This window comes from Phalacrocorax aristotelis, chromosome 13 (assembly GCF_949628215.1).
Source record: "Phalacrocorax aristotelis chromosome 13, bGulAri2.1, whole genome shotgun sequence".
In the NCBI taxonomy this organism is placed as follows: domain Eukaryota; kingdom Metazoa; phylum Chordata; class Aves; order Suliformes; family Phalacrocoracidae; genus Phalacrocorax; species Phalacrocorax aristotelis.
Genome location: NC_134288.1, coordinates 9,568,192 through 9,801,657, shown reverse-complemented (window position 1 = coordinate 9,801,657; position 233,466 = coordinate 9,568,192). Strand labels below are relative to the sequence as shown.

The following is a 233,466-nucleotide window of genomic DNA, read 5'->3' as shown; positions in this document are numbered from 1 at the left end:
GTACAAATTACAGGAATGGTTGGGGCAAGAGGAGCTTGTAAGCATCCTCTTCCTGCAAACCACTCTGATCTGCGTGGGTCTGACCAAAGGCAGGCAGATTTTCCCTTGGTCTGCCTTAAACTTATTTCTGTCACAGTAGAGCTGTTCCACGTGATCTGCTGGAGTAGGGACATGGCAGGACCTTGAATATGCAATCAGGAAGCTTCTGCTGCAGCCTCGAGTGCCAGCTTCTCTGGAGCAGGCAGCGTGTGGGCAGCAGGAGCAGCAAATATTTATGCTGAGTCAGAGGAAATCCTGAATGATGAGCTGCAGAAAAATGTAAAGGCAAGCAAGATAACGAGGCTGCTGAGCTGGAGCAGATATTGATCCCTGAAGGATGGAGCAACTGCATTTCCGTGATGGCCCTACATGGCCTCTGCTTCAGACCTGAGGAAGAGTTTGTACGTCTGACAGCGTGTCAGTTTTTCCCAACGGTATCATTGGGTCTAATAAAAGATATTACCTCTTCCTGCAAACATGGCCTCTTATATTCCTCATACACTGCAAACTTAGTGAAAGGGAGCCTTGGGCTGCCATGCCCTACAAGGGTAGCGGGTGCTTGGCAAAGCTCTCCAGTCACCCAGCGGATTCCTACAGGCTTGTGGGTGGTTAGTGTAACCTCCTTCTTAATTAGGGGAAAAACTGTGCTAGTGCAGAAAATTGTAAATGGCAGGTGTTGTGGAGGAGCTGAATGTTGGTAAGGATGGGGTTTGGTTAAGGCTTCAACAGGAGAAAACCAGTGGCAGGTGCTTTTCCCAGTCCCAGCAGAGTAGAAGTGGAAGAATAAAATTACAGGACTGGGGCAGGAGAATGGGATTTAACCAAGTGCTGTCTCAGCACTCGCTGTTAGGGTAGGTTGACACACTGATGTAAAATCTATAATCTTGCTGTATGGATTTTGCAAAAACATTCTTGTATTCAAGAACTCAAAACTCATTGGCTTTATGAACATGCCTGGGCTGCAAGTGGGGCTGTTGGAGGGTTGATCAAGGAGAGCTGGAGCTGGGTACAGAATCTTCCTGTGATGCATTTCTAGTTGAGTTGCTAGCAAAGTAATTTGCTGAACTCAGACTAGAGCTGGACTAAAAGGCAGCTGATGTTTTTCTGGACTCTTATGTTGACAGGTAGCTGAGAACTGCAAGATCTTATTAGCCGGTGAGAAAGATTCTTATGAAAAGGCTTGGTGATGCTCTCAAAACCACAGCTATTGTTCTTGCTGGCCTGTCTGCTGGGATACCTCATTGGCTGCCAGCATGGCCTGGCATGAAGCTGGCAAGGACAGCCTGTGTGTGGGCAGGTCCTGGTGATTTGGATCTGCACTCAGCGCTCCCTGGTGTCGCTGCTGGCAGCCACGTTGCTGTCCTTGAGATGCTGTGTAGCTCTGGAAGCTCCTTTGATGGTGTTGGGATTGTTCCTCATCTTTCCCCACCACCTTGATGGGACCTGTCACGATACAACAGCAGTTTGTCTGGGGAAGTCCTGGGTGCTGATGGAAGCAGTTATTCTGCTGACTGCATGCCTGGGTTGGTCCCCACCAGGACAGGCAGGCTGGCTGGCTTGTGTTTCAGTGGCATGGCTGGGATTCAGGTGGGGATGTTGTTCTCGCCTGCCCTACTGCTCAATTTAGACAGGGTATAGGGTTTCCTGGAGAACAGGCAAGGTTTGGCTGCGCAAAAAGCCTCCCTTACCCATGAAAAGCATAAAGGTTAAAGTGTGCTGCTGAAGTTGTGACAACCGTGTAGCTAGGGAACTGGCGTGCTTGATGCTTTGCCAGATAACCCCAGGACAGGCTGTTTTCCAGCTGCAGCCAATGCAGACTCTGGCTTAAGTTCCTGAATGGGGAGGGAAGAAAAAAAAAAAACAAACAACCAAACCAAAAACAGCCTGAGAAATGTTGGTGGTAGTTGGTTTGCATCTGTGCTCTGCGGAGACCCGGAGCCCTGTGCTGCTTGTTGGGGTGTGGGTTTTGGACCAAGGCATCTGAAATCCTGGTGTGTAACAGCTATTGCCCTGCAATGCTACAAATCTTTCTTGTGAGGAGACTATCTCCAGCTTATTTCTCTTTGCCACAAATTAATTTTGTTTTGTAATAGTGCCAAACCATAGGACACTCATCCTTCACACACGCACCTCCTTTGGAGAACCATTTCTGTGGCTCCCCAGCACTGCAGTGTCCACTCTCAGAGCTTTGCTTCCTCACCTTGTCCCAAGGCTTCGTGCCCGGACGCCAACCCTGACTCTCAGTAAGCGTGTAAGGTTGCAAGTGCCCTGGGAAGGCTGGCTGGCTTCCAGGCAGGCGCTTCTCCTCTCCTTTGAGAATTTTATCCTAGCTTCCGCTGCACTGACCTGTCCAAGGGGGCTGCAGGGCACATCTGTGGTGTGTGGGCTCCTGATCCCCTGCCTGGTGAGTGGATGTGCTCCTTTCGCTCAGGGATTGCCGGGAGGCTGGTGGAGCAGTTGCAGAACATGCCTCAAGTGACGGTGGTGGCCTCCAGGTGCCTGGCAGCCCTCGGCCAGAGGAGGGGAGAGTCAATTCCAAACTGTATGTTGGCGATGACAGACAGTGGGCAGAGTCCCTGCTGCCCAAGGCACGACGTCTTGCCACTTATTCCTGCCAGTGTGCCCTTCGGAGGCTGAGTTCTGGAGACTCCTGCTCTCCACGGGAGTGGTGGCTATGCTGGGAATGGGTGGTGTAGGTGCCATGGTCTCAGAGATCTGTGGATGCCAGTGATGCCCCAACCTCTGCATGTAAACAACTACATCAGCACTGCTGGTTGGAGCCATGTGCCTCTTCCTGTGGGATCCCTCTTGGTTTTTATCATGTTCCAGGTTCTGCCTCTGACCTCAGGAAAAGGGAGGCTTTCCAGCACAGAGCTGGGCTCACTGAAGACATGAGCCCAAGCTGTGAGGGCTGGAGCGGGAGAACCTGGTGTCTGCTCAGGACCCCCGTCTGCGTCCTGCCGAGCAAATGTTGCTCTTGCATTGAGGTGGTGGTGGGTACCGAAGATGCTTCTGCCACTGTGCTGCTGCTGAGGGGCTGCTGGTTTTGCTGTCAGGACTAACTGGGCTCTGGAGGAGGCAGGTCTAGCTGTGAGTCTTGCTTTCTCCTTAGCTTAAACTCTGCCTGTGAGCTGCCTGTGCCGCAGGGCTGCAAGCTACAGCTGGAGGCTGCAGCTGTGAAGGAAGCGGGAAGGCTCCCTTGTGCAGTGCTGCGGTCGGAGCAAGCACTGGCTCGCTGCCTGGCTCTCCAGTCACCACCCAAGGCAAGAGCAGCATCTCTCCCATCGGTGAAGTGTGTACCAGCCTTGGGCTGCTGTCCGTAGCAGGGGAAGGGCTTGGTGGGGACCTTTTTTCTCCCCTCATACTGTTTGCTGGTGGTCTTCTCTGCAGCAGCAAGGAGGGCTGCAGTCCTGCCTGCCATGCTGGCTGCTTATTGCTGTGTGATGCTCCCGGGCCTTTGTGCTCTCCCCGGCAGCTGCCCAAGGCCAGGGCAGTAGCACCTCCAGTACAGGGGTATGGCTGTGTCCCCATCCTGGCTTGTCTTGCTTTCAAGGCCGTGGGTGAAGCACAGCTCCTCTGGCAAAGCCTGACGCTAGCCCATGGCGCACAGAAGCTGGTGGCTTGCTGGGACCCAGGATTTCACAACGTGGAGCAGCACTGTCCTTTCCCCTGCCTGGACAGTGTTGCATCCTCCTAGGAGGTGCTGGGGGTGAGGCAGTTGCCACTCCTGGGATGTTCTTGCTGCCTGCATTGGTGGCCTTGGCTGTGCGTGAGTCCCATGTGGGAACAGCCAGGCTCAGTGTCTGGCAGGACTTGAGCTCCACGTGGCTGCGGGATGGAGAGCTCAGGAGGAGAGACCTGGCCATCAGCTGGCAGGGGCCAAAGCTGGTAACCTCAGCCCACGGTAACCTCAGCCTCCCTGGGGGCACCCGGCCAGCCCAGCCCTGGGGAGAGCCCAACTCCCCCAGCAAGTATCTGCACTCGGCCTTTCGCTGCTCTGTCCTGCCTGGCTGCCGGTAGAGCCCTGTGGAGGAGCAGGGTCCCCCTGCCCACACCCAGCTTGGGTAGTGAGGAGTGATGGGGAGTGGGGCCAGGAGGATGCGTGGTGTGGGACAGCTCCAGGGGCAGCTGCCTGACCCCCAGCAACCTCTGCCATCTCTTTTTTCTCTCACTGGGAGTTACTCTTGCTGCTTTATCACCTGTCACTGAACACTGGCCTCCCCTGTCACCCGCAAAGGAACGCCAGCTGCATATGAGGGGCTGAGCCCTTCCTCCTCTACCTACACTGGTGCTCCTGCTGCCCTGACACGATAAATGGATATTCTGGGTTTTTAATAGTTGGTATTATTGGAGTGCTTTTGCCTGACAGCACTGGCTGGGGAGGGCTAGGTCTAGTTACTGGGGGTTCCTCCTGCAAACCCCTCCCCCCTGCCCACCTCTGCCCCCAGCAGGAATCTGGGCAGCGGGCTGCTGTCTGTGCACCCTTCGTGAGCAAGGCTTTCCTCACCTTAAGGTTCAAACATTTAAAGTAAACGGGGCTCTGCTGGGTGGAGGAACCAGACAGAAACCTGGCGAAGCCCTTGGGAATCCATCGGCTTCAGGACTCTGCATGCCCATGCTGTGCCCTTGCCCAGCTGCCATGGTGCAGCTGCTCTCCCCAGGGGTTTTTCACACCTGGGTTAAGCCCTGCCCAGGCTCTGAGGCCGTGCTCTGGGGTGCAGCACCCCAACAGCACATTCTGCATCTTCAGCAAGGGCTGGCAATGTCTGTGCAGCACCCATGCACAGCCTGACTCTTCCATGAGCCCCCAGCTCCTTTGTTTCTTTCCCTGATGCCCAAAACACTTTATTTTGCAGAAAACAAGAGTCTTTCAATGGGTTCCCAGAGGAGGCTGCAGCCAGTGCCCAGTTCCTATCTGCTCTCAGTCCTGCTTCAGGGACCAGCAGCAGTGCCCAGATCCAGTGGTGCCCTCAGGTGCCACGTCGTGCTCACGGAGTGCAGGGTCCTCCAGAGCTGCTCTCCCCAAGGGCTGGTGCCAGTGGGCAGAGCTGGCTGCAGCTCAGTGGCACAGGGGCCAGCACCATCCCCATGGGGTGGCCAGTGGCCACTTTGTGTCACTTGTGGGTGCCTTGGAAGCACTTGGCCACTTGGACCATGCCTGGCTCGGCTAGGCCACCCCAGTGGGATGTTTTTGGGGTGCTGCTCTGTCCGGTGCCAGCCTTCCCTGCAGTGCCGTGCCATGGCACGAGGCGGCTCCATCCCTGTCCCCTGCACAGTGTTTGCATGTCCCTGGCCCGCAGGGGACAGGGAACAGTGGCGTGTCCTTTGAACGGGCTCCAGCAGTGACAGGTGCTGGGAAAGGCGAAGCGGGATGGCTCCCGCTGCTGTAAAGGATCCTCCTCTGCCTGCACTAATCCGGCTCCGTTACACCCGGGATAGAAGAGGTTGCTCCCTCCGGGCGCTGCCACAGTGTGGATGCTGCCCTCCTGACCACCTTCTGCACTGGGACCCAGGTAAAGGGGCTGAGTGGGGGGTCCCCATGGCTGCCCCCTTGGGGCATGGCTGTCGGGGATCCCGGGGAAAGCGGAACCCGCAGCCTCAGGAGGAACGTCTCTGTCCCCGTGGGCTCGCTGTGCTGAGCTGCATGACACGGGACTGCTCAGCTGGGACCAACTACTTATAGCTCCTGTCCCAGCAAGCAACTCCCCTATTACTAGGATGGTTGCTGGTGGGTTTTTTCTGGGGCTGGGCTGTCCCAACCTCTAGATGGTTGTGCAGGTTGTGCAGGGGGGGTGGCCGGGGAAGGACGGGCTGCAGAGCCTGGGGCAGAGCAGGGATATAGGCAACAGGCGCAAGGCTGGAGGGAATGGGGTGGCAGCCGGCACATGTATGCAGCCACCAACAGGTCCCCTTGGTGGGGACCACTCAGGCAGGAGCTGCAGTCACCGTGGGATGGGGGATGGACAGTGCTGGTGGCTGCTGGGGCCAGGGGTCTGTGTGGCCCCCGAGCAGACAGGGCTGTGCTTGCGTGGCTGGACCTGCCTGTGCGGTTGCGGGTGGACAGTGGTGGAGCCGTGCAGGGGGATGCTCACCTTGCCTGATCTCCACCCTGCCAGCCTGGGGCTGGAGCTGCTGTCTCCTGCCCCACCATGGGGGTACATGGCCTTAAATTGGCACCCTGGCTGAGCTGTGCTAGCTGTTTGCACGCTGGAGGCCCTGTGGCAGTGACAGGTGCCGGCATCAGGCCATCGATCAGTCACTGCCGAATAGATACTGGGGCACAATGGGATGGTGCACAGACTGGCGCCCACGTGGGGCCCCTGACTCGGTGCCACCAGCCGGGTGGCAGCAGCACAGCTCCTGGCTGGGTGGCAGCAGCTCGCCCCTCTTCTGCAGGAGCAGAGCTGCTGCCCGCATCCTACCATACCCCTCTGCAGGGCATTGGGTCTGGGGAGCCCTCAGCTTCCGTCTTCTCTTCTGCAGGAGCCTCGTCAAACCAGAAGCACCACAGGGCAGCTGCCTCCTACCCAGAGCGTCCTCATGGAGCAGGGCAGTGGGGTGGGCAGCACACCCAGCGCTGGAGGGGCTGGTGGCATGGCCCCCCCTGAAGCAGACAGCAGCACAACCCAGCTGGCCCCAGCGGCTCCACAAGCTGCCCAGTCCCAAGGCGGGAAGACAGCACCCATGGAGGGGACAGTGCCAGCTGCCACCCAGGTGCAGGATGAAGGGAAGGATAAGCATGGGCAGGAGAAGGCTCCGGTCACTGCTATAGCTCAGGATGGGGGACAGGCAGAGCCTGGGAAGCAGAAGTCTGTGGGAGAGGCTGGAGGAGGGAAGGCAGAGCCAGCAGGGGAGACAGCCCCGACTGCTCCAAAGCCCGGGGATGGAACGAAGGCAGCGCTGGCAGAGGAGGCTTCAGCTGCGCAGCATGATGGAAGGCAGGCAACACCTGCAGAGGAGAAGGTGCCAGCTGCCACCAAGGCTCAGGATGGAGGGAAGGACAAGCCTGTGAAGGAGCAAGCCCCTAGTGGGTTAGAGGCTGAGGGTGGTGGGAAAGCACAGCCTACGGAGGAGGCAGTTCTGTCTGCATCGGAGGCTGAAGGAGGGAAAGCAAAACCCACAGAGGAGACAGCCTTGGCTGCAACACAAGCTCAGGATGGAGGCAAAGAAGAGTCTGCAAAGGAGAAAACCACAGCTGCTGCAAAGGAGAAGGCCCCAGCTCCTGCAAAAGCTCAGAATGGAGGGAAGAAAGCCCCAAAGACAGAGAAAACCCCAGCTGATAAAAAACCTGCAAAGGAGAAGGCTCCAGCTACTGTAAAGGCTCAGGATGGAAAGAGTAAAGTAGCAAAGGCAGAAAAAGCCCCAGCTGCAAAAAAGGCTCAAGATGGAGGCAAAGAAGAACCTGCAAAGGAGAAATGCACAGCTCCTGCAAAGGAGAACACCCCAGATTCTGCCAAGGCTCAGGAAGGAGAGAAGGCAGCAGCAAAGGCAGGGAAAACCCCAGCTGCAATGAAGCCTCAAGATGGAGGCAAAGAGCCTGCAAAGGAGAAACCCCTGGCTACTGCAAAGGTGCAGGATGGAGGGAAGAAAGCTGCAAAGGTGGAAAACCCCACAGTTACATCAAAGGCCAAGGATGGAGGCAAAGAAGAACCTGCAAAGGAGAAGGCTCCAGCTACTGTAAAGGCTCAGGATGGAGAGGAGGCAGTAGCAAAGCTAGAGAAAAACCCAGCTGCAAAAAAGGCTCAAGATGGAGGCAAAGAGAAGCCTGCAAAGGAGAAAGTCCCAGTTGCTGCACAGATGCAGGATGGAGAGAAAGCAGCAGCAAAGGCAGGGAAAACCCCAGCTGCAAAGAAGTCTCAGGATGGAAGCAAAGAGCCTGCAAAGGAGAAAGCCCTGGCTGATGCAAAGGTGCAGGATGGAGGGAAGAAACCTGCAAAGGTGGAACCCCCGCCAGCTGCTGCAGAAGCTGGGGATGGAGGCGAGGAGCCCACAGAGGCAGCGGCCATGGCTGCTGTGGAGGCTCTGGGTGAAGGGGAGAAAGTGGCAAAGGCAGAGGAGACAGATGAGCAGCAGCCGCGGAGGGGCCCTGAACCCCTGCGCCCAGCTCTGCTGCAGAGCCTGAGCTGCCCAGCTACCTGCCGAAGGTACCTGCACCCTCCTGGGAGGGGGTCCCCTCCCCTTGTTTCTTCCCGGGGAGCCCCCGGTCCCTCTGAGCAGAGGGGGGCGCTGGGCTTGGGGGGCTGCTGCCTGGGCTCTGCTCATCTCCTGCTCCTGCTTCCAGGGAGGAGCAGCCCTGGGTGGAGGCGGCAGCAATGGAGATGATACCAGAGGAGACCGTGGTGGTGGAGCCGAGAGAGGGTCCGACAGAGCCTGGCCCTGCCCCGCCAGCCCTGGGGGACCTGCAGCCCCCGGAGGCCCCCATCCCTGCAGGGAGCCCTGGCACCCCGCAGGAGAGGACATTGCCCAGTCCCGCGGGGCAGCCCCCGGTTCCTACTGGGGCCACAGAGCAACCTGGCCCCGGGGCGCAGCCCTCCTCAACGGAGGCAGAGCCACCCCCCAGCCCCTACCTCACCCCCGATTTTGGGAAGGAAGACCCTTTTGAGATACTGGGTAAGGCTGTGTGCTGCCTGCCTTGTCCTCACACCCGCGACCCTCTGCGGGGCAGCAGCACGGGGTCCCCCGCGGCCCTGCCTGCTGCCAGCTCATGCTCTTGGCTCGTCGCCCGTCCGGTGGCCTTCGAGCTCCTGTTGCACTGTAAACAGGGCTAAATGCGTCACGTCCCCCCCACCCCGGCCCCTCCGGCCACAGCCTGGCACGGTCCCCGCGGCTGGGGCTGCCCGGGAGGAAGAGAAGCCCGGGGAGTGACAGCCACCGCCTGGCCGGTGACAGGGGACAGCATGTCCCCGTGTCCTGCACCGCTGTCCTTGCGGGGATGGCAGAGCTGGGGCGCTGCGCCCAGCCCGGGGGCAGCGGCTGCTGATGGTGGGGCTCCCTGCGAGGCAGGCTCCTGCCCTCGCGTGGGGAAGGGTGGCCCAGGACTGGGTGCGCGGGGTCTGTCCTGGGAATGCGAGCAGGACGTGGTGGTGACCCGGAGAGGGTGACGCGCAGCAGCGTGGCCTGGAGAGGGCGAGCGTGACACGCGGGATGGTGGCGAGTGAGCGTGCAGCAGGGTGGGTGCCTTGCAGCAGGGCGATTATGCAGGCTGTGGTGAGGGACCTGTCGGGGGATGCTGCATCCCCCGGTGCAGCAGGCAGCCAGGAGACCCTGATTTGCAACCAAGCACTTGGCACCTGGCTGCATCCTGTACCCACAGGCTTAGCTGGGCTGTGCCACTGGATGCCTGCCCTCACCCTGCACTTGGGTGTGCTCCCGGCCTGGGGCACCCCAGGGTACCCAGTGATGGAGTCTCCCAGCTGGGCAGCTCCTCTTCTCATCCGAGCCCTCTTCTCTGTGCAGATGACGTCCCTCCGCCACCAGCACCCTTTGCGCACCGCATTGTCACCCTACGATCGGCCAACGTCAGCTCCCAGTTCAACCTCAGCTCTAAGGACATCCTGGGAGGGTAAGGAGGGGCTCTGGGAGGGCACAGAACACCTGGCTTTTCCCCAGCACTGCCCCGAGCTGCCGTCCAGCCTTGGGCAACAGTCCTGGTCGATGGAACTTTTCTGGCCATGATGGATTGGTGCCTCGGGTGGGATGTGTATGAAGAGGAGCATGGGGCAGCACACCAGAGCAGTGTGGGGGTCCCCAGCAGCCTGGGTGGCTGATGATGTTGGCATCTCTCCCTCTGTCCCTGCCCAGGGGCAAGTTCGGTGAAGTCCACACGTGCACGGAGAAGCAGACAGGGCTCAAGCTGGCAGCTAAAGTGATCCGGAAGCAGGGTGCCAAGGACAAGGTCTGATCGATGCCAGGGTGGGGGGCTGCTTCTGGCCATGGTGCCAGACAAGGCCATGGTGGCAGGGACAAGGTGGTGGGTGGCAGTGTCATGCCCAGTGTGTCCCTGGTGCTGTGACAGAGCCTGTCCCTGTGCTGGTAGCTCGGCCAGGGCTGACAATCTGCACTGCTGTGGGGCTCATTCTGCAGGAGATGGTACTGCTGGAGATCGACGTGATGAACCAGCTGAACCACCGCAACCTCATCCAGCTCTATGACGCTATCGAGACGCCTCGGGAGATCATCCTTTTCATGGAGTTGTGAGTGCTGGGGTAGCACTGTGTGGGACCCAATGCCTGGGTGAGGGGCACTGTCACAGGGGATGCTGTAGCAATGTAGCAGACGTGTCAGGGCCCCAGGGAATGTCCCTCACCTTGCCCATCACCTCTCAGATGTCTCCTCATCTCACGCTGGGCTCAGAGGCAACCTCAGGCTCTGCCTGGCTGGGACAGCATCTCCTTTCATCATGGCTGTGTTGCGGGTGGAGATGACCCAAGTCCTTCCCACACAGCTTCTTTTCCCCCAACCACTTGCTCCAGGGAGCCTGGGGCAGTTCTGCTCTACAAAGCCCGGGGCAGCTGGGGTGTTTTGGGGTCACTCCCCCTCCCCCATGCCACCCTTGAGGGGGGTGTCCTAATCCCAGCACACACACATCCCACTGTGGCTCTGCTCAGCCTCTATACCAGCATTTTCACAGTGAGACTGGGCTGGGGGTCCCCGGGGCAGGCAGAGGGGCTCTGCAGAAGGGTGGCATGGAGCAGGGAGCCCTAGGTGACCTCGTGGTCTGTCCCTGTTCAGCGTGGAGGGCGGCGAGCTCTTCGAGCGGATCATCGATGACGATTACCACCTGACAGAGGTGGACTGCATGGTGTTCGTCCGGCAGATCTGCGAGGGCATCCGCTTCATGCACCACATGCGCGTCCTCCACCTTGACCTCAAGGTATGGGGTTGGGGGTGGGGCAGGGGCTGGCCACTGCTTGTGGGGCTGGGGAAGGCTGGGATGCAGAGGGCCAGGCAGTGGGTGTTTGCAGCCACCAAAGCGGGGAGCACTGCCTGCTGGTCTGAACCCTGCCATGCTTGTGAGGGCAGTGTGTCCCTGACATCAGCCAGCCATGGGAGGGAAACCTGCAAGTCAGTATCGCTCCAGTGGACCATGTCCATGACCCTGGACGCTGGTGATGTCCCCTCTCAGCAGTGGGGCAATAGTCTCCCTGTCCCTACAGCCCGAGAACATCCTCTGCGTTGCTGCCACCGGCCACATGGTGAAGATCATCGACTTTGGGCTGGCTCGAAGGTGCCATCTTCCCCCCTCAGCTCCATTCCTCCTCCCTGTCCCCCTCCCACCCTTTGGCCCCATATGCCCTCTGGGTGCTGGGAGCCCCAGGACCTGCTCTGGGCTGTGGCTTTGCCCACAGCTCTGGCCCTGGCTCTCCCTGGCTGGCACGGGAGGGCTGGAGAGGGCAGTGTCTGCTGGGAGGGGGACAGTGGTTTGGGGGAGCAGCCTGTCCCCCTCCTGCTGACTTGTTACCCCTGGCTGCAGGTACAACCCCCAGGAGAAGCTGAAAGTGAACTTTGGCACCCCTGAATTCCTCTCTCCCGAGGTGGTCAACTACGAGCAGGTCTCCTACTCCACAGACATGTGGAGCATGGGTGTCATCACCTACATGCTGTACGTCAGGGCTGCACAGGGGTGCTGCCAGTACTGTGCCCCAGGCACTGAGCTGTTCCCAAGCTGTACACATCCCCCAGGCACCCAGATGCTTGGTGGGGTGGTGGAGGGTGCTGGAAGGGGAGATGGGTAGGTGGGGCTGGTGGCTGGGGGGCAGCAAGTGGGGACAGGGAGTGTCTGTGCCCACATGTTCAGGCAGGAAACAGCTCAGCTCAGCTCTTGGCAGGAGCGCAGTGTGGTTCCAGCAGCTGTACGCTGCCTTCCTTCTCAGGACTGCCCTGCCTCACTCCCCTGGGCAGCCCCAGCCAGATTGGCTCTGTTCCGGGGGGTTTTGGAGGTGCTGCAGCCCAGCAGCACCTGACTCCTCACCACCCTCCACCCCCAGGCTCAGCGGCCTCTCCCCCTTCTTGGGTGACAATGACACTGAGACATTAAACAACGTTCTGGCTGCCAACTGGTACTTCGACGAAGAAACCTTTGAGAGTGTCTCTGATGAGGCCAAGGACTTCGTCTCAAACCTCATCATCAAGGAGAAGAGGTGTGAGGCTGGCAGCGGCCATGGGGGTCCTGGGGTGGGCATCCCCAGAACTGCATGCCCAGCCCCTGGGTACCACACACTGCCCTCTGCACCGGGACCAGCAGCATCCCATGATGTCCTGTGCCAAATGAGCCTCACAGGGCCCTGCCCTGGCTGCTGGCTGTCCTCGGCAGACCCCTGTGTCCCTCGAGGGTCTCCTGCCCCAAGCAGGATATGCTGGACTACTCAGGGTCCTGCCCAGCCCCACCAGTCCCTGGGCACTTCCCTCTGGCTAGTTCCTTCCCTGCAGGTTTCTTGGGTTTTGGGGCTCTTGGGCAGCTGGAGAAGGGAAGGGCTGGGGCAGAGGGGCTTGAGCAGGGGTGACTTGGGCTCCTCTCTCCCCCAGTGCCCGGATGAGTGCCGGCCAGTGCCTGCAGCATCCTTGGCTCAACAACCTGGCAGAAAAGGCCAAGCGCTGCAACCGCCGGCTCAAGTCCCAGGTCTTGCTCAAGAAATACGTCATGCGGCGGCGCTGGAAGGTATAGGGAGTGTGGGGTTGGCACGGGGCGGGAGGGTCAATGCCATCTGGGGGAGCTAGTGGGGGGGCTGTTGGCCTCTGCCTGTCCTGACAGATGGCATCTGGGACATGGAGGATGGCTCTGTCTAACTGTGCTGCTGGCAGCTAGGACACAAGGGCTGGGGACCCCTGAGCCTGGAGAAGGGGCTCCCCAGTTCCATGGTCCTTGCGTGGGTGCCCCCAAGGTGGGACCCCCCACAACCAGCATAGGTCCCTTTGTGGTGGTCTTCCCTGAGTTGATCCCAAGGGCACTTTTTAAGAGGCAGGGGTGGTGTCAGGACAGTGTAGTGGATGACCCCCAGCATCAGCCCTGCGCCTCCCCCTGCCCTGCGCTCCCCTCCCATGCAGCCCAGCTGTGTGGGTGCCCAGGTGGCTGTCTACTCCCCAACCCAGCTCCTCACCAGCCCCAAGAGCAGGGTCTGGCTCAGCCTCCAGAGCTCCAGCCCTCGTGGTAGGATGAGCATCTCTCCTCTTCCCCTTTACAGAAAAACTTCATTGGGGTGTGTGCTGCCAACCGCTTCAAGAAGATCACCAGCTCGGGGTCACTGACAGCGCTGGGTGTCTGAGCGGGGGCTCCTGGGGTGAGCCAAATGTGAGTTGAGGCCAGAGAAGAACTGCTTGAGAGGGTCCCACGTCAGTCTTGCTTCTGGATGGCAGCAGGATCTTGCTGGGGTCAGCCACTGCCTGCTTCCCACTGTGGGGGCCAGGGGCTGGAGCCACGCAGCACCCTCCCTGGCTATGCTGCTGCCAAATGGCTTCTCTGGACCCTCTTCCACTGTGGTGTGTGCTGCACCCCTGCTCCGTGCCACTGCCACCGCGGGAGCTGCTCTGCTGCATCCCCTGGGGCTGCACCCTGCCTTGGCACCCAGCGGCTGCAGGACTGCTCAGGGGCCGGGACCTGGCAGAGCTCCTCACCTGCACCCACCTCTGTGAAGCCGCTCTGCCAAGCTCATCCCACCCCAGGTGGCATTGCTGCACTGGGCACCCGCTGCTGGGGATGCCGGCAGTGCCTCCTGGGCTCCCGGGGCTCCAGCCCTCCCCGTCCCCATTGAGCCAATGCTCCCATCTGGATTTCCTCGGACTGCGAGGCCGCTCCTGAGCAGTGGTTTCCGATCTCATCCCTGGCCCGGCTGTGTGATGCCTGACCCACAGCACCTCTGCTCCGCTTGTGTTTCCTTCCCGTGGCCTTGGAGGAGAAAGGTCAGCCCGGTGTGAGCCCGCTGCCTGGGCCGCCCTGTGCGCTTGCTGCTACCTTGGACCCAAGACTTGTGCGCTCTGCCTGTAAATGCTGCAGCCCTGCCCTGCCTTTGCTGTCGCTGGACCTCGAGCTGCCCGACCTCCCTTCCCAGCACTGTGGCTCAGTGTAGGGGTGCTGGAGGGCAGGTGTGGACCTGCAACCCTGGTGCTTTGGCACCAGAGCCGGGGCCGAAGTGCCTCCTCCCTGACCGGCCAGGCGTGCGGGAGTGGAGCTGGCCCGGAGCTGCAGCTCGCACAGGAAGGGAGGAAGCAGCAAGCATGCTTCCAGCAGCATCCCCAGCTGGGAGCCAGCGAGGGAAGAAGGAGGCTTTGTGTTCCTCCTGCCCTCCCTGCCCTTCAGCTCTGCCAGCGGGGGAAAAACACAACCTCTGCCTCACCCGTCCCCGCCAGATCAAGATGAGCGAGGCGTCCTAATGTAGAGCAGCTGGACCGTGCTCCCCCGCTGCCGCAAGCATCGCTCCAGCCCCGACCACCAACACACAGGAACTGCCGGTCGGTGGCTGTGGCTGCCAGCTCCCCCACCGCACATGGGGGCTTCCCAGGACTGGCTGGGCTGTGGGAGGCGGGTGCTGCCTCCACTCCTCCACCTCACCCAGACCCCCTTCCCCTCTGCCTGCACCCCTTGGGGCTGCCTGGTGCTGCCAAAGGATGGGAATCCCCTGGGCTTTGCAGCTTTCAGCCTTGCCCACTGCGGAGGGGGCTGGGGGGCGAGTGGGGGGTCCCGGGCTCTCCCTGCCCTCCGCTTTGGCTTTTGCTGTGGCCAAGCTCCATGAAGCCACGGCTTTGTGTTTGCTCTGGGGGCTGCTTGTGCCCTCTGTGCCTGCTGGAAAAACCCTGGGGAGAGATAGGGGAGGCACCAGCCCCCCAGCCCCACTGGCTGCAGCAGGTGAAGGGGCTTCGGGCTCATCCCCACTGGGCTGGGGACACGGCTCATGGGGCTGGAGTCCTGCCCAGCTCTCGCCTTCTTGTAAATAAATGTACAGGTCTGCCCGCAGCCTGCTCCTGCCCTGCTTCTCTGGGGGCCACTCCTGGCCTGCTCTCTGGGCCACTGCTCCTGCTTGTGTGGGCCGTCCAGCCGCAGTTTGAGGGCTGCAGATAAGCGAGGAGGGGACGGAAAATGGCATCTCATCTCCAGGGCAGAGCGGTCATAGAGGGGCCCCGGCTGTGCTGGTGACCAGGACTGCCTGGTGTGTCCCAGGCAGGGCTGTGCAGCCCACAGTGCCGAGGGGTTCTGGTCTCCGCACCTGGTGGCTGTGCAGCAGCAACAGGCTCTGAGCACCCCAGGGTGCTGGGGAAAAGGAGGAAGGGAGGGATGGAGAGATGGATGGTCAGAGGTGTCCTCACAGCTTTGGCATCTGCCCAAGTGGGTTGGGGTGCCCAGGCAAGGGTTGGTGGGGGGGCCAGTGTCCCTCTGCCCAGTGGGGCTGCAGCTGGCCCTGAAGCAGTTAAGGCTGCCCGGTCCTGGATGCCGGCTCCTGCCGCAGGCGTCCCTCCCAGCCACTTCCTGCCGGCAGCCTTTGACCGGTTCCTGTCGGTGACCACCCTGTGGGCCTGGAAGCCAGCGCAGCCCCATCTGGTTTGAGTTATGCTCCGCAGCGGTGACGTCTCCTTCCTGTCTGGCCCCAGGAGCTGTGTATCGCCCCGGTGGGCCACGGGGGCTGCAGGGCCCCACTGTGGGTTGGCCCACAGGGCTCCCGGCTGGGCTGTCACCCCCAGACACACCTGGCACCCTGAGCTGCTCCGGGGGATCAGATCCTGGATGCAGACCTGCGTGTGCATGGCTACAGCACAGGGATGCACAGGCACCGGCACATCTTGGTGCCTCAGGCCCAGGGTGGGGAGCCTGCACTCCACAGCCTGGTTTGGCTTCTCCAGCCCCCTCCTCTCCTGCCCTGGGACCCCATGGGGTCACCCATTGCACCTCCATCAGCGTCAGTGGAGTGTGGCCATGGGGCTGGCACTCATGGGAGCAGCCATAGCCCCATCCTGCGCTCCTGGCTGAGGGACAGGACAGGGCTTAGGAGCCCGGATCCCCAGGGAGGGGACCACTCCTGCTGGGGCCGATGGGCATGGTAACAGGACTGGTCCTGATCCAGCACAGGCCATGGCAGCTGACACGATCCCTCATGTGGGTGGTCCTTGTCACCCCCACAGACGGACAGGGCAGTCTGGGGTGTGGTGTGTCCACAGCATCTATCTCCGGAGCCTTGAGAACTCGCACAGAGCAGCACCCTTTCCACTTCTGTGTCTGCACCCCATCCCTGTGGCACCCACCCTGCCTGCACAAGCAAGGGGCCCCGCAGGCAGCACAGGGAGGGAAGGGGAGCAGACAGACCTCCTGCACCGGCACCTGGCAGCACCACCAGTGGCGGCAGCAGGATTGCCCCGTGACCAGGTGCAGCCCAGTCCCTGGCTGCAGCACAGCCCATACTAGGAGTGGGCAAGTGGGCCAGGGGCCAGGCCACCCACTGTGAGCTGGGAGCAAGCCGGGGAAGAGGCAGGGCAGGGTTAACACTGGGCCCACAGCCGGGGTCTGGGGCAGGCATGAAGAAGGGAAGCACTGGGAGAGTAGATGGCCCTGGTCTGCATGCCCAGGACAGTGCAGGCAGCCGGGCTTTGCAGGATGGGGGTCCCCATCCCCAGGGGCTGCAGCTCAGAGGAGCAATGGGATGTGCCACATGATGCCACGCTGCTCCCAGCGCAGGAACCCCAGCCCAGGGCAACATGTGGGCCAGGGCCATGGGGCCAGGGCTGTGCATTCCCAGGCGGTGGCGGGAGCTGAGGCGGGCGATGGGCCCGGCTGTGCTGCGTGGGAACCAGACGGCCCCTGGGCATGGCTGCGGCGCTCGCTTCCTCCCGCGCCCCCGGGGACCGTGCGAAGGAGGGGGCTGAGGTCAGCCGCACTCGCTGCCGGCCGCTCCAGAGACGCCAGCATGATGTAGGCGCTCAAATATTGTTTTCCACTGGGGAGGAGAAAAAAAAGGCAGAAAAGAGGCCCAGGACTGAGTGGCTGTCCCCGATGATGAAGGGCGGCCCCCCCCCCCACCCTGCCCAGGGCTGGGACATGGCCATGGCCAGGCAGCAGCCGTCTGGGGACTGATAACAGGGCTGACGTGGCCATGGCGTTCCTGGTCCCTGAGTGACGACAGCACCATCCCTTGGTGCCAGCATGGCCCCCACAGAAACCTGCAGAACTGGCCAAGCTGGGGTCCTGCTGGCCTTGGGACGTCAGCGGGGGCTCTGCCCCAAGCCCACTCCCCACAGCAGTGTGGAGAGCCTCCCCCAACCCAGCATCCTCCCCCCAGGCCTGCCCTGGGGCTGGCTGTGCTGTGGGGTCCGGACATTGCTGGTCCTGTGGTCCACCCTGTCCCAGCCTGGGGTTGGCTGGATGAGGGTATGGGCGCAGCACCCCACTTTGCCAGCATCACTCTGGCCCCAATCCAGTGCTGCAGAGACTCTGGCCCCAGTGTTTTGGCAGTGCATGGGAAGGTGCTGGCGGCCAGTTTTCAGCCCAGGGCTGTGTGGGGACCCTCACCCGCCCCAGTGCTCCCCAGCCTGCCCGGCTGGGGCAGGCCCCCATGCCCAGCCTGGTGCCAGCAGTGGTGACTCAGCCGGTGCTTCCTCACCAGCAGCCACCCGGCGTGATTCAGGTCAGAGGAATCCACTTTCTCCTGCTGTTCCCATTGCAGCCACAGCTCCTGGCACAGCCCAGCTCTGGGGGCTGCCTTGCCTTTGACATGTCTGCAGGGACCTGATGGGATCAGCCAGGCACCGGTGCCGCCCCAAGCAGGGACAGAGAAGGGAGGGAGCACTGGTTTCCCCAGAGCAGAGCCCCCCACACTGTACTACTGCCTCCCACTCCTCCCCAGTGTCTGTCTGAGGCCATGCCAGTGCGTGAGCAGGGCCATGTGTTGAGGCTGGTGCCAGTTGTGCCATGCATGGCACCTGGGGTGAATCTGGGCACTTTGAGGGGTTCCAGGTGCAGGGAGGTGGCAGTGAGGTTCTGCAAGGGCTCACTCCTGCCACACCACATCCCCCTGACCCTCACCAGCAAGGTTCCCTCCTGCTACCCCAGGATGGGACTTTGGAGGCAGGATCTTGTCCCCAGCATCTCCCATGGACACAGAACCTGGATGAAGGTGCCCTGACCCAGTCCACGTCCTGTCCCACCACAGCCTCACTGTCCAGCTGGTGATCACCAGTGGAGGGGCCAGTGAGGATGAGGGCTGTGCTGGGTGGCCTCGGGGACACATGTTCTCCCAGCCAGTGCCTGGGCTGGGGCAGAGGGTCCCCAGCTTGACCCTGCCTGGTGCCCACCCTGAGCAGGGCGCAGAGACCACAGAGGCAGCATTGGGGAATCTGTTTTTATTTGGTGCCGGGGCTGTACTGGGATGGGCCAGTCCCTCACTCAAAGAAGAACATGCCGGGTGTCCGGTAGAGGCAGGGGGGCAGCCCCAGCGGGTAGCCATTGCCCCCCTGCAGTGGGATTGCACTCCTCGGTCCCCATGGCTCCTTCTGCTCACCCACCCGTGGCCCCGCAGCCCCGAAGGGTGGCTGGCGGGGGGCAGCAGGGGCTGGGGGGGACGCAGCCAGGAGATGCTCCAGCGCTGTGCTGCACGGCCGCTCCTTCATGCAGAAGCTCAGCGCCTGCACCCGGCACTGGTAGCTGCTGCCCAGCGCCTCAGGCCCTGACCGGCCAAAGGAGCCGAAAACAGGCAGGGGAGGCTGCACATAGCCCTCCCCTTCCAGGAAGCAGGATGGGGGGGGCTTCCCTGTGCCCAGGATGGTGCCAGGGAACATGGGGGGCACCTGCCCAAAAGGCTGGCCAGACCCCAGCCTAAGGACAGCTGGCTCCTCACCCTCTAGCTGCCCCGGGGGGGTGCCTGGGGGTGCCTGAGAGTCCTGTGGGGGGTCTCTGGGCTGGGCGGGCAGCAGGGTGGGCAGCAGGGTAGGGTGTGGTGCCGGGCGCTCACCGGGCTGCGGGTACTGACCTGGCCGGGGCAGCTGCAGCGCCGCCGGGAGCCCCCCGAAGACAGTCTCTTTGGGTGGGCAGCTCTCCGGGGGGCTGAAGAAAGACCCCTTGGGCTGCGGTGCATCCGGCAGGTACAGGCAGGGCTGCCTTGCCTTGGGTGGTTGCCGCTGGGTGCAGGGCTCCGTGCACCCTGGCACCCCGTCGCCCTCAGACAGTGTGGTGGGGCTTGGCAGGCACCCCATAGCCGCTGGTGAGGCATAGCCCCCCTCCGCCTTCCCCTCCTCAGGCAGTGGGGCGGCGGGCAGCCCCCGCGACCGGTGCCTGGGGGGCTTCCCACGCCCCTCGTCACCATCGGTACCCGGTGCATCCTGGAGGCCCCTCTTCCTGGTGAAGCGCTGTCGGCGCCGCAAGAAGCTGCCATTCTCAAACATGTTGTAGCAGTCGGGGTCAAGCGTCCAGTAGTTGCCCTTGCCCGGCTTCTTGTCATCGCGGGGCACCTTAACAAAGCACTCGTTAAGGGAGAGGTTGTGGCGGATGCTGTTCTGCCAGCCCTGCTTGTTTTCACGGTAGAAGGTGAAACGGCCCATGATGTAGCGGTAGATGCCACTGAGCGTGATGCGCTTCTCAGGCGCACTCTGGATGGCCATGGTGATGAGGGCGATGTAGCTGTAGGGTGGCTTGGTGGCCTCAGGGCTGGTGGGTGGTGGGGGGCCGCGGAAGGGGCCACCGGACGGCTCGGGGACTGGTGGGCAGCGCAGTGCCGCGTCGCCAACAGGGAGGTCTGGCTGCATCCTCCTGGCCAGCCGCAGCCCTCCTGCACCGCCGCTGATCCTGCTCTGCCGCACGGCCCCGGCACGGCCCATTAAAACCCGTCGGCAGCCCAGCCTCCCGCGCCTGGCCGGCGAGGGGGCGGCGGGCCCCTCCTCTCCGGGGCCGCCCAGGGCGGAGCGGGGCTCTGCCGTCCAGCACTGGTCCCTGCGGACAGATGGACGGACGGCCGCGCCGCCAAGGCCTGCGGCCAGCAGCCAGCAGCCAGCAGCCTCGGGGCTGGCATGGCTGTGGCCTCTCTGGGGCAGAGGCAGGCAGCGCTGGTCTCGGTCAAGCCCTGGGCATGGCCCCCGCCTCCCCCAGCCCCTCTTTCCATGGGAGGTTCCCACGATCTGGGTCTCATCCTGCCTGCCCATGGCACACAGCCAGGCCCTGGCCAAGGATGGCACAGGGCTGAGCAGGGTGCTGCTGGCAGGGCTGGGGCTGCTGCCATCCCCGAGCTCCCCACCCACCCCCTGCCCACCCCAGTGCTTCAGCCCCTGCCTCCAGCCTGGGGTTGTCCCTGTGCACCATGCCAGATCTCCGCTGTGCTGGGTCCCCACACCGTGCCCGGCCAGGACACTGGCTCCAGGGTGCAGCATAGACCCCACCTCCCAGGAGCCCCATCACTCCACTCACCAGGGGAAACTGAGGCACAGGCAGTGAGTGCATTTGGGACAGGCTCGGGTCGGCAAAGCAGCTAACAGGCACCTTGCCACTGCCTGCAGCCCCTGCCAAGGGCCCAGGACCTGGGGCAGGACAGGTCTTGAGCCAGCACAGGGACAGGGGGGTTGGCTGTCCTCCATGGCTGGGGCTGAGCTGGCTTTGCCCACAGCATGAGGCTCTGCCCAGGCTCTGCTCCCCCAGCTGCCCATGCCCTCCTTGGACTGGCACCAGCCCCCCTGCACCGGAGCCAGCGGTACCGAAACACAACCTTTATTGCTAAGGTTTGTGAATGGCGAGTCCCAGCAGTGCAAGGTGCAAGGACAGAGCTGGCTCTGCCCTGGCTCACCATAAAAGCACAGAGCAAATCCCACCCAGACGGATTCCTAGTGGGTCCCAGGGAATAAATACAGCAATCTGCGCAGGGGGAGCAGCCATTCGCCTACCCTGGCCAGCACCCACCCGTGTCCGGCCTAGCAGCGCTGAGTGCCCCATCTACGCCAACTCAGGGAACACAGTCGGAGTGGGGCTGTGGGGTGGCAGAGCATCCTGCTCTGAGGCTTTGTCGCAACTGGGCTTCTCTGCCTGCCTGCCCAGGCTCAGGGCTGGCAGAGCTGTTTGAGGACGTGGATAATGTGGCTGGAGGCACCAGGGGAGCAGGGCTGGGGGGAGTCGCGGAGCAGCATCGGCCCCATACGCTGGGCATGATGGAAGAGCTCTCGTGCAAACACTGGCTCCACCTGCAGAGGCACAGAGCCAATGGAGGACGGGTGCAGGTCCATGTGCCCCTGAGACCATGATGGTCTCAGCACCCAATCTGGGGATGCCGCGATAGCCAGCCATGGTGTGTACTCACATGGGCCATAATAAGCTTCTGGAAGTGGTGCCCGGCGCTGGTGGGGTACTCCTCCCCGAAGCACAGGTGGATCTGGTACTGCGGCATGGGCTGCCCATGGCTCAGGTACCCCCGCAGCTCTGCAAGACACTGGCCCTGTCAGGGTTCACGGGGTCCCCACAGCCCCACAGCCCAGAGCAGCTGCACTGGGGCAGGACCCGCCCCATTCCCAAGGGGATCGGGGTCTCCTGGGGGAGTGGCCGGCAGAGCCGTGTGCCCAGAGAGGCAGGCGGGCACTTACGCTGCAGGAACTGCTGTGTATCCAGCAACTTGTAGGTCTTCTCCCTCTCCAGCTTGTTGGGCCAGTCCCTGTGTGGGGCCAGTGGTCCATTCCAGTACACCCTGCCCTGGCACTGGCGCTTCATGAAGACCCCCTCGGGTGCTACCCACAGCAGCACGCCACGCTCCAGGTGGGGCAGGAGCCGCTCCAGCACATCAGTCATGCTGGCCACCCGGCCACTGCCGCTGAGCGCCCGTGGTGGTGGGAACTCAATCTGCTCCATGCAGGAGGGGCCGTAGAGGCGCTCACTGTCAGCTGGCACAGCGCGGGAGGTGATGCGGCAGCCCTCGGCCGTGCGGGTAGTGACCTCCTTCACCAGCATGTCACAGTAGTAGAGGCGGACGTGGAGCCAGCAGTCTGGGGTGAGGGGAGGGTCAGCTTGTGGGCAGCCTGGTCCAGGGGGGCCACCCAGGGCACTGCCTGGCCAGCGCGGCTCCTACCTGAGTGGTTGACGTCCTCCACAGGGAGGTAGGATGGAGGTCCGGGGAGGAGGTGGCTGTGGGTTGGGTTCCAGCCATAGAAGACTCCCCTCACATGGTACCCTGGACCAAGGCAGAGTCAAGGTGGTAAAGGGATGTGGGCAGCTGCCCCTGAGGGCTCCTGGGTGCTGTCCTGGCCCCAGCTGAGTCAAACGGGGAGCAGGGTCCTTCCCACCGCTGCTGCTCATTACTGGGCCTCATCAAAGCCCCTAAGAGCATGATCAAGTGGCTTTCCTGAGGCAGGGAGGGAGCCCCCCACCCCGCTCCATTCCCGTGGGCATTGCCTGCACAAGGGACAGGGCATGGGGCTGTGGAGAGCTGGGTTGCTCCTGACAGGCAGCATGTGCTCCCTGTCCCTAGCCCCATCCCACTGCTGGGGACACTCCTCACCTCGCTCGGCCGGGTGGGCAGAGAGCAGGGGCAGCGGAGACATGTGGCATGGCTCCATTGTGCCCTTCTGGCTTTCCTCCTCTGGACTCCCTGTGGCACTGCCCTGGGGATGAGAGCAGCTGTGGTGACGGCTGAGCTGGCAGCAGGGGCCCCTGAGCTGACTTGTGCCACCGCCATGGACCTTGTGCACTGGCAGATCCCCTGCCTGAGTCTGGCAGCTGCATGGCACAGGGGACCCTCAGTGATGCTCAAGGGAGCCAGGTGCCCAGTAGGACAGACACAGGCAGTGTGCAGGCAGGGGAACAGCAGGCGGATGAAGTAGGATTTGGGGAACCCACCTTCTCCAGCCTGCAGGCAGCTCCTGCAGCAGACGGCACAGGGTGGGGGGCTGGCTCACCTGCTGATCCTCCCCGGCTGGGGACCGTGTGCCATCGTCCTTCTCTGTGGAGAGCAAGGAAAACCTGCTGAGCCCCTGGCCAACAGCAAGAACAGCACCTGGGAAGGCACCTGGCTGCCCAGGTAACCCAGAGGAAGGGGAGTGGGAAGGAAGGGTGATGTCTGTGGGACATGGGGCTTGTACAGGCACGGCGCAGGCATCAGCCCCAAATCTGATGCAAGAGAAGGGATGGCAGGGACGTACCAGCATCCTGGGCGCCATCGGATACAATCTGATAGACCTTGTAGGGCTCGGAGATGTCCAGCTGGCTCCGCTCAGGCACCTCCTGGAAGTCGGTGCTCTTGTTGAGGGCGCAGCGGAGCCGCGTCTTCCAGGTGGAGGGGTCGGCCTTGTCCGTCCCCTCATGGTACTTCCCCTTGTAGACGGCCCAAGCCTGCCGGGTAGAGGGTGTCCTGTGCTGTGGGGGCTGCTGTGGGGCCCACTGGGGCTGGGCGGATGGCAGTGGGAAGGTGGGGCTGTGTGCCCTGGGGGGCTGCAGGGCGCTGGATGGTGGGAGGTCCCAGGAAAGCGCAGGGAGCTGGGCAACGGGGAGCTCTAGGGTGTGCATGGCTCTGGGCAGGGGGTCCTGGGAGACTACACGGAGCCAGGCAATGACGAGCTCCGGGGGTGTGCACGGAGCCAGGTGCGGGGGTCTCAATGGTGTGCATGGAGCCGGACGGGGGTCCCGGGGCTGCGCATAGAGCTGGGTGGGGGGTCTTAGGGGTGCTCACGGAGCCAGGCAGGTTTTGGGGGAGCGCCCAGAGCCGGGCATGGGGAGCCCCGGGGGTGTGCATGGAGCCAGGCAATGGGGAGCCCCGGGGTTGCGCACAGAGCTGGGTGGGGTGTCCCGGGGATGCTCCGGGAGCCGTGCGGGAGTCCTGGGGAGCCCGGGGTACCTTGAAGAGCGCGGCGTCCTGCTGCTGCCGGTAGTCCTGCTTGGCCGCGTGCTTCCAGGGGATGCGGAAGAGCGTCCGGTGCCGGTTCTCCCAGCGCAGCCCCGGGTACCGGCCGCTGTCGATCTGCGCGATCAGCCACTCCTTCAGCCGCATGGGCGCCCCCGGCTCCGCCATCGCGGCCCCGCGCCCGGCCCGGCCCGGCCCCGCCGCCCCGAGGGAACGTGTCGGGGCGGCGAAAGCGAAAGCGCGGCTCCCGGTTTCACTTTCCCTTTCCCGCCCGACGCCGCCGGCTCTGGTTGCGCTGCCAACCCGGCGAGGGGTGGGGACGACACACACGGGGCGGCCCGCGGGAGAGAGGACAGGGCAGCCCATAGGAGAGGGGTCAGGGCAACTCACGGGAGAGGGGACAGGACTACCCATGGGAGAGGGGAAAGGGCAACCCATGGGAAAAGGAACAGGGCAGCCTACAGGAGAGGGGACAGGCACCTTGCACCCACACAAGAGCAGGCAAGGCAGCCCATGCGAGAGGGGACAGGGCAGCCCATGGCAGTGGGGACAGCGACATCCATTGGAGAGGAGTCAGGGATACCCACGGGAGAGGGGACAGGCACCTTGCACCCACATGAGGGTGGATAAGGCAGCCCACAGGAAATGGGTCAGGCATGTTGCACCCACAGGAGAGGGGACAGGGCAGTTCGTGGGAGAGGTGACAAGGCACCAGAAAGCACAGGAAACTCCCCTGCACCCCTGCCTACACCAAGACTTCAGACTTTCAGGACTCCCGCACAATCCCTGCAGGGCACAAGGGACTCTGCTCCCCTGTCCTCCTGCTTTGGGGATTAGGACACTCCCCTGCCCTGTGACCTGAGTCCTTCTGTGGGACCAGCATCTCAGCCCACAGGTGTGGGGTCCTGTGGGAATAGGCACAGGGTTTCCAGGCTGGTGTAAGCGGTGACATTGCCCCATCTCTCAAATCCCTCCACTCTAACGTTTGCATGTACCTCGCAGGGCTCTGGGTGCTGAGTTGAATGGGAACTGGGTGGGAAGGGGTAAGATGAGCTGTTCCAAGGGCTGCTGGGGGCCAGTGAGGAAGCCTGACTCATCCTGCCAGCCCTGGGGTTCCTGGCAGAAGCTGTCCTTGCAGAGGAGATGTGGCGCCCGTGGTCACGGTGCTTCCAGGCACTGGCCTTCCCACATCTCGGGAAATGGCTTCCCACGCCTGCACTGCTCTGTGGCAAGATGGGTGCATGTTGGTGCATACATGGGTGAGACAGGCATCAGTGCTGGGAGAGGGTCAGGCTTGCCGCAGTGTCCCAGACAGCCCCGTCGCTCTTGGCTGGCTCCTGAGCATCCTTCTTCAATGCTGCTGCTGCCAGGAGCGTCTGTCCCTCCCTGCAACAAGGAGCCCAGCTCAGCCATCCTTTCAGGAAGAAGAGGTATTTCACTTTGTGTACAGCAGGGGTGGAGCTCCTGGCACCAAGCACTGCCTGACTGCCCTTGCAAAGGGCTGTGCTGGAGCAGGGCTGGTAGCGTGTCCCCTGCCCACCCCAGCAACAGAGCATGGGCTGGGTGGGCTTTGCCCCCTGCGCTCTCTGGGCCACCCTGGCGTGACACTGGTGTTGGCTCCTCCATCACTGCTGCAGAGCCACGAGTTGCTGTGCGGGGAAACCCGGCTTCTCTGCCTGGCCCACAGCCTGATGGGTGTCCTTTTGCAGCCCACTGGGTTTCCGTTCCAGCTCTGAGTCAGAGAAAGTCACCTCTCGCAGGGAGGAGAGGCAAGGCTCCTGAGAGTTGGCAGGCTGCTTGGGGCTGCAAAGCCTCGAAATGAATAAGCGGCAACACAGTGCCTGGCCCGGGCTTTCCCGCAGGGTGCAGGGAGTAGGGTATGGCTGCGTGGCACAGAGGGCACACGGGGCCATACAGGGGTGTACGAGACAGCCATGCTGGCAGGGGTTTTTTTCTCCTTACTGAGCCTCCCTGTGGCTCCTTTGCCCCAGAACAAAGCCTGCCTGCCCTGCCTGCTCAGGGTGTGGGGCCGCAGCTAACCTGGGGTCTGCCTGCAGCGTGGCTTTCCCTGCCTGGAAAGACGAGGAGGTGGACATGCCAGCACTGCGGTTCTGGACACAAGGGGCTGGGGGAGTCCCAGTCTGGGGAGGGGGAGAAGGGTGGCAGGTAGGAACCCCTTGGCCTAGCCAGTGTTGGGCCATGCTTGCCCCCACCCTGGCAGCCCACGGCCATCCCACTCGGTGCTGCTGCAGCTGGGCTGGCACACTGCTGTGCTCAGGGTGGCACAGGAAGCCAATCTGCTCTCTGCACAGTGCCAGCGAGGAGGGGATTTCCAGCTGGCTGCGCCTCTGCCGAGGCAGCATCCTGGCCCCCCTGCACCTCTTGTCCAAGCAAGTTGGGGGCCGTGTTCTGGGAAAAGGGCCTGGGACTGACCAACAGACAATCCGGATCTCCCCTTTCTGCCTTGGGAAGCAGCGCAATGGCAAGGGGTCATTGCACAGCCTCTCTCAATGGCTGCACAGATTACATCCAAGGCTGGGAGATAATTGTAGCCACCAGCTCATTAGCCAGACCCAGCCTGACAGGGTAAGCCTTTATCAGCTGGGGATTTCATCTTGTATGACAGCCACGTGGTGACGCACAGGACCCGCAGGATCTAATTACCCCAGCATCAGCGAAGGTGCTCAGGAGCCAGTTTCCCCTCTGTACCGCCCCCTGCGCAGGGAAGGCAAAGTTGCTTAACCCTTAAACTTTTCATTCTGAAATGGGCTTCAAAACAAGTCAAACATTAACTTGCAGCTAACCCTGCCCTGTTTTTCCAGTTGTGCAAACCACATCTGCCAAAATAAATACATATTGTGCCACAGAGCTGGGCTGGAGGTGCCATTGCTCAGTGTTCGGCCTTGCCATGGGATTACAGCATGAACAGGGAAACCTTGGGTATAAATGTCTCTGCCCAGCGTGTCCCCACGTGGGGCTGACGGGAGGATGCAGCTATGCATGAAGCACACGTCCATCCTGGGTTTGTGGTCCTGGGTTACAGGGCCACCACCCTGCTGGGTTCTGGGGGACCAAAGAGTACCAGGATGACCTGGCCTGGGGGTGAAGGGGCAGGGACAACATCCCAGCAGGAGCTGGGATGGGAGGTGGAGAGTGCAGGAGCAGCGGAGAATGATGCACTGCAGTTACTCATTGGCTCAGCGTCTATCCAGGGAGGCAGGAGTCGGGCTCTCATCCTGCCTGGGTCACCCCAAGGCATCACCCAGCCCAGCAGGCAGGTATTGGCAGCAGGGAGGACCACAGCCCTGAACTCTGCTGAAGTGAAACAGGAGCAGGTGTGTGGGTCCTGCCAAGGTGCTGCTTACACAGGAATATCCGGGCTCCCAGGAGCTGTAGCTGCTGCAGCACCCTCCTAAATTACCCTCATGTAAACAAAAGGGGAGGCTTCAGGTGCCAAAAGGTGGAGCATAGCATGGCACAACAGCCCTGGGCAGCAGGTGTAATGCCATCTCAGCCACCAGCCCCTCCTGCCCCTGCAGCCCCACACACCCCTTGCAGCACTTGCGGCATGCAGTGCCCTGCACTGCCTAAGCATCGGCATGGTGGGTACCAAGGGACACCCAGGACACCCAGCCAGCTGCTCACCTTCAGCCACAGCCACCACACAGGGGTAAACGAGTGATTATTATTTAGAGATGGGCATGCCCTGTCCCACACTGATGTCTCCTGGAAGCAGCCAGGGCAGAGGCAGTCCTTTTTTCCCAGGAATTTCTTTCACTCTGGGACCCCATGCCTGGCACCCCATCACACACAGAGCTGGAAAACTCCCTGCAGACACTTGTTCCTGTCCTTGTCTGGCTCCTGGGGGACACCCTCCCCCATGGGAGAGGGGTGGCAGGGATGAGGGGGACACCAGAAACACTCTGGCTCTCATCATGGGAGATGCTGATGACTCAGCTGGGCATCCCCAGCATCTTCCCCACCTGGGACTTTGCCCCAGGGAAAGGTGTAAATAGGACAGGTCTGGGAGGAGCTGGAGCTTGTGACACTCAGTTGGTACCAGGCTCCCAGTGCTCCCAGCAGCTGGAGCCAGCAGGCTCCCACACCCAGTGCTCCCAGACCTGGTGAGTGGGAGAAGCTGCAGTGAAATAAGCTCCATGTGAGTCCCATCTGCTGCTGCCCAACCTCTCCTGGAGCAGACCCTGTCCCCACAGAAAAACCTGCCGTGGCATCTGGGTTTCTGGCCTCTTTTGTAACCTTCCCACAAGGCAGCAGGGTAGTGCCTGTCCAGACATGCTGGTGTCCCCAGCCCACTCCTTCCCCACTGCTTCCTGGGCTGCAGAGAGCAGCCAGTGGTAGCCTACAGACCTGCTCCACGCTGGGACCCTCCTTCTCAGCATCCCACTTCTGATCCAGCCATTGCAGGGGAGACAGATTAAGCCCCAGGCAGACAGCGGAGAATAGGTGTTTATTACTTGGGGGACATAGAAAGTCTTTAAGCAAAATGGCTTAAGGCTCTGCTTTAGTGAGTTCTGGCTGGGTTAAATGCTTAGTTCCCACCTTTTAAACAATGTGCCCTGGGATGGGTGGGAATGGGGTGCAATGGACTCCTAAAGCTACAGTGCTCACTGAGGGCTTGTGCTTGGCTGGGCTGGAGCTGGACCCTTGCCTGGGAGCCAGTGCGGTGGCATTACCTGCTAATGCACCCACGTGTCCCTGCTCCGCAGCTGCCTCAGCTCTGGTAGCTTGTGCTGCTGGTGGGAAAACTGCTCCAAGGGGAGCACTGGCTCTCCCACACCCTGTGCACCCCAAGGCCTCTGCAGCTGGTACCCAAGTGCTAAAGCTGCTGCTGACATCACCTGGGTGCTGGCCACGCAGCAGGACAAACCCTCTCTGTCTCTCTGCCCTGAGCAGGAGCCTGCAGTGACCTAGGGGCAGAGACCTGTGCCTTTCACCAAGCATTCCCAATACACCTGATGTGAAAAGGCTGAGTCCACCAAGCACTGCAGAGCCTGGCAGTGCATATGAATCCCTCCCCAATAGCTGTGAGCCAGGACAGAGGATGGCACACTCAAACCCCAGAAGAGAAGAAGGAGCTGGGCTTGGCGTGGCTCCCGTGCATAGTGCTCCCCCAGCCCACTGTGCTGCGGCTCCTTTGTCTCTCCCAGGTTGTTGGGTCATTCTCGCTGCTCTCCCTTGGCTGGGGTCATTTCAGACAAGCTGGGATGCAGGAGAACGTCCTCTTCACCCGCAGCAGGAAGGGAGTCGTGCTCCTGATGTCTCTGGCTCTTGGGACCAGTCCTTGCAGAGCTCCCTCTGTCCTGGATGGTCCTCCTCTCGCCACTGGCAGCAAGGCCTTTATTTCTTCCTCGTCATTGAAAGGGGATGTCCCATACCTCTGCTTCAGGTGCTTGTGGACCTGGGAAAGGAGGGAGAAGCAAACTAAGGCGCCTGTTTCCAAGGGCAGGTCCAAGTCTGCCAGCAAGGGGAGTGGGGAGGCAACCTTGTCCCCCCAGGAACTCTGAGACCCATGAGCAGACTCAGCTGCAGAGCAGAGCAGTGGCAGAGGCTGGTCCCTGCCTTGTGCCCACCTTGCGGGCTGCGCCACCGCCGAACTCAGCCAGCTGCTGCCTGAAGCCGGGGTTGGGGTTGGCAACGGGCCGGACAGTTCGGATGGCCTCCAGCACCTCCTGGCAGCTCAGCTCAGTGACAGCCATGACATAGGCGATGACCACGGTGGTACTGCGGGAAATGCCAGCAAGGCTGGCAAGAGAAAGGGCAGAAGGGCTGCTGTCAGCGGCACGCCCTGACCACATGCTCACCCCTTCCTCCACCCTTGTACTTCAGCTATTTCAGTTCCTATTCTCCGAGAACTTGCTGTCTGGGAGGCCTGAGCCTTTCCAAGGTCCTCTCCATCAGTGCCTATAAATACCCGCTCCTCCCCAGGGAAGCAAGAGCAGTGGCCGCTGCCTGGCTGCCTGCCTCAAACCCCACTCTTCCAGCTTGCTCAGCTGCAGCGAAAAGCTGCCCTGTCTCCAGGCCTGCCTGGATCCCGCTGGGTTTGAGGCACAAGCCACAGCTGAGGGTGGATCCTGGGTGGGTCTGAAGGCATGGAGCCCTCTGGCACAGGCTAGATTTGATTTGGGGTCTGCAGCCAAAGTGGGGGGGCTGGGTCTTTCCTTCTCTGCTGTGCTTGGGGGACATGGCATCAGGCACAGGAAAAAAGTGTTACCAGTGGACGAGGCAGTTCCCTCCGTGCAGACGACAATGGTGGATAAAGCTGATACATTCCTTGAAGTGCCTCTTGCTAGCATAAAAAATAAACCAGACAGAATAAGGACTTCAGGGGTGAAACAGGATTTTTAGGCTGCAGTCACACCAGCCCTGCAGGTTTAAGGCTGAAGCACTAACATAAACTGGCTGTTACTTTACAGGCACTGCCAGCAGCTGCTGAGACCTGAGCAGCTCAGTGCTGTTGTTTCCCAAGAAAGGTGCACGGACCAGCCCATGCCGTGCTGGGGATGGAAGTAGGTGCTGCTGTGCAGCTGTGCCGGGGATGTGCAGGGCTGCCCAACTGCCCTGGGACTCCTGTGACTTGTGCTGGGGCAGCAGGAGCTTGGCTGCTCACACCCTTTACCCACTCTCCCCACTCCAGGCACCTCCCAGGGGGGATGGTTACTGCTCCTCTCCATCTGTGCTGCAGAGTGACTGCCCCTCACCTCACCCCAGGGCCAGGACCCGCTCCTCTGTGATTACTGTGCTGGGATGCTGTCAGGGTCCAGAGGTGGTTGCAGCACTGGAGCATCATGCCTCCAGCCTGTGAGCTGCTGTGCTTGAGCAGCTGGAGGAAGCACCTCAGGAGCTTGAGATGCCATGAGCACTCACCCCTGATCGCCCTGTAGAGCCCAGCCCTCCCATGTGCCCCAGGCTGGCCCCAGCCTCACTGGGGTACTCACATGTTGGCCTCAGGGGTGTCTGGCAGGGGGATGCGGAGGTAGGTAATGTCCTGGAAGACACAAAAGGAAGAGTTGAAACTCGGCTGCTGTGGTTGGGGTGTCACACATGCTTGCAGCTTGTCTGGCATCACCTTTGCTCCTTGTCCCAGTGCTACCTGCAGGGCTTTGCTCCCCAAGCAGAGCATCCCCCTGCATGGGGATGGGGCTGCTCTCTTCCTTGGCAGGGGGAGGGCAATGGAGGACAGTCGGCTTGTGGAGGGGGTGAGAAACAAGATGAGGTTGGAAAGCTGGAAATAATTTTCCATTAGTGTTCAGGGACAGGTTATAGTCAAAAGACGGCCATTTTCCCATGCTGCGGGGAGTGCCCAGCTCCTCTGGGACCACTGACTGGGGAGAGGGGAAGAGTGTCCGTGCTATGGGATACTCAGATGGGGAAGGAAGATGCTGCAGCTTGGAAGGAGCTTCAGAAATCTACATGGTGGCATGGGGCACAGGACCCTACCTGCAGCAAGGGCTGAGGAGATTCATGGATCGAAACAATGTGAGTGATCTTGTTCCGGCTTAGCTGCTCCAGGTCTTTGGCATCTAAAGGATAAAACTAGATATTAGCATGTATTTGTTTCTCAGTCTTCTCCTCCCACAAGCACGTCTGTCGTCCTCCTGCAGACAGCCCAGCGCACAAGGCCTTGTTCCAGAGGATTGTCTGTGTCACAACCCCTACATGCAGCAGCCCAGACATGGGCAAACATGTAAATGCACGCTGGAAATCTGGAACACAAACCCTGTGATACCAAACCAGAGGCCTCCTCCCTCCAAAGGCATTTGACCTCACTGCTCATGCTGGGGTGAGAATTCACATCTGCATGGAAAAAATCCCTCCTTTGCAAGCAGGCAGCTTCCTGCCTGCCTGTACTTGTCCCCAGCTTGGGGAGGGGACACACTCTCTGCCTACATTTCCCCTGTACAAACACGCACGCAGCAATGGGACTTGCTGCAGCCTGAGGGATCTGCTTTATCTTGTGAACTACAGAAGTGGAGCTGCAGCAATTTGCATCGACCCTAAGTTTGGCTCAGTCTGTCTGAGCTCCCCTTCAGCACCCGAGGGATCTGTGGAAAACACCTGAACAGCAACCTGCAGCACTCTGCATGTATCCTCTCTGCAGTTGCCCACACAGAAATTGGGGATCCTCTACTTTCTGGGGCAATAACCTGCTTCTCACTAATGCTTCAGCATCCCTGGCTGCAATCCTGCTCACTGGTGCAGCACAGCGGTTATGCTGGGAGGTGGGTGTTCTTCTCTTGGTGGCTGAGCAGCTTCGTAGACATATCCCTTTCATGCCACAACCAGCTGATGCTGCCTGAGCTGCTGGAGAGGAGGACTAACATTTTCCCATCTCATCACTTTGAGTTTCTAAACTTTCACGTGGTGTAAAACCTTGGCTCAGGAATCCAGACCATGATGTGCTAACAGCATGATGTGAATTTTAATAGGAGTGAGTTTCAAGAGAGATGCTCTACAGTGAGCCATGCTGCGTACATGTGGGGAGGGAGGTGGGGACCCTTGTGGGGACTTGTGCAGCACCTGCTGCCTTCCCGCCTGCCTCTGGCAGGCAGAGTGACGGCAATTAGTGACACCAGTGTCAAGGCTTACAGCAGCTGGAAAAGCTTTCAGTTGGAGAAAATGTCTCTGTGAGCTGTAAGAGCTTAATTCAGCAGGCCTGAAGTCTCTGTCACCACCCCAAAGCTCTTGACAGAGGCATGCTCAGGTGGCATCTGGCCAAGACCCCATGACAGCGGTTACTCGCAGGAAACCCCATGATAAACCCACAGGAGCCCAGACAGCAGCAGGCCCCCCAGCCCACCCCAAGGTGCTCCCCGGGGCACAGGGCTGTCCTGGCCAGGGCTGCTGCTCTGGTTCCAAAGACATTTTCTTAGCAGTTCACACCAGTGTTTTTAAACCTTCTTAACACTTAAAGAAGGAATCAAGCTGCCAAAAGAGCCACTAGGGAGGCAGGAGCACTAATAAATGCTGTTTCTTCATGGCAGGTGCCAGTACTTGGTCATGAATTGTCTCCTGACAATGAACACCCCTTAAAATAGTGAACTGGTGTGGCACCATGAGGACAAACCTCCTCCTGAGGGTGGGCAGCACCCTCCTGTATCTGCTAAAGCTGTGTAAATGGGGTGCATCACCCTGAGCCACCCTGATCCTGCTCCCTCACGCTGGTGTGGCACCACTAGCTCCTCTGACCCTCACACCAGGTCCATGCTGGCTCTGGTGCATGGCACAGCTCACCGCAGCAGGTGAACTCCCACAGGACTCTCTTAAAGCAAAACTTGGTTTGCCCTGGTGCACCCCACCCACACATGCCCCTGTCCCCTCCCAGCCGGCCCAGCTCACTGCATCATGAAGTGGGATGTGGGACGGCTGTGAGGGCTTCCCAGTCCCAGCCATCAGCGTCACCTCAAGGACAGGCTGCCGGAACCCTTCCTGGTGAGGCCATGGCCCTGCTCAACCCCTTCCCCACCGTGTGTCCTAAGAACTCAGGGCAGCTGTTGAATACGGAAACCAAAATTAAGGCAGAGGGTTTCTGCCTTGTATTTCCCCCTGGTGCCTCCACTTTTGCTGCTGCCAACACAAACCAAGTGGCAGAGTGGTGCTGGCAGGGCATCGGGCAGCGTTTGCAGGCAAGGAGGCATGAACACTGTGCAAGCAAGCATGCTGCGGTGTTTGCACCATGGTGTGTGGGGTTTGTGCAGGAAAATGGCTCGCTGCATCTGAGGAAATCTTGGCATAGGGGGATGCAACCTGACTTAGCCCCGCTCTTCGCTGTCTCTGTCCACGCTGCCCAGCTGGAAGGCTCAGCACCTGTGTCTGCTTAGGCCTGAGCTCCCCACACTTCCCCCTCCCTAGGGGCAGCTGGGGACAGGCAGGGGAAGCAGGGGAAGGGGCTCTGCCAGCCAAGGGACATCCTGACCTGGGCTCAAGCAAACTGGGATGATGGGGAGCAGGACGAGGTGGACAGCAGCTCTCATCTACCAGCTAGAGGATGAGGCATCATGTGCTCACATGCCAGGAGAGCCCCCAAGCCCTCCCACTGTGGCTGGACAAGCTCTGGAGAAGCCGAGTGCCTATTGCTGGCCCCCTGACACAGCCCACCCGAGGGCTGTGTCACCCGAAGACACCATGAGGGCACGTGGACAGGGAGCTCCCTCGTGGCACCAAACCATGGGAGCTCCCCTGCTGGAGGACATCTCTGCAGTGGCAGGGCTCCGCTTACCGATGAAGTTCCCAAGGTAGAGGCCAGGGAGGATCTGTGGGACAAAAGGAGAAGTGGCAGTGTGAGCAGTGACCTCATGCCATGGTACCCACTGTGCCAGGACCCCCCACAGGAAGACGCAGCCTCAGTTGTAAAGGCAAAAGTTCTGCCATTAATGTGACCGGCACCAGCCCCGGGGCAGGAGCGGTGCTGGTGCAGCTAACCGTGGGCGCTCCTGGGGCTGTCGCTGCTCTGGCATCCAGCACGCGGGGCTGGATGCAGCCCTGGCACCCCAACCTGTGCAGCTGCGCGGCACTGCACCCTCATGGGAGCTGGGAGTTGGCCACAGCTCTTTTATTGCTCCTCTTGCTTATTATCAATAAATTCTTTGTTGGGGCTTTTTATCCGAGCTTAGCAAGCTGCATATGCCTCCATACAGCCTTGGACTATACCCATGGCCTGCGGAAGTCCTGCTGCCCAAGGGACAGGGAAGCACCAGGCACAGAGAAGCCTGGGGGGATGTGGTGGTCCCAATCTCTGCTCCCCTCACTCTGCACTGCAGGGAGCCTGTTTCTAACAGCCCAGGAACAGATCACTCTGGACACTGTGTGTCATCTTACTTTCCTTGTGAAATTCCACTTTTCAAGATAATTACTTGACAATGCCTCTATTAATTGCACTGGGGATGCAGAAGTGGGATACCCTGCATCCCCTCTTACCTGGAACCATTTTATATTTTCCCTTTCTCCCAGCCTGCGCAGCGAGGCTCCCCAGGCTGTTCACTCCTCTGTCCAGCCAGTTCCCCTCTGGCTTCTCCCTGCTGTGATGTCTGGCGCCCAGGACCTGGGCAAGCAGAGGTGATTTTTACCAGCACAGCTGGACTCACACTAATCTCACTGCCTGCGTTTGGAAGTGTTTCTCTTGGTCAATCAGATTAAAGGTTTTTTTTTTTAATTATTCCTAAGACTTTAGATCAATTTTCTATCAATAGGGTGCCTTTATCTTGCAGCTGCAGCACTGAAATGAGCTTGTAGGACAGCGTCAGTTAGCAAGGGCAGCTCCCAAGGGCAGGATGCCGAGCCACGAATAACAGCACATTCCCGTCCCCAGCACCCTTCTGACCCACTCCTCGCTGGAGAAAATGGGGCAGTGCAGCTCCCACTGGGCACTTCCCCAGATAATGAGCAGTTATGGGGCTGGGGAGGAGTGTTTAAAGCTTAGGAGCTGGAGATTCTTGCAGGAAAATGGTGTCTGTTCACCTGTGACAAGGGAAAGCTCAAACAACCATAAAATAGCACCCATCCCCTCCACCCAGTGATGCTGAGCCCCACACACAACCCATCCCTGTTGAACATGGGGTGTGGGACCACTGGGCTCGGGGTCACACAAGGCTCCCAGTCTGTGCTTGGGTGATGGTGCCTTGGTTTTAAAGGTGTTGGGAAAGGTCCCCCCTCCCTTGGGGGGGCTTACTGTCACCCTCTCATCCTCCACACCACCCAGGCGGCTGTTGAGATGAGCCCTGTCTGCCGGCTGGCGCAGCATCCCTGCCTGCTTCTCCTCCAATTTCACTCTGCCGGCAGGTAAACAAGCTGCCTGACAGCGAGCCCTGTGCCAGATCTGGTGCCGGCAGGTGAAATGCCGCTTGGCACAGCAGAGTGAGCTGCCAAGCAAGCGTCTCCCACCTCCAGCACCGGGACAAGCCGCCCTGGCATGGCTGGCCCTGTAGAGCAGCCGCCCCAGTGCTCCCTATTACCTGGCTCATGCCGTTTCCCATGGCCGGCAGTGGGCGCCGCGGGGGGGACAGGGTGCGGGTGTCCTTGTCCCGAATGCTGCCGTCCTCCTCGTCCCCAGGCGCAGCTGCTGTCCCCACTCTGGACGCTCCCCGGTCGGGTTTCCGTCATGAAGAGCTTGCCCCTCCTGGGATCACTGCCCGTGGCGGGCAGGCTTGTTCCCAGCACGGCGAAGCTGAGCTGGTGGTGCCTGTGCCGGGGCAGAGGGGACCTTGGCTGCTGTCCTCCCCGGCTGCCACCAAGGCCCTTCTCCGGCTGCTCTTGCGCTGCTGCACACCGACTGCTGCTCCCGCCGGGAGCAGACAAAGGAGGAGAAACTCCCCCTCTGCGCCGTGGCGTGGGAGCGCTGGCTGCTGCCTGTCGCCGCTGCCCGCCGCAGCCACACAAGGCTGCAGTGTTGGGAGAAGAACAAAACCTTTGTCCCGCTCCATCAAGGAAGGTCTGTGCGGCCACGTGGTGAAGTGCCCGGCAGCATGCCCACCCCTGCCTGCACCATGCCTGTCCCTGCCTGCACCATGCCTGCCCCTGCCTGTGCCATGCCCTCCCCTGCCTGCGCCTGCCACAGGGAGTGTGAGACCCCGGCCCCGCACACCTCAGGGCTGCCCGTGGGCAGGCAGCAGTGCCCACCTGCAGGCAGGTGACACAGCGCCCCGTCCCTGCCCTGCCCTGGGGAGGTCTGTGTGCGTCTCCCAGGGGGCTTTACATAGCAGGTGGTTTAGGCAGTGCTGGTGGGTCCTGTCAGCTGAGCACAGGCGTCTGGTAGGTGAGGGCTCACCTGCTGCCTGTCACCTGCCACCCCGGGCCCCCGCTCCCCCCCAGAGCAATGTCCTGGGCCAGATTTTAGAAGGTTTTAGACCAGTTTGCTGTCTCTCCCCCACTGCCCCCAGCAGCTGCGTGCACCTTGCTGGGGTCACTGGGACTGGGAAAGTGCTGCTTCCCGACCCTGCCTGGCAGTGTGATGGCAGCAGAGGCAGAGCCTGGGGTGTGGGGACCCGCTGGAGCCCCCTGATCTAGAAAGGCAGGGCTTGTAGGCTGCTTGCAGGGACCCAGCCCTGGCTGCAGCCCCCATCCTTGTCCCCCAGCCCCGCTGCATGGCCTCTACCTGCCCGGCGCAGGGAGCAGGTAGCAGGTGGCTGAGGGGTGACAGGTGTCGGGGACAGCCCCAAAACACAGGGACAGAGCCGGCCCTACCCCTGTGCCCTGCGGGGTCCCATGGTGCAGCCCCACATGGGGCTGGGGACTGGGGGTGCAGAGCAGGGAGGCACGAGGTGGGGAGTTGGGAGCACAGGGTGGGGAGGCACAGGGTAGGGGACCTGGGGGCACAGGGTGGGACGAGAAGGGACAGAGGGACATTGGGTGTGTGCGGGTTGGAGTCCACAGGCTAGGATCGAGGGGGCTGGGGGTGCTGTGGTGACCGGTCTGAGGTCCGGGGTGCCGGGCGGGGTGGGAGGGCACACTGGGGGGCGCAGGCTCGGGACACACCGGTGGCACACCGGGGAGGGCCAGGCCCGGATGGAGGGGCACAGCGTGGGGGGCGCGGCTGGGCGTTCCGGTCCCGCCAGCGCCCCCTGCTGCGCAGCGGCGCCGTTGCCATGGGGACGGGCGCGGCCTGGCGGGCGCCGGCCCAGGCCCAGGCCCAGGCCCAGGCCCAGGCCCAGGTCGCGGCTCAGGCCCAGGCCGGCTGGCCGCAAGGGAGCGCGGAGCCGGCGGTCACAGCAAAAGGCAGGCGGGGTGTAGCGGCCCATCCGATGGGCTCACGGCGCTGCACCCCCGGCTCTTGCACAGCCCCAAGGCAGTATGTCAAACCCCTGATGCTCCCTGTGTGCAGGTGAGGGCAAGCACAGTGGAAGGAGCTTTTACCTTAAAACCCACTGAGGATGGTGCACTGCAATGGGGCCTCTGAAATGGCTGAATTTCTGGGAGTTTTGTTTGTATCTGTGGGTAGGTTTAGTTGCAACAGGTAAAACTGCTACAGCCTGGGATACCTGCCCTGTCCTCTCCGGGGTGTTGCTTCCACTGCGGCATGGTGGCTGAGCAGGATGCATCCCTGCTCTGAGCCTTCACACCGCCACCATTGGCATGAATGGAGGCTGAGGGTGGTTTGTAACACTGGGCTGTAACCTGCAGCAGTTCAGCAGCTGGGCTGCTGTGGCCCTGGGGGACAGCTGTTGGTGTGGCAGTGCTGATCAGTGCTGCCTGCCCTGGAGAGGAGCATGCTGACTGCACGGGAGAGTTACATCAGAGGTGATAGAACATGGATTGTGAGACCTGCTCAGTTCTAGCTTTCCCTGTTTATGCAGAGGTACAGAAAATCAAAATCAAACCTTCTCCTCCACAAAGAAAAAGCAGCACTCAATGCTATCCCTGTTTATTTATTTTTCTCCTCAGAGTATGTGGTGCAGTTGATCCTCAGATGTCACCTGAAACTTCTCAAGGGCAATTAAAGTGAGTCAGACTGTGCGTGCATTTGTTGAGCTGAACCTTATAGTTCTTTTTCTACCCAGTTGAGTCAGAACTGCTTAGTGAAGAATCTGAAGAAGTTTCAGAAGCAGTTAGAAGCAGGAAAGCTTGAGGCAACAAAATGAGCCTTTATTCTGAAGACCTTCAAAATGCCTTCAGAGTACTATCTGTTTGTAGAATAATTTTGCAAGAATCCTGGCATCACTTGGGTTCTGAAACCAGTAAGTATGTGCTCTCCCAAGGAAAGTGAGACAGAGGTGAATGGATGCCTTCGATCTGCGGAGAAAGAAGAAAATGTGCAGGAAATCCACAGGAAGAGCTAGTAATAGCAAGGTGGCTAGGAACAGCAGTGCTCCTGGCCAGTTCCCTGGTCAACAGGTACTACCAAAACACTTCTTGTGCAACGGTTTATTTCAGCAGTCAAAAGACAGCTCAGTTTATTTGTAGAGACAAAATTAACTCTAACTAAAATTGAATTGAAGGTATAAAGTGCAGAGTTCTTGTGTGGAGGAATAGATTGTGCTCCTAGGGTTCTTAATGTGGGGTTAAGGCCAAGTTCATGCTCTGAAATCTTTCAGTTCAGCTGCAGGTGTAGAAGAAGGTGTGTGTGCAGGGCTGCTGTCCAGTTGGGCTTCTGGTTAAGCAGCTTCTAGGGCAGCCCCTAAAGCTGAAGCTATGAAAACATCTGTTCAGTTTTAGGGAAATCCCACTATGTTAGACGTCAGCCTGTGTAAGTGCAGCCAATTTACTGAGTGGGCTTCCATCCTGGGAATGTGAAGAGATTACGGGAGACTCCATGAGTAGCTTGGAGGTCAAGCTGGCATGGATTTGGTTGGCACTAGCTTATCTCTGCTCTGCAGTTAGAGACCTAAAGTGTAGCCTCATATCCTGAATCCCATTTGTCCCCCCAAACCTATAGCTACCTGGAGCCATGCTGAACACAGCAACTTCCACTTCAGTCAGTGTCCCGGGGACCAAGCAAAAATTGTGTTTCCTTTAGAAAGTAAGACAATACAATGTGACACTGAGAAACACCTTCTTTCTGCCAGATGATTCAAGCCATTTAACATCATGAGTATCGTGCTGTGGTGCATAATTAAAAATACACCCATCTGTGAGACCTGCGAGTGAGCAGTTTGCTTTGCACAGCAGGTCTGGCGGGGAGGCTGGGACAAGAGGATTCGCCTTACCCTGTGAGTTGGGCCCATTGGTAAGGGCACACTTGTGAGAAGTGAACGGGAGGTAATTATGCAGACTAACATGTGAATTACAGCCAGGAGGATAGCAGCTAGTGATTATCTAACTCTACAAATGAGAATGTGTTAATTGACAACAAAAAACCTTATATTAAGCTGATTTTATGCTCACAACCTCAATTAACATGGCAAATAACCAGAACACAGTAAACAAGGATATATGAAAAGCCTGTGGTTACTGAGATTATACCAACAACTTAAATAGTTTGTGGCTGACCTCAAAACTCACAGACAAGTAAAAATAAACTCTGTGTTACTCCTTCTGTGGGTCTGTGCTGTTGAGCAGCCCCATGTTACAAAGTCTCAGGTTGCCTACTCCCACACTCAGATGCTATAGTAGGTCAGGATGTGCACAGTGCCACATCCTGGGGCTGCAGGAGTCTGGGCCTCCTTTGGAAGGTGCTCTGGGGAGCCTTGCTTCTTGGATGGCTTATCTGGGCCACTTGTCACCCACTGTTAATACATTGTGCAGCCTAGGTAGTCTTCAGGATTGTTCTGCTTTTGCTTGCCATAGTTCCCTGACATCTTTCATGACTCTCTTGCTTAATTAAGTTCTTCTATAACGTACACAAATTTAAAATGTGACTTAACAAAATTCCCGACAACATATGTTGTGGTACTTATATTTCTGGAAGCATGTGACAGAATTTGTTTATTCTGTACTGTGGAACTTCCCCATAGGCTGGCTGCCTGCTCTGCTGTTGCCTCCAGAAATCCTCCTGACACTTACAAACCTGAGTTGTTTGCACTGGAGGGCTGTTGTTGGATCCCCATTCCCCCACAACCTTAAATAAATGTGCTTGCATACAAAGAGATGATGAATTGGGTTATGCAGGGCTTCTACACTGAAATTCTGGGAAAGAGCAGGAAATGCTAATGTTATAGCCAGTAACTCTGCTTTTCCAGCTGTATTTTGGCAGGTCACAAGGTGAAGGAATTTTCCTGTTCTGAAAACTGAAGGATATAATTGATTGAAGAAGGTGAGAATGACTCCCTGTCTTCTCCTTGGGGAATACCCAACAGGCATTTTGGTTTTTTGCTCTTTTTTCATCCTCTCCCTCTGCACTTGTTCTGTTCTCCTGTGCCTGTCTCGTGTAATACTGCTTCACCATTCCCCAGAGCAACAACGAAGTTTCTTACCATGGCTTTTCTCAAATGGTCAGATACTTTATCTGGGGTCTGACTTCTTACACTTTGTGTGCATGTTTATATATAAACTTCTGTTCTTAGGGAGGTCTAACACTAGGCAGCAACATCAGCAGCTGGATTATATTATACATATCTCTGCACTTCATAGGTTGAATGTTTGACTTGAGAGTTTATGTTCCAGTGACATCTGTAAATGCAAACCACCATTATTATGCCAGAAATTGATTTCCTTTCCTTAATGCCCAGTTGCTCCTTTCCTCTTCTCCCAGTAAATCCCACTGAAGGCCTGGTTATAGAGAGGTGGATTTGCTTTCTTTTCTAATACATGATTTACTCTGAATAGCAGAGATGTTCACTGCACCCGACCTGTCTGCGTGTGCCATAAAGAAGGGTAAGAAAAGGAATATACAATTCTACTTCTTGGTATTAGATGCATCAGATGAACCTTGTCACTTCTGACTCCTGGAAAGTCCTACAGGATTCAGCTGTCCTGCCACTGCGGCTGTCACCCTGTCTCTGTCCTGTCTTTTTTCATTGGAAAACTGGTGTCACCAGATCACTGGAAATGCCAGTTTGACAAATCAGCTAGGACCGAAGCTGAAATGTCAGCCCTGGTTTTATTGTTAGTGCTTGAATCTTGGCAGCCTTTCTTCTTCCTCAGCTTCACAGATTGTAAGGACAGGGTAATTCATGGGAGAGAACTATCTGATTTCTTGTGTGTCACACTTGCTACTGGACTGAGTTTGATAGCTTTCATTTGATTAACACATCTTCCCAAATGGTATCCCACCTCAATTTGATGGATTAGGAGACAGGAAAATCCATCACTTCTCTGCATGAAAGTTCAGCAGAGTTCATGCTTGCTCTGAATGATTAAAAGCCTTTCCAGGGTGAGGGTACAGCAAGCTGCCTTGGGTGAAGGCGCACTGAGGTTTGGAGATGTGGTGACATGAAGAGCTTCGTGCCAGCCATGAGGTACAGTACCAGCTCAGGGCAGTCACTCTTTAATTTTCCAGGTACCCCTCTTGATTACTTCTGATTTTTTTTTCCCCATGCAATTTTTAGTAAGATAACATCATGCAGTGTTGGATTTAAGCTCATTTTTCTGAAGCCTGTGATTACAGACAGAGAAGATAATTGGCACTGGGGCAGAAGAGGAATGCTTAGAATGAGAATTCCATATTAGCTTCTTCTGTGTCTGTTTGTCTTTGATCCTTATCTCTACTTCATGTTCATCTCACAAACATGGCAGTGCAAAAGACTGCACCTGAGTTATGATCCTGGGAAGGTGAGGGATGTGCGCTGTCTGCAGACTGGTCCCTGCTGCCTGCCATTGGGGCTCTTTGGCAGATGCAAGTAAGCTGACCTCATCCTGCCAGCTGCCATGCCGCGGACGTGTGCTGCAGCCACTTAACTGTGCTGCCTTGTCTCCTGATACCCATAAATGTGATTTCGTTGATAGCAGCTTTAGGAGAGAGGCTGGGTGAGCATTCTGCTTTAATGTTGCTTTGCAGCTGTCTGTGCATCTATAAGGCTGATCTTTTTTACTTTAAACCTAATAACTTTCTGATCAGCGCTCGTCTGAGATGTAGGTATCTTATAGCTCAGCCCTTCACTTCTAAGACCTCAGCAGTACAACAAAGTTGACATTGCCGCACACAGCTGTCACTGTTAAGCTTCCCCTCTCAAGAGGTGGCAGCTGAAAGAGAGAGAGAGGGGTGGGGGAAAAAATTAAATTGGATGAGAGATTCTTTGTGAATTTGAGATGAGGGTCAATATTTGAGAGTAATGGAGGAGGGTGTTGAACTTCCTATTTTATGGGCTGCTCCCTTCTATAAATCCCTTGTCTGTATGGAAAGGAGGGTCGTTGCGGTACCCTGATAGAAGAGATGTTGACTGCTGTTGAGGAACTTCTGATGGGGACCTGGGGACTTTTTTTTCTATAGCTTTATGGTAGTCAAGCCTGGGGATTTTAACTGCATCGTGGGGCTGGTGGCCTCTACCTTCTGGCCTCTGGCTTTTTACTAAGAATTCTTGCTAGGCTGTGGAGACTATAGGGTGATGTTTGAAAAAAATCACATGGACTCAGTGTGTGGTCATCTGTTGGGAACAGCTTCATGTGGTTGTGTTTGGATGTCTCGCGGCTGCAAGTGGCTGATTCAGCAGCTCGGACAGCACTCAACTGCCAAGCGTGGGGCAGGGTTGGTGGAAGTTCTCTTTGCAGATACAGACAATGCTTTCATCCCCAGCATCCAGAGTGTTCAGAAGGTGATTATCAGTGACAAACACTGCTTTGAGCTCTACGCTTATGACATCCTGATCCATCAGGATCTGAAACCGCAAAGGTGTTAATAAACATGCAAGGGGTTATAGCATCAGGCCACCTGCTTTCCCTGGGACAGGGGTGTCTCATGATGCTTCTGCATCTTGTAGGTAGGTGCTTGCAGGCTGGCTGAGAGCGAGCCAGTGTGGAACTGCAAGTGAAGTGTAGAGAGGTTTAAACTGTTTTACATGTAGGGAGCTGCCATCTGGAAGGACACAGCTGCTTTTTCTTGGAGTATCAGGGTTTATGAGCTGGATGCAGCACCCTGTAACTTCGTAGGATCTCTAGGACTGTGTTGTGAAACCCTGCCAATTTGGCTATTTCTGAAATATGTTCCTCTAATATGTTATCAGGGTATCTCAAATATCACAGCACTTGCCAGAGATGGAGGGTTACCATCATCTCTTCTCCTGCTCATGTATATTACAGCAGTGCCCCATCAGCATTGATAAACCTCCAACCAGTGCTGTTTAGCTGCTGCCAGCACTAAATGTAACCCATGTCTGTGGTACGCTGGCTAAAAGGCAGACCCCAAGTGAAAGACATCCCTTCTTGCTAATTGTGGTGAAAAAACCTCCGCAGGAGCTGGGAGTATTTAAAACAAAACAAAACAAAACAAAAAAACCCCTTTAAAACATAATTTGACTGAAGTTGTTTTTTTTTAAAATACATCTTTTCTCACTGGCTAAGTGAAAAATATATATTATTAAAGTTCAGCTGAAATTCTCAGACTTTATCTGCTACGTATGCACCCTAAGTATTGCAACAGCAGGAACCCGAGAGTGCAACTGACTTGTCATTACAGGAGTTGAGAAAAACAGAAACAGCAAATAGTACTTCAGAAATGACATATAAATAGGATTATTGTTCTTTCAGCCTTAATCATGTAAGGTGCAAGCAGTACCATAGGTAAGGAAATTTCCCTTAGGTATGATTTATGTTGACAGTGCTCTCCTATGAAATGTCTTCCCTAATTTTTTTTTAACTTTTCCCTTTAACAAGACATGGTATCTGGTATACCTGTTACAGCCCTGTGTCCTGTCAGCATCAGTCCAATATTTCACATGGTGCCACCGGGGACAGCTTTATTTCAAGAGCAAATAAATGCAGCTCAGCTGTGGTCCTGGATAGCTCTAATTTGCACAATCTACTCTGTTCATAGCCTCAAACCAAATTACTGCTTAGGTGGCCTGCACGTAAAGAGCTGGAGTAACTTCAGTTAGTCAGGAAACAAATGAATTGGAGTGAAAGTCCTCGATGTCATCACAGTGCTCGGATAGCTCTGCTGGGCTCTCGTAAGAGAGCTATTTGAATGCTGTGTTGTGCTAGGAAACTGTTCCCAGGAGACATTCACATTCTGCCACTAAAAAAGGGTTAATGCTCATTCTGTGAATTGTCCTCAGCATTTACTGCTTCAGCTAGACTTTGGTTTTCACATGTGTGGCTTTCTGGAAGCCAGAGGGATTTTTTTCTTTAGTGCCATCGAGAACAGGAATAGAAACTTTGCAATAAGCTCAGAATGTTCTTTGGCTCGGTGCATGGGAAAGAGATTTAGGGTTGGATTTCCTATTGCTTCACACTTACTCCTGCCTGCTAGCAGGATAATGATTTTGCAGATAGGCGTTTCTCTTAGATGAACCATTGGCAAAACTGCCTGTTTCTCCCTAATTTACTGTTGTCGGATCTCCTCAGCTGGCTTCTGGAGGTGAATGGTTCACCTTCCCTCACTGCCAGTAGCCTGGAAGACTGTGAACTCCAATGTCATCTACTCAAAGACACACTCCATGTTGTGGACAGGGAAGGCAGGCAGGCAAAGATGTTTATTACCTTCTAAGGGTTTTTATTAAAATGTTTGGAATGGGTGGTCTGGTTCCATGTCTTTCTTGGCAACTGGTCATAATACTCTAGCCTTTATAGTGATTAAATGATGAATTTCCAGAAACAGAGCAAAGTAAGCACTCATACTGCCACTTCAGAGTGGGAAAACAAAGCAGCGCGAGGCTACAAAGGGAACAGAGTCTGTGTCAGAGGTGGGCCTTGCACAAGAGCTCTCTTTCAGAGGTCCTTCTGCATTGTGCCTCCCACACTTACTGCTTCTGGAGCACTCTGTTCCAAGCAGCTTGTCTTGCAGCATTTTGTGATTGATTTTACAACTGTGCTAAACCTCAGATATTAATAGTAGAAGGATGTCCACTGCTTTCAGCTGTTCGGCTTTGTCTCTGATTGTCTGGGAGTTTATTCCTGTGTGCAGACAGATAACTCTCATTGCTCAGGTACTTCAGTACATGTATTTGATGTTGTAGGCTGGCGGGGAAGAAATGTGTTGGAGGCTTTGACCTGATTCGGAACGATGGGCCTGTCAGCAGAGGGGGAGACCTGGGTGCTCTGGTGAATGAGAACGTCATGGCAAACACAGATTTAGGTGTGTACTCAGCCAGTGCTGGCAGGGTGCCCTGCTCACGTCTCTGAGCTATCTGCCCATCAGCAAGAGGAGAGCACACACCTTTCACTCGAGACTAAAAGAACAAGAATGGGCTTGTGGGCTTTTATAGGATTAAGAGACCAAAAGAAGCAAATGCTTTCCAAAAGTGGATGTAAGCAACCAGGCTGCAGGAGTACCATTGAAAAGAAACATTTAAACGTAGTGCGAGCAGTTTTGTTTATAGTCCTGCTATAAACACAGCAGAGTTCTTCATATGCCAGCTAGTGCAAAAACTGCTCTACAGTCACTGCGGTGACTATTAACTGGGTGCTTTCCTGAAGCTGGGGATGTATTGTACTGTTGGGAAGTACTATGCAGATTCTGAAATTTTATTTCCGAGAGCCTGACGTGTATTGTAACTTTATTTTGCAGTACGCACCTCAGTGTGCCTACAATCATCTCTGGCTGTAGTTTCCAACGAACAAAACACAAGTACAGCTTCACCTGAAAGTGGGACATTATGTCACCTCTACAGGAAGGAAGAGTAAGGTGATGTGTAACTCCCCTGTTAAGGTTTTCATTGCATGCTGCTACCATGGCAGGAAAACACAATTGAAGCAGCTTTTCAGGAATCTTCCTGCACAGCAGAAATTGTAATGCTGATCCCAAGCTTGGGATGGGAGATATCACCACGGATGAAGTTCACTCTTTCTCCCTCATATCGGACAGCAGCAGTTCCCCCTTCTCTCTGGACACTGCTGGTTCAGCTTGGAAGCTGCAGCGGGCTTGAATGAGATATTTCGTAATGGTTGACACAAGACACAAGGGATGCTGGCTTCTCGGCTGTCCATCTGTGCTCGCAGAACTTAGTTCCGTACTGTGTAAGAAAATAAAGGGACTAAACACATTCTGCACAGCAAAATAAAGCTTTTAGGGAAGGCAGGCACCTGATCCACCTACTACTACTACGGAAACATGTCAGAGCAGAAAACCTGTTGCCATGATACTGTAAAAATAACCTCGCCATCACGTTACGGAGACAGTGACTGGCTGTACTACGCAGGTTATGTAAGAGTGCGGTTCTTACCCAGGGACCTGGCACGGTGCACTGCTGCTCGCTTCCAGAAGAGATGCAGTTTTTCTGAAAAAGCTACAGGCAAGACAGTTCAGGTAATGACTCGATGTTATTTTTAATCTGTGTATCTGAAACTTCAGCCTGAAGTGGACAGCCTCACTTCTTGCAGTTGTACATTTAGGGTGCATGTCATTAGCTACAGAATTTTAAAACTTAGATCAAGCAATAGCAGTTGGCTTTTTAGGTTTAAAGAAATCACACCTCAGTTTTAAGGAGACTGAAACAGGATATTTTCAGATCTCTGCATAATTTGAAAAGTGTGTGAAACCAGACAAGGCAGTGCCAGGCTGCCTGGAGGCATCACTGACCTGTTAGGCTGGAAGGTGGTCAGGGAGCCAGGAAAATGGTAGTGCTGTAGTTAAAGTTCCACATGTCTGTTCAGAAGGGAAGGGAGTGGGGGCTTAGGCCCAGCTCTGTGTTAGGCATGCAAGGTTTGACAGAATGGATGAGCTACTTCAAGAGCCAGAGAAACAAGGATGATGACCACACTCAAAGTTCTTAAATTCCATCCAGAAATATCTTTACAGAAGTTCAAAAAAGAAGGGGCTTGGCAGAACCCTGACACTTTCCTGTACACAGGAAAAAAAACCAAACAATGCAGACTGTAGTCCATTGCTAATTATGATTAATTTTTTAAAAATCTTCTTACAGTTTTAACCAAGTTGTGCTGGGGTAGCAAGTTCAGACTGAGGAGGGTAGCATACAAGACAATAAATGTTAAAACCTTTGAAGAAATGAGTACTGGTAAAATCAAGTGTCCTTTACAAGACAGGCTCAGTGATTATTCCTGTTCAGCCCTGCAGGACACTTTTTAAAAATACATGTATATTTTATCCCTTTGCCTAGTTTTGAAAGCCTTGTTTCTGTGGTCTCTTCCCTTCCAACTTAACAGTAGAACATGCTTTCCCAGCAAGACTAAAAGGATGCTGCCTCCTCCTGTCCCTCCCTACACATCTTAAAGAGATTCCTGACGTGCTTCAGATGTACAGTTTGGCTTTGTTTTAATACCACAGGCACACACAACTCCTCTTCTGTGCTTCAGGCACGCTCTGGATTCCCAATTCCTCCTACTCCTGTTCTTTCACAACAATGAACCAGCTCTGAAGCCGAAGTCCGGAAGCGCTCGCAGAAAAACCCAACAAGGAACACAGACACACAGAGCTGCTCTGATTTTAATAATCCCGCTTCCATCCCGACCATGGGTGTTTGCCCAGCACCATGTTTCAGCCCATGCCTCTGCGCAGCTCCGCCACCCAGGCTGCAGCAAGGAGCAGGAAGGGTTTGTGATCCAAGGAAACTGCAGTATCGTAGCTGAGGAGCCAAATGCTTCCCAGCGCCTGCCAGGGACCTCACCTGAGGCAGGCTCTGGGCACACCGATGTCCTCCTGCAAACCCCGAGGGCTGCAGCTATTACAGTGTGAACTCCACAGGTGACAGCCCGAATATGCACCATGATGATGGCATGGCCGCCTCATCCCTCCAGGATACGATTGATTAGCTTCATTTCCTCAGCGGTCATAGGGTTCAGGTTAAATCCCTTCAGCTCAGCTTTACCTGAGAGAACACATAGGAAAATCAGGATTTTGCTACAAAACGAGTGAAGCAGACTATGTGAAACTCTAGAAGGGCTGCGGGGAGGGCAGGGACAGCCTTGCGAGCTGATGCAGGATCACCCTGGCATGATGCGGGAGCCAGTTTAGCATGCTGGTGGGTGACAGCTCCGCATCAGGAACCGTACAGTACTGCTGGAGCAGGGAAGGAACTGTAAAGCCAGTGGGAAAGCGGCTGCAGGAACACACAGAGCTCAGGAGTTTCTGGACCCTCCTGACATGCAACATCTGCTCCCAGATATTGAGAAGGTTCCAGAACAGGAGCATGGTTTACCTTGAGCTTCGAAGAGGCGGTTGACCTTCACACGCAGCTCTTTCCGAAGGTTGTTTATCTCCTCATCCAGATGTTCCTGGTCTGAGACAAATGGGACAGGAGTGAGGAGGACTGTGGGCTCTGGGGTGAAGGCTGAACCTCCTGCAGGATGCTCAGTGTGGAAGCGCAGGCACGGGGTGCAGAAGAGGGCTCTTCCCCAGCCACCTTGGGGTCCCACCCTACCCACAGGTCTGAGCCCCAGGTTGCTTCGTGCCCATAAAAGTGCTTCCCACGACACTGCCTGGGATAGCCGAGTGGTGATGACAACCAGAATCTGCCTGTGACTGCTGGCGGGAGGTTTTGGGGCACTTCAAAGCCCAGTGGTGGACAGAACCCTGTTTATTTTTCTAAAATCTTATTACAGAAGTCTTTTGGGCTGCCTGCCTGCCTTACCCTTCTGCAGCATCTCCTTGGTCCGGGCTTTTGGGAGCTCGATGAACATGCTCCCGAAGCAGACCATGGCCTTGCCTGGGGGGAGAGGAGGACAAGGCTTTGTCAGAGAAGCTGGTCTCCCCCGACACGGAGCCGTTCCTCGGCCGCGGGGCTCACGGGGGACTGGGCCGGCCGGGCCTGGGCCCGGGCCCGGGCCTCACCCTCAGGCTCCGGGTCCTTCTGCAGCGCCCGTAGGGCCTCACGGTTCCGGTTCCGCTTCACGTCCAGGTCCACGATCTGCAACGGGAGAGAAGGGAGCGGAGGCTACCGGGGGAGGCCCGCCGGGGCTACCGGCGGCGGAGAGGTGGCCGGCGGCGGGGCCGTGCCGTACCTGCTGCCGCGCCGCCAGCACGTCCTCAGCCAGCTCCTCCACCTCGGCCAAGTAGCGCAGCACAAAGGCCGGGTCCCGCGCCATGGTGCCGCCAACTCCGGTTCGGATCCGCTCCGGGTTCCTCGCCGTTCCCCACCGGGCGGCAGCCGCAGCCGCGCAGGAAGGTTCCGCGCTGGGAGGAGCCGGGTGGAAGCGCGCCCCCTGGCGGCCGCCCACGGGGCGCGGGCCCACGCGAGGGATCCGAAAAGCCGACCCCGCGCCCACAGGAGCGCGGTCACCCCGCTGCGGACCGAGTTAGTGTGGGACTGAGCCGGAGCTTGCTATGGTGGGACGCGTATCTGAAAACACGAGTGGCCGGGCTCGCAGGAAAGGGGCGTGAGTGGATGTGGGCAGGGAGGGAGACGCCCGCCCACAGAAGCGGCTGCACAGCGCGAGCGTGGGATCTCTTCCGCAGATGTGGACTAGCCATCACTGGGGACCCCGGGACTGGCTCCGTGCCCCGGGATGGTCCCGGTCCCGCGGGATTCGCCGCCCGGCAGAAGGGCGGAGCCTTTGGGGCCGCCGAGGGGCGCCGAGTCGCGGCGGCGGGGGATGCCGGTCCAGCAGCCAGTCCCGACCCCCAGCCCTGCTCTCTGCAGCCGGGGGGTGGGTCTCGGCTGGTAGCCCCCCGCCTCGCCACCGCTCCCCACGCGCGTGAATTATTTATGCCTTGTCACAACCCGTCCCCTCTCCCCCACCAGCACCGTCTGCTCTTCCTCACTGCTTTCTAGTACTGTGCCGGTGTCGGGCAGCTGGGGCCCTTAGAGCATCAGGTTGCCTTTCTGTCCCTTTTTCTCCCCAGAACACAATAAAAAAAGCACTAAAAGCGCGGGGCGATGAGCTCAGATTGCATTTCGCGCAGCTGGTTGGATCGTCCAGAGCTCTGCCAGCAAAAGCCTGCAGTCCCCGGGGAGGGGAGCTGGCTGCGGTCCCAGCAGCTTGGCTCACCCTCAGCCACCCCAGTGCCCTCCAGTTTGCACCGGGCAGGGACCAGCCCTGGGAAAGCTCGGGATCACAGAGTCACAGAATCACAAGATGGTAGGGGTTGGAAGGGACCTCTGGAGATCATCTCGTCCAACCCCCCTGCTTGAGCCAGTACACCTACAGCAGGGTGCACAGGACCGTGTCCAGGCAGGGTTTGAATGTTTCCAAGGAAGGAGACTTCACAGCCTCCCTGGGCAGCCTGTTCCACTGCTCTGTCACCCTCACAATAAAGTTTTTTCTCATGTTTAGGTGGAACTTCCTGTGTTCCAACTTGTGCCCGTTGCCCCTTGTCCTGTCAATGGGCACCACTGAAAAGAGTCTGACCCTGGAGCAACCGTAAAGCTCTGCTAGGGCACCACGCCGGTTTTGTGCCCTCAGTGACCCTGCCTGTGGGAAGGAGGAAATATCGTGCCTCAAGATGGCTTTCATACTCTTCTTTCCACCCCATCCAGGCCGTAGGCAAGAGAAGACAGAGAAATGGGGTGTCGGAGATGCAGGGAGACCCAGCACTGATGGCAAGGAGTGGCAGACCCTCGCCATGTGAGGAGAGGGGCCCTGGGAGTCCACCTGGGGCTCCGGGCAACAGGGGACATGGGTTCTCATGCTCCTTGTCCCTGTTCTAGGCAGACCCCCGAAGCAGCGCTGCTCCTCCCTGGTGAAACTGCCTGGTTCCTGGCACAAAGCTGCTGCCTGCTTCCCCTCCAGCCCAGGTACCACACAGGAGCTGGTCCCGCTCCTGTTGCTTACTGGTAACGATGTGCTGCATGCTTGCCTGGGGTTCTGCGCTCTCAGACTACCCAGAAAGCGCTGCTGACAGCACATTAGTGCCCAGCCAGGGCTGCTCTCTGCTTGTAACCTCTGGCTGATGCTGCTGGGTCCCTGCCAGCAGCAGAACTGGCCACACCGTTACTGCCTCCCTGGCAATGCTGCTCAGTGTGGCATGATGATGGTGACACCATTACTTCCCCAGTGATGGTGGAGGGACCTCCAGTCTGTCTTGGATCGGTGCTTTGATGGGAGGGAGCCCCGGTGACATCCCTGAGGCACTGAGTGTGGGGTGGGGGAGAGGAGAACCATCAGCAGCAGGGGGGGACCTGACCTCTTGGCTTGTGTCCTTCATGGGACGCATATTCCTGAGAAGCTCCCAGAAATGGGCTGTGACCCCAGCACTGTGGCACCTCCTGGCTGCCAGCGACAGGGGTGGCTGCACGGGGACCACGGGGGAAAGGGGTGGAAGGAGCAAGGCGGCAGCTGGCTGGAGGTCACCAAGCTTCCATAGGCAAAGAATCCCTTAAGGGAGATTACCCAGATCAGAAGATTACTGGCCCAAGTCCCATAAGGTCATTTGTTACACTTAACTGGGGAGAGCCCCTCCATCTGCAGCAGTGTGTGCTAAAATAAGGTGGCTTCCCAGGGAGCGGTGGAAGCGAGCACTTCTACGTAGCATCCTGGCTGGGCTGGGAGTGATTCACACTCGGGTTGGATTTTTTCCTGACATCAACCAAAAGAGGCAGCAGGATTGGGGCTGGATGCCAATGCTAGAAAATACTCCTGGTTTTGGTGGGGGCAGCTGGCTGGAGAACTACAGACTGGATGGGGGGCCAGCTGCTTCCTATCCACCATAGGATAAGCTATCCACAGCTTCAGAGTGGGATGCAGGACATGGGATGCAGGACGCAGGACATAGGTCTGCTCTTCTGCAGCCTCACACCACAGCATTTACTGCAGAGTGATTGGCCTCTGCTTTCTGCCGGACACAGAGGCAGCATTTGATCCTTGTTGCTTTGATGGGATTGGAAGAGAAGAGTGCCCAATTCTCATGATGTGTGCTATGACCCTAATGAGAGCTGGAGCTACATTTACCTCCCTGGGGGACACATTTTTTCAGACCAGTGACAAAAAGCTCTGTGGGCAGTGACAGCCCCATCCGTCTGTCCTGCCTGAAATGCATGGACACAGTGTCTTGAGATGGGGATTTGGCTGCGAAGCTGGAGGTGGTGCTTGGGAAGCACAGCCTGGCTGGGTGGTGACTGTCTCCTTCACCGGGCTGGAAACCTTCTCCTATCACCTCCACCAGCGGCCCCCACGCTACCCAGTGCTTTCAAAGCCTAGGCAGGAGGGATGGGGATGGGAATGGGAATGGGTCTGGGGATGGGCTGGGGATGGAGATGTGGATGGGGACAGAGATGGTGATGGTGACAGGGATAGGAATGGGGATGGGGACAGCATAGGGATGGGCTGACTGTGTGCTGGCTGCAACAGAGGGAGGCACAGTGACCATCTGGAGTTGCCAACGACACACATTGCAATGAAGGCAGGGTTTTGCCAGGGAAGTTGGGCTGCATGGAGGGATGGGGCCACTCTTCCTGGGAAGGGGGGGCCCAAATCAGCACAAATGTGGAGGAAGCTGCAGCTGAGTCTGCTGCAGAAGGAGGGATTACAAAGCCATGGGCACCTGGAAAACGTTTGTAGGGCAGGGAGCAGTGGCTGGTGCTGTGCTCCATGGGCCTTTCCCCAGCCAAGCTCTGAGCCAGCTGTAAATCATCATGGATTTGTCCCCCTGGAGCTGGCGCCGGGGGCAGGCTGTTTGCTTGGAAGCTGGAGTCAGCCCGGGGACTGGAGGCCTCTTTGAACCAATTGCACATTTATGTGCCCCCCTGGGAACCAGGCAGTCAGAGGGACCGGCTGCCCGTCTGCTGCCGAGGGCTGCTTTGCTTTGCTGTGTGTTTTGCTGTAGAAAAAGAAGGGTTTGGTTTCAGCATGTTCTTTTTTCTGTCTTGCAGCACTTTTATGTATGCACCTAGAAACCCTCCCTGCCTGCCTGCTGACAGCTGCACGGGAAGGCTTCAGGGATGTTTATAGGGTTTTTTTTTCTGTCTCATTTTTTCATGTGGCTGCTGGGGCCTGTTGTTAAGATAAATGAGACTTCAAACCACCACAGTCCCCATGTTCTCAGGCTGTGGACGTTTAACTGCTGTTTCAGAGGGCATGTTTTAGGGTCTGTGAAGGAGGTTGGGTCCATCTCTCCCTGGTTTCCAGGTCCCCTCTTCCTGGTGCCATGCCCACCATAGCAGCGGCACTGGGTCTGCTCCACTGCCCAGCCAGGATGGAGACTCCCCAGGGATGGAGCCCAAATAGGGCTGGGGCTGGTCAGGTGTTGGCGGGGGTCTAGCCAGCAGAGCCTGTCCTCCGAAGGGGCCCTGGCGCTGACTGGTGGTGGATGAAAAGCTCCTTTCTTTGGGCTCTGGGATGCTGGGAGTGTCCCCTCCCCCAGACAGGCATTTGTCGAGGGGATCTGTGAGGAGCATCTCAAGGTTAGGTATTTAAGTCGCATTACCCATGCTAATACATGCAGCAAGAGAGCCTTGCTGAGGGCCTGACTCTGCTCCCTTATGCTGACTAATGCCCTCCCCTCGCAGCTTGCTCCCTCAGTTTTGTGCACCAGGAACCCAGACTCACCCCATGTTTGTGTGAGCCCCCTTGCTGCTCTGCAAGGTGGAGTTTGGAAGTTGGCCATGTTTACTGGGACAAAACATGGTCCCCCTCTCTGCATGCTGTGGCATGCTCACCTTGGGCCAGGCTCCAACCATGCGCGTGGCTCCTCCACAGGCAGACACACATGGCTGAGCCTTGGGGGCTGAAATGCAGCAAGCAAGCAAAAGTTTGTCCCTCTGGGCTAGAAGCTGAAGCTGCCTTCATGAGGCAGCTGCCTCCATGCAATCACCCTCCCTGGAGAGAGGATGCAAAGGAGCAAAAAGCCCTTTCCCTCCCAGCTGTCCTGAGGATGCCAGCACAGTACTGTTTCTCGTGCGAGCATGTGTCCCATGGTGGTACCAGCCCCTCGCACTGCCAGCCAGCCCAGGGCAGCCAGACATGCTGCAACCAAACCCTGATGGGCAACAAAAGGAAGAGAGATGGTGGAGCAGAGCCGAGGAGCTTGGCGGCATCTGGGCACATATGCACCCAAAGCCCAGTGCCCCAGGTCCACCCGGAGACCTTGGCACTTCACCAGGTTGTGCAGCTCCTCAGGGACTTCCCCAAGGCCGGGACTTTCTCTCCAAACCAGGACTTAGGTCCAGCCCAGCAGTCCAGTCCCCTGCTGGGACTCCCTCCAGCTGTCTCGGGCAGGAGCCTGGTGGCCTGTGGCCCTGCCTCGGCCCTGGGGGAGCAGAAGCACTCGCAGCATCTCCATCCACCCAGGCCCGTGGGGGGCTCACACTGTCCTGGCTGGCTCCAGGGCCTGACTCATAAGCATGGTCTTGCCTGAGCTGAGACTTGGGGCTGGGGGAGCCCAAGGGCCCCCAGGAGCTGCCCGGGGAGCTCCAGTCCTTGACAAATTGGGTTGGGGGTGGCCGGACAGTGCAGCCGCTGTCCTGAGGGTGTTCTGCCGGGACAGGGGCGGGGTGTGGGGAGGCAGCCTCTGGCAACGGAGGGAGCTTGGCGGTGGCCAGGCGGCCCGGAATGTCGGGACCGACAACGGGGGGAAGCCGGTTGTCCTTCCCGGGTGCTCCCCCGGGACCCCGAGGCGGCGGCCGGGGGACGGCTGCCCTTCCCAGCAGGGGAGGGGCGGGGGCGGGGCGGGGGGCTGCCGGGCAGGTCGGGGGGGTTCTCGGCGGGGCCGGGCCCGGCGGCGGGCGCGGGGCGAGGCCGGCGGGGGCGGGCGCTGCCGGGGCGGGCTCGTCGGCGCCGTCCTCCCTCCGGAAGTCTCTCCCGCTCCCTCCTTTCTCCTCCTCTCCCCCGACAACATGGCCGCGAAGTCGGACGGCGGCGGCGGTGGCGGCGGCCCGGCCGTGCGGCTGGAGAGCCCGGAGGGCGGCGGCGGGAGGCGGGCGGGCGGCGCGGCACCCCCGGCGCGGCGGTACCGGCTGCGGGACGGTTGCTGGGTGCTCTGCGCCCTCCTGGTTTGCTTCGCGGACGGTGCCTCGGACCTGTGGCTGGCGGCCCACTACTACGTGCGGGGGCAGCGGTGGTGGTTCGGGCTGACGCTGCTGTTCGTGCTGCTGCCCTCGCTGGTGGTGCAGCTGCTCAGCTTCAGGTGGTTCGTCTACGACTTCGCCGCCGGCACCAAGGACAGCGCCGGCAGCACCAAGGACAGCGCCCGCGGCCCCCGCGGCTGCTGCCGCCTCTGCGTCTGGCTGTTGCAGGGCCTCATCCACCTGCTGCAGCTGGGGCAGATCTGGAGGTACGGGGGGACGGGGGTATCGGGAGCCTGGGATGGGGCTGCTGCAGGGCCTCATCCACCTGCTGCAGCTGGGGCAGGTCTGGAGGTATGGGGTCATGAGGGTATGGGGTTACAGAGCTGGCCAGGAGGCCAGGAGGGGGCTGCTGCAGGGCCTCATCCCCCTGCTGCAGCTGGGACTGGTCTGGAGGTACAGGGGGGTGACGAGGGACATAGAGACAGTATGAGGATGAGGAGGACAAAGAGCCAGGAAGGGGCTGAGGGGAATGCTGCAGGGCTTCATCCACCTGCTGCAGCTGGAGCAGGTCTGGAGGTATGGGGGACAGGGAGCTGGGCTGGGGCTGGAGGGAGTGGCAGGGTGCAGCAGAGACATGGGTGGGGATAACAGTGTGCAGCACAGAGGACACAAGTGGGGATGGCAGGGTATGGGGGGGAAACGTGTTGGGTGCAGCAGGGGCGCAGGTGGCTGGGAGGGGCATGGGGATCAATCTCTTTGCAGCCACAGCAAGATGGTGATGGGGGAGACCCCTCAGCAGGGCCCAGCTGTGGGTGCACTTGGGTGTGGGCAGGAGCTGGTGTGAGGAGCACACAGCCCAGCTGGGTGTCACAGACCTGCTGTCCCCATGGCTGGCGGTGCTGGGCCTGCTGGGGTCCTGCCTGGCCACGGCAGCCGGGTCCCAGGGAGTGTGGAGTGCTTCTGCCAGGCCCCAAACACCTCAGGCTCAGATCCTCCTCCCAAGCGCCTTCCCGTGCTCCTGCTCAGAGCTCACTGTAGTCTGTGGGGTTGTGGGTGAGGAGGTGCTGGTTTCTCCCCAGCCTGTCCAGGCTTCCCCATCAGGGCTGCATTTCTGCTGCCTGCCCCTTCCTGGGCCTGGGAAAGGCATGCTGCGCAGGCAGGGCAAGCGACAGCTTGGCAGGCTGGAGCGGGCTCAAGGCCCTTTGCCTACGTCTCTGCCGACCCTCCAGAAGCTTGAGCTGACGGTTTATTGGCACCTTCCTCCACTGTGCCATGGAGCCGGCACCGCTCCCTCCCAGCTCTGCTGAGCTCCATGCTCAGGGTGCTGGGGAAGAGCCATGGCTCTGCCACAGAGCTGCTTGCCGGGGAGGCTGGTGCTGGGAGGGGAGTGGAGACAATAGCAAATTCCTGGAACAGTGCACTGAGCAGACAGCGCTCCCAGCTCAGGTTTCTGTGCTGTTTCCCATCCTGAGATACTGTAGTACAGAGGCTCCTCCACTCCCTGTTGTTTGCATGCATTTGTTTATCTGCTGCTTTTCCTGAGATGCTCCCAGGATCTCTAACTTTGTTTCACAGTACAGTGTGCACTATGCTAGAGGGGCTCCTGCCCCTTCTCTCATCAACACAGCCACCCCCTGCCCCTCCCTGATCCCACCCTGTCCCCGTGGCAGCTCTGGGGGTATGCTGGCTGCTGGATGGGTGTCAGCCCTGCCTAATGTGCTGGAGGAGCTGGTGAGGGAGAGAACAGGAGCTCTCTGGCCCACCGATTGCCCTGCGGGCAATTGCCTCATCCTGGCTTCATCTGGGGCTGGGCTACAGTCAGGAACTTTGCTCCTGGTGGTGTCAGCCACGTTCTCCTGATCTGCTGAACCATGGAGACTCTTAAGCCAATTAAAGCTGTAAGCCTCAGCACTGACCCTCCAGGACATGCTGGTCTCAAGCTGCAGTTGAGGTTTTTTCTAATCTTGGGATTTGGGATTAGCTCTGGTGACCAGTTAAATGCAGTTTGCTAAACCCATTAGTGAGGCTGGATCTGGTGCAGGTAGATGTGGCAGTTTAGGAAGTGTCGAGTAAATGCTGCATGTGAAGGGAGGGCTTTTCCCTGGCCAGGGCACCGTGTCCCTTGCCAAACATCTCCCCCTTCCCTGATTTACCTGCCTCCTCCCTGCCTTGTGATTGCCTTGGCAGGTCTCACCCCTACCAAATCCATTACTGTGCAGCCCCGAGGCCCAGCTGTGAGAAAGACTCCAGGGCACAAAAATACAGGGCTCAAAGGCACGCCGGCTCTGAGCACTAACTCTGATATTATCCCAAATTAAAGTTGCTGTGAGAAGCTGCTGAAGTTAGTTGTCATCAGCGCATTCATGACACAAATGAAAATACTCCGCCACGGATGTTCTCCAGAGATGGTGCCGGTTGCATGACCACGTGCTCGTGGAAGCAGCAGCGGCATGGACCCAGCTCGGGGACGGGCGATGGGGTGCTGCCCTTCCTCCACTCGGGTGCTGCTTCTTGGATAGTTTGGCAGCTCAGGAATTTTTATCCACGCTGCTCACAAAAAGTCATCAGCTTTTTCACCAAAGAAACACCAAAGGGAAGGGATGCTGTGCACGCCATGCGTGCCTCCCACCCAGCAGTATGCTAGGTGTCCCCTGCCACCTCTGTAGACTGGCAGCTGGCTAGTGTGTCTCTGCAGGTCCTGTTTTACTGAGGACATCCCTGTCTGCGCCCGTTGTGCCCCTGTGTCTGCTTTAGCCCAGGGTCACACCTGGTTTGGCTGCCTGGGGGTCACTGGGGCCAGACCTGGGGTCCCCTCTCCACCCACAGTTCCTCTCCAAAAGCCCCCTATCAGCCCATGTCCCCCCATCTTCTGCTGGCTTGGAGACCCAGTGCCATCTCTCAGTCCTGATGCCAGTCTGGTGGCAGCCCTGCAGGGCATGGACATCCTCAGCAGCTCCCTGGGTGGGCTCATGAAGGATGGCAGAACTGGGACATGCAGGTGTCCCTCCCCAGCCCCTCTGCTCCCTGGGGCTTTGCTCTGCCCACTCAGGAGCCCTCTCAGCCCTGGCAGCACTGGGCTTTGGAGTGTCAGCTTGTGCCACTGCAGGACTCAGTGCTGGGGTCAGTCACTTGCTGGGGGGCCCTGCCCAGCCCCAGTGCCCAGGACAAAGGTCTTTTTAGGGCTGGACTGAGCCTTTCCCTGAACACCCCAGTTACCCGGGGGGATGGTGGGATGCGGGGGATTTCATCAGCGCAGTGATGAGCCAGCAGGACGCACGTGCATCTCTCCCTGATGACCTGATTTGGTGGGAAGTGTGAGGGATTAAAATGACTGCAACAGGGAAGCAATTTTGTCCTTGTTTAAATAAAGGATTAAGGGATGATATCCCAAATTATCTTCTAGGAAAATCGTACTCCCTATCACTCACTCTTAGCTGCGGGGGTCCCTCATCTTCTTCCATCTGAGGATGACAGTGGACTTGGTTATGACCAGGCCTGGGCTTTTCTCCTTGCACTTCTTTTCTTCCAGCACTTGAAAACTGGGGTCAGTAGCTGGGAGCTGGGGGCAAACGGTGCTGTGGCAGGGTTCTGGCAAATCTGGCACCTGCCCAAGCCCACCATCTTCCTGCTGCAGGAGTTTCTTTGGATTACTCTTTGTGATACAAAGGAGGGAGCAATTAGCCCTGAGAGCTCTAGCGGTCGGTTTCTGCCTCATCATCAGTTTTTTTAAAATTAAATGATTTTTTTTTTTCAAGTGATTGATTCTGTATTTCCTATGCAGCTGCTGTGGAGCTGGGTTGGTAAGCGCTCGCCGTGCGCTGTCAGCACGTGGGGATGTTTCTCTGGGCTGAAACACCATGGAATGATCAAATGCATAACAAATAAGAATGAACATTTCATTCTGGCAAGTTGATGGGAGATGAAACCTTGTTTTAATGAGATCTATGGAGCTGACGGGAAGACGGCAGGATAATTGTGCCCCTGCTGAAAGCTGGGGGAGGCTGTGGGTCACTTGTTGAGCAGCTGAGGAGCCGGGGATGGTGCGGCTCTGGGGTCCGTGTGTGCACTGCTGTGCATCGCAGACAGCAGGATCATGGAGCTGATGAGCCCAATTAACGAGGCTAATTACAGGGAGAGGAAGAGGTCACCGGTGTCCGGGCCTCATTTGTGTGTGGATGCACTGGGGCCAGCAGCGATGCCCTGTGGCATCCCAGGCTCTGCATTGTTTCTCTTGTTACTTTCCCACTAGGCTGTGCCCTCCATCCCCAGGCTGTTCCCTGCTTTGCACCCTGCCAGTGAAGGGGCTCCATCCCTGGGCCCTGCCAGAAGAGGTGGTTGGCAGGGAGAGGGGCTGGGGGGCAGCAGCCACAGTGGTGCCACGACTGCAGCGCTGTCCTGGCTGGCTGTGAGCAGGTGGCACCAGGTTGCAAATCTGTGCTGGGAGCTGGGAGCCAGGCAGCCGCAGCCTCTCCCCTTGAGCATCGAGGAGCGGGCTGCAACAAAGGCTAAAATTAGCTGCTCCCCCTGAGATGGACATTAAAGCATCATTCTGACACCAACGCAAAGGAGCCAGTGGGGGATGGGAGCTGGGCTGGCCCCTGCAGCCATCAGCACCCGCTGAAACTGGGGCAGAACTACTAAAATCGCATTATTTCCTGACAGCAATGTCTTGCCTGGCCACCAGCTCCTGAGGGGGCTTTTTGGGGCTCCCGGCAGGGCAATGGGAGGGGATGGGGCAGGCAGTGGCAGGGCTGCCGGGGCGTCTTCAGCCTCACTGGGGAGGACTAAGGGAGACCTGTGAGAGCAGCATGCCCACCCTGCCCTCCTGCACACCAAGGGAGCCAGTGGGGCTGCTGGAGCCCGAGCAGATGGCAGAGGGGTGGCACAGGGGCCTCAGTGGCCCCAGCTGATGGTCCCCACTGTGGTCTCAGGACTGTGCAGCCCAGAGCTGGGAGCACCTGGCTATCCCTGAAGCAGTAGCAGGGCCAGCTACTGCCTCCTCCCACTGATGGATGAGATGAAAGTGCTGGGATCAGGGTTTCTCCTGTGCTCTGGGCTAATGGAGATGGCTGGCAGAGCTTTCTGGAGCTGATGGAGAGGCTGTCGCTCTGCGTGACGGTTTTACTTGGCTGGGAGGAAGCTTTATGGACTGACGTCCTCCTGCTTCATCTTTCTGTTTTCCTCCTTGCCCAGCTCCATCCTCCACCAAGGCAGCAGAGCAGCTGGCCCATGGTGCAGGCAGGGCTGCCTGGGGATGCCCTGCCCATCAGGCTCCATGTCCCCTCCTGTGGTGCCCAGATCTGGCCCCATGCTGTGCGGAGGGGTCCCTGGTGGAGGTGACTCAGCCAGTGCATGCGTCCATGCCACGCACACCTCCGCTGACCTCCGGCCGACGACCAGATGGCGAGGGCTGGCGTGTGTCCGTGCCTGCAGCCCTGCCAAAAGCCGAGGCAGTGCCAGCACGAGTGCCCGGGAGCTTCCTGCGAGCAGCACGGCATGACCAGCTGGTGCCTCTGTCCTGGCCGGGGCAGGGGGAGGCAGGATGGTCTCTGCTCCAGCCAGGACCAAAATAATCCCTTTGAGAAGCAGCCAGACGTGGTGCTGGGCTGGGGCCAGGGGACCTCAAATCCATGGGTGGCCAGAGAGCTAGGCTGTGGGTGGGATCCCCAGCTGGGGGGGAGCCAGGCCCTGTAGGGGGGGAGAGGGACAGGGGCAGCCCTGGGGGGCAGAGGAGTATACCCGTATACTTGGTGTGAGGGGCTTTCCATGGCCCCAAATCAGGGGGGGGAGTGCTCACTGGAGTAGGTTGGCAGCAGTCACAGGGCATACCTGGCATGGGTAGGGGGAGGTGAGCTCGGATGCCTGGGTGGTGGGGGGTTCTTCTCACCCTCCCACCCCCCCCCACAGGTACCTCCGCACACTGTACCTGGGGCTGCAGAGCCGGTGGCAGGCTGAGCATCGCCGCCGCCACTTCTACTGGCGGATGATGTTCGAGAGTGCAGACATCAACATGCTCCGGCTGCTGGAGACTTTCCTGAAGAGCGCGCCCCAGCTCGTGCTGCAGCTCAGCATCATGGTGCAGCAGAACAGCATCGAACCGCTGCAGGGTAAGGGACACAGCTCCCGCAGTGGGTGGCTGGAGGGGGGATCCCAGGCTGCTGCAGGCTCTCACCACCCATCCCTGTTTTGTGCCCACAGGGCTCTCAGCCTCGGCTTCGCTGGTCTCCCTGGCATGGATGATTGCCTCCTACCAGAAGGTGCTGCGGGACTCGCGGGAGGACAAGATGCCCATGTCCTACAAGGGGGCTGTGGTGCAGATCCTGTGGCACCTCTTCACCATCGCTGCCCGCGCCATCGCCTTCGCCCTCTTTGCCTCTGTGTTCCAGCTCTACTTCGGCATCTTCATTGTCACCCATTGGTGCATCATGACCTTCTGGATCATCCAGGGTGAGACAGACTTCTGCATGTCCAAGTGGGAGGAGATCATCTACAACATGGTGGTGGGCATCATCTACATCTTCTGCTGGTTCAATGTCAAGGAGGGACGGAGCCGCTACCGCATGTGCATCTACTATGTTATCACATTGTCGGAGAACGCTGCCCTCACTATCCTCTGGTTCCTTTACTACGACCGCAAGACCACCTCCGACTTTGACGCCTTAATCCTCGTCTGCGTGGTCAGCTCCAGCTTCGCCCTCGGCATCTTCTTCATGTTCATCTACTACTGCCTCTTGCACCCCAACGGCCCCATGTTCAGCCCCCGTGGCGGGGGCTGCATTTTCCGGCAGCGGCCGGCCCCAGTACCAGGGTCGCCTGCAGACGCCGTCACCAGCCCCCCCCGCTCGCTGCCACGGACTACAGGGGGGGAGCGGGATGGGGCACCGGGGGAGCGGGACAGCTGTGTGCCCGTCTTTCAGGTGAGACCCTGCGCCCCACCGGCGCCTGCTGCCCGCGCCCCGCGGACAGAGGGACCTGTCATCCGCATTGACCTGCCCAGGAAGAAGTACCCGGCCTGGGATGCTCACTTCATCGACCGGCGCCTGCGAAAGACCATCCTGGCGCTGGAGTATGCGTCGCCCACCACCCCACGCCTGCAGTACCGCACTGCCGGCGCCCCCCAGGAGGTGCTGGAGTACGAGACCACCGTGTAGGGCAAGGGACGCAGGGTCCCAGCAGGGGCCTCCTGGTGCCACCCCACGTCTTCGCAGCCGTTTGCCTTTCTGTTGGGTTTGCTGGCACTGCTGCTGTGCCGAGCACCCCATGGGTGGGGGCCGGGGAGGTCTCTTGGTGCTATCACCCACTGCGCCACCCTCCCACAGCCAAGACCCCCATCCCACCTGCTGGCAGCCACCCCAGCTCCCCTGGGGATTGTCCTTGCCAAAATACCTCACCGGTGCCTCATCCCAAGGCGGTGGCTGCTGTGGCCTCACAGTGCTTGACTGGGTCAGTGGTGCAGGATGGGGAATGGGGGCACCCCTGGGCTGGGGGCTGGCAGCTGTGAGGGGCTTGGGGCACAGCGGGGCATGGCACAGCCTGGGTGGGCAGCACATGGGGACACAGATGCCAGGGCTGCCCCGTGCCTGTGCTGTGGCAGGGCTGTGGGGCTGGAGCACAGCTGCACCGAGGTGTGCATGGGGCTCCTGTCACGCCCAAGGAGACAGGGCAGGGGACAGCCGGGGCCCTGCCAGCCCCCCCATGCCTCCTGCCTCCCCTCTGCCCTGCAATGCCAGCCATGGGGGAGCCCCTTCATCTCAATCCTTGGTTGTCCCAGCTCAGGGTTGAGCCATGCCCTTACTCCACAGAGTGCCCACTGCCCTGTGGGGTGCAGACCCTGGCCCAGGGAGCCCTTCATGGGCAGGCACTGACCCTGCTCCCCCCAGCACTGAGCTGGGTCCCCGGCTCCAGCTGGGGCAACAGGGGATGGCTGTGCCCCATTGTCCCCCCATCCCCATGGGAACCACTTCATCTCATTGGATTTGTTTTCACATGAATGGTGATATTTTGTGTGACATTTTCTACCTCCGCTGAGGCTGGGGGAGGCAGGGCCTGGCTGGTACTGCTGGAGGGGCATGTGGGGCTGCCAGTATTCCTGGGGCTCCCCAAAGTGGGATTCACACCCCAGTCATTCTTCCTTCCCGGGTTTGTCATTGCTTCCCACCTGGGAGTGTTTCCATCCATCCCTCCATTGGCATCAGTCCCCTCCAGCTTCCCTGTATAAACATGAGCCATGATCCTGCCTGCCCCTGCCTCCCCCTGACTGTCCCTGCCTGTCCCTGCCTCCTCAGAGGAGTGGGACTACCCTGGGCTCCAGGTTTGAATGTGTCCCCTGGTCCTGCCCAGGTCCCTTGGTGTGCCCCTGCCCAAAGGGCTGTGCTGAATGTACCCTGTGCCCGCTGGGGCCAGGTGTGTCCCAAGTGAGGGGTGTGTGAGCATGTGTATGTGTGTGTGTGTGTGCGTGTGCAGGGGGGCTGGAAGGGGTTTGCAGGGCAGGGGAGATGCCAGACCCTGTGGTTGTGCACCACCTTGACCCCTCGCCCCCCTGCACCCACAGCCCCTGTGCCTTCCCCACAACCCCCACACCGCCCACGCTGGCCCCGCAGGGTCCCAGCCCCAGCTGCCTGGAGCTGTGGTGCCAAGTGCTGCCCTGGGCAGGGGAGCACGGGCAGCCCCACACTGGCCCCACCATGCTATGAGGCACCAAGGCACCCCATGAGGCACCACAGAGGCCATGGGGAGAGCTGGTGTGGGGGAACTGCCCTGGGAATGGCTCTGGATGCCACCCACCAGGCCGGGGTGCTGGGTCTCCAAGGGATGGTGTGGGTGCATGGCCAGGGCAGGCAGGTGCACAGTGTTGGTGGCATCACGTTGCTTTTGTTTCCCATTTCTCTGTAGCTGGAAGGCGGGGGTGACAGCACGCTGGGGCAGGCTGTCGCTGGGGTCACTGGTGCTAACTGGTGCTAACTGAAAGCCTCGGAAACCCTTTTGGAGGAGGATGCAGAGGATGGCTGGGGCTGGGCAGCGGGCTGGGCACCCCACGACCTGCACCCCTCCTTCACCACTGGCAATGGACAGACCCCGGCAGTGGGTGTTGAGCTGTGACAAGGACAGCACTGGGCATGGGGTGGCTCTGCAGGGGGGTCTCTTTTCCTCAGGGAAGGTCAGGGGCAGCAGCCAGAGGAGCTGGGCTGGGGCTGGGGCTCACCCCTGCAGGCGCTGAGTGGCAGCACTGCAGCCCCCACATGGTGCCCAGGCAATGGTGGCTCCTCACCGGGTTCCAGAGCCTGGAAGTCACCAGGGATGGGCTGCATGGGGACTGGGGACCAGTGTGGGGTGGCTCCTCTGGCTCCCCCCAGCCCCATCCCCTCTACCCATTCCCCCAAGGGCAGGGAGGAGCCACTAGTTGGGGCGATCTGCACCCCACTCCATGCCCTTCTCCCCCGTGGTATGTGTGGGGGACCCAGGGCTGCACCAGTGGGACTGAGGGACACTTTTCTATGCACTCAAGCCACGGTACCCTCAGCCCTGGGCTACTCTGGGCAGGGATCTCGGCAACGGCAGGTGGCACTGAGCCTCTGCCCATATGGTGCTGCCCTGCTCAGAACGGGGAGCCCAGCTGTGCAAGGGGCACAGGGCAGCCATGGGACCCACTCCCAGCCCCGGGGCTTGGCTGCCCCCCTGCAACCTGCCCAGCCTATGCTGCAGGGGAAGCCAAACCCAGCGCCCCAGTGCTGGTGGCAGCACTGGGATGGTGGCATCTGCCCACTGTGACGGTGGCAAGGGGGCGCAACCTGGGGCCGAGCCAGGCACTGGGGGACAGGGGCAGCTCTGGGGGTGCCTGAGCTCCCACTGGGGACGGGGGCCCTGGTTCTTGGGGGTGTTGCCCCTGGGGGTGGCAACAGTGCCACCCCAGCTTCAGGGAGCAGAGAGAAGTTTGGGCCGGGCCCAGCCCCGTTTGCCCTTGGCCAGGGCCGTTCATTGCTGGTGGGGGCTGCCGGGGGTCTCAGCCACGTCCGTGGCCTCCTCCCAGAGCCAGGACCTGGCGGCCGCTGTCACGTACTGTAAATACTCTGTGTGCCACCTTCTTCTCTGGGACCCTCGGCGCAGGCAGGGTGGTGAGCGGGAGGCCGGGGTCTGTACTGAGACTTTTTTGTATACCACAAACTTTTTGTATATTTTTAATTTTGCTGCAACATGAGATATTAAATTCATTTCAATAAGCCCTGCCTGTGGGAACCTGTCCTTGCCAGCACCTCTGGCTTCACACCCTGGGCTCCGCAATGGGGCAGGATGCTGCCCCTCTCTCCTGGGGTGCTTGGGATGCTGGGGGACAGAGCAGGATGGCTGCAGTCGTGCTGCCTGTCCAGTGTTGGTGGCCCTGGCTGGTGATGGCCCTGGTTTGGCAGCCGGCAGGGAAGGGGTGCACAGGCAGGATGCAGCATGCTGGGGAGGAAGCCGCCATACATAGCCACTGCCGGGCCAACATCCTCCCTGCCAGAGGCCCTGGTCCCCTGCTGACCCGCAGACCCACAGGGGGCTCAAGCCCCATGGGTGGCCATGGAGATGGGGTGCTGGGGTGCAGCTGCACAGGCTCCTGCTCGTGCCATTCCCCATGCCAGGGCCCTATCTGGGCAGGGCAGGATCAGGGCAGCAACAGCTGGGAACCCCCAGTGCTGGCCCACAAGAATGAGACTGATGTGGGGTCACAGGGCAGCATAACCGGCCCCAAGCCTGGGGGGAGCCCTGCTGCAGTGAGGGGAAGGGGTTGCTCTACAGCTGGGTCCGACAGGCACCCCCAGTCCCAGCCCCAGCCCCAGTGCCTGCTCTGGTCCCATCCCATCCTGCTTTGGCCCCTGCCTCTGCCCAAATCCCAGCCCAGTCCCAGCCCAAGTGCCAACCCCAGCCCCAGCCTCAGTATCAGTCCAAGCCCCTGCTCCAGTATCAGTCCAAGCCCCTGCTCCAGTCCCATCACAGCCTACTTCAGCCCCTGCTTCTCTCCAAACACCAGCCCAAACCCAGTCCTAGACCCAGCTACAGTCCTAATCCCGGTCCCAGTCCGTGTCCCAGTTGCAGCTGCAGTCGCAGTCCCAGTCCCATTCCCAGCCCAGCCCAGCACAGTCCCAGCACCCCCCAGGAGGGGCAGGAACTTACATCCCAGTCGTCCTGGTGGAGTTTCCGACACAGGAAAACGCAGTGGCGCCAAGCGGGGCGGTGGGGGTGGCAGTGCCGGGAGGCAGCGCTGCAGCCCCGCCATGGACTGCGAGGCCAAGAAGGGGAAGAAGGTGCGTGGGCCTGGGTCTGGTGTCCCAGGGGGCTGGTGGGAGGGTGGGAGTGGGCGAGACACACAGGGACACTGGGATGAGGGGCCCCACACCCCCTCCCACGGCACAGCAGGGGGAGGTGGGGTCACTGCTTTCTGCCCCCCCAAACAACCCAAATGGTGCAAATTTGGGGTCAGAGAACAGAGAGGTGCCCACCCCCTCCTTGACCACTGGGTGCCCGTGGACCCTGCACATGGGTGCTGGGGTTAGGTGCCCAGTGCTGATGAGTCCTGGTGCCCGCTCTCCCTGCCAGGGCTTCGTGTCGCCCATCAAGCGGCTGGTTTTCCCTAAGGCGGCTCGGAGGCCAGTGCTCCGCAGCAGCGTCTACCGTCGGCCACTGCACTCGGTGCCCCTCTACCCCCCTGACTACCTGATCGACCCCCAGATCCTGTTGCATGACTATGTGGAGAAGGAGGTGAAGGTAAGGGGGTGGGGGATCCCCAGGGATGCCCAGGGTCCCTGCCTGTGCATGGCGGGGGGAACAAGGCTACCACACCATGCTGAAAGCCACCACGAATGGTGGTCAGGAGGGTCCTGGTCCCCTCCCTGCCTGGGAAACACACAATGAGGGGGAAGGTGGGCTGGGGGTGCAGGGAGGACCCCACATTGCAGGATCTCCCTGCACCTCAGTTTGGTGCATCCTGCCTGTGTGGACTTGGGTGCTCTGGGGGAGGCTCTGGGCCATTGGGTGTGGAGGATACATGCCCCAGCCCCCTGGCCCCAGCCTCCAAAAGCTGGCCTGGGTTTAGTCCGTCCACCCCCCCCTGCCCAGTTTTTAGGCCACCTGACATGGGTGTCAGCCTCCCTGAACCCCTCAAGCCGCGATGAGGTGCTGCAGCTGCTGGACACAGCTAGGGTAAGAGGCACCCCCTCAGAGTGCCCCACAGCACTGCCCAGAGGGTAGGCACCAGGTGCCCCATGCCGCTGGCTGCCCCACACTCCCGGGTGCCCCATGCCACTGGCACACACTCTGCCTCTGCAGCAGCTGAAGGAGCTGCCGCTGCAGACAACACCGGAGCAGGACAGCATCCTCAGCCTCTCCGCCCGCTGCCTTCTGCTCACCTGGCGCGACAATGAGGAGCTGATCCTGCGCATCCCGACCCATGAGATTGCTGCGGCATCCTACCTGCGTGACGATGCCCTGCACCTCCTCATCCTCAAAACTGGTGCGGGTGTCTGTCTGGGGCCACGACTGTGGCACAGCCAGCCCCAAGCACCTGGCGTCCCCAGGGCACAGGGGGACAGAGCCTGGGGAGTGATGGGGTGGTGCTGGGTCTGGCTGGGGCAGCAGCATTGGCCAAGCACAAAAGCCCGCACTGCACCCCTGGCTCTTCAAGGGGCTCGGCAGGGGTCTGCTTCTCCAGGGCTTGGGCTCTCTGCTGGAGGTGCCCACTGTCCCTGCTCTGTAGGGCTTCCCACCCTTGGGCTCCCCACTGCCCTAGCAGGCAGGTCCCAGCTGCGCTCCCAGCCCCAGTTGCCTTTAATTGCAGGAGGAGAGGAGGCTGGAAGCAACCCTTGTACCCCGCTACACATGGAGCCCCAGAGGAGCTCAGGGTCTCCAGTGCTTTGATCAGCAAATCCAGGCTCAGCTGCAGGCAGGGTCCCTGGGAGGGGGCTGTGCCAGGCTGAGCTCCATCCTGCACATGGAGCTGTCCCCTAATCCCCTGCCCCGCTGCCCCTAATCTCCCTGCCCAGCGCCACTGCCCCCAATCCACTGGGGCTCCCCTGTCCTCACCCCACCCCCATCCCTCTGCATCCCACCTGACTGGTGGGATGGGGCAGCCAGGGCAGGGTCTGAGTCTGGGGGCCAGGCAGGGTGTGCAGCACAGCCCCCCATCCTGATGCCCAGTCTCTCCTCACTGCCCCAGGTCTGGGAGTGGACCCAGTCCCCGCTGGCACGCACCCTGAGGTGGCCCCAGCCAGCGTGCCAGAGGCATTCCCGGCCGAGAAGAGGCCAGGGGGCTCGTGGCCTGAGGGAGGGCGACTGGGGGGCCCGATGGAGCGGCGGCACACCATCTGCAGCCTGGACTGGCGAGCAGCGCGGGGTGGGCAGGAGGGCCGGCAGGGCGGCAGCCTGGAACGGCGGCGGGGTGGCAGCTGGGAGCGGCGGCAGCGCGGTCGTCCCTCGGGCAGCTGGGAGCGGCGGCAGCCCTGCAGTGGCAGCTGGGAGCGGCGGCGGGCCGGTACCGCCGGCGGCAGCTGGGAACGTGGCACTGGCTTCGGCAGCTGGGAGCGGCGTCACACTGGCAGCAACCCCCTGGATCCCCAGGAGACTTGCCCTGATGCCTACTCCAACCTTATCATCCTTGCTGTCCCCAACAGGGTGAGTGGCCCTGGCACATGGCCACCTGTCAGCACCCAGCCACCCAAAAGCACTCACCTACCCATCCATGCTCCCTCCCTTCCTCCGTCCCTCCCTTCCACTCCAGGATGCCGCTGAGGAGTCCTGCGCGCTCATCTGCCAGGTATTCCAGATCATCTATGGGGACCAGAGCATCGAGTGCGTGGACCGTGCCGGGTACCACTACACCTCTACACCCACGCGGCCCTGGCTCTCCAGCAGGAGTGAGTGGCTGGGGATGGGCACAGGGACGCCAAGCAGGGCAGGACGGGGCTGATGGGCAGGGGTGCATGGGCACAGTGCCGGCAGCAGGTGCAATGGCAGAGGCTTGGCCCCATGCTCAGATCTCGGCTCTCCCTCTCCAGGTGAGAGCTGCCGCACGGATGGGACGTATGGCTACGATGCCGACTACAGCTGCTGCAGCTCCTTGTGAGTCTGGCTTCCCCCCCAGGGTGCCCCTGCACTGGGGTGGGTGCCCCTGCCCTAGGGTGGGTGCCTGTCCCAGCTGCAGAGATGCCCCAGCCCTGCCTGACAGTGGATGCTGTGCAGTGGGAGGGTGCAGGTGGACACACGAGGGGTGCTGGGACATGCTGATCCCCATCCTCCCCCAGCAACAGCTCCCACGAGACCTTCGAAGCCTACTACAGTGGTGCCTCCTCGCCCTCCTTCCACCGGTCCCACCACAGCCTGGCCACCGCCTGCAGCGGCAGCGACCAGAGCAGTGCAGGGCTGGAGCAGCTGCAGGACTACATGGTGACGGTGCGGGCGTGGGGATGGGCAAAGGGCCCTGCTCTGTGCCAGTGGCCAGGGAGGGGGAGCAAGGGGTAGGTCTGAGTCCCCTGCACCAGAGAGCAAGCGGAGGAGTGTAAAGTGGGAGGACTGGGGCTGTGCACTGCTAGTGTCCCCAGCCCCAGCGTGTCCCCATGTCCCCACAGCTGCGCAACAAGCTGTCGCCACAGGAGATCCAGCAGTTTGCGGTCCTGCTCCGTGAGTACCGCCTGGGCACGCCGGTGCAGGAGTACTGCGCCGAGCTCCTGCGCCTCTATGGGGATCGCAGGAAATTCCTCCTCCTGGGTGAGTGTCTGGGCTCCTGCTGCAGCCACCCTGTGTCACTGTGTCACCTTAGTCATGTCTGTGCATCCCTTGGGGATGGGGTGCTGGGTGTGCTCTGCGGGGGGTGTGTTGGGACCTCGCTTCTTGCAGGGGATGGGATGGGAGACCCCCCTGCAAGCAGCCAGTGGGGCTGGCTGGTGTGCCCCAGTGCTGCCCACCTGGGCAGGGTCACCCCGAGGCTCACAGTGCCCATGGCAGGAATGAGGCCCTTCATCCCCGACCAAGACATCGGGTACTTTGAGACCTTCCTGGAGAGCATTGGCATCCGGGAGGGCGGGATCCTCACCGATAGCTTCGGTCGCATCAAGCGCAGCATGAGCAACACATCAGCCTCGGCCGTCCGCAGCTATGACAGCTGGTCCCTGCGCTCTGAGTCTGAGTCCTTCAACCGCATGATCACAGACATCACCCATGACATTGAAGCACTGGCACGGGATGAGGAAGAGGAGGAGGAGGAGGAAGAGGACAACTACCTGTGAGAGAGTGCCAAAACCCAGTGGTCCCCTCCCTGCTTGCCAATACGGTGCTGCATCTCATCCCAGACTTGCCAGGTGCCCAGCTCGGCACCAGTGCCTGGGATGGGGGATGTTTCCCCCTCCTTTATCACCGTGGGAGGGGACAGGGGCCCTTGCAACTCTCGGCAGGGCTGATGGCATTGAAGGGCAGCTGTGGTGGTAGGGGAGTCCCCAGCTGGCAACACTGTGTGCTGTAATTTCTGCAGAAAGCAATTAAATGTTGGGGCTGGGAGTGGAGCAGGTTCTTCCCTGGGGAAAGGCTGGGGTGGGGGGCTGCTGTGGTGGGGGGCAAGCTGGGGCAGTAGGGCTGCTCACAGCCCTGCCAGGCACTGTGCCACCGCTGGGGTGAGTGCCCTGTCCACACCAGTGCCACATGCAGGTTTCTCCTGGAGTCAGGGAGCTCCGGGCTGTGCCAGGCTGGCCCCGGGGGGCACTTCTGGCAGGGCGGGACCCTGTGGAGCTCAGGGCAATGTGAGGGGCCAGCAAAGGTGTGCTGGGATGGTGGGGTTGGTTGCCACAGCTGACCTGCTGTTGCCTGCACTGCTGGCCTGGGGCACCCCAGTAAAGCATTCACCTTCCAACATGGTGTGGAGCAGCAGGGAAGGCTGTTCCTGCCAGGGAAGCACCCAAGAGCACCTGCAGCTCCAGGGATGCTCTGAGCAGGGGCTGCCAGAGCAGCCTCTCCTGTCCTGCTGCTGAGCACCCTGGTGCGAGGGCAGGGCTGGGGGACCCTTAGATGCAGGCCATGCATCTCCCATTCCCGTGAGTGTCCCTGCAACTCCCAGCCAGCTGTGGGGCCATGGGTGTTTCACAGAAGGAAGTTCCTGCCCCAGGACCCAGCTTCCTGCAGCGCCGCCCTGCAGCTCTCTTGCCGCCGAGAGATGGGGCTGCTCTCCCTACTGGCTAGCTGGCCCCCGGCTGATGGCCCCTGGCCGGTGTCCCATGGCCCATGACCCCTGGCCAGTGTCCCTGAGCTGATGGCCCCGGGCCAGTGTTCCCCAGGCACTGCCCCTCGGTGGGGGCTGCATGACAGTGCTGCAGCCCCTGGCTGGTGCGTGGGCAGGCAGATGCTGGGTCTACCAGCAGCAACTTATTTTTAATCTTAAAAAACTTATATATGCAAATCTTCATGCAGGCGAGGCACTCGCCACCCTGGCTGCTTCCTCTGACACTCATGAGCTGGAGCAGGGCTGGACCCAGCTGTGCCTGCCGGCAATGGTCAGTGTCATGGCAGAGCTGCAGATCCCTTTCCTGCTGCCATCCCTGTCCCAAATTCAGGGGTGGTCTGGGAGAACCAGAACAAAGGCTGGGGCCCTGTGGGGCTGGAGAGGGGGTCCGGGGAACACCAGTGCCAAGAGAGGAACAGTAAAGCCCATGGTCCCCCCAGCCCCTCTGAGCAGGGCTGCACAGCATGAGCCCCATGCCCTGCAACCTGCTGTGCCCTGCAGCCCCCCGTGCCCTGCACCCTGTCACGGGGCAGTGCTCAGGGGTTTCCTCTTTTCTCCTCCCTGGGGACACAGAACCAGGCTCACACCGTGGCCAGCCTGCACTCACCCCACGCCCCTGCTGCCGCCCACGGGCCTGCGCTGGGTGAGGAAACTGGCCAGGGTCTGCTTTGGGGTGCCGGGACCCAGATCCCCGGGGCTCCCGGGGTCAGCGGGGCTGTGGGTGGACAGAAGGGCTCTGGCACCCATCGGGAGAACGTAAAAGCGTCCCCGACGGCAGCTGGGCCGGGCCGGGCCGGGATGTCCCTGCGGGCAGCACGGGAGCCCTTGAAAGCCGGTTCTGCTGTCTTCGGTCCGCGGGGGTCCCGCTTGCACCGGGGGGGACCCGTTCGGTGCGTGATGGGGGTCCCCGCTCCCATCCCGGTTTGGGCCCCTCCCCCGGGGCCCGTACAGGGAGGTACCGGCCGCGCCCGCCCCGTCGGGCAGCACCGGCGGAGTCGGGAGGTCCCGCGGCCACGGGATAGTACCGGGGGCGGAGCCTTACTGGGGAGGGGCGGGGGCTTACCGGCCGGCGCGCAGCCGGGCGGAGCGTAGCGGCGGCATCAGACCCGGCTCCGGGACGGTGACCGGGACCGGGACGTGTCCCGCTGACTGGACGGCGGCGGAGGTGAGAGCGGAGCGGATCCCCAAGGGCGGCAGGGCCGGGCGGGGAGAGCCCCGGTGCCAGTCCCGCGCAGCCCTGTCGGTCGGTCCCTGCCCCGGGCCAGCGTCGGTGCCTCGGTCGTGCTCCGTGCCGGTCCTGCTCCATGCCGGCCCCGTTCGGTGCAATGGCCTCTGGGTGCCCGGGGAGGAGGTGAAGGCGGGAGGTCCCTGGGGGGCACGGTGAGGTCCCGGGGAGCTGATCCCTGCCGGTGGCCTTGTAGAGTCTGTCGGGGACCCGCCACTGCCCGCCCCGCCAGCGAGGGCACAGGGAAGTGAGGACACAGGTCCGTGGGCAGCTGCACTCTCGCAGTGATGGGCTGCCCCCATCCCACCTGGTCCCCATGGCTGGGGACAACCACATGGGCTGCGGGACAGCTCTCCAGGGTGGGATGCACCAGGAATGGGTGTTCCCACCGGTGTTCCCTGTGCTGGCAGGCCTTGGCAACATGCCGCAGGAGCTGGCAGGAAAGCCATGGCCACACGGTCAGTGCATATAGTGGTGAGCCAGGATGCCAGGGGGCTGGGTGGCTGCGGGACTCTGGGACCCCCCCAGAGGTGTTTGTGCTTTGTAGGGCCAAATGCTGTGAGCCAGTGTGGGACAGGCACAGCAAATACCTGCTGCCGTGCTGGCATGGGCCACGGCCAAATTTCAGCCAGGCACTGTGTGGGTTTGCCAGGATGGATCCGTCACGGGGCCTTGCCAGCAGCCTATCCCAAGCCTGAGCCTGGGGTATCGCTGGTGAGGAGGATGTCTGGGGCCACCACTGCTGCTCCTGCTCTGCCCTGGGGAGCAGGGCCAGCCCAGGCTTCAGCACACTGGGAAGGCTGAGGAGTGACTGTGGGGTGGCCAGGAGGTGACAGTGATGTCCCTCGAGGGCCATGGGAGTGAAGCAGTGCTGCTGGTTCCTGGCAGCTCTCCCAGTGAGGCCAGTGGTGCTGTACACATTGTAGGGCCTCACTCAGCCCTGAGCTTCCTCCTTCACCATTACCATCGGCACCTTCTCCTTTGTGCTGAGGTCTCTCCCGGACAAGGGAAGTGCATTTGCAGGGATTTTCCCCCCGAGACTTGCTGCTTCTTGCAGCACGTACTCCTGATGGTGTTTCTTGGAGAGCTGGAGAAAGCTGAGCATTTGCATTTGCCTGGGCAGGTGGCTGTTTGAGGCAGCTCCATGCCAACACAGAGCAGCTGAGGAGCATGGTGGAGAGTGGTGACCTGAAGCAGCACGGGGCCCATGGCCATGCCAAGAGACTGGGCGGCCACAAGCACCGGCAGTGCTGGGCAGGGAGCCCTGAGCTCTGGGGGAGCCCCTCAGTGATGGAGGTCCTGCGTTGCAAAGAGGCTCTTTCTCTCCGTGGTGCTGAGTGCCCGCACCCCCAGCCAGGGAAAGGCTGCAAAGCTGCTCCATGGCACAACACTGTGCCCCTTGCCAGGGACCCTGTTGTACTGCAGCTGTCATCGACCTCGGCTCTGCAGGGGGAGCGAAGCCCTCTCTGCCCATGGCAGTGCAGACGGGTGGGCATCGTGTCCCCATGCCATGTGCTTGCACCATGCTGAGCTGGGTGGGAGCTGCTGGGAGTGGGGCTGGAGCGGGGCTTTCACCTCTGTCGCAACAACTTCACTTCCTCTCCCTTGGCTGCAGGATGGGTTGCGTGAAGTCGAAGGAAGCTGGTGTCCAAGAGGAGGTGATAAAAACTGACACCAACCCCAGCCCCAGCCTCCAGCAGGGCCATTACGTGAGGGACCCCACGACCACCAACAGGAGGGTGAGTGGGAGCTGCTGGCCAAGCCAGGGGCACAGGGCTGAGCCATCATGGGGGGCTCAGCCCCTTTCCTCGCCACAGCTGCCAGCACCGAGAGCAGGGCCAACTGCCAGCACTGGCAGTGCCTGTGCCCCAGGACAGGGGGCTTGGCCATAGGATGGGAGTGCTGAGTCTGGCCCAGCTTGTGCTGGGGCAGGCACAGAGCAAACCTGATGGGAATCAAGGGATTATGGAAAAAGAGGGGAAAAAACTGAAGGTGTTTGGGAGAGGGCAGAGGTGCTGGTGCTGGGCAGGTTGGTGACTCGGGCAGGGGTGCTGTCCTGCCCCTGGGGCTCACCGCTGGGGGGCGGGGCCATGGTGGCACCTGACACCTGTATTGTGTGGGTCTCTGCCACCTGCAATGTCACTCTCCGGTTTCCGTCCTGCTTTCCAGAACGATAATGTCCCTGATGTGGCCGTGCCCCTGCCCGAGGATGGTAGGTACAGGTTGGGTTGCAATTGGGTGCACAGGGTGGGAGTATGCGGGGAAGCATGTCCAGGTCATCTCCAGCCTGAGTCAAATGCTGCTGGTGGGATGGGAGCTCTGGGCTTCCTCAAAGGCCAGACATGGCCATGGCACAATGAAGATGGAGACTCTGGGTGCTGCGGGGGTCTTGGCCAGTGTCCTGGCTGCATATGGCAGGGGCAGGCAAGTGACCCATCCCAGCATGGGAAGGGGTGCCCAGGGAGCTCTTTCCCTGCAGGCTCAGGAGATGATGTGGTGCTGGCGCTCTACGACTACGAGGCGTTGCACACTGGGGACTTGAGCTTCCAGAAAGGGGAGCGGCTGAGGGTGCTGGAGGAGTAAGTGCTGCCAGTGTCCCCCTGCCCCGGGGTCTCCTGAAGGCTTGTGTGGCCCTGCTGGGTATTTTTTCTGGAATTTGCCCCTGGAGGAGGTGGCAATGCCAGGTTCTGTGGGCCGACCTGATGTTGTTTCTGTTGCAGGTCAGGGGAGTGGTGGCAAGCACGGTCACTGGCAACTGGGTGCGAAGGCTTCATCCCCAGCAACTATGTTGCCCGAGCCAACTCACTGGAGACAGAGGAGTGAGTCTGTCTCTTAGTGGCACATCCCAGCCCCACACAGTCCTGTGCTCCCCCACCACAGCTGTTCCTGCTTCTGCCCCATGTCCTGCCCCAGCCCAGACCCACGGCAGCCTTAGCTCTCCCAGCTGGGAAGTGTTCATTGGTTCATTTGTTTCTGCTGCAGGTGGTTTTTCAAGGGCATCAGCCGGAAGGATGCTGAGCGGCAGCTCCTTGGCCCCGGGAACGTGATTGGGTCCTTCATGATACGGGACAGCGAGACGACGAAAGGTCCGGAGGGGTGCCCGCAGCACGGTGGTGGGGAGCAGCTGCCCCAGAAGGGACTTCCTCATTTACAATTGCCTGGCAGAGGAGCTCGGGAGATGCCTCCCCAGCCTGGGGACTCTGCTTTGCTGCGGGGCAGAGACTGGGGATCCTGTGCTCCTGCTGCAAGTGTCCCTGTAAGAGCCCGTGGTGCTGACACATGTCCAAGCCCTGTGGTGGAGACAGGGGGGATGTGCCCCACTGAGGCTGCTTTTGTTGTTTGGGGTGCGGCTGTAGCTCGCCGTGTGCCTGGGGCTGAGGGGGTGGTGGCAGCATGGTGGGGATGGGTGCCACAGTGGTGACTTTGCTGGGTGATGGCATCACGCATGCTGTAAGCACAGAATGGCTGGGCATAGCGGGGACATGCCCTCCGTGCAGGAGCTGGCAGCTCACCCCTCTCCGAACAGGCTGCTACTCACTATCAGTGCGGGACAGGGACGACCTGCAGGGCAGCAGCGTGAAGCATTACAAGATCCGGATGCTGGATAGTGGTGGCTTCTACATCTCCCCACGCAGCAGCTTTGATACGCTACAGGAGCTGGTCCAGTACTACAAGGGTGAGCCCTGGGGTGTCTGGCCCCCCAGCCCTGGACGGGGCTTTGTGCCCAAGCTGGGCAGCTGCTGGGCAGCCAGGGCTGTGCAGAGGCCAAGGGGTTCCTGCCCGTCACTGCTGGGCTCCTGCTGTGGATCCGGCTGTGACATGCAGCAACTCCCAGACCTTCTCCTGGTGTGGTGTATGGCTTGCTGCCATCACAGCCAGGGGTGTTGGTGTCTCCAAACGCCTGCAGTGCCCAGAACTCCCCCTCCCCAGACGGGCCAGCATGCTGGCTGTGTTGGTGTGGTGCAGTAATGCCTGGCAGGGGCCGGGCTGCGATGGCTGGTGTTTGACGTGTCTCCAGTGTTCGCAGTGGGGCGCGTGGTGCCAGGACATGACCCACGGCCACAGAAGCTGTCATGGGCTCTGCTTCAAAGTACAAAGCAGCCAGTGAGACAGGCTGGCTGATGGCTTTCAACGTTCCCTGGCAGGGAAGAGCGACGGGCTGTGCCAGAAGCTCACCTACCCCTGCTGCGTGCCGAAACCACAGAAGCCCTGGGAGAAAGATGCCTGGGAGATCCCTCGGGAGTCACTGAGGCTGGAGAAGAAGCTGGGAGCTGGGCAGTTTGGAGAAGTGTGGATGGGTGAGAGTGGGGGTGATGCAGCTGGGAGGAAAATGGAGGTCGTGGTGGAGGAGGAAGGGTGAGGGATGGGAGAGGTGGAGAGATGGCAAGGTGGAAGAGGCAGGGAGGGAGTGACCTGTAGGAGAGGAGCACAGGGAAGTGGAGGTGGCCTTGGCCTTAATGCAGGGACTGCTCAGGGCTCAGTGCGTAGGGACAGCCCTGGGCCATGCACGGTCTCCAGCCCTCGTACAGTAGCTCTGTCTGCAGGAGTGGGTGCTTTGGCTCCAAAATCCAGTGCTCCCAGTGGGCAGACGAGGAATGGTCTGTCTTGCCACCCCACAGCTACCTATAACAAGCACACCAAGGTGGCAGTGAAGACGATGAAGCCGGGCAGCATGTCCGTGGATGCCTTCCTGGAGGAGGCGAACCTGATGAAGACACTGCAGCATGACAAGCTGGTGAAGCTGCATGCAGTTGTCACCAAGGAGGAGCCCATCTACATCATCACTGAATTCATGGAGAAAGGTGCTGCCCATGCCCCTGCATGGTTGCTGCAGGCCGGGCCAGGTGGTGGTACCCAGATGCCCCAGGGATGGTGCAGGATCGGCCCCTCCTGCATCCCTGGGGCTGGTTGTGGGCTCTGCACTGGCTGCTGGGGCGCTGGGAGCAGGGCCAGCTCCTGCCATTGCATGTGCAAGCATGCTGGGGCAGGGTACTGGGTAGGGGGATGCAGTGACAGCCCTGGGAGAGGGAGGGATGGGGACAGGTGAGGCGGAGCACTCGACAAGGCAGGAGAGAGCCTGCAGCTTGCTCCTCCACCCAATCTATGGGAGCGGGCTGGGGGGTCAGGTGTGTTTCCTGACCAAGTCTCCACATCGTGCTTGGCTCCCTGGGACCCTGTGCGGCCCACAGGACCCATACCACCCTGACGGTGGGCGCAGGCTCTGGCTGAACTGTCAGCCCCAGTACACTTCCCTGTCTGCAGGGAGCTTGCTGGATTTCCTGAAGAGCGATGAGGGGAACAAGCAGCCGCTCCCAAAGCTGATTGACTTCTCTGCCCAGGTGAGGAGGGAGCAGACCTTCCCCAGCTCCCCGCTCCTGTTCCCCCTTGCCCCTGAGAAAGGTGAGCGAAGAGGATCAAGGAGCCCAAGAGCTTACCTGGGGCTTGGGCAGTGCCTTGTTTGAACAGGCAAACATTGGGGGTGGTAGGGATATAGGAAAGGAGCCAGTGTGGTTTCCCTGTGGTCCTGCCCTTGTACCCTGCAGGCAGCCAGCTGCCTGCTTGCCCCATGGGTCCAGCTGCCTGCACAGCAGCAGGTGTGTGTGAAAGGAGAAGTGGCAGCCTTCTTCCTGCTAGCCTGTTAATTTCAGCACAGTGCCTCGCCGGAGCTACACAGAGCCTGGGGTGTTTTGGTCAGGCTGTGAAATCTGTGTCTTCTAAGGCCACTGTGGTTTCTTCAGCCCTCACAGCCCATGGTGCCGTTGTGTTTTGTGGAAGTTGTGGGAAGTGAGGGTTGGAGTTTGTTTTCACTCCTCATGTTTGCTTGAGCCCTTCTCCATGACGTGCAGATGCTGGTCTATGTGGCCTGTCTGAGCCTGGGGCTCCTGGAGAAGCATCCACGGCAAAGCTATCGATTGCTGCTGATGTGGTAGTTACCTTCAAACAACACACTCTGTGTGATAGATCCTCTTCTGCAAACTTTGCAAAAGCCCCACAAAGCCCCACACAGCCACACGCCCACCCCGTGCCACCCTGGCACCAGCTGCAGTGCTCCAGGACAGCGTCTTACACCTGGTTGGGCCATGACCCCGGGCAGGACCCACCTACAGTTGTGGCAGCATTAAGCTTCATATGCTTAATATGCACTCTACACCCTGACAATTCTGCTGCATTCACAGTGCCAGGGAGATTGAGCTGGGCACAGTTTCTAGAAGGGAACGTAGCAAACTGCCCGGCTCAGCTCTGTATCTCAGAGGGGCTGCTTTCTGCAGCACTGAGAAGCAAAGGCTGAAGCGCTTTCATGTGCAGGCAGCAGGCATGTAGGCAGGCAGCTAGTGAGTCTGGCGCCTGGGCTTGTGCTGGGGCTGAGTCACTGCGAGTAAAACTGTGCCTGTGGTCATGGAAATAATCCTTCCGCTCTTGCAGTGCTTGTCTACTTCTGTATTTTGTGTGGACAACTGCACTTTACCCTGGTCTGCCTTCTGCGGGGGTGATGGGGATTGGGGGGAGTGTCCCCTCTGCCTGCTCTGGCCCCTTTCCCTCCTGGACACTGGTAGCATCCTGTCACGGGATAATTCAGCACAAATTTGAGGGTTGGTTGTGCATACACCAGGTTATCTCTGCATTGATCGGGGCTGCACATGCAGCCACAGCCACTGAGTGCGGAGGTTTCAGAAGATGTAGCTGGGGGGGATCTTCAGGAGTCATCACAGCAATTCTGCCCCCAGGCAGGACTGACTCTTTACAAACTACTCTTGAAGACCTCAGGCATCTCTGCACTCTCCTTGGGAGACCCACTACTGTGCTTTTCTGTCCTCACCAAAGAAGCTCTGCAATGCTGGCCAACACTGCAGCAGTTCAAGTCCATTTGTTGTTCCCTTAGTGTAGAGAGGATAGTTTACTCCCTGCTTCTCTCAGGCAGTTTTGATGTATTTGGAGGCTGGTCTCATGACTTCTCTGAACACAGAGTGATTCATTCCTCTTCATGTCTGCATGGCTATGGATGAAGCAGTTACATCTTGCCCTGTGGACATCCACAGACACTTGCTCATGAGCATGTCAGCTCCTTGGATGCCAGTTCTCACTGCTTTTCTCACACAGGGGCTTAAAAGGGTCATGTTGGCCTGGTCACCCAAACCCTGACCTCTTCTGCAAGGGACTCCCTTCATGGGGAGTGTTCCACATGCAGAACACACAGTCACATCTCCTGATGTGTCTCAGCCTCCTTTCACCCCCATTCCAAGCGCTGTGCAGAAGCAGTTAACCTCTTTCCGGTCCTGGTAACAGTTGCGCTGAGGGGGTTTGTGTTGTTTTAGACAATGTCTTTGCATTTTTCTCTTTCCCCTTTTTACAGATTGCAGAAGGAATGGCTTTTATTGAGAAGAGGAACTACATCCACAGAGACCTGAGAGCTGCCAATATTCTTGTGTCGGCAACACTGGTGTGCAAGATTGCAGACTTTGGACTGGCCAGAGTCATTGAAGACAATGAATACATGGCCCGGGAAGGTGCTGCTGGGGGTGTCTGGCTGCTTTCTGAGATGGTGAAGGGCTGTAGCTTTCACTTAGAGCCACCTACCAATGTGTAACATTGGTGGCAAGGACCCTGGGAGGGACATGATGTGTAAATGGGCAGATGAGAGAAGCTCCTCTCATTTGCATCGCTTCATACCTTCCTCTTCTGTTTGTTTCTTGTTCCCCATATCTCACCACCAGTTTCTCAGCATTTGGGTTAGAGCTCATGTTTACATTGGATCTATTTGTGCAGGTGCCAAGTTTCCCATCAAATGGACTGCACCAGAAGCCATCAACTACGGATCTTTCACTATAAAATCAGATGTCTGGTCCTTTGGGATCCTCCTGACTGAGATCATTACCTATGGGCGCATCCCATACCCAGGTAAGGAGGTGAAATCCCTCCTCTGATCTGGTTCCAAACGACATGCTCCACCTTCTGGGCCCCATCCATGGGATCCATTTCTCCTTGAAGTTAGATGGCTGAAAACAGAGGGAATGGTGAGAAATCTGAATCTCGTAGTGGGAGCAGAGCTCAAAGACAGTAGCACAAGATGTCAAGATGGCAGTTCTGTCTGTGAGCCATGGAGAGGTGCCCAGAGCACGAGACAGTCTCCAAGCAGTCTGCACCACTCGTTTAGCTACATCTACTGTTTGGGCAGGAGCTCACCTAGGATGGATAATTAGGAAGATTTTCTCCCTGGGAGTCCTCAGTGGACACCAGCTGTTTTCATTGACCTGAAAGCCATGGTGATATGACATGGGCCCTCTCTTCTCAGTTTCCACAAAGCAGAGCTGGGACATCTCCTCTGGGGAGCCCACGAAATGAGTCCAGGTAGTGATGACTTTGGGGTGCCCACTGCTTCGGCAGGAAGGGCAGCTACTCTATATCTGCTTTGGGGCTGATCCTGCAAGGAGGTCCTGAGCTCCTCCAGCTCCACGGGAAACCAACGGTAGTCAGGATCTCTTGTGTTTCTAAAATAGAAGATCATGTTTCTAATGTGAGAGGATAATTGACTTGCCCCAGGCTGTACTGCCTGGCCCTGGGAGAGCAGGTATCACAGACCACAGGTTCCAGACTCACAGGTTTGTGTCACAGCACTAACACATGTTTTTTTGCCTCCTGCACATTAAGTGTGTTTGGAAGTAGCACATCAGTTCAGGGCTGATAGCTGGGCCAGGTGTTTCTGGGAAGGCTCGAACAATCTGTAAATGGTCATCATTAGGAACCACCCTGTTTTTATACTAATTGTTTCTTTGGTACCTTTTTTCCATGGAAAATTATTCTGTACAAGAAAACTAAAAGTTGCCACAAACCAACCATGAAGGATGTGGGGTGGCTTAAAGGGTTGTTGGGAAAGGAAGTGCCCAACACTGTTCGGGTGGAAGTGCCACCACGCTAACTTAATTTTATCAGTGACACTGGAAGGAATGGCTCATTAAAGACTCAGCAGGTAGAGAAGTATAGCCTTTATTTTGTGGAAAATTATACAAAACAATTACAATTACCATATGATCTGCTCAAGTTGGGTACAAAACTGCATGCTACAACTAACTCAGCGTCTCGGTTCTTCGCATGTTTCCCTGACTGGGAGTAGGACTTCTCCCTTCCCAACCCCTCTAACCTGTCCTTTTTCTTCCTAGGGACATTGTCCAAAGGATGGGCAATTTTGGGTTTGCGTGTTTTTTGCCTTTTAAAGAAATCAGTGACACACCATGAAATGGTCACCTGTCCTGCCCTGTTTCTCCAGGGATGTCGAGTGTGGAGGTGATCAGGGCCCTGGAGCATGGGTACCGGATGCCCCGCACAGAGAACTGCCCTGAGGATCTGTACGACATTATGATGAGATGCTGGAAGACCAAACCAGAGGATCGTCCCACCTTTGAGTACACACAGAGTGTTTTGGAGGATTTCTTTACTGCAACAGAGAGCCAGTATCAGCAGCAGCCATAAATGCAGGAAGATTGGTGAAGACAGCAGATATCCCACACAATGCCCGCTGCGTTAGCAGCAGCGAGCACGTGCACCCTGCCCTTCCCTGTCCCACTTGTGATCTGCCTGTGCATGCCTTCCTCTGCCAGCCTGGCCCAGGAACCAGAGCCTTCTGGTGGGGGTGGGAGGAAGCCATGCTCAGGCCAGCCCTGTGGGGCTGCCGGATGGATGGAGAAGTGATGCGGGGCCGTACCTTGTGCCTTTCACATGTGCCTGAGTGCCTGCGAGGCTGCTGCTCTGGGAAGCACTGGATGGAAGGATGGGGCTGGGCCTGTTTCAGCTACAAAGGAAAAAAACCCAAACAGATTATTGTTATTTTGTAATCCTTCTGAGATCTTATCATGCTGTTTTGCAGAAGTAGGTGCTTTAGCTGCAATGGCCTCGGTAAAACGCCGTTACACTCTGGGCGTGCTGCGCAGCACCCACGCCCCCGGTCCCTGCGTGTTGGGGAAATCCCAGTGGATTCACATCTGGGCATGCTGCGATGCAGCGCATCAGCTCGTCCTGGACACAGGATCCTGGGTTTTGAATATCAAGTATCGCAAAAGCATGTCTCTCTCCTTGCCATCCTGGGTTTCCTTCCGAAGTATTTTTGTGGTACTCCCTCGGCAGAGTTTGGGTGAGGCTGTGCCAGTGAGGCAGGCAACATGTGCCACAGGGCATGGACAGACATAGATGGAGGGAGTCCCTGGACAGATTCCCCCAGCTTGCCTTAGGAGGGGCTCCTCCAGCCAAGGGCATCGCTAAGCCTGCTGCCGCAGCCCAAGGAGCCCCCTCTCTCCACAGCAAAGCGCCTCTGCTCCCCTCGCAGACAGGATTTAACATCTGCTGGGGCATGTGCGGTACCAGCAACGAGCCCAGCATTCCTTGCACACTCATTTTATGCTGTTCTTTATTTTTAGTATTTAATGGTGGGTTATGTGAGGAAAAGGAGGAAGGAATTTTTTTTTTAAGATTGCCCTGTACGTCTTACAGAAGGGAGCTTCTTGACCTGTGGTTATATTTCCCTCATACAATGAGGCAAACACCGTTGCTTCTATGCTTTTTTATCAGCTTTGGAAGCTTCTTTTTGTAATCAGTAAAGTATTTATAAACCTCTCGTCCTTTAGCCTTCCCTCACGTTCCCCAGCCCGGGCGGGAGGGGACGCGGATGGGGCGAGGCTGGGGTTCCGCAGCGCCCCTCGGAGCAGGCCCGGGCGGGCCCGCGCACCGGGAGGGTCCGGCCGAAAGGACCGGGCCAGGCCGTTCCGGGCTTCCCCGCCCCGCCGCGTCCGTGCCTGCACCAAACATGGTGCCTGCGGCGTCGTGCCCACCCTCTGCGCGAAGGGGGCTGCCCTCAGCAAAGATGGCGGCGCGGGCCGACCCTCCCACCCCCCGACCGGCTCCGCGGAGACGGAGATCCTTTGGGGACCAGAGCGACATTCCCCGGCCCGGTGCGCCCCGCCCGGCAGCAGGGCCGCGCTGAGCTCTGCCCGGCCGCAGCTGGCAGCGTGGAGCTCCGCCATCCGGCCCTGGCCCGGCCCGCCGAGGCCGCCGTCGCCATGGCGATAAACCCTGCAGCCAACCGCGCGGCACTTCCGCTGACGTGCGTCCCGACACGTGGATCCAAGATGGCGGCATCGGCGGTGATGGTGAGTGCAGCGGGGCCCGGGGCGCTGTGAGGGGACTCCGGGCCGGGCGTGCCCCGTGTCAGACGGGACGCAGCGCCCGGCCTACGCCCCCGCGCCTCCCCTTGCCCCGTCCCCGCGGGCTGCGCTGCTCCCCGGCGGGGGGAGGCTCCTCGCTCCCACCCGGGGCCTGGCAGCTGTCCCGCCTCTCCCTGGGGGTGTCCCCGCGGCCCGGGCCGTGCCACCGGGGGAGGCGACACCCACCTCCTCCCGCTCGGCTCCGTTTCCACGATTCACGGCGGTGTGCGGGCAGGAGGGACGCGGGGCCAGGACGCGGCGTGAGCGGAGGCTTCGGGCCCTCCCGGCCGTAGGGAGCGCCGGCCACCCCCTCCCTCCCCGTCAGCTCCCTCGAAGAGAAGCGTTGGCCTGAACCAAGGAAAGAGGCTCTTGCAGCTTTCACAAGTGTTTGGCAGTGATTATTGACTTGGGGCGTGAGCAGCCACTTTACCTCCCTGTGTCTCGGTGTCTCTAATATCATTATCGAGTTATTCCCTGAACCCTTGGACAGCTGAAGATGTTTCTGGTGGGAATTACCTAAGGTAGGCAAGCATCGGTACCACCTCACCGAGAAGAAAATGAGCTGCTGAGACGTTAGTTATCTGCCTGAAGCCTTGTAGTAGAAGAATGGATTTTCCTCCTTGCTTTCGTAGAAGGATATTTCCTTCATAATGTGTTGTAAGAACAGCTGTATGAATAAATGATGTGTGCTGATACAAAGGTCGCTGTTGGCCAGGGTGGCGGATGTGAGGTGACTCATATAGCGTAAGGGTTGGCAGGAACTGGCAGGGAGATTAGAAGAGCGGAGGTTTTCTTTTATTTTGCTTTAAGCATCTTCATACTCTGCTGGCTTTCTCCCAGGCAGGGAGGAGGGAGTGTCTCAGCTGGCTTTGAGAGCTGAAGATGGTCCTACTGGGAATTTCCTTGTAGCCTTCTCTTTTATGAAAGGCAGAGAAGACTGCTACTAGCTCTCCGGGTGTCAAAGGAGCTCTCTGAAATCAATGTGAATGCAGCACTTGTCTCCTTTCGAAAGGCTTTCAGTGACTTCTCCAAGTGCAAGGGTGAGCTGGGCAGAGATACAATAAAGATGAGCTTGTCCAAACAGTTGTCAAGAACATCTAACGAGGCAGCCCTCGAAAAAGGGGGGGCGAGTGTCAGGCTGGCATCTCAGAGGGGGTGAAGACCAGGTGCTGTTAGCACTGTGCGTGTCCTGTTGATATGTGTGAGGGTAGAATGAGTGTTACATGTGGGCAAGTGCTTCACTTTGCTCTGTGATGTGTTTTTTTTTCCTCCCACAAAGTAGCAGGTTATGTCTTTCTTCCCCTTCTGTCATCATATTAAAAAGTGTTAGTAAGTGGAACAGGATATCAGAGCTTTGTGAATTCAGCTGGACAAATGGCTCTGCCTAGGTTGTGCTTTCCCTGTTTTCTTCAAAACTGTCTTTGAAAATTAAAAGCGGTAAAGAAGTGGGATGATGTCCATTGTCTCATTCATATGATATCCATTGTCATCGCTTTCTACTTCCTTTTCCTCCCTTTGAGCAAAGACTATATTGTGTTCTTAAGTTCATATGTGGATTATTAAACTGTAAGACCTAAACTGGCCCCTAAACCAGCCCTATTAAAATGCTTGCAGAATGCTCGAAATTGCTGCTGCTCAAAGGTTTCTTCTAGTTGTCAGTCAGTAGAAAACACTTGCCAGTAACCTGGGCAGGGATGTCCTGGACATGAATGGCCTGACCATGGGCCCCCTGCGTTTCATTAGAGCATATCAAAAGAGTGTTACAGGGAAAAGCTTCTTGTTGGCTTCCCTTAAATAAATGTTGGAATTCAGACTCTGGTAGTAGTAGCTCCAGAGGCTGCAAGCCAGAGGGAAGCACACGCATGTGTGTGTGTGGTAATGGTGTAAATGTACATTGTAGGGTCTCTTCACACTTGGTCAGGCTGGGATTTAGCTAAACAATTCCTCTGTGTTGGCAGCATGTTTTGTAAACCTTTTGTGAATTCGCAGAAAATGTTTGTTTTTCTAAATGAGGTAAATCAGAGAGACTATCCTGCAATTGTTTCTAAATGCCAAGTCTAGTGATAATCATCCAGAAGACCTTGTCGAAGAGAGTTTGTGTGTGAACTTCTGTTCTTGTTGCTGCACACAGGACAAGAAACACTTAGAATGGCTCTGAGGAAGGTTTCAGTTCATTTATTCTTACGGCTAAGTGCTTCATTCCAAAGTTAATGACAGGAACAGCTTTCCAAAAGCTTTCAAGAGAGATCCCACAGACTTCAGGGTAGATGCTGTTGTCCTGAGAGGACGGGTGTGCCGAGTTACGTGCGGGTGGGGAGAGAGGCTTATACTGGTGCTTGGAGGGGTGGTTAGTGTCGCTGTGTTGTAGCAGTGCTGGCGGTGTCCTGCCTGTACCATGCCAGGTGTTCCCAGGGTGACGCTCTCTGCCTGATCTCATGCTGTGGCTTCCCAGGCCACTTTCCAATGGTGAGAGAGAGAAATCTGAGTGTGACTTCTGTCTGTGTGCAAAAGAAATATAGTGACATTTGAAATGTATTTCCACCCCCCACACTCCCTTTTTGAGAGAAAAAATGTTTTCTTTCCTTCAGCAGGCTTTTTGCATGTGGTAGATCACTTCAGTGTGAGCAGTACTTCTCACCAGGTGTTGTCATATGGGTGGCAGGAGGGGCTGATTGTGCTTCTGCAGTTACTTCCCTCATATAGGTCATATTCTCCTAAGAAAGGGTCTCTTGCAAGTGTGTGTCTGCGTGTATGCATATGTTAAAATAATAAGGCTTAGTCAGTTCAAATTATGTTTGTCTACGTGCAGCTGCATTTTCCTTGATCTGGAGTTGTGCATATTTGTCGTGCTACTTGTTGCTTTATTGTATGATTTCCTGGTACCTGAGATGCAAGACTGTCATCTGAGAGGTTTTGGGTTTTTGTGCATGTGTTTTGAAATGTAAATAGTTGGTAAAGGCCACAAAGACGGTGTCTCCTGCCTGCTGAAAGTCTGTGCCTCGTCAGGGCTCTGTGACTGAACTAAAGGAGAGCTTCATCGTGCAAGTGCAAGTTTTGACCTCGCTTAGTAGATAACTTAGCTTGCAGGCATCTCCTGAATGAGATGATTGCCTGGCCAGGCCTACGAGTTATGCAGATGTTTTGGCATGTGTCCATGTTGTCATTGCTAAGCCGATGCCTTCATTTGGAGAAGGTGAAGCACATCTGTCAATACAAAAGCAAAGAACCTGATAAGAAAGGCCCCTGGCTTCAGCCTACACTTGCTCTGCTGGGCATAAGCTGCTGGATCTGGAGCCTGCACTGGGCATTTCCTTCAAATTTCTCTCCCAAAGCTTGCCCTACCTGTTGCATAGCAGCGTTGCCATTTCTTGATACCAAATGTTTGGGATTTTTTTTCCTGGCAAGGCTTTCCATAGTCCCCCTCTTGTCTTTTCTGTTGCCTGGTGCTGCCTGAGTCATCATCATCTATATGCAAAGAGCCTGATTTCTGTCAAAGGTGTCATCAAAAATTTCATCTTCCGCATGCTTGCATGTCTCCTGGGCACCTTCCAAAGTTCTATCCTTATCTTGTCATCTTGCAAGCTCTTCAGGGCAAGGATGGCACTGTGGTATGTTCTTGGTTTTTATAAAGTAATACTGCGCTGTGTGTTTGTCACTGAAGTGCCAGACAAAGTGAGGTAATTGCTACAAGTCGCTGGCCGCTGTAGAGCACGATGTAGGACAGGAGTGCTGTTTCCTTCCAGTGTGTTTCACCTGCCCAGGAGACCTTTTCCTATTCGGTCAGAGTCACAGGCGCTCTTACAAGATTGGAGAAGGCAAAATTTAGTAAAGCACAGAAAACAAGCCCCACACTGCTTCAAGATAGATCAGTATTGAAGTCCAAGCAATTTTAAAGAGAGTGCTTCCCAGATGCTTTCTGGGTGAGGCTTTTTGCCTGCTCTAACTGCATTAAGCTGTACTTAGAACAGATCTGAAAATTTTCCTTGTAAGCAAAAAAGGTAGTTCAGTATTAACGCATTTTATGTAGGTTCCTAGCATTTGCACCTTAAATGCATTTTTAGATTTAAAAAGCCCCAATATTTATGACCTTTTTTTTTCAGCCTGCTCAGTGCCAGTAGTTCCGGATGCTCTATGGACCCTTGCTGGTCTCGGCCAAACATACCTTACTAGCCTCAAAATAAGGCAAAAGGAAGGTGATGAAGAGGAAGAGGGTGTGGGGGCAATAAATAGATTACCTCCCTCCCCTGACCCACCCTGGCCTGGTGAAGGATCCCTGTGATACAGCTGCTTTTTGTCCATACCTGGCTTGTGAATGTCAAGCTGTTGAATGTTTCCTTTGGCATTGTGTATGTGCCGACTGCTGAGAAAGATGCTGTGGCTGTAGCAGAGCAGCAGCCTGCCCCTTACAGCCAGGAGGAGCGTTGCTGTTGGCAGTGCCAGTACCCTGGGCTCTGTGTCTGCACCCAGAGCTCCTGCCAGCCACTGTCTGGGTCCCAGATCCCAGCTCCCCTTTGCCTTCCCCTTGGATTGCTGCCGCCAGTGAGCAGCTGTGCTGGGACTGGCTGTTTGGGACAGGCTCTGTGGGTGGCTGCTGGGAGCCTGGAGCTTGGCATGCTTTCTGCTCTGCTGCCTGTGGTACCTGGCATGTATCCGCAAGCCGCCTTCATGTTTAATTCCCTCACGGCCTGCCCAGACAGTGTTAATTGGTGGGAGGGTAGTGCTGAACCCTGGGCCCTGCTGAGCCAGAGCAGGCACCAGGCTGGTGGTGGCTCATTTCAGTCCAAGTCTGTCTCACTTGGTCGGTCTGTTTCCTCTCCCTTTTCCCTTCTATATTTGTCTTCCCACCCGATTGCAGAGCTCCTGCTTGTAGGTAGAAGGACAGTGGGTCATGGAGACTGACTCTACCTGCCCTGCTGGTGATGTGCATGGGAAGGCAGCGACTGGGTTTATTAGTGCTGCACCATTAGCTCAAGAGCTGTCCCAAACCAGACTCTGGGTTTTGTGTGGTTTTCTAATGGTGCTGTACACACAGGAAGTTTAGGAGAATGGGATGAAGCTAGTAATACAGTGGGATTATACCAGAGTTGATATTCTAATCCAGCCAAGGTGCTGCTGTCTAATACTCCTTAAAGCTTGGTTTTTGCTTTGCAGCCTTCCTGCTCATCCTCGAGCTGGGCTGGGTTGCATGAGGTAATGGTAGGGACTGAGGATGCAGCAAAGTCCTTTAAAGGGTTTGCTGCCACTGCTCTTGTATAGGGTCTGGATTGTGTTGGATCCCCAGTGGACCTGATTGAACCTTCCAGTCTAGACCTGTCTCCCACTCCCTGAAAAAGGGGCCAAAACCTTTTTACCGTGTTGTTAAGCTGTGTTGTGGCCTGGAGGGGTGAGGAAAGAAGAGTGGAATAGGAGGGAGCGGTGATGTGACCATCCCTTTGGCTGCAGTGAGTGGGTAGTTTGGTGTCAAACTGTACCCTACACTAACTACCCCACTGCAGGTAGCAGCGCATGAGCATCACTCTGTAAGTGGCTACAGGGTAACTCCTGACATGCAGAGCTGCAGAAATCCAGTGCCAGGGCTATGGCCCTCTTCTGTAGTAATCCATGGAGTTTTCTAACACAGGGGTGTTAGATGGGTGGGAGCAGGAGAGTCAGATGACAGCCTGCTAGATGAAGTGTGTTACAGATAAGTGCCTTTTTCTTGTGGTTTGGCAAAGCCAATGGGTTCTTAATTGCAGATGAAGAAACGGAGATACAGAGAGTGGAAAGTGACTTGATGAGAGTCACAAAACAAAGTTCAGGACAGCTTTTCTGAATTTAATTCGTGTTTAATTGCCTGAATGTACAGCCTTTTTAATGTCTGGGATGAACACAGTGTTGTTGCCTATCTCTAACGTTGTTCCCATGTTTCTGTTGTATTTTAATGTTTCTCCTCGTTTTTGCAGGAAAGGCTAAGATATATGCTGGTCTTGCTGTTGTTGCTGCATGGTGCAGGCTCTTTCTATGTGCCTGGTGTGGCTCCTATCAACTTCCACCGCAATGATCCTGTAGAAATAAAAGTAAGATGAACTCAGATGGAGCTGTTAGTCTGCTTTGGGTTTTCTTGTGTTTTGTGGGTTTTTTCCTTCTTTATGTCATAGCATCTAAGTGGGACTAGAAAGTCAATTTTGGGGATCCTGTTTCTAAAATTTTGGGGGCAGATATTATCTTTTTTTTTCACAGCATTTGTGTAGGGTGTTTGGGGATAAGCAGCCCTCAAATGGTTACTGTTGTCATCTTACCCTGTAGTTCCCAACACGATTCTCTTTCGTGCTTCTGATATATTCTACCAAATTCCTTCAGTAGTTGCACCAAAATCCTCAAGATGTTGCTCTGTTTGGGAAAAGAGCCCCCTCTCTTGCTAGCTTTGAAGTGAATTGAATCAGAGATTTTTCTCCAGCATTATACTGGCTCTCAAAGTGCTTATAGAGGGTGGGCCCTGAGGTGGTAGGTGAATGGTAGAATAAAGAAGTGGTTTGAATCAGGCTTTTTCAGTTTTTTCTTCAACCTGGTTTGCTCATGTTGTGTCTTCAAGTCAAGTGAAATCCATGATAAGCCCTTTCCAAGTGCAGGCGTTTGTTCTTGAGCATTGCAGATCTTACAGCCCAGGTTTGCTGAGGTCCCTGTGCAGTATTGCTGGTAGCAAATGATGGAACTGCTTCACTGATACAGGAGAAAGCCAGGCTTTGTTTCCAGACATCAGCAATTTATAGCCCATTTCATTTATTTTTCTAAAGCTGTGGCCTCTGTCTCAGCAAAATCCAGCACCCTTGGGGATGCTGAGGCTTGCTGCTCCCATGTGAAGCACAACGCAATTTGCTCACTGGCCACAGGCTGCCAGACATAGGCTATTTTTAAACAAATGAGACTTGCCTGTGGCTACAGTAATCTTCCCAGAAGAAGGGGGTATTGGAATGGCTGTTCTCAAAGGGATTTCATGAGCCAAATGCTTCCTCAAGTGATAAGGCAAGTCAGCGTGTTTGCCAGTGCTCTTCCAATAAATGAGCTTGGCTGCGTTATAAAACACTGGTTTTTTGGAGTAACTGAGGCCTTGGCTATCGTGGTGTGTCTCTGCACTTCCCTCGTGCCGTGTGATTTGTGGGAACTCTCCAGAAATGTTTGGGTTTTGTCACCGCCTGTTGTCTTCCCAGTCTGATGGCTCTGTGGCTTTCCTTACAGAGAACAAAATTCCTGAACTCTTTATACCACTAGAGGCCAGACCTCTAGGTCCATTGTGACATGAATTTTTGTTTTTTTGAGGAAACAACTGCAGTTTTGTATGAAATGTGACTCTTGAATCTCTTTTGAGCTCTTTATTTCTTAGAACTTCACTGAGTCATAAATTCGTGAAACCAAACCATCATGCTTCTTTCTTCAAGTGTTTCTCTGTGAATGAATTGCTACTAAATCATAGCGTACAACTAGGAATTGTGCAAAAGAAAGGAAAGATGGAACTCTTCCAGGAATATCTGTCTCCTTTTTTTCACAGTTCCAAAAGTTAGCTTTATGGGAGGTGTCTTGAAGTAACCTTCAGCTTCTGGCTCATTCTGAGAGGGTGGGAAACTGAGTTCTCTCAAGGTGATAATCCTGCCTTTCTTCCTCCAGGCTGTGAAGCTCACCAGCTCGCGAACCCAGCTACCATATGAGTACTACTCATTGCCCTTCTGCCAGCCCACCAAGATAACATACAAGGCTGAGAATCTTGGTACGTATCTGTAGAACAGCGTGTTCCCCAGCCATAAGTGGGCTGCCATTTATGAGCTGTGTGAGGGTATGTTTACAGGAGTAAAAGCAAATGCCAATGTCATCTCTAATAAACTGTTTGTGGAGAGCCTGCTTCCTCTAATTTGTTATATGCTGGCTGTTTGCAGACTGGGATGTCCATTTATTTGAAAGAGGAAACACCTTTCCTGAAGGAGGGTGTGTAACCTGCTGCATAAGCAGAGCTTGATACTTCCAACAAAATAACTAAACTATCCTTCAATCTTATCCTGACATCTGTGGTAACAAAGGAGACTTCTGTCATCATTCCAGCTGTACAGTGTGCTGCCAGCCCAGTGGCAGGATCAGTGGCAAGAGCCTGTCAGTCTTTCACCCTGCCCTTATTTTCCTGTTTTCCAGGTGAGGTTCTTCGGGGGGACCGAATTGTAAATACACCTTTTCAGGTTTCCATGAACGTGGAGAAAAAATGTGAAGTTCTGTGCAACTTGCCCAATAAGCCAGTCACTCTGACAGTGGAGCAGAGCAAGCTGATTGCTGAGCGGATCAGGGAAGATTACTATGTCCATCTGTGAGTCATCTCGAGTGTGGGTTTGTCTCACTGGGGATTCTGTGTTGTGGACAAATTTGATCTGAAATCTGTGTTTTCAGAATTGCTGATAACCTCCCTGTGGCAACACGGCTGGAGTTTTATTCCAATCGTGAGGAAGAGGAGAAGAAGAAGGAGAAGGATGTGCAGTTCGAGCATGGATACAGGCTTGGGTTTATGGACGGTAACAAGGTAGAGAATCCAGATGCTGTCTGAGGGGTGCCCAGAGGAGCTCTGGTTGTCTGTCAGAGGGCATTAGAAGTCTACCAGAGAGCATCAGGATTGGGAATGCAACCAAAAGGTTTTATAAAGAGCAGAAATATGAGAGAGAGGTCCCTTATTGGACAAAGGCATTGGATGCTGGACTACTAGTACGATAGCCACAAGTCCTAGCTTTGACTTGCTGTGTAACGTTGGACACCTGCGTGCAGTGGATTCCCCTCAGTAGAATAAAGGCAACATACCCTGAAGGCTGGCTGATCTTTGGTGGTCTTGGAACATCTTGTATTTAAAAAAACCAAAACAACACACCAACAAAAAAAACCAACAAACCACAAGTCAAGTGTTTATTGGAGGAAAAGCTGCTTAAATTTGCAAATGGAAACTTAGTGTGTGTATTCCTGCAGATATTTTCCATGATTGCGTGCCCTCAGATTAGCTGTTTGACTTATCAGATACATCTGTTTATCATACTTGTGTTCAGTTGCACGCACCGCTCTGATTGCTTGAGCCTAAGTTCTTATGAGTGAACGAACCTGCTGTGCCAGCTTGGGGTAGCCGTACTTTGTTCATGTAACAGGTGATGTAAAAGCCTCTTGAGAGTGCAAGCTTAGGACAGTTGTGGGGCCCATGGAGTCTGGGTAACGTATGTCTGCCTGGTAGAAAAAGCAGGCAGAAAACTTGGGGTTGTAGCTACCAAGGTCTTTCCAACCTAAATTTTGTGATTCTATTGCCACCGAACACATGGTTGAGTTGAGATAAATGATATTTTCCAGGCCAGAAATACACTGAAACATTGTCCCTGATGCCCAGAGTGGTCGAGGTGTTACCTTTTCAACATCTCTGTTCTCTCTTCCTGTTCTTTTAGCCTTGGAAAGTGTTAGCCTGACCTTGCTCTGTAGCACAATGCAGCTGGGAACAGCTGGAGTCTTTAGTTTTCTATACTGAAGCTGCTTTCTGCAGTTGCTGCTTCTAAGCTTTGCCTATTCCTCCCTTGGGGTGCTAACATTTTATTTAATGTCAATCTGTTTTAGTTCTACCTGCACAACCACCTCTCCTTCATCCTTTACTACCACAGAGAGGATGTAGAAGAGAACCAGGAGCCCACCTACAGGGTTGTGCGCTTTGAAGTGATTCCCCAAAGTATTAAACTGGAAGGTGAGAGACTCTTAAGGAGGGGAGCAAAGGAGGAGAATCTCTCGTAGGCTCAAGAGCTGAATGCCACTGACGTATCAGGGTGCTGGTTGTTGCTTCTGTTATGGTCTCAGGACACAGAAATGAGGGAGTCTGAATTATAAGAACAATAATCCCCTTTGTTATTAATGAATTACCAAAAATAGAGATCCTTGAAATGCAATCCATGGAAAATTAATTCATATAAAATTAACTCATATTAAAAAATTGGAGTTTGGGGATTGGTTTTTTTTGCACTGTGTAATCTAGCATGAAGTATGCATGGCATCTAGCTCTTATCATGGCCCAGATCTCCCCCACTGGGACATGTGCTAGTCCAGAGACCCACAGAATGATTGGAACTGTTCTAGGGGAGCGCATGTTAAAAATAATCGTTAGGGGGAAAAACACTCCTACCTCAGTGAGCCCAACATGAAACAGGTGCCTTGAAAGGAACTTGCTCATTATGTGTATCATCCCATGCAGCTCTCCTCTGGCAGCAGCAGGCTCTGTTGGAGAGGACTTGTTTCTCAGCGTTATCGTATGGAATAGAGGATTTGTTAATGATTTAGACCCTTGGCTTCAGAGCCTCTGGCTTTTATCCTTCCGGTTAAGGAAAGCCCTATGCATAGTTTTCCTTAAAGTTTGTTAATGGTGCTCCACTTCTGACTAGAAGAATAGTTTTGCAAACTGCAAAGCAGGGGAGAAAAGAATGAGTGCTTCCCCTGCAGTGTTGGGAGTAATTGCAGCCCAGCACCTTAAGGGTACCTGGGGCCAGGATGATCAGTGGGAGAGGCAGTACTTCAAGGGAAGGGCTGGCTTAGTGTGTGCCATATTTTCCCTTGCAGACTTCAAGGCTGATGAGAAGAGTATGTGCACCCTGCCTGAAGCTACGGGCTCTGCCCCTCAGGAAATAGATCCTTCTAAAGAGAACCAGTTGCTCTTCACCTATTCTGTCCACTGGGAGGTGAGGGAGTAATGGGAAGCTGGCTGGCAGCTCACCCGGACTGGTGCTGGCTGGCAGTTAGTGCTCCAAGTGCCTGTCACAGGTATTGGGGAAGATATTGGGAATGTGCTGGTATGAGAACAACTTCGCTGTTCTTTCAGGAAAGTGACATTAAATGGGCTTCCCGCTGGGACACCTACCTGACCATGAGTGACGTGCAGATTCACTGGTTTTCTATCATTAACTCGGTTGTGGTTGTCTTTTTCCTTTCAGGTGAGTGAGATGTGTGGGATTAAGAAGGCTGTACCATTAATCTGCAGGGAACTTTCTCTAAGCCTCAGCTGCAGGTGGCTCAAGGAGGATGTGGCCATGTCAGAAGGGGCAGGAAATGAACACTAGCACATAAACCCGCCCAGTTCAGGCAGTGCCCGTGGGGTCAGATGGTTACCCACTTCTGCTTTCTGACTGGTGTAGTCGAGGGAGCAGAAAATAGTTAATGTGCATCTTGCATGTCTGTATTTAAGGAAAAAAGACTCACAGGAAAGCCACAGTGCCCCATTCCTGCTGGAATACTGCCTTCCCTACTCCCTGGGGTTTTGCTTCTGTCTTTGCCAAAGGCTGAGGGAGATGGCTAATGCCTCAAGGCCTCCTCTCCTAGCTAGAACTGTGTGTTGGTGGGAGCCATGTAGTTGCACAGCATGAGAGCAGCACAGCCATGTAGGAGCCTCTGAGCTAAACTCAGTTTGTGCTTGTTTTCAGGTATTCTCAGCATGATCATCATCCGGACTCTCCGGAAAGACATTGCTAACTACAACAAGGAGGATGACATTGTATGTGTTTGTTCTTGGGGATGAGATCTTGGGGATCAGAGAGGGAGGGAAGCACAGATGAGGGGGGATCTAGTCTGAAGACTTGGATATATTGTCTCTTTCCTTGCCCCTGTTTTGCTTCAAGCCCTGAAGATGGGAGGGGAAGTTCTGTCATGTGCTGTCATGACACCTGTGGCCCTCTGTGCACAATGGCAGATTACCTGTTTAGATGTCTTCAGACCTAAGTAATGACTGTAGACAGTTCCATAAATGGGTACCCTGGCACTGGCAATTCGGGTCTGAACTGTTTTAAGCCCAAGAGGAAGGAAGTTTAACCAGAGTGACAAAATTCTGTAGAAGAACTGGATGCAGGGAAATTAACCTCTTAGGCTGTGGAAGGACATTCATTTCTACTGTTAGACCATATCTAAATACATTATTTTCCTGTTTTTGCTACAGGAAGATACTATGGAGGAATCTGGTTGGAAACTTGTGCATGGAGATGTCTTCAGGCCTCCGCAGTATCCTATGATCCTCAGCTCTCTTCTGGGTTCTGGAATTCAGCTCTTCTGTATGATTCTGATAGTCATCTGTAAGTGGCACATGTTGCATAGGGTGCCTGTAATTAGAAGAGGAACGATGCTCAAGGGCATTTGTAGCTCCCATTGACTTCAACCTATGCTCACCTTAGCTTGAGTGAGGTCACATGGGGCTGCTTCTTATTGCAGAGCTGATCAAGGCTATAGACCTGTGCTCAGCGTTTCTGAGTTTCTAGATAGCATTTCCCAGCTGAAGGCATCTTTTTGTGTTTATATTGTCTGCTGTCGAGATGTAAGTCCTGTCTGATAGTGGGCTGAAAGACATTTGCACATGTGTCCCTTGCCTTCGGAGCTGCACCTGCTCAAATCTCTGGGAAAACTGAGGCTAATGCATAGTCTGTAGCTTGAGATCAAAGCTGTGGCTTTCTCCCTCTGGCTAGTGCTGGAGGCTGTGGATGCATTATGCTTTGAAGGAAATGAGGTCTGTGCAGAAGGCAGAGATTCCGGGCAGCTTTGGTCTGTATGTGGGATGGGCCCCTGGCCTCCAGATGCTGGCTAGCACATGTACGTCAGAGCTGCTGTTCTTTGTCCTTTTTTCCCTCTGCAGTTGTTGCTATGCTGGGGATGCTGTCGCCTTCCAGCCGGGGTGCGTTGATGACTACTGCCTGCTTCCTCTTCATGTTCATGGGGTAGGTGTCTCCACTGCTCCCCTCAGCAGTGCTGTTGTGCCTGCCCCTCCTCTCCCTCTCCCCAACAATGAAAGCTAATTTTCTTTGTCTTCACTTGTTTCTGTCCAGGGTTTTTGGTGGATTCTTCGCTGGCCGCTTATACCGGACCCTGAAAGGCCATCGATGGAAGAAGGGAGCCTTTTGTGTGAGTCTTGTGGTGTTCTGTACTGTTTATCCAGGTTTGCTGATGGCAAGATAATGTGGATAAGCTCCACGCATATTTGTGGGAAGCTGGGCACAGCCTGGCTGTACTACAGAGATTTGGTGTGGATTGAATCCTTGTGGCTTTACATGAAAGGGCCAACACCAGAGCATGTGCTATAGTAAAGGAAGAGGATTGTCTGAGATCCTCCCCACAGCTTATCTGCTGAATATTAGAGCTGTAACAAAAGGGGTGCTTTCTCCACATGTGCTTTGTCCTAGCAATGGACTCATTCAAGAGAAACATCTGGCTGATTAGTCACATGTTTTATCTTAACCTGTGGTTGCTCTTGCAGACAGCTACCCTGTATCCAGGTGTCGTCTTTGGTATCTGCTTTGTCCTGAACTGTTTCATCTGGGGGAAACACTCCTCTGGAGCGGTAGGTATCACCTTCATCCTGGAGCCTGCTGGAGTGGGAGGAGGGTGACTGGGATATCAGGGACTGGCTTAGTTTCATGGTATCTTTTGAAATGTGAGTGTCAATGCAGTGGTTGACTGAGTGTGGGTCTGGCCGGTGGCTTCAGTCTCCAGGGCAGGTGAGCTGTCAGCCTCACTTTGTGACTCTTGATGTGATTCCAGGTGCCTTTCCCTACCATGGTGGCCTTGCTCTGCATGTGGTTTGGAATCTCCTTGCCCTTGGTCTACCTGGGATACTACTTTGGATTTCGTAAACAGCCATATGATAATCCTGTACGGACCAATCAGATTCCCAGGCAGATCCCAGAGCAGAGGTGGTATATGAATAAATTTGTTGGGTGAGTGATGAGTGTCGAAGAAATATGGTGAGTTAAGCCCCCTCCCCTCAGTCTCCTTGGGTTGCTGAACATCACCTTCTGCTGGTCTCTGGACACAGATGGTGGATGTGTTTCCTTGAGTAATGCAATATCAGAGACAGTCTTGACAATTTTAATGTGGTATGACTGGTGCTTGTAAAAGTGGTATGTACTCAACAGTGGGAGCAGCTGTGCCATTTGCTGTGTGAAATTTATTCTAATAGAATAAAGCTGTGGAGCTTTTCCTAGGAGTGCTCTGTGTGGTTACAGGGGACTTTTAATAGCCAGACAGTTATATTGTGCTGCTTATGATTTTTCTTTCTTGCTCTATAGGATTCTCATGGCTGGTATTCTGCCTTTTGGAGCTATGTTCATTGAACTGTTCTTCATTTTCAGTGTAAGCATTTAACCCACTTTGATCCTGAACAGGATTCCTCTTGTGCCAAAGCTTTTGAAAGGGAGGGGGCTTCCACTGGAGCAGTCTCCTATTCCTGTACTTACTGAAGGGGCTAGCAGGTTCCCTCCATGCCATTCGGTATTGTTTCCAGAGAGCTGAGCTGTGGGTCTCTTCACACTGTCCTCTTGCTGAAGACACCTGGAGATGTCTATGGGACACTCCTTGGTGACTTGAAGGATGGTGGTAAAGATGAAAGCTTACTGTAATGTTACATCAAGGAGGGGTCCTGGTCTTAAAACATTCACTGAGCCATTCCAGCTGCTGCCTGTTTTTCACCTTCTATGGATGGGGAGGAATTTGCTGTTCCATTGCTAGGGAAAGAGAGAGGAAGGAAGAAGCTACCTCAGAGCTGTCTTTGGGCACCTTTTTGCAACCTGATTCCTCTGAAGTAATATTGTGACATGCATTAGATTTGTGGTTTCATCTACATGACGCTGAGGGGCTCCTTGTTTTCCCTTGGTTAGCTGCTAGAAGTTAGTCTCACGTTCGCTGATTGACCATGGTAGCATGGAAACAAATTTGTGATGTGTCTTTGTTTCAGGCAATCTGGGAGAACCAGTTCTATTACCTTTTTGGCTTTCTCTTCCTGGTGTTTATAATCCTGGTGGTATCGTGCTCCCAAATCAGCATTGTCATGGTGTACTTCCAGCTTTGTGCTGAGGTGAGATTTCTGCATTTGTAGTTTCGGTAGCTCAGGGTACTTGCTCTTGGATGATTACAGGTCATGTTGTTGCTTCTGCTCAGCAGAAATCTAGTGTTGCCCAGCTTCACGAGTGTGATTGCTCTTAACACCTCTTGACTTCAAGGAGAATTGAAGCTACTTGATTATCTGCTAGGCTGGGTTTCACTGCAGAAATTATGCTGGAAGCAGGGTATTCTAAGCTGACATCTCTTGCCAAAGAAATTATTTCATTCCATCCACATACAAAATTAAATGCAGGGCCAGAGGTGAGCTGTGTTCTTTGGTAGCAGGTGCTGTGATACTGACCTGGGTTTGCTTCACTGTCAGCTTTTCATCTTCTTTGTTTGGAAGCACTTCTGTGACAAAACAGTTCCCCAGCCCCAAACTGTGGTTCTCCTTTGAAGGAAAATGGGTGATGTTCTCCCTGTCCCAGGAAGGTCACAGCTCCCCTGGGACAGTGACACAGAAGAAGGAAGCCTGAGAGATAATGAGGCTTTTTACCCTGTCAGGATTACCGCTGGTGGTGGAGGACCTTCTTGGTATCTGGAGGATCTGCCTTCTATGTGCTGATCTATGCCATCTTCTACTTTGTGAACAAGGTATTGTTGTTATTCTTGTATGAAAGTGTCACCTTTCTGGATGAGATTGTTGGATTTGGGAAGGAAAATGGTGGGACTGCTTAGTCCCAGTCTGTCCCCATGCCAGCCCAAAGCAGCTCACCAGCCAACGGTGCTAACAGTCCTTCCAGAGGGGAGGGAAGGTTGTAACTGCCTGAGATCCCTGCCTGCATTACCTGTGTGGAGCTGTGTTCCCTAACCCCACCTTGAAGGGGATCTCTCTTCAGTTGGACAAAAATGAATTGAATGGAGGGTTTCCTCCCTTTGTCAGATGCCCTGCCCCCTTGTTAGAAGGCACTGGCTGGTTTGGGGAGCTAATTCTTGTTACCTCTGTACTTGATTTTGCTTGTTTTTTCCTCCTCTTCTGTGTTTTAGCTGGATATTGTTGAGTTCATTCCCTCCTTACTATACTTTGGCTACACCGCCCTTATGGTTTTGTCCTTCTGGCTCCTCACTGGCACCATTGGCTTCTATGCAGCCTACATGTTTGTCAGGAAGATCTATGCCGCAGTGAAAATAGACTGAAGATGCACGGACCCAGCAGAAAGTAGACACCTCTGAATGTGTGTCCTCCTGGGAGTGAAGGGGACATCTTCTCCCAACTCTTTTAAGGAAGCAAAATCCAATGGGAGAGTGACGAGAAATAAATAACTCCTCATTTTGGAATGTAACTTTGGCACAGTGTACATGGATTCTGGGCTACTTCTGGGGGGGAAAAGGGGTCTGTAGATACCTTACCTTTTAACTTTATTATCCTGTTCCGTATTTGAGGGAGTTTTTTAGCAGAGAAATACCCCTCTGTATAAGTAAACCCCCTTTTTGCTAATTCATCCTGTTTTTTTATGTTGATGACACATGGATTTGAGACAGCTGTGGAAACACTTGTGAAAATGTTTTCTTCCAGCCCCTAGGGTGCTCTAGGATTCAGGGAGACTCTTCGGACAAATATCAGACTGGGTTTCTTTCCTGCCTTCATGTCTGCACAGAAGAGGGAGCTTGACTATGGCAAAACAAAAGGAGCCTAAAGGCTTATCCAGCGTGAGTCTGGCGTGCTCTGACTGCAGAATTCCTGGCTTTGGCTTGTTTACAATTTGATGGAGGTGCCATTCAGAGCCTGGGAAGTGCAATTTCACCCTGAGAGAGCTTGAGAACTGCAACCCTCAGCGTTGCTTCTCCTTTCCTCCAGCCTGGACAGCATGAGCCGCTTCGGATGCCTCCACTGGAAGGGCTGAGGGAGGGTGGGATTTCCTCTCTTTCGGAAGGTGCAGCCAGCTGCAGCAGGATGTAATGTTCTGGTGGAAGCGATTGTGCTGGTGCTAGAACAGAGAACTGGAAGGATGCATGAGGTAACTACAAGGGTTTGTTCTGTTGATAGCTTTGCTGTAGCTGCGTGAGGAAACGGGGCAGGCTTCCTGGGAACCCCACCAGGATTGCGCAGAGCCCTGCGGAGAGAAGGCTGCGCCGCTGCCGCTTTAGTGCCAAGCAATCTGATGCAGTATTGGGCCTGAGCTGCTGCCAGGTGTGTGCAGGCTGTGCAGAAGGGGCTGGGGGCAGGGGGAGTGACCCCAAGGAGTTCTCCCATTGCCAGGAGCGGGCTGTCTCACTATCTGCCCTGTGCTCCAGCTGCTCTTGCTGCTCTCTTCTCCTCCTCTTAGATTCTCTACCTCCAGGGAACAGAAGTGTATGCCCCTAAGCTGTATTACGTTCTTCTCCACAAAACAGTCCAAGTCCCCCAGGATAGCTGATGTGGGCACTTCTGCAGCAGGCTCCTCTTTTTCTGTGGCTTGATGTCTGAATCAGCCCATGGGAAGCTCTTTTTAAAAGAGGTTAAGGTTTTTTTTATTTTTCTCACTTCAATGTTGTTTACCAGTAAAAAGGTTCCACATTACAGTGAAGGCTGCCTTCATCCCCAGACTAGCTGGATTCAGTCAGGGCTACATGGGATAGGTTTTTTAATGAGATGTATGAAAATTTTGCTTTTGCTTCCTGCTGTAGTAAGCAGTAAGGTCTCCAATGACCAGCTGCTACAAGTAACACCGTTCCAACCTAGAAATGTCCAAATTCTTCCCTGTTACCAGCACTGATGTGCACCTTTGAGGGGTTTTGGGCTTTTTTGAGCCCCAATTGCCATAAGTTTCCACCAGGTCCATGGAAGGACGCGTTCTCTTACCGGCAGCCTTGCTCCCTGCAGGGAGCTGGCTTCCCAGGCGGCTTGACTCCTCACATGGAGTCTTTCCAGCCTTGCCTAATAGCTCCTTTAGCTGCCCGTCATGCCAAAGTCTAATCAGCCAGGAATCAAGGATGGAAAAAGGGAGCAGGGGATGTGTGAGCCAACTGTGCTGTGGAGTCCTGCGTCAGTTCTGATCTGAGATCCCTCTCTGAGATTGTGGTTGATTTTTTTTTATTATTTTTATTTTTATTTTCTGCCCCTTCCCCTCCCCCCGTTGGAGAGGCTCAGCCAGCATTGATTTCTCTCCCTTCCCCAAAGTGTTTCCTCTGTATTCTTTGTAATTTTTAATTAATGTATGTATTCTTTGTGTCCTATTGTAAATAAATCTGCCATTGTCCTGTTGTCCTGCTTTCCTGGGTTCTCCTAAGCCACCTCTTGGGATTTTCTTTTCATAACACTTAGCCTGTTTGACACCCATGTGGTTTTTGACGTCTGGCTTCAATCAGAAGCAGAGCTTGGAATACATTGCAGTTTTCTTTGTATTATTTTTCTCCTGGTAAACCTGACTGAGCAGTAAGTTTCTCCCAGTGAGGCATGTCCTGAAAAGCCCACCCGTCAAGGCATTTGGATCTGTTTCTCACTGTACTGCTCTCGTGTGCTACACAGTAAGACTACTTAAGTTTGGCTTTCATGTGTGAAAGACATCATTAGCACTATGCAAGTCAAATAGATAGAGCAGCAGGACTGTTGGTTGGCTGACAGGCTGGGACTGCAGGGCAAATACATGGTGCTTTAGAACAACAGAGGTGGGAGTACAATTAAGAAGGGAGCTGCCATTTCCTTCCTCTGAGTAGTATTTTGGAGGTCTGTTGGTGCTGTGGAAGCTGGACCTTCATCATTAGCTTCCAGCTTGATGCCTTTCCCAGTGCTTGTGTGGTTTTGCTGGGGGCACACATGGCAGGAAAGTGGAAAGCATCAGTTAAAGGTGTTGACTGAGGGAGAGTGAATTCACTTTTCTTGTGATGTTTTGTCCAGCAGAGCAATGGATGTGTGCAGCTGGGGCCGGTAACGGATTATGGGCATGCCTGTGTTAGTGGCTGCTGAATGTGACCCCCATCAGCTGCCAAGACCAGAGCAAATACCTTAAAACTCAGAAATCATTGGAATAGTCTCTTCTCCCCTTAAAAAAAAAAAAGGCAAAGGAAGGCTTTGGCTCCACCAATGGGACAATCTGTGCTGAACTTGTTTTTCATTTTTCTAGGCAGCCTAGAGAAGCAATGCTGCCATAGTCATATCCTGTCATAGCCCTCTGCTCTGGGGGAAAAGCACTGCTCAGGAAACAGCGTGTGTTACCAATGGCTGCATGAAGAATGAAAACTAGATCATACCTAGAAAAGTACCTGAATACTGAAAGCGGTTCTCAGCTTTTAAACCGTGTTCTGAAGACAGATTCCCCGAGAGGGCAGGATGTTCTTTGCCCTTTTTCATCTCTGTCAAGATGCTCTTTGGCTGCTGTCAGCAGATGGTTGTTGCTTAAGCATTAAGGTTTGGTTCTGGTACTGCCGTATTTGTGCGAGGCGCTGTCCTGGGGACCTGAACACGTCAGGGTTATTTGGAAGGGGGAGCAGGCTGTACTCATCTGAAATGCTCCCATACGAGCTGGTAATTTTAGTGAAACCAAGTGAACAGAACTTTCTGTCTAATTGACGTTATTCTCCTTGAGAAGAGCTAATGGTATCAGCTGTCACTACGTCCCCAGGAGGGTGTCCTTTTTGGGGTCTAATTCTTGAAAGAAACTCAGACGTCTGTGTGGATTCATGTAGGGAACTGAGTCTTTGACTTGCCTTGTGAGTCTGTCTTTACTTAAAACCAAACAAACCAAAACCCCCATTCCCCTCCAAGAAGACACCCAGGGCGGATAATTCAAATGTTTTTAATAAACAACTTCATTATAAAAAATGCTTTCAGTTTGAACTTCATTTTGCAGGACAATGAAAGAGCTAATCTTAGTGATGAACTGTACATTTCCTAATGGCACTTAAGATTTTTACAATTTAAACCCTTGTTTACAGCCCCCAAAATACTCCATTAAAAGAGGTTATTCACTGTGTAAAAGTGCTAGAAAGATTGTTTTTAGAAAAACAGTTGAGCTTTAACAATGGGAAGCTTCTGGCTTAGGCAGCTGTAGCTGCAAGAAGGGAGGTCAGGTGCTGGGCCTGTTGAGATCCAGCACAAGAAGGGACAGTGTGAACTGCAGCCCCAGTGAGAGATGCAGCATCTTTCTCATCAGCTCCCAGGGCTGAGAAAACTCAAACCCTTTCCACTACAAGGGGATATTTGCCGGCTCGGGATCAAATACTGCCCTCCGGTCAGCTGCTCCTGCAGCTTTTGACGGATGGCAGAGCTTGTGCCAGGGCAGCCCTGCCTGGGAGAGGGCTCTCAGCGTGACTCTTGGCTGCAAAGGCCATTCAGTAGCTTTTCCTCCAGCAGCAGTTTCAGAGCCTGACTGCTCCCAGGGGTAAGCCTTTACGGCTGTCTCTCTCACAACCACCCAGTTGTCAGGCCACCTCGAAGGCAGGCATCTCTAGTTTTTTGTTCAATATCCTCATTTAAGGAAAATACTGGTACAAATGTTACAAACCAACCTTTCTAAAAATAGTTTCTAGATATTAAGGATCAGTAGAGGGGGGAAAACCTGACAAGAGTCAAGGCTGAGGCACTCAGTAGGGCAAGGAAAAGTCATAAACTCAAGACAGGCTTCTAGCAAAAGTTGCGGAATCTGCCCGGTCCCAGCGCCAGCTCCGACGCGCAGGCTCGTGCACCGTTTTTCAGTTGCGTCTTGAAGCAGGGTATGCTGGTGAGTTCCGTAAGCAGAAGCTTATGTGTTACCTTCAAGTGCAAGACACTGAACTGCAGAGGAAAACAGGCTGTCGGGGCAAGTGCCAGTCTGTGATCTGTTCACCTGGATGCTAAACCAGCCAGGACCCGCGTGCTGAGTGACAGATGCTGTAGCTGTTCCTGTCCTGCAGGCTTCACGCAGAGCTGTCCCCTATTGTCTCAGTACATTGTGTGTTAGAGCTGGTTGACTGCTTGCATAGTTACTTTCAAATAAAGGCATGGTATGTGAAATAGATGGTGAGAATGAAGGTGAAGATAGCTGTTAAAATGAGATGGTTGTTTTTTAACAAGATGCTTTCATGTTGATTGTTCCCCCAACTGAAAATGAAAAGCTGACCTATTTAATAGTAATCAAAAAACATTGATTCCAGATTTCCTATTCTTTATCTTCCATAATGCCTGTAACTTCCCTTGTCACTGTGATCTCACAACAGAGGTGAGCTACCTCCATGTCATGTACATTCTTTGTGTGTAATGATATTTAGGCACTGGTGGGAAGGATTACTGCAGACCTACCTTCAACTATGAGCACACACTGAGGAAGATGCTTCAGTCTATTCCTGCAAGGCTACCTGTGCACATAATAAAATGTGCTTTAGATAGGAAAGCAAAGCGAATCACATGGTGTAGATTTGTGAGAAGCAGAATACAATCTGTTTTCAGGGTCTTGTTTTGTGATCACCAGTTCAATTTTTGCTTGACCTGTTTCTGTGGCAGTCCAAAGCATTTAGCAGCGAATGGTCTGTGTAACCGTGTGGAGACGGCTCTGGGTGCGGATCACAGAGGCACCTGCTGAGGAAGTGCCCTGGGAGAAAACTCCATACCTGGAGCTACAGAATGCCTGAAACATGCAGAAGGGTTCTTAAAGGATCCCAGTTATTCACCAGAATGAAGCGAGCACATCCCAGGGTGGGGAAAATAGCATGGACGTGAGCCCGATGCAAGTGTGCACTGTGTGGCAGGGACAGCGGAACCCAAGAGGAGTCTGCTGACACCGGAGACACACTGGTGGTAGGGGGACAGGTGAGGAACGGGAAATGGCAGTCCTGTAAGGAAGCTGCATCAGTAGTAATGGCGTGTTTCCCTGGGCAGCTTTCAGCTGCTTGGTAAGGGAGGCTCAATATTGCTGTGGCCTGTTGGGCACAGAAAGGTTGAGAGGTGCCAGCGTTGGTGATGCAAGTGAAAACACCATTTGGGTTTCCTGAGTCCTGGTCCAGCTGACTAGGCTAAACCAAACTGCCTTCTCCTACTAGGCAGGTGTCGGGCAGGATTGTATTTGGAGCTTCAGATGGCGACTCCCTTCTCTGAGAACTGGGAAAAATACAAGAAATAACTTATGAAAAAGAAGCAAATTTTGGATAAAGATGGAAACCTGTGAGGTTTTAATGAAATGGTTCTGTTCAAGGCAGTCATCCACTTCACTCTTTGGTGGCAGAATATCTACAGGGCTTGGGCAGGCAATTAACTAAAAATAGGCACCCGAGGGAGAATTCCGTGAGCCTGAGTATTCAGGATTAGAGAGGATAAGCAAGAAGGTAGGATGATGGGGAGAGCATCTTTGAAGATTTCTTTGTAAAAATTTTAATTCTAGGCAGTAGAAAATACCTCTGCAGGGTTATTCTTCCCAGATAGCAAAGGTGATGCAATGGTAAAGAAAGGAAATGGGGATTTTTCAGTGAACTGCAGGAAATCTTCCAAGCAGCTGCTATTCACCTGTCAGCAAGGAAGGAATTCAAGAACAAAGAGCTGAGCTCCCAACAAAAGTACTGAAATCATCAATCTACCAGAGGGAAAAAAGGGATTCCCACTGAAGTGACAACATTTTTCAGCATGGAGGCTAAAGAGCAGGCACTATTGTGAGACAGCTGAACAGGGTCTGTCAAAATGCTGTACGTGGATATTCTGTCAAGTGAAATTCAGTAGAAGCAAATGCAAGTTAACATGTTGTTCCCTCATACAAATGGATTTTGAGCGAGCTGTAATCCCATGAGGAAAAAGATCTTCAGATTTTCACACAGCTCTAGAAACCCAAGCCTGGGAAGGCCTGGCTACGTGAGTTAACCCTCTGCTGCCGTGGAAATGGCTTATGTATTTTCTAACAAGTGAGCTGGAATCATTCTTGTTTGTAGTGGGACATTATGTCCTTGCCCTTTTGAGACTCTAGGGTCTGATTTATCATCACTGGCATGTTCCTGTCCTTTCACAGGCTTGTGCTGTACGATTTTATATCAGTTGTCTGTGCTGTTCCTATTGGTCTTGAACACTTCCCCCAAGTCAGCCACACTTTAAAACATTTCTTCACTTAACTAAACCCTTCTGACCTATTATTTGCTGTAGTTGCTCCTCTTGGGCTCAGTCTGATGCAGATGCGCCTGGAATAAAAATATCATAATGGGGTGGTTCACAGGGCTCTCCCACTGAAGAAGTCCTTCATTTAGCACTTAAAATGCTCTACATCTTTAGTGGCTGCCTTGTACTCTGTTCGTGAGATAAGACTGTAAGGCTTCTACTAGCATAATGTTTATCACAGGTGAGTTTCATCAGTTCTGACTGGTTCATCCTCCAAGTTATCTTGCTCTGATACGGCTGATTCTTACTGTCTCAAACCTCAGTGCTTCCCTGCACCCTTGTGTCGGTGCAAGTCCAGCCTAGCTTGCTGTCTCCTGTATTTACTCAGCCTCTTTGAAAATACTGCTCTAAAATCTCCTCTCTTCCATCAAAAGCATTTTGTGCCACCCAAGATGGTTAACTTTGTATCTGTCCTGGCTGACTCACAGCACTCTCCTGTAGCTGGAGCCCCTAACTCATGGTCCTTGCTGATCGGCCAAAGAATGCCTGTATGTAACAGTAATGTTTGGTCCTGTGTTCAGGGACACTGAAGCTATGAGTCTGTTTGACATTCACCATCCTCCCCTGCAGTCTCCCATTCCCTACATTAATAATGATCTTAGGAGAGAAAGTAGCATGTTGACTTAAACATCCCTAAACCTTGATGTGGCCGAAACCTTTTTTTTGATATCACCTAACGTCTGCCATTCCCTCATGCACAAATCTCCTGCACGTGAACAACAGAACAGGTGTCCAGGCTGTGCTGCAGCTCTCATCCTCGCAGTGTGGCAACTGTATTTTACCTAGAGCTGCATTAGCTGGAGCTTGTCTAAGCTGACTTCTACTGATTTTCAAAACAGCTCAGCACCTACTTCCTAATGAATTTAGATTCCCAACTGGTGTAGTTTAGATGCTCAAAGTTTGTTCTGATGAACAGGTAAAAGTTGTTTGCTAACCAGCTTCAGGAAATAGTTTTTCTAATGAATTGCATACTTAGTATTTCAAATGGAAGTAGCCTCATTAGTTTTAGACTGGCTGACAAAATCCTTGCAGGTTATAAGCTCTGTTGTGGAATGGGAACTTTGACTCCATTTTCCAGTGCAAATACCTGGTATTGGCTCCAGCGTGTGGTCTCTGGACATGCTCCCTTTGCTGGTTTAAACTTCCTTTCATTGACAAATGTTATTGCGATTCTGCTTGTTAGAATAGCTGTGGAAAGCAAATCACACATGCAAATAATAGCAAAATGAATTCCATTTATTCTTTGACAGACTACTGGTAGGAAAAAGATGCCTGGCTCTAAGTTTAGCTACCACTGCTAAAGGAATTCCAGTGATGACATCTGTTCAGAGTACAATGCAGGCAAAAAGCAAGAAAGCTGAATGTTCTGAAATAGAAGAAGGTGTACGATGGCATTGCATAAATCTGATAATCCTCACTTGCAGTAAGGGATCAGTTCTGACTATTTCTTAAAAAAAATCCTCCCAACTTGAGACAGGGATAAGGCTTGCATATAATTGATAACAGTGTGAAAATCTTTAATTTGCAAAGAGAAAAGCAACAGAAGACAGGCCTGAGGTATTCAGTGACGGTAAACAGAAGACTAGCTGAAATGCCCTATTTACCTTTTCTATGTTAGAGAACAAGAAGGCACTCGTTGAACTTTGAAAGGCAACATTTTACAGTGGAGAAAAGGAAGTACTGCATTTAACTCAGGGAGATCATGGCCACAGGATATTGCCGAGGTAAATAAATCTTATATTACATTTTGATACAAAAGTATTATTTGCAGCATTGCTGGCTAACCTAAAATAACTGATCTATGTTTCGGTGAATCAATGGATCACTAAACAGTCATTCTGGGAAGAAGTACTAAACTAAATTAAAAATAAAATTCTTGAGTAAAATGGAAGGGGGACAAGCCTATGAACAAACAAGGCACGGCTAATGTCACGCTGTGGGATGAATGGCTCAGCAAAAAGTAATACGCATCGACTGAAATGGATGTACTCTGGGGAGGTGAGGGAGGACAGCATCTGGCTTCACTGAAGGAGCTGAGATAACAGAGTAGAGGTAGATTTTGCATTTTCTAGATTTATGGAGAACAATATTGACAGATTTCCTGGTTTATATTGGCCTACAATGGTTCCTCCATGCTAAAGTATGAAGATCTGCATGTCTATATTCATGAACATGCATCAACATATAGTGAGATCGACCTCTGTATGTTACCATCTGCAGTACAAGTGCCCAGGAAAATGAGAGCAGGAGATGACACAGATGCTAAATGACATCAGCAGCTGGCTGCTGCTTCACAGTGTAACTCTTCTGCCCTCAGCAGGTAAGACAGTCCATGCAAGAATTTAAGAGGTGAGGCAGGGAGCAGGGGAAGCAGGACTTTAACTTCAGGAGACAAAGCTCGAGAAGGAGAGAACAAAAAGGCCAGTGGAACCAAATCCTAAGTGAAAGGGTGACTGCAGGCCCAAACCCTCAGCGTTTTGTTAGAACTCTTAGTGTTGGGGAAAATGCTTCAAATACACTGATAGAGTGTACATGAAGCTGGGACCAATTTTTCCTCCTGATTCCTGGATATTATCACCCTAGGACAGAGGTAAAAATATATCTCTTGAGACTGCTTCATGGATAAGCCAAAAGGGTACTGACCTCACTGAACTGTTGTAAAAAAAAAAAAAAAAGGGCAAAAAACCAACAAACCCCAAACCAAAAGCCTAGAAACACATACTCTGTTCCTCATCTCAAGGGAACCTACGGAACAGGGCTCTGCAGCCTGATCTCATCCATGCCTCGAACAACAGTACTCAGCACTGCTGGCCCTGGGCTCCTAACTTAGCTTTTTCACACGCTTTGGTTTACAGAACAGATGCATGATCTGTTTGCCTGTGGAAGATATTTAGAAGGGCTCTGCATATACCACAAAGCCAAGCTAAGTTGTTAGAGCTGTTCCATCCCCTTGACACGTGGATAGCCAGAGATAAAAACGCAGGAAGCTGCTGCCTACAGTGGCAGAGGCTAAAGTGGTCCAAAAAGCAGTGTATTTCCCCATGGGGGAAGAACATGATAAGTGAAGAGAAATCAGTGCAACCTGACTTCGTTGTGTAAACAGTGTTGTAGCTACACCAGATATAAATCCAGTGTATTCTGGTGCCTCCTCTTTCTGTGATGGTGGAAACAAGATTTGTGTTGTGTAAACAATGTTCACTGTAACAAGTTTAACCTAACAGCTCCGCAAAGAAGAATGAGGCGATGTCTCTGAATTCACTATGTAAACGGTCTTGTTGCTTAACACTGATGTGGAGTAACCTGTATTCGGTGGAGTAAGCTGTATTAGGTGATGGGATGAGAGGTAGTGAGGAAGGACAGCCTCTTCCCCGTTGGCTTCATACAGAGCAGGTATCCTGACTTCTCCTCCTTCTCCATGTGGAGGTGTTGGCTGTTTTGCCAGAACTGCAGTGTGATAACATGAAATGGAAGCTGGACTCTTCAAAAGTTTAGCCCAAGGTGAAAGAGTCTCAACTCCTTCTCAGGGACAGTCCCCTCCCAAAGAGGAACATAGCTCCAGGATCTCAGGGAAGGTCAGTGCTAAGCGCAGCTCCTGATTCACAGATTAAAAATTAGATAAAATATATCCAGTCTATTAGCCGAAATCTTTTTGCTGTACAGGACTGGGACTTGCATGGGGATATCTGCTGTTCCAGTCTACAAGTGCTCCCTCCAGAGATCAGACCCCTCCTGTCTGAAACAGCTTTGCAAAGCTTTCACACCCAAAAGGGAAGTAAGAGTTGTGCGTTTTTAAGGCTCTTCACAAAAGGGTGACTGAAAGATCTGTTCTCCAGTGCTATTTTCAGCTTATTGGAATGCCTGGTGGAAACGTGGCAGCGTGGTTGTGCTCAAGCTGGAGGTGAAGACAGGGGGCAATGAATGAAGAGGCCCAAAGTTCAGTGAGGCCCCAGCTCCAGGAGATTCTTGAGGTTGGTGTTGCAAAGTGGTAAGCAGTGGCTGTGTCTCCCCCTGTGAGTAGCCCATGACCAATCCCCCTGATGATACAGGTGGATTGCAAGGAGGAAGATTTAGGGGGAGGAAGCCAAGAAGATGAGAAAAGTCCATGTTAGCAGCACAGAGAGCCTCTGAAAGGTTAGCAGGGCTCTTGGAAAGCAAAGCCTCATCCAGGGGGGGCGGCTGAGGCGAAGAGGACTGAGGCTCACCAGATGAGAGAGACAGGCTGCCAGGGAAGTCTGACAAAAAGCTGTCCACCTCTACTTTGGGTAGTTTCTCAGGCAAATATGAGGTAGATCCAAGCTGATACTTTGGAGGAGGTTGCGGTGGGGAGGAGATGGGAGAAGAAGACTCCAGAGGATAGCTCATTCCCATTGGAAGAGAATTAGGAACCAAAGAATGGGGCATCCCTGAGCTTGGCATGGTTTGGAGATGTGTGCTGTACATGCCCACAGGCAGCATGCCAGGGAAGCTCTTACCACCTATCATGTCTCTGGATGCCATACACAGGACAGGACTCAGCTCTTCTTTCACTGCGACAGATGAGCTGCAGCTTAGGAGACCCAGCATGTCAACTGGCTCAGTCTTAATCTTCAGCAGTTCCTGGGAGTGGCTTTTCTTCATGTGCCTAGTCAGATGATCTTTCCGCCCAAACCTCTGAGCACAGTACTGGCACAAGAAGTCCTTCCGACCCGTGTGCACTACCAAGTGTCTCCGCACATCTTTCCGGGTGTAGAAGCGCCTATCACAGTGGTCACATGGATGCTTCTTTTCCTTCGCTCCACCAGAAGCCCGCCTAGAATGAGCTTTGAGGTGCTCCAGCAGGACTTGGGTATTTTCAAATGTTTGGAGGCATACCTTGCAGCTGAGATCACCACTGGCAGCTGCGTGCATGGCCAGATGTCGCCTGAAGCCGAGTTTTGTGTTGTAGTTCTTGCCACATTCAGGACAGTGGAGGGCCTCCTTGTTGGGATCATGGGTCTGGAGGTGGTTGCGAAGGTGATCTTTCCGGTGAAACATCTTCTCGCAGTACATACACTGATGAGGCTTCTGAGCAGAGTGTGTGGCCATATGCCTTTTGGGAGAAAAGGGGGAAAGTTTAGACTAGTGTCCAACCCACTACTTTAAAATTTTCCTTATGTTCTACACTTTATGCCACAAAAACCCCAGATTGCATTTTATCACCACTAAAGGATGCTGCCCTGACAGCCTGGGCAGCAGGGACTCTCCGGGTACAAAAGCACAACATTTCAAGCAACAGAGTCTGTCTCAGCAGTGCCCATCCACCATAAAATGCATCACCTCCGCACAGGTACACTTCAGTCGTCTACTTAGCTCCTGTTGTCTCTGTTGAGGCTAGCAAAGGGGGAAATGACAAAGAAAACCATAGTAGTTTATGACAAGAAATGCTTATCTGCTGGTGAGACAGCTTTATTTCATTAGAAGGCATCAGACTGTGGCAAGGTCTGTTGACAGCCACCATGGACTGATTTCACCTTGGTATCTTATACTCTCTGACACTGCGGTTCATCTAGTTTCAAGTTCCTAGTGATCATATAATTTAATTATTCTCTGCTACATTTCAGGACATAAATAGGAACTCTACTTCCTCATGCTAGAACAATAGCTGCTTTAGAAATATTCCTATGATTAAAGTTAGAGGTAGGGCTTATGAAATGTGAATGCTATTCTTGCTTCTCATTTTGTTTTTTAATGTGTGAACTTCATTTTCTCCTTCAATTTCCTCCTCAGTAAAATAGAAAACAGCTTGAGCTCAGGATAAAGTATTATCTGAGGTTCTCTGGAAGGCACTTAAAGAGATGCAAAGTATGGCAACGTCTGGGACTCAACTGCTTTGCGAAGGAAACAAGGGCATTCCCCCTCCTCCACCTTCTCAGAAATTCTAGCAAAAAAACACGACAGAGGGGTTTTCCCCGCCGTTCTGGTAGGGGAGCACTGTTCAGCAGGGGCACTTGGCAGTTACCTACCTATATAGCTTGTACTTAGAAGCAAAGGCTTTGCCACAGTGCAGCTGAGGGCAGTTGTATGGTCTCTGCTCAGTGTGAGAAAGCGTGTGAGTTCTCAGCTTGTCCACATTAGTGAAGGAGGTCTCTGATATTTCACATTGGCATTTTCCCTGACTTTCAGTCTCTTCACCTCTTGGTCTGGGGGCTAATTTCCAGCCTGCCTCTTCCTCCTCCTGCTTTGCATCTTGAATCCAGTTGGGAACACTAGGAAAAAATGCCGTCATGGCAGGTCTAGTAGAACATGGCCATGTCAAGCAGAACTCGAGCCTGCAGGTGTCTTGTCGTGATGTCGTCCTGGTGCAGTTTTCTGTTGGAACCCTCTGTGACCAACCTGCTTTAATAGCAAAACATCTTCATCTGAAATCACAGAAGGGTTGGTGTTAAGACACCGCATCCTTCACCTGTGCACACAAATGTGTGAGCGTTCAACAAGCATTATAAACATGTGAAGATGTGTGTTCACAGACATGGGAAACTCCCATCTCCAGAATGTTTTGTTCTTTTCTCCCTTAACACCTGATACCTGAATAAAATTACGTTAAACTTATTCTGAATTGCATTTCTGCAACTCTTAAGAGCCAATGTTACCTGTTACATGTGTTTTCTCCCGTAATATTGTAGATAGGTGTCTCTTTGTAGCTCTACCTACCTCACCTTTCCCTGTGTGTTTTGTGGATCTCTTCTCATCCCCTTTTTTCATGTTCTTCATAGTCTATTCTCACTTGCTCTTGACCTTTGCATACATGGAATTCCCTTCTAGAGCTTCTCAGAGAAACTAAGGTTCTCTTGTATTTTTTTTAATCTACTTTGCTACCAACCTGGTGCACTGGTAAGACCATCTCCTAGCAAACCAATGTGGATTACCACACATGGGTCAAAAGGGCTGGGAAGAAAACTTGCCCTTATCAGCAACATCACACCTTTTTCAGGAAGGCAACAGATGCAGCTTCTCTTCAGGGTGTGGTTACTCATATTTTCACTTTTCTAATGTGGGGCAGATTCTGCCTCTCTGGATTAGCAAGTTTTCTACAGCAATGAGCATTTTTTTCTTTTTATACTTTCATCCATTGATAATGGAAGCTCAAACTGTTTCCTGTTCAACAAAACATACCTCCTGTATCCTCTGCTGGCTTTCACGTTGATGAAAATGTACGTTAATCTCTCTTAGCATGTTTTTCTTCAGTTGCCTTTACCTTGTTAGTAAAGTACAACATTTTTACACGGTTCTACCAACATCTAAACTGGTAAACAGTTAGCTGAAATAAAAACCTCAGAAAAATATCTCTCACTGAATTTAGCTGCCTAAGAAACTCTTCTTAAAATAGCATCAAACCCTCAAGCTCTTTCTCACTCCATGATTGCTTCAGAGGGAGGAACTTCCTGCCTGCACATCAACACGAGTGCCAGTTGTGGGCAGGATGTGCAACTACGAGGGAACTAACCAACCCCCATTAAGAAGGTGCACCGCGAAACGTTATGAATAGCTGAAATAACAATAACTGTAACTACACCATCGCTCACAATGCCATGAATGGTTCCCTCAGGATGGAAAACGCCAGGGAACGGGACAACTCCAAGAAAAAGTGTCACTATGAGGTTTGGAAACGTCCATTAAGAACAGAATTTGGTTTTGTACAGGCTGAATCTACTCAGGCAGAGCAGAACAATAAAGGACTAGAACTGCTGAGGTGACACTTTGGTACAACCCAGTGTGATGTGACAGCGGCTCCTACCCCTCAAGGTGCAGGAGTCCTGCGGTTCAGAGCAGTCTTCCTCTGTAGGTGTCTAAGACTCTGAATATTTCACCTCTGTATGAGATGTGTGCCGGAAAAGATAAGTGTTCTCTACCTCCTGCTTCAGAGCTGTGCACACGTTCTGGGAGCCTCTGCCAGTTTTGCCACGTAGTTGCTTCTTTCCCTCTGAACAAGCTCAGCCATCTGTGCCAGTTTCAAAGCTACCTGAAAGAAGACAGAGTTTGAATTTCACTGTCTTTAATAGTAAGGCACATAAACTACCCATCACCTCCAGAGCAGAAATCCAAATCCAAATTAGTTAAGACATGATAATTTCTGTAATTGATTATTGTAAAAATTCATCAGCTTTCCTGTAAAAATTTAAGGTTCTAGCAAGAAAAAAGGACTCTACCTATTTGGGTCTGTTTCTAAGTCTAAATGCATGTGGTAGGACACTGACAGTAAGGAAGAAAAAACAAGATGAGGGTTTTGCATAGTATTAGGGAAACACAGTAGCAGTGGAAGGTGAACAACATAGTTCATGCTTGGCTACAAAATTCTCTGCATGATCTACACATTTACATTTTTAAAAACTCATTCACTTTCTTAGTAGCATTTCCGCAAAGAATGTTTCCAAAGTGCTCCCTATTCACTGTAACTTTGTAGCCAACAGAGAGGAACTGTCTCGAAACACTTCACCCACACCTGTTCAGAGAACATCTTGTACATCACAGCCTTGGTACCGGCACTGGGAGACCTGGTTATCTTGGAAAGTTTTGTACTAGTGCTGAAAATATGTGCCTAGCCTATGCAGCTCCAGAAAGGTCAGATAAGTCGGTTACAGAAAGCAGATAAATCCCATCACCAGATAAATCCTCCCCTACTTCAGTTCTACAAAGGTTGAGAGGTTGGCAGTGTGAACACAGAGCTGGAAAAAAAACACGATCCACCCAAGAGCTGGATTCCCACTGGCTGCCAACTTATATGAACTATTTCATTACTACAGTCATAAGGTTTGTGCAAATTCAAGCTATAAGAGCTCATCTAAGCAGATGGATCGTTTGCTACCCATGAGATTCCAGCCACTTGTCATTGCACAGAAAACAATGAGGTAGGTCTGAGTTGGTACATAGTAAAAAAAGCTCTCAGCTTCACAGAAAGTCCCTGGGATAGAGTCCGGCACCTGCTTTGACACTTTGTTCCACTGTTTAATACTTCTCAAAGTATCATTCAATGATACAGCATTTCTGCAGAGTTTCTGCCCCTCAAAGTCACTCCTGTGACACAGAACACCATTCCTTGGCTGCGCGGGAAAACCTTGTGACCAAGGCTGGGAACCAGATCAGGGAGCTGCCTGGGTTAAAAATAATCATGAAAAAATAAAAAAGGAGCCTGAATGAATTCTCTGACAGGACAAACAGCAAAACTGTCATGCAGTGGCAGGGACAGGGGGCCTGACAGGCTGCCTGACCAGCCCCTGCATTGTGGAGCTGCGGTTTCTCTTTTCTAGAGGACATTTCTTGTGACTGATTTGTATCTGTCTGTCCTTGGCTTCTACCTGCTGAGTCCTGCTGTGCCTCTGCTAAGGAGCTGCTCTAGTACTGTTGCTTTTCTTCCTGCAGGGACAGAAAAGCTGGCCTCAGGACTCCTGCATGTCCCCTCAGTCCTCACCACCAGCTGCTACACTGCAATGGCCTGGATGTTTCACAGCTGGACACTGGTGTGGCTGAAGTACCCCACTCAGATGAAAAGTAATTTCTTTTTAATTTTTCCCTCCCCCAGCCAGATCAGTCCCCCACTCAGGTTTGCTAAGCTATTTTAAGTTATTAAAGCTTAAATTTGCGCAACAGAAGGTACCAGCTACGTGGCAGAAGGCAGAGGCCAGGATCCACGACAGGCACTCAGCCTCAGCGCGGTGTCGTGCCTCAGACCCAGCTTCTGCAGCGATCCCAGCTGCAGCATCAGGCCTGGCACCAGCCCGCCTGGGGCGTGGGTGCGCTCACGCATTTATTTTCTTTCCTACATGACGACCAATGACCATAACTCCTTAAACCGCTGCAGCAATGTCCCTCAGAGCAAGTCTTTCAAAGCCCCCATGCAGCATAACAAAATCACCCCCTACTTTCCTTACAGTGTTCTGATCAAGCCCAGCTCCAACTGCTGACTACAAGGCTCTGCTTCCAGTCCTTGGATCACTTTTGTGACTTTTCTACATCCTCTACCATTTTCCAATATCGAGTTTTTTTCATTTTCAGGGAGGAAGAGCGGATACCAGACCTAGATGCACAGTACCAGCCTTACCAATGACACACCTGGATGTAAAAATCACTCTCCCACACATTGACCGACAGTCACGAACACCAACTCACGTGTCATTAGATTCCCTGATTTCCCCTAGGAAAACCATTACTTTCTTGAAGTGACTTCGGCCGTTTCTAGATATGTAGTTTTTACATCCAAACAGGTTCATTTTTCTAGTTGAGCAGCTCAAGCCTCAGTATGTTTCCCCCACTTGATCACCTACAGGTTTTGGTAAAACTTCGTGTAAAGTTTGCATTTACTTTTAAAGCCCAGGGAAAAGCTGCTCCACCTTTCCCATAGGATGTAACCGGACACGCCATTCCCTAAGGATGATTTTCCCACATCCTTTTCACCCTCTGCTTCCCTGACACGACATCAGCCAACTTTTAAAAGCCCAAACCCCTTCCCTGCACCACCGGGAAAGCCCCAAAAACCAACGTAACTCCTGGATGATTTACCTATGCTACGAAGAACCCGCTTTTTCTCACTCACCCAGCCCCAAAGCGGTTGCAAAGCCCCCAGGGCAGAGCGCGGCCGTGCCGTTTTCACCGGCAGGGAAACAGGAGCCACCCCCATCCCCGGGGAAGGGTCGGCGGCCGGTGCCGGGGAGCACATGTGCCGGCTCCCCCCTCCCGTTACCATGGCGCAGCCCTGAGGGGAGGGAGGGGGAGAGGCGGGCCCGGCCTATGTCCCCCCTTCCTCTTCCTCCTCCTCCCACGCCCCCCCTCCCCTGAGGGGACCCCGCCGCCGAGGGGAGGGTGTCGCCGCCGTGACGCCGCCCCTCGCCCTCGCCCCCGCCTCCCCCCGAACTCACCCCGTTCCCCCGGGCCCCGCCGGGCGCGGCTCCGGCCCAGGCCGCGGCGGCCCCATTGTGCGGGGCATTGTGGGAATGACGTCACTCTCCCGCTTCCGCCTCGATGGTGGCCGCTTCTCGCTAGAGAAGCCGTTCCGGCGGGACCCGGGGCATGCCGGGATGGGGCCGCCTTTCCTTGACCTCCGCCAGGCCATCATGGCGGCTCCGCCGCCGTTCGTTGTCCTTCTCTTCTCGGTGATGGCGGCGGCAGGCGGCGCAGCGCCTGTGTGGGACGCGGCCGGTTACCTGCTCTACTGTCCCTGCATGGGTGAGACATTCCCGCCGCGGAGGCCCCGGCGCGGAGCCCCCAGTGGAGCCCCCAGCTGAGCCCCACTCTCGCCCCTCTCGCAGGCCGGTTCGGGAACCAGGCCGAACACTTCCTCGGCGCCCTGGCCTTCGCCCGAGCCCTCAACCGGACCCTGGCCGTGCCGCCGTGGATCGAGTATCGCCACCACCGCCCGCCCTACACCAACGTGAGCCCCCGGCGGCGGGCGGGGAGGGGGCGGCGGGCCGGGGTCCGGCCTCTCCCCGCGGGGACGCGGGCCGCGGGGGAAGGCTCCGCGACCCGGGGCTGAGGTGGTTCCTGTTGTCCCCAGCTCCACGTCCCCTACACGGAGTACTTCAGGCTGGATCCGCTCCTGCGCTACCACCGCGTCCTCAGCCTGGAGGACTTCATGGAGAAGCTGGCGCCCGTTCACTGGCCTCCTGGCAAGCGGGTGGCTTACTGCTTCGAAGCGGCAGCTCAGAGAAGTGCTGACAAAAGCACCTGTCCCATGAAGGTGAGTTCCTCCCGTCCCCCCGGGTGCTGTGTAATTCTGCTGCTGTTCTAAAAGGAATGACTGACCTGGTCTGGTCGCCGTTTATTTGCAAATTTAAGAGTTATCCACCCCAATCCTCATGGTGTTCCTTTCACCGCTTATCTGTGTGGCCTGCTGCGCCTTCCTGCCTTTCTTTGTCAGCAAATGCTTGCGTTTCAGGAAGATGGTCTACGAAAGTAGGTTTTATCACTTCAGAGTTGATTGTGACTGTAAGGAGAAGGGATCTGTAACAACAAAGCTGATCTCCTACTGGTTTCTGCCCATTTCGTGTCTGTGGTACAATTGTCCAGCTGGTTTTAAGGCAACCTATTTTAAATACAAGTTTCGAGAGCTGTGCCATTCTTTTAAGACAGCCTTTGCATTAGTTCTCAGTTAACTTTCCTTGATGTGTTTCACTCTCTCCTGTCTGTGGAGCTGATATGTGACAAACAGGCTGTTGTATTTGGTCTGCTTTCTTCCTGTAACAGAAAAACTCTTCAACTTGGCACCCCGGGATCTCGCTAGGCCTGCCTTTCAGGCTCTGCATGTGGACTGAATGAACACTCGTTGTTCCTTTACAGGATGGAAATCCATTTGGTCCCTTCTGGGATCAGTTCCAAGTGAATTTTGATAAGTCTGAGCTCTTCAAGGGAATCTCCTTTAGTTCTGCGTACAAGGACCATTGGATCCAAAGGTAGCGAGATGGAAAAGTGCTGGTATGATACTGTAGGATAACTCACAAAAACAGTTGTGCTAGTCGCTATATAAAGCCTTTGCATTTTGGGGGAGAGATTGAAGTGGTTAGTTAGCAAAAAATCTTAATGCTTTTTCATTAAATATTCACTGCACAATATCTTCCTGTGAGCTCTGTTAGGCTGATTGATTTCTGAGCCAGTAATGTTGAGTTACAGTATTTATTGATTACATATGTAATTATTCTTCAAAAATAATTTGGTTCTCACTTGCTGATTGTGAACTGTGTTTTGCTGCTTACCTTATGTTTTCAGAGTCACTTTAGTTGTATCAGTGCGTTTGGGTGACAGAATTGCTCTAGTCTGGGGTGAAAACCTACCTAAGCTCTCATTGCTACACGTGTGAGATTATTCTCTTTTGTCTGCCAAATAATATTAATCCATTTATTACCCGGTCTGAGGGTAAAACACAATACCTGAGTTTTGCTTCAGTGTTCTGTTCATGTGGCAAAATAGTTAAAATTCATCCTGGGTAAATTTGGAGCAATAGATGCTGTGTATTTCAGGCTGTTCATAGTTTCCATTCTAACCTTGAACCGAGGTCTTTGTGCAAGACGATGTATGCGAGATTATGTCATGTTTCAGTCTGCTGGGTTTTTTTCTGTAGGTTTCCACCATCTGAGCATCCTGTACTCGCTTTACCTGGAGCTCCGGCCCAGTTCCCAGTCTTGGAGGAGCACCGCCCCCTCCATAAGTATATTGTGTGGTCTGAGGAAATGGTGAAGAAAGGAGAAGCCTACATTAATTCTCTGCTGGTCAGGCCCTACGTAGGAATTCATCTGAGGATTGGCTCAGACTGGGTACGGTTCCAGTGTGAGGCTGGTTACAGTAGCCTGTGCCATTGCTACAGACTGGTGGATGACGCTCTGTGGAAGAAGCTGCCTGAAGAGGAGCTGTGCTTCTGGGGTGGCAGCCCAAACCCTGTTGGCATTCAGTAACCCGCTGTGCGTTAGCCATGCTGTTGGGATTCCCCTTCTGAACAGGCTGTAACGCTGCTGGCAGAGGTGGGGGATGTGGTGGTGTTTTGTCACACTTGCCGTTTAAACTTGCTATTTTCTCTTTTCTGCTTTCAATAGAAAAATGCTTGCAATATGTTAAAGGACGGGACGGCCGGGCCACACTTCATGGCTTCACCTCAGTGCGTGGGCTACGACCGCAGTGCTGCGGTCCCCCTTACCATGGACATGTGCCTGCCAGACCTCAGAGAGATCAAGCGTGCTCTCAAGCTCTGGGTGAAAAAGACAGAAGCTAAATCTGTTTATATCGCTACTGATTCTGAGCCCTACACAACGGAAATACAGCAATTCTTCCAAGGAAAGGTAAGTCTGTCAGGAACCTGTCTGGCAGGGGTACTTTAATAAAAAACTTCCTTGGATTCTGGCCCGTTGCTGCCACGGACAGCAGGCAGGCAGTTGTGTAATACATTATTCACAGACAAATATTGGTATCTCAAAGTAAATTTTGCTCATAGCAATAAGAATGATACTGAAAAACTCTTCCTTTCCTAGAGGTTGAAGAGCATTATCCTGCACGGTAGTAAATTTCTCCTTGAAAAAGACTTCAAGTAGATAAACCTATGTTTTGACATTTATTTATAAATGAGTTCATAAGGCAACTTAAGACAGAATCCACTCTTTTTGTTGCATAGTCCAATTTCTAGTATTGTGCCAAGGCATTTGGATTGTAATAATAGATGACTGGATTCATGTGCTTTCCTTCTTTCCCTGCAGATCAAGGTTGTTAGCTTGCAGCCAGAAGTGCCGCAGATTGATTTGTACATTCTTGGCCAGTCCGATCATTTTATTGGGAACTGTGTCTCTTCGTTTACTGCCTTTGTGAAACGAGAGCGTGATGTGCATGGAAAGCCCTCTTCATTTTTTGGCATGGACCACCCACCAAGATTACGGGATGAATTCTGACCAAAAGAGGAATGGGTTCCATAGTTCTCAGGGATCTGAGCTTGGTGCTGTGCCGAGGGACCACTCGGTGCTAACAGTGTTCTCCTGCCTGCAGAGCACACTGCCAGGTGGCCGCACACCTGCTTCGGCCCTATGACACTCTTCGCAGTCACTTCCAGACTTCTCTGCTTGACTTCTCCTGTGTTTCCAGCATGAGGTCAGACAGAAAAGAAATTTTAAATCAAGTAGTTTATAGGAAACTATAAACTATATATAGTTTTTAAGATGTAGTTTATATAGCCCTCCGTTCTCACTATTTGGGGTTCACCAGCAATTGTGATGAAGCAGCGGCTCAGATTTCCTCTTCTTTTTTTTTTTTCTGTTAAATTTAAATTTTACCTTGTGAAACTTCTTGTCCAAAACTGACCATAAGCTCTTTTTAAGTGCAAAGTATTGTCAGGGATGTCACGGTCCCTGAAAAGGGAGTGCAAGGTAAAGCTCAGGACTGGAAATGAGCTCTGGGTTTTATCGAGTACTGCTGTTGCCTTACTAGACCCGTGTCACCTCAGTGCCTGTTTCCATTCCCCTGTTGAAAGAGATTTCATACCTGCTTCACAGCAGTGCTGAGGGCACCTGGATCTCTTTGGTGCTAGAGCAGCACAGTGGGGGCATGTTTTAACATGGCAGCTGCCTCTTCAGCCTGTCTTTGTGTGAACTGCTGGGGAGAAGGCATTTGCAGGGACACAGCTGATAGATCTTTCATAGCCTGTTGAGAGCTGGAGATTTAGGGCTTGTAGCGTTGTAGCTGTTGATGTCAGGCGGAGGTAGAAATGGAAATGGTTTTGAGCTAAGACTTTTAGAGTAGCCGTAGTGGGGTTGGTGTACGTCGTACTTAGGTCTGTGTTAGTGGGTTTGGGTTTTTTGTTTGTTTTTGTACTTCGTGAAATAACCTCTCTGACAACACAACCCTTGTCTGTGGGGGTAGCTTCCGGTGGAGAGAACTGTGGAAACTGTTGGCTGAGGGGGAAACAGCAGCCCAGACCCCTCCGTTTGGCCCAGTACAGTTTAGTGCTGGGAACACTGATAATCCCCATGTGGTGAGACTCAACTTGACCAATGTCTTTTGGTACTCATGTGACTTTAATTGTATTTTGTTTTATCCAAAGACCGAGTACAGAACTTACTGCTCCTTTTTTAATAAGTGACACTGAGGTGAGTCGGTGGTACCAGGGCTGGCTGCCTCTAGTGCTCTGCTATGGTCTAAACAATATTGCCTCAGAGCATTTACTGGGGTTTAACTCTAAATGTCTTTTTGGTAGTGGGTTTTTCCCTCCTTGGAAATGTTCCTGATCTTTGAAGGACTTTGAAGGCTCAAGGGAGTGAGCAGAAGAGGGATAAGTGAGAAGGTACCCCAAGTGTCAGGGTGGCAAAGACTTGTCTCTTGTTTCCTCACTGCTGGCTTCCAGAAATTTGTGGGATTCGGTGATTTTGGGGTCGCTGAGCGTGGAGCTGGGCGGCCAGACATCTGCATGCGTCTTTGTATTTCACTTAGCTTGGTGATCTTGGATGATGCCGTCAGGGCGGCCTCGCCTCACTACAGAGGGAGGGCAGCCTTTCCGCAGGGTATTGGGAAGACGGTGTATGAAAAGAATTTTTTTAAAAAAAAAAAAAAGGTATTTTTTGTAATTAATAAACACTTGATTTTGTATTCACTCGTAGTGCATGGAAATTCCTTCCTCCGTCGCCATGTTCCCGGCTCAGCATCCCGCGAAGCGCCGGCACCTTCTCCGGCCCTGCAGCAGGGCTGGGCACGGTGCTCCCGGCCCCTCCCAGGCTCCGGTTGGGGCAAAAAACCGGGATTTTGGGGGTTCTGGGAGCGGGAGGTGCAGGGGGTGATGGGGGGGAGCGGCGGCCCCTTTGTCCTGGCTCCATCCGGGGGAAGCGGGAGGCGGTGGCGCCGCCGGGACAGATCGTTACGGAAGTACCGGCGTGGGGGCGGGCGCGCGGGTTGCTAAGGAAGTGCGTCAGAGGCGGTGGCGGGGAGGAGGCGGGGCCGCCCCGCCGCTTCCGGTGCCGCGGGAGGAGGCGGCCGCACGGCTCCATGGTGACGGCGCAGGTGAGTCCGGCCTGGTCCGGCCCGCCGGTGCGGGGGCCCCGCCGCCACCGCCACCGCCCCGAGGAGCCGCCGCGGCCCGGGCCGCTCACCCGTGGGACGGTCCCGCCGCCACCCGCTGCTCCTCGCGATGTGACAGCCCGGGGCACCCCGCGGCCGCCCCCGGTTACACGCGCGGGCGCGGCCTCGGCTGCGGGGCGAGGGAGGGAGGCGGCGGGCCCTGCCCCGGGCGAGGCCTCGGGCCGGGCCGGGGTCCCCCCATGTCGCCGCTCCTCTCCCGGTCACGGCCCGCTGTCCCTGTCCCCCGAGCCGGCTGTCCAGGCGCCTCCGGGACCCCTTCCCAGCGACCCCAGTGTCGCAGCTTCGAGGGTGGCCGGCGATGCTCGGGTGAACCCGTAACTAGAAACGAACTCGGGGTCCCGGACCCGCCGGCCCCCGGGGCAGGGGCACCCCCGTGGGGTGCTGTGCTGAAGCAGACGGAGGTGATCGCAGGCACAAGGTGAAATCAGGGCGCGTGGTGGCCCTGGCAGCAGGAGGCACGCTGTGGCCCAGCTCCGGCAGCGGCACCGGGGATGTCCTGTTTGGCAGGGAGGTGAGAGGAGAACAGCCACAGAATAGGCCTGTTTTGCTTAGGACAGAGTAAAAGACAGTAGCAATTAAGCCAAGGTATTATGAACCCACAAATATTTGAAAGATTTAAACTGCAAGAAAGTAGTATAATTTTTTAAGTGTTTTCTGGCGATGTGCAGAGAGATGTGAGGTAAAGATTTAGGCAGCATACCAAGAAATTCTTCCTGAGATCTTTAAACTTAGGCCAGGAAGCAGAGAGACCTCAGGATTTCAGCCTGCCAGAGGCAGAGTAAGCAATAGGTGCCCAGTGAAAGCACAGTGTTCCTTGGGCATGGCTGGCTGAGCTCTCATGTCCCGACTCCTGAAAGTTTCTGATGAGAAGTGGTTACCTTAGCTTATGCTCACGCTGTGGTGTCACTTATTTTTTTTCAGGCACAACCTTACCTTAACTGAAATAAACAAAAATTCTTTGATTTTTGTCCACTTTCCGCTCTTGGTCACCTGGAACACAGCTTTAAGTACATTCATCTCCACCTTGACCTTGGCTCTTAGGGACCTGGCCCGGGTCACTTTAGGCTGAACTAATTTAATGAGCAAAGGCCCCTTCTCGTAGCAGAGGAGTGAGTGGCACTGTGGCCCTCCCAGCTCTTCTGGTCATCCCTGTCTGGCTGGGATCTGGGCAGCTCAGATGTTGCCATGGAGTTTCTGGGGAATACAAACACTGCCAACTAATTGGTTTTATTTTTCAGTTACACACTTGGGTAAATCTGAGAAGAAACATAATTTGTTATGCTTCCAGTAAACTTCACAGCGGTAGCTAAAATAACTGGAGATGATTTGTGATAGCTTGTTGTGAAAATAGCCCAAATCAGGGATGAAATAATTTATCTGTGACTACAAAAAGAGACTTACCAGTGAAATGGGGAAAGGTGTCAAAAGATTATCAAGCTTGTGTTGATGAGATATACCCAGAGGAACAGCAAATATGCAGCATAATTTTTGTTCAATGTATATCTCTGCCAAAGCTGTCACAGAGGGGATGTGCTGGATATTTCACCTTTAACTTCCAGGTGAGCATGTGGACGGCGACGCAAGCTCCTGTGAAAAAGCAGTCTATGTGAAGATTAACTTAATTCTGATCATTTAATGTTAGTCAGCATCACTTACAAAGCAGCACTTCTCATCAAAATAGTGTTTTGGATGTTATTTATCTAAAATAAATGAAGGCTCTGCTTTTCAGAATTCATGCCTAATTGGAGTATTTGCTGATGTGAACGTTCCTCGTAATACTGCAGATATAAGAAGCATCGGTTGTTATATGAACTTGTCCAAAAAGATAGTCTCTTGTGAACTTGAACTATGGGAATATCTCAGGAGTGTATGGAAGGAGAAGCATGTACTTGTGTATACAGCTACTCGTGATGATTAGGGAGAGTTGCTTTTTATGCTTCTGCAAGACTTGTCCCATTTCACATATTCTTCCTCTGTTGGTGTTCTAGAGTACATGTTCCTTGTGGGTCAGATGGTAGGGTCATCTTTATCTGGAGTTGTCAATTATGAGGGAAGTGTTTTTATTCAGAAGCAATAAAAAATTCCTGTAGTAGTTTGAATTCACTGTGAAGGTTGTAAAGTGCTGCTTCTGGATGATTGTCCAGTTTGGTCAATTCGGTGCATGTTCCTCATCTTCCTCCTGGTAGCTACCACAGGCTTCCACAGGAATAGCAAGGTGTTTCCTATCACAAACGTTCCAAAGGCCATATCGAGGTTTCTGTACGATTCTTAAACTTGTTGGTTTATTACTCTCTGTTATTCTTGGTAGCGCAGATCGGCAGTCTGGGGTTTGGGCTAGAAATGTTCTGCGTCCTTTCTCAGCCCTCTAGCTCTGCTCCTGAAGTTCTCTGTCACCTTGTTTGAGAAGCTCTCCTGAGACATGCAATTACTGAATAAAAACCAATTTGACAAAATCCTTGGGTTGCTGCAGATGCAGCTGGTAGCAGAACAGTGAGAATGTACTGAACACGTGCCAGCACCACCTGTGGTTTCCAGTGGATATTAGCTTTATGTTTTGTTCCAGTTGGCAGAAGGATCTCAGAACTCTTCCTGAAAGATATTTTTTTGGGGAAAAAAAGCGTATTAGAAATCACATGGCATTCCACAAGCTGTGCCGTTTAGATCTTCCATGTAAGGCTGTTGCTTTAGTAGTAACACAGTCTTTTTGTTCTGTTTTAAATGGCAGCTCATTGTGCTAATGACTGGGGGGTGCAACAGCATTTCTTCCTCTCCACCCAGAGTCATCAAGGACTCTGATCCATGAAGTGGGCTTATGCATCGTGAGTTTAGATCAATGCTGAATCTTGTAAACCTGATTCAGTTGGAACACCAAAGCAGGAGCAAGAAGCGTGTTTCAGTACGTTAGTGTGCTTGGGCTGGCTTTTATGGGAAATCCCACCAAAAAAAAATTAAAAAATAGCATAGCTCTGTGTGAACAGTTGTGCTTGAAATACCTAAAGTAAGTACGGTTGTCTTCAGTTTCCTCATAAAAACAGATGTGCAAGTTCTAGCTGAGGAGGACAGTAATGTTGGTTTGCAGGATCCTTTCACAGAGGGCAGTCACATTACAGAAAGAGGAGGGTGGGCTTGAAGGATTGAGTGCTTTATGAAATTTTTATAAGAATTGATACAAAAGGGGCTTAAACTTATCTTCAGAACCCTGAGAAGTGCGAATCCTGTTAGGTGTCCACTTCACAGCCTGATGTTCTCTGGTTGCTTGAGCATTATACGAGCCATGATGTGGATTACTCCAGCTTTATAGCTTTCCCTTCTGCTCACTGCTGAATGTGAGCAGGGAATGCTGCTCTCTGTTTCAAGTGTGCTGACGATACTTGTGCAAAAAATACAAATCAAGATCGACATTGGCCGGGACGTTTGGAAGTGGAACAGAAAGACAAGGAGTTCTGGGGCCATGGGTGTGCCGAGAGCGGCTGTCCAGCGACAGGGAGGCGGCTGCGCTGCGCCTGGGTGCCCCCTGGGCCAAGCACAGGACCAGAAGTGACTTTGAATGTTGTGGTGTGAAGGGCCTGAATTTACAGGACTGCAGCTGTGCCCTCGGTGGGGGCACAACACAGGCATCCTACAGCAGTATGCACCCTCGCCTCGCTGCAGTTAGGTGATAGAAATATTCCTCCTCTTTACCCAGTGATTCCAGAGCTTACCTCACTGTGGTAATTCAGTCCCCTTACTGGTTTGTTTTACCATATTTGCAAGTGTTGGAAGACTCTGCTAGGTTTGACTGATTTAATGATGTCCTTTGTAGTGAGCTAGATCGCAAGGCTGTGTGAAAACTTTCATGCAACAATTATTTTCACTTGATTATTGATAGAAAGGAAAGGTAACATCAGTTCTCCCCTGTGTGGAAATGTAGAATATTCAGGGGATGTGATGCCTGGAAATGGACAAATGATTTAATGATTTTTATCTTGAATCCTTGCAGCTGCAGCACTCCAGTTAGAGATTTGTTATTCTGTAAGTAGGCTTTTAGAAAGTGACATTAGAAGTGTAATGCACAGGAGCAAAAAACCATTTGGGCAGTGTTCCAAAGAACTGCTGTCATTTAAGAAAACCCAGGCATAAGTTTTAAACTTTCTGTGGCAGGATGGTCCTGATGACACATCACATCACATGTGAGGGGATTGTAATATAAATGTCTCAAAAAGATAAGAAGGTTTAGTCAATATGTAGGAGGCGTAAGAAGAGTCAACTCTGAAAAGGATGTATTTATAATTTATAATCTCTCTTGAATTTTTGTGGGTAGGTAAAGAACTTAATCAAAACACCTGACTGATTACCTTTCAAGAGCCTGAACAATGTGGAGAGAGCAAGACAGTACTGGATTTTCAAAGTATGAGATTTAAAACAAAAAGCCTGACTGCAAAGAGAATGGCAAAGTACTATATTGTTTTCATAAATAGTTTAAAAAGCCATATGATTATTTTTAAGAGTGAAGGAAAGGGTCTCTACCATCTGTAAAATGTGATTTGATGAAGGTTTTTCGCAGCAGAGCTTGTAGAAATGGTACCGTTTGATGGACAGGGTTTGGTAAAATAACACTGTCTCAGTTCAGGCCTTTTTAAAGTTTTTATGTTGTACATTATTTTTATTCTTCAAAATCCCTTGCAACTTAATGAATGCAAAATGCTGCTCAAATAGATGAGTCAAATCTTTGGCTTTGTGAAAAATTGTCACCTGTAGAAAACTGCCTTCACATATTCCTCCTTTGTTTCTGTTTTAGGTTTCTAGCACGGGATCATCCATTGATCAAATCACACCAGCCTCAGACCTGCTGTCATGTCTAAGTTAAAGAGCTCTGAGTCTGTTAGGGTGGTGGTACGATGCCGGCCAATGAATAGCAAAGAGAAGACGGCTTCATATGAAAAAGTTGTTAACGTGGACGTCAAGTTAGGGCAGGTCTCAGTGAAGAATCTGCGGGGAACATCTCATGAACTGCCTAAAACTTTCACCTTTGATGCTGTGTATGACTGGAATTCCAAACAGGTTGAACTCTACGATGAGACCTTCAGACCTCTTGTGGACTCTGTTCTGCAAGGGTTTAATGGGACAATCTTTGCGTATGGACAGACTGGGACAGGGAAAACATATACGATGGAAGGGGTGCGTGGTGATCCTGAAAAAAGAGGGGTCATCCCCAATTCATTCGATCACATCTTCACCCACATCTCTAGATCTCAAAATCAGCAATACCTAGTTAGAGCTTCTTATTTGGAAATATACCAAGAAGAAATCAGAGACTTGTTATCAAAGGATCAGTCCAAGCGGCTGGAGTTAAAGGAGAGACCAGACACAGGCGTATATGTTAAGGATTTGTCCTCCTTTGTTACAAAAAGCGTCAAAGAGATAGAGCACGTCATGAACGTGGGAAACCAAAATCGCTCAGTTGGTGCCACCAACATGAATGAACACAGCTCTCGATCTCATGCTATTTTTGTGATCACTATCGAATGCAGCGAGTTAGGACTTGATGGAGAGAATCACATCCGTGTTGGAAAACTCAACCTGGTAGACCTTGCAGGCAGCGAGCGGCAAGCTAAGACTGGAGCACAGGGGGAAAGGTTAAAAGAAGCTACTAAAATCAATCTCTCTCTTTCAGCTTTGGGCAATGTTATCTCTGCCCTAGTAGATGGCAAGAGCACACACATTCCATACCGGGACTCAAAGCTGACCAGGTTACTTCAAGACTCATTAGGTGGCAATGCCAAAACTGTGATGGTGGCCAATATAGGCCCTGCCTCTTACAACGTGGAGGAGACTCTGACAACACTGAGATATGCCAATCGTGCCAAAAACATCAAGAACAAGCCGCGAGTGAATGAGGATCCTAAGGATGCTCTGCTACGAGAGTTCCAGGAAGAGATTGCTCGACTCAAGGCACAGTTGGAAAAACGGTCTATTGGCAAAAGAAAGAGGAGGGAAAGGAGGAGAGATGGTGGGGAGGAGGAGGAGGACACTGAAGAGGGTGAGGATGAAGGAGATGACAAAGATGACTATTGGAGGGAGCAACAAGAAAAGCTGGAGATTGAGAAGAAAGCTATAGTTGAGGATCACAGCTTGGTAGCAGAAGAAAAGATGAGACTGCTGAAAGAGAAGGAGAAGAAGATGGAGGACCTGAGGCGAGAGAAGGAAGCAACAGAAATGTTGAGTGCTAAAATCAAGGTAGAATTCTTCCTTCTTGTACTTTTTGAAATAAATTTATTTAGGCTGTGGGGAGAGTAAAGAGTTCCCCAATTTGGAAAGATATTTCATGAGAAGTTTCCAGGAGAGTGATTTGTGTTTAGATAGGGAGATTTTAAAATAAACTGTTTATAGACAGAAGTTGACATTTCCACCATTAATTACATATTTCAATATTCATTAGTTGTTTCATTGTTCTTATGTGCTGATCTCGAAGGATCTTAACCAATCAGCACAATACAATGTGATGATACATCTTTTCACAAGCTGTAGCACAGAAAATGCTTCGTTCTGTCACACATCCTTAACAAGCGATTGTTAACAGGAGAGCATGTATCTCGGTTCTCCAGCTTTGACACACATTGCAGCAATGTAAAAAAGTTATTGTTTCATTAATCCCACAGTTTTATAGGAATTTTAAGAAATAGCAATTCTTGTAGCAGCAGACTTGAAAGCGAATGTTAAATAAGGGAGCTGCCCTGGAGAAGTTGTATCCGTATGAGAGAAAGTTACATTCTCTGGTTACTGAGAGAAAGTTACATTCTCTGGTTACTGAGAGAAACTTCTGAGCTTGTTTTTTTTCCTTTCAGGCAATGGAAAGCAAGCTTCTGGTGGGAGGGAAAAATATTGTGGATCACACAAATGAACAGCAGAAAATCCTGGAACAGAAACGACAGGAAATTGCAGAACAGGTAGGACAAGGAAGAATATTTGCTATTTTGTATAAAAAGCCTAGCTGCAGAGCTTTTATAAAACATTGTATCAGCAGAAACTATATCTTCTATTTGCCCAGGGTTAACCCTGAAATTGGTTCAATGGCAATCATTACTCTCAAAAGAAGGGGGAAGGGCTGGTGTCCTATCTGTCATTGTATGAAATATGTAAAGAAAGTTTATAATAGTTTTCTTCCAGCTTTTCACATTAAAGATTTATGTCCTGTCTTGATTGGAGCTGTCTGTAGATGAAAAATAATTGGAAGACCTCAGAGAGTGACAGTTCAGTCGTTAGCTCAAGGGAGGGATGTTTACTACATGCTAAATTTTGTTTTCTGTTATGCTTTTTCTTTGGTGATTCTTTAAGTGCAATGGCTAGTATGAATTGATAAAAAGAAAAAATGGAATAATCTAAACATGACATTTGATTCATTTAATTGAAGCCTGAGCACTTATTCACAGTATCTGATTTTAATAGCAAAATAAAGACAAAGAAGAGTTAATGCTTCTGGTATTTTTAAGGCAAAAGATAGGAAGAAGTAGAAGCTAAATCAAAAGCCCTGGAACCCAGGGAAGTAAAAACATCCTGAGCATTGGTTTCATGTATGTCAGCCTGGAGATGGCAACGTAATTGTGGTCTTTTATATTGTATGTCACCTTCTTCAGAAACGTCGGGAGCGAGAGATCCAGCAACAGATGGAAAGTCGGGACGAGGAAACACTAGAGCTGAAGGAGACCTATAGTTCTCTTCAGCAAGAGGTGGACATAAAGACCAAAAAACTCAAAAAGGTAAAGGGAAAATTATTCCATGTCTAGCGGGTTAGGAATAAAATCAACTTGTGTGTGAAAGTGAAAAGAACATCGGCAGGTTATGGCTTTGGCTCTTGTTATCTGTTCCAGTTATTTTCCAAGCTGCAAGCTGTGAAGGCGGAGATCCATGATCTCCAAGAAGAGCACATCAAGGAGCGCCAGGAACTGGAACAGACCCAGAATGAACTTACCAGGGAACTAAAGCTAAAGTAAGTCACGTCGCTTCATTGACCGCTACTAACTGTAACAGAGATGGTTTCTTTTGGTGGGGAGTGAAGGGACTGCATTGCACATGCTTGTGGAACAAGGCTGAAACATAAGAAAATGAGAACTTTCCTCCTTTTCCGGGGCTGTATTAGGTCAGCGGGTAAGAAGCAGTGGAGAAAGTCATCTGCTAATTATGTTTCTTGTGTATTTCCCATTTTTGTGGTTGCATGTAGGCACCTGATCATTGAAAATTTTATTCCCTTGGAAGAAAAGAATAAGATCATGAACAGATCATTCTTTGATGAAGAGGAAGACCAGTGGAAACTCCATCCCATAACCCGTCTGGAGTGAGTGTACTTCTGATCTTTTCTTGCGATGGAATTATAGGTCACAGAAAACCCTCTAGTTGTCAAGAACAAGGTACCCCAAAAGAGGGATTGAATTGGGGATTTAAACTGGTCCTCCAGAGTTCATAGCTTCTTGCTGCACAATAAAATAAAAAATTTTATTCCTCTTACTAGGCTGAATAAAATAGGAATGTACAGTAGGAAAATTCTTGGAAAATTAGGATTTTTCTTCTAGATGAGCCCAATAATTATATGTAAAATACATGTAATAGTGCATTCACCATATAAAATAGCAGTAAATTCCTATCATATTTATCTCCTATTTTAGACAGGAAAGCTATCATAATTATTATTCTGAGAGCTGTGGCTAGATCCTGACTTTCTACACAGAAAGTTCTCTACAGCAAATTTAGAAAGTTGGATGCAGCTGCATGTATTTGCAGTCTGTATAGTAAAAATATGTAGAGATCCTCCCCTTTTGGAACAGATGATGCAGGATAACCATCTTATCTTCTTGTCTCTTGACTGTAGAGAACTGTTCCTGCAAATGCAGCCTAGGTAGTTTCTGTTCTCTTAAAATATATTTCTGTGTGAAATTTGCAGATGTTTTGGCTCATAAACTCCAAAAGGAGCCTTTGGTTTTGGTGTATAATAGACTGAATATCCATTTTTCTCTAGTAACCAGCAGATGATGAAAAGACCGGTATCTGCTGTAGGATATAAAAGGCCACTGAGCCAACATGCCAGGACGTCCATGATGATTCGTCCAGAGGCTCGGTACAGGGTAAGCCCAGATGTGTTTACAATCTTCACATGTTCACCCTCCTGATCAGGCAATTGTGAATTTCAGAGGATGGTTAGTTCCTCTATGAGATGTAAATTTTTACAGTGTCCTGCATGCATTTATAAAGTATTTCAGAATAAGCTTCTGAAGGGAAAAGAAGCAATTTGTATGAAAAAGTGCAGACTTTGATACTGCTTTTACTGTCTCAGGCAGAGAACATTGTATTACTGGAACTTGACATGCCCAGCCGAACAACGAGAGACTATGAAGGTCCAGCCATTGCTCCCAAAGTTCAGGCAGCTCTGGAAGCAGCTCTGCAGGATGAAGATGAGATACAGGTGGACGCTTCAACCTTTGAGAGCACTTCAAACAAAAAATCAAAACCCAGGTGAGTTGAACTTTTAGTGAGCAGACTAGGCAACAGTATAGGTACAAGTACAGTTGCTGTTTGTCAGTGAAATGAAGGTGAGCTTACCTGTAAATCAGAGAGGGAGAGAGAGAGAAAGAAAGGACTTAAGACAGAAATGAAAGCTGAGACTGATTAGAGAATAAATCCAGTTAAAAAAAATTCAGATTTTGGAAGATTAATTTTTGTGAGTAACAGGTGACATTGTTGGGGCTTTTTGTTTATTTTTTCATTTTTACTTCTTCAGGCCTAAAACTGGAAGGAAATCAGGGGGATCCTCTTCAGCAGGCACCCATAGTTCTCAGCTCTACCCACAGTCCCGAGGGCTGGTTCCAAAGTAAAACCAGCCGTTCCTGTCCAGGGCGCGAACAGCCTTTGCCTTCTGAGAGCAGAGACAAGTAAAAACCTGCAGAGAGAACTCCCAGCCAGGCTCCAGCCCCTTTCCCCTGGAGATGGCCTCTTTGCTGTTTAACTGACTTGTGCCAGTCCAGGTGCACTGAGCCACAGGAAGATACCTGCTTGCAATTCAGCATTTGGCCTCTGTGGGAAACAGATTTTAGTTAGGAAAGCAGAAATGCATGAGGTATGTTAAAGTGTATTAGAAGCAATGGGAAGCATGGGGATCACCTCACAGCATCACCGTCTCTCCTTCTGCACTAGCCCTTTTGCTGCACTGGGTTTTTTTGCTGTTGGGCAATAAGAAGACAGAGTTGAAAGTCATCTCAACAGAACCACCGCTCCAGAGCTCCATAGTGAGAAGGAAATGAGGTTAAAAAGCAGAGGATCTGTTCAAACTTGACTAGGTGCATAGCTTTTTCCTCTTCCTGCTTGAAAGACTGGCATCATCATTTGGGGTTAAGAAGTGGGTCTGAACAGGCAGGATGGCAGCGGTCAGTGTGTACTCACCACCAGGTAGCAGTGCCTCCCTTTAGGGCTGTAGGGCAAAAAAAAGGGTCTTGAAAGCAACTTTGCGCTCTCTAGAAAGGAAGCAATAGAAACTGAAGTCCTTTCCTTGTTTACAGGCATAAGTAAGAGCTGCTCTAAACTGACCTCCTACAGACCTTACCCCTACCAACAGGAACCACCTTGTCAAAGAATACATCTGCAAACCAGTGCCAGCTCCACAGCTTTCTTCCTCTCTCTTGCCTCCATCTTACCCCTGGCATTTCAAACCAGTGACCATACTAAGACTTTAAACTGTGGGGTGGCGTATGGCCATTTTCTCACATCTCCCACTGCCCACAGGAAATGTAGCACTAGCTCAGAGCTATCTTCCTGGCAGGCTCACTGGGCTGACTACGCTTTCCCCTGTAAGCTGGGGAGAGGGTGGAGTACCGTAACGTGGAGCTGCCTTTGAGTGCATGCTTCTTGTAAGTATGGTCCCTTGGCGTCTGAGGAGGTTCAGCATTCGGTACCTTTTGTGCCTCACCTGTTCCGTGTTAGAAGCTTTCCCTTTGCACCTCCCAGTCCATGCAGAGCCTGCTGGGAGTGAAAGCGCATGTAACCGAGTCTGGGTAATGGAATCTGGTATTAATTCCAGAGGTTTTATTTTGAAAACAAGGGAGGAAGAACAACTGCTTTTGACGGTCTCTTTGCAAAGCTGCCCTGTGACTAAAGCAGGCTCCTGTAATGCTGCAGGCTCTTGTGGCAGGTTAGAGGGAGGTAGAACTGCCACACTAAGGACAGAGTAAGGTGTCCCTGCCTGGTGTCTCACAGCTCATTCGTAAGTTTTAGTTCACTGTATATTGAGACTTGGGATGTTACTTTTTCTGGTTGCTGTTGGCTGTCATCCTATGAACGTTTTTACCTATTTCCTCTCCCTCACTGATGACTTCCTCCAGACTGACATGTGTGAGTGTATGAGGACTTGCCTGGGTTTAGAAATGCTCTGATGTGTGGACTCTGCCTTGTGTGCTCATTAAGTGTCGCTGAGTGACTTCACCCAGGCTGGAGAACTCCGTTCTGTCTGACCCCCATGAGCAGAAGGAACTGAACACTCAGCACAGCTCACCTCCGCATCTTGCGGGCATGGTGCCTCGGTGAGCCAGCTGCCCAGGTGGGCCTGGTCAAACGCTAACTCGGCTGCTTTGATTCATGGAGTGCTTTTCTGGACCACAAGATTAATATATATACATATATATATATTAGTTTTGGTGGAGGAAAGAGGATTTTGCTTATAATTGAGAGAGCAGGCAACTGACAAATTTCTTTCAACCTGAACATGAAAACCTGGCGTAATCTTCCTTTTTATAAAGCACTGTTTATGTACAGAGAGCCTTTTACTTGGCTCTTGTTGAGTAATATAACGTCACCTTCTCTTCCCACTCTTCCCTCTTTCTCTCTAGCACATAATCCTCTGTACTTTGATGTTTTAAAAGATGATTGTATGGTCTAAGTGCTCAGAGAATTGAAATGAAACAAGGGGAGGTCTAAAACCTGAAACAGCAACAAAATATATAACCGCATATATGTGTGTAGCAATGTACACGTATGTTTTATACGAATATGCATACACAGACACATCTGTGTCTGCACATGTGCACACTTCCTCAGTCGCTACTATTCCATAGGGAATTCTGTATTAAACTCATATGCTGGAACCTCCCCTTGTGGCAGGACTGGTACAGTGGAAATTGCAGTGCAAACTGTTCTCGTTTTAGTGTTGATAAGCTAGCTGGTTAATATGGCAGAAAGGCTCTGCTTTTAATTCTGTAGAAATTCATTAGCAAGGTGAAAAATTCAATAGGGTGGAAAAAGAATAAAACTGCATATTTAGTCAGTGTATTTAAATTGGAGCTGTGGTTGGAGATTTGGAAAGTGTATTCATGGACAATCTCACATTGTTACGGAAGCTTTTACATTCTCATTCCGGTGGACTTACCCTCAACCAGATACTCAGTGGCATTGATATTAAGATAAAATACATTGTCTTAAGCTGTACACAAAAGTTCTGAGCTCTGTGTTGAAGTTTTTAAGAAACATTCCTGCCAAGTTTGCCCCTCTCTGGGTGTTATCTGAACCGTCTGGGCTTCCTGCAGGTTAACGGCCAATGGCAGGAAATCCACCGACTCCTGGAGGAGGCCCTCGGACAGCGTGCGCCATCATAGTTTCTTCATAGGAATGTTTAACATCCTTCTCGTCTTTGCTCTGATCTGTATAAAGAGATCTTTTTTTAAAAAAGTGACTTGCAGCATTAGTCAGCCCTTGGTTCTGGGAGCAAGCACCGCACACTGAAGCATAGGAGTGAAAGCACTTTCTTAAAATCCTTAACATAGGTCTAGCGCCTTTTTTAAAATATTTGCATGCTGCTTGAATCTTCTAAAACACATACCTCTGTTATAGCATCTTGGGCTGTGCTGATGTGTTATACAGATCAGATCAGACTTGTGTTCAGTATTTTTTTTGGATGTAGTAAGTCTGCCTTCGCTGAACATCGAGTGCTTGCCGAGTTTCAGCGAGACACTTGCAAACCTGGATCTGTCCTCTCTTCTGTCTGTAATGGTTAACATGCGTCAGGCTTTCAGCAGTTCCGTGCGACTCCTGTGGGTCTGTTTCTGCTGTGTTAAAACACATATTGGAAAAGATAACCTGCAAAAGCCATAATTAGATGTGGAGATGGAACTGAAATAAGAACGTTGGTCCTGTCTGTGCTGCAGTGTGCTGTGGTGGGTTTGACCCTCTGTGGTCCAGGCGCTTATTACCTTCTTCAGTCCCCCTTTTTGAAACGACGTGCCCGAGGGTCTCCCCGTGGGCACAGCTGTCCATATGAGAACTCACAGCTCCTTGGAGATAACACTGATCTCCACCTTCTCATAGGTGATCTGTAGACAAAGAACCTGTCAATAGTTCTGTCCATAGTTTTACAGCTTGTATTTATTTGTATCATCTCTTTTGTCTAGGAATGTAAAGTGATCCTAAAATACAACGTGTAATAAAGTCAGTAAGATTTATTGCATCTATCAAAAAGTATGTGTTTTTATTGTTAAATTGTAAGTAATGGCAGGTGTCATCGACTTCATATTTTAAAAAGCCGTATGTTATTTTTCTTCCCCCCAGAAAAAGTCTCCGGGCAACCTAAATTATTAAACCGTAAGAGTAGAACTGCCTAACGTTGTGTTGCTGCCTGGTGCAAAGGCCCTGCTCGGGGTCCGTGCCCGGTGCGGGGTAAGCCGAGTGCCCCTGCGGCCGCCCCCGCTGCTCGTCACCGGGGGGAAGCAACGAGGGCGGCGGCGGTAACGGAGGCGCAGAAGGAACCCCGCACCCACAGCGGGTCAGCCCCCCGGGGAGAAGTTGCTTCAGGGTATAACCCAGTGAAACGCGGACAGCCAGAGCTCTCAGCGGGGGAGCGGCGAGAGGCCGCATCCGCCGGGCCAGCCGGCCGGTCCCGCGCCGCAGCCGACGGCAGGGGTCCGGCCGCGGGACCCGGAGCCCGACCCGCCAGGGTCGAGGACACCGGGCGCGCAGTGGCCTCTCTCTCCGGGTCCGGGCGGTGCCGGAGGGGGGCGGGGGGAGACAAGGAACCCCGTTGCCATGAGGCGGGGGCCGAGGGCTGCGGCTGCTCCCGGCATGCGGCGCGGCGCGCGCAGCGCCCGCCGGGAGCTGTAGTCCCCCCGGGGGGGCGGTGCCGCGGCCGAGGCTGCGGCGGGGACTACAACTCCCGGCAGCCTTTGCGCTTTGTTTTCCTTCAAACTGGGCCCAGTCTCGGAGCGCGCCTCCCGGCGCCCGGCCCCGCCCCTTCGGTCGCGGCGCGCGGGTCCCGACGTGTCCCACCGCGGCCACCGTTGTCGAGCCCCGCCCCCTCCCCCCCGCTCCCAGCCCTTTGACCCCGTTGTTATGTCGGGCCCGAACCGCCGCCGCCGCCGCCTCCCGTAACGCCCGGAGCCGCCCCCGCCTCGTGCCCCACCCGCCCCGCCCCGCGCACCCGCCGCCCGCGCGCCCGCCCGCCCCGCCCCCCCCCCCCCCCCGTAGCCGCCCGCCCGCCCGCCCGCCAGCCCGCGCGCCGCCCGCCCGACTAACGGTCCGTGCCCGCCGCCCCGCGCGGGAGGAGGATGAAGGAGATGAAGCAGCGGAGGAAGAAGGAGCGCACGTGGGCCGAGGCCGCCCGCCTGGTGAGGAGGCGGCGGGGCCGGGAGGGGGGGCGCGGCGGGCGCGGCCGGCCCGGCGCGGAGGGCCTGGGGCGGGCCCCGGAGAGGGGGCGCGGGGGCTCCAGCCGTCCCCATGGGGTCTCCCCCGACTGGGGGCTCCGCTCGCCGCCGGGCCCGGCCGCTCCTCGAGTAACGGGGCCGGCGGCGCCGCCCGCGGCGGGGCTGGGGAGCAGGGCGCGAACCCGGGGACCGGGTCTCCCTCGGGGCGGGGGAGGTGTCGCCGGCGCCCCCCGTGTCCCGCGGCTGGTGTCTCCTCCCCGGTTGTTGTCCTTCTTGAGCCGTGTGGGAAGAAGAGTCCCTGGGGGTGGGGAGGAGGCCCGAGGCGGTGGGAGCGCAGCCCCTGGCCCGCCGAGGGGGGCTGTGGGACGAACTGCTAGGGGTGCCGGGGCCACCGGCCCCCTCCCGCCGGGCCGGGCTCCCGGGGAGGTGCCATCCCGCAGCCGAGGCGGTTCGGGAGTTGCCGCCTGGGTTGTTGCCTGCAGCCCGGGATGGACAGGGCTGGGGCCGCTCTCCGGGTGAGAACGGTTCGTTTTTTTCCTTTCAGATGACTTAAGGGTGAGCGGGAGGAACCGGAGTCTCTGGAGAGAGGCCTGGCCTGAAGCCTAGGCAGTGCTGCTGTAAAAAGTTTCTGGTTTAATTACTGAGGCTGCAGGTTTCTTCCGTGCACCAACGGTGCCCAAAACGGTGATGGTGTGAGCAGCATGCATTTGGCTGCCCGTGCCAGTGTCAGTACTGAGCCTCAGGGCTAGCAGCACCACAGTCAGACATTGTTTTGTCACTTTTGTGTTGCTGCGGGTATGTCTTAGTCTCTTTGTCTTTGTGGATCCGCTTGTTGAAGGCTTAAACTTCCAAACCCAAGTTGGCTTTGATAGTGTTTGTGTAGGTCTGTTGGAACAGGACGCTGCTGTTGTTTGACCATTGAGGTAGGAGAAAGGTAATTTCCCTGCATAAAGCATTTAAGCCAAATCTGTCTTCAACCCCATTTATAAACTAGGAAATATCAAAAGGAAAACAACTTCAGCATCTTTCAGGTAGTGACCATGAACTAGTTAGCAGCTTTACATAAGGGGTAAATCTGGAGGTGTTTAGGCTCATTGCGTGCCCCACAGAGTGCCGATGGCTGCCACTGTCCGCTTCTGCGGCTGGCTAGAAGGAGCTTCGCTCTCTTTGGCCCCTGTCTCTGAGCTGCTCTGTCTCAATGACACGGTGACGCAGATCTGTGCAGGTACAGGAGTGCCAGTACATGGGGTGAGGGATGATCCGACCGGCCGACGTGAATGGATCTCTGCAGTTTCCTCCCCGTAGCCCTCTCAGCAGTACTCGACTTCTGAGGTTATGGGTGTACTTGCTGCGTAGTATAGGGACATCTGTAGACATGGATTTACAGGGCTTGAGAGTGTGTTGTTTCCTTGTTTTTTCTTTTGTGTGTGCATTTACTTTGGTTTTGCCTGGCCAGGTTATGTGTTGGAGCACATAAACATTTAAAAGGAACAGCATGCGTGGGTCCAGCTGAGACTCGTGCCTGGTATTGAGGATGTTCAGGATAGGTCTTGGTGCTCCTTCTGAGTAAGATTTGTTTGGCGATCAGAGTGTTTTCTTACTGTTTGCCAAGAGGAAAGCTAATCGGACAAGCCTCTGTCTTCCAGCAACTTGCATAATCTTTCGTGTGTAAATTATAATATTTTAGAGCCATGTGACTTTGCTTGAAAAACTGGAAAAGGACATAAGCTGCCCACTGTAGAACTTCACCGCGGGGATCTGGTGGTCTAGTACTTCATTGTGCATTTATCTTCGAGATCCTGGTTCTGTGCACCAATCGCCCATCACTGCAGGTGGCAGGGATGCTTTCCTGGTAGGTGACCTCAGGGCAGAGCCAGTGCTAGGTCACCTTGCACAAAAGTCACCTCATTCAAGTACCCTGAGCTCCCACAGGTGAAAAAAATCAGTATTTATAGGCTGCCCAAAGCAGCACATGAGACTGTGACTCTAAAGCTGTCTAATCTCCTAATGCGCCTCCTCACCCTCATTGTGTGATGAGGAAAGGATCTCTTCACAAACACAGTTCCTCTTGTCTGTCTTTTGTCCAGAACCTCAGACACAGTGGGTGCATGAGATGTCTAATCCTCAACAGCATCTTAGAGCCATTGATGAACCAGAAATAGAACCATCTCATACTAGATTATCCACTTAGAGAGACCTACAGTTGTGTAGCTGCACTTCCAGCTTGCAGGACTGATTGTAAATCCACTAAAAATAGATCTTTATTTAACACTAGTCTTACACATGCTCCCCGTCAAAATGCTTTTAATTTTCTTTTCTGACGTGGACTATTGTATTTTGTATTCCTCTCGATGTTTCTGAGAATCATAGGCAAAAGTGCTTTTCAGTGTTGCTGCTCCTACAGAGCTAATGCTATGCATGTTCCATGAAATAAGCCTTTAAAGATTCATTTGAACACCCAGAGCCATAGGACTATTCAACAAGTGCTGCAAGAGCTAGATGTCTAGTAAATTAACTGGGGGAGTGATATTAACTTCCATAATTAGGGACATAGGAACCCTTGGCTACTAGTATTATAAAGGGGTGTGTGTGGATCTTTTAGGGGGTAAGGGGTAGCTAACGTTTAAGTTGTAAAGTCCTGATGGAAGGCTGACGTGGCACGAGCAGTGTCGAGTTGGGGAGGGATGGGGGGCCAGTGCTAGAGGTTGGACTGTGGTGGCCAAAGCTTCAGGGTCTTCTCTTCCCCAATTCTTCCACTAAGCAGTCTGTACACTTAATATAGCTGTTGATTGGAAATTGTTCCCCTGAGCATAGATTCTTTTATCTTTATGTAAATGCTCATTCATGCTCAGTTTTAGGCTGTGTTTTTTGCTTGCTGTGTCTGCTGCATGAGAAAGGTTTCATAAGCTGTGAAAAATTTCCTTATTTTTCAGAACAGGCATGTTCCATTTTGTAAATCTTGTGCTCAGCTCGGGGGTGCTGTGTTCCCCCTGTCAGCTGTCTGCTCCCTTTGAGTGAGAGGGGATGACGGTTCACGAGGACGGCATGGAAATGTCGTAACCTATGAAGAAGGTTTTTTGATTAGTGAAGGAAAAGTGTGATGGAACTGTATTGACTCTGAATTAAAATTATTACTCTCTCTGAATATAGCTTATCACTTTCTTTGATCTTTTCTTTAAACTCCTTGTGTTTTCATTGTGGTTTATCTCAGGTTACATAGTTCTCAAAGTTCTGTCCCCTACCAGGTTAGCACCACTGGTGCTTATGGTCTTCAAGCATCTGAAAAATACATGTTGGGTAGATGTGATTTAAGAAATGCCTTTTATAGCAAAACACAGTTGAAGTGCAGAACTACAGTGACGTGGGTTGGGTTTTTCTTTACCTGCAGAGGTTAGAGATGGTATGGAGATGAAAATGGTGCCTTGCATGACATCTTTTTTGCAAATGTCCTGTTCCTGCTACTCCAGAAGGTAGACTGCAGGCTTTGTGCCTTGCCATGGTGCTGCAGTGACTCAGTTCTGGGTGTTGCTGATATAAATGGGGCATTTGGGTTCCTCCACCAGCTTCTCACACAAGTCAAACTGAAAGAGAACATCGTGTTGCTGACTCCTAAAGTGTGGTGACAAATGAAATCAGGATTGTGCATCATTGTGGCCATTATGCTTGGGGAATTTAGACCACAGCTACAATCGAAAAGTTCCCCTGTGAATACCCGTTGCTGCTTTTCTTGGATGTTTGAGGCCATGTCCTGTGCCTATACTGCAGTCTTTTTGCTCAGTCAGACCCAGAGGTCTGTTGAGTTCAGTGTCTTTTACATTCAGAGAGCAGCGCTGTCTGCTTCAATGGAAGGCGCAGGAGACGGCGCATGTTAGGCAGCTGTAGGGTAATCTGTTCCCAAAGAAACATCGCGGTTTACATCTACTGCAGCTTATTTTTGCTCATTGTTTCCTGTTTATGTGGGTAATCTTCTTATCCACAGAAATGTCCGGTCCTCTTTTTGAATCCCTGAGTTCTTGCTTCCAGACATTTTGGAGCAGTAAGTTCCACAGGCTTTAAAAAAAATAAGTAATAGCGCCTTTAGTTTTTTGCATGTAAGTGGCAATTCTATTCTTCATATATTATATGAAAGGATGAGTTGTTATTTATTGTATTGCCTTTGTAATATCTGGTTTTACTAATTTTCTTTCAAAGGCAAGTAGTCCAAATCTTATTAGTGTCTCTAGCCATAATTTCTTTTTCCACATCCTTTACTGTTGTTGTTGTCGTTTTCTGAATTCTGTCCTTCTCTGACAAGAATTCTGACTCTTACACGTGGTACCCTTCTTGAGATGGAGTGAAGATGAAATGAATGCAGTAATCCAAGGAAGGTACGCTATTGAATTATCTACAGTAACACTTTTATTAGCAGAAAAAAACTGTATGCTTTATTGAGAGGTAGGAAGGTGTATGGCAGGGATAACCTTTTACATCGTAAAAGGTTGCTAACCACTGTACAGTTTTGAAGGTTGTATGTGGCAGCAACTCGTTCTAAAGTATATTGAAGTCTGTGGTAAAGCTTCCACTGGTTTCATGCTGTGGGGTCAAGGCCAAATTCTGCTGCTTTTTCTCTCCCTCATGTTTGTATTTCAGTTAATTAGGAACCAGATTGAGATAAGCCTTTTGTGATGCTTACTGTGATCTAATCTCGAGGTAGCCTGAAATTTTTAGTGTATGTCTTTTGCAGGTGAATAAAGTTTGCCGAGGCATATTATTGGATCTGAATTGCAGCTTATGGAGTAGCTCTGTGAATGCAGAAGCAAATTCTGTAATGACATGTGGTCTTCCTGTCTTTTCAGGTGCTGGAAAATTACTCTGATGCTCCTATGACCCCAAAACAGATTCTGCAGGTCATAGAGGCTGAAGGACTAAAGGAAATGAGGTTAGTATTGATGATCTTGTCTAAAACATAGTGTGGAGCATGGGGGAGCCTGCATATGAAGGCTGTGTTGCTTCATGCAATTCTGCCTCATCCCCAGCCCACTTTTCTTCCTTTTTTTCTTTTTCCAGCATGGTGATTTCAGATGACAGTATAGACATTTATATACAGGTTGTAGGTGGTTTTTTTTTTTCTTTGACACTAACTGGAAGCTGTTCTTCGATCTTTTTGGTAACGTACAGAGTCCCCTTCATCCATCTATTATAAAATATATGCCTATTGCAGGTCAGACTCCTGCATCATGTTGTGCTTCCCAATTACTTGTATGGTTCACTCATAAGTAGATCCCAGTAGTTTCTGTTATTGTGACTCTAGTTTGAGAACAGTTTAAGTTTTGTCTCCTCTGATGATTAATTTCTAGTGCAGATGTTATGTTTTAGGAGGCTCAAAAAAGAGTCGTCTTTATTTTGTATTACTGTACGGGCTTCTGCTCAGATTTTTGAGCACTGTGATTGTGCAACTCAAGCTGTTGTAGCTCTTGACGTTGTACAGAGGAGATGCCCATCTCAACATGGGTTTCATTTGGAAAAGAACCTGATATGGAGCCACGGAAACGACAGGAGTGGGAGACTGTTTTCCTTGGTTAAGTTCCTGTGAGCTTCCATCTGTTTCTGTGACAGTAGTAGAAGAGAAATAGTGTCTTGCAGATCAAAGAAAGTAGGTAACCGTGATAGACCAAAAGCCTCAGTTGGTGCTGCCTCGCAAAAAAGGAAAGTTTGACTACCAGAGACAGAAAAAGCAGTCTCTTTTGGCTGCTGCCCATTGGTTGACTTCTGGGGAATCCAGATGCGTGGACTGTTTCTAGTCTTGCTTCCCCTTTACCTTGATTCTGTGGACTGTTTTCCACTGTGGCATTTGGATTTCCTGAACCTCTACTTTACCCAGCTACAGAAGGTCAACTAATTTCTTCTGGGACCTAAAAACTTAAAATGTTAGCTTGTTTCTGCTCCTTATTTGTGTCTGAAATCAGGAAACAGCTGGGATGGTTTGAATAGTGAAAATTGGTGATGCATACAGGGGTGTTGTGTGTAGGAGTTGCCATTGTTTGGAGAGGGACGATGCTGGCGTGTGTTGCTGCATCGATACTGGAGCTGTTAGAACGCCCACCTGCCACTGGCAATCCTTGCCAAGGAGATCTTCGGTGGTTTGGGTATGGGTGGTGGTTTCACAGCTCTGAGTAGAATTCAGACAGGCTTTTAATGAGGATCTTCATATAGCTTTGTTTTAATCAATACCCTGCACCTTTCATACATCAGTCCTTTTACTTAAGCAGATAGTTGAAGATCTACGTCCATAGGCTGTCCTCTGCTAAAGGTAGTAGCAGGTCTCTTTTCACGCACATAAATTATCTTGGTGCTCTCCCAGTTTTGACAAGTGACCTGTCACAGTACCTAACTAAAGACCAGACTTTGGAGCATTTGTCAAGTTAAATCCCACAGAGCTAAATTGTTCCTTTAAAGGTTGATGTTTTTCCCTTGGGATATCTGCTTTTCCTTCCCCCGTCATTAATTCTCTGCTTTAAGAAAAGACTGTTTTCTCCAGAGCGTAATTGTTCACAGAATAAAGGCAGAGATCCTGCCTAGCTACATATGCAGCGGACTTTGCTGGTACTTGTATAGAAGCTCTTCCTGAAACTCCATTTCCTGAAGGAAATAGCTTGGTGGCTCAAGATGTTTTTCCCCTTTGAATCAATACTGAGCCAGTGTTCCCTGGTTTGGGGATCACATTGGTCTGTTGGGAGGGCTGTGTTCCTTATGGGTGGCATTAGTGGTCCTGCACGGCTGATGTTCAAACAAGGACACTTGGGCCCAGCACTGAGTTCTGGCTCCTAGGAGAGTGTTAATTGTTTGCTTTTTTTCTCAATTCAGGGAAAACTATTTGTTTTGCCATTCTGAGGAAGCGTGCTCTGTGGCTGGTTAGCATGCTTGGAGTGTCTGTTCTACACAGAAGGGAAAACACTGTCTAACAGGACAGAAGGCTGGAAATTTTTTTCATAGTATCTAAAAGCGATACAGGGTAATTTTGTCTGTTGCTACGGCTTGTGAAGAAGTGTCCAAAAAACAAACATGTTCAGGATGGAAACAGAAAGTGTTCTAAGTTTTCAATCTGAGAATTATTTTCTCTGAAGTGTTTTGTCTCAATCCAGTTTTCAGTTTCATTTTTAATAATAATGAAATCGATACTGCTTTAATGTCTCTTCCAGGTAACTTACTGGCTGCACATGTGTGACTTATTGGAAAACATGAGATTATGTGGCACAGAAGTTCCATCAGTGTGAGCGTAGGATGGTTGCTTTAACCAGGGAGTCACATAGGACTTGACACAAATTAGTGCATCAGACCTTTTATATCTAACTCTGCTAGTGCAGTTTTGTCTGTGACATGCTAGGAAATATGTTCCAGAAACGTATATGTACAATTTATGCTGGTTTTGTTTATGTCTTTCCACTGCCGAATAAATCCAGGTTTTTTGTAAAATCAATCCAACTCTGAAAATTTCAAGCAGAGAAAGGGAGAAAACAGGTAATAAAAGTTAGAAACATCTAAAAATGGCTGAAAGAAACTTTAAAATTGGCATAACACTTCCTGGTTTTTGCCGATTGCTTGACTGGGATGTGTTGAGGCTGATATACAGGTCAAAACGGAAAACAGTAATACTGTTCTGACTGAAGTGCCCATCCCATAGAGTTAATAAGAGTCATCTCTGTTCCCCTCAGTCAGCTAAATGATGCCCATTTAAACAGATCTTTCAGGCTGTTTTCCTGATAAGGCCATTTCTTAAAACATACTCTTTTCTTTTTTTCTGTTTCAGTGGTACTTCGCCCCTAGCCTGCCTCAATGCCATGCTCCATTCCAATTCAAGGGGAGGTGATGGACTCTTTTACAAACTGCCTGGACGCATCAGCCTTTTCACGCTCAAGGTAAATGCTGAGTTCCTGCTCTCAGCTGAGGGCCGAGGTGCAAGTTCTGCTTGTTATGCATAGCTGAGCGTTAAACTGGCACTGAGCACCGCATGAACTGAATGTGCTGCCTGTGAGATGGTCATGTGAAAGAGCATCTGGAATTCATTATTTCGTTAGAACTTGTACCTTTCAGATATACTCAGTCATATTTGATAAACTCCTTTCAAAAATTCCTTTTAGTTCTTGAATTATGCAAGCAAGGTAAACCCTGTTAGGATGGCGTCCAACTTGGGTGGCCACTTTTCGAAACAGCCCCATTCACTTCTTTTCTACCAGCCACAAGGAAACACAGCTAACCAATAAATTAGATTGGTGGGAGTGCTTGTAGCTACAAGTAAAATCTTGATAGGAAAATGTATATTCATTCTTCTGGTTGTTTGTTTTGTGCTCCACTGTATTCTGTGTATTTTTAGCATCACCATTTTCCTCAGATCTCGAGGTCTCTCTGGAATGTTTTTTATTTTTAGTCTGTTGTCCCAGTAATCTTAAATGTTGAAAATATTTCTGGTTTTAGGCTTTTCTTTTGCACTGTTTTGTCCTGTTAGTTTCCCTGATAAATATCAGCTTGATAGACAACACGTATCCCAGCTATTTCATTTGTGTCTTTTTTCTGCTGTCAGAGAATTTTGTTGAATTGCCATATTTTGCTGAAAATAGATGACACTGAAATGACTTTGATTATACAAGTAGTAAATACATCTCCTAAGCTTACTGTCTTAGTATTTGGCTACTCTAACGCTACCCGTTCTTTCATAATGAGAATAAGATACTTCTCTTTAATATAAACTGCTTGCTTGCAGAAAATTGTGGTGAATTATTAACCTTACATATTTTGGGTATGTTTAAGTTACTCATCTAGGAGGTGTCTGTAAAGTGTGCTAATAGTTTAGATGACTTCTGTTCCACTATGACCCCAAATACACTTTAAAATATCTTTCTGCATCAAAGATTAAAATGGGGAAGATGAAAAAAATTAAGCTTAAAAACTATATCCACTAAACCGTCTGCTCCCATTGGTTTAAGCCATAGTGGTTGGGAGGGAGGACTGTGGCCATCCTAGTTCTGTTTGCCCATTTAGAAGGACGCCTTGCAGTGGTCTCGGAATCTGTCGGTGCCAGAAGGGGAGGAGCTGGAGGATACAGCAGATGCAGAAAGTTGCGAGTCCAATGAAGCAAGCACTGTGAGTGGTGATAATGATGGTAAGTGTCTAATGACATTAATCTTAAACTATAGGATCTACTTCTGTGTCTGACTGAGTGCCCATCTCTTTCAGTGTCTCTTGACGAAACCTCCTCTAATGCCTCGTGTTCCACTGAATCTCAGAGCAAGGGACACGCTACTACCCGGGAGAGCTACAGAACCGCCTCCCAGGTAGGAAAAAGTGGGACTAATGGGAAGCATGAAGCTTCTTAAGAGGAGCTTTCATTACTACATGATAGTTGGGTGAGCATGACAGGGACCAGTTGTGCACAGGTGCCTCAGAGTTAGGGGTCTGTCTCCTTAGGTAGGGAGTTTGCAGCATGGGGAGGGATCATATACAAGGCGGTAATTTTGAATTTTCTGCTATTCATAAATGTAATGGCACCTGAATATTTACCTAGGGAGCTAGGTGGTTTCTTCAACTGGGAAACATGCTGCTTAGAAGCTTATTTTACCTCTCCATAATGTCTTCATTCCTTTGCTTTGTTTTTTGGTTTCTTTCTGGACTGCAGACAACCAAACAGAAGAAAAAGACTGGTGTAATGCTGCCACGTGTCGTCTTAACACCACTGAAAGTAAACGGGGCACACATGGAGTCTGCCTCCGGTGAGCATTGCTTTTGTTGTGGTGGTTTTCTGATGACTGCATCACTAGCTTTTAATCAGTTGTCCCTAGTTACCTATAACTTTGCCTGAGGACTTCTTTAACACTTGGTGAGAATGCATGTGACTGCAGAGAGTTGTGTATATGGTTAACTCCATCAAAATAGTTGGTAACTGGGCACTACTCTGTAAGAGTGGATCTGTTATTAGCAGATAATTCTTGTATGTTAAGCCACTCTCCAAGTTGGGCTTCTGCTATTTTTTGCCTATTTTTATGAAACTGTTTTGCTTTTAGGCTTCACGGGAAGGCACGCTGATGGGGAGAGCAGTAGCACATCCAGCAGCAGCAGCAGCTCTTTGGCCCTGTGCAAAGCCACCTTGCGTAGTAGAACAGAAATAAACAGGGATCCTCCACAGCTTCTGAGAGGTATCCGAAAGCCCACAGCTGGTAGGTGCTTCTAGTTAAAGTTAGAAGAGTAATTGGCCATAAAAGCAGACAATGTTGAAGTCTCTGTATATCTGACAGAACACCACAGTTCTCTTCCTTCAGAAGGCCTATGATGATTTTAAGGCTTGCAAGCCGGACCTTCCTCCTCGAACGTTAGTGAGACAGTTGTTTAAAAATTTGCCTACACTGAAGAGCAGCATCTAGAATTGTACCTGCATGTGACAGAAGTGTGACCTTATATCAGAATTGCAGATGCACATCTATTAGTGTGTTTGAGAGTCTTTCTTCATACTGGAATACTACAGTTTTTTCTCATATATCTTGCTCCTTTTGCTGTAGTAGTTTGACATGAATTTCTTGTCCATAATGCTGAAATACTTTTATACAACAATGTTTATATTATTTGCCTGTCCCTAAACCACAGGGCAAATGAAACGAAACAGGGGTGAGGATATTGACTTTGAAACACCTGGTTCCATTCTTGTCAATACAAACCTGCGAGCTCTGATAAACTCCAGAACCTTTAATGCGCTCCCGTCACACTTTCAGCAGCAGCTTCTTTACCTCCTTCCAGAAGTTGATAGACAGGTATGAGGGTGCAGCCCTTGGGTGTTTTCCATTCACTGCATCGCCTCTTGGTTGCAAACAGCTGCAGCAAATGTTTTCTTTGTCCCGTTAGGTTGGGGCTGATGGGCTGATGCGTCTCAGTGGCAGTGCTCTGAATAATGAGTTCTTCACCCATGCTGCACAGAGCTGGAGAGAACGACTAGCTGATGGTGAGTAGGTTTGCTTTCCCAAGTGGTTGGAGAATAGATACTCATGGGAACTTTTTTGTTTTCTTTTACAGTTAATGAAGGGGAATTTAGTCCAGCTTTGCAGGGAGTCTGGCAATGTTGCCCCAAGCTTTTTTTCCTTTTTCTTTTTTTTCCTTTTTAAAATCAAAGATGTGTTTTCCTTTGGTGCCATGGGACCCTCCAAATGCAGTGGTGGAGGTGTAAAGTAGTGCCAGACTTACCTTTCCTTAAATGGTGGCCTGTGTCTGGTAAAACATGACTCTTTTTTCAGGCTTGCTTGAGGCTGTGTGACCATTGTCCTTAAGGAGTTACAGGCAGCATGTGGATCCATAGTAGGGTGGAGAGCAGGGTGACAACAGAAAATCTGTCCTTCGTGCATATAGCTACTGAACTGTTAAAGCACAGAAGGTTGCATTTGCAGAATTAGGTCTGTTTGGAACTGCATTTCAGTCTCTTCCTTCCATGTAGGTGAATTCACCCATGAGATGCAAGTTCGAATTCGGCAGGAGATGGAAAAGGAAAAGAGAGTGGAGCAATGGAAAGAGAAGTTCTTTGAGGACTACTATGGACAAAAGTGAGAAATTTTACCTGATGTATCCTGTTTTATCTGTGTTTGTGCAGGTGGCAGAGTGTGTTTCTGCTTGTGGATACCTGAGAAGATGCAGCATAAACTCATTTAAAAAAAATGCAGGTCAGACTGTTGCTCCAGGGAAATCCTTAGTGGAATTGGCTGGATCACAGCAGAATTTTGTAGCCGGTATATTTTGTTTCCAAGACAAGTCAATATTACTAATTTTCCATCACAAATCTTTACATTTTCTGATTTTTCTCATTCCCTGTGATAGTAATGTGGGATAGCAAATGTATAGGTTATCTTATTGCAGACTGACTTGCTGAGGTTTTGGTGGGTCTCTGCTTTGTAATCTGTATGTTTCTATGTGTAGTGGTGACAGCAGAGCTGTAAGTAAAAGATGAAATGCTTAAATTAGGATGGGCTTTAGGTTTTTGCTAGTTTTTATGTTTGCCTTGTAGGTTGGGCTTGACCCAAGAAGAATCCCAGGAGCAGAATTCGGTGCAAGAAGATGCTGAGAACAGGACAGGACTGTCTGTTAAGGGAGAAGCAAGACTGCCACGCAGTCCTTCTACACGGCAGAGAGATGGGCACTTCAAGAAACGCTCCCGGGCTGACCTGCGATGCAGAGCCAGGAGGAGCCTGTACAAATTGCGTGAACCTGAACAAACTGAGGCTTCCAAAGAGACTGCTTCTGTGGGACCGGATTCCTCTCTTCATAAAGAGACAAAGCCTGAGACAGACCTGAAGAAAGACGATGTGACGAGCCCTTCGGCTGCAGTACTGAAGCCAGAGTGTTCAGAGTTGCACCTCTCTCCAGAGACTTCCAAATTACACAGTAAATCGGAAGATCTGTCACTGGCAGCTGCAAACAGAATTCCCAGTTTGCCCCAGGACAGCCCTGCTCGGGATTCCAAGGACCAGAAGAGGAAATGCTTTGAGGAGGCTGCCTCTGCATCCTTCCCCGAAAAGAAGCCCCGGCTTGAAGATCGTCAGTCCTTTCGTAACACAATTGAAAGTGTTCACCCAGAAAAGCCACAGCCTACTAAAGAGGAGCCAAAAGTCCCACCCATCCGGGTAGGAAAGAGAATTATAACTGCTTGGTATCTTAGGGCTGTCATGCTCAGTAGCATCAAAACATTATTAAAATGTCAAGTGTTCTCATCTTAAGAGAAGAAATGGAAGGGTTTCCTTGGTAGAGCTGGCTAAGTGGCTCTGATTACCACAGTTTTTACTTCCTATCTTATTTAGACAGGCAAAGAATGAAAAATCATTCCAAGGTCTTTGCACAAGAGGACAGGATAACCTTGACTTACTCTGTTAGTTGCATTTCTGTGGATACAGAAATCACTTTTCCTGAAACTAGCTGACTTGTTGCAAAAGAGACCTTCAAATCATATTCTTTATCCCATGTAGTTTCTGCCCAAAAGGAAAGGAACTGAGAATCTTAGTATTCCTTCTGACTTCTCCCATTTTCACCAGAGGTATCCATCTTGTTAGCTTCAGGGTAATCATCCTGATGTAAAGACTGTTTTGAGTGCTGAAGACCAGGACATGAATCACTCATTTCGTATTTGTCTACTGGCTCTGCTAAAACAATGCTAATATTAAGTGAACTTTATATATCACATGACAGAGCACATAAGCAGAGGCTATGGGGAGCATGCTACTTCTCTACCAAAATCAGTTTTTGAGTTGGAATTTTAAATTTTCGTTGAATTCTTGTGAGAACTGTGATGAACAGGTGCTAATAAAATGCATTTCACTGCCTGAAAACGGTCAAGTGTTAGAACCTAATTCCTTTTCCCTTTCTTTCAGATTCAACTTTCACGTATTAAACCACCCTGGGTGGTTAAAGGTCAGCCCACTTACCAGATATGCCCCAGGATCATCCCCAACACGGAGCCCTCCAGCCGGGGCAGGACTGGAGCCAGAACACTCGCAGACATTAAAGCCCGTGCTTTGCAAGCCCGAGCCCAGCGAGAAGCTGCTACAGCTGCCATTGGAGGTGGGGGCGGCCCAGGTGGAGGGAGAAGCACTGATGAAGGAGGTGGCGGAGGAGAATCCAGTAGCCATACAGAGCACAGGAGATCAAAGAGAACTCATGGAAAGCGTTCGTCAGATCTACAACGAACACAACTACTGTCGTCTCTCCATCTGAATGGAGAAAATGCTAACTCCGAGGTGGCTGCTCAGGAGGCTGACACAAATTCCTTCCTCCCTTCAAGACAAGACCCCTTATCCTCAAAGAGTGAGGGAAGTGACACTGCAGGTGCTAGCTCAGGGGAAGCTCAACCTGGTGATGGTTCATCTAGGAGGCAGCTCTGTGATGCTTTGACCGGGTTATCCTTAGACAATGCAAGTTCTGAGAGGCAGGAGGAAAGCCCTGAGCAGCTCCTCTGTGACCCAAGGACCGAAACCCCACCTTGTGTTGCATCACAGGAGAGGCAAAGTACGAAGCTGAAATGTGTGGTTCCTCCTGTAAATGGTCTGTCATGTTCTCAGGTGCAGGGAGCTGTGATCAGTCCTACGGGAGACAGGGTTGTGTCAGAACTCAAAGGTGTTAGTGCTCCCACCGTACAGCTGGATTATCATTCTGACATAAAGGAAAATTCCTCCAGTCGTCCTGCTCTTCTGCCAGAATTGTCATCGGGCGGTAAAGAATGCCATGAGCCAGAAATGGTGTCTAGATTTAGATTTAATGGCTCTGAAACATTTGTGGAAAAATGTGTTGTTGACAGTGATAACTCAAAAACAGTGACTACTGGAGTGGAGAAAGCAGTCCCTGCACTGTGTAACTTTTCACACCTGCAGGCAGAGAAAGTAAGTGATGGCAAACCAAGTAATGAAGAACAGAATACAGAGTCTCTGGTGAAGCCCTCTTTACACGATGACTTTATTTCTCAGAATAGGATAGATACCTCTGAAAAACTTCTGCAGCTGAGGGAGAGGTGCCCCAGAACAGAACCAGAAAATGTATGTCAGCCACTGAGGGAGACTCAAGAGTTCAAGACAAATGGAGATGATGAAATACAGAGTACGCACAGTGAAACAACAGATACTGCTTCAGATTTTGAAGGTGATGTAGCTGATGAGAATCTAGAGATGGATATATGCTTCAGGAGTGTCAACTGTAAGGAGATGGCTGGGAAAGACTCATCCTGTCACAGCAGCACTGAGAAATGTGGTAGGATTAGATCAAAATCATCTGTGGAAACAGATAGTCTGGCCTGTGTGGTGGACTTCCCTGCAGTTGCAGTGATGAGCAGTGCACCTCCATCTCAGAGGTGGGGACCACGTGCACCATTGCCCCAGAAAACTGAGCAGCCGACAGGCTCTGCTCGACCCGTGTCCTCTGTTGAAACCAACAACCCTTTGGTGATGCAGCTGCTTAAGGGGAGCCTTCCACTGGAAGAAGTTCTCCCAGTATCTCACACCAGCATCAAGCTGGAAGTTACACAGCCACTGCTGGACAAGCAGTCAGGAGGCCTCTCGCTGCAAATGGAGAGAGGTAGCAGTTGCTATTTTGGCAAAGAATCTTCTCCAGATGTAGGAATAAAGATGAGTGCCCTAAGCAGGAGTGATGACTTCCACTCAATGAGATCTTCCATAGATCCCCAGGAGAAGTGTGGGTTGGGGGCAGCATTGCCTAGAGCAGAGGATGCAGAGGATCAGTCTGTTCCGGAAAAACATTCCAAAGTTGGCCTGACTTCAAGCTGCCAAGACCAACCGGCAAATGTGGCAAGTGCCTCTCAGAAGCCTGAAGATATGGGCCCTCGGGAAAGAACGTGTTCTTCCTGTAGCTTTGAGGAGCAAAAGGAGTTGCCCAAGGTCCAGCGGGTGCCACAGCACAACCCATTAACAAGTGTAATCACAAATAACAGTCCAGAGAAGGTGAAAGCCTCCACAGAGCCTCGGTTTTTATCTCCAACTGTAACTTCTCTTGTTCCAAATCAGGCAGGGGGTACATTGGCCAATAAAAAATATGATGGAGTTCAAGGCAAAAAACTCTTTGGTTCTGGTTTTCCTTGCAACCCCAGTGTTAGACTGCATCACTCCAGGGCTTTGGATCAAGTTTCAGCCATGGGAACCTTGTCCCCCAGCAAACGGATTCCTCTGAACAAGAGCTGTGCATCAGGAGAAGGAATGCCAGCTGCAAGGGAAGAGTGGACTTCAAAGCAGCACACCAATGCCCTGGGAGGCATAAAAAATGAGAATGTATTGGCATGTGGCAGCCCAGCCAAGAGTAACATGGAGAACCGGAAGGTTGCAGCACAAAGCCCCGTGGAGCTGACTGAGCATTTGCAAAGTGTTCCGCTGGTTATGGACTTGCCATTTTTTAAGTTTTCGAGGGAACCAGGAAAAGGACACAATCACCCTTTGGAGCCTTCTTCCATACCCTCTCAGCTCAATATCAAGCAAGCGTTTTATGGGAAGCTTTCTAAGCTGCAGCTCAATTCCACCAGCTTTAATTATTCATCCAACACTCCAGCTTTTCCCAGAAGTCTTGCTGGAAGCATGATGCAGCTAACCCACAAAGCAAACTTTGCTGCAAACCATAATACGTCCCTTTCTGTGCAGATGTTTGCTGATAGCAGCAGTGTTGACGAGATATCGTTCAAGTGCTCGTGCAGCCTTAAAGCCATGATCATGTGTAAAGGCTGTGGGGCGTTTTGTCACGACGACTGTATAGGACCCTCTAAGCTTTGTGTATTGTGCCTTGTGGTGAGATAATAAATTATGGCCATGGGACAAACTGTATATTCAGTGTGTGTATTTTGATAATGACTGATCCTAAAACCTGTACACAAAATACTATTCTGTTTATAGTAGAAATGCTATTACACTTTGTTTTGGTGAGGAAAGTTGACTCGCCTTCCCACTAAAAGCTACAGTGCAAAACCCTTTCTTGCTCACGGTTACACTCCACCGTCCGGGCTGCGCCCCACTGGAGCCATCCTTCTGCTTAGTGCTATCGTGGAAATACTGACCGTGCTCTGGTACATGTGCCGAGGCTAACACCTGAGTGAGAGGCAGTTTGCTGTGGCAATCCGTGGACCCTCTGTCGAGGAAATCTTTACATCCAAAGGAACTGGAACAGGGTGTTTTCCATTTCAGGGCTGCGCTAGGTGAGGCCCTACAGTCTTCCACTCTCCCCTTCTGCCATCTCCGTTCTTGGTTTGCGTGGGAAGTACCGCTGTACAGTGTAAGTGAAGAGCTGCTCTGCAGGTGACAGTTCCGTACGCTCTTTGGATGCTACAGCAGAACGTGGTGCCCAGTAAAGCGCTCTGCAGGTGGCTGTGGAGCCGTACGCAGCTAACTGTACATGGGACAGAGCCAACTTGGAGGATGCAAGAAGAGGAAAAAAAAAAAAGTGGCAGGTGCCAACTGAATGCCTTCTGCTGGTCGGCAGGAAGACGTGTGGCCCAGGGAACTGTGTGCCTGGCTGAACTCTTGGACCAGCTGATGTGACTGCTGCTTTGGGCTGACTTGCCATAAACTAGTGTAAAACGTTGGAGGTTCCTAGAAGCTCATTTGTGCGGGCAGCAACCTCTGCGTTGCAGCCCTGCGGTGAGGACCTTAACACGACAGCATCTGACCAGTTGCAAGTGTCTAGCTGTGCATCTGTGTGGCGATCATCTAACATTTAAAGCGGTGTTTTTTCCTTTTTTTTTAATATTTTCATTCTTGGATGTATAAAGTGAATTATTTGCCTCCTGTAAGTATCCTCTATGCATCTGTTTGATCATGTATTTATATGTTGTACACAGTACTGGCCAACTCTGTAAATGGATGTAATGTACATAGAACATAAAGGGTTCTTTTTTTTTTCCTTGGATTTTCAGGCTCTACAGCAGTATTGCATTAAAGTGGTGTTAGTTATTAATCTGCATCTGTAGTCAGAGCCACTGTATTCTGTCTTGCCTAACGTGAGGCTCAACACACAAAGGTGTCTCGGTTCTGACAGCCTCCCTCTCTGCCCGGGTGTCCGTGCTGTGTTGTGCAGGTAGACGGTGACATGCAGACTCAAGGATGACCTGATGGGATTTGCTGAGTCGAGCGTACTTTGCTGGTCGCTCTTCTAAGCTATTGCTGGTTGTTGCTGTAACTGATCTCCTAGAGAATGGCTATAGCTACGTTGCAAGAAGGTGAATGTCCTTGTGCATCCATAGATTGAGATAAAAAGTGTGACGCTCTCCTTCTCTGGAGCAGTGACTAATCAAAGAGTAAATTGCTTCAGTGGGGGGAGAAGTCAGCTGGTTTATTTAAGCAGACAGTAGCAAGAATTGTAGGGAGTTTATTTTTTTCTTCTCATCCCTTTTCTAGCTCTATCCTTCCTCCCTTAACCATGCACTTTTTTTTTTTTTTTTTAACCGTACAAGTCCCTGTTTGAGATGCAAGCCTGAGGGATGCAACAAGTTTAGTCTCTGAAATGGTTTAGCCTTAATGCATCTGACAGCCTCATGGTGTGGGAATGAGACCAACGCCCGTGTGCATGTGTGCCCCGGGATGAGCAGAACGGCGGTGTCGGCAAAGGCAGAGCAGAGGTGTGAAACCTGCTTACCAAAGATAGGGAGTGGAGCTGGGGGGTCTGGCTCTGCCTCCTTTGGGGCCACTGTAGCGTACAGATTGAACTGGTCTGGTTTGCAGAGCCCTCCGGGGGGGCCTGCTCATGTATGTCCCTTGTGGTATTGGAAAAATAAACACACTGTAAAACCTGCATTTGTGGTTTCAATCCTTTTTCTGAAATCCTCCTCTGTGCTCTCTAAGGCAGTATTGCTTTTCCCGTCCTCTTTTCTTTTTTTTTAACTGGGAGCGTTCCAGAGCTCTGCCCAGATGATTAAAAAGGGGGGCTGCATTGCTCTCTCAGCTTCATTAAATAGGTTTTTATGCACTTACAGATAGCTGAAGACGGTGCACCTGCTGCAGACGCCCTGAGGGCTCCAAAAGCAGCAGCGTGGCTGTGTGACACTGGGAGCGAAGGCTGCGACCACACGAGCACCCCCGCAGTAACGGGGAGACACCTGCCCTGCTGGGGTGCTGCCTGTGGGCAGCAGCGCTAGGGCCGGCCCAGGTGTCACCCAGAAGATCTTGCTGCTGCTGTTACGTGGCCTTTATGTTACCACTCGATTGTTGGATAAATGGATCTGAAAATGTTTTTTAAAGAGCTTAACAGCATAATACCAATTATACTGTTCATTGAAACTACCTGTGAACTTACTTATTGATATGTCCTTTCTCTCTTCTCCAGGCAGTAAGAAAAGAATAACATGAATTTATGTTGCATGTCTGGGTTCTGGTCTCATTGCGTGGATGCACAAGACAGACGGTGATCTCATGAATCGGGCAGCGGGGCTGTGGGAGCGTTTAGATCCATAAGGTGACATAACATCCAGCTTCCTTACATTCTGTCGTGTTGCAGAACAGCGGCGATGGGGCCCCGTTCTCCCAGTTCCTCCAAATCACTAATGCCAGGGGGTTGGTGGGCGCAAGTGCAGCAGCAGTGCAGCCAAGCTTCTTCATCTGCTTGCTTTAAAAATCTCAGCAAGAAGGAAAAGGGGCCAAAGCTGAGCATTGCTACATTTGAGCGCAAAGGAAGCTCTGTCCCAAGATTTATCTGTGAACACCGGTCCTGGCTGCAGCCCTTCAGCAGTAGGAAGCGACCCATCGGAAACCCGCCGACCTCGGATGTCTCTGCGCCAGCAGCGTGCTGTGGCCTGGGCTACGGGTCTGCGCTGGCACAGGAGCCGTGGCCAGGGCTGTGGCTCTTCTGGCACCAGCTTTTTTAGGAGAAAAAAGGCTTTTGTGTTTCTTGGTAGTTCGTTGATGTTCACCTGACTCTGGCAGACTGTCTACAAACACAGGTGTGCTTAAAGATATCCAGATAAATCTAAAAAGTGAAGTTGTTACTTAGGTAAGTTTTAAACCTGCTAAATAACCAACATCAAGCTTCCTATTTTATTGGTGTGGTGGCTGACGATGTCAGGATTAGTTACCTCTAGAACAGGGGAGCTTGGAGGTTTCAAGAGTAAAATCCTATTAATGTCAGAATGTCACACAGTGCAAATATAAATTAGTATTTTTTTTCTCTGTGATATTTCTCTGATAACAGATTTTCTCTCTCACAGACTGCCTGGGGTTTGGATCTGGCTCTGCGGTGTTCTGGAGTGTCCTGGCTCCGCGGTGGGGCCAGCTGCAATCAGAGGGGTCTTTCCAAGCCAGCCAAGACACCTGCGCCAGTGTGGCTGCGGAAGCACCGGCACATATTTCCAAAGGTAATGAAAAGGGGGTTGCACACCAGTGTGACCAAGGGCTGCTAATCCCCATGGCTTACAGCCGCCTCCCTTGCTCTGTTTGAAATTTGGGAGCAAAGCTTATCCAGAGGCTTACTGTTACTAAACCTGACTATGTCAAGGACATACGGAAGGTGCTTTACCTGTGTATGCTAAAAAAACCTCACGTTAGCTTGGTGTGCGCAGGGGTGTGTGTACGCGCACACGTTAACTAATTATTGTGGAAGGTCCATTTGGGATGTGCTGTCCTGGGTGATTATTTACAAGCGCAAACGTTCAGGTGGGTCCTTTTGGCCATCGCTCATGGCTGCAGCAGCAAAGCTGGGGAAGGTCCTGCCCATGCTGCGTCGCGGGCACCCGTATGCGAAACGAAACGCGATGTTTCCACCAAACCTGTGAAGTGATTCGACTTGCCTTTCCTGGGTCCTCCTGACTGTCATCTAGCCACTGATGCAAATCAGATTTTTATCTACACAGTGCTTTGAGATAAACATTTTATGGATGCAAAGATTTATTATACTTAGTGAATAAAGCTGATAACGAAAAATCAGTATTTTCCATGAGGGAGAGGGAGAACTTTCTACAAACTTCAATGAAAACTCCATTTTTTTTCTTTTCACAAAAAACAGACACTTCACAAAATTAATTTTGTCAAAATATAAGTTAAGCATAAAATTTGTGACTAGCCTTGTGAGTGCTAACGCTGCTCTCTATGGTACCCGCGGCTGTCTGTTAAGGAATGGAAAGCACAGCTTTTGTCAAAATTACCAAAAGATTTGATTTTTTTTTTTTTTTAACATCTAAATTTAGATCCCGCTTTGGTGACCAACACACCAACCTCTCGCACAGCCCATAGGCTGGGGCTGGGGAGCAAATGCGGGCTGGTGATGGGGCGAGGGGCAGCGTCTGGAGAGCGCCTGGTGCCTGCAGCACCCAGCGGTGCTCGACGGTGGAGGAGAAAGCCCTTTTTGTTATACAGTGTTTATTAAGTAGATTCAGTCTTATATATGATATACAGATTCAAAAGAAAAAAAAAAAAAGGATTCCACATACTTATGAAATCAGTGCATTTAGCAAGTAATACCATGGAGATAACAGCTTGATTAACAGCTCATTGGTCTTTGTTAAGTGAGGGGAACAGGGAGTTGGCCTGTGCTAATCATTCCACAAACAGAACAGAATTAAGTTGCATCACATATATAATAGACACACATTCTAAGAATTAAAATATTAAGCCACATTTACTGGAAAAATCCACAGTATATAACACAAATAACTCTTATCAAGCTCGTTGAGGAGGAAGTGCTCATCTGCTTAAGAGCCACATTAAGTTGCATAGGTGCCTATCTGCAAAAATACCATTTCAAAATGAATCGATTAAGCAATAAAGTGTCACCTTAAAAGCTGGATTAAGTGCCATATGCTTTCTATCTGAGCCCTCAGGAAAGCACCGACTTTCCAAAGAGCTATCTTCTGCTTCATTTCAGAGCCCCCCGCCAACCGAGGAACGCGCTCCCTCCCTTTTGATCTGAAATCAGCGGCCAGCTCGGGCGATTTCACCAGGTTCGGTAAAGTGTTTCCAATTACGCCGATGAGTGTTTTCTCCCTGCTTCCTTGCAAGCTCCCTTGGCTTGACCGCTCTTCTGCGTTGTTTGAACCCTACACTGAGCTCGGTGGCTTTCACCCTCCTGCCTCGGATGTCAGGGGGAGGACGGTGAAACAGCAGTGCGACTCTGCCTGTTCGAGTTCTAGTGCTTCAGTTAACTGCGCTCCGGATCAGCTCTCCATTTGAATTGCAGCCAATCCGTAAATCGGAAAAAAAATACAATAGCTTGTGCAAAACCCAAAATAGCTTAAAGGGTGTTTCAATTTTGTGGGGTCTTCCTTAGAGTAGGTGCGTGTGTCAGTGGGTGAGTGAAGCTGTGGCTTGGTTAAGCAGACGAACTGGGTGAGGTGCATCTTCCTCTTCAACAGCAGGTCTTGCAGAACACACAGGGGCCGGGAGTTCTGTACATGTAAACAGTACACTTTCACTGAGTCCAAAATTAGGAGCAAAAATACAAAGGTTCACATTGGTCTTAGGTAGATACAGGCGAAGAACTGAGCTGTACAGCTCTGAAACAACCAAACAAAAGTTTCTAAAGCACCACTAAATTATATAAAAATCAGACCATGGACGGATCGTAGTTGGTATTCTGGTGAAGTACTATGCTACCTTGTAAAAAGTTTTACAAAAAATTACAAATCAAAAGTATATTAACCCTCTGAGTTCAAAGCAGCATTTTTTTTTTCATGAACTGGTACTAAATCCGACGGCCACTTGTGGGAGGAAAGTGGCCCTTTGGATCAGGGAGGTACAAGTTACATCTGCTCACAATCCCGGGAACGCTCTCCCATGTAGAAACACCATCATGGGAACCGCACATCCAGGGCAGGATGGTTGTGTTTAAAATAAAATAAAATAAAATAATAAAATAAATCTATTTTCTCGACCAGTGATTAGCTTTTCTTAAACAAAACCAAAAACGTCCAGACCATTTGCTAACCCAGCATTCTCCTTCCACCTCTCAGAATATCTGGAGAGCCAGTGTATTCTGCTCCTGCTCATTCCTTCTCGTTGAGAACCCGGACTAGCGATTCCTGACCCCGTCCTGCCTAGTGAGAGTGCAGGAATGTGGCTGTCAAACAGTCCTGGAGCACAGAAGAGCCGCAACTGAGCATGGATCAGCTGAAGAGCACTGAGATGTCTGTGGAGCTCGTGCCAAAGAAACTATAAAGCTGCGGCTCACTGAAAAAAATAAAAAAAAAAAAAAAGAAAAAGAAAATAGAAAGATCCCTGACAGAAATTCGTAGTCAATCCCATTTGTTTCATAACTTCTCACAGATGTGGCTGTCACCGGGGCTTTGGAAATCTGAGTCTGTACCATTCAGCTGCAAGTTATGAACATCAGTTGTTAGGACAGGGTAGACTGATACCTTCCTATGCAACCATGAGCCTCATCTGTCTTCTACAGCAGTTTAACAAAGTGTAAGAGCTACTAAACTTCAATACATGCTAAGACAAGTTCAAAGGTGATCTGGTAACGACAGCTAAAACTTGTATAAATAAAACTTTAAACAAACTGTAGCTGATGGTGATCTGTCCGTAAGCCCCTGGGTAACCTCTTATTCAGTAAACTGGATGGCAAACTTATGGCTAAATGTTCTTGACAGCCTCTGACGGGGAGGGAGGCACCGACTCGGGTGGGATATCGCAGAGAGAGAGAATTCCGGGACAGCGATTGTCTCTGCCTCTCCTTCCTTAACATTAAGACTTTTATGGATGGCTGCGGTTACATATTTTGTCAAAAGGTTTGTTACTTCATGGTATTCACACAAAAATAAATATTTACATAAATTCCAAGTATGGGAGGATGTAGTGGGCAAACCGAGCAGGCTTGTGAAGTGCTGGGGAAAGCGTGAGTCTGAACCCTGGCTCGGGGGGAAGGGGGGAGGCTGGTGTCCCGGGCCGGCCCCAGCCCTGCTCTCCTGCCTGCTGCGGGCAGGGACGGGACGGGGCACTCAGACCAGGCATCCTCGTGACGGCCGTGATGCTCCCTGTTCCAGCATCGGCTCAGGTCTAACAAGCCACCATCTCTGCACGGACACCCTGACTATGCCCAACAGCCAGGGCTTAGGTCCCTTTTCTCCAAATGCTATGGAAAGTTTATGGTTCGGGGAAAACAGTCAATGCAATGGTTAATCCCTTCTGCTGCCGGGCCAGGCAAGCCTGTGCTCAGGAGCCAGTGGCTTTTTCTGTACTGAGACTAAGAGCAGGGTAGAGGTTTTGTCTATCTTCCAGTGTGTGTGGAGTATAATCAGGTATAAAGGCTACTGAGTAAACTGCCTGGGTCTGCTCCTGGCTGGGACCAGCGCTGCCACTGAGCTTGAGCCCGTGCCAGCAGCATCAGCTCCCCACGGAGCAGCAGCCCCCATCCGCTGGCTCAGAGTGGCCGAAAAAGAACAAAAAAGCTGGCTTCAAAGAGCAAAAGTATCTACCTTTAAAATGAGCGTATAGGAGTTTACACTTATCGAATTCATATCTCGTGGTGAGGACTTCTGCCTGGACGGGGGGAGCTGCGCCGGCATGGGGTGCGAAGAGGAGCTGGGATCCCTGGCAGCTGGTCTCTGCTGCTCTATGTGGCTCCGGAGCACGTTGCATTGCTTGGCTCAGCTCAGCATCTCCGTGCCTGAGCGAAGTCCCTGGGTTTAGCAGCACTGGTAGTAGGTATTGCACTGAGCAAAACGAAGTGCATTATTGGGGATGGGGGGGTGGGGGTGGTAACAGGGCAGAATGGACATCGGACTACATTTTTTCCACACTTTGGGAACTGTGGGCTTGTTCCAGGACTGTGAGCAGGGAGGAGGGGGAGGACTTCGTCAGTTCTGCTGCTGAATGTTGCCTATCTCTGTCTTCTGCAGCATAGCGAGCGGCTCGCCGCACTGACCTCACTTTTCAGGCAGAGACTTGGCATTAGCCTTTATTACAGCCATGCAGTTCCTAAACGGTTTATTCTCCTGGTGCTACCCCAGGGTTGGTTTCACGCGGGCTGGAGCAAACAGCTGGGCACAGCGGGGTGGGGGTGAGCTGCCGCCCAGCAGCAGGACGCTGGTGGATCCGCTGGATCTGCTGGGTTGGTTCCAGCCTCCTCGGCGCAATCCACGCGTCTGCGACGCTCACTGTCCCCCAGGACCAGCTTGGCCAGTCCTGGAAGAAGCCCACAATGGAGTGTGAGGTAGAGTACGGATGGTGACGACCGCAAGACAGTGTTTCTCGGGTATTTCCTTCCTTCCTTCTCTTATCTGCAATGACTTAAATGAGCACGAGACGTCCTTCTAGACAGAGGTCTGCTGAGCTTGCTGAGTCTCTGCGGGAGATTTAGACCTCACTGCTGCTACGGGACTGCTTAGAACGAGGGTCTAAGCAGGATGCTTGCTTGCTCCGTTGGTCAGCTGCCACCTATGCTTACTGGAGGCTGAGAAGCCTCGAAGCTGGATGACAAACTTGCTCCTGGTGGGACAAGGGCTTCCCAGAGAAACAGGCAGAGCTGCCTGGAAATTAGTAGTGTAGTGATATGGAATGTGTTATTTCACAGGAATAAATTCCTTCTGATCAGACAGACAAAAAAACTGGCAATCTGTACAAACTCAAAAGAATCCATTTTCAGAAAAATAAATTACTAAGGGGAGAGGAGGGTCCATTTCTCAATAAATATGTGATTCAGCTCACCTAAGACTTGGAAATTATCTGGGGACAGGAATCTAACATTTGGGTCCACAAAGGTTATTCTAAATACATCTGCAGCCCCAAACCTCCCCAGGCTCCCTTCTGCCCTTGAAAGTCCCACATCCTTCCAAGCTGCAGGTTTGGCTTCTGGTTAGCTGGACGCACGGGTGTTGGTACGGTTCAAAAACATGTCCTTGTGCCTGAAGTCCCAGGTGCTTGGAGTGTAAAAGAAAACAGGTCTTTTGGATTCCACCTTCTAAAACTACATGTACCCGCCACTTCACGGGAGGACAATGGTGGTCCTGAGCAGGACACCGCTGGGAGCCTCTTTCTAGCAGGTATAAATTGTCTTCTCGACAGAGGAGCGATGCAGATACAGGGAGTCAGTTCTGCTGTAAAATGAGGTTTTCCAGTTCATCTGCAGATCGAAGCAGAAACGCTGCTGATTCTCGGTAGCCGGCGATCAGCTGCCGCACTGCGCTGATCTCCGTGGGGCTGAGCTGGGCAGCCTGCATTCCCCTGCTGGTGCTGTTGGAGGGGGCTGTGCTGGAGGCCCCACCTTTCATGCTGAGATCGGTCGGACCTGCCAAGAAAAGCAAGAGGGAAACTCAGGCCAACCTCGCCTGTGTCTGTCCTGCCGCGACGAGATCCCCAGCAGGAGCTGCTGCTCCTGGACCTCTGCAGCGGCAGGAAGGTCCCTGCAAAGTGCGGTACCCTGGACACGAGAAGCCCCAGCTCCCACAGCAGACAGCAAAGGCAAGTCACTGCCTCTACAACAGCCACAACAAGAATAGAGATTTCAGAGGCAACGTGACAAAAATCCTATCCTACAGCCTGTCCCATCCACTCTGCGAAGGGAGGGTCTGCGACTGCACTCTGCCAGAAGCTAAACCTGCACCTGAGGGTACCTGGCCATCAAAATCATCTTCCAGGTTCTGTTTTTTCTTCTGCATATGGCAAGTAACAACCCGCATGGGGCATTTTTCTGGCTTCGAGCTGGGTAACTACAGGGTGTCTGTGCCCAGCACATGCACCATGGGGCTGGGCTGTACTGTGCAGTAAGGGGGAGACCTGGCCTGCCCGGGGTCTCGTGCACTGCCCCAGCCAGCAGCGCAGTTACGTGCTCAGCCTTAGGTAGGCCGTTTTGGGCGGCTAAATGGTCTTACTAGGCTGCACATTTCTGTGGCTTAGTCCGTAAATGAAATAAAGTCCTGCAAAAGTTATGATCTGTTTGATGGGCAGGGATAGTTTTTTTCTCCTGAGTCGGTCTCTACTGCACCTCTATCACATGCGATTGGCTTCCCACCACGTGCACGTGTCTGTCCTCCGCAGAACAGGACACTCAGCTGCCCCAGCTCACAAAGTCCCCCCATGTTGCTACAGATCTGAAACCTGCAAAACGGCACAAAATTATCGAGTTCTCCAAGACCCAGTGAACACTGTCAGCCACGGCTCTGGCTGGCTGCAGATACGTGTGCACAACCATGTGCATGGGTGTGCAGCCTGGTTTGAGTGGCTGCGCATGGAAGGCTTTGGCAGGAAAGCTGATACACAGCTTGAGGGGTGACACAGCCAGGGAAAGGCACAGGAAAAACTGGATTTAGCTTCATGTTGGACTAAATAAGATAAGCCAAACAGGTGCCAGAATCACACAATCAACTAGAAATAGAGAGAAGAGGAAAGACGTGTACTAGAGATGTAATATTAGTTAGGGAGAGGAGGCAGGCAAGGCTGCAGCCTCGGGGTAAGGGGAAAGAGAAGACACTGAACTAATTAATGCCCTGGCTGTGGGCTGGAGCACTGTAGGCTGATGGAGCAGTCGGCGATGCTGGAGAAAGGCTTCAGGAGGGCTGAGCTCCTGCTGGGTGGCCTGATGCAGCAGTGGGACATGCAGGAAGATGGAGCAGGGACCGGGTGCTGCAGGGGTTTGCAAACCAGGCCAGAAGAGGTCAGCAGCTCCGCCCCCCCCCCCCCCCCCCCCCGACCAGATGTATGCCACTGGTGACCAGCAGCAGGGAGTGGAGCATATCGCCCCAGGGAGGGAGGAAAGCATACAAGGAAAGCAACGCTGGAGCAGCAAATGCCGCGGAGGGAGTGGCACCAGCGGAGGACTTCCACACGAGGCTAATCAGCGCTCCGAGGGGGGGGAGGAGGAGGAGGTGGTGGAGGAGGAGGAGGAGGCTCTCATGTGAAAGCAATTTCACTGGACAGAAAAGGCAGCAGTAAACGGAGCCCATTTCCCGGCTCAACAAGGGGGAAGGAGAAGGGACTGGGGGTGTGGGTTTGAGCAAGAATCGCCTCAGGTGGGGGATGGAGGGAAAGACGCTTCTGGGCAGCAAACCCCTGCAGACTTTCTGCTCCTGGAGGCAGGAGAAGGCACAGCTCCTTGCAGCACTCCAGCAGCATGCTCTTACCTCTAAAGGACTGGCAAAGAGCTTGGGCAAAGGGGAAAAAAAAATAATTGCAAAGAGTTTAAAAATCCATTAGAAACAAGTTGCTGCTGTGTGCTGCTGCTGTGTGCTACACCCAGGGCCTGTCTGCTCCTCCTGGGGCCTGAGCTCACTGGGGCTGCTCTGAGATGGTTCTGCAAGTTCACTGCCTCTTGTCAAGGAGCCAGCACTCACAGCTGGGCCAGGCAAGAGGAGGGTGCTGGGCAGAGCAGGCGGCCAGGGGTGCCTGTGCTACTCTGGGGAGGAACCATAGCTGCCTCCATTGTGGCTGCAAGGATTAGGTCTCAGCAGCTGGAGGCCAGGGCGGGATCTTTATTCAGGGTTAAGAAGCATTAGGAAGGGATGATAAGAGTTAATCCCAGACAGGCATCTATCAGGGCTCCGGAAATCACATCCTTCCAAATCCTCACTCCCATTGGGGTGGGCAGGGGCAGGACAGGAGCCCAGAGCACACTGGGGCAAGCGAAGGCAGCCCAGATATTGCCAAAGGACTGGCCGAGGACCAGCATGGGCTCCAGCCCCTCCTGCCACTGCTGCCGGGAGGGCAAAGCCAGAGTGCTGCTACCCAAGGGCAGAGCCTTTGCCCCATCCCACACCTCTTTCACCCAGGTGCCAGGTGGTTACCAGGTACCATGGCACCTCCCCAGGTGCCCTCATCAGCCCCAGGCTACTCTGCACTGTTCACTTGCTCCTAACTCAGCTGTCCTCTCAAGCCTGGCCTGCACTCTCTTTCTGCCTTCCTGCCCTGCAGCCTCCATCCTGTTCCACCAGCTGCTTTTCTCATGCATCCCCCAGCCCCTCGTCACCCTCCTGACCTGCAGCAGGAGCTCACTGTGCCCCAGGTGCTGCTGCAGAGCCCCTGAACTTTACCAGTCCTGTCCCCATCCCGTCCCTGTCTCTGAGAGCAGCTGACACATGCTGGGAAAGGAATGGCTCATACCAGCAACAAGATCAGGGCGGTGATAGGCACCCGCTTCTGTTAATAATTAATAGCTGATACAGATTCTCTTTTTTTCAAGTGACACTCCTTCCCCCCACCAGTGCCACCTAGACCGTTCTTCCAAGTTCAGTTCAACAATTAACTGCCCATGGATGAGGCAAGCTGAGCAGCAGGGCAGAGGTCTCTGTCAGCTGCAGAAGAGGGGCTTTCGGAGCAGCTCTGTGGAGCTGCAGGAGAGGTACTGCCATGACCGGGCTTGGCGTGAGCCACGGGAGCAGCCCCTGCCTTGCCCCTGGTCACCAGCTCAGCTGCACAGCGCAGGATGCCAGGGAGCCCACAGCGCGCTGCCCAGGCACGGGGAGGAGGCGATGGCTGGGTGGGCTCCCCGTGCTGCCATGGGACCCGGCACAATGTGCGGCCACTTACCATTACTGTGGTTGCCCGTCTGGAGGGAGGCGGGTGGCTGCAGGCTGCCCCCCAAGGACCCGTAGCCACGGTAGCTGTAGTTCAGGCTTCCATTGATGTAGACTGGGTCTTGGGAGTAAGATGAAGCTGGCAGTGAATAGGAGGAGTGGGTGATGGCTGTGGAGTCTCTGGAGTGTTGCTTGTCTAGAGCAATCGGTTCGTCCTGCACAGGGGAAAACACAGACTTACTCCAGTAAGGAGCCCAGCTGTCCTCTGTGGCCAGTGAGAGGGATGGCATGGGGACACCTGGTCTCCCATGTCTGCAGTGTGGCCAGTACAAACCAGTGTCCCCAGCACTGCTGGCTTGAGCCTCAAGATGCACCACAGGGCCCTGTTATGCAGCCCTGTGACTTTCAGAAAGGCTTTTAAAAATGCTTTGCCAAATTGCTCAGAAACTTCTCTTGTTTTCCCCACACCCAGCTCCAGCCGCAAGCACTGTACCTGGGAGGTCTGGTAGATCTCCAGCCGCATCCTCTTGGCTGCTTTCCGCGTTTCACTCTCGCAGGCAGCAGCCAGGATGTTTTCCGCCATGGCTGAGGTCAGGTGTGGCGGTGTGGGCCTGGTCTGTGGAGACACAAGCAGAGAAGGTGCTCAGGGACCTGCTGCCCCAGGAATGGTGGCAAGCAGCAGGGCAGTGGGGTGGCCACTCACCATCTCCATTCCGTTCTTCTTCATGCGGCGGCAGGACTTGAGGTAGGTGCGGATGCGCTTACGTGCCCGCTCCTGGAACTCGGGGAACTGCCTGCTGCAGGACTCGATGATGGCCTGGATCTTCTCCTTGGGCTGCTTGGAGATGGGAACCATCCGGTCCAGGTTCTCGTCCACAAAAAGGCGCACAAACATCTGCAAAGGAGAAGACAGATGATGGGAACAGAGGTGGGAGGCAGGCATGCTTACCCTCCTTGCGGAGCCCTCCTTACGTTGAAGGCCTTTAGCCTCTCTGGGTCCATCCCCTCCGAGTCATTTATCTTATCGTTGTCTTCATGGTCATCGTGGTCATCGTCATCTTCATCGGCCGTGGGGGCCCTGCCAACGGTCAGGTCCTCGGGGCAGCCGCTGACCTCTGTCTTGATGGAGTCATAGCTGCCGGAGCTGTACGGAGGGGACTGAGAGGAGATGGGGGTTATCGCAAGCAGCCCTTGCCTGCTCGCCCCTGCCCACGGTCACAAGGAAAAAGCCCTTTCTCTTTGGCTTACTGCTTCTGGCCCATCTCCTGATGTCCCTCTGCAACCCGGGGATGGGCTCCTCCAAGTGCCTGCTCCTGCCTGCTTGGGGCAGAGGGGAACATGGCGGCCTCAGGGACCGTGTGACGGCCCAAAGTGCAGGCAGTGTGGCGCTGGCTGGTGGGGGCTGTGGCTCTGACTGACCCTGTGGGAAACACTGCCGAGACCCAGCGGGAATAGGCGTCTCCTTGCTTGGCGGCGGCAGCAGCACAGGTGGTTGGGGGCGAGGTGAGCCCACTGCAGAGCCCTGACTCTGGGGCAGGCAGGGCACAGGGGATGCTCCCTGGCTCTCCCAAACCATCCCTCTCTCCTTCTGCCAACTGCTCACTTGGTGCTTGGGCTGATTTCTGCTGAGCAGCAGTGTCCCTGAGCCTGGAGTGCAGCCACGCACAGCTGCTCTGCCACAGCATCGGCAGGCGAGCGTGGTGCTCGTTTGTCCTTCCCTCCCTACAAGGGAAAGAGTTCCAGCCCTGCCGCCCCCTCTGTGCTTTCCTGGTGCAAGGCCAGGAGCTGCATCCCTGCCTGGCCTTGGGCACCTCTTGTGCGGTTGTTCCCAATGTGCCATGCCCTGCACCAGCTCCAGCCAGGGACACGCAGCTGCCCCATCCCACCCAGCCCCGGTGGCAGTCACCTGCAGCCTGGCCCATACCTCTGCCGTTGTCTTCACTGCATACTTGACCCTGCTGCGCAGCCCATCAGCGCTGCAGCTGTCCGACTGGTAGGAAGGGGTGACATGGGCAGGCGTGAGCTTGTCGCAGAGGTTGATGGGCTGGTCATCGGCGGAGGTGGTGAAGTCCATGGGGGCCGCAGTGCCATTCCCATTCATTTCGGGGAAGGCGCTGTCGCCCTGCGTGCTGCTTGATGTGGAGGGGTTCAGGGTGGAGGAGCCATTCCCGCTGCAGCTCTCTGATGAGGAGTCATCTGCAAGGAAACGTGTGGTCACCCCCATGGTGCTCTGGGAGCACGTCCCTGAGGTAGGGAGTGCCCCCCACAGCGCCATTCTCCCCTGAGCCCACCTGCAGGACCACCAGCACATGCACCGTGAATGAGCTGCTGCTTTGAAAGTCCCTGCGTGGCCAGGGCTGTTCACTTGGTGGGTGAGTTGCTGTGGGCACTGCTGGGAGCTGTGCTTCAGGCCCTGGGATGCAGCAGCTGGAGGCATGGACACCAGTGCCCACAGCTGCAGGGCCATTGCACAGCTCTGCTCCCTTGTCCCTCAAAGCACGCCGGACACTGCCCGTGCCCTGCACCTGGCCCACCCATCCCTCCGGCAGGTGACAGTCCCCACGCCTCCACCTGGGGCCACAGCGCCTGGGCTTGAATAAGAACTTTGGAATTTGGTCCTTTTCGGTTTCTGTTTGCATTGTAGGGAGGAGAAAGGCGCATTGCCTCTCCCCGCCAGGTCCCCCGCCTCCCGTTGTGGTCCTCCTGGCCCCATTTAGGGCTGGGTGCAGTGGGAGGCAACAAGCTCCAGCACTGGTGGCTCTGCAGAGCACTGGGGCATGGAAATGGCACATGAGGACAGGCTAGCTTGGGCGGGAAAACCCTGAGTTCATGCTGCCTGGAAGCAGCATTAGGAGCTCTGTTCACACTGGGCACACTGCCTGGTAAGGCTCCTTGGCACACTGATGTGGGGAGGGGGCAGGGGCTGCACGGACATCCCTCCTGTCCCACTCAAAGCCCAAGTGACCTCCTACACCCTATGTGGACACTCCTGCTCCCCTCTTTCCACAAGTTCTGGAGCCATCCCCATGGAGGCTGCATGGCCACCCCTTTCCCCCACCACCTGAACAGGCAGAGCTCATGGGCCAGGGGCCCAGCCACGGCGGTGCCGTGTACACCCAGCGCACAGCCCGCCTCCTGCTTGGTCTCGGTTCCATTCACACTCCCAGGTCCTGGCACCATCTCCCTGCCCGTGCATGGCTCCCACCATGCCGGCCACCCGCCTTGTGCTGCCCTGAAGAACAGCCTGGCCGTGGCAGAGAGCCCAGCCCTGCCAGTGCCCAGCACTGCCTGCACCCAGCCCTGCCTGCACCCAGCCAAAGAGCCCAGCCCTGGGGCCAGGCACGACATTTTCCAACTGCTCAGCCCATTTCCCCTTCCCTCCCCCTCACTGTAGTAAATCCTTTATTTCATTAGGTGCCTCCGTGAGAGGGAAAGGGTGAAGCACGTGGGGAGCTGCTTCCTGCGCGAGCGTGCGCTGGGCGGTGAACAAAGAAGCTGCCGGCAGCGACAAGCAGATGGCGGTCCCTGCACCCGGCCCGCGCTGCTGCAGGACAATGGGGTCGGGCTCCAGGGCGGCCCCAGCCTGTGCCAATAGCTCTCGGTGCATGGGTGTCAGGTCCAAAGGTGTGCGGGTGCGGGATGGCAGGACGGTGCCCAGCTGCTGCCACCCACCCTCCTCCTCCTCCCCCAACCAGCACCCATGGGAAACTTTAATGAGAGGCTCAGTGAGTGCTCCTGCAACCCTGCAGCAGCCCGGGACTTTGTATCCCTTAAAATAAACAGACTTGAGGACACCCGGGCATCCAAGCCGACCATGGGGGCCAGCCAGGGCTGCCGCTGCATGTCCCCAGCTGCCCAGCCACAGGCGCCAGCACTCACTGCCCAGCCTCACTCTTGTGCCAAGGCTGCTCCTGACCCCATGAGCCCCCAAATTAAAAGGTCCCCACTCGAGCTCCCCACTCAGCAGAGCTCCCTCCCCCTCCTTTCCCTTGCACTGATCCACTTAATCATCTAAGCAATGACCAGAGCTGACCTAATCCCCAGGGTGGTGTTTATGTGCTGGGTGCTCCAGGCCAGTGGCAGGCGTCACCCTCCCCGGCACAAGGCTGGCTCTAGGCAGAAGCCCTTGCTCCCAGCCAGGGCTGAGCACTGGCTCTGCGTGCCATGGAGTGCAGGGCTCCAGGGGAGCTCAGCAGCCAACACTACTCTGCAGCACCTTCTGAGCCACCCCTGGAGACTGGCTTTGGTCTCCTGCCCCCATGCTGCAGTGGTGGGGCTCCAGCAGGCAGCTGCAGCCTGGACCACAGCAGCAGGGCATTTCCTGCTGGCTCAGCCCAGGCCCTGAAGGGCAGGATGCCGGGCGCACTGCCACCTCCTGCCCCTATATCCCTCCTGTCCCAGGACACCAGGAGCTTGGGCGCTCAGGCCCCCACATGTTTTGTTCTCCCCCTCATGGGAGAGGCAGCCCAGCCTGCCCGACTCAGCTCCCGCACCAGCCCATGTTCCTTGGGGCGCTCTGTCCCAGCCAGGTTGCTGCCTCTCTGCCTCATGCACGCCTTCCCAGGGCACGCAGCCAGACCCACCACTGGCACCCTGTGCCCTCGGCATGGGGGCAGGAGTGACGCTGGTGCGGCCGTGGTCCTGTGCAGCAGCAGGCAGGTGGCTGGGGGCACGGAGGCCTCCCTGCCTGCAGGATGGTGGCTGTCCCTCCCCCTGCTCTGCTCTCCGCGCCAGGCGAGACGGGGCTCCCAGAGGGAGGCTCCAGCCTCATCCAGTGATGCCTCTCGGAAGGATTAAGGAGAATTATTCCTGTGTGCAGAGGCACAAGCGCACACCAGGCCTCTCCATCAGCCTGGGCACAGCCACAGCAACAGCGCTGCAGTGCCAATGAGTGCCCATCCCACAGACCACTGTGGCAGGGACCTCCTGCCAGCTCCTTGGGGCAGCCCCTGGCACAGCTGCCTGCACAGAGCAGGGGCCGGGGGCCCTCCATACCACAAAACCCCCACCAGACAAGGGGGACCAAGAGAGGCATCACCTGGGAGAAGACTGTGCATGCCCTGAGCATCCTCAATCTACCCTGGACATCCCCAACCTGCCCTGGGCATCCCTGAATTGCTCTGAGCATCCCCAGTCTGCCCTGAGCACCCCCAGTCCTCCCTGGGCATCCCACTCTGCTTTTGTCCATCCACTGCCAACCTCCCTGTGGCCACCAGCTCTGCCCCTGGTCCCTGCAGCTCCCGTACCCATCGGCAGTGCCAGTCCTGCTAGGCAGGGTCCTTGGGGTGAGGTCTGAACCCCCCTGACTTCTCAACGTCCCGTGTTCTCTTTTGTATTGCATGAAACACACACAGAAGCTGCAAATCAGGTTTCTACCCAACTGTGCTGCATTTATGAACCTTGGGTTTGCTACAGCCAAAACCTATTGAAAACAAAGCGGAAGATGCCTAGGAACCTGTCCAGGTGGAATAAAAAAATGAAATGGGCATATAACATAAGGGACCAGCACCTACTACAAGAAAAATTTGGTTTAAACCAAGGATGAATGCAAGTAAATAATGAGGTCTGTAAACCCACTAGCTACAGACAATTTTCTTATTTCTACATTTTTACAGGTTATGCTCTCCCAGAAGTGCTGCATACCAAGCGGTGGATTAAATTCAGACTTGTGGGCAAAGAAACGGCCCAAATTCAGATTGCCAAGGCTCTTTGGTTCAAATGGGAATGGCTTTGGCCAGCTTAAAAATGCAGACGGGTTGGGGAGGGAGTGCTGTGCTCTCCTGGTTGGCTCAGATGGGACGGGATCATGCCATTGCCGGTGCCGTTGCGGCTCCCCAGGTAGCTTTTCTAGGGCATCTCCAGCCCATGGCCAGCTTCAAGCAGTGGCCTGGTCACTCTGCAGCAATGCAGAACTTGGGGGAGAGGAAGCAGGAGTCCTCCTGCCTTGGGTGCTCGGACTGGGTTTAGGCTCCTGCTCTGCTGACAGCAGCTGCAACAGGACACTAAGGAGCAGTGGGGCTGTGTTGGCCGCGCTCCCAGAGAGTAACCATTTTGGTAAAACTCATCGAACTTCTGAGCTTGGAGAGGTTTTCTGTAGGCTTCCAGTGAGTGCCCAAAACACACATAACAAGTAGGGCTCCAGCAGCAGCAGGCGAGCAAGGCCAGGCTGTGCAGCCATGAATATATTCATTATCAACCAGCACGAGCCTGGTGAGCTCCCAGCTCACGGCTGGAGCTTGGCTGCACGAGGAGCCCCTCTAATGAGGATAATTGGGAGCCCCCCTGCTCCACCCCCCCACCCTAATTGAAGCAGATGGAACTGTAAAAACAATGTCACTTCTAACTGGTTTGATCTTTTGGTCAGAGAATGGAATATTTCATTCTCCTGTTTAATCCCCTTGAGCCAGGGTTCCACAGGCTGGAGGTAGAGAACCTGGCACCGTGCTGGGGACGCTGGTGAGGCTGGAGAACCCAGCAGAGGCCACCCAGCCCCGAGGCCTGTGAAGCACTGCCCTCCTTGGCCCCATGGCGGAGGCCAGGCTGCGGCTGGGCGAGCAGCGAGGACAGCAAGGAAGCCATGGGATGCTGCCTCGTGCCTCTGCTGTGGCCTCAGCCTCTCCCCGGCAGTGCCCAGCCCAGGAGAGTGAGAAGCAAAATGGCTTCTTGGGCTGCGGTGCTGGGGGAGGAGGGGATCAGTCACTTATTAAATGAATTAATCAGGGCTCAGCATTTTCATTTTGAAGAGGCTGCTGGATTATCCTTGATTTCTGTGGTGCTGGATTTGTGGAGATCAGGAGGGGAAGGGGCGATTTCCAACACCTGCTCCCCAGGAGATTTTATGGCGGGGAAGTGGTTGGGTTTAACGTCTCTGTCGGCGAAGGCCACCGTGCTGCTCTCCAAAGGCAGAGTTAAAGATGAATGGGGCAAATTGTTCCTCCTCCTGTCACATCTCCAGAGTGGAGACAAAACCTCTTTTGACTCAGAAAACAATGAGCTTATGTAAGAGCCAGCGGCCCACGGAAACCTCGCCGCAGCCCCGCACCGCACGGCAGGCCAGGGGCTGCCCGGCCCTGCCCGTGCCCCACCACAGCGGGAGCCTCCAGCCATCATCAGGACAGCTCTCCCTCGGCTGCTGCCTGTCTGCCTGTACGGCCTCGGGTGCTGCGGCCACTGTCGGGTCCCACCAGTGGGCCCTTGGTCCCCCATGGACTGCCATCGAGCCGTCAGCCATGGCCCTGCCTGCTCTGCCTGCCCATGGCCAGCGGGGTGATGGCAGAGGTTGTTGCTCCCACCTTAGACTTCCCATCACTACCAGAAGGAGGATGCCCTGTTTCCACCCTGCCATGGCATCAGCGCGGGCTGGAGCTGTGCACCCAGCCTGAAAGCGGCTGTCAGGAGGGCGCAGACCATCCCACCACCTCCTGCCTGGAACAACAGCCAGGAAGATGAAAAGTGCCATAAATTATTCACTCACAAAAGAGACGAGAAGGGGGAAGAAGGGGAGGAGAAAAGCCTTCGAGGAAGGGATACTTAATACAAATTAGAGAGACTGAGTGGGAACGGGGGCCCCACGGGGGGCCATGGCTGGGCGGCAGCGCTGCATTCATTAGGTGCAAGTGAGCGGTGCCCTGGGGCTCCCGCACCCACAACTGGGTGGTGAGCAGTGGGAGAGGCCCTGGCCGTGACGGCTGCCGCAGCCACCCCAGCCGCACACTGCTTGCATGGCAGGAGCACGAAGCCCATTTTCTCCAGGTCCCGCCCAGCTGATTGCCTCCAAGATGCATAAGAAAGAAAAAAGAAATGTCACTGGGGGCTGTGGAGTGGTGGGGATGGCCCGTGTCCAGTTAAGGCGCTCTATTTCCTGTCTTCCTTCGTTAATGCAAACCTTGTTATGTCCCAGACGAAGTGTGCACCCTCTGTCCTCCCTGCCCGGGTCCCTGCCTTCGACCAGAGCCCTCGACAAGCCAGACATCTGGCACAGCTGGACACAATGCGCATCCGCATGCAAGCTCGGCTGGACAAGGCAGTGCTGTGCAGCCAGCTCCCCTTCCCTCAGCATGAAAGGTGCCCCCCGGTGCTGTCTCCCCCCGGCTCCACTGCCCAGCCTGATGGAGCAGCTCCCGCCGGCACTGGGACCTCACCATGCCAGCCCCATGACGGACATTTTCCCATGCACCAAAGCTCAGTAGTTCCCACTGCAGAAAGCAGCCTTGTCACAAACATGCTCTGTTGCTCAGTTTTCCCTTCTCCTCCCAACCCGTCACACTGCTGCTCCTCCAGCCACCTTGCTGCTCAAGGGGTGCTTGAGCCAGGAGCCAGCCCTTGACCATAGCAGGGAAGGAGGTGGTGCAGACCAAGCCTCTCCCTGTGCCACCATCACTGACAGCCGCCCGGATCCTGCCGCAGGGAGGGGACACACCATGGCCCCACGCTGCCCAGGCACTTCCTCTCCCAGCACCAAACAAACAGGTTTGGTGGCTTTGGGCAGGGTTGACACCAAGCTGGTACCTCCAGCACAGGCCTAGAGAGACCCTGCTGCTCACCCGCAGATCTTTGGGCAGGACAGAATGGGGACCATCCCCAAGCCGCTGGGCTCTGCAACCCTCCCAGGCAAGGGACACACTGCAGGACTCATGCTGCTGTCCCCATTCACCCCCTTGGCTGGGAGTGCTCGATATGGGGAGGAAGGTGGGGGCACAGGCAGCACTGCCTGCCTAGTAGTCTTGTGATCCTCTGCTCTAGACAAAGGAAGAGGCCCCCAAAACTCTGCTCCGTCCACCAGCAGTATGAACCGACTGACTCGGCAGAGCCCACGCCAGCCAGGAGGGAGCTCCGAGCCAAGTTCAGTGTGACAGGCTGGTGAAGCCACCACAGCCCTGCAGCATCTGTGCTGCACTTAGTCTAGCAGCAGGAAAGGACAGCTCTTCAAAAGAGGCCGAAAGGAGAGTGTTTATTGCTGGCAAAGGCCTTTGCTCAGGAGAAGCAGACGTGCCAGTGGAAGAGGTGACAGGGAGCAGAGCCATCAGCCCAGACTGCTCAGGCAGGGCAGGGACATACTTACTGAATTATGGTGTGGGGACATTCCGGGGAGAGAGGAAATATATGCCTAAGAAAAATAAGGTAAGGTCATGTCTAGCTGTTGTAAGGCCTGGATGCTGCTCCTAGTCTTGTTTAGGCTCTGAGCTAGGGCTTCTGAGAGGGTAAAATTCAATACTGGTGCAGGAAGCCTTGAAAACAGTGAAGATTTTGCAGCCTGGGAAAAGCAAGGGTCTTGGGACTTGCAGAACACCTCTTAGAGTGGCCAGCTGTTAGATGGCTGTCCATGCATCTGCTGGGCCTTCCCCATGGCTGGCAAAGGTGCATTTGTGCTCACCTGGAGCAGGGACAGGGCTGGCTGAGGAAAGCCCTGGTGGCGTCAGGGAATCTGATTCCACCCATCGTAAGTGACCCTGTTATGGCGAAGTGAGGAAGGTGCCATCACCCTGTGGTCAGGTACCAGCTGTCAGGGAGGTGCAGGTGTGGAGCAGGGCATCACGGCTGCCCTGGGGATGGAGCCTAGTGTGAGACTGGTGTGTGGGGTCCTACAGGCAGGAGCTGAGCTCGCTGTGCAGGCACAGGCCTGGTTTCTGGTCTATGCTTGGCAAGAGGGCTGCTCTCCTCCCCAGAAAGTATGGTCGGTGGTTTGGGGAACCTGGTGATGTGCAGCACATTGTGGTCATCTCACCAAATAACAGCAGTGTGACCCAGAGCACCATGTGGGACATGTGCCACACCAGAAGAGAGACTGCTGTGCTGGGGACAGCTCAGTGCTTTACCTGCTGGTCTCAGGGCAGGGTGTCCAGGAGTGACGTGCCGTACCTGCTCCCAGGACAGTGCCCTGAAATAATGCCTGCCTGAATGTCCTTGAGGTCCCCTCCTTGGAGCACTCCTGAGGGATGTCCACACACCCGGGAGCCTTCCCAGCCGGCCACATTGAGGGATGCCCCAAGGAGTACATGCCTTCACAGTTAAGTAGGTTAAGAAAGTCCTTTCTGCAAGGTCTGGATTAGCCACTGCTGCTCCAGGCAGAGTGAGCTCAGCGGGGACACTGCCAGTCAAGTGAGGACTGCATGCCAAGGACCTCAGCTGGAAGGGGATCTGTCCCACCATGGTGCCATGAAGCAACCCCATGCCCCCCATGCAGAAAAAGCAGCTCTTACACCCTTCCCTGCTCTTCAGAAGGATCAGGCAAGATGCACTAAGGAGCAGCAACCCCTGTCTGTGGGCTGAATACTGTTCCTGGGTGAGGAAGCAGGATGTATGGCCACAGACGAGGTAAGACATATCCTATTAGCAGGCAAGACAGAGGCACCTTCTACATCAGTTCAAGTGCTTTGCCATGTCACATACGCCGGTAGTTTGGGAGTCTGCCTCCTGCTTTCTTTTTAAGGGCACTGCACTCACCAGCAGGTCACAGCATCCCCATGGTGGGATACCCCACTCAGCGTCATGTACCAGACCAAACCAGGAGGTTTATGTAATGCTGCGCTCGCCTGTGGATGCAGACAGGCTCTGAAGATCGACAGACTCCAGCTGAAACTGCTGTAGCAAGTCAGGGCCAGGTGCTGGGACCTGCACTCAGTTGGGAGCCAGCACAGGACACCTTCAGGGACGGTGACTGTCACGGCAGACAGTGAGACGGCACAGCATTCAGGGTCACTTTGCTCCGAATGCATGCTGGCTCCCACAGACATGTCCCTCCAGGATGTCCTGCACAATAGCTCCGCTTCAGCAGCAAAGAATTCATGTTGATCTTGCTGTCGCTTTGGGTAGCCGCTGGCTTCCTGTGGGCATGTATGCTGTGAGCAACATCCGACGGGGATGGGATGTTGCAGGGAGCTTCATGTTTTCCGTACGGGGGCCCGCAGGATGAGTAACAAAGGAAAATGGAAGGAGCGAGTGTATGTGTGTCGCGTCGCTGCTCAGAGCTGGCTGGTGTGTCCTGCATCCTGCCTTGTGCCCACCAACCCAGCAGAAACCCTAGCTCTGCTGCCGATGCTCTCCCAACAGTGCCTTCTCTGTCCCTTACCCACCAAAGTCATTAGGTCTAATTTGTTATCCCTGCTGTTCCAAGGGCTGATGCTGGTTGCAGCATGGCTATACTGGGCCAAGGTTTCTGGGCACAGAGACAAAAGAAGGTGTTGGCTTTCATCCTAGCTGCTTTTTAGCTCTCTGAAGATTTAGAAGATACCTGCATATCAAAGCATGGGATGGCAGTTCCCTGCTTTCCTGCCTCTCTGGATTTCACACTGCTCTGCTCGTATGCCATAGGAGAGTCCTTGCTCTTCCCAGGCCTCAGAAAGACCTGGAGTTGATGCTTCGGTACTTTAAACAAGATTTTTTTAAACAAGCATGTCAGATGATACTGCTTTCCTACTAGACAACTCTTCATTAAAACTTTATACTTTAGGAAGCCTTTCACAGAATACACACTCCAAGCATCCCGCCTGTTGGACAGCAGCAGGCTGGAGCACTTTAGTAACTCAGAAGGATTTCCAGAGGGAGGAGAGTATTGAGTCCCGAACAAGTTCCTGACCAAAGGAGGCGGCATACGACCAGACCCTGCTGCAGTGTCGGGATGCTCGGAGCTGAGCCCAACCTGGCTGCAGGGGAGGTGCGGGGCTCACTGCAGCACTGGCCATATCTCCTACAGCTGGTGGAAGAAGACTGGGGCTCTGTTGGGCTGCTGCAGGGTACGGTGGACAGCTGAGCAGGAAACATGGATAAACATCCAGTCTTGGCACTGAGTACTTTGACAAGAGCCCTTGGGCTGCCCTGGCGCAGGCACTCTGTGAGGGGTACCTTGGCCAGCTGGGCTCCAAGGACTGTGCAGTTTACATGGGCTGGTTACTCACATTGAGTTGGTTTCCTTAGGATAGTCTTGCATGTACACAGCCTTAGCAAGCCAGTGTGAACCCGGTAAAACACATTTGCTTCCAAAAAAAGATCTTTCATGGGTTGAGAGAAAACTAAAGAGTGCTTGACACTTTGATTCATGCACATTCCCTTCCCCACACCAGTAATTTGCCTTTCCTCTCACAACGTGCTCCTTCTCTGCTCCAACCTCCTCTAGTGACTTGCTGCCCTCCTGGCTCACCTGGGCTGCTTCCTCATCCTTATTCCCTTCTCATCCTCGCACGTGTTTCAGTGCTGGATGGGAGCATTGGTTTGGCAGAGGGACTGACAGGAGGCCTTTCACCCCTGTGATATTTTAGAGCTCCGATACAGGACACAGACATTCACCACAGTGACAAAACCTCTTTTCAGTCCCATAAAATGCCCCCTGAAGTATGACGGCCTGATGGAAATCCCAGTCCCTGGCTTCTTGATGGGCCTCGTTAGTAATCCTGGGCTTGCCTTGCTTACTCTTCAACTCCATCACTTCTGATATGCCAAAGTCTACCCGGTTTAGCCTTCTGCTGACCCCAGGGACACCCTGGGCATACTTGCATTCCAGGCAAAAAGGAAAGCACTATTTGTGCTTTATTGCTTACCACTGAAACTTACAAAAGAAATTAAAGGAGCCAAGAGGGCCCCAAAGAGGACACCTGCTTCTGAAGAAAAACCACAGGGCATGAAAAATTAGAAGCATTTCCTAAGAGGGCAGAGAGAGACAGAGAAAGGATTTAGCTTTAGTGAGAACATCTTGATTTGCCTAAATACACAAGTCCCTTATTAAATTACTGTCTTGTTGAATAATACTGTTCAGCAAAGGGATCAAAACCGTGTCAATCTAGATTGTAAATGAGACTTGGGAATTCAGTGGTGAGGGATAAGCCGCATGCCCAAGATGTCCCAACGGGAGAATGGCAAAGTTCAGGGGGTGCAGAAAGACCTGACCAGGCCACAGGTACAAGAGGCAGCGCTTGCTCGGGGCAGAGGTTGCAGCCTGGTCCCGAAGAGCTGAACAGTTCTAATGTGAGCAGCTGTGTTACCATCAAAACACCCTTCCTCCTGCCACAGGCACAGCCCCTCTGCCAGGCCCTGTACAAGCAGAAGTGCCACTGCCCGTCCTGCTGGACAGGGATGTAGTGCAGTGCAGGCAGGTTTCACATCCTCACCAAGGCTGCCTGACTCCAGGGCTGGTGCTCATTAGTTAAAAACAGCAGTTTCTCAAAAATGCAGATTTGTAATAGAAACTCAAGTGCCACAACATACTGTACTGAAGAGAGCAGTGTCCCCGCTGTCCCTGCTGCTGGCCACACAAGCAGCTAAAAGCCACCCTAAGGAGACCTGCCAGCACAAAAGCCCTTTCTTTCCTCCAGGATGGGTTTTCAGTCCCCTTTCTTAAAGCACCACCAACCCAGCCTGGGTTGTCCCTTGACTCCTCCGCTCCTTTCTCGCTCTCCCAGCAGCAGCCGGGCTGGTGACAATGAGGGATTCAACTTCTTGAGCAGAAGCCGGTAACAGTCCAACCACCAAATCCTTCCAAGTGTCAGAGATGAACTCTGCCCTGAACTTGTACTTCTACCATTTATTTACTTGCTCTTTTATTTTAAACTAGCATGTTTCACAGAAGTAACACACCACCTCTCTTCACCAAACACTTCCTCCCACGCATCCCATGTGTGCCACCTTCAGCCCCTTCCAACCACCTGCCCTGAGTGAGGAGACACCCACATCCACCCCACGCCCTCATCACTGTTGGCTATTGCAGATTACACATTTCTTGCCTGAGGGATCCAAGACGCTGTCTAAGATGCAGTTTTCCAAGCATGGAAATCTGCGACCTGTGTTGTGAAGCCTTGGCACCCTTCTTGCGGCAGGGCAGCACACAGCCCGCAGTTCAGCACTAATGGGGGTCTCCTCCTCACACTCGGGGAACTACAACCTGATGCCTTAGGAGAGAATTTGGTGACCTCTTTCTGGAGGAGCTGGGAGCCCGGTCCTTGCACAAGGACCATCAGCTCCGAGCTGAGAAGGGCCCTGGCTGAGCAGGAACCCAGAGGCTAAATTGGAAGGACTGGGAGTCAGTGCTGCTTCGAAGCCTGTCCTGATATGAAATCCATCCTACAGGTGGGACACCTGATCAGAAAGGACTGGTTAATGTTTAATAAGTCACAAAAACATCCTGTGGCAGAGGCGCAGAGCTCTTCCCTCCCGCTGGGGCACTCACCATCCTCCTGGCCGTGCAGGTTCTGCGGGCTGCGCATGCTCTCGTCCTGGCTGGGGCTCAGGCTGGAGTTCAGGTGCTGGTCAGCTGAGATCCATGTGGAGTCATTCATATCAAAGTCCTCACTGCTTACCGATGTCTCATCCTGGAGGCAAGCAGGAAAGGGTTAACTCGCTGAGCTATTTTCATTCCTTCTTTCTCTGGCTTTAACATCTCCTCACCACACTCCTTCCTAAAAACAATTTGGTCTGCAGGTCCTGCCCCCCAAGAACACTTGCTGGCCTCTCAGTGGTCCCCAAGGCCACAGCGAGCAGCCCTTCCCTGTCCAGCCCTTCCCTCCGTCCTCCAGGCTAGGTGGCTTGCCCCAGCAGGGACGGCCAGGCTCTGCTTCCTGCCTGAAGACGTGCCTGAGCAATGGCACTGTCTCTAATTGCGGACAATTAGAAAGAGCTCGCATCCTGTAGGAGCGGATGGCTGAGTCCTGGAGTTTACCCTTTAATCTCCATCCACCCCAGCATGTTTCTGGCAAGGCAGTGGTGTGTGGGAGCTGAGGATGGGGTGCAACTCCATTGAAACGGCCCTGTAAAACATCTTGGACTTTTCTGAAATCAAATCATTGGCTACAACGGGAATCACCAGAGGACTGGCACCAGCAGGGAATGGCCAGTGGGGCAGATCTGGATAGCTGTGCCAGTCCCCAAAGACCTGCACTGCCTGATGCTGCAGAGGAGGCTCCTAGAGCACAACCCTGAGGGACTGCTCCTCCAGCCCTCTCCAAAGGGATACTGCCTCTCTACCCTGATCAAATATGAGGATGTGCACCTTGGTAAGGGGCTGGGGAAGCAAGGTCCCCAGCGAAGCAGGGATGCTCCAGCTCAGGCTGTGAAGCCCAGCCAGCCACCCGCTCCCCAACAGCATAGATGACATTCCTCTCTCCCACTCCTGCAGCTGAAAGGACATTTTCTCTCTCCCTCTCTCTCCCTTCTCACTAACCTTTACAGTACTTCAAGACACAGCCCTTGGATCGCTTCCAGCACCGGAAAGGTCAGCCACAGGATTTCAAAACCATCATCATAAAGGCAGCACTGAGATCCTGAATGAGAGGAGGGGCTGTGGGACCTCCCCGGGCTGAACTCTCCCAACACGCAGCTCGGGAGGAAGCAGATACGTGTCCCCATATGAACACGGTCCCACTGGTGATCCCTTTATCTGCCTTCCTCTCCCTGCTCCCCTCCCAAAGCAACAGGCGGAGACCACATCCAGAGCCCTGGGGTGCAGGGGAACACCAAAAATGTTTCTAGAACCACTTTCAACTGTGCTTTCCTTTGATTGAAACATTTCAAAGGCTTGTAAACTCTCTGCTCTTTTTTTTTCTCCCCCTGGTCCTGAGATAAAATACAATCCCTGCTCCCTTCCCTTGTAAGAAGCAATTGGCAAGCACCCCTCCAACCTACGCCTGCACCTCATAAAAACTGCCCTGTCTGGTCACCGCTGGCTGACAGTTTTTATTGTGAACAAACAAATGTCTTTAAAGACAGTTTTGTGCTTTTCCTCCCCGCTCCTCATCCCTGCAGACACATCTGCTGGCTCAGGGCTCGCACCCGCCCCCAGCCCACTCCCTTGATATGCCTCCCGGGGAGTTTCCTGGAATTTACAGCTTGTGAAACCCCATATGCATGGATGGACAGACAGACAGGGCTGAGCAGCCCCACGCCCACCCACCACCAGGACAGGACAGGGACACTCCGACCCCCAGACCCGCCTGGGCTGCCAGCCAGGTGACCCCTGCAGCCCCCCATGCCCAGGTCAGGCAGAGCAGGAGAGGTGGGAGGCAGGGGGGAGGCATGGCATCCCCACTGCCATCCCTCAGCACAGCACCGCTGCTACGCCAGCCACGAAGCAATCCTGCCTCTCCAGAAACTCCATCTTGTACGTACAGGAACAGAACTGCAAAGGTCTCCCTGTTGCAAACTATAAATAGTCTCTTTATTGTAAGCATTTGCAGGGAGGCAGCCACCCTAATATCTGGCCTCCTTCACAAGGCTTACTCAAGATTACTGTCAGAGCTTAAGAGACAAACGCAAATTCCCGGAGTCTCTCACCTGTCTGGTGAGAAGGAGGAGCCCTGGGAGTGACCCACAATGTTTTTGGAAAGCTCAGGTGTAGTGTCTGAGGGGCTCAGCTGTGGAAAAGGCCCAGCCTTGACACCCAAACCGCAACCCAGAAGGCATCACACTCTCCATGCGCTCGCATGGTGGAAAAGCGGTGACGTGAAGGATGCCTCGCATGCACATGCTATGTAAAGTGCTTTATAAATGTGTACAATTCTCTCGAGGTGCAACAACATTCGCCTATTATTAGAAATACTCTGTGTATCAAACCAGATACTGATAAGCTATAAATGTCTCAAGTCAGACAAGTCCATTGCAAGTTCATGAGTCCAGAATCCAGCCACCAGCAGAAAATGCAGGCTGCTGTGGGACCCTGCCAGGCGACCCTGTCACCCCTTGCTTTCCAACCAGGGCCTGCTGCCTTCCAGCACTAATACCCTTGGCCAAAACACCAACAGGACAAGCTTCCTGACAGCACACAGCCCCCACAGCACAGCCCACCTCGAGGGAATGCAAAGCCGACTGTGCAGGCGGCATTGGGGTGAACATGGCAACAGGGATCAGCTGAAGCCAGTGGTGAAAACTGCCGAGAGAGCATCTCTGCTGCTTGCTGGCTTGGGGCAGCTCCCACAGCTCTGCCCACACTGTGGTGCCCTGGGAGCTCCTCGCTCCTTTGCACCTCCTCCCTAAAGCAAGAGAAAGGCCCCGACCTTGAGTGCGGCTCCGGCCAACCCGGTCACCGTGGTTCTGGCAGCCTCCACTGACCCTCGGCTGCCTCCCTCACTGCTCGCTGGGACACCAGAGGCCACCAGCAAGCTCTCTCCTCAGGGGACCTCTCAGAGACCAAAGGCTGAGCACTGTGACCTCCTCCTGCTGCCCATCAAGTGCCAGCAGCAACTGCTGGCACTGCCGTCCTCATGCCAGGGACAATCCCAGGGACAGGAGACCCTGGCAGCAAGGCCCAGAGCACCATCTGCCCAGCCCTGGCCCAGGAGCAGCCCCATTTCAGTCTGTTTGAGCAGTGGGATGGCAGCACAGCACACATCCCATGTTGAAACACAGGACACCAGAGCGGGATCACAATTTCTAGCTGAGTGCGCAGCTCTGATTTTCCCCTGGATGCCAATAACCTGGCTGAAGGCTCAGCCTCGAAGTGGGCTCCACTGTCCAGCCAAACATGGAAGTGTTTCTCAACAGCAGCAACAGCTACAACTCGGAGCAATACGGTAAATCTAATCTACCCTTCCACCCTCTTTTGGCTTGCAAGTCAGGCAGCTCATTCTTTTTCCTCTCTGTGTTCTCAGGAGAATTCTCTCTGCTAATTTCTTCTTTCCTGTAAACAAACTTCAAATGAAACTTTCATTAGAAAACAGAACACAATCCATTACTAGTGCCTGTCTCAGGACTGGCCGCCTTTTCCCCAGTTCCACGCCACTCGTGGCACAGATGGAAGTGACAGCCCAACCAGCCAGCCCAGAGATGAACCTCGGCACCACTGCTTCCGCCCTCCTCCTTCCTGCCTTTCCCAGATCTCCAGAGATCTCCTCACCCCACAGTAAAGTCCCATCGCTTTGTTTCCAACGTTCAAGGGATTGAGCGATCAAGGGTCAGGCAACGTGCACACAGCTCCTCTTCTGCAAGGGGAAGTCGGATCCTGCTGGTGCATTCACAGGCCACACCCAAACATTGGAGCAGGGCTCCCAGCACTGCGCAGGGTTTGGAAAACAACATCCTTGCTCCTTTCCTTATCTACAGTCCGACATTCACAGCTGCTCTGCAGACACTTGCAGCCAGCATTTGCTAACTGGCAATGGCAGACACTCACATGTGCAGGACTCACACTCTGCATTTCTGTCCCACTTTCTATTCACTAAACTTCGAGCACCGTGTGTGCAGGCATCTGCTGAGCCTCTCAACTTCCCTCCAAGTTAGAAAAGTATTCTTCCTATTGTATAGCTGGAAACCCTGGGTACTGACAGCTGCCCTGGCTGGTCCAAGAACACAGTGAGTCGCTGGCAGATCCAGGAACACAATCGAGACCTCCGGACTGCAAGGCTTTAACTGCTAGGCAATGTTTCTTCACCAGCGGCTCTCCCTCCTGGAAACCAACCTCCCATAGTACAGGCTGGAGCAGGGCAGGGGGAAGCTACTCTTATAACCGTATCTTGTAAATATATGCAAGGCTATCGGTAACCTGCTTATTTTACAGCCAGGCTCAGTTTCTCAGGGACTGCCTTGCAAGTCTCTCTCCAGTCATTTACACACTGTGCCTCACGCTTAATATTCCAGGCTCTGAGTCTCAGGATGGTTTATTTTCTCTCTTTGAGTCCTTTTATTTTAAAACATGTCCTTTCATGCCACAGCCTACTATCCCAATGGGATTTCCTTTGGTGGAGCAGGAACCGAGGCTGCGTGCCATGCAACCTCCCCAGCACGCAGCCACGCTCAGCTTCCCACCAGAAGCAGTCGTGTTTTTAGAGTCAACAAAAGGCAATGCGTGACCGCCAGCCCCCCGGAGCTGCTCCACTGCTGTGCCAGCCACAACCTGCCCGGCACAGGCAGCCCCCAGACCTGCCAGCCCCGGCACGGGGCAGAGCACTGCCAGCCATGGCAGCAGCACGGCGCTCAGGGACAAGCTCTCAGGAAGGCAGCCTCATCTCCGTCTCAGCAACTGTTTAAACCCGGCCCTCTGAGCATGCCAAGAAGGTATTGAACCAGATTTGACCCTAACTTAACCAGTTCAGTGCAGAGAAAGGCTTACTAATGGAAGATAAAACACTTCAGGTCAAAGATTGATACTGCAGCCACAAATACTGTGGTGGTCATTGCTTCAAAGAGCCCGAGAAGCCTTAAAGCACAAGGGTGTACACTGGCTGTGGTGGCAGCGAGCTGTGACTGTGCTGCCTACTCGTGTGTGCAATTCACACACCAAACAGAACATCCCCAGCGCTCTTTGTCAGGTCACTTACATCCTTATTTTCTGCAATTTCTGATTATTTCTACGGGACATGGCAAAACCGAGTATTTGTTAGTTCCCAAAAATGGGCAAAAGAGTTAATTTAGAAGACGAAAGGCAAATGGAAGAGGAAGGGAGGATCATCACCTCCTTCCCCCTCCCCCTTCTCTAAGAGCTCTTCTTCTAGGAGAACCCCCCCCGAGGTGTGTTCCCACCGCCCCAAAGCAGAGGGCTGCTGGGCAGGGTGATGGAGGCGGCCCCAGTAGCCCCTTCCAGCAGCCGCTGCCCCCGGTTCCTGCTGTTCACCGGGGAGGTGCTGAAGGCGGGGGCCGCCGGGCCGGGGGGGGGGACTGGGCGACCCGGTCCCGGTCCCCCCGTGTCCCCCCTCCTCCCCGGTGCCCCGCACCCGCCTCCCCAGCACCTGAACTTGCTCCCAGCCGGGCAGGCGTTTGCTTTTCCACGCGAGGTGGGGGTGGTGTCTTGATACACATAAACCGCGCGGTGTGAAAGGGCACTTTGCTCTTCCACGAGCACCGGGAAGAGGGTTTCGCGGGGCGGGGGGGGGGGGGGGGGGGGGGCCTGATTTGATGGGGCGGCCGAGCAGAGCAGCACTGCGGGGACAGCAGCTGGGGGTCCCCTCGTTGCCCCCCGGTGTTTTCCCCTGTGGGACGCGGTTCCCACGCATGTCTACCCGCGGCGGCGAGGTACCGAGAACCGGGCGAGCGCGTCCCCGGCCCCGTCCCGCCCCCCGCCCGCAGATAAATAAATACACCCGCGATGGAGACCTGCCCGCGCGTGTGCGGAGCTGGCGCACGGGGCTCAGCGTGCGGCGGGGATTGACACGTAAGTAGGGCTTTACCTCCAGGGAGGCGGCTATTTCCAGCACAATCCCCGCCCGGGACCGGGGCCGGGGCGGGCTGCGCGGCGATGGCGGCGCGGGGCCGGTGCCCGGGAATTGATGGGGCCGGAGCGCTCCCGCCGCCGCCGCCTCCTCCCACTTTCTTCTGCGCTTTTGTGCTCTTCCGGGGAAGGGGGAGCCGCGCCGGCCGCGGGGAAGGACGAGCCGATCTTCCTCCCCCCCCCAAACACTCCCCCACCCCAGCCCCGCCGCCCCGTCCCCGCCGCCGGCCAAGCCGGGCGGGCGACCCGCAACTTCCCGGGGAAAGCGGGGCGGCGCGGCCGCTCCCCCCGGAGTTGGGGCAGGGCCCCGTGGCCGCCCCCCCCTCCCGCCCGCTGCCCCGCCCCGCCCCGCCCGCCAACTCCCCCCCCACCCACCCACCCCCCGCACCACCGCGGCCGCGTGGAACCCCCGTGGAACCCCCGCGCATCCCCCCCACGCCCCCCCCACGCCCCGGTACCGGAGCCCCGCGGGTGGGCGCCTACCTGGAGCGGGGCCTGGGGCCTGCCGGCCTGCGCCAGCCCGGCGGCGCGGCTGGGAGCGCGGGGCGGAGGGACGAAGGGACGGACGGAGGGACGGACGGAGGGAGGGGGCCCGGGCTGGCGGCGCTCCGGAGAGGCTGACAACCAGCTGCTGCCCGGGGAGAGGGGCCGGCGCTGCGGTGCGCGTCACTCCCGGCTCCCGGGGGGGGGGGGGAAGGCCGGGGAGGCGGAGGGGGGCGAGCGGGGCCCGGCGGCGGGCGGAGGGGGCGGGGGCGGCGGGGGAAAGGGAGCGGGGCCGCGGGGGGCGGGCGCACCGGGCCGGGAGCGGCGGGGGGCGCGGGGAGCCGCGCCTGGAAGAGCACATTGTGGAGGGCCGGGGAGGGCCCTTCCTCCGGGAGGAAGAGACAATGTCCAGGGCTGGGCGCCTGCTGGAGAGCCGGGAGAATGCACGGCCGGCGGCACGGCTCGGTACGGCTCGGTACGGCACGGCATGGGGGGTGCAACCCGCCCGGGCATCCTCCGCCCGGCACGGCCCCGGGGGCCTGCAGCCCATCCGGAGGCCCTCAGCTCGGCACACAGCACGAAGGGGGCGGGGGGGGGCTGCAACCGGCACGGCACTGTGACCCCCAGCCCGCCCGGGGATGCCCGGTTTAGTCCGGCCCCGGGAACTGCGGGCTGCCCAGCACCGGGGTTTGCCCGTGGCGCGGGGTGCAAGGTACAGGACCCCGGCGGTTAGGCACCCCGCAGCCCCCTTCCCCTGTGCTGGGTGGGTGCACTGGTGCCCAGGCCCTGCGCTGCCGCCTCTGCTGAATCCTTTTGTTTCAGATGATTCTCCCTATCACACCATGGGAGCAGAAGAAGACCCCACTCTGCCAGCAGCAGCATCGCTCAGCGCTGCAGCCTCTGTCTGAACGTTGGATCTGGCTGTTGTTAAATCAGCAGCTCTTCAGGGCAACTCCTTGACACCAATGCTGCCCACCGAGCGCAGCCATGCCTCCAGCACTGCCCTGCGAAAGGCACCGTGCCACCAGGTCCCTGAGACGGCTGGGGATGCTGTGACCTGGCTCTGGGCTGGGGATGCTGCAAGCTGGCTCCGGGCAGGCAGCATGGGGTGCCCTGGCATCTCCTAGGCAGGGCCCTGACGACAGCGGGTCAGTGACCTCCCGCCTGGTTGGGGCCCGTGGCAATGGGCACCAGCATCTCGGCATCCCTCTCCCCAGCCCATTTTATGTCTCTCACTCTTTAGTGGTTACGAAGGAAATTTTGATTAAATAAACCAAGTGTAACGGATTCAGTGGCAGAGCCTGCGGTAGGCCGGTGCCAGAGCCGAGGATGGGAACTGCCACATTCATGTTTATGGCTTGTTAGTGCGGATGCCCAATTATGTTTTCTACTCCAGCCTTAACCACTTCACTGCCAGGGAGAGCATGCAAGGGAGGAGGGGTGGCTTGGGAAGATCTGAGGCTGGAGGTAAAAATGGGTATTACTCGGTATTGCATTTCCAACTCCTCCAGGTTGATCTATGGAGCCAGAGGCTGAAGGGTGAGAGCAGAGCCCTGGGGGCCTCCCGCGCTCCCACAGGAAGCAGCCAGCCAGGAGGGCAGCAGGCTGTGAGCCCCCAGCCGTGGGGGCCTGCTCTGCGCTCACTTCGAGCTCAATGGCTGCTGCTCCTCCCTGAAGCTAAAATAAAATCCTGACCATTTAAGGTGAACAGGAGACTTGCTGTGGACCTCAGCAGGGACGGCTTTTAACCCCTTCCCATTGCTGGGCTTTGTTTACTCTGTGCACTCCCTTCGGCTTCGAGCTAGACCAGCTTCAAGCCATTTGGGAGAGCATGTCCCCGTCAGAGCTAGGTGCCTGCCCCTCTGTTTGGAGAGCTCGCAGGGGACACAAACCAGCCAGGGTGCGAGTTTGAAGCTCAGTCACTATTCTGTGCTGCCTCACCATGTGGACACTTATTTTATACTAAGTGCCTTTGTATGGGTTAGGTTAATCCACTTTGGAAATGGATTAACCTAAATTTCACATTGGCAAACTTAGTGCCAAGCAGCCGTGTCCGTGCAGGGAGCAAGGGAGGAACAGCAATTCAGCAATAGCTGCTGGGCAGGAGCTGTTACTGGTGCAGGGAGGGGTCCTGACCCCATGGGGGGTCACTGCCATTACAAGTGGGGTCATGAGCCCGACAGAAATGCAATTGTTTGTGCCAGCGCTCAGGGTCACGAGGCTGGCAGAAGTGGGGCTCACCAGCGGAAGAGGGGCTGTCTCCAGAAACAGCTAGGGAGCTCTGGGAAACGGTGTGGCGAGCTACTTTCTAGTGGGTATTTGTCGGGTTCAAATTATCTAGGGGGACATAACTGGCAATTAGATATAGAATTAGTAATAATAATTTATCAAGTTGTCAGGAACAGGGGTAAGTGCCTTACGGGATTACATGTTAAAAAAATCCCACCATAATAAACCAGTACTACTGTTATTATATTATATATATAATATACATCAAATATATTATTTATAAGTTGCTTCCTTCCCTCTCTCCTCGCAACGTGTTCATTACTTCTGGTCCCTGCAAGCCCCTTTGCACAGAGCCCATGCAGAAAACCTAGGGCTCCCTGCCAGGCTGTGCTTGCCCGGACAGGGTCCCATTGGATGCCACCAGAGCCTGAGCTGCAGATCCAGAGAAAAGCCATGCCATGGCTGTAATGACCCCTGCACCACAGCCTGCCTGCGTACCAGGCAGTGGCGCATCCAAGGGCACCACTAACAATGCCCTAACCTCGTCTGTCGTATTTTCCTAAGGCAAGGCTCTGCAAGAATACCAGGGCTGCTGTCAAACCCAGGAATAAACTACATTTAAGGCACTTTGTAGGAGCTTGATTGCATAGTTGTGGTGTTGATGAGTGTGGGCACACTGATCTAGTGGTGAGAACGGGACTGCAGGACGACAGGATCTGGCCATCATGCCACTGACTCATGCACGACCTTGTGCGAGTCACTTGATGTCCTTGTGCCTCTGAAAAGTAGGTTAAATAACAAATGGGACCTCCTGCATTGGGTCCTCCGTGACTGTCAAACCCTACTGGATAATAAGCATTAAAATGTGCGTCTCTCAGGGGCGAGGCCAGTAAGAAAAGGGGGGCATGAGGGACAGCGCTGCAGAAAAGCTGCCAAAGGAGGGCCCCAGTCGCATGGCACAAGGAGGATATACGGCTTTTATCGACAACATATTTTAACTTATCTGCCAGCCAGGGCACAGTCAGGAAAAAGGAAAGTAAAGATTTGGGAAACTTCATTATAGACCAGATTTGTTGTGGGCTGAGGGCTGTATTCCCACTTCATCTTGCTTGCTCCTTCTGTAAAAGTAGCAGTTGTTAGCATCTGGCATATGCATGAATAAAAGGTTTTGGTTTCTTTTTTTCCCAGGAGCCAAGACCAAGAGATGGAAAGGAAATACAGCTCCGTACTTCGCAGGGTATGCCAGTCACTGCCAAGTAAAGGAGCAGGAAAGGATTTGTTTCTGTGGATGGAATTTGCCTTCCTCTGGAGTACAGGGAATGGGTGCTTGAAGGGATGGGTCAATCATGGTCAAATATTCCCTAACATTTCTTGCCAAAGCCTGAACCCACAGCACCGACACCGGTTATACACTGGCAATGTACAATGACCCTCACAACTTATCTCTTGGCCACACGAATCAGAATTGAGTCACCATAAAGAGAACCACCAATAAACCCATTTTTAGCCATTCTCAAGCCATACCGTATTTTCAGAATCCATCTTTATGAGTAAAACCGACTCCTCAGAGATACACACACTCCTTCTGCGCACACAAGGCTCATATGGGTCTTAGGAGTCTGTGCAAGCAGGCAAGGTACAAGCCTGCCTACACAGGTTTAACAGCAGCGGAAACAAAAGCAAGTATGCGATTCAAGGTTAAAAAGCTGAACCACACAGCTTCATCTTCTGTAATAACGGAAATCATTAATAATAGTTAGCACTCTCAAAGTAGTTGCCATCCAAGCTCTTGAAGAGCTTTATTAGTGAGCGAGACCTCAGAAGTCTCTCTAAGGTATTATCCCCTTTTTAAAGGGAGAAGGCAATTAAGAAACAGCCATTTGTGTGACTTGGTCAAAGTCAACATACGGCAGGTCAGCACCTGAGCTTGGGAGATGATGCAGAAAACCTCACCAGCGTGAAGCTTTCCACAGGTACGGGATAAATTTAACAGGATCCATAAGACTATTCCATAGACATAAAATACTTTCATCACCATGTGGTACAGGGCTCTACTTTTTCCCCTGGGAATGTTTCCTAGCCCCATTTTACAGGACCTGAACCAAAACTTTGTTTCCAGTTCTATTGGGAAAAGTTGCCTTTGATGCTGGTTACTGCACAGGGAATGGGCAGCATCTCTCCTCACCAGATAGGGGAGGTACTTGGAAGAAATTATGAATTAAAGAAAGATAAGGTGGTTTCTGGCACTACTCATTCAGTGTTCCCAGAAAGAGGCTCAAGCAGCTCGGCTTTAACAGGCTACTCAGACTGCACTGCTGGATAGCATGCACTGGCGGGTAGGTGTGCGTGGTGGAGGGCAATCAGTTCTAATCACCCACAGGTGGATCAGCCCCAGTGCAGAAGAGCCTTGCTATGGAGAGAGCAGGGAAGCCACATGGGCTTTGCTTGGGCCAGTCAGTGCGGGACCCGATTGCCACGCGCATGCAGTGCTGAGCTCCGTGGAGTCGCTGTCACCAGCCTAGGGGACTCCACGCTCCCCAGGCCAAGTGTCTCTGACCCATCCTTCCTCCCAGGCATTCCTGCTGCAGGCTTCTACTGCCCCATTCACACCTGGTCTGCTATGCCCTGCTCCTGCTTGATCCAACCCAGCCCTCTCTAGCATGACAACCACAGCTCTACACACTCAAACAGAGAGTGAGATAAACTTGTTAACCTCCCCCAGCCACTTCTCCAGGACCTTAGTGAAGCTGCACAACATCACTGGGAAGGGACCAGAGTGGGAAAGGGACCAGCTTCTCTGCACCGGTGCACAGCTACCAGTGAAGAAAACGGACCAGACCAGTCGCATGCAGCAATTAAATACACCTGAGCAGCTGAAGAGGTCCAGTCGTGCCTAGCATCACTGGAATCGGGCAATGCCACTTGATTTAACACCTCCTTTCTTACAGAAAATAACATGATTTTCCCCAAAACTGCAGAGTCATGGCTCTGGCATCACACATTTGAAGATGAAAGCTGCAGTGGCGGGATTTATTCCAGCCAGCCCAAGTCGGGGTCTCAAATTATTTGCTTGCATTGAGCATTGCATTGACAAACACAAAGCTCACCTGTAATGCAGCTATGCTGGGAAAAATACCGAAAGACCTACAAAATAGGAAATAAAAGCTCTTAAGTTTTTACTAGCTGGGAACGTCGGAGTTAATTCCAATAACAAAAATGAGTTGACCTTCACTGAAAGCAAGCTATTCACACGGGTCTGAAATCAGGCTAAATGGTTTGATCATCTGACCTCCTGCATCTCATGAGCCATTAAGGCCAAGGATGAAAGTTTTGCTAAACTATCTTTGGTAGTAAAGAATGCTGTTATGATGGCTAGACCCGCTTCCCTGGCTTCTGCCTGGACAAAGTCTGTCATTTAGGAGAGAATTTAAATTTATCAGGCAAAGCCCACTTCTTCCAGCAGAAGCTGCATCTCCACTAGAGGGCTTTGCTGATGCAGATCTATGAGCAAGCCTTTATCGCACAGATTAAATCGGTATTTCAAACAGCTATGGTCACGGTGCCTCAGTGTGTGTATGGCCAGTATTCCCTTTTCTTCTGTGTGTAAGGGTGCATTTAGGGAACTTTTCTAGTGTTCCAAAATGTCTTAAAAATTAACATTAGGGAACAAATGTCTTCCCAAGCCAAGGAAAGGCCTCTTGAATGAGAGTTATCTCATCAAGTTGATTTAGAGGTATTTATTCCTGAAGATGTTTAACACACTCTTTAATGGACTGGGAAGTACCTTATCATCCTCATGTGATGAAAACGCATCATTCCACTTCCTTCCAAACACTGACTGCATGCTTCTGCCTTCTCTTCACATCTGTGAATACATACAGCGGTTGTTTGGGATCCCTTCACTAAGATCCAGGTCCCGGATCTTGCACAGCAGCTGCCAGCTCTGCCAGATTTGGTGCTGGTCTCTGGACTATGTGAAATGACATGTCTGCAATTCTCACCAGTGAACTTATGGACTGAAAATGAAAATCTAGCGTGCCCTCTTCTGCAGCCGCTCGCGTCCTTCCCCGCCTCTGCTGCCTCTCCCATGCCAGTTCTGCACCCCCAGGGTTAGCATGGAGGTGGATCTGAAGCAGAAGAAAGCAAGCAAGCTGCCAGGGGAAGATGCATATAAGCTGTTCTGGTAATATTGGAGCTTTCTGAGACACTGAAGTGAGCAAACACAATAATGTGTGGATGAGGGAGAAGGCAGAGTGGAAGGAGGAGGATTTACCATTGCAAACCAGCCTCTGGTTGTGAGGCTCCGTGAGCTCCCAAATCCTGCAGAGGAGGCTCGATCCTCACCAGCACTGGAGGAAGCCAACTCCCTGTACATCCGTGGGATTTGAACCCCTGCATCCCCCGTTCCAGGATTACCCTGCTGTTTGGGTTAAAACATTGCTTGAAACCGTGTTTTGAAAACCACATCCACACACTGTCACACACTCCACGTTTACAGGGAAATTACTGGATGGATGGAGTGTGTGACAGTGCAGGACAAGGCTCTGTCCCTCTCAAACACTTACAAGCCAGTGTAGCAAAGCCATAGCAACAAGAAAAGTGCTCGTGTTATTTCTCAACCAAGAGCTGCTCCTGCCATTCACTGATTGCATGACCTTCTGTCAGCAGTCATTGAAGCAACCTTTGAAAATGTTTCTGTATCATTTAAACCTGGTTACTCGGCCCTGGACTGTGTCTGCCAAGGTGGCAGCAAAATCTCCAGGGCAGAGAGCAAGTCTGGCATTTCATGGATTTTTTCTTTTAAAATCTTCCATATTCCACCAGCCACCAGTGGAAATCATGCCCAACAGTGTGGCATGAAAAATAAATCCAAGGCTGAGTTTGAGTAAGACAGAAAAGATTGTCTGGAAAATGACTGCAATAAACGCGAATAACGAATCATTTTAAAATGCTAATATTTATCATTTGAAAATGAGGTGGAAGGATCATTATAGATAAATATCAAATATCTTAATTCCTTTTTGCTGCTAGATTGGGAAGGTCAGAAGTTCAGAGAAGCTTTAATGCCTCAGTAGATACCCTGAAACGCAGCTAATTCGGCACTCTGTGGAAAGGGTAAGGGGCCTGATTTTTCTCACATATGTGAGAACTGGTATGAAATGGGAATGAAGGAAGACTCACACCCCAGAAGCTCCTGCAAGTTCTAGTGAACCCAATTTAAGCAGCATGGGTCACTGTTGTTTTCCATCATACCAGAATAAATGTACTGACTCCAAGAAATATATTGAAATATATTCTGCAGGAACTCTTCATTTTGTGAGCAACCATGTAAAGAGCTCCTCTCCTGACTGTTTTTTGTCCCTAAGTAGAGATAAAATGCGCTCTCTGAGGTTCTCCTGGCTGTGCTTTCTTGTGGAGACACTGCTGCCCTAATAGTGATGTACTTAACAGCACTAATAAATTACAGTTATGCGTACACTTTTTTTTCCTGAATAATGTAGTTAAAAGGCCACTTTGGCATAAATTCATTCATTGTTATCCCAAGTGAAGCAAGTTCCTCCTGGTGCTGCTGCACACAAATAATTGCTTTTGGCAAAAGCCAAGTTGAACACAAGTCCGTTGCTTAATTTATTTCTATTATCACCATCAAATGTTAGTGAGTGCAAGGCAGTAAGGTGGCATGGCAGCAAAACTGAGCTAGAGAGGAACCAATATCATTTTGTAAATGTTGATATATAAAAACCATGCAGTGCATGTTTGTATAGTGCAAACAAACTTTAAAAGCAGGTTGTATTTTCTTCCTGGTTTGCATTTGTAGCAAAGCCATATTTATTTCTATCATCTCTAGGGGACTTTTGCAGTTTGTAAACACCTGGAACCCCAACAGCTGCAACTCCCTAACTCTAAGGCTCCCTCCCTGGGGAGAGCAGCAGCCCACGTTTCACAGCCCATGCTCCACAAAGACTGCCAGGATCCTCCAGGAAAAATGGACAGTACTGTCATGTTTCCAGTGCAAACTATGAAGAAGGGAAAAAATAGCAGGGGATTTCTTGGTGGAGGGAACTGAAGCCTGGTATTGATATTATTAAACACGTTTTCTTCACAACTACCTCAGTGTTAGCAGCTCAGGCACAGCCACAGCTGCATTAGGAGCACAGCACTTGTTTCCCCAGGGGAAGCCGGGGAGTGTCCCGTATCTCAGAACGGATGGCACCCAAGTCACGCTGGATTTTCTCCACTGGGTCCAACCACCTGTATCCTTTCCAGACTGTTGTTATCTCCAGATCTGAAGGAAAGCTTTAATTCTTCAGAAGTCTGAGCAATAAGACTGATCTTTTGTTGTTTTGCTGTCAGGAATCAGTTTCAGTAACACACTGTATGGCAAATTTTACTTCTTCCAAATAGTTTTTCCCTTGGCTGTTACAGCTTGAAAAGCTTAGAAAGCTGCACTGCAACATACCAATGAGAGCTCAGGAAAACAAAAACTTTAGAGGCAGGGAATAACATCAAGCCGTTTGATTTATGATCTAAACCAACAACTGCTGGTTGCCTCAGCTGGTCTCTTTTTTGTTCCCGTATGGCATATGCTTCTATTCTGATCTTAGCGAGCTTCAAGAGTATTCATGTTAGCAGCACGTTATATCTATATATCTGGTGACAGCTCCAGTGCAAACTGCTAAACCAAAATTCAGGGTATAAATTTCTCAAATCTCTAAATTACCAACCGAGGTTCTCAAAACAAGCATCCCTAAGCATGCAGCTTCAAAACTCAAGATTCAGTACTAAAGCCTGCCAGCTTCTGGGGTGTTCTTTATTATGGAAATAAGACCAAACTGCAAGTCCAGTTTTCTACCTGTAGAAACTGGGTACAGGAGTTTAATGAAGCTTCATAACACACTTCCCTGGCACAGAGCTTTGGAGACAAGAGGAACCGGCAGAAAACGCATAAATGGTAACTAGACAATCTTCTCAGACCGTCCTTTTGTATACATCAAACTTAACTTGAAAGAGCTGCCTCAAATGCTGAAAAACACAATTCATGGCCCTCTGAGCCCTTAATCTTGGTGAAGAACAGGTTGGTAGTCAATGGTATGGACAATGGTAGAGTCTGCAATCTCAACGCCTTTCTGCTAGGAGTTGCACCAAGACCCGGCAAACACTTTGCACAAGGCAAAGGCCATTGGAATATGCCAGCTTTTGATCCTCTTTATCCAAAAGTGGTCCTGAAGCAGCCATCAGATGCCAGGAAGCAGACATCCTTCCACTCCATGTCCCTAGCCCAGCCCAGCCCAATTTAGCCCAGCCCAGTCCAGCCCAGCCCAGCCATACAGCCCGGAGCTGTCCATAGTTCTACCACCTGACCCAGCCCAAGCGCAAAACCTGGCACATCACAGCCTTTTACGTTTCAAAAGCTATAACATAACCTATTGCAAACAAAACTTTAAACCCACTCAGGTGTCCAACATGTGCAAAGGAAAAAAGCTCCACAACACGTAAGTGCTTCCTGTCAGATGCCATTTTGTCCTCCAGCGAGAAGGTTTCACTGCTGAAGCCATGGAGGAACTCAGTATCTCCCCAACTCCTGACAGCAAACCCACATCTGGCATTTTACATGCTGGCAATGGATGCTCCAGCAAATGTCCCTTTAGGGTGCCACTAGATAAAAGTATCCATTGGGCACAACTTCACAGTTCAATCCATCAGTAATGTTTTCCACCACTGCACAATGCAAACTCTTTCACTTCTTGAAACTGGCAGTAATGTCTGAGATCAGACTCAGGTTTCACTGTGCTGGAAAGAAAATCCAGCACTGGTTTCCAGTGCAGGTTGTGGGGAGCAAGTAAAACATACTTTTCTTTTTATAGACTGTTTCCATGGTGCACAGAGGTTCCCATAGCTAATTCTGCACCTGCAGAACTTCAGAAAATTGCACAGCCTGGATATAATCCTGTGGGAGTCTGCCCCATCCATTCCCAGATCAAAATCCAGTGGCTTAACACTCTCATCAAACAACTGAGCCTTCTCCTGTTTTGACACAAAACTAGAATGGCTGTGGTTGAACTTCCTCAAGTTGCCAATCAGTTTAAGAGAGCACTGGAGTAACCAAAGCAGAGTCTGGGTGTCAGACCCCATCAGCTAAAGCTCCCAGGCAATTAGGAGGAGGTAAAGGAACAAATTCCTATTTGCCATATTTATTTTTAAGACAATTTCTTAGAATAACTGTATGTCTAAAGAACAAGCAGACTGTTATAAGCAATAACTGCATCAGCTCCATCTCTGCTCCTCTCCACTGACACTAAGCTGAAGTAGCCCTGTTTGCTTTCGCCGAGCCAGAAGATCAGAGGCGCACTGCCCTCCCAGCTTCCACGTACCAACACTTGCTGTACTTGGTCAGAGTCTGGCCTGCCTGGACAAACCAGCTATTTCCAAAAGCATCCTCCAAAAATCGATGTGCCAAGCACCAGTCAATCCCTTCACCCCTTCATCATGGGCAAAAACCCACTCTGCACCTCGCACTGCCCTGCACCCGGAGCGTGACTCACCTGTTCCTGTGAATTCATTACCCGCAGCTTCATTTGCTTCAGGTAAGTAGAGGTGAGGGGCATGTTGTAGTCAATGATCCCAGAAACCAAAGAGGAAGGTGGTTCACTCTCTGAAGAACAGAGGAAACATTTTATTTAGATACAGGGATGTGGAAGCACAGACCTGTGATGTGTTCTCATAATTGTTAAACATAGGTATTTAGAAGCACTTCAAATCCCTCGTGAGAGCTGGTGCCTGCTGAGCTAAGGTTCCTATAAGAACATGACCTCACCAAGAACCTAATTACAGAACAGATGCTGTTTGGGCGGGGGGGAGGAGGGAAGCCATTGCTGTCACCTGTGGAAAAGACTACACTTAATATATATTTTTTCAGTCTACCAAACTAGAATGTAGCAGAGGAAGAAACTGAGTCTTGCTGATGCCTCAGAAGCACTTCCATGCAAATGGGATTTATGCAGAGGTTGATGAACAAGAATACATTTGCAGCTTGTTTTAGCATTGCAAAGTCTTGCCAATTTTTCTGGGATTCCCTCAGGTAGGAGTTAACATTAAGGCAACTTATTAAGTATCTCTATCTGGTGATGAAGATTATTTTTAACACCCTCATTAAAACACAAACTTAATTTTAAAAATCTTTAATTTAAATTGTTCCTGTTGATTCCTCTGGCTGCATCATATTGAGCTCTAGAGATTACTCTAGATTCAGACCACTCCTGCAGATCATTTTGTTTAGCCAGACCAGGAAAGTCACCATAAAGCAAAATCTCAATGATTTTTCTAAATTCTCAAAGATTTGTCAGCTCTGCCATCATATGGAAAGTGAGCTTAAGCAACAACGGATGGGGAAGAAGGATTTCCAGGAGCTGAAGGTGAACTGATGGTGGGAGGTTTCCACTCCTGTCTCTGAATCTCCCTGCCTGGCTTGCATTTTCTGGGGTCACTGATTTCACAGGCACCTCTGACACAGCCCCTTGAAAAGAGAGCCTTCACAAAATGTTTTACAGCACCTTAGAAAACCCATCAACCCAAACATAATGGACCTGCTTTTCAGAAATGCTGAATATCAAAAAATCCCAGTGAAACTCAGCAGACCTGAAGATGCTTCATACCTCTGGAAATATCAGATCGGTCATGTCTGATTAAGAAATGACCTGACCCAAAAACTGTCTGCAACTGGCTTAAACATCACAGGTTTTGCAAATCTTCTGTATCAAGACCCTACTTAGGGTCCATGAAAACACAATTATGTTTTTCCAGGTCCATCTAATTCATCCCTGGGTAGATGAAGCATTCGTGACTGTGGATGCAGGCAAGAGTGGCCAGAGCTACTCACACCATTGGATTGCTCAAATATGAACGTGCAAAGCTTTTAGGAACCTTGTAAACTAATTCCTCCCTTCTTTTCTCTTGGCTGTATATCACTGGTCTCTGTCATGCTTTAACCTATAGATTAAGACCAATTCTATGCCTCTATATATTAAGCACCCAACATAACACCTTATTCTACTATGCAAGGTTGTTATCTTGTGATGAAGAGATGCTAAAATCCCAGTGCAAGGAAAGGGTGATTCATGCAGTCTGGTTCTGCAATGAAAGGGAAAACACCTCCCCGGAACAAAATCTGCCAACTACCCAGGTTGGCTGGGGTCAGTCTTTAAGAAAAGTTTGGGAAAGCATTTGCTAAGAGCAACAAAAATAAAGCTGCTCTTTCCTTGAAGCACAGGTGTGAAGATGAGGCGAGTCTTTCAGACCTCTGAGGATGATATGTTGCCCTCCTGTCATTCCCCACTTAATAGTTCAGCTCTACAGAAATGAATGAGGCTCAATAGAAGCAGCTCAGCATCCTCACAGGGGGAGGAATAGGGAGGTAGATGATCTTTGGCGCTTAGATTCTGCCTGAAAACATCCTGATGTAAATCTGGAATAATGCCATTAGCAGCCACAAATTTACTGTGAATTTGTGCAACTGCAACAGATAAGAGCTTGAGCCTAAGAATCCAACCCCTTTTTTTCTTAAGCTAACTGAAAAAGAAAGAAAACCTTTGTTTTAAAAGGCCTGGGGGACTCCACGGGAACAATCCTCATATCTTACGTCACAAGAGGGGGTTACTGGAATCCTTTAGCTCATTTTTCAAAAGTTATCTCTATCACATGCCCCATGTGTTGGACATACAGATGGAACAGCCAGTATGGTTTAAAGTAAAATGATTTCGATCCTAATTCCACCTTGTATAACTCCACTGGAATTCGTCCTAATTTAATAACAGTGCAAAGAGATCACAGTGAAGTCCAGTGATGTTCAAAGTTTCCCATGAGCAAGAAAATTTGCTTTTATAAATTATGTGGGTGCCCTGCAGGGTTTGATGTCAGATACATTTAGTTAGGGATTTTTGCGATCACAAATGAAATGTGTTGAGATTTGTTTAATAGACAAGAGAAGTAGGAAGAGATGGGAATGGCTCAATTTTTTCATCTTACTGAGTTAAACTTTACCTATATATCCTTGTATGTGTGTATGCATGTGCATACACCTAGGTAATTCTTCTATGACCCCAGTGGTTTTTTAGGTGATTTTCTCCTGATAAATTCCTGAATATGCATTAGTGAAATCAGACACTCTTCCCTAGTAAAAGTTACCTTATCTAATCTACTCTGTGCATTTTCACAGGTACTTAGTCACTATTTAGGTACTATTCAGAACAGAAAGGCACTTCTGTCCTCCCATTCCTGGTGGGTAAGAAGCAGGACTTTTCATGTGTGGGATCCTTTGTTTTCCTGTTTGATAAATTTTTAAGAGACCTGGTAATGGGAAAGCTTTATGAAAATAATTTATAAATTTCTATTTTATATTTATATTAATTTATAAATTTGCTCAGGACAGCCAGATCTCAGCTCTGACATGATTTCCACAGCTAGGACTGCTCTGGGGAGGATAATCAGCACCTGGTGTTCTCTGAGCCACCTCTAAGCCGGGACGGGTGCTGTGTCACTGAGCGAGGCATGGGAGGGCTGAGGATGGTGGGTGGGCAGGAGGGAGCCCCTGAAGGAACAAAGACCCTTTTCATCAGCTGCCTCCTGAAAAGGGACCCCAAGCTCTGGGGTGGAACACTGGGCTAGTGCCAGGTGTTTAGTATTGTGTCCCATTTTGGGTCAAACCAACAGGCAACATCCTTGTTGGCCTGACTCTCATCCCATCATCCTTCCTGCCCACTGAGCTGACAGCCACAGCCACAGGACTTGGAATGCCACTGGTGATGGATGCGGCGCAACCAGTGTAGAGGTCAGGTTTGCTCCCAGTGAGGCCGAAGGCCTCAAAACTTCTCTTGACCTAATTGGAAAGAGGGATCAGGCCCTTAGCCAGCAGAATGGGAAGAGCCGCGGTAATGGAGCTTAGGCTAATAAATGTCACATAGGATTATTTGGGAGAGTTTCTAAAATATATAACAAGTACAAAGCATTTCAGTCACTAGCTTTGGATCGCTGGCATACATAACCCACTTGAACAGAACCTCTGGGTTGTCTGTAGCTCTATTCCTAGCTGTAAACAGTTGGAAATCAGTATTTAATATTAGAAATTTTCTATTGTTGGGTCCTTTGTTTATTTAATTCTGCTTCTCTGCTTGATAAGAGCTGCCAAATTAGCCTGTTTGCCTTAACAGTTTTGAAATAGTATAACTCTTTGCAGTTTGCTTATGTTTTTTTAAAGAAGCAATTATGTTGGGTGAAACCTCTCAGAGTCAGTTTGATGCTTTGCACTTGATCATGAAAACAAGTTGTCAGAAAGAAGTAATTCAGAAAAAAACCCACACTAACATCAACTTTAACTATTTACTCTGGAAGAAAACCTGATCCCATCTTATGCGCTGCTTATATTTTTTAGACCTAGGAGCTGCAGATTGGTTCCATTTACGAAAGAACCATGATGAGCCAACCACCACAATGGCCAGGCCAATTGGTTGTATACACAGGCAAAATATAACATTGATTACCAAAATGCCTTCTGTTATCAAAAAAAGGATCACGACATGCATATCTATTAATTACTGTAAATTACTTCTTCATCCGAAACTTCAGTTATTCAGACCTATTCAGTGTCTTTCATTAGAAATTTAATAGTTTAAAGGCAAAATTTTAGGTCACATTTTTTCAGAAATCTATGTTTCCACCCACACACAGTTATAGGTTGATTGCAGACATATCTGAATTATTTTTGACCCAAGTGGTGTATGGTTGCACTGGGGAAGGTGGACTCAGAAGTGAAACTGCTTGCCTGCTCAGAAAGAAAGCTAGACTGCTTCTGCTCTCTAAACTGAAAACAGTGATGGATAAACCAGATTTAAACAATTCTTTCAGCTTGCCTACAAAAGTGCATGAAAAATAACACAGGTTTGGGAAAACCATTTGGTAAAGAAGTATCTCACTGATGGAGCGGCATCCTGACAGCTATCAGTGATACCATGCTGGTACAAAATGCTGTGTCAGCTCTGCTGGCAGAATTCATTCGCATTTACCTTTGGGCTCCAGTCCGTTGGAGTTGAAATGCATCCTCTTCTGGCACTCAGTACAACTCATCAGGAACCTGGTCACAGCTTCTCTTGGGAGAAAAGCATAGGTCTCTGCAATCTGGGAAAACAATGAAATGGCTGTATGTTCTGGGAGAGGGAAAATGCATAACGGAGAGCCGGGCAGAGGGCGCAGGAGACCACCGGCACCCTCCCACCTCGCCTGCTCAGCCTAGCCAAGAACATCAACGAATCACAGCAACACACCGTTCCTGTCAGCCCAGTCCTGGTATCCATGTGTCTCTCTCTCCAGAGCAACTGTTGATGGAGGAACATTTTGGGAGGGTAACTGGTATGTCAGAGAGGCACCAAGAGATGCAAACAAGCAGACCTTTGGACTCCCTGCATAGCCACTCCTTCCCAGAAACTCCTCTCTATTCCCCCTTGGAGTCTGGGGAGAGCAAAGCTACGAATGTGTAAGAATCAAATGAGAAAGTAAGGTCTCGTCAGCTCTGTTTGCATTGTTAATTACCATCACATCAGTAACCTGAAGAATCCATTAATCTTTTGTAAGGGCAGGTCACTTTTTCCCACAATGACAATCAATTACTGTTAATAATACTTTGCACTTCTGTGACATATTTTATCTAGGGAATTGAAAACATTTTTACAAACAGTAATGAATTAAGTCTCCTGAACCTTTGAGGGGTATTTGTATTTTACAGATGAGGAAAAGCTAAGAATAAATATTTAAACTTGGATACCTGAAGTTAAACACTCTCTCCAGACCTAAGCACCCACAGAAGGTGCCTGGCTATCACTGAGTCCTATTATTCCAATTAATCCCTGCCAGCAGCAATTTTACAGTATTTCTAAAGATCAAGACTAGGTTATTTGGAGAAGGAATGAGGCTATTTTAATGTAGATTTCTTTAAGGCCATAAGAGACCATCAAATCACGGAGACTGACCTTCTGTGTAGCTCAAGTCAGGGAACTTCGCCCAGGTTCTCCTGCAGCCCAGTAGCCTGTGGTTTGCCTAAAACATCTTCCAGGAAGACATCTGGTCTTAATTGGAAGGCATTAAGAGGTGGAGAGCCCAACTCTTACTTTGGCGTTGGTTCCTATGGTTAATCACCCATCCTGTTTGGTCTAAGTGACTTGTCCTAGCATGGCGGTTCCCAAACCAGGGGCCATGACCCCAGCAGGGGTCACAGCACTTACAAGTGGGGTCATAAAGCAGACAGAAATTCAATTGTTTGTGCCAGTCCTCAGGGCTGCGAGCCCAGCAGAAGTGGGGCTCATAACGGGAAGCAGGGTTGCAACCAGACACCTCGCGAGTGACGGCTGGTGACGGGGGCTGAGCCAGGAGGGCAGCCGAGGATGTCCTGATCCCCATCCTCTGGCTGGTGGGCATCACACTCCCACCTTATTTTGTTAGCAAAAATTAAAAATTCCTAAATTCCAAGCATTTTTCTAGCCTACAGGAAAGGGTGATGCTTAAGCTTGGAATAAAATAATGATATACAAAAAGTGCAATGGGGCAGAGGGCAGAGAGTTTGCTTGATCATGGCTAAAGCAGCCCCGTGACCTGACGTTGTGGCGGGAGGGAGAGACATTTATCTCCACTGAGCGGCAGCAGAGCCCGAGGTTTTACGTGCACGCTAATGCCAGATGGGTGGAAAGTTCAGGCAGGGACCTTGTCCCAGCCGTTCAAATGGAGGATGCAGTGCTTGGTCCTCATGGGATTCTCCTTCTATTCAGCTACAGCCCCATCGAGCCCTGTTGTGACTGAACGGCTGCTCAGCTCAGCCTTTGCCTCTGTGCGATATTTATCAATGCACAAGCACTAGGGACTCCCACAGAAACACTGAAATTAGGGGCCTGAAAATTGCTGGTGGCAAACATGGTATTGTTGTGCAGGCAGGGAACTGTCCCTTCATGCTGCCCGCGGGGCTGAGCCCAGTTTCCCTCCCTCTTTTGCTCCAGCCAGTCCATAGTCTCTGCTGCAAATGTTCAGCTAATTTTAGTGATACAGTTGTTATTTCTCAGCTGATTTGATGCTCTGCAGAGCAGACAGCTTCCTTGATGAGTTATCTCCCATCCAAACTCCCTTTCTGATTGCCTCCCTCCAGAGGTCACGGACAAGGGCAAACTCTCCGGTTCCTCTAATCAGAAACGGTGGGGAAAGGGAGAAGGAGAGAAACAGCAGGAGACACTGAAGCCTCCCGAGCTGACTGCCCAGCAGCGTCCCTTTGTGCACCCGAGCCACGGCACGGGGTGCGCTATGCAGCATTTCACCTTCCAGACCCAGCTGCAAAGGCGCTCCAGGGAGACAGGGCATGAGCGAGGCCAGCCGGCCCAGCCAGCAGCGTCCTGCCAGGTCAGGAGGGGATACACACTGCTAATGTGATGATCTCAGCTCAAGAGGGAGACGGAGGGGTGGAGCGTGAAGCTCTCTGACTGCCGCGAGCAGGCTTGGGAAAACAGACGGACCCAGCCTGCTCCCCCGAGGCTGTGCAGGGCACAGATTAGTCCTCTAGAGAGCTGAATTGAAGGAATTAGGGGAGGGTCAGAGTGGTCTGCTGGGGAAATGAGAGGAAAGTTTTTGAATTGTGGTCGTGCTGGTGGGGCTGCTCCCCCGGCTATAAAGAGGTGACCTGCCCCGGGCCGGGGAGGGTCAGCGCGTGCCCCGGCCCCCAGGCTCTGGGGCTGGAGTTGAACGTGCAGGGCACAGAGCGATGCCACGAGTGGTGAGCACAGAGCCATGCTCCCCGGGGGCTCCTGCCAGATGGGGGGGACTGCAGGGCACTGGGCACTCCTCTGGCACTGCCAGCACACAGAGCTACTGATGGGTTGGGGACATATGCAGGCAGGGCAAGCAGGACAGACTCCACCCCTGAGCTGGCTCCGGCAGTACACCAAGCCCTGCATAATCTCAGGCATCATCGCAGAGACCAGGGCAGCCTGCACAGACCTCTCCAAGATGATGTATACACCAGAGACACGAGCTGCCAGCCAGCCACTTTGGTCTCTAAGCGACCTGGTCCTCAGGGATGTAGGATTCAAGGGAGTAGCTCAGTTTTGGACAGTAAATTCAGCTCTTCTTGTAAAAGGAGAGCCCAAATGTTTGCATCAAAGGGCTGTGCAGAGTCAGGAGAAACAGCAAGCTCCCTGGAGAAACACACTTCAAGCTAAATTATTCCTGACCTAACTAGAGTGATTTCAGGATGGATAGAGCTGGTTCTCAGCATCCATGGAGCACCTGACAAGACTTAGCCTGGTGCCTGCCTCCATTTTGTAACAGAGGAAACCCAGGATGGGCTGGTGAGAGCATCCACTTGGCCAGGGGCGGGCTCTGGCCATGCTCCAGTCCCCTTTCTGGCTGCTCGTGCCCTTCAAGGCCCACACGAGACATTTCCCTCCAGCCAAGGGAGACAGGGAGGCAGATGGCACGGAGCAGAGTGCGCGGGGAACTGGGCAAACATCCCCTCACCCATCAGTAATACTGAGCATTTATCCTTTCCTTTTTTTCTACCCCCAGACATGTACAGTTGTCTTTGTATGATTCACTTGGTCTTTCCTCTCCAAGCAGCCGTACTGTTGTGCTGCCACTGCAGCCTGGTTTCCCATCTCCTGAGCACAGCTGCTCTGCCTTTAAATGACTCCTTTCTCATGCCTCCCCGCGCAGGCAAACAGGACTCTCCTTCACCTCTGCCTCCCACCAGCAGCTCTGCTTCTACCTGCCCTCCCGTCCCCATCCCCGCGGGATGCCTGTTCCCATGGCCCCTCTGCTCCTTGGCTCCCATCCCCTCGCTGCACACGAAGGGGAAGTCTCACCGCTCGGTAGGTTTTCTTCTGCCCGGCATGTTTGGGTGCTTTGCCTGGCTCCGACGAGCTTTCCACATGCATCGAGTATATGATGTCAAAGAAATCTTCCACCACAGCCACACGTTTCAGAGAGATGCCCTCGGGCTCTGACAGTCCATCTGCCCCCTACAACAGTGCAGGCAAGTTGAGTTAGTGTCAGCAATGGGTGACAGGGGTGACAAGACTGGCCCAGGGCTAATGCAGTTGGAGGGGGCAGAGCCGCAGTGCTCCAGCCCTGGGCTGCCTTGGGCATGGGGGATGTGGGGGATAAATTAAACAGTGCTCCAGGGAGGATCCTGCTGTAGCCAGGGCAGTGGCGGCTGCTGCTGTTGTGCTGCTAAAGCTGCCAGTGAAATTGGGCCAGGAACAAAAACAAGGGAAGAGTCCAGAGTGGAGTCACAACCAATTGAGAAATTTAATTTTCATAATTTGGGATGATTTCGCTAGGCAGGGAACAGGCAGAGGAAGCTCTTTAGACCTGGTATTAAACCATCCCGAGAAGCCCCACAATGTGGGGCACCCTCCCTGGCTGCAGTCCCTGCAGACACGGCTCAGCCGGCAGGACAAGGTTTCACTGTGATGCCAGGATTGCAGCCCCTAAAGGAAGGAGACAGAATCGCCCTCCTTCCCTGCACTGACCTTTCCAAGGCACCCTCCCTCTCTCGCATACGCAGAGCAGCTGAGCGCTGGCAGCAGCAGCACAGCTCTTTGTGTGTTAGGATGTGCTGGAGAGCAGGAGGCAGTAATTCTGCCACACGGCAGTGGTGACAGACTGGTGGGAGTGGGAAGTGTGGGGAGCAGTGCTCCTCCGAGCTGACTGGCACCAACGGTGTCAGCTCACACTGGCAGGGTGTGCCGCAGGAAGGGGAGGCAGCCTTTGGTAACCGGCAGCTGCTAACGGCGCTCCAGCACAAAGCACCAGTGCAGGGAGTGCTAATGGGAGGTAGTCGGTGGCTGCTCTAATGGCTACGGGTGCCGAAAAAGGGCCAGGCTTCAGGAGGTCGCTTAGCTTTTTCCTTGAAAAAATGCCATTGTTGCTTAGACAGCTGTATATATATAATATATATATATTATATACACATATACATATACATATATATATGTACACACTACATCCCTTTGAGGCCTGTTTTCCAAAAAGGTATGCATGGATGCCATCCAGCTGGTACACACCAGGCCGGTGAGCAGCAACCTGCACATCTAAATAACCTGCAAACTCTTTTTCACGTCCATTCACACATCTGTGAATGCAGGCAGAGGCTGGCAGAGGTCTGCATGCAAAGGGAACACCCCATCTCCTAACCTTTAGTTTTTGTCGTTATTAGTGGTTGGGCTCTGTGTATCTTATAGTCTATAGATTAAATAAACGCTCTTCTCAAGCTACCAGTCAAGGGACTCTCAAAAATCAATCATTTAGAGGGGCCGCCCTCTGCTAAAGACTACCCAACATCTTGGGGAAGCAGTCTTTTAATGTAAAGTGCTGCCTATTAAAATTAAAGTTGGCTCCTCAGCCCAATTTCGGAACAGAGACTGCCTGTACTGGGCACGGAGTGCAGTGGGACGGGTCAGTGTGCTTACCCAGGACACAGGCACAAGGATTTTCCAACATAAACCACCTCTGCCTTCCCAGGGGAGGCCTGAGCCGTATATAAAGGTGGCTGTAACAAAGAGAATATTGAGAATGAACACAAGGGGCAGGGTGGCAGTGCTGCCATGGTGGGGGTCGGGGAACTTTGCCCAAGGGAGTGTCTTTGAGGAATATAGATCTAATTTCTTCTGTCACCATTTGGGGAGTTTCACTTTAATCGAGGACACGGGTATTCCCTTGCCAAGGAGGAGCGGGCATAAGGAGGCTTCATACTGACCAATAATCCTCAGAGCAGGGTTGAAATGAGGATAATTACAGAAACAGGACAAAGGAAAATGCATCAGGAGAAAAGCACAGTCAGATTAAATAGGCAGAGCCCTCAAAATTAAGGTTGTAACCAACTCCCTACACAAATCACTACTTCCAGGGCCATTCCAACCAACTAATACTCTCTTCCCTACATGGCCGGCGGTTCCCTATTTCCTCCTCGGTTTCAGAAAGAATGCAGTTCAGGTAACCTCAGGGTCTGGGCATCACTACAGCCTCTCTGCTCATCCAGCGCTGCCTTCCTCTCCACCCTGGCTGGGTGCTGGATGCCAGAGCTGCCTCCTCAACATCCCATTCCCTGCAGTGACCCTCCCCTGACTCCTTGCATCCCTCCATCCCCTCATCAGCCTTGTGACTTCTCTCCCGTGATGATTATTTAGCTCCGGGAAGCAGGTGAGATGCATGCAGTATCAAGCCACTGGATATAAGGAGCTGTATCAAGTCAGTGCTACTAGGATTACAGAGGTTTATATCTGGCAATATAACCAAATGTTGACCTAGGATTTAAGAGGACACACGCGCTATAGTCTACCTCTCAGAGGGCCCACACCCCTCTGATTCCTCCTTCCACACCCAGTATAGCTCATGAGTATTCAAGGCATGAGTCAGAGCCCATAATATCTCAGAATGGCTTAAAAACCCTTAGGTTTAAAAAGCAACAAAAAATCATTTGGGAATAAGGGATGCTTTTATCCCTTCCTGGTGTTGGGGCTTTATCGGAAGTCACCTGCCCCCAAAATGCATAACAGATTTAGGAGCAAAGCTCAGCCTTGAGATAAGCACTTGGAAGCATTTTAGGTGCTGAGGACACCAAGTCCCTTTGCCACCTTACAAGCACCCCACCATTCTCTACATTTGCCCAACACTAGTCTGTCTCTCCCCCTTCTCGGTCCCTCCTCCCTTTCCATCCTTGTGTACCCTGTGCCACAGGTCTCGCCCCCTTTCTCCTGCCTCCTCCCCACCTTCCCAGCAACCTTAATGCTCTCTCTCTCTTCTCACCCCCTCTCCTCCAGGTTCCCCATCAGGTCTCTTTCCTCCCCAGCGTCCTTTGTTTTCCCCACCTCCGCTAGTCCCAGTTTCTTCGCTTGCCACCTCCTCACGCCTCATGAGCCCCTGCAGGCCCACGTCCCTCTGCCCTCTGCACCAGCCCCCTGCAGCCACCCCCTCCAGCCTCTTGCACAGCCTGAGTGCCTCAGTGCCTCCTGCATCTCCTCCACCCTCCGCGTACCATCTTGCTGAACCTGGCCACCCCTGGAGCCCTCGGCTCCCCCACCTCCCGCTCCCCTGTGCAGCTGCCCTGCTGCGGATGGCAGCCACCTCCTGCTCTCGGGCAACCGGGCTCTATTTATAGCCGAGAGCAGAGCCGGGAGGTGGCTGTTTCGGGTCGGGGTCACCTCACCGCCCCGCGCCCGGGGAGTGGTGGCCATCATCACCAAGGCCGGCATGGCCAGTGAAAAGCAACTGGAGGCAACAGCCATTTCAGGCGGGGAAGCTGTCCTGGGGCGAGGCACGAGGACGGGCAGCGCCACCACACGCGCGGGGCCCGGCCGCGGCGCTGGCAGCGCTCACCCGCCGCGCACCGAGCCCCTGCCCCGGCATCTTTGTTCTCGGCAGCCGCCCTCGCCCTGCCCTCCCTCCCGCCTGCTGCTCCCGCCGCCGAGACCACGCTCCGTCCCCCGGGGCCCTGCTTGCACCGCGGGGTCCCCCTTCCCGCTCTCTCCCCTCCGCGGGGAGCCCCGCCGCTAACGGGGCCGGGCTCGGTGTGAGGGGTGACCGGTCAGTCCCGTGCGGTGACAGCGGCAGCGGGGACGGAGGGGAGGGTGCCCCCTCTGCCCGGGCTGGGCTGAGGCCCGTCGGCAGGTAGCGGGGTAACCATGGCAACCGGCGGGGCCGCGCGCTGCCGGCGGTAATCCGCTCCCCCGGGCCGGGCCGGGCCCGCCGCCGGCTCCACCTCACACCCGCCCCGGTGCCGCCGCGCCCGTAGGGCCTCGCCCGGCCCCGACATGCCCGGCCCCGGGCTGCGGGCAGCCTCCCGCGCCGCAGGCACCCAGGGTCCCGCACCTCACAGCCCCCGGGTGCGGGCGGGCCCCGGGGACAGGGCAGGCTCCTGTCCGTCCCCTGCGGCTCCCCTCAGCACCCGAGTCCCCCGCGGCAGCCCTGCCATGCCTCCCACATGGACCTGCCCTGCCTTAGCGGGCATGCACACACATCCATGGCCGGCCTCCACCCAGCCCGCTCCTTCCAACCCGGTGGGTCTCCACAGGCCCCCGCAGCCATTCTTCAGCTGCCTGGCGTGTGTGTAAAAACTGTCATAATCCGAGGGATTCGCAGCTAAACTGCAGCACTGACCAGTAACTGGGTTTTCCGCGGGGCAGCAGGTCTAAGGCCGGCAGCTGCCACCCGATCCCCTCCAGCTGCCCCGCGGTGACCTCCACCCCGAGCCCCTGTGAGCTGCCGCCGCCCCGTGCGAAACCAGACTCCCCTTTCCCCGCGCCACAGGGCCCAGCCCGGGGCAGCTCCACAGAGACGCCAAGGGATGAGCAGCAGGCTCCGTGCAAAGAGCTCCCCGTCCCTGCAAGCCCTTCTCCACCTCGGATTCTCTGATTTGGGAGAATATGGGAGGATTTAATCTGAGCTGCAAGCCCAGGGAGCCAGCTCTTCAAAGTCTGACTGAGTGCTCCCAGCTCCTCTTGGGACCGATTGGTGGGGGGCACTCCTGGAAGACCTGGTACCTGCCTGGGCTGGGCTCAACAGCCTGGAGGGTCCTGGCTCTGCCCTGGCGCCAGCTGGCAGGGGCCATCTCTGCCTCCTCCAGTGGGCTGGCAGCTCTCCTCGGACCTGGGAAGCTGCCCCTGCTTCACTGCTCCTCAGGGAAGAGTCCCTTTTCAGAGAGGGCTCCGCTGCAGGCCACCAGGCAGGGAGTGCTGGAGCAGGAGCAGGATGGGAGGGAGTGCCGACTGCTTCCCCATCTGCTGTGTTCAACGGCAGATAAAATGCTGCCCTGGCCTTCACGCGAGGGGCTGATACCAGCCGAATTCAGCTTCCTGTGAGTCAAAAGCAGCTTCCTGCCGGCAGAGCCCTGCCTGATAATGGCTGCACTCTGTCTCTGGCTGAGGAGCAGACCCTCTGCCCTCACCTCTTCTTGCACTTCCCACATGAAAGCACTCGTCTCTCTATCTCCCAACCACAGCATCCCTCCCCCCCCCCAGTACAGAGTCTCTTGATGCGTTAAACTCTAATTTCCTACTACAGTCTGGAAGGGCCGCTGTCACTCGCATCTGCAGGACACCCAAACGGGAGGTTTGGGGCCAGCAGTATCGAGCTGCCCCTCAAGGTCACCTCCCTTGCATGCAGGAGAGGCAGCATCATTCGCTCTGCCTGTGTTCATGTTGCCTGCCAGCAGCAGGGCACAGCCACCGTCCCCCAGCCAGGTCAGGGGGTTCCCTGGTCCCACACTGGGGCCCCTGCAGAGGACTATGGGGTGACCGCAGGTTCCCCAGCCCACACCCGGCAGCGCTATCTCAGCAGCAATCAGCCATCCCTCACCCTTACCGTAACCCCTGGTGGTTCCCTCTGCTGCATGCACAAAGGTGCCATCACATACCTGTTTTGAGATGAGCAAACTTGCGTTTGTGTTTTACCTGAGCACTCTGCTGCTCTTTCCTCTTTAAGGTACCTTTCTAATTTCCTACAAGTTGTGTTTTGTTCTAAGGAAATTTCTGTTCTTCAGAAGAAATTTGTCAGCTGTAACAGGCAGCGGACATGAACAGGAAAAAGCAGATGGCACCAAAAGAGGACGGAAACTGCAACATACAGCAAGGGATGAAATCCTGCCATGCTGTCAGAGACATCCACATCAGGTGCTCCAGAGACGATACCTCACATCCATCTCCCTGGGCCGCCCACGGCCTCCCCGGCTGCCTCCCGCGCCTGGCACTGCGGGTACCACCAACAAACAGAGCGGTGAGCACGCAGAGCACAGCCCACCTCTGCAATTACTCCTTCTGCACAGGCTTCCGTACCGAAACAGACATTTTATTTCAATATGGACTCTTACAACTTTTGATCAAGAAACTGTTCTTGGTACTTCTCATCTCTGGGAAGTCAGCCCTTGATTGGCTTCTATATTTAGACTTCTCCAGGGCTTTAGGAAGTTCACTCCTCATGGTATTTAGGTGTAGGATGAAAGCAGCTTTTGCGGGGGATATGTTAAACCACAGCAGGCTCCCTCTGCTAATGCTGTGAGGAGAAAGAAGAGCTAGATTCCTCGAACTTCCCTCTTCCTCTTGTCCCTCATGCCACAGGCACAGTGCATGCCTTAGAAATAGGCACTGGGGAAATGCTAGGCTGAGAACAATATCGGCTGTATTGCTCATAATAAAAGGAACCCACCAGAAGAATATGGCAAATGCTCTCACAGATTTTGCTCTTTTTTCTTCTGGAGATATTTTGCTGGGAAATTTTTCTGATCATTTCTGGTTGAAAATAGGGGGAAAGTGTTTGCTGAAATGTTGATGATGTTTCTCTGTGCTAAGCATTTATGTCATTTTTCACAAACCACCAAGCAAACATGAAGCCCCATCCGGCACTTACAGCTACAGTCCTACTTACTACAGTAAAAACAGCCCCGGTTCTGCTGATCAGCTGAGATTCACTCCGGCCCAGGAGAGTTAATTTCTCCAGGGGAAACCAAAGTACAAAGAGTAAGTCAGTTTCCCAAAGCTACGCATTGACTCAGGCCAGGAGCCGGCAGACCGGTGTGCCCAAGGCCCCAGCCGCCAGCCTGCGCCGGGTGCATTCGCATCGTTTCTCTACCCAGAACTGTACACAATACTTTTTTTTTTTTTGCAAAGTAAATACTTCCTTGTGAGGGGCTGGGCGCATTATTTCTAGATGGCAAACAAAGCTGAGGTGTATGTCTTTCAGTGGGGTACAGGCACCTCTTACAAGCGAGCTGCTCTTTCAGCAGCCACAGCTGAGCTGTTGAGATGGGTCCAGGCCTTTGCTCTGACCTCAGCTTGTTCCTCTCCTGTCTCCCAGGCCTGGGAGTGAAAACACGGCAGCCTGGGAGGGGTGAGCCTGGAAATGGCAGCCCTGCCTCCAGCTGCAGAGAGGGCCCAGGTGGGCTGCAGGCTTTGCTGCGGGATGCCTTGCTGGCCCGCCATTACCAAGGGGAGGTGAGTGGATGCAGGGTCTGGTGGGTGGCTGCTCCCCGGAGGAATGGGGCTGCTCTCCATCCCGTGCCTGCCTGGAGGAGGGAGGAGAAGTCCAGCAGGCAGAGTAGCTTGCTTGGATGCCTGCTCAGAGGTTTGCTTGGATGCCTGCTCTGCCTGGGAGGCAGAGGACATTTTGCACTGCGCAGGAGAGCAGAGCTGCCTCCCTGCGAGCACGAGCACGGGGCTTCATGCCTGCAGGGGAAACTGGAGGAGCAGCTGGATCTGGCACACAGAGGTAAGTGCAGCACTCCCCAATACACATGACCCTGTGCCTGTCTGCCAGGAACGAGCGGGGAGCCAGTGCTGCCCTGCCTACACTGTGCTGCCTGCAGGCAGGGTTACAGGGCAAGCAAGCACACTGTTTCAAGAGTAACAAAATACTGGGTGCCGTGGAGCAGCCTAAGCTACCGTTGGAGCATCATCTATCTTGGGTTTGGTAAGAAAGGCTGCTGCAACCTGGTGAGCAGAGCACCTGACTGACCTGCCCCGGGGCCACGGTCTTCCCACCCACCAGCTGGGGACCTTTGCAGAAGTGTCATGCCGTAGCTTGCTAACAAGGAAGGTATCACAGACATTATTGTTTGGGGGTTATTATAATGTTGCAGTATTTTTTTTCCTATTTTGAAATAGGTAGAGTTAAAATGCAAGTGTTGGGATTTTTTTTAATAAATCTGTAAAGATGTCATTTGGATCTTGTTTTATGTGATCTGGGGGGGCATGCTGCAGGGGTGGGTAAAAGGGGGGAAAATGGTAGACTGCATTTAGAATTAGAAGAGTGTTAATATTCCATAGCATCCTGAAAGAAATCTAAAAAATATTTAAAATGTATCACTATAACACAAACTCAGAATAGGTTTAGAGCTGGCTCTTCCTTGAAGTAACTTATCACTCTGAGCAACCTCCACAGCGCTGAAGCACTAATCTAATAAAGATCACAACCAAAGCAAAATCTTTCAAGTTGGAGGGGGACAAGGCATTGTAACAAGCGATGAGGTTACCTGTCACAGCAAGGTGACCCCTCTCTTCCTGGGAATAGACCCAGCAGTGTTAGGGCAGCCGTGCAACATCATCATACCTACAGCGAGGACACGGTGATGTCAAAATGAAACTAAGTAGGAGGAGGCACAAAACAGCAGCGGCAGTTCAGCTCATCAGTGGCAAGCAAAATTATGTAAAATAAGTTACAAATGATGCTACAGTGAATCAAGGTCAGGCTGGGCTGAGTCTGAGCCCTGGATGCATGGCATCCTGGTGTCAGCTCCCTGTTCTCTGGCAGTTCAGAATATGTGGGCCACAGTCAGAGACTCCCACAGGAACAGCAAGATGAGCCTCTAGGAAAATGCTGACAGCTCAGCAGCCGCTCGAGGAGGGTGAAACACCTGCAGACCCTCCTCTCCCAAAACCCAGCCTCCTCGCCAGGTAAGGGCACTGCAGCACTCGAGCTGCGCCATGTCATGCCGCGGTGGCTTCATTACAGCCCATCACTGGCACCAGAGCCTGGAAATGCCAATCTCCCACTTCACACCCGAGCACCACCATGTCACTTGCTGCTGCTCCCTGTGAGCGCACGCTGAGTTCGAGAATACTGTGCCTGAAATGCAGAGAGTGCCAAACCATGACGGTCACGTTGGATTCCATCACCCCCTTTCCCAATACATGAACCCAGCAAAACACACAGCAGCTACCCTTGGTGAGAGCAGGCACCTACCGTTGTCACCGCGTGCCTTTATTCTGGGCTGCACACATGGCTTTGCAAGGGTAGGGGGCCCTACACAGGGAGGTGGGTGGGCGGGCGTGGAGGAGAGACATTGATGGAAATCTGCTATGTCTCTCCCTGCGCTCAGGTAAACCCCCTCTGTATTCTGGATGTTTCCACCATAACCACACAAGGGGGACCCCAACTCTTCCAAAATCCAAGCTCTGACTTGTAAATAATGCCCAGGAAGGATTTCCCATTAACTTGGGACAGACAAGTGGATTTTTTTGAGCTCTTGACTGAGACTACATGTGGGGGGAGCAGAAGTCAAGCATGTTCTTTAACACTCTGTAATGGTAATCCATCCAAAGGAACCCTCTCCCAGGTCTGACACAGGCCAGCAACATCCCATCACATCTGGTCTAACTGCCGCATCACCGCAGGTTGGACACATGGGTCATACTGAGCGGTCTCCTGCCTGGGTTCCCTTGGCTTTCTGTGCATCTGTGTCTCCTAACAGGGATGCTACTGGGAGCAGAAGAAAGGGAGGGCAAACCAAACAGGACAGGGAAGCCAGACAATTAATATAACCTGCCCTCTGCGTGAGGAATAAATTGGCAGCTGACAGGTTATAATCTGTGCATGCAGGATCTTCGCAGGAGAGGTGAAGGCTCCATTGGGGGCCAATTGAATGGTTAATTAGGAGGACAAAGCAGGGATTCATGAAAATGTTTATGAAACAGTGCTTGGCAAGGGAGCCTCTGAGAAATGCTCACCAGAGGAGTTGGTTAGGAGGAAACACGAGGGTGAAACAGCAGAACCGAGCACCAAAGAGAAAATAGCAATGCAAATGTCTGTAAGGGGGACGGGGGATTCCCAAGTGCAGTGCAGAGGAGTTCAGGGAAGGACCCTATGACATCTAATTTTTCTAGAAACACATGGGCCGTGTCCTCCCTCTTCCTCCTCCCTCCCTGGTCCCCACCCCTGTGACCAAAAAAGCTGGGGCAGTGCGGAGCAGCCCCTCGAGGTAGCTGGCAGGCAGCCGCTGCAGCCAGCCAATCGGTGCTCTGTTTGCCGTGCAGAGAAGGGCACGAGGAAAGCAATTAAACCGAAGCTTTGATTAGGACTCACAGATGACTGCTTGTGTTAGAAATGCCTGAGCTTCTTTAAGCATCTTGGCAGTGGCTGGAGCCGGCCTGATCCCCCATCCCCTCCTCGGCGCGTTGCTGCTGCAGCAGGAGCGTGACTGATGCTCTCTGTCCCACACACGGCTCCGAGAGCTCAGAGGTAGGAACCAGTTGCTAAGAGACAGGACTGTACTTTCCAGCCCACATCCAGACCTTTGTCACCAGCTCAAGGGCTTTCTGCTGGATCAAAACGCCCGACGCAGGTGAGCAGGAGCAGGCAGGCCTCCTCCCAGCCCGTCAAAGATGCCTGATCCCGGCTTGGGGAGCCGCAAGACCGGCATCCAAACTGATGATGGGAATGCCAAACCCAAAAGCATCCCCAAGGGACCAGCTCCCCTGGGCTGGCTGCTTGTCCCAGTGCTGTGAGACTGCAAACTGGAACACCCTGTCGGTAACTGGGCACCAGTGCAGATGGTACTCACAGCACCAAAACCCAGATGGTTTTGGATGTCTTGACAGCGTGAATAAGGGGATGACTCAGGGTTTGCTCTGAGATTCCTCCTTCAAATGCAAGCCAAGAGAAGAGCCCCAAATGTTATTCTCCTTTTTTTTTGGAGGGGGAGCCTGATGAGTCTGAATTAATTTTTAGCCCAGAGACTCCCATAACAGAAACCCATCACCATATCTCGCAACTGGAAAGTCCAAACTCAGCCACAGAGACTGAATTACCTTGTCTTCCCCAGAACAACACCCCTGCCCCTCATCGAGGAACGGGTCCCTCTGAGCCGCTAGCATTGCCTCTGCCTGTGTGTCAGGAGGGAAATTCATCCTTGTGGGCTGCTGAGCCGAAGCAGAGCAAGGACAGAGAGAAACCATTCACACAGAGTCTCAGTTTCTCGACTGTCATTCCGTGAAAGGTCCTGTACTGTGCTGGTAAGACACAACCAGCCTCTGCTTAACTTTCAGTGACCGCTGCCTTAATCTCAGACACGCAGGAAAGAAACCTGTACGCCAAACCTCTGCTCTTACTGTCTGCTCCTATATACACGCACATACAGTCTGCAGCAATAAATTGCTACTCTTTGGCATCAGTCATAAAAGTGGAAGTCAGCAGCATTCCAACAAAGACGACAATTTTGGCCAACATGTACCTGCCCTCGCTACAATCAGCTAATTAGACCAGACACCGAAACTCAGTGGTGGCTTTGGCCCATCTTGATGCAATTCTTTAGAGGTGGGTACAGCTCATACGAGATCAGGGAAGGTAACTGCTAATTTGCACTAACGAAAAAGATATGAATATACATTCCTCTGGCATGGCAATGCAGATAAGGTTTTGTGAACCCAGAGCATCTGTGTGGGTTGGATGAATGGACAGCCCATTGATGCTCCTCCATGGCTTTTTGGTTTCCCTGCCATTTGTTTGTCCACAGTGTAAGTTCATAGACTGCTCACATCAGACCTAACATAACAGCAAAAACAAAACTGTAGAAATTATATTAGCCAGCGATTATTGCCGAGAATGGTTTGGACAAAGAGATTCTTGAGAAAGTTCTCACTGAAAGGAGCGTAGCCACCTCTCTGGAGCTCTGCTGCCATCCTTAGCGACCAAATTCCCCTGCCTGCTCGTGGTCAGAGCAAGCCCCTCTGAGTCACAGCCCGCAACGAGAGGTGAGAGAACAGCCTACATATTGGTCTTACAGACAGTCCTCTCGGCTCATCATTAATTTAGGGCCCTGAGTACTTGGACCCCTCTTCCTTTGCAAAGGTGGGATGGAACCTGAAGAGCTGGGACAATGGCACCTCATCAGACCTGGATTTCTTTCCTTTCCATTTTAGCTTAATTTAACAAGGCTTTGCAGAGCTGTGCTGTGTTTGTTTGGTTTTTTACCCTCTTCAGAGCAATACCCAACAAGAACCACAAATGTGAAAGCAATTGTGGGGTGAGCGAGATAACTTTCAGATGAAAGTTATCCAAAAAATGCTGTTCCTCTTGGATCAGCAATGCCATTGATGTTTCTGGAATCATGTAGGTTGTACAGTGAAGATGGTAGAGAGATTATTCTTGTAGAAACTGTTCAGTCAGACACATATCAGGGAACTGGGACTGGGAGGAGCAGTGGGATGCAGGACCTTTGCTGATGTGACTCCAGGTCTCATGAGTGCCGATGACCAAAGCCAGCTCCCAAGGCTGAGGCTGTCTGTGGATGGTGGTGTCTCTTGCTGAAGCTGCACCACATGTGCCATGCCACAATGCTAACAACCACGGTGGGGCTGCCTTATAATCAGGCTTGTAGTCTTGGCAGAAAAAAAGCAAGGACTGAATTAGATGCTGGTTTCTCCCCTTATCCCTAGAAGCAGCTTTAGCAGGCTGTCCCGGAGGGGTGGGAGTGGGCAGGAGCTGGAAACAGGCTCTGCTGCCAGATGTCCTGCTCCTGGCTTGGTGAGGAACTTCATTCTGCCAGTCTGCGTAACCACAGATTGTCAGAGCTCTTTAAATTCACCTTGCAAAGGTACTGGAGGCTTTTGTTGCTGCCTGGTGAGCTTAAGCCAGCTCTCAGGCCCAGAGGACTGGATATCACTGCTGTGACTCTTACCACAAGCAGCTTCAGAAGTAAAAACTGCAACTGATGTTGTGCAAACTTGGAACTGAATCTGGAAGGGATGTAGATGTAGGAGATTTTCTCTAGACTGAGTTGGATGGGATGATGGACCCGGGCCAGCATCATGCCAGTCTCCTAAGTGCACATTTAAATGTAAACCTGCCATCGGTTCAGCTCCTTGCAAAAGCCAACGCTGCCCTGCGTGCTCAGGGGTAGGCTGTTTCGTAGCAGGTGAAGGCTCTGTATGCTCTAAGTAAGGCTTGTGCTGTAGAAGTAATAGACAATTTCTCAGATAATACCCTCAGGCCCATTTGCCTTGTCTAAGGCTCTTCTGAATGGTCTTGATTTATTTTTTTTTATCACTTGAAGTCCACAGAAAGTCTAAGTGGTTATTCACATAGTGAAAACCTTCTGTTGACTAATGTTCTTAGAGGTTATAGATGTGCAGCTTTTTGGGGCACTGAATATGGGCATTGAAGGGTACTTGTACCAGGAAAAATGTAGCCTCTATTAGCTGTTGGAGAAGCATCTTTCCAACATGCCCGGCTTCTCAGCTCAAGCATTCTGCTACTGTGTTGTGCTGTCCCAAGGCCTGGCACTGTGGCTTTCACATCACAATGCTCCTTGTCTCTAGAACTAAAACGTATTTAAGGATAGGTTGTATTGTGAGATTTATCTGGTGTCCCATGGGATGTTTTTCCTGCTGCCAGTGAAAGGCCTCCACCCATTTTGCTTTTGGTCTCATAAATTCCCTTTATAGCACTCCCCCCACTATAGTACCTTTCCTCGGGTGAGTTTCACCAGGCACGACTGTGAAATAATTTCTAACATCTGGCTGCAGGGGAGCCAGCACAGGTGAACTGTACCTGTACAACAACAGCGACCCACCCACATGAATGTCCCCATAAGGCCATTATTAAATAATGCCAACAAGAACCCCAGAACCTTGTGTCAGCTCTGCAGGGCACAGGGAAAGAGCAAGAAAGCAAAATCAAATGTGGGCAGTGCTGCAGAGCCTACCCGATTCCCGAGCCTCTGCACAGTCCCCGAAGGGCCAGTCTGACGCCAGGCTTCCCCTGCCTCATCCTGCAGTGCTCCAGCCTGCATCACAGGCTGCCAGGATGAATCTGTCCTGCAAGGCTGGCCATCGCTCCAGAGTTGTGACAAGCTCCCACCACGCACGGCAAAGTACAGCATCGATTTAGAGAGTGTGTGTAACCACTCCCGCAGCTAATACCCGAACTGAAGTCTGAGGCTAACCCTCCCCTGCACACCCTGCTGCTACAGCCAAACCCATCTGCATCGCCAGTTGTCACCAAAGCGCTGTCCGCTTCCCTGCACCGAGTCTCCATCTCGCTCTATGTTTGTATGAGAGACTGTCTAAATGATGCTAAATGTTTAGGACAAGAGGGACACGAGATTATAATGAACTGCATCTTAGCACCTTGTCACAAACAAATTCTCCCACAGTTCTTAGCAAATCTGGGGAGAAGGGAGAGCACTACACATCCAGTACCAGGGTTCGGTTCCGCCCACAGATAACGAGGTGTTTTACACCTTAGTGTGTGTGTTAGCCACATGAAAGAAGGGCAGATCTGGGCACTTTGGTCTGTATCCATTGTCTGTGCTGCAGCAGCACACAATGATACCCTCCTCCTACTCCTCAGTACAGCCTAAACGTGTTTTTTTCCAACAACCTGACCTAAGGGATGCAGCATCCAGCCCATACATGAATAGGGCTGTCAGACAACAACATACTACTCTGCTAAACCACATGTGTTTATCTGCGTAGGGTTTTTTTTAATTGTATGTGTTAAACGTCCAGCATCTTTGGGATGTTCATCTGGGAAAAAGAAATCTGAACAGCCTCTGTGCCAGACATCCGTCCGCACTGCTGTTCCTATTCCCAGTGCATTCTTTGAGAAGACCACCATCTGCTCTGACCACCACCTAAGGCAGATGCCCCCTTCTCAGTGCACAGTCCCAGCTCTCAAGCCACCCAAATCTGATTAGGCCTGTTCTGATGAGAGGCCTGGAGGAGGGCAAGGGAAAGTTACTCAGGAGAGAAAATAATAACCACAAGTTAATTGTATTTTCGCTACAGATGCGCAGAAAATACACAAACCAGCTCCGGATTCATAAGCCAAAAGGAACACCTCTACCAGGTTGCTGCTGGGGGCTTATTATTTTTGAGGTTTGGGATTTTTTTTTTTTCCCCAGAGGAGGAGTGGCCCCAGCCTTGTCAGGGGAAGAAAAGATCGTATCCCCACTGCTGCCCTCTACACGCTCTTTACCACCTCTCTTCTAGCTTTCACTCCTGGTACCTCGGATTTCCTGTAGTGACCTGCACATACAACACAGCGGCATGGACCCCCCCCGCCTCCCCCTCTGCTGCACCCGGGGGCTGCATGTGTTTCGCCTTTCTTCAGCCGTGGGACAGTCCCAGGCATGGTGCTTCTCCAGCAGATGTGCTCAGAGAAGGACGAGCAGACAGGACGAGCCGTATCAGGTTGCTGAGGAGCACAGCCAGGAGAAAGCAACCAAAACGCCACTCCAGAAGTATTTGGGAAAAGCAGCTGAATACACCAGAATTAAACCAGAATACATGCTTTACTGTCGAGCAAAAGGCTTGTATCGGCATCATGAATTATTTGACTGCACGCATGAAAGAAATGAAATACACCCACAAACCCAGCCCAAACCACCGAGGACGAGGCAAGCACTGAATTATCAGGAGCTGAAGAAAATCCCTGTCAAGTTATCTCTAAATTTGAGAGCCACTTCAGGCAAAACCAAAACGCAGCAACTGCATCTGTCTCAAATGGTCCATGGGATTCCCAGCAGCGAGGGACACAGTGGGGCTGAGGAGGGCCGGGACAGAGGGGCCAGGGGGCAACAACTTGGACAGACTAGGTGCTGGAGGATTTGGGGGAGTGCAATGACTGGTCTTGCCTACAGCTGGGGGCTCTGTAAAGTGTTCCCAGCCCTCAAGTCCGGAACGCTCTGGGAAATAAACGGTATTGCCCCTTGGAAAATTCAGTTGTCCCCTGAGGGCATGCCTGCTTTTTGTTGTTGGTTTACGGGAGCCTGGGTGTATCTCCTATCTGTAGCCTGCAGGGACTCTGCCACGGAAGATGCGGGGGCCTAGACACGCTCCTTGCTGAAACTTCATCTGTGCAGAAGCCCTTTGGGAATACGCGGGCTTGTGCCGGCCTCGTTGAGCTGCTGACCCTAGGGACTCCCTCACGGACAAAGGGGAGGGGGCGTCTAGCTAGCAGCAGGGTCGAGGGAGTCTGGCTCGGCCTCTCTGGGGTACCATGACTCTGCAGCATTTGGAAGATCTGGGATAGAGTCGCCTGCTAGATGGAGAGGACCCTGGGGAAGTGCTGTATCTGCAGAAGGGGGTACTGCTCCTAATCCGCCCTCAGCAGGGGCTCTTTGGCGGGGGGAAGAAGCGGGAGAGGAGGGCTGCAAAGAGGTCTCAAAAAAAATTGCAAAGAATTTTTTTGGGGCATGGCATGGGGGAGGGGGGCTGCAAGGGGAGAAAGAAAGGCGCCTCTGAGCACCACGAAGGGAAAGGGAGAAATAATGACCCTTCCCCCTCCCCCCAATAATAAGGCAGACCAGATGGGAGGTAAATAGTGCGTTTAGAAGCATTTGCCACAGATGGGCTGCCCTCAATGGAAGCATCCTCCAGCCACATCAATGCTGGAGTCTGTGTGTGCACAGAAAACACTGCACCCTTTAGAGCAGCGGCAGCAGCAGCAGCAGCAGCAGCGGGGAGAGGAGGGGAGGGACAGAAAAAAAAAAAAATCCCTCCCGGAGCCCTTCTGTGCCCGCTGGCCCGGAGCCGTCCCCCGGCGGGGCGGCGGGCCGGCCGTTCCCCCCCCCCCTCCGGGCAGCGGGGGGCAGCGGGGCCGGGGGAGCGCCGCCGCACCGGGCGCACCCCTGCGCGCAAAGCCGGGGGGTCGCGAAAGTTGCGCGTTTCCCTCCGCGCCGGGGAGCGGGGAGCGCTCGGGACGGGAACAATGGGGCGGCGGGGCAGCCCCGGGCGGCGGCGGGGCGGGGAGGCGGGCAGCAGGCAGGCAGCAGGCAGGCAGCAAGCAGGGAGGGAGGGAGGGAGGCGGCCGGTGCGCCCCGCGCCGCCGGCCCGGCGGGGCGCCGAACAATGAGGCTCCGGCGGGGGAGTTTCCCGGGACGGCGGCCCGCGGGCATGCGGGGAGGGGGGGGCCTGCCCTAATCCGGGCTCTGCCGCTGCCCGCACCCCCTCCTCCCGCCCCCTCCCGGGGCAGCGGCTGCAGCGGTCGCGCCGGGGCGGGCAGCGCCGCGGGACGCCGGGGCCGGGCAAGCCGCAGCGGGCCGGGCTGACTCCGCTCTGCTCCTCTCCGCTCGGCGCGGTGGCCGGGCGGGCAGGGCGCGGCGGCGGAGGCGGAGGCGGGGGGTGCCGGCGCCCCCTCCCCGCCGCTCTCTGCCCTTGACTGCAGACCTGTCCCCGGCCGTGGGGCGGATGGGAAATGCCGGGCGAACGTGATCGGACAGGGCGGGGGGGCGGGAGGGGGGGGGCTCAGCGGGGTCCGCACCGGGCGGCGGCGCGGCCCACCACCCCCCCGCGGGGGCAGGTGCACGGCGGCGGGCGCGGGGCACCGCCGCGCCTCCCCCTCCCCCCCCCCGCCGGCAGCGCCCGGGCACGGCGGCCGCACCGGATGGGACGGGGACGGGGACGAGGAGGGGCGGGGGCGGGGGGGCGGCGGAAGGTGCGAGGCTCCGGGCGGGCGCCTCTCCCCATCCGCATCCCGGGCGGGTCGGGGCGGCGGGTGCCCCGGGAGCGGCGGGGGCTGCGGGAGCGGCCGGGCCCCGCGTCGCGCCCCGCATGGGGCATGCGCGCTCCCGGCGGCCGGCGGCGCGGCGGGGCTGGGCCGCCCGGTGCTGACGGGACAGGGCCGACGCGGCGGTAGCGGGGACAGGGGCCCCGGGGATGCCCGCCCCCGCCCCGGGCAACCACCCCCCCCCCTCCCCGCCCGCACCCCCGGGGAGGACAGACAGACACGGACAGGCAGGCAGACAGACAGACACAGAGCCCCCAGGGCACGGAGCGCACTAACCGTTCCCGTTTTCACCGGCACATATACCACCACTTGACCCATCTTCGTCGCCTCCCTGGTGCCGTTTCCCAGGCGGAAGCCCTTGGACCGGACCCAGAACTGGAACTTGCCTTTCTCCCCCCCGCCGGAGCCGCCGCCGGAGCCGGATCCCCCCTGCAGCACCTCGGCGATGCGCTGGTACTTGCTCCGGGTCACCGTCTTGGTTTTGGCCGAGTCCCCGTAGGTGCGCAGGCACCAGTCCCGGAACTGCCGCCCCAGCTCGCTGTCCCCGGGGCGGCTCCCCCGCAGCAGCAGCGGCGGCTTCGGCATCGCCCGGCCGGCGGCGGTAGCGGCGGCGGTAGCGGCGGCAGCAGCGGCGGTGACGGCGTCGCCCGGCCCCGCGCCCTGTCCCGGAGCGGGCGGAGGGGCAACCGGGGCGGCGCGGCGAGCCCGATTGGTGCGGTGCGGCCCGGGACGGGCTGCGGGGGCGACGGCCGGGATGGAGCGAGGGGAAAAAGGGGGGGGGGGGGCGGGGCGGGGGGTGGCCGAGGGGAGGGGGGGGGCGCCGGGGCTCGGACAGCGACCCGGCGAGCCGGGCGGAGGGAGGCACCGGCGGCGCCAGCAGCAGCAGCAGCCGCTCCTGTCACAGGATCACAGGCGGCTCCGGCTCGTCCCCCTCCCTCCCTCCGCCCGCCCGCCCGCCCGTCCCTGCCTCCTCCGCCCCCCTCCGGCCGCCTCCTCCTCTCAGCGGGATCCCACCTGTTAGAGCGGCCTCGCCGCTGCCGCCGCCGCCGGGCCCCCCCCCCTTACACCCCACCTCCCCAGGCCGGCCCGCCCCGGGGCCGCCGCTCCCCCCCGCGCCCGGCCCTCCTGCTCCGCGCCGGCCGCCCACCGCTCCCCGCAGCGGCGCCGGTGGGATGCGCTCCCCAGCCACGGCCGCCCCCCCTCCCCGCTCCCCGGCCCGTCCGGGCCGGGGAGCGTACGGGGAGGGTGGGGGGACCGGCCGTGGAGGGGGGGGATGTCGGGGGGGCGCGGGTCCAGGTGCCGGTCCCAGACAAAGGGCCGGCGGGGCGCGGACGCACGTGTGCGGCGGGACGGGCCGGCGGGGGCGGAGGCGGGCACCTGCCGAGCCGCCGCAGAGCCGGGGAGGAGCCGCGGGGGCAACGGTAACGACGGGATCCGTCGTTCACCGGAACGAACGGGACGTGAAACGGGGAGGGTTTGGATCGACCCGCAGCGTCCTCGACCGGGCTTGACCGTAGAGGTTGCGGAAAGGGGGGGGGGGTTGTCCCGCCGGACCGGCAGAGCCGCACCCCGCTCCGTGCACCGGCCCCGGGGCAGCCGCGATTCTGTCAGCCCCGGAGAGGGAGACAAAGGCCGGACCCCGGCCCCGGTGCCTCGCTCCGCTCCCCCGCAGCCGCTCCCGCCCTCCGCGCCTCTTTCCTGGGCAGGAACCGGGAGAGCATCCTCCCGGCGGCGGGGGGGCTGCGGCCGGGCGGCTGTCCCGCGGTGTGGCCGAGCCCCGCCACTGCCGGAGGGGGCGGTTCTCGGGCCACGGTCCCGCTCCTCCGTCTCCGAGGGGTCCCTGGTGGTGGGCGGTCACAGCTGGCCCGGGGGGGCGAGATGGGGCGGCCCGTCCCAGTCGGCAGCTGTGACTCTGTGTCCTCCCCGGCAGTCACACGCATGTGCCGTGTTTCTGGTGGTGCCACGCATGTGCTCCTGGTCTGTCCGTCAGTGCCATGCATGTACTCCCTGTCCATCAGTGCCATGTATGTTCTCCATGCCCACCCAGAAGTGCCACACGTGTGCTCCCGGTCTGTCCATCAGTGCCACATGTGTGCTCCCTGTCCATCAGTGCCATGTATGTACTCCATGCCCACCCAGCACTGTCACGCATGTGCTCCTGGTCCATCCATCAATGCCACATGTGGTCCCAGTCTGTCCATCGGTGCCTCATGTGTGCACCATGCTCATCCAGCACTGCCACGCGTGTGCTCCTGGTCTGTCCATCAGTGCCATGCATGGGCTTCCTGTCCATCAGTGCCATGCATGTGCTCCATCGCCACCCGGCAGTGCCACATGTGTGCTTCTGGTCTGTCCATGTATGCCATGCATGTGGTCCCAGTCTGTTCATCAATGCCACGCATGTGCTCCTAGACTGTCTATGGGTGCCATGTGTGTGCTCCTGTCCATCAGTGCCACATGTGCTCCCGGCTGTGCTCCTGGTTTGTCTATCAGTGCCACATGTGTGCCCCATGCCCACCCAGCACTGTCACGCGTGTGCTCCTGGTCTGTCTGTCAGTGCCATGCATGTGCTCCCTGTTCATCTGTGCCATGTATGTGCTCCATACCCACACAGCAGTGCCATGCGTGTGCTCCTGGGCCATGCATCAATGCCACACGTGTGCTCCCGGTCTGTCCATCAGTGCCATGTGTGTGCTTCACACCCACCTGGCAGTGCCATGCATGTGGTCCGGGTCTGTCCATTGGTGCCACGCGAGTGCTCCTGGTCTGTCTGTGCATGCGTGTGCTCCATGCCCACCCAGGAGTGCCACACGTGTGCTCCATGCCTTCCCAGCTGTGCCACCATGCATGTGCTCCGTGGCCACCCGGCAGTGCCACGCACCTGCTCTGTGCCAGTTGGGGACACAGCAGTGGTGTGTACTGAGGGCTGCCTGCATCGTCAGCAGCAGTAGGGCTGGCATGAGGATGTAGATGCAGAAGGCTGGGAGCCTGTGGTAACCTGGAAAAGGAATTTGATGTGTCAGGGAGTTGTCAGGCCAGTGCTGGAGGTGCAGCGCACGGTAGTGGCAGAGCCAGCCAGTGCACAGGTGGCCGCAGTGCCGCACACTGGGGGCTGGAGGCAGGGGTGAAGGTGAGGGCACTTCTTCGGCTGAAGGGCTGTTTTATTCACTGCCCCTTGCTCCATGCCAGTGCATGGTGCCCATCCAACAGATCCCCAAGGTGGGAATTGAATGCTGCAGGAGCTGAGCCATGGGTTAGCCATTCTAGAGCAGGAGGGCATGTCTGTGACTCTGGAGCATTGAAATTAATTCTTGAAATATGCCATTGTAAATCATGTTGACCCTTTCTACCCTACTGGATCTCTGGACACACCTCCAAAAATTCCCAGTGTCACCATCAAGCTTGCTCTGGGCCCAACATGATGCTGTTGGAGAGGGTCTTGTGGAGCGCATGAGGTCTTGCTGGTTTGGGTTTTCTACCACATAATATAGGATGCCTACAGGAACTTGCTAGTGCGCTGCAGTATTTTTGCTGACCACTACAAATAAGATGGACATCCTTTCAAGCCTCAATCAGCCATGGAAGCACAGCTTTCTTGGGGGACTGCTGCAAGGAGCAGTTGGGGGGATGGAAATGGCAGAAAAGAGAAGGATATTCTGCACAGTTGGGGCTTGGCGGGCAACATTCTTGCCAAGACTTTGCAGATGAAGTCAGGCTCAGCTCTTAGCCAGCTACTGCACAAGGGCATCCCACCTGCACCTGCACCGTGCAAAGCGGTGACCAGCTGATCTCTGTCCAGACCAGCTGGCACCGGGGTGGCCATAGGGGTGGATGGGATTTCCTATGAGAACTCTATGAATAGGCTTCGTAGGAGGTGTGGTGGCTCTTGGCTTTCCAGGAATGCCAGGGAAGCACTCGGAGCTGGAGTCCAGCTGCTTTGCAGGAGATGTTGAGTGAGGAAGGGAGTAAAACGACACTTTTGCTTGAGAAATTGCTCTAGCCAGGGGTAGTGCTGCCTTCTTCACCATGATCAGAATTCCTGGACCAGACCTCCTGTCTGAGGTAATCACTGAATTCCCCAGCTTGCAGTTCAACCACTCAGGAGCCAAGGGAAAATGGAATGTCCTCTTGCACCACTGTAGGCACGGACAGAAGTCTTTTACCTCAGCCCACCCATTTGGAGCTGAGGTAGGAGATTGCATGTCCATCGAACCTGGATATTTTCATATGAACAGCATCAATTTGGGTTTTATCACTGCCAAATCATGATGGCCATTGTGCTTGGCCATGTTAGCTCCATCAGTGCAGAGCAGAGTGATAAACATTATATTTCCTTAATGATTAATAGACACCCCTCCTTGGCATGAACAACACTTTGCAGAGTAAGACATCAGCCGAAGGGCCTGAGCCTGTCCCAGAAAAGGGGAAGGAACTGGTGGAGGTAGCCTCAGGGAGGAGTGAGGGGCCGTGCACGGCAGTTGGTCAGTCACAGACTCCCTGAGCTTGCTCACAGACAGCAGCTTGTTTGGGTGGACACGTACTCAGCATGGGGTGAGCCAGCTGCTCCAGCCACATGGTAGGCATGGCTGATGGAAGGGGAGGATTTTAGTGGTCTTCTCTCCAGCAGTGACTGTCCTCTGTACAAAATTGCTGGAAACTGCAGTATTTGCAGTGAATGACCTTAATCTGGTGTACTGCACTCACTGGGCTTGACATCTTTCTTCTTGGTCTTCTAGATCTGGCGAGCTATATCCTGCTAACCTTTCCTTTGACTAGGTCTCTCCTGTCTTCCACATGGTTTGGTTTGTTAATAGTTGCAGTTAAATGTCTTGTCTGCTCTTTGATGTGATTCTGTGAATCTGTCTAGCATTTCTGTTAAGGTTTGGGGTGATGCAGAGGGTCCCTCTCTGGAGAGCCTGGACAGGAGTTTCCCCGGTTTGGGAAGGCAAGGCCAGACAAACCAGGAACCATTATCCTCTGAATGAGGGTTTTGGGAAGACCACTCACACAGGGGCTGAGTGTTCAGGTCAATATTTTAGGTCCCAGTCCAGCATGGATTCAACAAGGGTTTAACTTGCACTGCATGAGCTATCTCATGATATGCCAGATTATAATGCTTGATATTGAGGCCACTCTTGTCCTTAAAGATAGAAAAAACCCAAAGTGTTCAGTGGCACTGGACCTTAAACTGTCAGTTCTGGATGACAGATACTGGGTGCGGTACAGCACAGGGTATCTGCTGCAGGCTTTTTTATAGACGAACATGTGATAACTCCAGGTCCATTGCTATTTACACTATATAAATAAAAGTTGTAGCTTCCAACAAATATAGACTAGGCATTAATTCTTTTTGTAACATTTTTTCAGGCCGGTGTACCCCAGACCCTGGGCTCTGGTATTGGCTTGTGATTATTCTTTTGCATACATAGACCCAAGGAAATCAGTAATTAACGATCATAATACCTAGAAAATGCTTAACTGGAAATATCAGGGTAGCTTAGCTGAGATGGGAGCTGAAGAGGGAAGGCTGGCGGTGCCTCTATAGCATGGTGAGTGTCCGGAGAAGGTATGTGGTATGAGGTCCCTTCTCAAGGTACAAGAAAAAGGGATGATCAACAGAAGTATGAGTCATCCAGACTGATAAAACCAGATAATTTTTACCCATCTTATAGCTAACCAGTGGAATTTATCACCACAGAGAGTGTTTGTGTATGCAAAAGGACCGGGTGCCTCTTTGGAGGAGAAACACCTGGGAAGGTACAGATTTAAGGAGGAGAGAGAGATAAGCACTTATGCTTTAGGGGATAAGTCTAAAACTGATGGTCAGGAGTGAGAAAGATGCTTCCTTTGAGGATATTTCCTTCCCCAGTTTTTCACCATAGCACCCAGGCCTTCCTTTGAAGTGTGCGATGCTTATCAGGGCAGGGGCAGCACAGCAGTCTGGAGGGACTGATTCAGCCCAGCCATATTCCCACATTCCCTCTATTTCCCACAGCCATCCTGTTCAGCAATGACGGCAGTCAATCTTTGCCATGTGCCCAGCACCACGAGCACAGTGAACCCTCAGCCCCTGCTCCGGGCTCCCGCTCCTTCTGCAAGAGCCTGACTCGTTCTCCAGTGGGGCAGGGTGGTGAGAGAGCTGGGTCTGAGCCAAGTGGGAGCGGTGACCCCCACCAGCCATGCAGGACCATGCCGGGGACTCTCCAATCACCCTGATAGCAGCTGCCTGCCGTCACCCCGGACACCCCCACAGTTACGTTTACAGCTTACATGGGAAAGTGATAACTGGAAAGTACCCTTCTCCTCGAAGCTGTCTTAAGTGCAGTTTATCAGGTGGAAACGAGGACAGCCAAATACTGTGGGAAAAGCTGTGTACAGCAGGCCAGCAGGAAGTGCCCCACATATCCCAGCTGGAGAAGGCACCGTGCCATCGGGTGCCCTGCAGCGTCCCCAGCTACACTGGTTTTGTTGGTCAGCATCTGGATTCGCACTTGAATAGGACCCAAACTGGAATAATTTACCAAATTCCCCTGAGTGCTTCTGGGTGGGATAAGAGAGGCAGGCAGAGGGGTGGGTACAGGGGGAACCAAACCCATCAGTGGATGTAGCCTGGTACCGAGCGGTGCAGTGAGCTCAGGAGTTAACGACCATCACTTCTGCTGCCAGCTGCAAGTGCCTCATTGGGGAATGATAGAGAAATGTTGAGGTACTTGTAGGATTGCTACAGATGAGTGTTTGGCACTCGTAATGTCAGGCATTCAAAGCCGGACAGCCAGTGTCACCTGGGTGTCTCCACTGCCTCTATAGTCAACATGCAATGATGAGAATCCTCAGAAACCATTCATCCTGGTGTTTTAAACGCTTATCATGGAGTGAGATGAATCGCTCACTGGAGCTGCCTTATTCTTCCTATCAAACGCAAAGGGAGCCCCAGAGTCTCACATAGTCTGTGTCTGAGATGTTCACCTACCTGAGGCTGGATGGAAGACCTGTGACCCACCAACGGGATGCAGAAAAAGGGGAACGATCCCAAGTTGTCTGGGGAGAGTCATTTTGAGAGAGATACAGGGAAGTATAAAGGCTCTGGTGAGGCTCCAGACTGCTGTCTGGTTCTGGTTAGCCATTTCAAGAGAATTTAGCCTGAAACTAGCGCAGAGTTTGCTGGATTGTACAGGAGAAAGTTGAGTGTCCCACAGAGATGACTCGGCTCACTGATCTCAGCAAAACAAATGCTGAGAGAAGACACATTTGTGGACAATCAAGGGACAGACACCAGGGAGAGACGTGGACTAGGCCATGGTAGCACCTTGGCACAAGAACAAGCAGAAATAAATGGACCGTGTATAAACCCACGCTTGAAATGAGGAGATGCTGACCCAGCATCAGAGCCATCAGTCTCTACAGGAGCGATTTCAGAGGAGAACTGGGGAGAGAACCTGGCCCCTGCAAAAGCAGAGCTTGGTCAGGTTATGAATGACATGGTGCAGTGTGGCTGCCTCTCGCAGCAGAAGACTGGGCACCATCTAAGGTCCCTTCAGGGTATCTGTCCCCAAAGTGAGAATCAGTTTTAATTCTCCTGTAGTTTTTGCTAACTCTAACCTAAACAATGAGATTTTTCCAAGTAGAATTGTTCTTGACTTTAATCAAAACCTAATTTAGATCCAGGTCAGATAATAAGTCAAAACAGCTAAGGGTAGTCAGCAAAGAGTGTGAATTCCTTCTGGAGCCTATTGGATTTCTGTCCATGTCACAGCACCAAAACATTATTTGGTGTGGCTTTTGCTCAGGAGAGGCCTGGGACTGACACAAGTGGAGGAGCTGGAGTTACAAATTGAATGGGAATTTGTGGAAATAATAGACATTTTTCCCACCTTCTTATTCTGTCTCCATTGTGGCTTCAGAGGGCTGGGAATTAAACCACGTGGGTGCTCAACTGATGTGCTTGGGGGAAAAACCATGGAAGGAGTGCAGTAGCCTGAGCACTGTGGTGAGGACTGAAAAACCCACCACCTGCCAGGGCTGTGTGGGAGCCCGGGACAGGAACAGCCAGGGAGCTGCAGATCAGGACTGAGCTACATTTCCAGAGCTGCGTGGGGAAGTCTGATGGCACCTGCCCACATCCTCTGTGACTGCACATGATGCCACATCTCCCTCAGTTTCAAGATCAGCAAATTTACCCTTCTCTGCTTTTTTTCTTCAGGAGAAAAAAGAAAAAACCCAACTGGGAGACCACAGATTTCCAGGATAAGCTGTACTAACACGGTACAAGCTGTCACCAGGCAAGCCTGGAGGAGACGGGATGCCCCCTCCAAGCTGGAGTTCTCATTGTCTGTGTGGCAGAGGACAAGAAAGGAAGTAATATGAACCAAAAATAGTCTTACAGTTTGGGAAGTGAAACTGTGTTTCTGTGACCTCTCACACTTGTGCTTATGTGCAGGGCAGTGGGTTGTCTTGCTCCGCCAGCCGAGGGGAGGGTTCTCTCCTTTCCTCCAGGTGTAATCCATTCCTCCAGGCACATCTGCTTGGGCTGTCCTCCCCCGGTCCCATCGTCCTCCTTTGAAATCCTCACCATGGGTGTACTCCAGCAGCATCTGCAGCTGCAAACATCTGGACGGGGCTTTCCCATGAGCCCTTTTACGCTGCTCTGAGGTCAGGGGATTGCTCTGGGCTCTAAGGATTCCCTGCTGCCTCTGTGGGACCTCTGGGCTGGCACAGGGGGAGAGGCGAGTCCTAGGTGGGCTGGGCAGCTCCAATCCTTTCAGAAGGGATCTGTGAGGTTGGGGTCTGGCCTTTAGCTTAAAACATTTAATGCTAGTGCTTAAAGGAATCCTGGCTGGTGGGGAAGTGAGGAGGTGGCAGAGACCTTGTGCCTGGGGGGGGCTGCTTGCTCATAAGGGCCCCCAGGAGAAGCTGGGTTTCAGTTTTCGGTGTGCTGGTGGGCACGAGGGTCCTTGTGACGATATTTCTGTGTGGGATTTATGGACTTGGGCTGAATCCTGGAAACCTGTGCAGCAGTGGGATAACAAAATGCCAGCTATTCTTTGCTCTGGCTGCATCCCACCTCTGACTACTTTAATACTTTGACACAGCTGTTCACTTAGCAGTGGACACTCATCCATGTGGCTCATCCATCCCCTTCCCTGCCCAGCTGGGTGCCCAGCGTGGTCTATGCTGTGGCTGCTGTGTGGGTGCTGACCACAGACAGCGTGCTGCTCATGGCCATCCCTGAACAGGTTCCCCAGTGCTGTGTCTCCAAAGGCTCGTTATCACCAGACCTGGAGAGCCTCACCCGTAGCATCGCCCCCGGGAGATGCTGAGCACGAGCAGGGTTCGTTACCTGTGGTGGGACAAGAGGCGCTGGGGCACTCAGCAGAGCCACCCACCAGCCTGCAGGATGCTGCTTCTTTCATTCAACTTTTTGTGTCAGACAGTGGCTGAGCGAGCACTGGGGCAATTTCTGTTGGTTTTATTTGGGGGGTGCGTGG

General features: G+C 53.3%; 15 protein-coding genes and 1 long non-coding RNA gene across 32 annotated transcripts; 10 read left to right on the top strand and 6 right to left on the bottom strand.

The window, feature by feature from the left end:
* The first annotated feature begins 5,418 nt into the window (after positions 1-5,418).
* MYLK2 (myosin light chain kinase 2) lies at positions 5,419-14,986 on the top strand. The gene is made up of 12 exons (XM_075108856.1): positions 5,419-5,552; positions 6,523-8,183; positions 8,321-8,649; positions 9,496-9,601; positions 9,841-9,934; positions 10,123-10,232; positions 10,771-10,912; positions 11,196-11,266; positions 11,513-11,641; positions 12,027-12,179; positions 12,565-12,697; positions 13,221-14,986. Exons 2-12 carry the CDS (start codon positions 6,580-6,582, stop codon positions 13,299-13,301), a joined length of 2,952 nt encoding a protein of 983 aa, XP_074964957.1. The 5' UTR covers positions 5,419-5,552; positions 6,523-6,579; the 3' UTR covers positions 13,302-14,986.
* Positions 14,987-18,342: 3,356 nt separating this feature from the next.
* FOXS1 (forkhead box S1) lies at positions 18,343-20,519 on the bottom strand. Its single transcript, XM_075108710.1, has one exon. The coding sequence runs from the start codon at positions 20,371-20,373 to the stop codon at positions 18,397-18,399; it is 1,977 nt and encodes a 658-aa protein (XP_074964811.1). The 5' UTR covers positions 20,374-20,519; the 3' UTR covers positions 18,343-18,396.
* Positions 20,520-20,691: 172 nt separating this feature from the next.
* Positions 20,692-24,078, bottom strand: LOC142064122 (interferon regulatory factor 4-like). Of its 3 annotated transcripts, none has more exons than XM_075108711.1 (8): positions 23,811-24,078; positions 23,119-23,308; positions 22,817-22,919; positions 22,479-22,696; positions 22,050-22,151; positions 21,571-21,966; positions 21,291-21,409; positions 20,692-21,174 (listed from the first exon to the last, which is right to left on the bottom strand). In XM_075108711.1, the coding sequence occupies exons 1-8, from the start codon at positions 23,982-23,984 to the stop codon at positions 21,034-21,036; spliced, it is 1,443 nt and encodes a 480-aa protein (XP_074964812.1). In that variant the 5' UTR covers positions 23,985-24,078; the 3' UTR covers positions 20,692-21,033. The 3 variants fall into 3 exon arrangements, with proteins under 3 accessions (XP_074964812.1, XP_074964815.1, XP_074964814.1); XM_075108714.1 differs by having other exon boundaries at positions 22,479-22,581; positions 22,876-22,919; positions 23,811-24,038; XM_075108713.1 differs by having other exon boundaries at positions 22,876-22,919; positions 23,811-24,000.
* Positions 24,079-28,253: 4,175 nt separating this feature from the next.
* DUSP15 (dual specificity phosphatase 15) lies at positions 28,254-36,477 on the bottom strand. The gene is made up of 7 exons (XM_075108802.1): positions 35,786-36,477; positions 34,054-34,087; positions 31,275-31,357; positions 30,773-30,822; positions 30,049-30,123; positions 29,408-29,579; positions 28,254-29,235 (listed from the first exon to the last, which is right to left on the bottom strand). Exons 1-7 carry the CDS (start codon positions 35,804-35,806, stop codon positions 29,023-29,025), a joined length of 648 nt encoding a protein of 215 aa, XP_074964903.1. The 5' UTR covers positions 35,807-36,477; the 3' UTR covers positions 28,254-29,022.
* A 937-nt stretch (positions 36,478-37,414) lies between these two features.
* Positions 37,415-45,479, top strand: TTLL9 (tubulin tyrosine ligase like 9). Its single transcript, XM_075109069.1, is given in 7 exon segments — positions 37,415-37,555; positions 38,327-38,511; positions 40,459-40,512; positions 41,908-41,958; positions 42,814-43,026; positions 44,703-44,816; positions 45,314-45,479. Coding segments are annotated over 7 exon segments (924 nt in total).
* Positions 45,480-47,721: 2,242 nt separating this feature from the next.
* On the bottom strand, positions 47,722-49,431 carry PDRG1 (p53 and DNA damage regulated 1). Its single transcript, XM_075108804.1, has 5 exons — positions 49,254-49,431; positions 49,084-49,159; positions 48,884-48,958; positions 48,452-48,532; positions 47,722-48,121 (listed from the first exon to the last, which is right to left on the bottom strand). Exons 1-5 carry the CDS (start codon positions 49,335-49,337, stop codon positions 48,039-48,041), a joined length of 399 nt encoding a protein of 132 aa, XP_074964905.1. The 5' UTR covers positions 49,338-49,431; the 3' UTR covers positions 47,722-48,038.
* A 5,590-nt stretch (positions 49,432-55,021) lies between these two features.
* XKR7 (XK related 7) lies at positions 55,022-64,989 on the top strand. Its single transcript, XM_075108862.1, has 3 exons — positions 55,022-55,458; positions 61,100-61,299; positions 61,391-64,989. Exons 1-3 carry the CDS (start codon positions 55,022-55,024, stop codon positions 62,341-62,343), a joined length of 1,590 nt encoding a protein of 529 aa, XP_074964963.1. The 3' UTR covers positions 62,344-64,989.
* Positions 64,990-66,341: 1,352 nt separating this feature from the next.
* CCM2L (CCM2 like scaffold protein) lies at positions 66,342-70,709 on the top strand. Of its 4 annotated transcripts, none has more exons than XM_075108778.1 (10): positions 66,342-66,471; positions 66,764-66,931; positions 67,283-67,366; positions 67,493-67,676; positions 68,379-68,833; positions 68,940-69,075; positions 69,217-69,280; positions 69,463-69,610; positions 69,787-69,925; positions 70,367-70,709. In XM_075108778.1, exons 1-10 carry the CDS (start codon positions 66,442-66,444, stop codon positions 70,441-70,443), a joined length of 1,485 nt encoding a protein of 494 aa, XP_074964879.1. In that variant the 5' UTR covers positions 66,342-66,441; the 3' UTR covers positions 70,444-70,709. The 4 variants fall into 4 exon arrangements, with proteins under 4 accessions (XP_074964879.1, XP_074964878.1, XP_074964877.1 ...); XM_075108777.1 differs by having other exon boundaries at positions 70,163-70,709; XM_075108776.1 differs by having other exon boundaries at positions 67,496-67,676; positions 69,787-70,709.
* A 1,757-nt stretch (positions 70,710-72,466) lies between these two features.
* HCK (HCK proto-oncogene, Src family tyrosine kinase) lies at positions 72,467-83,254 on the top strand. 2 transcript variants are annotated; one of them, XM_075108897.1, is made up of 13 exons: positions 72,467-72,591; positions 74,267-74,390; positions 74,821-74,863; positions 75,131-75,230; positions 75,372-75,470; positions 75,634-75,737; positions 76,178-76,327; positions 76,797-76,949; positions 77,271-77,453; positions 77,914-77,990; positions 80,003-80,156; positions 80,416-80,547; positions 81,914-83,254. In XM_075108897.1, the coding sequence occupies exons 2-13, from the start codon at positions 74,268-74,270 to the stop codon at positions 82,114-82,116; spliced, it is 1,521 nt and encodes a 506-aa protein (XP_074964998.1). In that variant the 5' UTR covers positions 72,467-72,591; position 74,267; the 3' UTR covers positions 82,117-83,254. The 2 variants fall into 2 exon arrangements, with proteins under 2 accessions (XP_074964998.1, XP_074964999.1); XM_075108898.1 differs by having other exon boundaries at positions 72,495-72,591; positions 81,807-83,254.
* Positions 83,255-83,681: 427 nt separating this feature from the next.
* TM9SF4 (transmembrane 9 superfamily member 4) lies at positions 83,682-101,901 on the top strand. Of its 2 annotated transcripts, none has more exons than XM_075108889.1 (18): positions 83,682-83,786; positions 89,783-89,896; positions 91,482-91,581; positions 91,998-92,166; positions 92,247-92,376; positions 93,438-93,561; positions 94,425-94,543; positions 94,684-94,795; positions 95,282-95,352; positions 95,791-95,923; positions 96,478-96,559; positions 96,668-96,743; positions 97,096-97,179; positions 97,380-97,555; positions 97,907-97,970; positions 98,572-98,691; positions 99,222-99,311; positions 99,705-101,901. In XM_075108889.1, the coding sequence occupies exons 1-18, from the start codon at positions 83,697-83,699 to the stop codon at positions 99,852-99,854; spliced, it is 2,004 nt and encodes a 667-aa protein (XP_074964990.1). In that variant the 5' UTR covers positions 83,682-83,696; the 3' UTR covers positions 99,855-101,901. The 2 variants fall into 2 exon arrangements, with proteins under 2 accessions (XP_074964990.1, XP_074964991.1); XM_075108890.1 differs by lacking the exon at positions 83,682-83,786 and adding an exon at positions 84,681-84,880.
* Positions 101,902-107,961: 6,060 nt separating this feature from the next.
* On the bottom strand, positions 107,962-117,707 carry PLAGL2 (PLAG1 like zinc finger 2). 3 transcript variants are annotated; one of them, XM_075108891.1, is made up of 4 exons: positions 117,615-117,707; positions 114,615-114,724; positions 112,728-113,123; positions 107,962-111,814 (listed from the first exon to the last, which is right to left on the bottom strand). In XM_075108891.1, the coding sequence occupies exons 3-4, from the start codon at positions 112,988-112,990 to the stop codon at positions 110,593-110,595; spliced, it is 1,485 nt and encodes a 494-aa protein (XP_074964992.1). In that variant the 5' UTR covers positions 112,991-113,123; positions 114,615-114,724; positions 117,615-117,707; the 3' UTR covers positions 107,962-110,592. The 3 variants fall into 3 exon arrangements, with proteins under 3 accessions (XP_074964992.1, XP_074964996.1, XP_074964995.1); XM_075108895.1 differs by lacking the exons at positions 112,728-113,123; positions 117,615-117,707 and having other exon boundaries at positions 114,615-114,685; XM_075108894.1 differs by lacking the exons at positions 114,615-114,724; positions 117,615-117,707 and having other exon boundaries at positions 112,897-112,987.
* Positions 117,675-122,812, top strand: POFUT1 (protein O-fucosyltransferase 1). The gene is made up of 7 exons (XM_075108896.1): positions 117,675-117,921; positions 118,005-118,126; positions 118,250-118,432; positions 119,032-119,144; positions 119,810-120,002; positions 120,279-120,521; positions 120,933-122,812. Exons 1-7 carry the CDS (start codon positions 117,690-117,692, stop codon positions 121,119-121,121), a joined length of 1,275 nt encoding a protein of 424 aa, XP_074964997.1. The 5' UTR covers positions 117,675-117,689; the 3' UTR covers positions 121,122-122,812.
* A 326-nt stretch (positions 122,813-123,138) lies between these two features.
* KIF3B (kinesin family member 3B) lies at positions 123,139-136,750 on the top strand. Of its 4 annotated transcripts, XM_075108430.1 has the most exons (10): positions 123,164-123,220; positions 127,595-127,681; positions 128,072-129,510; positions 130,119-130,220; positions 130,908-131,030; positions 131,142-131,260; positions 131,492-131,605; positions 132,284-132,389; positions 132,599-132,777; positions 133,043-136,750. In XM_075108430.1, exons 3-10 carry the CDS (start codon positions 128,128-128,130, stop codon positions 133,134-133,136), a joined length of 2,220 nt encoding a protein of 739 aa, XP_074964531.1. In that variant the 5' UTR covers positions 123,164-123,220; positions 127,595-127,681; positions 128,072-128,127; the 3' UTR covers positions 133,137-136,750. The 4 variants fall into 4 exon arrangements, with proteins under 4 accessions (XP_074964530.1, XP_074964531.1, XP_074964532.1 ...); XM_075108429.1 differs by lacking the exon at positions 127,595-127,681 and having other exon boundaries at positions 123,139-123,216; XM_075108431.1 differs by lacking the exons at positions 123,164-123,220; positions 127,595-127,681 and adding an exon at positions 123,256-123,805.
* Positions 136,751-137,773: 1,023 nt separating this feature from the next.
* Positions 137,774-155,384, top strand: ASXL1 (ASXL transcriptional regulator 1). 2 transcript variants are annotated; one of them, XM_075109042.1, is made up of 12 exons: positions 137,774-137,903; positions 142,775-142,857; positions 145,726-145,834; positions 146,955-147,075; positions 147,150-147,247; positions 147,589-147,682; positions 147,974-148,126; positions 148,551-148,714; positions 148,806-148,902; positions 149,389-149,494; positions 149,953-150,568; positions 151,310-155,384. In XM_075109042.1, the coding sequence occupies exons 1-12, from the start codon at positions 137,844-137,846 to the stop codon at positions 154,223-154,225; spliced, it is 4,617 nt and encodes a 1,538-aa protein (XP_074965143.1). In that variant the 5' UTR covers positions 137,774-137,843; the 3' UTR covers positions 154,226-155,384. The 2 variants fall into 2 exon arrangements, with proteins under 2 accessions (XP_074965143.1, XP_074965144.1); XM_075109043.1 differs by lacking the exon at positions 137,774-137,903 and adding an exon at positions 142,142-142,306.
* On the bottom strand, positions 155,311-224,646 carry NOL4L (nucleolar protein 4 like). 3 transcript variants are annotated; one of them, XM_075109044.1, is made up of 11 exons: positions 224,258-224,646; positions 206,569-206,724; positions 202,741-202,852; positions 198,229-198,338; positions 181,010-181,151; positions 168,779-169,050; positions 167,827-168,012; positions 167,558-167,749; positions 167,348-167,470; positions 166,868-167,069; positions 155,311-163,634 (listed from the first exon to the last, which is right to left on the bottom strand). In XM_075109044.1, the coding sequence occupies exons 1-11, from the start codon at positions 224,564-224,566 to the stop codon at positions 163,435-163,437; spliced, it is 2,004 nt and encodes a 667-aa protein (XP_074965145.1). In that variant the 5' UTR covers positions 224,567-224,646; the 3' UTR covers positions 155,311-163,434. The 3 variants fall into 3 exon arrangements, with proteins under 3 accessions (XP_074965145.1, XP_074965146.1, XP_074965147.1); XM_075109045.1 differs by lacking the exons at positions 198,229-198,338; positions 202,741-202,852; positions 206,569-206,724; positions 224,258-224,646 and adding an exon at positions 187,457-187,666; XM_075109046.1 differs by lacking the exons at positions 198,229-198,338; positions 202,741-202,852; positions 206,569-206,724; positions 224,258-224,646 and adding an exon at positions 186,933-187,164.
* Positions 187,691-188,851, top strand: LOC142064289 (uncharacterized). Of its 2 annotated transcripts, none has more exons than XR_012663049.1 (2): positions 187,691-187,921; positions 188,279-188,851. It is a non-coding gene; the product is annotated as an uncharacterized LOC142064289 (long non-coding RNA). The 2 variants fall into 2 exon arrangements; XR_012663050.1 differs by having other exon boundaries at positions 187,691-187,931.
* Positions 224,647-233,466: the final 8,820 nt, after the last annotated feature.

Coding starts and splice junctions, on each gene's coding strand:
- MYLK2 (XM_075108856.1), top strand. CDS start 6,580: ATGGAGCAGGGCAGTGGGGTGGGCAGCACACCCAGCGCTGGAGGGGCT. Junction 8,184..8,320: donor TGCCCAGCTACCTGCCGAAG/GTACCTGCACCC, acceptor TCCTGCTTCCAG/GGAGGAGCAGCCCTGGGTGG. Junction 10,233..10,770: donor ATCATCCTTTTCATGGAGTT/GTGAGTGCTGGG, acceptor GTCCCTGTTCAG/CGTGGAGGGCGGCGAGCTCT.
- FOXS1 (XM_075108710.1), bottom strand. CDS start 20,373: ATGCTGCACCCTGGAGCCAGTGTCCTGGCCGGGCACGGTGTGGGGACC.
- LOC142064122 (XM_075108711.1), bottom strand. CDS start 23,984: ATGGCGGAGCCGGGGGCGCCCATGCGGCTGAAGGAGTGGCTGATCGCG. Junction 23,309..23,810: donor AGGACGCCGCGCTCTTCAAG/GTACCCCGGGCT, acceptor TCTACCCGGCAG/GCTTGGGCCGTCTACAAGGG. Junction 22,152..22,478: donor TGCCCACCCGGCCGAGCGAG/GTGAGGAGTGTC, acceptor GCCTTGGTCCAG/GGTACCATGTGAGGGGAGTC.
- DUSP15 (XM_075108802.1), bottom strand. CDS start 35,806: ATGGGAAACGGCATGAGCCAG. Junction 30,124..30,772: donor GACACCCCTGAGGCCAACAT/GTGAGTACCCCA, acceptor TTTTTATGCTAG/CAAGAGGCACTTCAAGGAAT. Junction 29,236..29,407: donor GCGGTGGCGCAGCCCGCAAG/GTGGGCACAAGG, acceptor CTCCTTTCCCAG/GTCCACAAGCACCTGAAGCA.
- PDRG1 (XM_075108804.1), bottom strand. CDS start 49,337: ATGGCGCGGGACCCGGCCTTTGTGCTGCGCTACTTGGCCGAGGTGGAG. Junction 49,160..49,253: donor TGCTGGCGGCGCGGCAGCAG/GTACGGCACGGC, acceptor CTCCCGTTGCAG/ATCGTGGACCTGGACGTGAA. Junction 48,959..49,083: donor GAAGGACCCGGAGCCTGAGG/GTGAGGCCCGGG, acceptor CTCTCCCCCCAG/GCAAGGCCATGGTCTGCTTC.
- XKR7 (XM_075108862.1), top strand. CDS start 55,022: ATGGCCGCGAAGTCGGACGGCGGCGGCGGTGGCGGCGGCCCGGCCGTG. Junction 55,459..61,099: donor CAGCTGGGGCAGATCTGGAG/GTACGGGGGGAC, acceptor CCCCCCCCACAG/GTACCTCCGCACACTGTACC. Junction 61,300..61,390: donor CAGCATCGAACCGCTGCAGG/GTAAGGGACACA, acceptor TTGTGCCCACAG/GGCTCTCAGCCTCGGCTTCG.
- CCM2L (XM_075108775.1), top strand. CDS start 66,442: ATGGACTGCGAGGCCAAGAAGGGGAAGAAG. Junction 66,932..67,282: donor ATGTGGAGAAGGAGGTGAAG/GTAAGGGGGTGG, acceptor CCCCCTGCCCAG/TTTTTAGGCCACCTGACATG. Junction 68,834..68,939: donor TCCTTGCTGTCCCCAACAGG/GTGAGTGGCCCT, acceptor CTTCCACTCCAG/GATGCCGCTGAGGAGTCCTG.
- HCK (XM_075108897.1), top strand. CDS start 74,268: ATGGGTTGCGTGAAGTCGAAGGAAGCTGGTGTCCAAGAGGAGGTGATA. Junction 77,991..80,002: donor TGATTGACTTCTCTGCCCAG/GTGAGGAGGGAG, acceptor CCCTTTTTACAG/ATTGCAGAAGGAATGGCTTT. Junction 80,157..80,415: donor TGAATACATGGCCCGGGAAG/GTGCTGCTGGGG, acceptor CTATTTGTGCAG/GTGCCAAGTTTCCCATCAAA.
- TM9SF4 (XM_075108889.1), top strand. CDS start 83,697: ATGGCGATAAACCCTGCAGCCAACCGCGCGGCACTTCCGCTGACGTGC. Junction 91,582..91,997: donor ATACAAGGCTGAGAATCTTG/GTACGTATCTGT, acceptor CCTGTTTTCCAG/GTGAGGTTCTTCGGGGGGAC. Junction 92,167..92,246: donor GAAGATTACTATGTCCATCT/GTGAGTCATCTC, acceptor CTGTGTTTTCAG/AATTGCTGATAACCTCCCTG.
- PLAGL2 (XM_075108891.1), bottom strand. CDS start 112,990: ATGACGGCATTTTTTCCTAGTGTTCCCAACTGGATTCAAGATGCAAAG. Junction 111,815..112,727: donor TCTAAGTACAAGCTATATAG/GTAGGTAACTGC, acceptor TTCTCCCAAAAG/GCATATGGCCACACACTCTG.
- POFUT1 (XM_075108896.1), top strand. CDS start 117,690: ATGACGTCACTCTCCCGCTTCCGCCTCGATGGTGGCCGCTTCTCGCTA. Junction 117,922..118,004: donor GCTCTACTGTCCCTGCATGG/GTGAGACATTCC, acceptor CCCCTCTCGCAG/GCCGGTTCGGGAACCAGGCC. Junction 119,145..119,809: donor AAGGACCATTGGATCCAAAG/GTAGCGAGATGG, acceptor TTTTTTCTGTAG/GTTTCCACCATCTGAGCATC.
- KIF3B (XM_075108429.1), top strand. CDS start 128,128: ATGTCTAAGTTAAAGAGCTCTGAGTCTGTTAGGGTGGTGGTACGATGC. Junction 130,221..130,907: donor GACAGGAAATTGCAGAACAG/GTAGGACAAGGA, acceptor CACCTTCTTCAG/AAACGTCGGGAGCGAGAGAT. Junction 132,390..132,598: donor GTCCAGAGGCTCGGTACAGG/GTAAGCCCAGAT, acceptor TTACTGTCTCAG/GCAGAGAACATTGTATTACT.
- ASXL1 (XM_075109042.1), top strand. CDS start 137,844: ATGAAGGAGATGAAGCAGCGGAGGAAGAAGGAGCGCACGTGGGCCGAG. Junction 145,835..146,954: donor TCAGCCTTTTCACGCTCAAG/GTAAATGCTGAG, acceptor TTGCCCATTTAG/AAGGACGCCTTGCAGTGGTC. Junction 148,715..148,805: donor TTCCAGAAGTTGATAGACAG/GTATGAGGGTGC, acceptor TTGTCCCGTTAG/GTTGGGGCTGATGGGCTGAT.
- NOL4L (XM_075109044.1), bottom strand. CDS start 224,566: ATGCCGAAGCCGCCGCTGCTGCTGCGGGGGAGCCGCCCCGGGGACAGC. Junction 169,051..181,009: donor CCTGCACGGCCAGGAGGATG/GTGAGTGCCCCA, acceptor GTTTCCTTGCAG/ATGACTCCTCATCAGAGAGC. Junction 167,070..167,347: donor AGATCTACCAGACCTCCCAG/GTACAGTGCTTG, acceptor TCCCCTGTGCAG/GACGAACCGATTGCTCTAGA.